The sequence below is a fragment of the Salvelinus namaycush genome, chromosome 5 (assembly GCF_016432855.1).
Source record: "Salvelinus namaycush isolate Seneca chromosome 5, SaNama_1.0, whole genome shotgun sequence".
Lineage (NCBI taxonomy): Eukaryota > Metazoa > Chordata > Actinopteri > Salmoniformes > Salmonidae > Salvelinus > Salvelinus namaycush.
In genome coordinates, this window is record NC_052311.1 from 23,600,199 (window position 1) to 23,884,549 (window position 284,351).

The 284,351-nt window shown below is 43.2% G+C and overlaps 16 protein-coding genes, 3 long non-coding RNA genes and 3 pseudogenes across 39 annotated transcripts; 13 read left to right on the forward strand and 9 right to left on the reverse strand.

Annotated features, from left to right (window-relative positions):
• The first annotated feature begins 4,341 nt into the window (after positions 1 to 4,341).
• Positions 4,342 to 8,742, forward strand: LOC120047431 (WD40 repeat-containing protein SMU1). Its single transcript, XM_038992950.1, has 12 exons — positions 4,342 to 4,468; positions 4,834 to 5,044; positions 5,161 to 5,313; positions 5,627 to 5,737; positions 5,856 to 5,984; positions 6,208 to 6,327; positions 6,467 to 6,583; positions 6,694 to 6,821; positions 6,935 to 7,061; positions 7,266 to 7,433; positions 7,555 to 7,707; positions 8,048 to 8,742. The coding sequence occupies exons 1-12, from the start codon at positions 4,443 to 4,445 to the stop codon at positions 8,144 to 8,146; spliced, it is 1,542 nt and encodes a 513-aa protein (XP_038848878.1). The 5' UTR covers positions 4,342 to 4,442; the 3' UTR covers positions 8,147 to 8,742.
• Positions 8,743 to 12,150: 3,408 nt separating this feature from the next.
• On the forward strand, positions 12,151 to 13,458 carry LOC120046974 (actin-3-like). The gene has a single exon (XM_038992526.1). It carries the CDS (start codon positions 12,151 to 12,153, stop codon positions 13,456 to 13,458), a length of 1,308 nt encoding a protein of 435 aa, XP_038848454.1.
• Positions 13,459 to 13,644: 186 nt separating this feature from the next.
• Positions 13,645 to 26,736, reverse strand: LOC120048067 (elongator complex protein 1-like). Of its 2 annotated transcripts, none has more exons than XM_038993758.1 (35): positions 26,526 to 26,736; positions 25,085 to 25,145; positions 24,674 to 24,843; positions 24,401 to 24,553; positions 24,197 to 24,278; positions 24,009 to 24,089; positions 23,029 to 23,114; positions 22,843 to 22,942; positions 22,644 to 22,734; positions 22,382 to 22,505; positions 21,643 to 21,736; positions 20,780 to 21,010; positions 20,423 to 20,593; positions 19,581 to 19,665; positions 19,322 to 19,486; positions 18,701 to 18,807; positions 18,477 to 18,577; positions 18,287 to 18,340; positions 17,859 to 18,089; positions 17,574 to 17,726; positions 17,056 to 17,135; positions 16,816 to 16,953; positions 16,571 to 16,656; positions 16,329 to 16,477; positions 16,029 to 16,152; positions 15,855 to 15,952; positions 15,551 to 15,752; positions 15,312 to 15,436; positions 15,165 to 15,225; positions 14,906 to 15,019; positions 14,651 to 14,762; positions 14,406 to 14,533; positions 14,100 to 14,251; positions 13,943 to 14,015; positions 13,645 to 13,799 (listed from the first exon to the last, which is right to left on the reverse strand). In XM_038993758.1, the coding sequence occupies exons 3-35, from the start codon at positions 24,821 to 24,823 to the stop codon at positions 13,732 to 13,734; spliced, it is 3,969 nt and encodes a 1,322-aa protein (XP_038849686.1). In that variant the 5' UTR covers positions 24,824 to 24,843; positions 25,085 to 25,145; positions 26,526 to 26,736; the 3' UTR covers positions 13,645 to 13,731. The 2 variants fall into 2 exon arrangements, with proteins under 2 accessions (XP_038849686.1, XP_038849685.1); XM_038993757.1 differs by having other exon boundaries at positions 25,024 to 25,145.
• Positions 18,858 to 19,243, forward strand: LOC120048068 (mitochondrial pyruvate carrier 1-like). The gene has a single exon (XM_038993759.1). It carries the CDS (start codon positions 18,917 to 18,919, stop codon positions 19,241 to 19,243), a length of 327 nt encoding a protein of 108 aa, XP_038849687.1. The 5' UTR covers positions 18,858 to 18,916.
• Positions 26,737 to 26,863: 127 nt separating the features above from the next.
• On the forward strand, positions 26,864 to 57,082 carry LOC120048069 (TBC1 domain family member 2A-like). The gene is made up of 16 exons (XM_038993760.1): positions 26,864 to 27,051; positions 35,554 to 36,067; positions 36,737 to 36,887; positions 42,322 to 42,448; positions 43,227 to 43,363; positions 43,621 to 43,859; positions 44,128 to 44,397; positions 44,657 to 44,782; positions 46,788 to 46,898; positions 47,063 to 47,235; positions 47,533 to 47,845; positions 47,970 to 48,157; positions 52,731 to 52,851; positions 53,143 to 53,328; positions 53,532 to 53,653; positions 54,349 to 57,082. The coding sequence occupies exons 2-16, from the start codon at positions 35,558 to 35,560 to the stop codon at positions 54,551 to 54,553; spliced, it is 2,979 nt and encodes a 992-aa protein (XP_038849688.1). The 5' UTR covers positions 26,864 to 27,051; positions 35,554 to 35,557; the 3' UTR covers positions 54,554 to 57,082.
• Positions 55,080 to 75,258, reverse strand: LOC120048070 (choline transporter-like protein 1). 2 transcript variants are annotated; one of them, XM_038993762.1, is made up of 16 exons: positions 74,980 to 75,258; positions 74,260 to 74,349; positions 73,791 to 73,933; positions 69,100 to 69,236; positions 65,289 to 65,382; positions 64,885 to 65,054; positions 64,006 to 64,095; positions 63,639 to 63,814; positions 63,023 to 63,209; positions 62,427 to 62,595; positions 61,740 to 61,896; positions 60,883 to 60,966; positions 60,616 to 60,753; positions 59,952 to 60,188; positions 58,976 to 59,077; positions 55,080 to 57,183 (listed from the first exon to the last, which is right to left on the reverse strand). In XM_038993762.1, the coding sequence occupies exons 1-16, from the start codon at positions 75,001 to 75,003 to the stop codon at positions 57,163 to 57,165; spliced, it is 2,019 nt and encodes a 672-aa protein (XP_038849690.1). In that variant the 5' UTR covers positions 75,004 to 75,258; the 3' UTR covers positions 55,080 to 57,162. The 2 variants fall into 2 exon arrangements, with proteins under 2 accessions (XP_038849690.1, XP_038849689.1); XM_038993761.1 differs by having other exon boundaries at positions 55,080 to 57,771.
• A 13,260-nt stretch (positions 75,259 to 88,518) lies between these two features.
• LOC120048072 (phospholipid-transporting ATPase ABCA1-like) lies at positions 88,519 to 133,147 on the forward strand. Of its 2 annotated transcripts, XM_038993763.1 has the most exons (36): positions 88,519 to 88,618; positions 90,204 to 90,297; positions 92,599 to 92,740; positions 92,961 to 93,079; positions 105,788 to 105,909; positions 111,962 to 112,159; positions 116,443 to 116,532; positions 119,264 to 119,507; positions 119,642 to 119,781; positions 119,884 to 120,000; positions 120,335 to 120,529; positions 120,976 to 121,181; positions 121,417 to 121,593; positions 121,712 to 121,934; positions 122,132 to 122,353; positions 123,796 to 124,000; positions 124,148 to 124,261; positions 124,413 to 124,587; positions 124,711 to 124,842; positions 124,994 to 125,271; positions 125,371 to 125,918; positions 126,041 to 126,092; positions 126,208 to 126,721; positions 126,892 to 127,176; positions 127,323 to 127,461; positions 127,568 to 127,812; positions 127,974 to 128,151; positions 128,284 to 128,544; positions 128,701 to 128,824; positions 128,924 to 129,237; positions 129,338 to 129,444; positions 129,542 to 129,818; positions 130,387 to 130,490; positions 130,855 to 130,947; positions 131,355 to 131,598; positions 131,787 to 133,147. In XM_038993763.1, the coding sequence occupies exons 1-36, from the start codon at positions 88,553 to 88,555 to the stop codon at positions 131,940 to 131,942; spliced, it is 6,900 nt and encodes a 2,299-aa protein (XP_038849691.1). In that variant the 5' UTR covers positions 88,519 to 88,552; the 3' UTR covers positions 131,943 to 133,147. The 2 variants fall into 2 exon arrangements, with proteins under 2 accessions (XP_038849691.1, XP_038849692.1); XM_038993764.1 differs by lacking the exon at positions 116,443 to 116,532.
• Positions 133,148 to 133,234: 87 nt separating this feature from the next.
• On the reverse strand, positions 133,235 to 138,111 carry nipsnap3a (nipsnap homolog 3A (C. elegans)). The gene is made up of 6 exons (XM_038993766.1): positions 137,908 to 138,111; positions 135,678 to 135,885; positions 135,254 to 135,415; positions 134,327 to 134,476; positions 134,119 to 134,205; positions 133,235 to 133,996 (listed from the first exon to the last, which is right to left on the reverse strand). The coding sequence occupies exons 1-6, from the start codon at positions 137,980 to 137,982 to the stop codon at positions 133,920 to 133,922; spliced, it is 759 nt and encodes a 252-aa protein (XP_038849694.1). The 5' UTR covers positions 137,983 to 138,111; the 3' UTR covers positions 133,235 to 133,919.
• On the forward strand, positions 136,867 to 141,248 carry LOC120048077 (probable pancreatic secretory proteinase inhibitor). 4 transcript variants are annotated; one of them, XM_038993769.1, is made up of 5 exons: positions 136,867 to 136,922; positions 139,868 to 140,087; positions 140,294 to 140,328; positions 140,495 to 140,607; positions 140,935 to 141,248. In XM_038993769.1, the coding sequence occupies exons 2-5, from the start codon at positions 140,030 to 140,032 to the stop codon at positions 140,978 to 140,980; spliced, it is 252 nt and encodes an 83-aa protein (XP_038849697.1). In that variant the 5' UTR covers positions 136,867 to 136,922; positions 139,868 to 140,029; the 3' UTR covers positions 140,981 to 141,248. The 4 variants fall into 4 exon arrangements, with proteins under 4 accessions (XP_038849697.1, XP_038849698.1, XP_038849696.1 ...); XM_038993770.1 differs by lacking the exon at positions 136,867 to 136,922 and adding an exon at positions 138,250 to 138,315; XM_038993768.1 differs by lacking the exon at positions 136,867 to 136,922 and adding an exon at positions 138,323 to 138,740.
• Positions 141,249 to 141,472: 224 nt separating this feature from the next.
• LOC120048076 (exosome complex component RRP40-like) lies at positions 141,473 to 144,813 on the forward strand. Its single transcript, XM_038993767.1, has 4 exons — positions 141,473 to 141,732; positions 143,275 to 143,424; positions 143,946 to 144,097; positions 144,274 to 144,813. The coding sequence occupies exons 1-4, from the start codon at positions 141,517 to 141,519 to the stop codon at positions 144,479 to 144,481; spliced, it is 726 nt and encodes a 241-aa protein (XP_038849695.1). The 5' UTR covers positions 141,473 to 141,516; the 3' UTR covers positions 144,482 to 144,813.
• On the reverse strand, positions 143,530 to 152,176 carry LOC120048079. Of its 15 annotated transcripts, none has more exons than XR_005476975.1 (11): positions 151,516 to 152,174; positions 151,131 to 151,234; positions 150,691 to 150,800; positions 149,644 to 150,317; positions 149,429 to 149,549; positions 149,185 to 149,230; positions 147,223 to 149,094; positions 146,993 to 147,051; positions 145,386 to 145,839; positions 144,842 to 144,914; positions 143,530 to 144,617 (listed from the first exon to the last, which is right to left on the reverse strand). It is a non-coding gene; the product is annotated as an uncharacterized LOC120048079 (long non-coding RNA). The 15 variants fall into 15 exon arrangements; XR_005476976.1 differs by lacking the exon at positions 149,185 to 149,230 and having other exon boundaries at positions 147,223 to 147,322; positions 149,014 to 149,094; positions 151,516 to 152,117; XR_005476977.1 differs by having other exon boundaries at positions 145,386 to 145,481; positions 145,651 to 145,839; positions 147,223 to 149,549; positions 151,516 to 152,176.
• A 71-nt stretch (positions 152,177 to 152,247) lies between these two features.
• Positions 152,248 to 169,997, reverse strand: LOC120048073 (beta-1,4-galactosyltransferase 1-like). The gene is made up of 6 exons (XM_038993765.1): positions 169,070 to 169,997; positions 167,592 to 167,827; positions 159,511 to 159,698; positions 157,427 to 157,549; positions 155,575 to 155,679; positions 152,248 to 154,931 (listed from the first exon to the last, which is right to left on the reverse strand). Exons 1-6 carry the CDS (start codon positions 169,365 to 169,367, stop codon positions 154,799 to 154,801), a joined length of 1,083 nt encoding a protein of 360 aa, XP_038849693.1. The 5' UTR covers positions 169,368 to 169,997; the 3' UTR covers positions 152,248 to 154,798.
• Positions 169,998 to 177,880: 7,883 nt separating this feature from the next.
• LOC120048080 (RE1-silencing transcription factor B-like) lies at positions 177,881 to 186,025 on the forward strand. Its single transcript, XM_038993773.1, has 4 exons — positions 177,881 to 178,007; positions 179,714 to 180,642; positions 180,736 to 180,819; positions 181,180 to 186,025. The coding sequence occupies exons 2-4, from the start codon at positions 179,730 to 179,732 to the stop codon at positions 183,153 to 183,155; spliced, it is 2,973 nt and encodes a 990-aa protein (XP_038849701.1). The 5' UTR covers positions 177,881 to 178,007; positions 179,714 to 179,729; the 3' UTR covers positions 183,156 to 186,025.
• Positions 186,026 to 186,233: 208 nt separating this feature from the next.
• LOC120047432 lies at positions 186,234 to 189,559 on the reverse strand (annotated as a pseudogene).
• Positions 189,560 to 191,730: 2,171 nt separating this feature from the next.
• Positions 191,731 to 201,756, forward strand: LOC120048081 (DNA-directed RNA polymerase II subunit RPB2). The gene is made up of 24 exons (XM_038993774.1): positions 191,731 to 191,891; positions 192,296 to 192,368; positions 192,476 to 192,626; positions 192,734 to 192,846; positions 192,961 to 193,180; positions 194,882 to 195,040; positions 195,167 to 195,331; positions 195,455 to 195,651; positions 195,847 to 195,966; positions 196,138 to 196,324; positions 196,451 to 196,594; positions 196,790 to 196,929; positions 197,083 to 197,194; positions 197,341 to 197,694; positions 197,808 to 197,976; positions 198,096 to 198,192; positions 198,275 to 198,369; positions 198,533 to 198,783; positions 199,162 to 199,251; positions 199,613 to 199,720; positions 199,954 to 200,067; positions 200,175 to 200,335; positions 200,938 to 201,133; positions 201,401 to 201,756. Exons 1-24 carry the CDS (start codon positions 191,873 to 191,875, stop codon positions 201,488 to 201,490), a joined length of 3,525 nt encoding a protein of 1,174 aa, XP_038849702.1. The 5' UTR covers positions 191,731 to 191,872; the 3' UTR covers positions 201,491 to 201,756.
• A 369-nt stretch (positions 201,757 to 202,125) lies between these two features.
• On the reverse strand, positions 202,126 to 211,783 carry LOC120048082 (insulin-like growth factor-binding protein 7). Its single transcript, XM_038993776.1, has 5 exons — positions 211,289 to 211,783; positions 207,490 to 207,617; positions 205,597 to 205,704; positions 204,397 to 204,523; positions 202,126 to 203,572 (listed from the first exon to the last, which is right to left on the reverse strand). The coding sequence occupies exons 1-5, from the start codon at positions 211,749 to 211,751 to the stop codon at positions 203,550 to 203,552; spliced, it is 849 nt and encodes a 282-aa protein (XP_038849704.1). The 5' UTR covers positions 211,752 to 211,783; the 3' UTR covers positions 202,126 to 203,549.
• Positions 211,784 to 212,551: 768 nt separating this feature from the next.
• LOC120046975 lies at positions 212,552 to 218,509 on the reverse strand (annotated as a pseudogene).
• Positions 218,510 to 230,480: 11,971 nt separating this feature from the next.
• Positions 230,481 to 231,447, forward strand: LOC120047433. The gene is made up of 3 exons (XR_005476885.1): positions 230,481 to 230,579; positions 230,697 to 230,735; positions 231,388 to 231,447. It is a non-coding gene; the product is annotated as an uncharacterized LOC120047433 (long non-coding RNA).
• Positions 231,448 to 231,578: 131 nt separating this feature from the next.
• Positions 231,579 to 232,791, forward strand: LOC120047434. The gene is made up of 4 exons (XR_005476886.1): positions 231,579 to 231,678; positions 231,893 to 232,024; positions 232,523 to 232,651; positions 232,773 to 232,791. It is a non-coding gene; the product is annotated as an uncharacterized LOC120047434 (long non-coding RNA).
• A 12,601-nt stretch (positions 232,792 to 245,392) lies between these two features.
• LOC120047435 (adhesion G protein-coupled receptor E2-like) lies at positions 245,393 to 251,600 on the forward strand. The gene is made up of 13 exons (XM_038992952.1): positions 245,393 to 245,485; positions 245,603 to 245,641; positions 246,294 to 246,353; positions 246,453 to 246,584; positions 246,799 to 246,930; positions 247,429 to 247,557; positions 247,679 to 247,716; positions 247,808 to 247,924; positions 247,999 to 248,161; positions 248,636 to 248,758; positions 248,899 to 249,065; positions 249,210 to 249,374; positions 250,592 to 251,600. The coding sequence occupies exons 1-13, from the start codon at positions 245,455 to 245,457 to the stop codon at positions 250,748 to 250,750; spliced, it is 1,455 nt and encodes a 484-aa protein (XP_038848880.1). The 5' UTR covers positions 245,393 to 245,454; the 3' UTR covers positions 250,751 to 251,600.
• A 10,549-nt stretch (positions 251,601 to 262,149) lies between these two features.
• LOC120047436 (adhesion G protein-coupled receptor E3-like) lies at positions 262,150 to 266,722 on the forward strand. Its single transcript, XM_038992953.1, has 8 exons — positions 262,150 to 262,373; positions 262,813 to 262,944; positions 263,138 to 263,175; positions 263,279 to 263,632; positions 264,417 to 264,539; positions 264,680 to 264,846; positions 264,989 to 265,153; positions 266,115 to 266,722. The coding sequence occupies exons 4-8, from the start codon at positions 263,605 to 263,607 to the stop codon at positions 266,271 to 266,273; spliced, it is 642 nt and encodes a 213-aa protein (XP_038848881.1). The 5' UTR covers positions 262,150 to 262,373; positions 262,813 to 262,944; positions 263,138 to 263,175; positions 263,279 to 263,604; the 3' UTR covers positions 266,274 to 266,722.
• A 117-nt stretch (positions 266,723 to 266,839) lies between these two features.
• Positions 266,840 to 280,836, reverse strand: LOC120046976 (annotated as a pseudogene).
• Between the last annotated feature and the right edge of the window lie 3,515 nt (positions 280,837 to 284,351).

Here is a 284,351-nt window from a genome sequence, read left to right on the forward strand (position 1 = left end):
GAGGTGAATAGCTTCTTGGGACAAATTAATCAGACCCGTATCAACAAGATAAAACAGGTGGTATTTTGTTTGTGTCTTACAAGGTCATGTATTTGATGTTATTAGGAGAAAGGCTCATCATGTGTGGGGTCAAACAGCTCAGTGTTCCAATGGGATCATACACAGTGACATTAGATTTATTTGCTGAGCAATCATCCCAAATACTAACATTTAAGACCAAGTCTTATTAAAAATCAGGGAGGACGCATTTACTCAGCTTTAACCAGAATATGCTCACGCGTGCAATGCAATACCGTTGCAAACAATGCAAACATATAGCTTTTTTTTCCTCTGACAAAAGTGATTTAATACCAAGCCTGAGCAGCGTTGAGCCAATGTCCCCACAAACATACAAGAAATGAACGACAAGCTGGACTGGTGCACAGCACTGAACATCATAACCTTGAAAGACCTTCACTGGCAGAGAGGACTGATGAGACTATCCTCTCTATAAACGTGGAGCGCCCCCTGTTGAACAAATTTGGGAAAAGCAGCAAATGGCGTGAAAGTGCCATTGGCCATTCAAGGGATGTTGCCAGGGTGGTGTAGAGGGAGGTCTATTGGGAAGTTTAGAACAAAGTTATTTATTTATTCAATGTTTACTTTACCAGGGAATTTGAAGTTAGGGAAATATGAAAACACTCTTTGGATAGGTGTCAAACTCATTCCAAGGAGGGCAGAGTGTCTGCAGGCCTTCGCTCCTCCCTTGTACTTGTTTGATGAACTAAGGTCACTGATGAGGAAGTGAGGAACTCTTCACCCGGTTGTCTAGGTCTTAATTGAAAGGAAAAAACAAAAACCAGCAGACACTAGACTATCTACTAACCCTAACCCCTAATCTAACCCTAACAAGCAGTTGCTTATGAACAGATGGTCAGACTATCAACAAACTATCTGTAGAGCACCTACAGATGGACTATCTGAACAATCCAAATAAAGTGTGACCGAAACTATTTTATGTACGAAACCTCGCAAGACATCAGCAACAAAAATGATTTTGTTTCCTGATTGACAGGGACACAAGTAGGCCTATGGTGAGCTTTGACACTGTATGAAGAAGTATTCAGAGACAAGACTGCAGAATAGGCCTACAGTCTATGGTGGTTTGATTCGAAGAGGAAGTGGGCTATGTTGATAAGACTGCTAGCCTACTCAAGTGAAACAGGTCTTCTCAAATGAAACAGGTCTTCTCAAATGAAACAGGTCTTCTCAAATGAAACAGGTCTTCTCAAATGAAACATGACTCCCAATGACGACGGGCCCTGGCGGAGTGGTGCCAGGAATACAAAATGAAGGAGCTGATCGTGAACATCAGGAGACAACAGAAAGATCACGTCCCCATCAACGGGGCCGCAGTGGAGAAGGTGAAAAGCTTAAAGTTCGTCTGCACCACTGACAATCTGAAATAGTCGACCCACACAAAAAATGCAAGCACTGCTTTTTTGAGATTTGGTTGGCAGATCGCATCCAATTTAAGGTGCATACACCGCCACCTACTGTACTGGAGTGTGAGGCCATTCAGTCTACCTACATTCAATTCTTTGTGATATGATACTATAAAATTGGGGAAAAGGAAAACAAAAAAGTTACCCTGCCATCTATTATCTCTCTCAACAACAAAACATGTTTATTATTTTTTAAATACACCACCCCATTACACTATTTACCCTATCTAATTCTATTTCAGACAAACTGTCTGGGAGGACAGAACAGTACCTCAACAGCTCCTGCAACTGTTCTGCAGTAAAACCTCACACGCCCAAGTATTTCTCCACAACCTCTATTTTCTGTGACTTTCAATCCATTTCTGCAGTACAAATGACAACCATAGCTATGAATGGCAAGAAACCTACCTTTCTAAAGCACATATTCTTTCCATCTCTCTCTATAGCATTGGACCAGTAACCGAAAGGTTACTGGATCAAATACCTGAGGTGACAAGGTAAAAATCTGTCGTTCTGCCACTGAACAAGGCAGTTAACCCAATGTTCCCCGTTAGGCCATCATTGTAAATAAGAATTTGTTCTTAACTGACTTGCCTAGTTAAATAAAGGTTAAATTAGTCTGCCTACGCAGAAGAATCCTCTCAGGATCCCTCCCCCTGTACCCATCTTCCTCTACCACACTCTTTACTGCTTCAGCATACGACACATTCTGTACTTCTCTGACCCTAGCAACCTCAACCTGCCTTTCTCTCACCGGACACCTCTGATCTCCAGCCCCATGGGCACCCCCACAACTAACAAACAACTTTCTCCAGCGAAACTACACGTTCCTCATCTCCTGCCCTCCTGCAAACTTCTCACATGTAGGACTCTCCCTCCTACATACTGCTGCAACATACCCATAAACTTGACACCTAAAACACAGAAGTATTTTAGGAACAAACACTCACAGGATAACTTACACTTCCTAACTTAACCTTATCTGGCAAGACAACATATTCGGTCTCCCCACACTCCCACCAGATCTGCATTGCACCAAATGGCGAGCGTCACAGACACTGGGAATCTTCAATTGATCTTCATCAACATTTAATGCCACCCACATAATAACTCCTTTCAACAGTGCCCTGCTCCGGAGAGCAAGGCCAAAAATGCAAGCCAAAATGCAAGGATCCATTATCTCCACAAATCTTACTCTCACTGGGCCAGAATGATCCTTTACATCCTCAGACCGAGACCTGAACTCAGCGGTCCTCACTGCAGGAACTTCATCCACACTAGTCAGGTTCCATCTCTGAGCTACTGGAACATGTATCCATCTTTTTGCAGCTGACGCAAACTTTCCTCACCACAACGCTTTCCTTTACACTCAACTTTTTCTCAACAGTCATCACTGCATCTGCCAGCACATCGAATTCATCCTCACTCTCGTCGCTCTCAATTTCCTCAAGTTATTCTAAAAGTTCTGGGAAATCCCTCAAACATGAACTGTCCTTTTTTTCTTGTCCATCATCTTCTCCTTCACCAAATCATTCAGAAGGCCTGTGTAATCCCTCACTCCATGCTCCACTTTTTTTCCTTTTCTGCCATATTTTCCAATCACTCCTGCTCTCCAAACATTTCTCCCTGTGCAACCTCTCTGCAATCACTGCTAACCCATGCACCGGTTAATGAACCAGGGAACAAAACTAACACACCACAGCACACATCAATTAGCCAATCAGTGGGCGCACAAAACAAGCGCAAATAACCTGACTGACCAGAGTGAGTTAATTTACCAAAGAAGACACTTCAGTCGAGCCAAACTCTCAAATAAATTCATAATACCGTGCGTAGTAAGCCCTGACTATTCAGTCATTTAACTGTCTACATCCAAACTCCAACAAACAGAATTCATTCTGACCATGGCCAGTGCAGGTAAGCCACCTGTGTTTATACAGGCAGCCCACTCCTGATATTTTTTTCACTAATTGGTCTTTTGACCAATAAGATCAGCTCTGAAAAAGATCTGATGTGAAAAGAGCTGATGTGATTGGTAAAAAGACCAATTAATGGAAAAAAATATTAGAATTGGGCTGCCTGTGTAGATGCAGTAGCCTACCTGGGGTGCGTCCAATTTGATTGAATGTTTGCTATGTTGCATAATGGTTTGTACTGAACGACATGTTTCCTCAAAGCATTCTTCAATGTTCTTGAACAGACTTTGAGGTACATTTGACCTGTGTGGCGGGGTGATCTCTGATGTCACCTACTAAGGAAATTACCTCTATAACAGGATTTTTGGAAGTTAAATGCAACTACAAAACAGTATTTACAAAAAGTAATCTATTCATGTTTTTTTGTTTACAAGCATGATAGCCGTACTTTTAGTTCATGGTTGACGCAGCTTGTTGGCCATTAGCCAATCGGCGTTTCTCAACGAGTTCAAAGCACTTGAATGCATCCAACTGGTAATTACGACTTCACAACTGGTAATTACCACCTTCCCACTTGTATTTGAATGCAGCATCAAAGGGCAGCATGGCAACCAACCACCCAAGCCCCCCTCCCCCGTTTAATTGAACGTTCCACTACGTTTTTTTCGTACTGAACACAGCCCTGAATGACCCGCCATAAGGGCCCCGCCTGGGCCTACATACAGGTCATGTTCCCCTGCTGCTCAGGCGTTGCTGCCGCCCACCAGATCTTACAACACCTGGATAGGTATTTTACGTATCAGCTAACCACATCATATGACATAGCAATCTATCAGTCGATAGACGATGGCGTCACACACAAGCATTGGTTGATGGATGCAGTCGACTACAGACGTTATTGACGTTAATCTACTTTTATTTTGAAAATATATTTCTAGTCTACTACTGCTAGAAACTCCGCCCACTTCAACGACTGTTCGTTCCTGTTTGTCTTTTCGCTGACTTCTCTACTCACAACGATCTACTTTTTGGTGATTTAGTCATGTCTTTGGAGGTGGAATCAGCCGAGTAAGTATTATAGCTATTCATATTTGCACAACTGTAAATGGCTGAATGTTTTGTTTATTTATTGTGGTTCACGTGGCAGCTCTAAACTCAGTTGAGGCCTACCTCAACCTGCAAGCAGCTTGTATCCAGTAAACGTTAGCTACCTAAGCTAACATAACTTGCCTGCTAGCTAGCTATGTTTAATTGTTTTTGTACCCACCAGTGATATTTTTAATGTAGCTATGTAGTCTTAGCTAACTAATACTAACGTTAGCCTGTCAGAACGCCTAAATTAGCTAACTGGCTTGCAAGCGAACACGATTAGATAGAACTTGTCTTGCGTCAAAATATGACATGCCTTGATGGAGTGTACCATGATTTTGCAGCGTGATTCGTCTGATAATGCAGTACCTGAAAGAGAACAATCTGCACCGGACATTGACCACCCTGCAGGAAGAGACCACGGTGTCTTTGAACACTGTGGACAGTATCGAGAGTTTCGTGGCAGACATCAACAGTGGCCATTGGGATACTGTGCTGCAAGCTATTCAGTCCCTCAAGCTCCCTGACAAGACTTTGATAGACTTGTATGAACAGGTAAAAAGTTGTCGTGTTGTATTTGGAATTCGTATACACCAGAACGTTCTTTTCTAGCTAGCTCTGCTGCTATGTCATTATGTTTTTTTGTAAAATGCGTGTGTGTGCCCCCCTAGGTGGTGTTGGAGCTCATTGAGTTGAGAGAGTTGGGAGCAGCCAGGTCTTTGCTAAGGCAAACAGACCCCATGATCATGCTGAAGCAGACGCAACCAGAGAGGTACATTCACCTGGAGAACCTGCTGGCTCGCTCCTACTTTGACCCCAGAGAGGTGAGATCACTCCGTGTATAGGGGAGATATAACTCAGTATGAACTATTTCCAGGTTGTCTGGTTATGTCTGTGCATCTATTGTATGCCTGAACATCTTTAATTGAACACCAAAAATAACCTTCACCCGTGTTCTCCTGAAATATAGCATTAATAAATGTCCTATAGTGTTTTGACTTTGTCAGTTGCCTATTTGTTCCGTTGCCACTCAGAAATTACTGTTTTGTTTTGTTATGGGTTCTTCAGAGCTCCTGCGGTCTTGTGTTTGGGTCATTGCTCAGTGTCTGTATGCTCTCCTCCCTCTGTGTCCTCCAGGCCTACCCAGATGGCAGCAGTAAGGAGAAACGACGGGTGGCCATCGCCCAGGCCCTGGCCGGGGAGGTCAGCGTGGTGCCCCCCTCCCGTCTCATGGCCTTGCTGGGACAGGTGGGTGACATGTTCCTATACACCTGGAATATATGGTCTTTTCATGTTAATTCAGCACAGTCTGATCTACGACCAGGATAATATTATATGTATTTTAACCACCATCTCTGTCTCTCAGTCCCTAAAATGGCAACAGCACCAGGGTCTCCTGCCCCCAGGTATGACCATTGATCTGTTCAGGGGCAAGGCAGCCGTGAAGGACGTGGAGGAGGAGCGCTTCCCCACACAGCTCACTAGACACATCAAGGTACTGTATGTCCAGCTATGGTATTGCCAGTGTTTATTAGTAAGGATGGTTTTGATGCTTCCCCATGGCCTTGTCTTTTTTTCAACAGAGATTATTGTAGCTCAATGGTACTGGCTTGGTTATGTAACATTTGAATTAAATGATGCATAAAAACACACTGCATGAAAACAAGAACACGGAGTTCTGCTTGGGTGTCGTCATAATGCAGTGTTATTCTTACTAGTTTGGGCAGAAGTCCCACGTGGAGTGTTCCCGCTTCTCCCCTGATGGTCAGTACTTGGTCACAGGATCAGTGGATGGTTTTATCGAGGTCTGGAACTTCACCACTGGCAAAATCAGAAAGGTGCGTGTGCGATCTAACACCAGTTGATACTCTGATTTTGGAAATACACTTGATTTCAATTCATGGAGTTTTCAAAATACCCTTTTACTGCCTTGGTAGCGTTTTAGTAAGATGACCTAATCAAATGTGTGTGTGATAGGATCTCAAGTACCAGGCGCAGGATAACTTCATGATGATGGACGATGCAGTGCTGTGTATGTGCTTCAGCAGGGACACAGAGATGCTGGCCACAGGGGCCCAGGACGGCAAAATAAAGGTCTCTAGTGGCACTATAGGAATGTCACTTTCCCCTCAAATGTTCAAACTCTTGCATTGGGTTGAGTGGATACTCACACTACCTTCCATACCTCGTCTCTCCTCTGACAGGTGTGGAAGATCCAGAGTGGTCAGTGCTTGCGGCGCTTTGAGCGCGCCCACAGTAAAGGTGTCACCTGCCTCAGTTTCTGCAAGGACAGCAGCCAGCTGCTGAGTGCTTCCTTCGACCAGACCATCAGGTGACCTGCACACATGAAGCCCTCTTTCTCTCATGGTTTCTCTGTCTTTGTTTTTCCTGCCTATAGAACAGTGGTCACCAAGGAACCGTAACTTATGTTTTTGCGTTCCACAGGGTTCACGGATTGAAGTCGGGCAAGTCGCTGAAAGAGTTCCGAGGACACTCCTCATTTGTTAATGAAGCAACATTCACACCTGACGGCCACCATATCATCAGCGCTTCCTCTGACGGCACTGTGAAGGTATGAACCCCCACTCTGAAAAAGGCTGCTAGAAGCCAACAGTCCCATAATAAGTAAAAAAGGTATTTGCATCAGATACTGTATTTTGACTTGTCTCCACCCCTTACCAGATTGTCCAATGCATGGTATGTCCTGTGTACCTGCATTTCCAGCAGAATATATGTTAATGGATTTTGATTAACACTTGTGTGAATGTCCTGTCAGGTGTGGAACATGAAGACCACAGAATGCACTAACACCTTCAAGTCCCTGGGCACCTCGGCCGGCACCGACATCACAGTCAACAACGTCATCCTTCTGCCCAAGAACCCAGAGCACTTTGTGGTGTGCAACCGCTCCAACACTGTTGTCATCATGAACATGCAGGGCCAGGTCAGGACTTAACTTGACCACTTACGGTCACTTTTCATTAATAAAATAATAATATGAAGTATTCATTTTGAATATTAAAAAAATGATATTGGTATGACCTTATTCCCCTTTTGTCCTCCAGATTGTGAGGAGTTTCAGCTCTGGTAAGAGGGAGGGAGGAGACTTTGTCTGCTGTACACTGTCTCCACGTGGAGAGTGGATCTACTGTGTAGGAGAGGACTTTGTGCTCTACTGCTTCAGCACAGTCACCGGCAAGCTGGAGAGAACCCTAACAGTATGTTTATTCCAAATCATGTGAATTAAAAACAATCAACCCCAAGCCTGGTTAAAACTCATTTCTCAATGATAAAAATAGGAGTTGTCAATTTAGTCAGTAAATCAAATGCACGTAAATCAGCATTTCTGTTAGCCAATCCTGGCACATTTACATTGAACTATAGCCTAAAGCAGGAGTCGGCAACAGGCAGCCCAGAGATTTTGGGGGGACGGGGTCAATTTGCAGTGTACAAATAATATTTATGTTCCGGCCTCCGATCATCTAGTTGCCTACCCCCTAGCCTAAAGTTTGTATTAGACTTTTGTCTCATCATAAGCTCTTGTCTCCCCCATCCCAGGTCCATGAGAAGGATGTGATTGGCATCGCCCACCACCCCCATCAGAACCTAATCTCCACGTACAGTGAGGACGGCCTACTCAAGCTCTGGAAACCCTGAGCGTAGACCTGCCCCCTTCATCAGCATGCCAGCTGATTTTCCCATGGGATGCTGCAGTGTTTCCTCTACCATCACTTTAGGCGGGCCAGATAGTGACTCCCATCTAGCTCTTTTTGTTCAGACTAAAATGTTTTGGGCCCCAATTGATTCAAATTGGCAGTATGTGTTGCTGTTTCGGGGCCCCTGTGCCACACCTCAGAGAAAGTGTAGCTAGGGGAAGCACTGGGGTAATGGGAGTGCAGGCATGGGCTTTAGACATACCTTTTTTAATACAAACTTTTCTTTATGTAAATATTTTTTTATAGGATTTTTTTTCCAATAACATCTGGTTGGGTATTTTGCCTCATTTGTCAGTCAGGTCAACAATTGCTTTGTGTTACTGCACAGCAAGAAATGGAAAGGGCTTTCATTTGTCTCTGGTGAATGACTCATGTTGATTTTTGTATCCCCGATCTGATGATATACCTTTTCATGTGTTGCTGTGTGTTCCTAGATGTGAAATGCATGGGTTATTGCTATTACGTATGGATTGTCAGTGGTTGACTGAATTTACATGTACTATTTCTTGTCTGTCCCATTAAAGATATTTGATCAGGTATTAGTGTTTTCTTTATATTTCCTGACAAGCAGAGGCATTTGTGAACTTACTTTTGGTACTTGTTTTGAACAGTTATTAAACCCAATACAAAATTACCAAATCGGTACTTTGGGGTCAGTAATCCACGTGGCAGTTTTGCAACTGTATCAGTCTCACAACTCTTAATTTACATGCAAACAACCATTTTTAATGATTATCAATAGAACATAACATGATTCATGTCCTCAGATGGGATGTTTACTGCATGATTGCAATCTGCAGGGCCGGTTCTAGATGTAAGCGGTCGCTTAAGGCCCGTGTTCGCTAGGGGGCCTCAGTCGGAGTCTCAACTTACTATTGAGAGTAAGAATAGAATTCGCCAGGTGAAATTTGGTTGTGCATCAGCAGTTCTCTTATGTCACTCAATTAGCCATGTCTGCTAACGATGATTAGATTGGTAGTTAGTCTTAGTAATCATGGCCAAATACCAACCGGGCATGCAGGGTACTCCCCAGGGGCCCCATTGGTTTTGTTATTCATTCTCCCCCATATCAAAATGTGTAGAAATGCAGGAAATTTGTACAAAACTGCAAAAAGTTCTCTCCACCACATGGCAAAATGGGTATATTTAGAATTTTTTTGTAAAACTGCATTTCTCTCTGCCCTATGGCAAAGTGAGTAGAATTGCATATTATGTGTTTAAAAGCATAGGTTGGGTATGAAACTTAACCGTAACGCTGAGGCGGCATTTGGCGCGCACTACTCTTAAACTCTTGATGGTTGCTAGACACCGCCTGTTACTACAATCATCCTGGAAATGTTAAACTTTGCAAGGCATGTCACTACTCCCATATCTTCACATAGCCCACCACATGCACTGGAATAAAGTAGGCTAAAGCAATTGAAGGCAAATTGTTGCTTACTGAAACTCCCAAAGGCATCCAATTGTTATATGATTGAAGCAATAGTCTACCAACGTGTGATCAACCGTTTCATGCTGCTTTGAAACAAGCGTGGGGTCTTTATAAATCAATGTCCAATTTTTATTTTCACTGAATCTCTGTTTGCTATTGGTTAGGCTACAATCAGGCTGTAGAAATGTAATATTGTCTAGATGGCTCATTAATCAACACCGAACAGAACATTTTGCCAGCATGTTACGTAGTTTAACAAGTGGGTTATTTTGCTCTTCACTTGCAGTCGTTTAGTAGCCTAGGCCCACTCCCAACCAAAAGCCTGTGACTCGTCTTAACGTCATATTGTTTGAATCTCCATATTTGTTTAGATCTCTGGTTGGGCAAATACGTGGAGGTGGTATAGTTCATCTATTTGTTTGCTCATCTATTACTGATCAGAAACATTTAGCACGCAATAATGTAGCCTAAATTAAGTGTAGACCTATTATTTTTGCTCGATCGCCGGCAACTCCAAAATCCTGCGGAGGTTGTGAAGTATGAACACGAGACTAATGCTGTTGACAATATAGATTGATATTATTTTCTATGGGTATCATGACGAAGATACTCTCAATGTAAGACCCTACGCCAGCTCCCTAACAAGGCCAAGGGTAGAAAGTGGATCAAAAAAGCACGGGCTTGCTTTGGGCTCTGTTTCAAAATATCACGTTTTATATTTCGCATGTCCTGTTGGGAAAATATTAGTATTTTATATTTCATTATATTCTTAGCGCACTATAACATAGGGTAAAATGTGTGTTGACAGACCAGTAACAAACTCAAAATATGCCATTCTATTATTTTGAAAATACATTTTACTAGTTTTATAGCCTAAAATGTTTCCTAGGACCTGCCTAAAACAAATGTATAATGGCTTTCTTTGTGATGGTGTATAGTCAATCGATTTATTAAAATAGACATCCACCCACATTTGCCCACTCCTACACTTGCCAGCGTGTGCACGGGAGATATAAAAGGCTTATCCTGGCAAGAACGTGGTTAAAATGGGACTGGGCTCTAAAAAAAAACATTCGGGGCTCTAGGCAACATACTGTAAAGTCAGTAAAGGGTATTACCGTGATTATTTTCAATTAAAAATGGTCAAAGAGAAACAAAAATAGATTCTTAGCAAAGAGCAATTTCTCAAGCAAGAATTTTGCTAGGACTGTCTGGGAGTGAACTCGTTTGACTATTCACTAAAATCTCTGTAAAATCTGGGTTTATGATTGTAATTCAACTGCCATGGTTTGCTTAGCTAGATGCAGGTAGCCTATAGCACCAGCTAGACCTAGCCTACCTCTAATTTCAGTAGCCTATGCAAAATGAAGGATTTAGCAGCTTGTTTAGTTCAAATTGACAGACTAATTTATTCAACATAAATAGTAAGTGCTTGTGTTACCCAATAGCCTACTGGAATAGGCTACTGATGGAGTCGTCATTTCAATCACCGAATCACATAATATGGATATGAACTGAATATGCTTGTCAACAACAGCCAGTGTGTTTTTTTTAACCTGTAGCCTACTCTGACTGACTGTTACCGTCAATCTAATGCATTTTAGCTGATCGTCAATTGCGATAGAGCTGTGACTATGATCACAATTGATAACTTCCAATTTAATTAACTAAACATTACCCTCAATAATACCATAATAACACAAAACTGTAACAACAATAAACTGAAGTTACATGCTATTTATTAAATCCGTTTACCGGCTCCAAGTAGCTACACAAGTGGCGGTATTGATTTGCAATGACTCCAGTGATATTGTCATTTCCACATATTTATTGTATCAAATTAATATAGAACTGCTGTTTCCGATCAACGAACATGTAATTAATGTTGTTGCATTGTACTGTAAATAATGACAAATTATAATTGAATTGGTTTAATTAAGAAGAATAAAAAGTTATAATAGGAATCTGAATGGGGTGACAAAATTCTACCAAACCTATAGGAACCAATCTGATTACTTTTGATTCCCAATAGGAAAAAAAGTAGTCAAATGGGATTCTGATACAGGGGACACAAAACCCTATAGGATTGTGAGAATCCTATAGGATTCGATTGGAAAATATCGCTAATCCTATAGGATTTTTTGACTAGGGCTTTGTTGTTCCATAACATTGTCATGGAAAATATGAATGTTGTTTCCAACTACCAAACAGCAACTGCGCCGTAAATCCGTTTGCATATTGAACGTTTAGATTGCCAAAAGGCCAGTCTCTGGCAAGGGGTGGAATATTAGCTAAAAAGACTGGTACCCAGACTAGCGATCTGCAGCTACTCTTCTCGTTTCTAACTGTTCCGTATTACGTCGATTATTACTGCGATCAATAACGTCACAAAGGTAACACACTGATTGAATGCGCATCACCCTGGCGCTTCAAAATTGTCGGGACACAGTTCGGGACATAGCGCTTTTGGTTTTTGCATGTTACAGTTATGGCCTACACCATGAAATAAAAATATGGATAACGACACTTTTGTGGATCCCATTCTGCCAAGTGAGGGTCCTGCAAAAGTCGCAAAGTTGATCAGAGTGAATGAAGGGAAAAGTCAGGAAAAGAAAAAGTCTTCGAAGTCAAAAAACACCTCTCCGGATAACCCTAAACTGAAGAAGTCATCCAAATCATCTAATCCGAAAACAGAGCTTGATGAAGAGGAGTCGAGTCCAAAGGCAAAGGGTATCGTGAAGTGCACCAAGGCGGTAGTCATCGATGTCGGTACAGGATACATGAAAACCGGGTTTGCTGGGGCGGATGCGCCCTCCTGCGTAATTCCCAGTGTTGTGGGTTTGGCGCGCAAAGGCCCATTGGATTACAAGCACGGCTATGTGGGGAGGGAAATTCTAGAAACACTAGACATATCCCACGTCAGCCCTGTGCATAATGGCATAGTAACAGAATGGGATGCAATGGAGAGACTGTGGGAATACGCGTTCAAAACGCTGGGTATCCCAAGCGAGGAGCACGCCGTGCTTTTGTGTGACCCTCCTCTTAGTCCGACCACCAACAGAGAAAAACTCGCCGAAATCATGTTCGAGAGCTTCAGCACTCCAGCAATGTTTATTGAAAACCAGTCCGTTTTATCCATGTATTCCTATGGCAGAACTAGCGGACTGGTTTTGGAATGCGGGCATGGATGCTCTTACGCAGTTCCCATTGACGACGGCCACTACATGCCAAGTTACACCTGTCGTGCAGAATATGCAGGACGAAGCCTTGACCTTTACTTGCAGAAGTTACTGCAGGAGTCTGGAAAAGGGTTTTCTTTTGACAAATTAGGCCTAATGGATGACATCAAGGCAAAATGTTGCTATGTAGCCCCTGATATAGACATTGAATTAAGAGTTTGTGACATGGTGCAATACAAGCTTCCAGATGGGAATTATATCTCATTGGGAAATGAGCGTTTTCTTTGTCCAGAGGTGCTATTCCAGCCAAATCTGATTGGATCCCGTGAGCCAGGACTTCCTATTATGGTCATGAACTGTATCAATAAATGTGACATCAGATTGAAGAGTGACATGCTACAGAATATCCTGATCTGTGGCGGCTCCACAATGTTCAGTGGTCTTCCTGAACGGCTGCAGAGCGAGCTCAACCAGATAGCACCATGTGGTGGGACTACCATTGTGGCATCCCAGGAGCGTCAAAACACAGTGTGGCTGGGAGGTTCAATCCTTGCCTCCCTGTCCTCTTTCCAGTCACTTTGGATTCGGAGGAAAGACTATGAGGAGAAAGGGCCCTTTGTCATTTATCGAAAATGTTTCTGAAAGCTACTTATCAATGTGCCTTTAAGGTTGGCAAATAAAACAGTAAATTAACTAAATTGAACTATGGACTGACTGCCTGCCGTTTCCAAATCTCTGACAGTATTAATAATTCCATATCCATTATATTGTGAGAACATTTGACAGCTCTGTTGATCATGCTTTAGTCATACAAGAGTTACAAGAAAATCCAGTATACATCTTTATTAATAGGTTACGTGATAAGATAGCTTTACAGTTAAAAGAAGAAACAAGAAAACAGTGAGGACAAAAAAGCTACTTCAAAATACTCAGTTTCCACTTGACACCATTTCTCATCTTTGGGGGTGGGGGAGTCTCTGAATCTACAAAGAGGAAACGTGTATACTATATTAATAAACTAAAAAGGGAATACAAACATTTGATTTTAGCACCTAATATTACTAAACAAATGAGTAAATTGTGTATGTTCAATAGTAATAAATAGGATAATACTACTAAAACTGACCTTGGGTTGATGAGGGTCTTGGCTGTTGAAATGAAGCCATGATGCTATTGGCTGTGGAGTTAGGACCGGTAATCTGGAGAACAAAATGAAAACAGGTTAAATTAACTCCTAAGAACAAGCCTGTGAGTGTGTGTGTGTGTGTGTGTGTGTGTCTCACCGGAGCCTGACTCTGCTGAAGACCCTCCTGCCACACCTCAGGAAGGGCCACCTCAATCATCTGGAGAGCCTCCCCATAGGCCTGTTGCAGCCTCCCCGCCTGTCCGTCAAACTGGAACAGCATCAGGCCCTTCAGCAGGCTGTGCACCTCCTCTGCAGGGGCAGAGCATAACACTGTCAATCACACAGGACCTGCCCACATGACTCTACCTTAGAAGAACCACTATACAAAACCTGAATGTGACGATTAAAAAAAACTATTACAGGCAAAAGGGATAAGAGATCGACAAGAACGTGCGTCTCCCACCTCTCATCTTGTCCACAGAGTGGATGATCTCTGCCAGGGCATGCATCAGGGCCATGTCCTCTAGGGGGGTCCCTTCCTTCAGACTCAGCTTCTTGCGCTCAGCCTTCCGGCGATTCTTAGACGACCTCCTAAGAGACAGAGGTTAGTTCCTATCTCATACTGAGACTACCGACATCTTACTACCAAGTCCCAACCCCACTAAGTATTTCATGTAATTCATACAGATGTGTAAAGGGCTGACTCACGAGGAGATGCGGGAGTTACTATGTGAGTACTTGGAGCCGGCACGGCTGCCGGACATCACACTACTGGCCTCTGAGTAGAGCTCTGCCTCTGGACAGTCTGGGACATCCTCATCTTGAATGAGAGAGGGAGACAACAAGGGAGAGAAAGGGAACCACAGAGAGAGGGAGGCACGTCAGTACAACATGGACAAGCCCATTCTCAAAGCCCCTTAAGCTATTACAAAAACGGTATTTGTGTAAGTAATGCTGGTTTACCCAGTAACTCCAGCCTGGCCTTTTCCTTAAGCTCCCGTACCACGGCCAGACGGGTTTTGTGACGAATGAACATCGCCCTCTGAGCTTCTAGGTAGGAGGTCTGAGAACTACATGCTTAAGAAAACAGTGTTCATAAAACCAATGTATATAAATTTGATGCCATAAAGATCACAAATAACGAATATATTGCACACTGAAACATCATTAGCACTATCATGAAGAGCATTTTTAATTCACCAATGTTAAATTGGGATTTTACCTTCCAAGAGAGCTGGTTTGAGGTTTGTTTCAATGATGTCTTGTCTGTTGTACAAATACACCTAGGACAGACAAAAGACCATGTCATTTTGTCTTGGGAGGAGTTTGTAGAGCATGTTGTACGATGGAGGCCATCTTGTTAACTCACCAGTCGAAGTGCTTCTTCCCAGACTGCACCTGTGATCAGAGCCGAGATGGCCTCCTCACAGTCCTTAGCATACTGCTCCAACAATATGGCTGCCTCCGTATATCTTCTGAGCTCTATCAGTTTCTCTGAAACAATAGGGGGAAATATGAAACCAAATGAGCAATACGTTTTGAATCGACAACACAACTTTAAGACTTCATGTGGTGGCGCTGAGTGCCAGGACGTGGGTAGGACAGTACCTGCCAGGTCCCTAGCCAGCAGTGCCAGCTGGTCAGGTGGAAGGGGTATCTGCTCTGCCACACAGAGGGCGTTCCTCCAGCTGGCACTGCCCACGAAGGCCTGGAGGGCGCGGACCGCCTCGCCGCAGCGCCACAGCAACAACCCTGCCTGCTCTGCCTGCTGCTGCTCCACCAGGTACTCAGCGTAGGCACAGCTCAAGGCCTGGACAGAGGTCAGGGGTTATAGGTCAGGGTTGGGAGGTCAGAGACATAACAGTAGCACACAGTGTGGCTACTTATTTAGTAATGTGTGAGAATGCATTACCTTGTACTGAGGGCTGTCTGTTGGATAGAGCCCTAGGGCTTCACTATACAGCCTCTGGTCCTTCACCAGATTTAGGGCCTCGGTGAAGTGCTCCTCACCTGGTACAAAAAAAAATTTCAATTACGTAATTGTCCCCTTAATGAAATGCTGAGGGCTATTGCATGACACACTCACCACACTTGCTGAGGTGGTGCAGGGCCTTCCTGTATCTCTTCAGGTGTTTGTCGATGGTGTAGCGCTGGTAGTTGGGCTCTAGAGTCTTCAGCATATTCAGGAAGGGAAGGTACTCTTTGGGGTCCTTGAATGTTTGGGAGGGCAACAGATAATTAGTATTTAATACCCATGAAAATAAATTAAAGTAGCGGCCTTTTCTCCATTTGCAGTGAACGTCCATCAAAGTTTCTGCAGCAAATGGCTTCATCAGGGTAACTGTTAAGTACGGTTTACCTGCAGTACCATTCTTCTGTCACTGACCTTTTGGGACTTCTCAGCTACCATGAGGACCAAGTCAAAGTCGTAGGTGCCCAGAGAGTGTTCATACAGCTCGTTGACATTGACTAGGAACAACAGGTACTTCAGAGCCTCCTCCGCACTCACCGCGTTGGCTGCACCGGGTGGGTTCACTACAAACACACACAAACACAAATACATGGATTTTCAGATATCTTGTTAACAATTTCGTATTGCTCTTTCTGATCTGCTTGTGACCGTTTTACCTCGAAGCTCGTGGACTTTCTGCAGGGCAACCTCCAGCTCAGGAACAGTCTTCTTCACATGTGACGTCAAGATAGACAGGCAGTACCTGTGGGTGATAATGACAATATTACACTCACAATGAAGCGTAAAGGAAACACGATGAGTACAATGCTAATTAAAATGTTCTGTAAATAGAGACTATACAAATCAAATTGTATTGGTTTTCATTGACAAAAATAATAACCTGTATCAAAAGCGCACTCACTTGTGTTGGTCCATAGATTCCATGGTGCAGCGTAGCGCATCACAAACAATGTCAACCTTCTTCCCACAAGCCCCAGGCGCTGACTGGCCTGTAGCGTTCGATGGGTATGGGTACATTGTCGTAGTGGTATCTTCCTCTCTGTAAAATCCCCCCCCAAAAATCAACTTCCACATTAAAATGTCCTATACATTACAAAATGGCCGTTGTTTGTCATTGTTGTAAAATAAAAATGGTTATTACTTGAGCTCTGTGAGGAAAAGGTTGATGTGGTTGATAGAGTCTAGCTGTCTCAGGAAGGTCTCCACGCTCTCTAAAAACACCTGCCAGAGAAGAACATCATAGAGAAGTAAACTTGTAGTCACGCGATGATATGGTGTGTGGTCCTCCAACTACGACTCCGGAAAGCATGCAATTTATTAGGCTACAGATTAAAGAAATGATAATGAACTTCCACAGGGTGGTGAAAGTGCACGGTGATGAGCTTGATGCTCCTTACCATTAAATACTGAGGGTCTTAATTTGGTGGCATGATGATCGATGCTTGACTGCCATTTGCCAAATAAAAATATTCTCGCTCTTATCAATAATAACCTCATGTAGACTAGCCTACCCGCACTGTATCTGCGAACTGTTGGCTAGAGTAGACACATTTGATATTTAACACAACCGTTTTTGTGACATCTAGTTGTATGTGCCATTCCACACCAGAAGGTCAGACAGGTTAGGTGAAGGAGAAGTGGACTGGGTGGCTTTCTAACCTTGGGGTTGTGGTCGTAAATCAGGTTGAGGTTGATCCGCAGCTTCCTCATGCACTCAAAGGCCTCTCGGAACTTCTGACTGTCCAGACACTTTCTGAGCTGAGCCAATACCAGCGCTCGATGGTGGATGGTCTCCAGGTTACCGCGAGGCATCTGCAGACACACACATGACATGCTCACCATCAACACGACCAGGGATGCAGTGCCAAACAATATGGGTAATCGCAATGAGGTAAAATAATCTGGGATTGCAATCTGTTTTATGACAGACGGAACAGTTCAGACCTGTAGGATGAGCCTGGTGTCCTGGGGGACCACAGTGACGATTCTGGAGCCCCTTTCCACCCTGCGGAGAGTCTCGTCATTCTGGTCATTCTGACCTCGGTCTGCAGCCAAGGCCACCTGCAGCCCTTTGACAGTGAGTGTGCTGAGTCGGAGGCAGCGGCATGTGTGCGAGTGTGTGGTGAGTAGCAGGAAGTCATCGTAGACCACGAAGGAGGAGACGTTGGAGGCCACCTGTGGAGGAAGAACAGAGGGAGGCAGTGACACAATCAGGTTGGTCAATAAAGCTGACTGTTTCTATTTAATATGACCTGGCTTTGCATTACATGTGGCTGCTAAGCAGCTACATTTAAGTAAGAAGTGTGTTTACATCAATCATAATGGTAACTCTGCCTTTGTGCTGAATCACCAAGGTAAAACAACAGACATACCTCTGTGTCGTCAACAAACAGGTGAGATCGGTCTGTAAGCCCCAGCAGATGCTCCTGTTGACATTACAAGAAATCCCCTAGATTTGAGACCAGGAGGTAGGTACTTTTGGCACAATCAATATTATCAAATCACCAAATAATAGTAAGTGATTTTCGGTGACAGCAGTATTCAGTTGGACTATACCCTTACCTTTTCTATAGTACAGAGGGCCGTCTGCACACAGGGATCTGGGAAGTTGATGCTGTAGCCTGTCACGTCCTGCCAGCCCACCACACTAGGCTTCAGGGAGTCTGGGGACATACACAAGGCTGCTCATGCTGGAGGCATAGAAGACATCTCATGATAGCTGGCTCAATTCCACAAGCAAGTCTACAAGCAATATTCTCATAACCCAGGAAGTAGTTGTCACTTACCCCAGAGGAACTTCCTGATCTGGCCGTCCTCCAGCTGCAGGGCCACTGTGCCCGTATTGGAGCTGTGACACATGCTGATAACGTGACCTTCAACCTCCACACGCGACCTGGGGATACAAACAGTTAGGGGGACCTTCTGACCCAGTTTATACATTTACCCAGTTTATACATTCCCATAGTTATAATTTCTTCTGCGAACCACCACAATCCGAAGTCATGGCAGGTACTTTGGCACGTAAAGCTGTTGACCACCTTAACAGCATGGAGTTCAGAGACTATTTGATGAGCACACACTTCTGGGGACCTGTGGCCAACTGGGGTCTGCCCATTGCAGCCATCAGTGACATGAAGAAAAGCCCCGAGATTATCAGTGGCAGAATGACCTTTGCTTTGACCTGCTACTCCCTCCTGTTTATGAGGTTTGCATACAAAGTTCAGCCAAGGAATTGGCTCCTCTTTGGTTGCCATCTAACCAATGAGACCGCCCAGCTCATTCAAGGTTCACGACTTATCAAATACAACAGTGAGAAGAAATCTTCTTAGTGATGGACAAATGCAGAATATATAGTTAATAATAGTACGTAAAAAGTAGCGTTGTCGTGATTTATTGTTCTTTCTTACTTGATCTCCAGGGTTGACTGGGGGCTCTGGGCCTCCGAGGGTCCCAGGATAAGCAGCGTGGACTGGGACGGCCCACCTGCACAGCCCCCCACCCCCAGGAACACATCCCCCCTCAGCCACAGCAGGAGACGCAGAGCCAGGGGCTCCTCCTGATCCAACAAAACCCTGCACGCAACACAGCCACAATGTTAGGGCGCAATACAACTTTAGCGTGAGGGTCATAAAGGAAAAAGCTTTGGGATGACTGTCCAGATTGTACCTGTAGGTAGTCTTTAACTGAGGAGCGTGTGTGATAGATCGGAATCCTCCCACTCTGGCAGTAGGGTCACTCTGGTCCCCAGTACCTGAACGGACAACAGAATTAAACACAAAAGTAGCCGGGATTTATGTACCAAGTACCTGTCTTAACAATTAATTAACAGCATAGTGTGAGTGGGAAAAGAGATGGAAAGGAAGAGGAAAGAGGTCATAGAGATATACACTGAGTGTACAATACATTAAGAACACCTGCTCTTTCCATGACATAGACTGACCAGGTGAAAGCTATGATCCCTTATTGATGTCACCTGTTAAATCCACTTCAAATCAGTGTAGATGAAGGGGAGGAGACAAGTTAAATAAGGATTTCTATGCCTTGAGACAAGAATTGTGTATGTGTGCCATTCAGAGGGTGAATGGGCAAGACAAAAGATTTAAGTGCCTTTGAACGGGGTATGGTAGTAGGTTCCATGCGCACCGCTTTGTGTCAAGAACTGCAATGCTGCTGGGTTTTTCATGCTCAACAGTTTCCCGTGTGTATCAAGAACTGTCCACCACTCAAAGGACATCCAGCCAACTTGACACAACTGTGGGAAGAATTGGAGTCAACATTGGCCAGCATCCCTACGCTTTTGACACCTTGTAGAGTCCATGCCCCGATGAACTGAGGCTGTTCTGAGGGAAAAGGGGGGAGGGGGGGGGGAAACTCAATATTAGTAAGGTGTTCCTAATGTTTGGTATACTCAGTGTATGCATCAAGAAAGTAGGGGTGAAGAGAGAGAAGAGTGATGGCTGATCAATTAGAAAGGAGAGGGCAGATGCTCAAAGCTTCTGGTGGCCCACCTTGACCGTAGACTAGGATGTGTCCGTCGGCGGTGAGTGCTGCCAGCTCATTGGTTCTCTGGGGCTGGCGGTGGAAGGTCACCAGGTTGACAGGGGCGGGCAGCTGGAGCTCGTAGGCACACATGGGTGGGGGCACCACACACTGACGAAATGTCGACACTAGGACCTTGTCTACAAAGAGAAACAGTCACACAAACACTATACTTTGAAATACTTGATTAAGGTTAGTGAAAGCAGTGGGAGGGGCAACCTTATTTTAACCTATCCGCTCACTTATAAATTAGTGATCACCTCCATGAATGCAGACGGATAGGATGCATTTCAAAGATATTGGAAGAAGGCCTCTATCTGACTCACCTCCATCGATCACAGCCACGTTAGCGTTGTCCTGCCCGTCCTCCCCGTGGCTGCGGTCAGTGCTCCAGCCCCAGTCGTAGGTCAGGCTAGCCCAGCCTCGGGTCACCAGGTGCAGCCCCAGGGGCCTCTCAGGATCCCAGCTCACGTCAGCTGGCGCCCTCTGGGGGTCGCTGCCAAAGTATAGGCTCTGCTTCAGGTACCAGTGGTAGTTACCTACTGTCCACAGCTGAACTGGGGGAGAGAGAAGGATAGGGAGTGAGGCAGAGGTAAAAATAAATAAAAATATGCTGGATATCACTCCAGATCAGTTAAAGGGATACTTCAGGATTTTGGCAATGAGGCCCCTTATCTACTTCCCCAGAGTCAGATGAACTTGTGGATACCATTTGTATATCTCTGTGTCCGGTATGAAGTAAGTTGCTAACTAGCGCAATCGTTAACTAGCATTAGCGCAATGACTGGAAGTCTATGGGTATCTGTTAGCATGCTAGTAGGTACGCATAGACTTTCAGCCATTGCGCTAACACTAGTTAGCATTGGCTCTCAAAACTACCTCAAACTTCCTTCATATTGGACACAGAGACATTTGGTATTTAATTAGGATACCCATTAGCTATGTTGCAAAAGCAGCAGCTAATCTTCCTGGGGTCCACACAAAACACAATGACATGAAAATAGTATCTACGAGTTCATCTGACTCTGGGTAAGTAGATACATGGCCTCATCGCCAAAATCCCAAAGTATTCTTTTACATTTAAAAGAAATCTGCTTGGTAAAAAGGCAACACATTGACTGAAAGATGCTGATTAACCCATATTATAAATGTATGAAATAATGCTGGGAGTAATGGGTAGAGATCTTACTGTATGTGTTGACTTGGCCCCCCTCTTCTCGTGTCATGTCCTCTAGCCACACAGCCAACACAGTAGAGTCGCTGTTCCACAGCAATGCCTTCACCTGAAACAGTCACACAGATCTAGGATCAGCTTCCCTCCCCAAATCCTAACCTGAACCATTGGGAGCAAAATGCTAGACTGATCCTAGATCAGTGTGTTGAGTAGAGCTGGGACGATAAACCAAAATTCATCGACACCGACCACTTATTGCAGGCACTGCTGATATCGTTCATTACCACAGGTATTGAGTATCATAGTATGAGTCATAATACCCATAAAACCTAGCGGTCAAACAGGGAAATGGTTCCAATAATTTCACCCCCATAAATGTTTCCCCTTAGCCCTTATTTTAAGCGTTTCTAAAGTCCCCTATGGGAAAAATGAATGGTGGAAAAACTATTTGACCGCTAGGTTTTATGCGTATTATGACACCACCACTGTGGGGGTCTTTACTAGCGAAATGTGAAGTTTGAAATGAAATAAGTTTGCTAATATGGTTAGTTGTTAAATGGGACAATTGAAAGCTACAACATTCAAAGCAGTAGCAGTAGTTTTAAGGGTAATATAAAAAATTTAAAAAGTGGTGACCATTCATGTTATAAACCTATCGTTCTATTTATCGTTATTGCATCAATTCAGGAAATGTATCGCAATATGGATTTTTGTCCATATCGCCCAGTTTTAGTGTAGAGTATGAGTGACCTACCTTGACCTGTTCTTTTCCAAAAGGCAGGGTGAAGTCCCCGTGTAGGAGGCCATTCTTCTCCATAAACACCACACTGTGCTTGTTAGGATGACGCTGTGTGGCTGCTATCAAACTACCTGACGGTCTGAAACAAGGCATTGGTTCCATAAGGTTCACATGCAAACCATGTTGTGGTATGCATTGTATTTAAGTTCCCTAAACCCTAAAGCATAATACAACAAGGTGGTCAAAGATGTTGAATGATTCTCCACAGAGATCTTACTTCCAACACAGTGACTGCTCCAGACCGTTGACGGTTTCACTTGTTGACTGCAAGACACATTCTCTGTTCCAAACTCTGACCATTCTGGCACCTGAAACATCACACATATGCAATGCATGTGATACCACAATCTACAGTATATATCTTTGTACAGTAATTGTTTCACTTCACACAGTTTGTGAAAAACACTGATTCTCACCAGTCTGGGGGCAAACAGAGCTCACAGCGAAGAGCTGGCCATCTCCTCTCCACGTCACCCTCGGCCTGCGGTCGTCCCACGACATGGCTGGCTGCACCTCCTGTCACAGAGAGGGGAGAGACAGTGAGACCTTCATTAAATAGTGTTCAACTGCTCTTAGGGTGAAAGATGAATCATATTCCTTACTATGGTCTTCTTCTGGGCAGCGTGCTTGCCCTCTGAGCCATGGAACTGGGTCTCTTTCTTCCCCCAGCCCACTGTAATAAACTTCCCTAAAACACAGAAAAAGTATGTCAGTCAACCAAAGGCAGAGTGTACATACACAGGAATATTTACATTATGATCCCATCTTTCAATTGTAGGTGCTTTCAGCACCCCCCCAACTCTGGAACTCCCTCTCTCTCCATGTCAGAACCTCACAATCCATATGTAACCGATGTGAAATGGCTAGCTAGTTAGCGGGGTGCGCACTAATAGCGTTTCAATCGGTGACGTCACTCGCTCTGAGACCTTGAAGTAGTTGTTCCCCTTGCCCTGCAAGGACCGCGGCTTTTGTGGAGCGATGGGTAACGATGCTTCGTGGGTGTCAGTTGTTGATGTGTGCAGAGGGTCCCTGGTTCGAGCCCAGGTAGGGGTGAGGAGAGGAACGGAAGCTATACTGTTACACATGCACATATTCAAGCCCACACTAAAGACACACCTCTTCACACAGGCTTACCCGGCTTTTATCCTCCGTCTAGTTCACTTCCCTGTTTAGTCTGTCATCATGTCTAGTGCTCTCCCCTGTTTAGTCTGTCATCATGTTTAGTGTTCTCCCTGGTTAGTCTGTCATCATGTCTAGTGCTCTCCCCTGTTTAGTCTGTCATCATGTCTAGTGCTCTCCCTGGTTAGTCTGTCATCATGTCTAGTGCTCTCCCTGGTTAGTCTGTCATCATGTCTAGTGTTCTCCCTGGTTAATCTGTCATCATGTCTAGTGCTCTCCCCTGTTTAGTCTGTCATCATGTCTAGTGCTCTCCCCTGTTTAGTCTGCCATCATGTTTAGTGTTCTCCCTGGTTAGTCTGTCATCATGTTTGGTGTACTTTTATAGGTTTTTATCCTGCTGATTATCTTGTGTATGTAAAGAAACTTTGGGTGTCTTGAAAAAAAATAAAAAAATCTGTCCTACCCTCTCCAAAGTCATCCTGATGGATCCCAACCTCTATGATGGGTTCAAAGTTTTTGGTCATCATGATAATGGTGTCCTGACCTGAAAAGTATCAAGAAAAGGAAAGGCAGGAAAGAACATTACCTCTGATGGCTCATGATAGACCCCATGAACAATAGACCATAAGTGAATGTGGTTGATATACTGACCAGTGGTGAGAGTGACCAGCTCCTGGTCCGGGCTCCAGCTCATGGCTGTTAGACCACTGTTCACACTGCCCACACACTCCAACTAAAATGGACACACACACACACACATACACCAGAAAACAAAGGCAGTTCAAACCTGTTATGAGTAACAGTGTTCATCTTTTGTCATTTCAATAAACAGGGTTACTCCTACAGTGTTGATACCTGGTTAGTGCTGAGGTTGTAGAGGATGACATCACCAGTGGCTGTAGCAACACACACAGACTCCTGGTCTGGTAAGTCCTGGATACCAACAACTGTCCCACTGCCATCCTCTGGAAGGTAGCGCTCAGCTGTCAACGACACCTCATTCAACACCTGAACATGATGGGGAGATGAATAGTTGAATACAGTGTGTTAGTGATGGGCTGGTACAAAAACCTTTACCCGGTGGGTCTCCAGGACCATGATTGAAGAACACTGCTATGTGTAAAGTACCTGGCCAGCTCGTGGGTCCAACTCGGTGACGGAGTATTCTGAAGCGATGAGCACCGTACCTGTGTCTGTCCGAACAGAGAAACATTGCGGCGTGCCCGGGCCCTGCAGCTCCGAGCAACGAAGGCTCTTCAGCAACCTCAAGTTCCGCATCACACCCTTTAGCTACCTACCTAACAGTAAGCACAGATGCCGACAAGGCGTATTGGTTAGCATCTGTACTAGCAAGCTAGCCGATATGGTAAGGTAACGTTAACTAGCTGTGCGTGGAGAGACAAGTCATGTTATTCAATAGAATATTTATAATTGTATCATCAATAAAAGCTACATGATGTGACACATAAATAACCTACCTTTGCGTAGCTTCAATAATATTTACAAACGCTGCTGCAGCTGCGATTTCAATTTGCTCACCTTTCAACCCTGACGTAAAATGCTGAAATGAGTAGACCCTTATTGCAACGTCTCCCTCTTCCTGTACGGGGGAAAATGGCATGACATTGACGACTGACTGAAAATAGGCTAAAGTGGTGCAGGCAGTGAGAGAAAAAAAAATTATATTGTAACGACCCTGGGTTTATATACGCGGCTTTCGACTCTGCCGCTCCAGTATGCTTTTGCGGCACAGTCGATAGCGCGCTGGATTTTGGACTAGAAGGTTGAGGGTTCGAGACATGCTCTTTGCTGTTTCATTACAATATATACAGTGGCGATTTTAGCATGTAAATCTTGGTGGGGCAATAAAAAAATTGGATGCATGCCAGCAAAGCCCCTACACTACACAACACTAAACAATACATGAATTGCACTACAACGGTGGCAAACGGTGCACACAAACTGTTAGGGCATACATAAAGCTGTCCCAACAGCAGAGTCCCAACACCTTACCACTGCTACAACTGGCATTCAGCGGAACCTTGTGTGGCAGCGAAACAGTTTATTCAGCCTCATTTACTGCCTTTTTAAAAAACATATCTGATATGACAGACTTGCTTAAACATATGTGGTTTCTACTGACAATTTTGATCTACAAATTATGGCATAAGGGAACGACAAGCGGATAAGAGGCAATCCGTATTTTTGATTAAAACATTAATGAGCAAGCAACTAGAGTAGTCAATATAACTAGTTGTTCAGCACTTTTGAAATGTACAGCGACAGAATTCAGAACATGGGCCGTTCTCGGTGAACTCCCTGTACCAGTCAGAACCGTAGGATAAATAAATGGGGCATATAAACAGAAAATGAAACATCTTACAATATTCGATGATTACTTTTCTCTGAAACAGGTTCTATGCTATTTGTGCACCACCAAGTGAGAACAGTAGGTGAAATTAAGAGGTGAAAATAGACCAAATGATTAGGGTAAGGCACATTGAACGCCGTTTGGGTCTTTGCGTGTCAAAAAAGATACATGTCATATAACACTATTTGACGCATTAAATAAGCTTTTAATTTGTCACGTCAAATAACACAATTCTATTATAGAATGTTGTGTGTGCTGAATTTGCATATGCAAGCCAAGCACCACAACTACTAACGTTATGTGTTTACAATACCGCGTTGTTGAAAATAGACCAAATGATTAGGGTGAGGCACATGGGCTACTAACAGCTTACTCCACAACATACACTTAGCCACTGATATATATATATATATATATACACACACACATATTATTTTGTATTTATTTTTTACTTTACGAGAAGCAAATAATGTTGCATTCATTGCACTGACTCATCTGTGAAATGGATGAATATGTGTGTTCGATATGTTACATATGACTCTCCTACATGCGCGCAAATTGTATAGTTTTTCATGGCAGCAACCGATGTTTAGCTGTGAATGTTTTTACCTTGTAACTTGCATGGGAAAAGTGAACCACACTTGGAATTGAATGTACCACCACTATAGAGACGCAAGTGCGTCGGCGCGAATGTCTTCAGTATCCTATGTTATTATCAAAAATCTCCAACCGTGTTCAAGACTGGGAACTCATGAAAAACGAGCCCCGACTGAGACAAATTGTTTTGAACAGTCAACCTACTCCGAATTCCAAGTCCGAAACTCGTGCGGCGTTCCTGTACAAGTCGGAACTAAGAAACTCGGAAATGTCCGACATGCTAACTGTTTGTAGTTGTACGCCGCGTTCAGAAAGTGGGACATTTCCTAATTTCGACTATAATATGAACGCGGCATCGGGCAACTTTCCAGAGCTCCGACTTTTCGACCTGAAGATCACTGGTGTCATGATTTGACCTCGTTTTTTCCCGAGTTCCCAGTTGTCTTCAAAGCACCAATATTTAGACAACTGGAGAGAGACGTTTTTTTGCCAGTGAAATTGCCGCTGCCAGTAAACAGCGCCGACGTGTAAGCCTAAGGTATGTAAGCTAGTACACACCTCTGTTCCTATACTGTCAACAATTTTCGGAAGTGAACGAACGTTACTAGCTTATGTTTTAAGTCTAAAATAAGCAAACTCAAGCAAGCATCAACTGCAAGTAATACATTGTGTAATGTATTGAAAATGGTTTGGCACGCGCCACCGCCCTATTCCAAGAAGCTCTAGCTCTCGATTGGCGTTGGTTTCTATCGCGCCTGGATCAACCTGTATGTCCTTGGAACTAATTTTGTTGCTGACTTTCATTTTTCGGGATCCAGTGAGCATAGCATGACATGTTATTACTTGGAGAATGAGTTTAAAACGAGTAGGTAAATATTTCATTTACTCTAGTTTTTACATGTGACTGTGACATGGTATAAAGACGACCATATGTTCGAAATTTCAAGATGGTTTTCAAATGTGGTCATATTTCAAGTGTGTGTGTGTTAAGATTTCAAGACAACTGGGAACTCGGGGAAAAAAGGAGGTAAAATCATGATGTCACTTATCTTCAGGTCAGAGCTCTAGAAAGATGCCTGTGTTTCCAAATTGGGTTTCAATTTGGATGACAGATTTTTCATTCTGAGCTCGTTTTTTTACCTAGTTCCCAGTTGTCTTGAACACAATGGGGCTCTCGAGTGGCGCTGCGGTCTAACACGTTGACCACACTGTTGCAAAACAAATGTACACATGCATGTTATTCAATCATTGCACCCACACTGCTCTTGAGCATCTGTGTGGCCAGGCGCTAAAATATAAATTGTTTTAGGAGCATATACCCACCTGCCATCTCATTGGTTTTTAGAAGCATATGCCCACGTGGGTGATTGAAAGATGAATTTAGGTCCACACTCCGGTGGGTTGTAGTAATGCTGTAAAGTTGGTTGCCAACCGCCATATAATAAAAAAAAGAAGCCTATATAGCTAGCTAAATTGCCATGAATGGTTAATGCTTTTTGACCTGTCCCCAAATTAATATAATTGGTTCAGAGTTTGTTTTGATATTTCAACCTGCGTGTCCTGATCACTTCCGTTGTGGGTGAAAAAAAACAACTTTGCACTACAGAGGCGTCACTACAGACCCTGGTTCGATTCCAGGCTGTATCACAACCGGCTGTGATTATGGTTTTGCCGGGGTAGGCCGTCATTGTAAATAAGAATTTGTTCTTAACTGACTTGCCTAGTTAAATAAAGGTTAAATAAGAAAATTCAGTCCGAAGTCTGAGATTTATATATCAGATCACATTTTAGTTATCACATGCTTCGTAAAGAACAGGTGTAGACTAACAGTGAAATGCTTACTTCGGGGCCCTTCCCAACAATGCAGACAGAAAGTAAATAGAGAAATAATAGAAAACTAAAAAGTTTAATACACAATGAGTAACGATAACTTGGCTGTACACATGAAGTGCCAGTACCGAGTCGATGTGCAGGGGTACGAGGTAATTGAGGTAGATATGTACATGTAACTAGGAATAAAGTGACAAATGATAAACAATAACAGCAGCGTATGCTATGAGTAAAAAAAGTTTGTGCACAAAGGGTCAATGCAGATAGTCCGGGTAGCTATTTAACTATTTATCAGTCTTATGTCTAGGGGGTAGAAGCTGTTCAGGGTCCTGTTGGTTCCATACTTGCTGCATCGGTACTGCTTGCTGTGCGGGAGCAGAGATAAGTCTATGACTTGGGTGGCTGGAGTCTTTGACTATTTTTAGGCCCTTCCTCTGACACCACCTTGTATAGAGATCCTGGATGTCAGGGATCTCGGCCCCAGTGACGTACTGGGCCATGCGCACTACCCTCTGTAGCGTCTTGCGGTCGGATGCCAAGCAGTTGCCAAACCAATTGGTGATGCAGCCAGTCAAGATGCTCTCAATGGTGCAGCTGTAGAACTTTTTGAGGGCATTGTCGTGCCCTCTTCATGACTGTTGGCGTGTGTGGACCATGGTAGATCCTTAGGGATGTAGACAACGAGGAACTTGAAGATCTCAACCCGCTCCACTACAGCCCTGTCAATGTGAATTATTATTATACCTTTATTTCACAAAGACCAGACTGAGACCAAGGTCTCTTTTACAGCTGGGCCCTGCGTATACATGTTTGCACATACAGTTTAGATACAATCATTAAGAAACTACACAAGACAAACAAACGATCACAGATAACACAAAAAATACAGCAGCAGATTGTTACATTTACACATTGAATGGGGCGTGCACAGCCCTCCATTTGTAGTCTACGATCAGCTGCTTTGTTTTGCTGACGGTGAGGGAGATGATGTTGTCCTGGTCTCTGCCCTCCACCCTATAGGCTGTCTCATCGTTGTCAGTGATCAGGGCTACCACTGTCATGTCGTCTACAAACTTAACAATGGTGTTGGAGTCGTGCGCGATCACTCAGTCATGGGTGAACAGGGAGTACAGGAGGGGACTAAGCACACACCCCTGAGGGGCCCCTGTGTTGAGGGTCAACGTGGTGGATGTGTTGTTGCCTACCCTCACCACCTGGGGGCAGTCCATCAGGAAGTCCAGGATCCAGTTGCAGAGGAATGACTTCAGTCCCAGGGTCCTTAGCCTAGTAATGAGCTTGGAGGACACAATGGTGTTGAACTCTGAGCTGTAGTCAATGAAAAACATTCTCACATAGGTGTTCCTCATGTCTAGGTGGGAAAGGGCAGTGTGAAGTGCATTGGAGATTGCGTCATCTGTGGATCTGTTGGGGCGGTATGCGAATTAGAGTGGGTCCAGGGTGTCTGGGATGATGGTGTTGATATGAGCCATGACCAGCCTTTCAAGGCATTTCATGGCTACATATGTGAGTGCTACGGGGTGATAGTCATTTAGACAGGTTACCTTGGTGTTCTTGGGCACAGGAACTATAGTGGTCTACTTGAAACATGTAGGTATTAGACTGGGTCAGGGAGAGGGTGAAATGTCAGTGAAGACACTTGCCAGCTAGCTGTTCAGCGCATGTCCTCAGTACGCGGCCTGGTAATCCATCTGGCACTGCGGCTTTGTGAATATTACTTACTCACATCGGCTATGGAGAGCGTGATCACACAGTCATCAGGAACAGCTGGTGCCGTCATGCATGGTTCAGTGTTGCTTGCCTTGAAGGATAAGTATTGGCAATCAGCTTTGCTACTTTGATACAAATCGCTGAAGACTTTGTTTTGTACAGTGCCCCTCGTCACCACAAATTACTTCAATGATGGCAGTCTCCGTCTAAAGTATGTAGCGAACAACAGAACAGTGGAAGAATTTAGTGCGCGTCGTTAGACTACTTGACAGACAGAATAGCAACACCAGCAGAGCTACAACACCCCTCATTCTGAAATGACACCTTTTCAGAAAGGATATAGTCTAGTATGCTCAGTCCCCTTTATATTCACACAACCAATGACAGGTGCATGAGTATTTATTATGGTGTGTGAAACCCAGGCCCTGTCCAGACACAACCCTTAGCCCCTACTCTCAGAGATTTGAGATCTGAGAGGCATTGATAGGTGGTGACCTGGTGATAGCTGCACCCTCTAACAGACTTGGTATACTTTTTGCCATATTGCTTACACCTGTTCAATCCTCTCAGATCTCCACAAGTGCCGAGGATGTATGAGCTAGTGGTTGTTTCTGGACAAACCCCACAACCCTGTGGGTTTGTGGTGGACGTTCAGCACATCACTTGAGGCATTGGTTGGGTGTTTCATTCCATTGCTGGACACACCCTATCAGGCCAATCACCCTAACCAGGCAGTTCTGGTTCTTCCTCAGAGTATGGTTGTGAAAAGTTGGAGATCTGCTGTAAACAGTGCAAGGATATTTACATGTCTACTATTCACACACTTGCTTCGTTCCAGATAATTAGATGTGGAACCGTTGACTGACTATGGCTAGGGCCATATCTCTAGTTTAGCAATATATATACTGTTTTATTGGCTGTATGCCATCATTGAAGGAGATTACCAATGGTTAACCTGGTAGCTATGATATATCAGTTAGCTAACTATTTACACTAACAGTGGTTCATTAATAAGCCAATAAACACTCTCATCATTGTGGCTAGCTTATCATTTTCGATCTAATTTTATAATCTTAGAAGTAGAAATTGAGAAATATAATTAACATATGAATGATTGGCTACTAATAGATGAATAGAATGGGTGTTTGAAGGGTGAACATACATTTTGAAGGGACAGGAAGTGTTGGCTGTGCATTTGGCCAATAACAGGCATTCCACATTTAAAAAATCTAAATATCAAGTCGTTTGTGTTTTATATGCAAACACAAGAACTGGAAGTTTTTTTTGTTTTCTCGTACCCGATGGATGGCTCAGTTTTAACTCAGAAAATGAATTATCTGCATGAACACGGGTCCGTGTACCTTTTTGCCAATTAATATTTCTTATTAGATGATAAGATAAAAAACGCGTAAAGGGTCCTTCCTCCTTTATTTGATTTGAATCGGAAATCAAACAGGACGAACGGTTTTGTTTTTATTGTCTAAAGGAAATATTAAATGATGAGAAATTGAAAAATTATTTGATTATTCAAATGTTGTCTTTTTAATTATCGGTTCTGGTTCGACCCATGCACTATGTTTTGGCCAGTTAATAGTCGTGGCTTCCTGACAACACAGAATGGGTTTCTTTATGTTTTTAAGACAAATTTCTTATTCCAATGATTTGATGATTGACAGTTAATGTAGTCGGTCATGTGACCAGTCCTAAGTCCAAATTGGCCTGGGTCAGTGAGACAGTCACTTCCACAACTTTTAAAAGTTTAACGACTAACCTGTATCCTACATAACCTACAGCCCACATAATTGTGGATAAGATTTCATTAAAAAATGTTTTGTGTAAATGGGTATGATCATATGATGATAAATGTTTCATTTGGGTGTATAGGATGGGTGTATAGGATAATGTATAGGATCTAATATAATATTTGACATGTGTATTTGTAACACTTTGTCAAGATTCGTTTTGTCCCAAGCTGAATCTTATCCGGTACAAATTGGAAACGCCTGGAACACTAAACACCAAGCCTGTCACGACTTCCGCCGAAGTAGGTCCCTCTCCTTGTTCGGGCGGCGGTCGACGTCGGCGGTCTTTTAGCCATCGCCGATCCACTTTTCATTTTGTTTTGTCTTTGTTTTATACACACCTGTTTTCTATTCACCAATTACATGTTCATTATTTAACCCTCTGTTTCCCACATGTTAGTGTGCGTGTTTATTGATTGTTAATGGCGGTACTTGTTGGCTGGTTATGTTTGACGGGTTATGTATTTTACGCCCGTTATTTTCGAGTGACCGTTATTTCTCAGCACTTTGAGTGTTGTCTGTATACTGGTGCTGTCGTGGAATTAAATACCTTGTACACTCATTTCTGCTCTCCTGCACCTGATTCACTGCACCAGTTAACCACCGCCTGACAAAGCCATTGTCAGACATCAGCGGAACAAGAGTAATACAGCATATGGCTGCTATTCAGCAGATTGTTGCTCTCCAACATAACCGGCAGCACAGTCGGTTGGTGTGTATAAATGCGCACATTCTCAACAACCTGAGCCAGTTGCAGACTGAAAATAATGGAGCAGAAATACAGCGTCCCTCGAGAGGAGATCCTCAGACGGCTGGACTTTGTCTCCCTCAATCAGCCGACCAAGTTTGCGCTGACTGCCGAGGTGCAGCTTCTAACAGCCTTGTGCTTTTATGCAGTGGGGAGTTTTCTTCATGTGGTTTGGGATGGACACATCCCAGAAATGTGTGCGGTAGAGGGTTAGTCTATATATTCAACAATCTCAGTCAATTTGTGCAAATATGTACAAAAAGTATTTCAGCAGATTTCGTGCGTTTTATGTGTGGCTTAATTCGTGTGAAAATACAATCAACTTAATTTGTAGGAAACTACCAACATCGGAACGATGTTTCTTTTGAAAGTTATTTCAGCTTTGCACGATGGGCAATGGTGTTCTACACTTCCTTTTTGTGTACCACATTTATTTATATATTTTTTAAAAACTACTGTGTTAATAAGAACCCAATATTTTTAATCAACCAGGTTGTCACTGAAATAATAATAGTAACCTTGTGTTTTTTAAATTAATGCCAATACTGTTTTCTATGCTTGTTTTCACTTAATACTTTGGATACAGGTGCACTTGTAGTCAGAAAGACCTTTTTTCCCCGTGTAGGCAACAGTAGGCCTACGCAATTTTCTTCATAACCCATTTCATATTTTGCATATTCATATTTTTCATAAATGCATAATGCATTTAATTATAGTCTCTTTTTTTGTGTACATTACACCATTTCTGGTTGACAGATTGGAGAAAAAATGCCCAACTTTATTTATTTTATTGTGTGGTATTGATGAAGGTATTTGATTGGGGAATGTGGATACATTTTTATGATGGGAAATTATAATACACACCATAATACATGCACACAAACACTTACACACATATAGACACACATACTTTGTTTTTACTCATGTTATAGCCTACTCTTGGCTTTTTTATGAATCATTTTTAAATAAAATATTTGTATCTAGTTGTCATGTATTCATTGTAGTTTACATGTTTCAGTAATGAATAACATGATTAATAGTCCTTAGCTTTTGGTATATTTGGCATGTTTATACATATTCTGTATTTCCACTGAAGAAAGCAGTAATTAATCAACACACTACTGTAAATAATGGACAGTACCTGGTATAAAATGGAAATTGCTCTCTGTAAATAAATGGTGAGAAATGCTCAGTCTGAAGCCATTCGGCTATGGGTTTCACAGTCCTATAATAATGATACGAGTTATATCACCGTAAAAATAGTTTATTTACAACTTATGGGGTATAAGATGTTGGGAATAGTGCCATAGGACAGTGAAATTAAACACCCTAAGCTGTGTTCAATGTCGGCAGCATTTTCCAGTGAGAAATGCTCAGTCTGAAGCCATTTGGTATGGGTTTCACAGCCCAATAATAATAATAATAATAATGATAATCCAAGTTATATCACCTCAAACATGGTTTATTTACAACCTCTGGGGTATAACATGTTGGGCAAAGTGGTATAGGAGAGTCTGACATATAACCCCTAACATGAGTTCAGTCTTCACCAATGAGAACCAAGAGGGGCTTAGCTTTGTCCTTCATGACCAGGAAAGGCCTCGATTCTAGGCAGTAGAAAATCCTCCATCCATCTCATTAGATCAGAACAGTATGGATCAACAGTGATTCATATTACTGGTTTGCGTCCTTAAAAAAAAGGATAGTTGTGTTTTGCTGCATAACACACTTACATTATTTGTCTACCCATATGATCTGGATCATTGTCAGGTTATTAGATGTATAAACTTTAACAAAATAACACCATGGTTATAATAACACTTTAAACAGGTCGTTTTGTGAAAGTATAGAATGTGTTTGTTTCAGGTCCACACTGGTAAGTTAACTTATGTAAATTAGACAGTCACAGAGGATTTTCTTCTGAATAACTGATCAGGGCATTGCACATTCAGGCAACTTTGATGTAAGGCTTGATCACACCCGTAGTGAAGACTTCTATCCATCACGCCCATTGTTGCTTATCCATTGTTCACTAGATATATCAATGTAATTACAGAATGCTTCCCACCACTAGATCACATAACTAGATGTGAGCTGGACGTGATCCCAATGCTGCCACCAATGTAGCGAAAGAAAGTGAAAGCTGCGACAGGGACTCTGACCAGGGCTCATGCGTGGCAAAGTGAGCGCTATCTAATGTCTGTTGCCTTGAAAGTTGAGTAGGCCTCTGGGCAGAGGCAGTAGGCCTACAATGCTGGCATTTGCCTTGTTAGTATAAAACATGATTGACACGACCGTAATCATCATCATGAAATGGCCTTAAGTGCCATAAGTGTAAGCCAACAATTCATTATTTGACATGAACCTGTTTACCTGCATTGATATGGCTTACTTGATCATAGTCCAGACTCCTTATAGCTGCAAATACCATGCAGTTGCACCAGGGGAAATTAAACCACTGTTTTTTTTTTCTTGCAGGTCTTCTGTTTCCCAACATTTATTGATGAATTGATTTCCCATTATGAAAATGGATCCCCATTCCCCAATCAAGTACCTCTTTATCGATACCACAAAAATAAACAGACAAATCCAACTTTTTACGCCATTGGCAACCCTCATAAAATCCGACATAGCACCAGTATGACCATTTCAAAAACGTTGTAGAGTGATACGAGGAAAAACATGGCAAAAGATTAGAGACACAAAGTGCAACACTTTTATAAGCCAGTCATATTAGTTTACAAATGGAGATGAAAATAAAATATTACACCTTGAACAGCTTTAATGTGTTCATGCTGACCCCATTGTCAAACCCTCACTATAATGTTAAGTCTCCAAGTGGATCAGAGTGACCTCTCCATTGCAGGCTACCAAGTCATTGTTTGCTTTGTTTTAGTTGAGCTTTTCTTTCAACTCCCTCTTGGTCTCTCAGTGTGATGGAGGGAGAGGACCCAGAAGGAAATCCCAGCACTGCCTCGTCTCACTCACTTCCTCCCCAAGCAGAGGCGGTAAGCCCAGCGGATGAGGATGATTGTATCACAACAGGGAGTAACTCTGAAGAGACCGCTACACACACAAACAGCATGGGCCAGCCGAGTCAGGACCACCAGAGTGAAGGTGTCCCAGCTAAGACTGCTGCCACAGACAACAACCAGAGTCAGTCTGCCACCACCATGGACAACCAAGCCCAGCAACAACCCACGGAATGCCTGTCTAACACTAAACTATGTGGGTATCTCCTTAAACAAGGAGGTCCCCTGAAGTCGTGGAAGTCGCGCTGGTTCACGTACGAGGAGAAGAAGAGCCAGTTGTTTTACTACAGGACGGCGCAGGATGTGACCGCTTTGGGGAGGATTGAGCTGTGCAGAGCCACGTTCGGTTACCCCCTCCACGGAGAGCAGGGCACCTTTCACATCCAGACCCCTGAACGGACCTTCATCCTCAAGGTAATGTTTATTTAATCTATACTATATCAGGGGTGGTCAAATCTGAATCTCGAGGTTGGCCGTTCTGCCTGTTTTCTTTTCTTCCTGGTAGTTACTTGATTATTAATGTCAGTGGTTGGCCAAAGTCCCTGATTTAGAAGGGATTCACTTCTGCGGCCATCACAAGTTCAACCGGTATCCCCAGGGTTTTCCCAAACGTAGGACTTTGCTCTGAATGTGAGTGTCATCAATATTTCTGAAATGTCATTGGTTTTTGTGGAGGGATGGGGAAGACCGCTAAAAGGATAAATGAGGCAGCGAAACAGTGGTGCTCCTGTATCTGAATAACGGTCACATGGTAACCCAGACATTTGGGTCACACATCTATTCCTCTCAATAAGAAACCAACAGGTCATTTTTTGTCAGAGATTAATCATGGAAGCTAAATGGGAATGATTAGTAATTACAAAATGAAGGCATCTCTCTTTCTGTTTTGTTGTTTTGGCCATGTTTATATACAGGAAGATAAATACATATTCATACATTGCATTATAATACTTTATCTTGATCCACAATGGAACATTGTGATTAAAAAGAACTCAAACATTTTAGAAGTCATGCATTACAGATATTCTGACTCGGGTACACATGTACAGTAGGCTAGCAATATATGTTCTCTGTCTGTTTCAGGCAGATAACCAGGAGGCCATGATGTACTGGCTACAGCAGCTGCAGCTAAAGAGATGGCAGCACCGAGACCAGCTGACAGGAGAATCCACACGTCACTGTACTGACCACCAGAGACCAGAGGGACAGGGGGAACTACCCACCAGCTGCCCAGGTACAGAAAGACGGGAAGTAGTAGAATGAAGTGGCCCCAGACACTGATCAAGATTGTCTGACATGACAATGATCGACAGAGAAGGTTGTTCATGTAGAAACATCTGGCAACCAAGCTAAGAATAACAGCTCAATACCATCATATACCATGCGTGGTTTAATGCTTAGTGAAGCGTTAAAAGATGTGAGAGAAATGTAATACTTCAAGTTAGTATAACAGTGAAAGTGGAAGCCATCAGACACATCAAGTTAACAGTGACTGGTATGTCAATGACCCAGGCTGTATCACATCCGGCTGTGATTAGGAGTCCCCTAGGTAGGCGCACAACTGGCCCAGCGTCGTCCGGGTTTGGCCGGGGTAGGCCGTCATTGTAAATAAGAATTTGTTCTTGACTGACTTGCCTAGTTAAATAAAGGTAAAAAATGGTTTTACATTATGTAACCAGTTGGATCATGTTATCTGAGGAAATGTTTTGTTTAAAGTTGATATCATACTAAATTGTACTATGAATACCTTAGGAGATGGGTGTCATTATTCTATCAAAGGGGTTTGTCTCAAGTTATTCCACTCCAAATTGACACATGCTAGTTTAGAGGTTATTTCTAATATGTACAAGATCCTACACACAGATACCGAACACACCCTATGACACCGTTTGATTACAATGAAACATTGGCAGATTAGAGGTGAAAAACAAAACTAGGTGTAATGAACACGATGGGAGACCGAGAGCTGGTTTCAAGCACAGGACGCAGCAGGTGTTTATTTGTAAAGGACCACAGGAGGAGGCAGGTAGCTGGGTCCAGGGGCAGGCAGAAGGTCATACACAGGGGGTCCAAAAAGGCAACAGTACAGGCAGGGAAAAGGCTCTAAACGTCGTCCGGGAGATCAGGCAATAGGTTGTTAACAGGGAATCCGATAGGCTAAAGTACAGGCACGGAATAGACAAAAGGAGTACGTTTTTGCCTGCCTCACTATCATACACGGGAGGATTAAATTACAGGAAAAACAGAGCTCCAAATAGAAGTGTGTCACAAAACAAACAATATATAAGGAACTGAACTAAATAGTGTGTGATAATGACATACAGGTGTGTGAACAGGTGATCAGAATTCAGCTGTTTGGGATCTGGAGAGTGAGCTGCGTTCAGGGGATCTATGTGTTTGAGAGTGAGTTGGAAGCAGACGTTCCACTAGGCAACAAATTAAGTTAGTTGAATTGAATGTTGTAATTTTTAACTAACCATTAGTAATAACTCACAATGTCTAAACAACATCAAATTTATTTTGAGTGAAAACAGATGTCAATGCACTGGAGTGTGACGTCAATATTTACCACACTCGTCCCTTGGCTACATAGTCACTTCATGAATCATCAGCAGTCGACTTTGTCAGTCTCTCCCTGGCTGGTAAGTGGCCTCACTAGGGATTTCCAAATTCTCCCACTGAGACCTAGCTTCCAGAAATCCTTTTACTCTGGCAGCACACCCACTTCCTTTTGGTGATTCAGCAAATCTACTGTGGGCATCAAGTGTAGCCAGCCAATCAGAGACTTAAACAGAACTTTGGGTAAGTTATTCATCTTAATTAAACTCTCAAATAGACTTTCATACAAACATTCTGTCCCAAAAAATAGTTTACATACAAAAATGTTAGTAACAATCGACGTCACTTTAATTTTACAGTATTCTTGTTAGAAAAGTGTGACAAGTATTGTAACTGATCATTTTTACACTCGAGGGTTACACTGATGACACTGTATTCAGGTAATTGAAACACTCTGAACTTTCCAGATAGAAATACTATGAGTAGAGCTGACTCTGCTGATATGATTCCCTATTCCACATGACAGACGGTCATAACTGTTCTAAACGATACATTTCTATAGGAACGTTCTGTAATGTTGCAGCCTTCGGAACAGGCCCTAGTGTTGTTAAACAGAATGCATGATTGGAGCCATTCCAATGTTTTAAAATGCATGGAGGATTAACAGACTTCTTCCATGTTCCTCCGGCAGGCCAGTCAGCTGATGTCTGGGAAACAACTGGCCTATTTGGTCTCTAGTGTTTTAGAACAGAGACCTATGTTTACAAATAATAAGGAAGCTGTCTTTGCTGCTCATTTCCATCATGTAAAATACAGTATTTCCACGAGTTAAATCAGGCATTTCTATATAAATATATATATTCAGTATGTGCACTACTTAGATATATTGGCAAATGACTGGCCCTGGCAGTTAACTTTTATCTGTTGCAATAGTTTCTCGAAGAATATTAATTCTTTGCCAACATTCATATCTCTACTCTGTAAACCTGAATTGCTGTCTTAAAGGTACAGTACCAACAAATGAAGGGTTGACTTCCCTTTTCCAGGTAGCCTAGCATTGGGCCAGTAACCAAAAGGTCGCTGGTTGAATCCCTGAGCCGACTAGGTGAAAAATCTGTCTGTGCCCTCGAGCAAGGCAATTATTGCTCATGAACGCCGCTCTGGATAAGAGCGTCTGCTAAATGACATAAAATGTAGATTAAGATAGACTGGGGAGGGGAACGCAAGAACAATCAAAATCTCTCTGGTAGCTATTCATGGACTTTTAGGGTCATGGCATTTTCATGAAACAGATGAAAGGTTATTTTCACCTACACAGGCCTTTATCATTGCAAATAAATTATTCATCTTTCCAGTGTTGAATGATATATTATTATATGCCCCATGGGGGGCCTGCCTGGCCAAGGTTGAGATTGGTAGGTGGGGTTCAGGACAGGAAACAACGTTGATCAGATGTGCTTAGATCTTTCTCTGCACCGTCTGCAAATTGCAGACAAATGCTCGCTCTAGATGCGTTACCGCTTTCATCTCTGCAGACTTGATACCAGTAAACCACTTATCTACTGTTAGTATTGTAACTGATCATTTTTACACTCGATGGTTACACTGAGGACACTGTATTCGGGTAATTGAAATCAATCAATCAAATGTATTTATAATGCCCTTCTTACATCAGCTGATGTCACAAAGTGTTGTACAGAAACCCAGCATAAAACCCCAAACAGCAAGCAATGCAGGTGTAGAAGCACGGTGGCTAGGAAAAACTCCCTAGAAAGGCCAGAACGCTATGGCCTTGTGACCATAGCGTACGTGTAGGTATGTAAGGCAGGACCAAATCGTAAAGATAGGTAGGAGCAAGCCCATGTAATGCTTTGTAGGTTAGCAGTAAAACCTCGAAATAAGCCCTTGCCTTAACAGGAAGCCAGTGTAGAGAGGCTAGCATTGGAGTAATATGATCACATTTTTGGGTTCTAGTCCAGATTCTAGCAGCCGTGTTTAGCACTAATTGAAGTTTATTGAGTGCTTTATCCGGGTAGCCGGAAAGTAGAGCATTGCAGTAGTCTAACCTAGAAGTGAAAAAAAGCATGGATACATTTTTCTGCATCATTTTTGGACAGAAGGCTTCTGATGTTTTGCAATGTTACGTAGATGGAAAAAATCTGTCCTTGAAACAATCTTGATATGTTCGTCAAAAGAGAGATCCGGGTCCAGAGTAACGCCGAGATCCTTCAGTTTTATTTGAGACAACTGTACAACCATCAAGATTAATTGTCAGGTTCAACAAAAGATCTCTTTGTTTCTTGGGACCTAGAACAAGCATCTCTGTTTTGTCCGAGTTTAAAAGTAGAACATTTGCCGCCATCCACTTCCTTATGTCTGGAACACAGGCTTCCAGGGAAGGCCTTTTTTTGGGCTTCACTGTGTTTCATTGAAATGTACAGCTTTGTGTCATCCGCATAGCAGTGAAAGTTAACATTATGTTTCCGAATGACATCACCAAGAGGTAAAATATATAGTGAAAACAGTAGTGGTTCTAAAACCGAGCGTTGAGGAACACCGACATTTACAGTTGATGCTGTAACCAAGGCTCCTAGTTCAGCAGGGTGTCAGACAGGCACTTCCTCTCTCTCTCTCTCTGTCTGGGCCATGCTGAATCACTCCCTGCAGCTGTCAGTGGAGCTGTAGCTTAAACATTCATTACACAGATTCCCCAGCGGTCAAAGAGCTGGCCACACTGGAATCACCTGGGACACGTCCAGTAGGCAAACATTGTGGAACTATAAGATAGAAATATTATATGTAGAACAAACATGTCTCTCAGCTCTATTCATGACATTTTGAAACACTCTGAACTTTCCAGATAGAAATACTATGAGTAGTGATTTTACAGGAAAGGAGATGCTAATGTACCTTCATTCAATCTAAATGTGAAGGTAAACTCAGTTGGATTTTATCCACTTGTTATTAGATATGACATGGTAGCAGCTACTGTATTACCCAATGTTATTACTCCGTAGCTACGCCACACTTTCTTAACTAGTCAATCAAATAAGCACCACCTCTTTTACAATAGTATTTCAACAGTAGAATTTGAAGTGGTAGAAGAGGTCTAACCAGGGCCAAATTCAGTAGGCAAAAGTTGTAGAATGTTGCAGATAGAAATGTCATGAATAGAGCTGAGACGTATTTGTTCTACGTAAAATATTTATATCTTGGAGTTCCACAATGTTTGCCTACTGAACGTGTCCCAGGTGATTCCAGTGTCCCCTGCTCTTTGACCCCTGGGGAATCTGTGTAATGAATCTCTACAGCTCCACTGACAGCTGCAGGAGGTGATTCTGCATGGCCCAGACAGAGAGAGGAAGTGCCCGTCTGACACCCTGCTGAACTAGGAGCCTTGGTTACAACACCGCATGGCTACACTACACATACTACAGGCTATTCCGGTCTAATAAATCAACACATCCGTATGTTATTTTGAAGCTTAAACGGCTTGTATAAGTGAGAAATTCAACTGTTCAAGTCGTAGCTGTCTTGAATATGCATCAATGAACAATGTAAAAGTGACGTTATTGCTAGTTCCCTGTTTTGACTTTGCTCAACGCCATTGAGTTTGCTCCTGTTGTAGACACAACCTTTTCTACCAACTGGTTTGTGAACTGTGAGGTATTTCATGCTTGTCCTGACATGCCCAGAACGTTTCACGAAGGAACAGAACAGTATGCTTTGACCGTAGTACTCCGTTGAATATTCCCACGGTCGCCATTGTAGTTGTATCTAGCGTGCACAACTTGGTTGGCCAAAAGATATCAGGACTTTTGTCAGTTAATAAAAATATATGAATCTTTTTGACTTTTCAATGGGTCTCACCCCATGGTGTCATAACTTTCAGTTCATAGCAGTACAGTAAGAGCAAACAATTCATCTCAAGACCAAGTGGGCAGATAGTCATGATCTTTATTCTCTTTATTACAACCCATAATATCCCTCATTGTCCTCAGCCAGAAGTTTCCTGCTTGTTACATGAGTAGCTGTGTCCTTTGTGTGCCCTGGCTCCAGAAGGCGTGATCCACTGACATTGTTCTTTCCTGTTACGTCCTGTAACGTAGATGACTTCCTGCCCACCATGAAGACCCCGCCAGGCCTCTTGGGCGAGGAGGCTGCCAATCTGCCTGCACCGCAACAACGGGCCCCCCTAAGCAACTTCTCCCTCAAACATCCTCTGATAGAGATTCAGTAGGTGAATTTATTTATTTATTATTTTTTCCACCCATCTTTACCATTCATTTGGCGTTGAGGCATATGGCTGGACCTGTACAACAGATGGTATGGGATACTAGGGCTGGGAATTGCCAGGTACCTTCACGATACAATATTATCATGATACTTAGGCGCCGATACGATATGTATTGCGATTCGATACTGTGATTTTATTACGATTCAATGTTCCAAACATATTGCTCACCATATGTCTGCTGCAGAGGGACGAGAGAGAGCCATGAGAAAACAATCAGTCATGCAAATAAAAGTGCTGAAAACAAAAAGAAGATGGAGAACAACCTATGAAGGAAAAATACTGGGGTTTTGGTGCAGGTACAGCCAACTAGCGCAAAAGTAACATTGTGATATTGTCAATGATATGATGTCGTATCTTCAAAAATAATATCCCGATATGTAACTGTATAGATTTTTTTCTCCATCACTTTGGGGTACGTTGTAGTAGTTGACGATGGACTTGATATTCATCGAAATTATTGATCTTAGACATTAGAACTGTTTGTAGCTATGTGACTACAGGTGCTTGTCCTCTGCCAATCTAACATGTCAAGATTGACTTCATAGTGAAAGTGACTTTGAGATTAATGTTTTTTGGGGGACTTGTACCATAATCGCTTCATAAAAAAGGGATTGTTTTAGTAGTAGGTTTACACTAAGGCTGGCACTTGGGGGTGGAGGTGTTGGCGTGCATGCTTACGTTTGTGTGTGTTCTCACACATGCGTGCTGCTCCTACAGGAACTCGGTGCACAGTCTTTTTTACAAGCGGTCCTCCCAGGAACTGAGTCGTAGTGTGTTCCATTTGGAGGCGCCTCCTCCCTGGACCCCACTGAACCCATCAAAGACCCCCTACCAGACAGCCCAGGACAGGCTTGGTATGTCCCACACACACCCTAGCCTCTGGAGATGTTCTCTAATACACTGGCATCCTTCTGCCCTCTGTTGGCAGCTGATTGAAATCATACAGAAGGATCAGGTTTTCTCATCGTCTGATAGCATAATGTCCTCATTGCTCTAGTAACATTGTCATTTTTTTCTTGTCTAAACAAAGAAACATTTTATTTCACAAGTTAGTGATCTCACAGTCCATAATAACCACAGAGCCATAGCTAACCTCCATGCCCTCCTACAGACCCTAGGACTCCCGTTGACCCCCCGACTCCTACCACCCCGCTGCTGTTGACAGACCCTGCGGGTGAGCGCTCCCCTGGGGGGGGCAGGTTGTTCCCATGCCCATCCCCGAGGATCAGGAGGAAGACGAGGGGCAGCTCTGCCACCATGCCCGCTGCGCTACGGGAAGCTGCTTCAGACAAGACGACCCGCCTTCAGCAGGAGAAACACATGCTGGCTGAGGAGGTCAAGGCCCAGAAGGTTAGAGCTAAGACCAAAGCTGTGCCAGATCTAATAAACCTCCAATATCTTACAAAGCAATGCTTGATTTCCACCCTGCCCTTATCCACTCTCTGACGTCTAGAATATGGCATATGATTGGTTTGATAGGCCTACAAATGTCTTGAAATTCAATGTATTCCTTCTCATTTGAATCTGTGCCAGACTAGATGGACTAACCTCACTATTCACCTCCCATCCTGCCCCTGGCTCTACCCTATCCTCCTCCCCCTCCCCTTCCCCCATCCAGGAGCTGGTGTGGCTTCTCCACAAGGCCCTGGAGGCGGCTCAGCTGGAGAAGCGGACCTGCACCGAGTTCCTGGCAGCCGAGTGTGAGCAGGAGCGTCTGGAGCTATTGAGGCACCGCGAGCGCCAAGCCGCTGACCTGCAGGGTCGTCTGGAGGAGCTGAAGGCCGAGGCGGAGGGTCTGAGGGCGAGCTTGGCCCAAAGGGACGCCCACGTGGCCGAGCTGCAGGAAAACGTCACACTGATGATGGCGAAGAACCACTCCAAACAGGAGGTGAAACCCATTTTTGGGGTCTGGTCCCGTATTCACAAAGAGTCTCATAGAAGGAGTGCTGATACAGGATCAGTTTAGCCTTATCGAGCACAATGATTATGTGGACAGTGGGGACCTGATCCTGGATCAGCACTCCTACTCTGAGATGCCTTTTGAATATGGGCCCGAGTTCTGTTTGGCTCCAAGTGTATACACTTCATGATATGATAATGTATGGCATCACTGCCTAATAATATCATATTTTCTGATGTTATCCCAGGTGATCCTGAAGCTGTCAGAGCAGGTGGCAGCCTGCATGACCGACCCTAGACGCACCGTGTCCACCACTAATGGCCTGGAGGCCCTGACCTTCCACCAGCTGCAGGAGGACACTGAGAACCTCAAGGTTGGTTTGTGGTTGGTCGGTAGTAAGTAGGTCAGTCCAACACCAGAGATGGAATCAAGACTGAAGCCCAGCCTCGACACCAAGACCAGGAGCCTAATTTATAAATGTTTCATACTCACAAAATATGCCCCAAAACATGCGCGTGGCAGTTTTTACGTAAAAGTTGGCATTTATAAAAACTGAACTTAATGTGAGAGTGCTTATCCTCCCACAAACTTTAGACCATGTATACGCACAGTTTCCAGTGGTTGAAGTATTGCAATGCAAGAAGGCAAAGTAGCCTATTATCCTTGTGCAAATGGGGAATATATATTGAATGTACAAAACATGTCTTTCCATGACATAGACTGACAAGGTGAATCCAGGTGAAAGCTATGATCCCTTATTGATGTCACTTGTTAAATCCACTTCAGTGTAGATGAAGGGGAGGAGACCGGTTAAAGAAGGATTTTTAAGCCTTGAGACAATTGAGGCCACATGGATTGTGTATATGTGCCAATCCGAGGGTGAATGGGCAAGACAAAATATTTAAGTGCCTAACAGGCACCAGTAGGTGTCTGGCCCACCTGTTTGTGTTAAGAATTGCAACGCTGCTGGGTTTTTCACGCTCAACAGTTTCCCGTGTGTATCAAGAATGGCCCACCACCCAAAGGACATCCAGCCAACTTGACACAACTGTGGGAAGCATTGGAGTCAACACGGTGACTTATTTATAACCCCAAAAAAACAGGTAGCTAAATATAATAACTAGATAATCATTATCTTTGCATTCTAAAATAATTAGAAAGCTATTTCTATGCTAATACATTCCTCATCTTTTCTGACTGATGGTTTCATACTCGTGAAATAGCCTATAGGCCTACAACAAGTTAGGATAGGCTACTGTTCGTTCCATTTCTCATTTAATGGGACCCACTTCAGTAGTAAATTGATCGGCTACTGGTATTTAAAGTATTTTGCTCTATGGGATCCGATCGAAGCGCAGTGTCACGGTAGAACAGTACGGTTCACCTTTTCCATTGACGTTTGTAGGCTACGTCTGACTACTGTAATATCACATTTCTCGATTAGCCTAGACAATATTTCATTTATAAACATAATATATATATATATATATATATCATAACCATTGCACCTTTTCTGGCCATGAGTTCATATTCCCGAAGTAGCCATACAACGAATTACCATGCGCATCTCTCATTTAATTTGGCCTATTAGAGAGGCTATTATAATTTCAGGTTTTTGCTCTATGCATCCAAAAGGGAGAGCGGTTTATAACATACAGGTGAACAGACAGTTTATATTTTGCATTGAAGTGTATCGGCAACCACGGGTACAGCCTACTGTAGTTTAGATTTTTTTCAGAATGGACAATGTTTCAGAATTTTTGCACATTTAGGTTCAGGACGAAGTAAATGCAAAACACTATTGAGTTCAAACTATATGTTTACAGGTCCACAACAATTTGCAATTGTTTTTGTCTTTCAGAAATGGTCAAATGTCAAAGCAAAAGAAAACATTTGATAAAGTTCGCTATTGATATTTCCTTTAGATATACCGTGTTGGTCTAATTCCAATACTTCCAAAGTATACAGCAAATAAGGGTGTTATTGTCACTATAAAAGGTGAATGACGGGCGCTATCCAGGTGGAGTTATAATGCTCGTTCATGCGCGCACAGGTTCCCGACAGATCGGATTTATAACCAGAAACATGCGTATGCCGTGCTCCACGTTTAGAAATCTCAATTTTTGTGCGTGGCAGTCTTTTTAAAAAAAATCACACGCAGATATTTAGTGTCAAATTTACGCAAATAATAATTTATAATTTATAATAATTTACGCAATTATAAATGAGGCGCCAGAACATTTGAGTCTTTTGGAATAGATTTTAGATATCTATTCTCTGGTGCCAAAAAAAGTAGTTGTAGGACAAATATGAATCATATTTCTTTGCTTCTTTAAATGGCCCTGCCCTTCCTCTCACTATTAATAATTCTCACACAGGATGACATTGAGGCCTACAAGATCCAGAACAAGTTCCTGAACTCTGAGATCTACCAGCTGACCAAGCTATGGCGCAACAGTTCAGAGCAGGAGAAAAGCCTTATGGTAAAGGTGGGTCTGCCTAGTGACTATGGGCGCTATTCAGTGCCAAATACATCTGCATGTGCTGTCGAGGTTGAAGTGGCTTGTGGTTAAGTGAAACACTGAAGGCCACTACAGTTTATTGAATTGGGACCTCAGTCTCGGTCTTAGGGTGTGCTTATTTTGTGTTGCAGTGTGCCTACCTGGAGGCCCGTAACTGTCAGATAGAGAGTCGTTACCTGGGTGTACTGAGGAAGCTGCAGGAGAGCAAGGATCTAGAACCGGGACAGCGGGAGGCTGTGAGGAACCTAATAGAGGACGCACTGAAAGGAGACCTGAACGACGTCCTCGAACTCAACCCTGTCAGGTAACGGGCCCTGGCTCAATACTCTGAACTGGCTTCCTTTCCTTGTCTTTTTGTCTTCTCTGCTTCACTACACTGATAGATGACAGGACCAACCTCTTTTATTTATTTATATTCTTTATTCATACAGGCGTTCCTTTTAAGATTTACAACAGTCTCTTAAGGGCGACACCTTTTTACAAGAACACATTAAATCACCAATGCAGTCCCACAATGAACAAAAAGGAGATTACTATCAATAGTCAATGAAGGCTAAAATGATCTAAAAACAGTGAATGAACACTGATCTCCATTCCTCAGGGAGCATGACGAGTATGGCTTCAAGATCATCCCGGACTATGAGGTGGAGGAGATGAAGCTGCTGGCCAAGATCCAGGCCCTGGAGATCCGCTCCCACAACCTGCTGAGGCAGGAGGCCGGGGTCAGACCCCTGTTGGACCGCTGGGCTCAGTACTTGGGCGGCCGCCCGGCCGACGACCTCTGCCCCTCCCCGGAGCTCAAATTCCTGCTGCGGTGTGGCGTGCCACGGGAGTACCGCCCACGGGTGTGGCGCTGGGTGGTGAGGGCACGCACACGCTCGCTGAGGGAGCGTCACCCGGATCGCTATGAGCAGGTGGGTGCTAGTGGATCAGGCTAGTTCACTTCCTTACAATGCATCTCTCAATTTCAGAATCTTTCTTCATCTGTCCATCAGTCTTTCCATCCATCTACATGAAATCCATCCATTACTGTTTCAGCTGTGCCAGAAGAGCCTTACGTCACCCCACCAAGCCTCCAGACAGATCCAGTTGGACCTACACCGCACGCTCACCACCAATCAGCGCTTTTCCTCGCCCTCTAGCCCCACTCTGCAGCAGCTCCAACGAATTCTGCTAGCTTTCTCCTGGCAAAACCCCACCATCGGCTACTGCCAGGGCCTCAACAGGTACTTATTAAGACTCCCTATATCAGTCAGCTGTGTGCTCAATAAATATTAAATCTAGAGAAATACTGCCACCTAATGTACAAAGCTGTAAACTGATATAAAGTGCAGAGTCCAAAATAATATCAAATCAAATTTTATTTGTCACATGCGCCGAATACAACAGGTGTAGGTAGACCTTACAGTGAAATGCTTACTTACAAGCCCTTAACCAACAATGCTTTAAGAAGTTAAGAAAATATAAGTGTTAAGTAAAAAATAGAAAATAAAAGTAACAAATAATTAAACCGCAGCAGTAAAATAACAGTAGCGAGGCTATATACAGGGGATACCGGTTAGTCAAGGTAATTGAGGTAATATGTACATGTAGGTAGAGTTAAAGTGACTATGCATAGATAATAAACTGAGAGTAGCAGCAGTGTAAAAGAGGGGGGGTGGACAGTGCAAACAGTCTGGGTAGCCCTTTAATTATCTGTTCGGGAGTCTTATGGCTTGGGGGTAGAAGCTGCTAAGAAGCCTTTTGGACCTAGACTTGGCGCTCCGGTACCGCTTGCCGTGCGGTAGCAGAGAGAACAGTCTATGACTAGGGTGGCTGGAGTCTTTGACAATTTTTAGGGCCTTCCACTGACACCACCTGGTATAGAGGTCCAGGATGGCAGGAAGCTTGGCTCCAGTGATCAATCAATCAAGTTTATTTTATATAGCCCTTCGTACATCAGCTAATATCTCGAAGTGCTGTACAGAAACCCAGCCTAAAACCCCAAACAGCAAGCAATGCAGGTGTAGAAGCACGGTGGCTAGGAAAAACTCCCTAGAAAGGCCAAAACCTAGGAAGAAACCTAGAGAGGAACCAGGCTATGAGGGGTGGCCAGTCCTCTTCTGGCTGTGCTGGGTGGAGATTATAACAGAACTATGCCAAGATTTTCAAAATGTTCATAAATGACAAGCATGGTCAAATAATAATCAGGAATAAATGTCAGTTGGCTTTTCATAGCCGATCATTAAGAGTTGAAAACAGCAGGTCTGGGACAGGTAGGGGTTCCGTAACCGCAGGCAGAACAGTTGAAACTGGAATAGCAGCAAGGCCAGGCGGACTGGGGACAGCAAGGAGTCATCATGCCCGGTAGTCCTGACGTATGGTCCTAGGGCTCAGGTCCTCCGAGAGAGAGAGAGAAAGAAAGAGAGAAGGAGAGAATTAGAGAGAGCCAAGATTTTCAAAATGTTCATAAATGACAAGCATGGTCAAATAATAATCAGGAATAAAAGTCAGTTGGCTTTTCATAGCCGATCATTAAGAGTTGAAAACAGCAGGTCTGGGACAGGTAGGGGTTCCATAACCGCAGGCAGAGCAGTTGAAACTGGAACAGCAGCAAGGCCAGGTGGACTGGGGACAGCAAGGAGTCATCATGCCCGGTTTGCCGTGACGTATGGTCCTAGGGCTCAGGTTCTCAGAGAGAGAGAAAGAAAGAGAGAACGAGAAAATTAGAGAGAGCATACTTAAATTCACACAGGACACTGGATAAGACAGGAGAAGTACTCCAGGTATAACCAACTGACCCTAGCCCCCCGACACAAACTACTGCAGCATAAATACTGGAGGCTGAGACAGGAGCGGTCAGGAGACACTGTGGCCCCATCCGAAGATACCCCCGGACAGGGCCAAACAGGAAGGATATAACCCCACCCACTTTGCCAAAGCACAGCACCACTAGAGGGATATCTTCAACCACCAACTTACAATCCTGAGACAAGGCCGAGTATAGCCCACAAAGATCTCCACCACAGCACAAACCAAGGGGGGGCGCCAACCCAGACAGGAAGATCACGTCAGTAACTCAACCCACTCAAGTGACGCACCCCTCCTAGGGACGGCATGAAAGAGCACCAGTAAGCCAGTGACTCCGCCCCTGTAATAGGGTTAGAGGCAGAGAATCCCAGTGGAGAGAGGGGAACCGGCCAGGCAGAGACAGCAAGGGCGGTTCGTTGCTCCAGAGCCTTTCCGTTCACCTTCACACTCCTGGGCCAGACTACACTCAATCATATGACCTTCTGAAGAGATAAGTCTTCAGTAAAGACTTAAAGGTTGAGACCGAGTCTGCGTCTCTCACATGGGTAGGCAGACCGTTCCATAAAAATGGAGATCTATAGGAGAAAGCCCTGCCTCCCGCTGTTTGCTTAGAAATTCTAGGGACAATTAGGAGGCCTGCGTCTTGTGACCGTAGCGTACGTATAGGTATGTACGGCAGGACCAACTCGGAAAGATAGGTAGGAGCAAGCCCATGTAACGCTTTATAGGTTAACAGTAAAACCTTGAAATCAGCCCTTGCCTTAACAGGAAGCCAGTGTAGAGAGGCTAGCATTGGAGTAATATGATCACATTTTTGGGTTCTAGTCCAGATTCTAGCAGCCGTGTTTAGCACTAACTGAAGTTTATTTAGTGCTTTATCCGGGTAGCCGGAAAGTAGAGCATTGCAGTAGTCTAACCTAGAAGTAACAAATGCATGGATTAATTTTTCTGCATCATTTTTGGACAGAAAATTTCGGATTTTTGCAATGTTACGTAGATGGAAAAAAGCTGTCCTTGAAATAGTCTTGATATGTTCGTCAAAAGAGAGATCAGGGTCAAGAGTAACGCCGAGGTCCTTCACAGTTTTATTTGAGACGACTTTACAACCATCAAGATTAATTGTCAGATTTAACAGAAGATCTCTTTGTTTCTTGGGACCTAGAACAAGCATCTCTGTTTTGTCCGAGTTTAAAAGTAGAAAGTTTTCAGCCATCCACTTCCTTATGTCTGAAACACAGGCTTCTAGCGAGGGCAATTTTGGGGCTTCACCATGTTTCATTGAAATGTACAGCTGTGTGTCATCCGCATAGCAGTGAAAGTTAACATTATGTTTTCGAATAACATCCCCAAGAGGTAAAATATATAGTGAAAACAATAGTGGTCCTAAAACGGAACCTTGAGGAACACCGAAATGTACAGTTGATTTGTCAGAGGACAAACCATTCACAGAGACAAACTGATATCTTTCCGACAGGTAAGATCTAAACCAGGCCAGAACTTGTCCGTGTAGACCAATTTGGGTTTCCAGTCTCTCCAAAAGAATGTGGTGATCGATGGTGTCAAAGGCAGCACTAAGGTCTAGTAGCACGAGGACAGATGCAGAGCCTCGGTCTGACGCCATTAAAAGGTCATTTACCACCTTCACAAGTGCAGTCTCAGTGCTATGATGGGGTCTAAAACCAGACTGAAGCATTTCGTATACATTGTTTGTCTTCAGGAAGGCAGTGAGTTGCTGCGCAACAGCTTTTTCAAAAATTTTTGAGAGGAATGGAAGATTCGATATAGGCCGATAGTTTTTTATATTTTCCGGGTCAAGGGTTGGCTTTTTCAAGAGAGGCTTTATTACTGCCACTTTTAGTGAGTTTGGTACACATCCGGTGGATAGAGAGCTGTTTATTATGTTCAACATAGGAGGGCCAAGCACAGGAAGCAGCTCTTTCAGTAGTTTAGTAGGAATAGGATCCAGTATGCAGCTTGAAGGTTTAGAGGCCATGATTATTTTCATCATTGTGTCAAGAGATATAGTACTAAAACACTTAAGTGTCTCTCCCGATCCAAGGCCCTGGCAGAGCTGTGCAGATCCAGGACAGCTAAGCCCTGGAGGAATACGCAGATTCAAAGAGGAGTCCGTAATTTGCTTTCTAATGGTCATGATCTTTTCCTCAAAGAAGTTCATGAATTTATTACTGCTGAAGTGAAAGCCATCCTCTCTTGGGGAATGCTGCTTTTTAGTTAGCTTTGCAACAGTATCAAATAAATTTTGGATTGTTCTTATTTTCCTCAATTAAGTTGGAAAAGTAGGATGATCGAGCAGCAGTGAGGGCTCTTCGGTACTGCACGGTACTGTCTTTCCAAGCTAGTCGGAAGACTTCCAGTTTGGTGTGGCGCCATTTCCGTTCCAATTTTCTGGAAGCTCGCTTCAAAGCTCGGGTATTTTCTGTATACCAGGGAGCTAGTTTCTTATGACAAATGTTTTTCGTTTTTAGGGGTGCAACTGCATCTAGGGTATAGCGCAAGGTTAAATTGAGTTCCTCAGTTAGGTGGTTAACTGATTTTTGTCCTCTGACGTCCTTGGGTAGGCAGAAGGAGTCTGGAAGGGCATCAAGGAATTTTTGTGTTGTCTGAGAATTTATAGCACGACTTTTGATGCTCCTTGGTTGGGGTCTGAGAAGATTATTTGTTGCGATTGCAAACGCCCAGTGATGTACTGGGCCGTTCGCACTACCCTCTGTAGTGCCTTGCGGTCGGAGGCCGAGCAGTTGCCATACCAGGCAGTGATGCAACCAGTCAGGATGCTACCAACACAATCTTCTCAATTTAGGGAAGCCTGATTATAACAATTTAGATTTATTTTGTGAAAATCTATGATTAGTCTAAAAACATGCTTTTTCCTGGATCTGGCTACTCAGACTAGGCTGTAGATATACCATACAAGCTCTCAGACGTCAAAACAATCTTGACAGCATATCCAAGGGCAACTATGATATTGGCCAGTCCCTCTCCTTTCAGGCTGGCAGCCATAGCTCTCCTGGTGCTGGAGAGTGAGGAGGATGCCTTCTGGTGTCTAGTAGCTGTGGTGGAGACCATCATGCCTCAGGACTACTACACCAAAACACTCATAGCCTCGCAGGTAATGATCCGGCTCAAAGAAGCAAAATATGTGATTTTAAACAACTGTATAGATGTGTAAAATAATTGTATCTAGAGTTCTCTGTAATAAAAATATGGGAAGTGGTGTTTTTACTGGGATTTAATCCGTTTCAGTTCTGCATCTGTTCCAAAACATGGAACTGAAACTTTTAAATTGCGCATATGTTTCATGAACAACGTAATGAATTCAACATTGCTCATATCATGCCAATATCTGTTGTCATCTGCTGATGTGACTCAATGTGACATGGTGTATGGGTGGATGTTGCAGGTGGACCAGCGTGTGCTGAAGGACTTCATGGCGGAGAAAATGCCCCGACTGACAGCCCACTTTGAGGAGCATAGTGTGGACGTGTCCCTCATCACCTTCAGCTGGTTCCTGGTGGTGTTCGTTGAGAGCCTGCCCAGCGACATCCTCCTGCGGGTGTGGGACGCCTTCCTCTACGAGGGCACCAAGGTACCGTGCTTAAGAGAGACTAGCGCCTGGGCCGAAAGAAAAACAGAAACTTCTAGCTCATGGTTATTCAAATGTGGGTCCTGTCTGCAGTATGACTGGTTGTTAACTGATTGACAAAATGATATTGATTGTCCAGAGTCTGGTTAGATTTTTTGTTGTTGCGGCAGTTCTAATGTAAACGTACATGCATGGTTTTGATCCAGGTGATATTTAGGTATGCCCTGGCTCTGTTCAAGTACAAAGAGGAGGACATCTTGAACATCCATGACAACGTGGAGATCTACCAATACCTGCGCTTCTTCACCAAGACCATCTCTGACGGCAGGTGAGAGGTCATTAAAGGTCATTTAAGTTCAAACTATGGAGGCGTGTTCTGAAAAAAATGCCACTATATTAGATGTGTTTCTCTAGTGGGATAGGAACCACTATAGTAGAGGTCTTAAACTCCTGGAGGGCTGGTGTGTATGTTTTGTTACAGCCCAGTACTTACACACCTGATTCACCCCTAAGTGGTTTGTGAACGATTCCACTAAATCACATTTAGCTTGTCCTTTGTAACCTGTTCAATTGTTGTATTATCTATATGGTTTGTGCTTTTTGCCCTGTACCTACTGAGCCCATTCTTTTTCTGCTGCTCTGTTTAGTCGGAGTGTTGCTGGCAGAGCAGACGGAATAGCTATTTGCTGTAGGCCGAGACCGATGCTCTCACCATATATAAGTCAGATAGCTCAGTTGTCGCAGCTATGGGTTCAACACATGGGAGAAAACGAGGCTATACAGCCAGAGGAGTGCATTGAGGGCAGCATTCACATATCTCATTATCTCTGTCCAATGCATGCAAGTAAAATGTGTGAGGGCTAGGTCTGGTGTTAGGGCCATACAGCTTATGGAGTATTTTGTGACTATGCTGCTTACATAGAGTTAAATTCTGTGTTTCTTTTTTGTATGGAAATAAGCAGGCTGAGTAATCTTGGGCTTGTGTCTGTCTCCTGCCTCACTTTACTCTGTTCCCTCCAACAGGAAACTGACCAACATAGCCTTCAGCGACATGAACCCGTTCCCCATGAAGCTGTTGAAGAACCGGCGTGTGCTGCATCTGGAGCGCCTGCAGGGGGAGCTCAGAGAGCTGGAGGCCCAGCAGAGGGAGTTTGTCACAGAGAGCGCAGAGCGTAAGGACAAGGACCTGGACACTATACTAGTCAGCGAGGATGATGAGGACCTGTAGAGACTCTGGACAGAGGGATGGATCCTGTGGAACTAATGGCTCTAATGGTTTGGAGTTCTAGACTATACAGCCATCTGATTAAGAATAGCCTGGCTGGTACAGATATGACCCACCCAAAGCTCTGGTCCAAGATACAGTAAAAAATGTATGTTATTTTACTTGTAAATTAGTACCAGGGTTATGGTCAAGAACACTATCTGACCAACATAATTCTCTCTAGATCGTCTAATATAATATAGTGTACATGCACTGCCATAGGAATTAGCAAAATACACAATGTACACATTTGCGCACTTAATTTAACTACAGTATGTATTTCAACGATCATATGTCATGTAGATTTTTATTTGACATGTTTCACTCACTTGCCAAAATGCGCACTCCAGATTTTGGGTTGCAGCATATTTTGTCCAAATGCAGGATACTTGTGTTACTGTTTTGCATTTAGTTTACTTTTCCTTTCATTTGTGTATCATAACGAGGTGAACTTTATGTATAATGTACAACTACGACAGGCAATGACAAGTTTACTTTCTCCAATTTATTACCTTGAAAAAAAGAACGAATATACATAAGAAATAATAAATATAAAAATCAAACAAAACATTGCCCAATGTTAAACAACCTTACTGCAGACATTTCTAAAAGCTAGTGTTACACCAGACAGTTAAACTGATGTGTTGCCTATCCAGAACAGTATCTCCCATTCCTGTGTGACAAGAATAGACGCGCAGTTTGTTTCCAAGAACGAAGAGGTCGACTAACATCTCGAAAAACAGTGGCTTTGTTGCTGAGTAAAGCTATTGTTCTATCAGTTAAGTCACGTGGAGCTAATGCCGTAATATTCACACCCTACAAAGATGGCTCGCCCTGAGGAGCGAGGAAAAAGCCCCAGACGGAAAACATGCAAGTCGTCTATGGTTCATCGTTTTGAGTATAGGTACTGGCTTTCACAATACTGGCTCTAAGTAGTAGGGCATTTTGTCCGCGCTAATAGAGGCTGACAAATCAGGCCTTGCGTCTCAGCTATTCGCAGAGCAATTTGCTTTACTGTCGTAAAGAAACCAGAACACTGTCTCTGTGTGGTTCAGTGTCTGATTTTCCCGTTGTGCGCATCAACTGGTAACATTAGAGTTTGGCAAACAGAACGGTGTGGGTTATGACTGGTTGTGTTCAATGTACAAATCAGACAAGGCTAAGTGAAACAGTCCCTCGGTCATAGTCTTGATCTTCTATGATGGACACATACCCATGAATGACATGTTTTCAGAGAAATGTTGTTTAGTTATCAGTAGTCTGTCCTGTTCCTTAAGTGGATTCCTTGATTGCACTGGGCAGGTTCTCTCACTTGGGGAAAGTTCCATCCTCTGAAACATTTTAAGAAACATCTCTACATTGTACTGACTGACAGAGCTAGTCATTCAACTATAAATATTTTACAGATACTTTAAATTGATCAGTGTTTAAATGAATACCATCTCAGTGCAATTCTTAACATGCTTTGCGCAATAGGGTTCTGCGGCAATGTTAATTCGGCTTGACTTTTTTCTTCTAAATACATGCTCTTTAATATTTCATAGGTACATCAGTGTACGGTCTAGTAGTGTATTCCCGGAGAAAAGCGCACCAACAGACTTGTTTTCCTGTTTTGAAACATTAACGACGGTGTTGTGAAGGATGGCTGGCGCTTGTCATTCTCTCACACGAGAAGCTGAAAATGAAATCGTTATCATGTGAACAGTCACAGCCATCTCTCCCTTCAACATATCCACCAGGATCACGTCACAATATCAGAATACTATTCAGTCTTATCAACACGTTATTAAACTCATTACAAAATAACTGCATAAATCATGTGCAATTCATACCATTCTGAAACACTTCACATAAACAAAGGTAGCATTTTCTCACCTAGATCAACAAAAAGGGGGGGGGGGGCAAAGTTGTTCTTCAGTTGCTCCGATGGATTCAGTACTGTGGGTATCAAATACAAATCTACTGCAAAAAGAAGAGGGGACTTAAGGCTTACAGCACTTCTACCACCCCACTCCCATGTTAAACTGGGGAGTCCCGTTACTAACCAATAAGATTGGGGGCGCAGCCTATGGAACCGGTTAAGGCAAAGTGAGTGTCCACCCCCCACCTAACATCAGATGATAGCTCAATGCTAAGAACATTTGTCTTTTAAAAGCTGTAGTGCAAGTAGGAAGACATTTTTATAGCGGTAAATACTAAATGGTGTTGCGTTATTGCTTGAGGGCTGCAAAGTCTGAGTTCACTTCCTACTGAGACATCAGTGGAAGGGGACTCGTTACACCTCACCTGATTAGGTCAAATGTACATTGTCCATCAATCCCAACAATAACTGACTGGTTTGAAAAGTTAGTCAAACTAGGGGACAATTGGTTGAGTAAGAAAAGCAACAGCCTTTGCAGCCCTCTGGATATTTCTCTGTAAATGTCATGCCCAGTTCATAATGAACTCTTAGTCCCTACCCCTTAACTTCATGGTCCCTTGTAGATCTAAGTGCCTCGGTGTAGGGGGGGGGGGGGGGGGTAGACTTCCAAATCGCAGTAACTTTGTCTCTGTGTCCCTCCAAACCATGGGAACTACAAGTTGTCTTCCTCCTGCTGTAACACACAGTTGTATGATCACATCCTGTTTCTACACATCCCAAAAATCACACTGCAAAAACAATTTTTAAAAACCTACTCACTGGTAAAAAAATACATCTCCTTTCAAAACAAAAGAACACTCTTCCATGATGCAGATTGATTTCAAATGCAAACGTGAGTCTAACGTACTTAAGTTTCAGTGGTTGATTAAAAACACATCTAAGTGCTATCATTGCATGACGAATAAGTATCACGCTGATCGAGAAGTCCAACCAAAAGGCAAACTTGTTATGCAAAACGTTGACAACCCAAAGTGATTCAATACATTTTAGTACTGTGTTCGACTAGATGGCAATTCTTTGTCTTATAAAAAAGGACATCACTACGAAAAATGCATCAGCCTTTTAAAATATGCAGCGCTTCAATATAAAGTGCTTCATTACATTGTTATATTTTTTTTTACAGTTTCTTATTAAAATATTGTATCCCTGGAGTGAAACCATAGTAAACATGTTACACATTGGTAAAAATAAACATTTTGGAATGTCTTTAAAAAAAAGTCCCTTTAGGTGATTTTGGTCAAGCTGAACTTGTTCCTGGAGCCTGGAAAGCAAAGTTATTCAAGTCTTATTACTCCATTCACAGTATCACATGCAGTCATTGAAAAAAGAATGAATGGGTGAAAAAGGGTTAGATTAAAAAAAATGTAATAACAGCTTGGACATATGGAAAAGAAAATGAAAGCCATGCAGTGGAGTGGTGATGTTAAGATCCATCTTGTGACCTGAAAGCTGAGGGATACGCCTGTATATCCTTGGTCCAAAGCTGACTTGCTTGCAGTTATCAACAATGATTGTACATTATGACGAATACACATAGCTTATTATTTTAAAACTACTGGGGGAGATACTTCTACCTCTTAACTACCAAATTACAAGAATAACTTTACCAATAATGCTCTGAGTATTTAGGAGATAAGAAAAGGCCAAATCTACAAGTAAACAGATAGTTGCCAACTTCAGTAGCGCCTAACAGTGCTTTAAATAATTCCAGCAGTACATGGAAATCCAGCAGCACCGTACAATAGACAGGCAAAAAAAAAGTCCTATATCCATCTTCCCATTGGTCCCTTTTTAGCAATGCATCAGCAGTCTGGCATTGTTCTTTCTCACTGCTGTTTACTTTAGGGGGGTGGACTGTTCATTGCGTACTGTTTCTTTGTGTTCATCCCCCCCCCACCATCTTTATAAACTGACAGAAGATTATCTGCGCTACCAGACATGCCCCTATTTACCAAAAAGCACCATGGTGATAAGGCAAAAAAAAACTCCAACTAATTTACACTTCAGGTTAAAGATGGCCAGGAGATGACAGGCGAGCAAAACAAAAAACAGTAAAAAAAAAGAGGGATGGAATAGTTTGAGAAGAGTTAGAGATGAGGGTGAGCAAGATGCTGTTGTGGTGCGTTAGTTAGCATGCGTTAGCTAGCATGCGAAGACAACGATTGCGACGGCGTCTGTGCCTTTGGTTGGGGCTGAGGCACGACGACGGGGGAGGGTTTCTGCAGCAGCGTGGCGAAGAGCACGAGTGTGGAGGTGGGCAGGTAGACACAGAAGAAGAGGACCACGTCCTCGGTCAGGCAGAGGATCAAGGAGACCATGGTACACTGCTCCCCCAGGGCCCAGTCCACCAGCACTCCTACCAGGAGGTAGTACACATGGAACTCCTGCAGCTCCTCCCACTCTCCCCCGCCTCCGCCCAAGCCCCAGCCCAGCTCAGTGTCACCGCCCCCTCCACTGTCACTCACCATGGGCTTCATCTCCGGCCCCTCCACCGACACCGCTTCAGTGGGGCGGTTCCGCCCTCGCTCCACCACCCGTTCCAACTTCCTGCTGTTTTCCACGAACTCCTGCAGGGAGAGATGGGAGTGTCATACCATGTGGTGAAACGCACCAGTGTCGGTTAACATACACTTAATATATCATGTGAATGGTCCCGTGTGGCTCAGTTGGTAGAGCATGGCACTTGCAACTCCAGGGTTGTGGGTTCAATTCCCATGGGGCACCAGTATGAAAGAAAAAAGTATAAAAAACTGTATGTACTCACTACTGTAAGTCTGCTAAAATGAAAACAATTAAATGTAAATTAATGCATTACCTTCGTCATTAAACCACAGAATCCTTAGCTTTAGTGTAGAAAAACAAAAACCTAGACTGAACAAAAATTAAACGGAACATGTAATGTTGGTCCTATATTTCATGAGCTGAAATAAAAGATCCCAGAAATGTTCCATACGTACAAAAACGGTATTTCTCTTCAATTATGTGCACAAATGTGTTTACAACCCTGTTAGTGAGCATTTCTCCTTTGCCAAGATAATCCATCCACCTGACAAGAAGCTGATTAAAGAGCATAATCATTACACAGGTGCACCTTGTGCTGGGGACAATAAAGGGCCACTAAAATGTGCAGCTTTGTCACAACACAATGGCACAGATGTCTCAAGTTGAGGGAGTGTGATATGCCACACCTGTCAGGTGGATGGATTATCTTGGCAAAGGAGAAATGCTCACTAACAGGGATGTAAACAAATTAGTGCACAAAATTTGAGCTAAATAAGCTTTTTGTGCGTATGGAACATTTCAGGGATCTTTTAATTTCAGCTCATGAAACATGGGACCAACAATTTACATGTTGCGTTGATATTTTTGTCCAGTATAGACACATTTAATTTCCCATTTCAACAAAATCCCACCAGTATACCATATCTTCACATAGATTACCATCAGGGCTTTGTCCATGTAGAACTCCTTGCCCGGTGTACCGTCGTTGTATTTGGTGTCGATGGCGAAGCAGAGGAAGAGCACGTCCACCACGATCTCGAAGATGGACAGGAAGCAGTGGGCCACCAGGAAGGCAAAGAGGCAGACGATGATGAGAGGGAGGACCCACTCTGCGTAGTCCCGCTGGTAGTTCAGCAGCAGTACGCCGGCGAACGCTGTGGACGTCACGATCAGGATCTGACACCGCACACACACACACACACTCAGGGTCAGTCAAATCTTTACTCCTCAAATTCAGGCAATTGAACAGTCAACGCCACAGGAGGTTGGTGGCTCCTTAATTGGGGAGGACGGGTCCGTGGTAATGGCAGGAACGGCATTAGTGTAATGGTATCAAATACCTAGTTTCCAGGTGTTTGATGCCATTCCATTTACTCTGTTCTGGCCATTATTATGGGCCATTCTCCCCTCAGCAGCCTCCTGTGAGTCCACGCAATCAGGCCCACACTCAATGTAACGGCTGCCCTTAACCACAGATCTAGGAACAGATTACCCTACCCCCATCCTAACCTTAATCATCAAGGGGTTGAAAAGTAGATCTGATCCTGTAACAGTGAATAGGGACTACTCTGAAGCCCTCAAGTATCCCAGCTGTCCCCCTCACCTTGCCCAGGAAGAGGACAAAGTCTCCCACGGCGTTGATGGCGGCCACCCTCAGAGCGTTCTCTACCAGAATCACAAAGGCGTCGCGCGCCGACGTACAGAAACTGGTGCTGTTGATGGCTGTTGCCGCGTACGCATTCTAACGACAGAGAGGAGAGACTGTAGTCACTAAAGCAGACCAGCAGGACACGAACCAACTTACACCTGTTATCTATCCTTTATTTATATAAAACAAATATCCAGTTAGGGGGAAGGAAAGCACTCCTACCTGATTCAAATAGTTGAGGCACTTCTCCAAACACCACAGGCAGCAGATACAGGTCTTCAACATGCAGCGAGCAAATGCATTTTCCTGTGTGAGAGAGATGGGGAAAGGTATCTGAGATGCACTATTCAAAAATAGATACAATAGTTTTCAAAACTGTTCCCTGCAGAGCTCCAGAACTTAGTGTTCGCACATCTCCTTGCTAAACCAAAAGATAGTAGAAACTGAAAGCAGCAGGCAGTCAGATTGCTGTAGGCCTATCCAACTTCGTGGAACAGTTCAGAGCATTAGTCAGGTGAAGTTACCTCCACTCTCAGAACTCTGGAGAGTTAATGCCAATTTATCCCTTCAATTCATTATGCTGCAAGGTGTCTCTCCATAGATCAAGTCAAGCAGCAACACTTGGGACGTGACAACAAACAGTAAGTTAAGGACAACAGACACTAACTCACATTACCTTCCAAGGAGAATAAAGAAAAATACCTGAAAAGAAAATGACATGATAATAATATAGTAACATGGTTTACCAGATGTTTATCCAAAATGAGTTAGTTCAAATATATAGTCATATGTCCCATTTATTAACCAAACCAACACCCCTAATGTTACCAGCACTGTGTCAAACCCAAACATCTGAACATACATCCTCTCTTCTCTAAAAACTGTCCTAAACAGAGCAACAGAAGATGGCAGGTGTCATGTCACAACAATGTTGACATTGACAGCAATGTAGATCTACTGGCGACAAGCTAGCCTTGATTAGCTTGTACAGCACATCACTGTATGTAACATGCAGTGTTTTATTATTCTCCATACAATGAATGTCAGAGAGAGAGAAGTTAGTAAACAGTGTGCTTTACCTTGCCCTTGAGCTGGTTGTGGACGTACATGAGCATTAGGCGTGGGATCTTGACCAGGGTGATGATGAAGGAGCCCTTGGCCACCGTGCCCAGGTGGTACCGCATCAGCCTCAGCACTGACGACAGGATGGGCGTCACTGGCAGCCTGGTCTTGTCCCTGAGACAGAGGGAAATAGAATGGAGGCCAAATAAATGAAGAGAGAGAAGTTAATTGACATTCTTGTTCTCCTCTCTGTAATTCCTATAACTCTGAGAACAGATTACCCATAAATTCCCCGATTTTTGTTTTAGCAGAACACATTTGTGACAGACAATAAAATCGAATGTTATTACTAATCTTATAGCCGATATCCTATAGAATAAACATTTCAAATCAAATTGTATTTGTCACATGCGCCGAATACAACAGGTGTAGTAGACCTTAGTGAAATGCTTACTTAAAAGCCCTTAACCAACAATGCTTTAAGAAGTTAAGAAAAAATAAGTGTTAAGTAAAAAAAATTGAAAATAAAGGTAACAAATAATTAAACAGCAGCAGTAAAATAACAATAGCGAGGCTATATACAGGTTACAGGGGGTACCAGTACAGAGTCAATGTGCGGGGGCACCAGTTAGTCAAGGTAATATGTACATGTAGGTAGAGTTTGTACATAAACAAATCATGAAAACATAATTTCAGAGTCAGACCTTGTGTAGTAGTACGTTACCACAGCCCCAGCGACAGTCATCTGCTGGCAGGCCAGGATGAACTCACTGATCCAGATGAGGCCCACAGCATGGTACCACGTCATGTACTGCAGAGGCCCAGTCAGACGGAACTCTGTCAGACCCGTCTCCTCGTTCTGGACCGGGTTCCCTGAGGTGGACATCAGTCTCAGTCTAGTGGTCGGGACTAGTTTGGACAAGTTCCTGAATAAGGCTAATACAGTAAACTAAACTAAACCGTACTAGTGCAGTGTCCTGTTGTGTTGGAATTCATCACTTACCATTTGTAAAGATTCTCTCTCACTCACTTTTGCTTCCAGCACCAGGCCCCAGTACATCCAGAAGAGGAGAACTACTGCCCCTCTCCCTTCTCCCTCCCTCCCTCCCTCTCTCTACCCCTCTCCAACCCCCCCCCCCTCTCCCTCCCTCACCGGTGGTCCCGAAAAAGAGCAGCACCAGGCCCCAGTACATCCAGAAGAGGAGAACCACTGCCCCTCTCCCTTCTCCCTCCCTCCCTCCCTCCCTCCCTCCCTCTCTCTCTACCCCTCTCCAACCTCCCCCCCCTCTCCCTCCCTCACCGGTGGTCCCGAGAAAGAGCAGCACCAGGCCCCAGTACATCCAGAAGAGGAGCAGGGCCAGGAAGGTGCAGAAGGGCTGCAGGGTGAGCAGCGGCAGGTGGATAAACACCTTGCCAGCCACGTGGAACAGGGCAATAGTCAGGGCCACTCGCTTCCTCATGAACAGCATCAGCAGGAGAAGGATCACCTGAGGGGGGAGAGAGAGGAAGGGACACAGAAAGAGAGAGAAGGGTATAGGAAGAGAGGGATGAGAGAGCGAGAGAAATTGGGATCGATAAGGAGGGAGAGGGATATAAATTAGTGAAGAAGAGAACAACAGGTCAAGAGAAGGTGGAAGGGACATAGGAAGACAAAAACAGACAGGAAGACAAGGGGTAATAGAGAATGATGAAACAAATGGAAGATGGCCAACAGGAGAGGGAGAGAGCGAGAGAAAGGTTAAAGAGAGAGAGGAGGGGGGAGTAAAAAAGTAGAGGTGCCAGGAGTCAAGAGTTTGAGATTTCAAAGCAGCGCCAGGCATTCAATCTGAAATGTCTCACACACCCCACCCACAATTTACAAGGCTTGGTTGCCCAGTCTCCCTTTCATTCCAAACACAAACACTAACTGTACTCACTGTGAATACGGTGGCCGCGATGGCATACACCAGAAGCGCCTGGGCATTGTCCCTTGTCATCTCTGCTTCCTCCTTAGCATCTTTAGTCTCCGTAGTCTCTGCAGTCTCTTTAGATAAGGTCTCATTGGCAGTTAACCGGTGGTCTATGTACAGCCACCACAGAATGCTTGTGCCCGCTACAGAAAAACAGAGACACTTTTTATGATAGATTGAACACCTGCACACTGCTAAATGCAAAGAGGACTGTCCCAAAAATGATCATAGAATGACTGTTAGGTGCAAAACTATGTCACGGTTTTCAGTTGTTATTTTGATTGATCAAAACACTGCACAGGAATTAAGGCCAGAAGACAGGTAACTAGCTCACCCAGGGAGCCCAGGACCACCATGGCAGTGAGGATCCAGACCAGCACAGCAGAGATGTAGCGGATGATCACCATTAGGATCATGGAGAGCACTGTAGCACAACACAGATCTAGGATCAGCTAACCCTGCCCTCGGCCTCAACCCTAACCTCAACCATTTGGAATCAAAAACCAAAAAAACTGACCACGAATCAGAACTCAGGAGAACCAGTTCACCAAGTGAAGAGCGAGGATCAGCTAACCATATTCAAACCCTTTCCTTCCCCACCTTGACACAGCAGAACCTTGTCTTACTCTAACCCACATGTACTCACTCTGAGCATTAACTCCCAAATGTACAAGTTCATGGCTCCCATGTCATGCCCTTTACCTGAGAGCTTCCTTCCTCTCATTCCAAAGAGTGCAGTCTCAGGGGAGACTCAAAGATGTGATGACTTTGCTGTATTTTCACCGAGCACTGTGTTTCTCCGCCGTTGATGTCTGACCTACAGTAACTGCCTATGTACTGACACTACATACTGATATGGAGAAATCAGCAGAATGCACTAGAGCAGGACAGATGTTCCCTATGCAGGTCTATTCTTTACTGGCTCACATTAGGGAAGGCTCAGAGACTAGTGGGCCCCAGAAATACAATGAAGATTTAGTCATTCACTCTAACAAGACCAATCCCTCCCACTGAGTTTAGCGACTACGGCCCTGTACAGAAACAACCCTTAGCCCCTTCCCCTGGCTCTTCATGTAGATCTGAAACAATTGGATAGGCATGGTAGTAGTTCCACCTTGTTCCCCAATAGGTGCAGATTTTGCCATATTGCTTATATCTATCCAGCATCCCCAAGATACTGCTGATAACAAACACATGCTGATGAGGTCATCACCTAGCGCCAGCAGGCAGAGGCCCACGATGATCTCCTTGCTGGCAATCACGCCACCGATCAGCCTGTGCAGCACGCTGTTGTCGCTCACAAACGTCACCACAGCCTCTGCGAACTTGGCATAGCAGGAGATGTCCACCGGTGTGCAACGGTTGAACACCGGGAGAGATTTGCTGTGGGATAGAATGAAGTAGAGGTCAAACGTCAGGGGTCACATGACCTGGGAGGTTCTCTAAAACATGACCGGTTTGAATAGTTTAATTGTTTTTTTTTTTATGTACCCCCCCCCTTTCTTGAGGTAATATCTAATCTATATGACTGGTTAAGTGAAAGTCCTTTGCTTATTTTCATTCAGAACCATTAATCTCAGCCTATTGAAATGCAGCCCTAATGTTAGGCCTTCCTACCTTGGTGGAACTGGAAGTTTGGGACATTTGTCAAACCTCTCTGGAAGGTCGGGGTATTTGTGACCGGCTAGTTCGTATGAACACAGCTCTGACCCTGAGTGAAATACAAAGACATTGATCACAGGAAAGTGAAACCATATACATACCTAGGAACATAAGGACGATTGAATTTAAATCAGTCTCCCCAGAAGTGATCAGTTATAGCTCAATATGTTGTCTAAACCAACATATGCTGATCCATATTTCATCCTTTTCCCTTCATGCAACTGAGCACGTTACACAATCTTGTTCTTAACTGTGTTACGCTCACTGCCACAGGAATTCAGAATCAGAACACAAGACCTCTGGAGAAGGCAAAGTTACATAACCCCAGCCCAGTCTATCATGGGGCATACATGGAGTGTGTGTGTCACAATAAGTATATACAGTACTGACAGGAGACACGCAAGCCTGGCTGAAGGACGGGCTAGGATAGCACAAACAACGGTACCCATACAGCAAGGGGTGGCATTGGCCTTAATGGTGCCTTTGTTCATCTAGTTTGCTCTCCACATGTTCCAAGGTGCCTGCTGTGCCAGAGTGTGTGTTGAATGAAAGGACAGTATTAAGGGAAGATGGCACGCGGGGTCACGGTCATGTCAGTGTTTGTAGAAAGTGTTTGTCGTTCCAAAGGATGGCAGTGATTCACTGTCAATGACGTGATGGATGGCTGCTGGAACGATGACCTAGTAGCCTTCTGTTTATGGGGGGGGGGGGGGGGAGAAACACCTGCTCCTCATAGCACTCTTTTCTAACGGAACAATCTTTTGATTTTTTTTTTTAATGCCGCTCATCTAAAAGTTTTTTTTTTCTCTTCATGGATATGATGTGAGATGCAAGAGCTTCCTTTCAAAACAATTCATGACATGACCACTATCGACAAACAGATTTTCTAATCAATAACTTGTATGTGCTGGGGTCCACAGCATTATCAGTAGAGTTACTGAGAGGAATAGAGAATCCGTCAATGATTCAATATGCTGTCAGTGTTATGCTTTTGTGTGCTTTGATGGCAGAAAAGTGTATAGCTAACAGCAGTAGCGACCTGTCATTCAGGGCAGGTGGGGCTGAGCCCCACATTTTTAGTAAAAATAAATAAAAAAATGTATATAGATACATACACACCCACAACCGTTCAAAAGTTTGGAGTCACTTAGAAATGTCCTTGTTTTTGAAAGAAAAGCACATTTTCTGTCCAATAAAATATACAATTCATCAGAAATACAGTGTAGACATTGTTAATGTTGTAAATGACTATTGTAGCTGGAAACGGCTCATTTTTTAAATAGAATATCTACATAGGCGTACAGAGGCCCATTATCAGCAACCATCACTCCTGTGTTCCAATGGCATGTTGTGTTAGCTAATCCAAGTTTATCATTTTAAAAGGTTAATTGATCATTAGAAAACCCTTTTGCAATTATGTTAGCACAGCTGAAAACTGTTGTCCTGATTAAAGAAGCAATAAAACTGGTTTCTTTAGGACTAGTTGAGTATCTGGAGCATCAGCATTTGTGGGTTCGATTACAGGCTCAAAATGGCCAGACAGACCTTTCTTCTGAAACTCGTCAGTCTACTCTTGTTCTGAGAAATGAAGGATATTCCATGCGAGAAATTGCCAAAGAAACTGAAGATCTCGTCCAACGCTGTGTACTACTCCCATCACAGAACAGCGCAAACTGGCTCTAACCAGAATAGAAAGAGGAGTGGGAGGCCCCGGTGCACAACTGAGTAAGAAGATAAGTACATTAAAGTGTCTAGTTTGAGAAACAGATGCCTCACAAGTCCTCAAATGGCAGCTTCATTAAATAGTACCCGCAAAACACCAGTCTCAACGTCTACAGTGAAGACGTGACTCCGGGATGCTGGCCTTCTAGGCAGAGTTCCTCTGTCCAATGTCTGTTCTTTTGCCCATCTTAATGTCTTTTCTTTTTATTGGCCAGTCAGATATTACTTTTTCTTTGCAACTCTGCCTAGAAGGCCAGCATCCCGGAGTTGCCTCCTCACTGTTGACGTTGGTGTTTTGCGGGTACTATTTAATGAAGCTGCCAGTTGAGGACTTGCGAGGCATCTGTTTCTCAAACTACACACTAATGTACTTGTCCTCTTACTCAGTTGTGCACCGGGGCCTGTATAGTTAAAGTGACTATGCATATATGATAAACAGAGAGTAGCAGCAGCGTAAAAGAGGGTTTGGGGGGGGGTACACAATGTAAATAGTCCGGGTAGCCATTTGGTTACCTGTTCAGGAGTCTTACAGCTTGGGGGTAAAAACTGTTGAGAAGCCTTTTTGTCCTAGACTTGGCACTCCGGTACCGCTTGCCATGCGGTAGTAGAGAGAACAGTCTATGACTGGGGTGGCTGGGGTCTTTGACAATTTTTAGGGCCTTCCTCTGACACCGCCTGGTGTAGAGGTCCTGGATGACAGGCAACTTAGCCCCAGTGATGTACTGGTGATGATGTACTACTACCCTCTGTAGTGCCTTGCGGTCAGAGGCTGAGCAATTGCTGTACCAGGCAGTGATGCAACCAGTCAGGATGCTCTCGATGTTGCAGCTGTAGAACCTTTTGAGGAGATTTGACCCATGCCAAATCTTTTTAGTTTCCTGAGGGAGAATAGGCTTTGTTGTGCCCTCTTCACGACTGTCTTGGTGTGTTTGGACCATTCTAGTTTTTGGGTGATGTGGACACCAAGGAACTTGAAGCTCTCAACCCGCTCCACTACAGCCCCGTCGATGAGAATGGGGGCGTGCTCGGTGCTCCTTTTCCTGTAGTCCACAATCATCTCCTTAGTCTTGGTTACGTTGAGGGAGAGGTTGTTATTCTGGCACCACCTGGTCAGGTCTCTGACCTCCTCCCTATAGGCTGTCTCGTCATTGTCGGTGATCAGGCCTACCACTGTTGTGTCGTCTGCAAACTTAATGATGGTCTTGGAGTCGTCCCTGGCCATGCAGTCGTGGGTAAACAGGGAGTACAGGAGGGGACTGGGCACGCACCCCTGGGGGGCTCCAGTGTTGAGGATCAGCGTGGCAGATGTGTTGCTACCTACCCTCACCACCTGTGGGCGGCCCGTCAGGAAGTCCAGGATCCAGTTGCAGAGGGAGGTGTTTAGTCCCAGGATCCTTAGGTTAGTGATGAGCTTTGAGGGTCCTATGGTGTTGAACGCTGAGCTGTAGTCAATGAATAGCATTCTCACATTAGAGTTCCTTTTGTCCAGGTGGGAAAGGGCAGTGTGGAGTGCAATAGAGATTGCATCATCTGTGGATCTGTTTGGGCAGTATGCAAATTGGAGTGGGTCTAGGGTTTCTGGGATAATGGTTATACTGACTACGTCAGTCTTAGCTCGCTCATTAATGTCTTAATCACAATTACGGATTGCCTCTTATCTGCTTGTCGTCCCCTTATGCCATAGTTTGTACATATAAATTGTCAGTAGAAAACGCATTTGTTTAAGCAAGTCAGCCATATCAGCTATGTTTTTAAAAGGCAGTAGGTGAGGCTGAATGAACTGTTTCGCTGCCAGACAAGGCTCCGCTGATAGCCAGGTGTAGCATTGGTAAGGTGTTGGGACAGATTTATGTAGGCCCTAACAGTTTGTGGGCACCGTTTGTCACTGTTATAGTGCATTTAATGTATTGTTTAGTGTTGTGTAGTGGATTTGCTGGTAGTGCATTACACATGATAATTTTTTTGCCCCACCAAGAATTACATGCTAAAATCGCCACTGGCTGACAGTGTCCACTCTGTTTCACTAGGGGCCCTACTCACTCACCATTGTGCATGGCGAATCTCTTGAGGTCCTGGTACGTCCTCAGCTCTTCATCAGGACACAGGGACACACACAGGGCCATGGACTTGATCTTCCTCTGCACTATGTCAATGTTACATGGGTCCAGGAAGAACACATACCTGCAGACAAATCAGACAACAAAATATCTGTTCTTTATCAATAACACCCACATAAGGGATGGGTAACAAGGAATGTGAGAATTTTCAGCAATTTGTTTAACAGTTTATCAATAAAATCTGGTTTCCCATCACAAATATGAGGAATGAGTCACGAGATATGAAATTGTGGGAACATGTGACAGAGAGAGGAAAACAAAGTAACAAAATGACCGGAAAAACCCAGAAGCCTACACCTCCCCTCAATGTCCTGTTCATTTTGGGGACAAAGCAAACCCACTGCCTCAACAATACCTTATTCACTGAGATATGATAGAATGTCACGAGATAGAGAGCCTTTGGCTGCTGCTACTGCTGCTGGAACTGGTCCATGGGACTTGGCAGTGGAACAGAGAGTGAAAGGAACAAGGACATGTTAATAAGAGAATCCTTCACTGTGGTCCATCTGCCTGGTGCTCTTATACACTAGGGGGTGGGCACCTCGCCCACACACACACACGTATGCGTACACACACACACTCACAGGAGGGTCATTTCATGTCATTTCAGCAAGCAATGACACCCACCATCTCAGATTGTTCTGAACTCGTTTCTGTAGTTAGAAACAGATCCGATTAGCATTCCTGCAACATTATTTTGTTGAAATATAATTTGACCTCAGAAATTGATTGCACCTAAATTTGACATTAATTTATAGGATTCATAGAATATTCAATAAATATAGTAATTATAGAATATTCAATAAACATCCAAATTTGGACCAAACGTGTTTTCTACTAACAATGATTAAGAATCCAAAGAAATTGTCAGAAGCCACCCACAGACCCCTCACACCAATCCCTCCCCAACAACCAGTATCAGTTCTCTATGTCTGACAACACAGGCGGTTGTGTCACCTTAATTGGGGAGGACGGGCTCATAGTAATGGCTGGAATAGAATACATGGAACGGTATCCGACTCAAACACATGGTTTCCATGTGGTTGATACCAGTCCATTCACCCAGTTCCAGACATCATTATGTGTCTGACAAGTAGTATGAAGCTGCAGCTCTGAGTACTGTTTCTTCATACTATGTATTGTATTCTCAGTGAATTTGGTGATGTTTTTTTTCTCCTGTTCAGAGAAATTAGTTACTGAAGTTGTTCGTTTTATGTCCCATCCAACATCCTGATATAACCAGGTTCTGACCACTAGATGGTGCCGTTCCTGCTATTAGGTCAACAAAGTTTGAAGTACCCCCCTTCTAAAATTTTAAAGGGATAGTTCACCCATATTACAAAATGACATTGTTTCCTTACCCTGTAAGCAGTATATGGACACGGTTTGAATGTCTGGTGATTCATAAGCTGGCACAGTGGTTTGCACTGCACACATGCTTGTTGAAAGGATAGATATAAAAATCAAGTCACACTGGATTTATCAGAATATTTGAGGGCAGTTTGACTTTCTCTAAAGTCAGTTCTTCCTAACAGCTGAGGTTAGGATCAGACTTGGATAGACTGATCCTGGATCAACCAGCTGCAATGGCCAGAACAATACACATACTGCGCTGTACTGTTTACATTTGGCCCCTGCCTTGTAAATGAGGAGCTGCTTAACTGTACTAGCCAAATAAACCCTGACCAGCTATCCCTTAAGCTCTAACTTCGTTGTCACTGACTGCATTGTGTGACACCAGCCTATACCTCACAAAGGTAGGTCACTTAAAGGTTGCTGAGGACAGGACTGAATACAGCATTGAACATAACCTCAACTTGGCCTACATTGCTAGAATTACATTAGCCACTCCAGCAATGCTAGACTTTTTCGCCCACAGAATGGCAAAAATAGACACTTTCGGACAAACAATGTCTGAGTACCACCAAGAAAGATCACAGCTGTGTTATTGTTATTTCTGTGTTCAAAACAACTGGGAACTGGGCAATCTCCGACGTTCGACTTCAGTGCATTCAAGACAACTCAGAACTCGGAAAAAAACAAGTTCCAAAAGGGACAAATCCAACTTGTAATTCCAAGTTAGGAATTTAGGAACATTTTTCTAGAGCTCTGACTTTCCGGCCTGAAGATCACACACGTCATGATTAGTCTTGAAAGCACCATACGTCTAATGACATGAAGAGGTATACCAAGAGAGAGAAGGAAGTGAGGAGAAGAATCAGAGAGAGAGAGATTGAGAGAGAGACAGTAACAAATTGACAGCTGTGTAGTCCTTAATTGAATTCCGTGACAGCTGCCTTCTCAATTGAGTTCAGCATCAGGTGGTTGTGTTCGCACCGAGGCCTGTCAGTCAAGCCTCACACCCTCTCCACCAAACTCTTCTACACACACACACACTGCCGCTGGGGCCAGCATTAATCCAGTGATCTCAGTCTACAGCGCCAGTCTGGCTTTCTGTGTGTGTGTGTGTGTGTGTGTGTGTGTGTGTGTGTGTGTGTGTGTGTGTGTGTGTGTGTGTGTGTGTGTGTGTGTGTGTGTGTGTGTGTGTGTGTGTCAGTCACATCAATAGCCCAATCCTGGGAGGGGCCGTCAAGGTGCTTTAATGAAGCATATAATTGCTAGCTAATGTGATGATTATGGACCGGGGAAGCTAACCAGTGAGCCTGAAAAAGGTTCTCAAGGGCAGAAGCCATTTAATTTCAAAATAGTTCTGTCGATAAAACCTCCATCTATACATTTGCATGTGCCTGTCAATAAACATACAACCACACCTTTGACACCCATGTCAGACTATTACCCAGTACTAGAGGCTTGGCGATTATTTCAGACTGGGCACGCTAGTCACTGTGGGATCAAGCAACACAATAGCCATGTACAACCAAGGGTCCAATATCCCTATAGCTATTCATTTAAATAGCCTTACCCGCAGTTGTGTCTTTACACAAGACAAGCCTACCACAAGCATCAACAGCACACTATAAGTGAAATCAGTTTACTCATTGTTGGTATAACTCTCCACTCTAAAATGGGACTGAAGACACCATTCAGGAGACAAATTAAAAGGGTGGGTGTTATGTGCAACACAGCCAGTTTGTGGTTGTTCAAAGGAAGAGTGAGAGAGACAAGGCAGTGTCAGCACCACCCAACAGACAGAGAGACACAAGGCAGTGTCAGCACCACCCAACAGACAGAGAGACACAAGGCAGTGTCTGCACCACCCAACAGACAGAGAGAGACAAGGCAGTGTCTGCACCACCCAACAGACAGAGAGACAAGGCAGTGTCTGCACCACCCAACAGACAGAGAGACAAGGCAGTGTCTGCACCACCCAACAGACAGAGAGACAAGGCAGTGTCTGCACCACCCAACAGACAGAGACAAGGCAGTGTCAGCACCACCCAACAGACAGAGAGACAAGGCAGTGTCTGCACCACCCAACAGACAGAGACACAAGGCAGTGTCTGCACCACCCAACAGACAGAGAGACAAGGCAGTGTCTGCACCACCCAACAGACAGAGAGACAAGGCAGTGTCTGCACCACCCAACAGACAGAGAGACAAGGCAGTGTCTGCACCACCCAACAGACAGAGAGACAAGGCAGTGTCTGCACTCTGCACCAACCAACAGTGCAAAAACAAAGGAGTAAACAATGATGTATGGAAAGAAAGAGAAGGGAGAAACCTACAGAGACCTAGAAAGAAAAATAAAGAGTGAGCGAGAGAGAAATAGAAAGAGAGAGAAAAAGACTGCCAGCCAGTGACATCTGAGTTTTCTTCACAACAATTTGGGTGACAGGGTCCTCCTGGTGTGAGCCAGCACCCTCTCAAGAAACGTCTACCTCCGTTCACTTACATAGTCACTGACTGATACCAAGCTACTTTCTCTCCCTCTCTCCATTCCCTATGATTAGCTATATCTTATGTCTGTAAACATTGGCAGCAGGGCAATGCATACCATTTATACACACATTAACACAATGGATGAATTCTACGTTCAATAGGAAGAAACTAGCATCATTATTTTAAACAATGAAAAATTACATGTTCCATCGTTTCATCAGCAGTCTGGCCAAACGGTAAGAGGAAAAACGTCAAGCAGAGCGAATTCAAACCCATTAATATCTCTTATCTGACACGCCGGCAAAACCAAAAAGAAATGAATTACCCTGTGCTGATGACCCACAGGTCTGTACCAAAGGAGGTATTCTAATTCCTAATTCTATGGTACCCCTAGCCAATCATTAAGCACACAGTCAATCCAAAGAGGGGAAAGTAATCAGCATGCAATGCAAATAAAGTGGGCTGAAATACCAGTGTTCCCAGAGGGTGGTGCAGGCAGTAAGTACAGTTGACCGTGACAGAACGTCCTACTCCTAAGGCCTCTGCATATTTATTCAAGGTTTCATTTATGCCAGTTTCCCATAGACCACGGTTAAAATGACTGCAATTTTACATTTCTATTGAACCAATGAGCAACAGGGCAAAGCTTTTCTTAATATTTCTCAATGAGGGCTAATTCGCCCTACCATTTCTGTTTGTAAACATAGGGGTGGGGTTTTGGCAAATGTCACTGCCACTTTAAGATAGAAGTTGTGTGAAGTGGGTGAGAAAGACTCACTTTTTGTCCGTCTGATCCAGTCCACTCAGCCTGACCCCTTCGATCTGCTCATTGCGTTGGCCGCAGGTGTTCCCGTAGCTGTCATACCCAAAGACCAGGCGGCCTGCGCCCCCCGTGGCGATGGTGAACCCACAGATACTCCCCTGAGAGAACCATTACCAAGCATTAGCATCCAATGCTACAAATGCAATACGTGCCTGTGTGACAGTGGGGTATGGATTTGTATCAATATATTGTTGACAGGTATAAAATGCAATGTACCATCCTGACTGTCTAACTGCAAAGTTTATAGAACGTTTAATGACCAGTGGTTTTTAATTATTCCGATTAAAATCCCAGAAATTGAATAGTATTTAATCTGTTACAACAGCTATTCTGTATTTAGTATTCAAATGTAGTTTAACATATATTTATGGTATTACATTGTTCTTCGTTTTCAATTGTAAAACGAATAAGCATATATACTTACCATTCCAACACAGAATACAGTAAATAAAAGGAACCACGGCAAATCCGTGCAACTTCGATCCTCCAAGGGTTTCCATTCTCTCTTTGTCCTCTGGAAAACAAAATACCAACACATCGTCGGTGCCACATTAGCAAATAGGATACAGTCTATATGCGTCTTTGTCAATTCAAAGGTGAAACTGTAGGCTACACATGTTATTTCACACAAAAAAATGTACAATGGCACGCAATTTCATTGACATTTTCGTAGATAGACTGTGGCCGAATGTAGTGAAACATTACTTTGCGTTAAACAATCACATTTAACGACATTCTACTATTCTTCATTGTCAAGGCAGTGTTCAATAGCGTCAAATCTCGCACGTTGCGCGAGGAGAAGTGAGGTTTGTTTACAAAGCTAACGGTGCTCACGAGCTATTTATGGTATGCAAAGCTGCTTTCAAGCGGTAGCCTATGCAAAATGTCGGTGGTAATGAACTAAACTAATAAACCATTGTCGCAAGTTATAGCTCGATATTTCCTCGGCTTCAATAATAGGATTACCACTAGTCTTCCCCGATGAACATAGCCTAGGTTTATCTAATCTGACTACGGTAGTGAGAAATACCATTGGATGCCAGCGGTCGCAAAAATATAAGCAGTGCAATCGCCGTTGCATGCATGATGTTTAAGGTGCAATTAAATGAATGCAACATGGGGATGGAGGAAACCGTTAGCTTACCTCTGTGCTACCGCAGCATCCCATTGCAGTCAAGGGTTAGATTTGAGAAGAGGTAAATGCTACAGCACAAGAACAAAAACCCAAACTTGCAGGGAGTTAAGGGTATTATGTTTACCCTGCATGAATTGCAAAACACCGATTTCAACGATTTGTAGATTAGAAAGGCGACACAAATGGTATATTCCATCCAAAATGCATACTAATATCTATCTCCTTCCTCCAGGTATAAGGGATTAATAGTTTAGGATTTATCGCACCACACTTCCTGGTGGATTGTGCAGATGCAGCCGGAAAAGGAACGTAGCATCCATTCATGCGACTGCGCATTTGGTACCCGACTATAACCGGAGGATGGCGGGACTTTGGCGGAGCGCGCGACTTGTAAAAGCACGGCTTTATCTTTGTATCCTAATGTCCATTTAGTCTAACCACACAATATGACGCACTCGTCCATGGTAAACTATAAGACATTATTAAAACTGGAGGTGTTGTGGGCCTAAGAAAACATAACCCTAATGCACATCAATTTAAAAATGAGCTGAGGGGGCATGATATGTTCCAATTCATTTGTATTGTCAGCGCTCACATTATCAAATTAAAATTAACATAATGGGATGACCATTTCCGTTCATCTAAATCCAAATTGTTCATCACAGAGGTTAATGCAATTTTTATCAGCCAATAGATGATGCTATATAGCCTAGGCTACTTGATCAATATTCTAGCAACTACCTATAATGTATTTGTTTTTGAAAGGTTTCTTCGTAAACCAATCATCTTAATCAAATGTATACTGTATGATAATGTATGAATAGCATACACATCTTTTAAACTGGGGATTAAAAAAAAGTAAGTAACTTTTCACAATACGAAAATATATATTAACGCTTTTCTCACTCTCATACGGTATCCAGGATTTCTCTGCACGCTGTATTCTGTCCCCAAATAAGGGTTGTCCACTGTTTTCCTGGGCCTTCCTTGCTGGGAACCGCTTGTCGAACTTCTCTGTTCCATCTTCTCGGCTGTGTGGGGCACAGCACTGGCAGGGAGATGCCAGTCTGAAGGCAAAAAGAGGGGCCTTTGTTGCATTGTGTTCTGTTGTACCAGGGAGAGAGTGCGCTGTGTGTGTGTGTATGTGTGTGTGTGTGTGTGTGTGTGTGTGTGTGTGTGTGTGTTTGTGCGCGTGAATGTGTGTGTGATGTTTTTATTTGTAAGGCTGTAATGAGTGAGTGCATTATCAACCTGTGGCATGCCTTTTTAAAATATAGGGATTGGAGCGATACAGTATGTGTCCAAAGTACTAAGTTAGTAGTTTGTTTTTCTTGTCCTTTTCGATTATCCATCCCTGTTTTTACCATCAACTGTAGGGCTACAATTTAGACAAAACATTTCTAAACAAATTCAGTGTTCTCTGTATTTGTTTTGATGTAATTGTACATACCGACATGTACATGATTATAATGGATTAATGGGCAACATTTGATGAGATCATTCCGTATTTGATTTCTCTTTGTACAATACTAATGTCTTGCCATTTTGGTTTCAGCCACTAGAGGGAAGTCACACCTTGTGTAAAAGAAGTTGGCGGGGTCGGCAGTAAGTGGGCCCAACAGCAAAAGATGAAACGGATGGAGTTGCCAAAGATTCAGGGCGCGTCTCAATAGTCTAAACTGGCTACCTCTACTCATCACCTTGACTACATTTGTTTATACCTTGATCTAAAAACTAATCTCACAGCGCACTCAGATCACTACAGTTGAAGGAAAGGAAGGAAAGGAAGTAAAGAAAGCGGACATCTTTGAACTATTTAGCTGCATTAGTGTCTCACTTACGAGAAGATCGACATAGTACATGGTAGCAAAACTACAACAATTGTCACTGTTTGCACTCCTATCTGTGAGCTACTATGATATGTCTAGGCAGTCCAATAAAACATAGCGAATCAGAGGTTTTGAGAAACGTCTATGTATAAACCAGACTAAATAACAGAGTTCATCTTGTTTTAGGGAGTGGATCTCATGACTATCTGGATGACTAAATGTGACAACACAGCACTTCAACTAAATGTGCCATCCTCACTTGTCATGCTTTTTTTGGACAATATCTGCTGAGTTGACCATTGCTTTTTGTTTGTCCCTATATGTGTGTGGTGGGCTCCAAATCTGTAGCTCTAACCTTTCACTTCCATTTGTTACCTAATATGTAGCATATTATTTAGCAGTCTTTTTGCAGTAGTGGGCAGTTTCTTATTTTTGTTGGCCTAGTGTGTAATGAGGCAGTGGTTGGTGAGAGCCTCCCATTTGGTGGGTCATTCAGACCCTGTGTAATGGGTCTGATTCTCTACGCTCTGGTAGTTTTTAATAGACTCCATTGTTACCAGGGTACCCTCAGAAAAACAAGATGAAATTCACAACTTTCATTCATCTGCTTGCTCTGCCCTCATAGCCTCAAATTGAAGTGTTTTACCATTTTCTTTGCAGGACCACCAGGGCTACAAGTTAAACACAAAACATTTTGGCATATACAGTTGCATTCATTCGTTTTATTGATGAATGTCAATAAAAAGAATGTCTGCCAAAAAACAACCCGATAAAAAAAGACTAAGAATTCTGTAAGTACAGCTTGTTTGCTCAGTGGGAAATTAATATCAAACTAGACAGTGACAACTGTGGAGTTTGTGACAGCAACTATGTGACCTTATTACAGTATAGACACTGGGATTTCCTATGATCTTCTATGTACTGTAGAATAACCCCTTACCTTCTAATGACACTTGTGTGGCTTGTGAGCATCTTAGAGCAAACAAGTTATTTGTTCGTGAGAGTCTTTTGATATGTCATACTAGTTTGTAGCTCAAAACGTTATGACTTTACATACGTTTTTGTGAGGAGAACAATTTTTGGGATCAGCCCTTGTCTCAAACACTGCTCTAGCTCAGCTTCCGTTAATCACACTAATTTTTTAAAAATGTAACCTTTATTTAAACAGGCAAGTCAGTTAAGAACAAATTCTTATTTACAATGACGGCCTACCCCGGCCAAACCTGGACGACGCTGGGCCAGTTGTGCGCCGCCCTATGGGACTCCCAATCACGGCCGGATGTGATGCAGCCTGGATTCAAAACAGGTACTGTAGTGACGCCTCTTGCACTGAGATGCAGTTCCTTAGACTGCTGCGCCACTCGGGAGCCCCAAATGATTGGTACCAGTGGATGCAGAAGAAATAGACAACTCCAATGGTACAACCCAGCAGTCTCAAACACACGCTGTATTAAAGGGGTTAGAAGTCCAAAACATGCCGGTGTTACCGTGGGACTCAATATTTCAAAAACCAGGGTATTTCATTAAAGCAAGACGGTTTATAGTGTGACTATATCAGCAATGTTTTAATGGCACAATGGGTTAAGAGCAAGTGTTAAATGTGCCTACAGTAGTAACCTAAGAGATGGTTGTATTAGATATTATCTCAGATTACAGTCTCGCTTACAGATTATGGTTTGATGTATGTCCCAGTAAAAACTCCTGGCTCTAATCAAAAATCTATTTGGAAGATTAAGTCAGTTTCTTTTTTTATCACACATATGAAACCTATTAATGTAGTGTAACATATGAGAAAAGTAAAGTTCTTAATTTGTCTTATTTTCATGTTAACCCTGTAGTCCTCCCGTTGTGGTGTTGGTCGACTCTTATTTCCTATTCATCTGACAACTCCATGTTGACAGCTCAGAATAGACCCAGTGTTCCTCTGGGCTAGGGGGTATACTGTGGGCATACTGCTGAGGTGTGCCTCACTTCCTCAGGTTACATAATACCTACTGTTAATTCCTCCTGGGGCCCGCACACTCAATGTGGAATGGGTCATGAGTCTGCATTGACAAGGGGGGCCTCTGTGTTTACAAGTTTCAGACAAAATGGCAACAGTTCTTTACAGAAAATGTTCTCTTGAATCACAATCTATGGTAATGTACACTCGAGAAGAATAAGGTTGAGTAATTTTGACTAAATCCACTGACTTGAATCTTACATTTTACATTCTTGATAGGAATTGCTCATATAGTGCGAATCTTTCACTATGAGCCTAAAACATCTCCAAACTTAGATAAGGTCCATAAAGTTTCACGTTTCAACTTTTAATGTCACATGCACAAGTACAGTGAAATGCCTTTTTTGCAAACTAAAAACCCAACAATGAAATAACAATGTAATACAAGAAAAAAAAGCACACGAGAAATTTGAAGAACACAATAAGTAAGCAAGCATGCTATGTACAGGGTCAGTTCCAATACCATATTTACAATGTGCAGGGATACTGGCGCAATGGAGGTAGATATGTATAGAGGTAAGGTGACTAGGCATCAGAATATATTGTATGATAAACAGAGTAGCAGCAGCTTGCATGTGAGTGTAGTCAGTATAAATGTATGTGCATATTATGTGTGAGAGCAGTTGATAGAGTGAGTGTTTGTGTGTGTGTGTGTGTGTGTGTGTGTAGGGCCCTGTGAGTGTGCGTAAAGACAGTGCAAAAATACAAATAAAAGGTCAATAAAGATACAAGGTTAACTCAGATAGTCCGTGTAGCTATTTTATTAGCTATTTATCAGTCTTATTGCTTTGGGATAGAAGCTGTTCAAGAGCCTGTTGGTAGAAGCTATTCAAGAGCCTAACGTATATATTTAAGGGCTTTTCTGATTAGATGTGTCTTTTCCATACTGTCTAATCTTTTTGCTGACTCGTCACTTGCTATTACATAAGTTTAGTCACTTTGAGCTGGAACATCTGGTTGGGGGCAATTGCAGCCAGGGTCAGATGACATCAGTTCACCTTTCACCTACTTTCACTGAGCAGGGGCCAGGTTACTATATTATGTCTGAAACATCCTGTGAAAAAGGCCGAAAACGATAGCAAGTAGCCTACCCAATTAATACTTAACTCTTAAAACATAAAGTCGTCACACACTCCTCTAGTCTTAGGTAGAGCTTTAACACATCTATTATGTGATTCAGCAGACAATGAAACCATGTTATTACCTGTTTACATGCTCTACCTCATCTTGTCTTATAGCCTATGTGGTTTTGCAGAAGTCAGGAGAATTATTTAAATGTACCTCAACGTCACAAGCGATACTATATGTAAGCTGCTATAGTAAAATATTGTTTTTGTAACCTTTCTGATTTAGGGAGTTCTTTCCAGTATTTTTCTTTCACCATATCGCCTACGTGGTGTTGCAGAAGTCCTGAGAATTGTTTAAATGTATCTCACAGGGCACACTATATGGACAGTAGTAGGCTATTGTTTTTCGTGCCTTTCTTACATAGGAAGTTATGTGTTTAATTTTTATTTTACCCTAAGTGGTCATGAGAATTGTTTAACACAGACCAGTGCACTCCAAATGTTGGTGATTTTATTATTTAATTTTTTCACCTTTATTTAACCAGGTAGGCCAGTTGAGAACAAGTTCTCATTTACAACTGCGACCTGGCCAAGATAAAGCAAAGCAGTGCGACAAAAACAACAACACAGAGTTAGACATGGGATAAACAAACGTATAGTCAATTACACGATATAAAAATGTATGTACAGTGTGTGCAAATGTAGTAAGGTTAGGGAGGTAAGGCAATAAATAGGCCATAGTGGCGAAATAATTACAATTTAGCATTAACACTGGAGTGATAGATGTGCAAGTAGAGATACTGGGGTGCAAAATAGCAACAAAACAAAAAAACAGTATGGGGATGAGGTAGTTGGGTGTGCTATTTACAGATGGGCTATGTACAGGTACAGTGATCGGTAAGCTGCTCTGACAGCTGATGCTTAAAGTTAGTGAGGGAGATATGTCTCCAGCTTCGGTAATTTTTGCAATTAGCTCCAGTCATTGGCAGCAGAGAACTGGAAGGAAAGGCGGCCAAAGTAGGTGTTGGCTTTGGGCATGACCAGTGAAATATAGCTGCTGGAGCGCGTGCTACGGGTGGGTGTTGCTATGGTGATCAGTAAGCTGAGATAAGGCGGGGCTTTACCTACCAAAGACTTATAGATGACCTTGAGCCTGTGGGTTTGGCGACGAATATGTAGCAAGGGCCAGCCAACGAGAGCATACAGGTCGCACTGTTGGGTAGTATATGGGGCTTTGGTGACAAAACGGATGGCACTGTGATAGACTACATCCAATTTGCTGAGAAGTGTCGGAGGCTTTTTTGTAAATGACATCGCGGAAGTCAAGGATCGGTAGGATAGTCAGTTTTACGAGGGTATGTTTGGCAGCATGAGTGAAGGAGGCTTTGTTGCGAAATAGGAAGCCGATTCTAGATTTAATTTTGGATTGGAGATGTTTAATGTGAGTCTGGAAGGAGAGTTTACAGTCTAACCAGACACCTAGGTATTTGTAGTTGTCCACATATTCTAAGTCAGAACTGTCCAGAGTAGTGATGCTAGGCGGGCGGGTAGGTGCGGGCAGCAATCGGTTGAAGAGCATGCATTTAGTTTTACTAGCATTTAAGAGCAGTTAGAGGCCACAGAAGGAGTGTTGTATGGCATTGAAGCTCGTTTGGAGGTTTGTTAACACAGTGTCCAAGGAAGGGCCAGATGTACTGTATACAGAATGGTGTCGTCTATATAGAGGTGGATCAGAGAATCACTAGCAGCAAGAGCGACATCATTGATATATACAGAGAAAAGAGTCGGCCCGAGAATTGAACCCTGTGGCACCCCCATAGAAACTGCCAGAGGTCCGGACAACAGTCCCTCCGATTTGACACACTGAACTCTATCTGAGAAGTAGTTGGTGAACCAAGCGAGGCAGTCATTTGAGAAACCAAAGCTATTGAGTCTGCCGATAAGAATGCGGTGATTGACAGAGTCGAAAGCCTTGGCCAGGTCAATGAAAACAGATTAATACCATAAAATGTTTTCTACTGTTATTTCCCAGTACTAGGCTTCTGCAAATATTACTAATACATTGTTCCCATCTTTCCCATTAATTAGGGACTGAGGCCTGCACTGCAGATTTCTCCTATTGACTAGAATGGGATGACATCAGCTTGACTTCAGACCACTTGAGGTATGAAAACGTCTGGCAAACTTTGAACTGTTCCTTTTCTGATTAGAGTGTTGGAGATGGTATTCTGAGGATATGCTCTGCCTACAGCTATAAATCCTACTGTGTTGATAAGTTATTGAGCTTTGAGTAGTTGAACTTTGAACCGGCTGAGTTTCCCATTCAGATTGGCAGAATGAAAAGGTCATAATTGATATCATTAAAAAGAGCTACAATGATTGGTTTCATGAATATGCATAACCTATAGTGTAATTATTTAACTATTCCATGGGCCTTATAATTTCCATCTATAAACATATTTATTTGCACTAATCCAATTCATAGGTGAGAGGCTACGCCATTTCGGGGGAGCAAATTACTGTATTGTCATCAAGGGTAACTTGCTGATTGCAAATCTCTTCAAATCTTTCCTTTCAATGACATTTGTGGTTTTGTCATTGTCACATTGCTTTGGGGAAATGTTTTCAGTCTTTTACAAAGAACACCCCCTCGGCTGAACTCATTGTTGTTTCCCAAGTGATGAGTCATTAATCATTAGCCTATTTCACAGACAGTGTGGTGAAGAAGGTGCAACAGGAGGCTGAAGAAATTTGGCTTGTCCCTAAAACCCTCACAAACTATTACAGATGCACAATTGAGAGCATCTTGTCAGGCTTTATCACCATCTGGTACGGCAACTGCACCGCATGCAACCACAGGGCTCTCCAGAGGGTGGTGCGGTCTGCCCAACGCATCACCGTGGGCAAACTACCTGCCCTCCAGGACACCTACAGCACCTGATGTCACAGGAAGGCCAAAGAAATCATCAAGGACATCAACCACCCGAGCCATGGCCTGTTCACCCAACTATAATGCAGAAGGCGAGGTCAGTACAGGTGCATCAAAGCTGGGACCGAGAGACTGAAAAACAGCTTCTATCTCAAGGCCATCAGACTGTTAAATAGCCATCACTAACCGGCTTCCACCCGGTTATGCAACCCTGCACCTTAGAGGCTGCTGCCCTATATACATAGACTTGGAATCACTGGCCACTTTAATAATGGAACACTAGTCACTTTAATAATGTTTAAATAATGTTTACATACTGCTTTACTCATCTCATATGTATATACTGTATTCTATTCTACTGTATTTTAGTCAATTACACTCTGACATAGCTCTATATAATATTTATATATTGCTTAATTCCATTCGTTTACTTTTAGATTTGTGTGTATTGTTGTGAATTGTTTTAGCTACTTCTGCACTGTTAGATACTACTGCACTGTTGGAGCTAGGAACACAAGCATTTCGCTACACCTGCAATAACATCTTCTAAATATGTGTATTTGACCAATACAATTTGATTTGATACATGCAACCTGGAAATGATTGGAAGAAATCAGGGGAAGTATCTAATTAATGGTTGAATCTCATGAAAGGTAAACATGACCAGATTATGGTTTGACAGTAAATTATGGGGTTTAACCGAAATCCATGGAAAAACATATTCCGCGTCAGTGATTGTTCGGTCATTGGGCCAGTGACCGAATACCCGTGCTCTTGAACAAGTCACTTCATTAATCCTAATTGCTCCTGTAAATCTCTCTGGCTAAAAGGGTCTGCTAAATGACTAAAATGTCAAACTAAAATGTACAGAATTTGTGGAAAGACGATGGCGTCTAGGCCTATAACACAACTGTTTACCCAAACGAAATGTAGTCCCGGGAAGGCTATTTACTACTTTAAATACACGTAGGTCTATGGTTTTTATTTCGATTATCATTAGTTCCAGATGTTTAGGAGGTCGGGGAGTGCGAGTAGCCCCGAGTCTACATGTGCTCCACTAGGGGGATTTAATCACGGAACATCTCCATGACCGAGAGTAACCCCTGTAGTTCTCCAAGCGGATGTAGCTAAGGTTCACTCCATATAAAAGCTTTTCTAGAGCCAGATGATTCTCCTCCTATGTGTACAGGTCACACATGCCTGGATAACAAGCCAGGACAAAAATATTTCAAAAAGTAGTGAAGAAGTGTGGTTTAGCTTAGGAGGAAACACAATTGATGCTGAAAGGGGTCTGATTTCGTGCCTTTGGGAAAAGGTATTTCGATTTTCCACTGATTAATTGTCTGTCATTTGTTTATTCTCTTCTTTTAATGGTAGTCCTATCTGCTAGAAAGAAAGCTGAAAGATAACGGAGTTTTATGGCAAACTTTTGCTATTTTTCTTTTCAACAACGCATCATATTTTGTTTTATAGCAAAAATGTGTTCGTTGTAGTTTTTGTTGTACTTAATTATAAAACACGATGTAGACTAGTCTTCCGTCACATTTACAACCACATTATGTATTGTTATGTAGCATTGATTTACTCATTGAGGAAAAGGACTCATATTAGATTTTTCCAAGCATGCGGAGAACATCGCATGGCACGAATCTTCTCACCCATTGTGATAAACTGACTTTTAAAAAACGATCCCATATTTTCTATTCAATTACATTCTTTGCAGAGTTATCCCTGCACTTGTTCAACAACATTTTGCCACCAAACAAGTTAATAAGCAACTTAGAAACAAGTGACTTTGTTTTAATTTACAGTAAGGGACGTCAATGTGAAGCCCAGCAAAATAGCATGTTATTGAGTAATTTATATTGTCTTATTACCTGCGGGAGTTATCACACAAACAGCCCACCTGGCTCTTGTGAGTACAAAAGACAGGGAGACAATAAAATGTAGCCTAGACTGAGCTTGTCACTCCAAACACCGGTAGAGAAGCTGATAGTAGCGTACCGTAGAGATAGTTAGAGGATGCAACATTGTATATTTCCCATTATGGCGTCTGTGCGAGCATGGGCAACGTCATTGAGGACATCTCAATTTCAAAGTAGTACATTTTCTTCTACTACTTCTGTGGTAAACAAACTGAAAGGTTACATAGTGCACACTTAAATCAAATTTTATTGGTCACATACACATGGCTAGCAGATGTTATTGTGAGTGTAGTGAAATGCTTATGCTTCTAGATCTGACAGTGCATCAGGATCTAACAGGTAATATCTAACAATTCCACAACAAAACCTAATATCTAACCAATTCCACAACAAAACCTAATACACACAATCTATTAAAGGAATGGGATGAGAATATATAAGTATAAAATATATGGATGAGCAGTAACAGAGCGGCAAAAATGCAAGAGATAGAAAATAATAGATAGTGAAGGATACAGTATATACATATGAGATGAGTAATGTGAGATGTAAACATTCTTAAAGTGGCATTATTAAAGTGACTAGTGATCCATTTATTAAAATGGTCAATGATATCAAGTCTGTAGGTAGGCAGCCACCTCTGTGCTGGTGGTGGCTGTTTCACAATCTGATGGCCTTGAGATAGAATCTGTTTTTCTATCTCTCTGTCCCAGCTTTGATGCACCTGTACTGGCCTCGCCTTCTGGATGGAAGCAGGGTGAACAGGTAGTGGCTCAGGTGGTTATTGTCCTTGATGATCTTTTTTGCCTTCCTGTGACATCGGGTGTTGTAGGTGTCCTGGAGGGCATGTAGTTTGCCCCCGGTGATGCTTTGTGCAGACCGCACCACCCTCTGGAGAGCCCTGCGGTTGTGGGCGGTGCAGTTGCCGTACCAGGCGGTGATATAGCCCGACAGGATGCTCTCAATTGTGGACCTGTAAAAGTTAGTGAGTGTTTTCGGGTGACAAGCCACATTTTTTTCAGCCTCCTAAGGTTGAAGAGGCGCTGTTGCGCCTTCTTCACCACACTGTCTGTGTGTGTGGACCATTTCAGTTTGTCGGTGATATCTACACCGAGGAACTTAATATACTTTCCACCTTCTCTACTGCTGTCCCGTCAACGTGAATAGGGGGGGGGGTGCTCCCTCCCTTTGCTGTTTCCTGAGGTCCACGATCATCTCTTTTGTTTTGCTGACATTGAGTGAGAGGTTATTTTCCTGACACCACACGTGGAGGGCCCTCACCTCCTCCCTGTAGGCTGTCTCGTTGTTGTTGGTAATCAAGCCTACCACTGTAGTATTGTCTGCAAACATGATGATTGAATTGGAGGCGTGCATGGCCATGCAGTCGTGGGTGAACAAGGAGTACAGGCGAGGGCTGAGAGGGCACCCTTGTGTGGCCCCAGTGTTGAGGATCAGCGGAGTGGAGATGTTGTTTCCTACCTTCACCACCTGGGGGCGGCCCGTCAGGAAGTCCAGGACCCAGTTGCACAGGGCGGGGTCGACACTGCCACCTAGAGTGTGTTTGAACTGGTATAAAGACAAGATTGATGATTTACTGCCACCTGCAGTTATGGAATGTTTTCTCACAAGTATAATTCATTGGCTGATCCCTCCTGATGACCTGGAGGAATTATGCGATCCTTCCTTAACCCATAGGAAGTCCCACCCAGTTGACTTCTTCAAAATGTTGAATGTCCTCATTGGTGCTGCACATGCTAAAACAGGCTTTTGGGCACTAGAGTCCTCTATCTATCTCTGTGTAGCCTACTCACTCATCCACGTATACCCATGCCCCATTTATTGGGTTCATGCTGAGACACTTTAAAAAACAATTATTTTGTTAGGCAATTCAGTTAAGAACAAATTCTTATTTTACAACAACGGCCTACCCTGGCCAAACCCTTCCCTAACTACGCTGGGCCAATTGTGCGGCGCCCTATGGGACTCCCGATCACGGCCGGTTGTGATACAGCCCGGGATTGGACCAGGGTCTGTAGTGATGCCTCTAGCACTGAGATGCAGTGCCTTAGACCACTCAGGAGCTCTAATGCGTCATGGTGGAGGAAAAAACTGTCCAGACTAATCCGTTCAGTTGTTGTTGTTTTTATTCGTTCCCTCAATATAAACATTCAATCTATTTAATAATTAATTCTCTCCGACCAAATAAAATTGTATTTGTCACACATGCGCCGAATACAACAGGTGTAGTAGACCTTATTGTGAAATGCTTACTTACGGGCCCTTAACCAACAATGTAGTTTGAAAAAAGTAAGTAAGAAATAGGAACGCAATCTCCTTCTGTACCATGACGGTTTCATTCCCACTTAGCCGACAACAATTGCAGCCTACTGTAAGTAAATATATTTAGTTAATTACATGCTTCAAATGGTGATGATCACTGATCATTCAATAGCTTATTTCCAGTTTCAGTGTTTTCATATGCCTTTGAATCATAAGGACAAATAACCCTTGTGATTTGTAGGGAGCGGGCGTGCAAACCCCCTAATTTAGGCTAAGTAATTTCAATATCCTGAAAAGCCAGGAGCCTCACTAGCAGTCAAAACTGAATGATGCATGTTTACGATGCAAACAAAATACATTTTGTGCAAACTCTGATTCATGGCACTTGGACAACACGAACAGTTGTCCATTTTGCGCGGATCTCATCCCTGTGACCCAGTGTTTTATCCCTCGTCCATGAAGTTAGGGCCATATATGTCCAGTAAAACATGGTGCAGCCAAGCGCCTGGATGTATTTATGTTGTTTACAATTGTGCATGTGAGGAAAGGCATGTGTCGGTGTTAACCAGTAAAATGGTGCACTCTCATCCCTAGGCAGGAATTCTGTCTGGCTCTGCTTCATGATCGTATATGTTCTAGTTTATAGTCCGGGGGAGTTCATTAGCTAGCTACCCTGGCAATTAGCTAATATCCAGGTGAATGTATTGTCATCGCAACAAGGCAAATAGCTATCAGTTTTAGTTATGAAAATAGAGCCATAGCCGCTTTAAACCATCTATCTACCTGTGCCTGGTTAGCTAAGTTGCTACACAGCTATAGCTAATGAACAAGATGCCTAGCTAGCAGCTGAGTCAGTCAGTCAAACAGTTCATGGGAAAGGGGTCCAGAGAGAGATGGAACTCCGATTCTGACTGGGGTCATAAGGTCATCTGACCCTAGGGGCATATTTTTGGTCATAACCCCCCAAGGTGGTTCATTCAATTCTTTACATTTTTCATAAACAAATCTAAATCATGTTTTGTGTTTCTGCATGAATATGGCAAAAAAAATCCCTTAGGTTCATTTTGACCCAAGCCAAAAACATCTAATTCTGCCTACAGTAATTCTGATATATAAAACTTTTATTTGCATCTAGGTTTCTCTAGAGACATAATCATTATCCATACCCCAGAGGGTGGAGGAGGGCCTGTATCAGTGATTCTGACCAGATATAAAGGACATCTGCAAAGATATACACTCCAAATCTGGACCATCAGAACCACACGATTTGTCCTGACAGAACCACTAATAACCTGTAAATACGTCCCCTCAACCCATCCTCACTCTCATAAAGTTTGCTTGGGAACTGAGTGGGGACACAGTGCAGAATAAGTTCCCATGTGAGGAGGACCTATTGGAGAGATGTTGTCAACTAGACAAATGACCCTTGACCTTGTACCTTTGAGCTGTGTGCTGGCTGGCTGGACTTTTTACCCACAGTCACCACTGCCTGTGTGTCATTTCAGTTTAGAGCTGGAGGGAAGCTTGAGTGGAAGAGGTCCAGAGTAGAGATGTCCATCTCAACTCAGCTGGGCTTGTTGTTGTGGAAGAACTTTACCTACAGGAGAAGGCAAACGGTAAGCAGAACATTTTTAAATCAGATTGTGTGAATTGGTGAAATAGGAATTGGGACTTTTTCTTGTGGCTTTGTTTGATAGGACAATTTAAAAGAGGATGTATGTATGTTCTTCTGTTATAATGTTTACAGAGTATTTCAAACATATGTTGTATTTACTTTATTATTGTCATATACCAGGTCTACAGTTTTTTAAATTCCTTCTTTGTAGCAAATCATACTTTACACTGTAGTTCAATAGCTGTTTAGTTATTAAGAGGGGTCATGTCCTGTTCTCCTATTATAAGAGTAAGAACAGAAACTGGGATAGGCCCAATACATCACTGGGGGCGAGCTCCCTGTCCTCCAGGACATCTACACCAGCGGGTGTCTGAGGAAGGACCGAAAGATTGTCAAGGACTCAAGTCATCTGAGCCACGAACTGTTCACTCTGTTACTGTCTGGCAAAGCGCTATCAGAGTATCGGGTCTCAGACCAACAGGCTCCGAGACAGCTTCTACCACCAGGCCATCAGACTGCTGAAAAGCTAATCCTAGCCGTCTCCCTGGACAGACCTGCACCTTAGAGACTATTTGCACCGGATAAATTATTTGCACTGACAACCCACACATCCAACCCTTACACACAAACACCCATAAACACACACACACGCACAAACACACAAACACCCATAAACACACACACACAGAACTCCTATACACACACACACACACACACGGTCAACGCTGCTGTTCCAATATATACCATTGATTCCACTACCCACTTTATATTTGTAAATCCAGTCCATTATTACTGTGCATACTACCTCTTCTATTACTTGTTATTTTTGACTTGTCTCCTTTCATTGTTATTATTGATTAATGTTCTGCATTGTTGAGGGAACTAACACAAGCATTTCACTGTACCTTTTATACCTGCTGTACTGTATGTGAAGAATACATTTGATTTGATTTTTACAATAACTATTGTAAGCAATTCCCTTAACTGGAGGGAGATTTTACGGTGTATTAGATGTGAGACGTAGACTCCTTCATTCAAGTAAGTTTTATTGGAAAGTAATATACTACATGCCCAAAGGGACAGAGCTTTATCTTAGCAGTGTTAGCTTTAATTTCTACTACAGCTTGTTCTCCCACCTGTGCTAGAACCCTGCCTCTAGATGGCTTTACGTGTGCTGGAGTAGCATCTCTCTCCGTCTCCTAATCCAATCAGCATGCACCTGATAACCCTTGAACAGAGATGACTTCACTGTTGCTGGATGTGGGTGTGCAGCATTGGCTATTTTGAAGTCGGGGTTGGTTGTATTGATCGCTTTGCATCTATTAGGAATGCAGTCCTAATAAAAGCTGTCTTATGACAGCTACATCATGCCTGCGTATAGCGTTGATACGGACCTATTATATGGTGTAGTGAGGGAGCCATTTTGAATGCCAGCTTTTAAGCGCTCCAGACTATTAACAGACAAGCTAGGCTTACGGTTATAAAGGGGGGGGGGGGGGGGGGGGGGGGGGGTAGTAATGGTTACCATAGGCCACGCTCCTTATAAAAAATGCTAACTGGCCTTCTTCTCTTGTTTTCTTATCTAGCTCCAACTGCTGATTGAGATAGTATGGCCCCTGTTGATCTTCTTCATTTTGATATCAGTGAGACTGAACTACCCTCCGTACGAACAACATGAATGTAAGTATGATGCACCCGCCTCGTCATTGTTGACACACAGACACTTCTTCACAAGACACTCAACTGAATTCCCCACCCCAAATGGCTGTTCAACCACTCCTGTTGTTGTGGCCACGGAGGCATTTGGATTTGGAATCTGTGGATGAACTATGTTGTCGCATGTATACATATTGTACACTGCCAAAGATACAAGCCATTGATGCTACAGTATACAAGCTAGCAATACCATGCACTAGTATGCTACAATGCCATGTGCAGTCATTTATTCTGAAACTGCTACGTGCTGGCCACTCGAGTAAACCCACTATGGAGAAAAGAAAGACATATATTTTCACAGTCCAACAGCAGCCTAATCGTGTTGAACTGTTTATGATAGGTCCTTATCGGGTGGGGATGCTGGGTGTTTTATGCGTTAACTGTTATATGGGGAATATTCTGTCCTGCTAATCAATTTTCTGGTATGGGATGGCAGATATACCCCTGTTAATGGGTTTTTATCTAAAGCCTGACAGAAGATTTCTGCCAACTGAGCATGTATCCCTTTACTTGAAGCCTCCGATACGAACATCACAATAGATCCAATACTAATCACTGGAGCTTTTTTTTGTCAAAACATAACTGTACAAATATAAGTTTGAGAGTTTTCGGTTTGGTTTGTTTGTGAGGTGGCTCAGATTGCCTGTGGACATATCAGTGACTTTATGGGGGGGTTAGAGTTTATGATGCCTTTATTACTGCTCTAATCTCATTATCAAGGTTCTATATGTGAAAGCTGATAAAGTTTGCAAGGCCCTCGGAGACTATCTTTGGCACGGGTATGGGAAAAGCTTATATAATGGAAATGCACTGGCTGAACCAAAGCCTGTTTTCCCCGGAATGATACGCTAGAGAATTCTTCAGTTAATTATATCACTGGGGGCGGTTCACAGAACAGGATCAATAATGCTGCCCGTTACCTTCTCTTTGCTAAAGCAACTATTGTTTCTTTGTATGGGACTTGCATTCTTATTGATCCTACTTTGTGTAATACCCTACAAACCTGCTTCAGGATACAGTTGTGTAGGACAAAGCATTCGTATAGCTACTAATAACTATTATCTACTAATAACTATTATCAATGGGATGAACACATCTCCTGGGAAATCTTTGTCTACGTCAGAATATCCGCTTTCTTTCATTCCCGGAAGCCTGCGTTTTGTCCATCTGCCAGAAAGCAGAAGCATTAGGGGGTGAATTGCTTTCAGTTCTTCCTAAAGTCTTGGTTAGGCACCAGGCACAGGGATACTTTTGGTGTGAGTCATACAGCACGTGGGTCTGGGCATGTTGTAACTGCTCCTACACCACATAGGAAAGACATGGTCTTCCTTGCACAGGGCTAACCTATTGCTTTTGGGGATGGATATTAACCATGAAAAAAATGTGACAGTGCAATAAGACTCCAAATACCCATGGCTCTTTTTGAAGATTTCAAATCGTTTGAGTTGAATATGGTGCTAGTTTGGAAGATTTCAAATAGTTTCAGATGAATGTGGTGCTGGTTTGAAAACTGCCTAGCTAAATTCCATTTATTCACATTTATCACCCACTAGTTCATAAAGTCATAATCTTTATAGGCCGTCGATGACGATCACTCTGAAAAGCAAAATGGCTGCCCTGAATCAGCTAAGCAATTGGCTATGTGGGGTTATCTCTTATCTCTGCTTTTCTTAGTAATGGGCCAGTTGGCAGGCTTCAGGTTTACTGATAGCAGGTCTACTTTTTTAACTCATCACACAAATAAAGGCAAGCCTCTCGGGGAGGGAGGGATGGCACCTTAGGAGGGGACAAAGGTTGTACATTGTACTTAGGCAATCACTCCCTCACATTGATAAGGCCTGTAGCTGCAGTGAAGCCTTCAAGATGGGACAAGACGTGGTTACGCTGATGCTAGCTCATCCGCCACCAGCCCGATAAGATAATCTGAGAACACACATCAGTTAGGTGTCTTTTGCGTAGACAAAAATATAACTTTTAAACTCTGTAGGTGATGTTCAAAGACCACCCCAAGTAGTTCCGTTGGGTTGATATAGAGGCCATTTAAGTGTCTCAGTATCAGATCCAACGTGACTGGAATTATCCTGTGTTCTCTCCAGTCCACTCTCTGTAGATAGTGTATTAATAGACTAAATATGTCAAAAATGTCCCCCAAAAAGTGTTTTGCTATACAACCAGAGATGTGGTTTTGAATGTGCTGTATAAATATTTCAAAACACCACAATTTGTGTCTTATGACGACTGTATCCCTCCCGGTGTCTCCCTCAGGTCATTTCCCCAACAAGGCCATGCCCTCGGCGGGCACCCTACCCTGGATCCAAGGCATCATCTGCAATGCCAACAACCCCTGCTTCCGCAACCCCACTCCTGGAGAGTCCCCCGGGGTCGTGGGCAACTTCAACGAGTCCATGTGAGTCCCACCCCAAGCTGCATCTCTGTATCTGATTGTTTTTTAAATATAAAAACATGAATACACTTTATTTTATGATTCATCCGCTTCATTGGATTAATAACATCATTGTTTCCAAATAAATAAAATGGTCACTTTAATGTTTCCTGTAAATATCCTATTTATAACTTGAATTTAACTGATTAACTTTTATTCTGTGTTCATCTGTGGATGTCTGCAGAATCTCTCGTCTGTTCTCCGATGCCAAGAAGATCCTGCTGTACAGTCAGAATGACCGGAATCTGGATGGCTTTAAAGGCCTCATCCAAGCCCTGAAGACACTACAGGCCAACACCAAAGGTAAGAGTCACCTCTATATAAACCATTATTCACTGGACACATTACTACATTCACAAGAAACACCAGGGGCCTATTAATTTGAGTGGAATGTTCATGAACTCAAAGCCTAGAATAGACAGTATTTTCACTGAAGCTGAATCAAGACTCATTCCAGGTCTACATAGTACATCCCTGTCTGCCCTGAACTTTACGCCCCGTTGAGCGGGCCCCGGAGAGTTACTGTACGCCCACGTCTGGGCAGAAAAAAAGAGGGTTTACACTAATTCCCTTACGCTGTGCTGACTCACAGCGGGACTCCCCCATCCCCTTTTGTCCTGTTCCAACCCGCCTTCTGGGTTCTCCTCCTGTGCCTGTGAATGGCTGGGGATGGATAGTTATAATTTTAAAACTGATTTAATATTATATCATTTCAATTTCACACCCAGATTTCTTCTATAATGACATTCTATTTATGAACACTTAGACAATGCTGTGTTTAGAGTGACAGTGGTGGCGATATGTGAGATGGTTTGAGGCAGTAGATGGATGAAAGCCGGCAGAGCCTCTCCCAACTGACAGGTCGTGGCAGGCCAAAAGGGGGATACCTAGTCAGTTGTCCAACTGAATGTATTCAACTAAAATGTGTCTTCCGCATTTAACCCAAACCCTCTGAATCAGAGAGGTGCGGGGGGCTGCCTTAATCGACATCCACATCTTCGGCACCCAGGGAACTGTGGGTCAACTGCTTTTCTCAGGGGCAGAACGGCAGATTTTTACCTTGTCAGCTCGGGGATTCGATCCAGAAATCTTCCGGTTACTGGCCCAATGCTCTAACCACTAGGCTGCCTGCCGCATGGCTTGAAGCTATTCTCATATGCCATTCAAGATGGGACAGATTTTACGTACTTCCTTACTTACTATGTGCTGGGTTAATGGTGTGTTTCGCATTAGACAAAATAAGACTGTGCTACCTTAGTCAGGTGACCTTATATTACATTAGCTTGGGTAATGGACTTTATATGTTTATCATGTTCCAAGATGGCGTAGCAGTGCAGGCGTATTTTGTTCGTCCTCTCGTTGTAAGGAGTGCGTACTGGCGGCAGAGAAGTCAGGCACAGGAGAGCAAAAACTGTGTTACAACGGTGTTACAACTTGCCCTCTGTAACGTTCGTCTTGTGGTGAATGAACGGACCAAGGCGCAGCGGGTGATGAATACATACTGATTTATTAAATGAAAGACGAAACACTAATGAACACTAGAACAAACTACAAAACAATAAACGAAGGCAACAGACCTGAAACAAACGAACTTACATATAGACGAAGAACGCACGAACAGGAACAGACTACCTAAAACGAACGAACAAACGAAACAGTCCCATGTGGTATACACAGACACAGGAACAATCACCCACAAACAAACAGTGAGAACAACCTACCTTAATATGGTTCTCAATCAGAGGAAACGTCAAACACCTGCCTCTAATTGAGAACCATACCAGGCAACACATTAACCCAACATAGAAAACACATAACATAGACTACCCACCCCAACTCACGCCCTGACCAACTAAACACATACAAAACAACAGAAAACAGGTCAGGAACGTGACAGAACCCCCCCCTCAAGGTGCGAACTCCGGGCGCACCCCTAAAACTCAAGGGGAGGGTCTGGGTGGGCATCTGTCCGCGGTGGCGGCTCCGGCGGTGGACGAGGACACCACTCCACCACTGTCTTTGTCCCCCTCCTTAGCGTCCCTTGAGTGGCGACCCTCGCCCCCGACCATGGTCCAGGAACCTTCACCAACGCCCCTCCTAAATAGAGGAGACAACTCAGGACAGAGAGATAGCTCAGGACACAGAGGTAGCTCAGGACAGAGAGGTAGCTCAGGACACAGAGGTAGCTCAGGACACAGAGGTAGCTCAGGACAGAGAGGTAGCTCAGGACAGAGAGGTAGCTCAGGACAGAGAGATCGCTCCGGACAGAGAGGTAGCTTAGGACAGAGGGACAACTCTGGACTACTGGCAGCTCCGGACTATAGGGCAGCTCCGGACTGTAGGGCAGCTCCGGACTGTAGGGCAGCTCCGGACTGTAGGGCAGCTCCGGACTGTAGGGCAGCTCCGGACTGAGTGGCAGCTCCGGACTGAGTGGCAGCTCCGGACTGGGTGGCAGCTCCGGACTGAGTGGCAGCTCCGGACTGAGTGGCAGCTCCGGACTGGGTGGCAGCTCCGGACTGGGTGGCAGCTCCGGACTGGGTGGCAGCTCCGGACTGGGTGGCAGCTCCGGACTGAGTGGCAGCTCCGGACTGAGTGGCAGCTCCGGACTGAGTGGCAGCTCATGACTGGAGGGCAGCTCATGACTGGAGGGCAGCTCATGACTGGAGGGCAGCTCATGACTGGAGGGCAGCTCATGACTGGAGGGCGGCTCTGGCAGCTCCTGACTGGCTGGCGGCTCTGGCAGCTCCTGACTGGCTGGCGGCTCTGGCAGCTCCTGACTGGCTGGCGGCTCTGGCAGCTCCTGACTGGCTGGCGGCTCTGGCAGCTCCTGACTGGCTGGCGGCTCTGGCAGCTCCTGACTGGCTGGCGGCTCTGGCAGCTCCTGACTGGCTGGCGGCTCTGGCAGCTCCTGACTGGCTGGCGGCTGTGGCAGCTCCTGACTGGCTGGCGGCTCTGGCAGCTCCTGACTGGCTGGCGGCTCTGGCAGCTCCTGACTGACGGACGGCTCTAGCGGCTCCTGACTGACGGACGGCTCTAATGGCTCGGGACAGACGGGCGGCTCTAATGGCTCGTGGCAGACGGATGGCTCAGATGGCGCTGGGCAGACGGATGGCTCAGATGGCGCTGGGCAGACGGATGGCTCAGACGGCGCTGGGCAGACGGATGGCTCAGACGGCGCTGGGCAGACGGATGGCTCAGACGGCGCTGGGCAGACGGATGGCTCAGACGGCGCTGGGCAGACGGATGGCTCAGACGGCGTTGGGCAGACGAGCAGTGCAGGCGGCGTTGGGCAGACGAGCAGTGCAGGCGGCGTTGGACAGACGAGCAGTGCAGGCGGCGTTGGGCAGACGAGCAGTGCAGGCGGCGTTGGGCAGACGGCCGACTCCGACCTGCTGAGGCGCACAGCAGGCCTGGTGCGTAGTGCCGGAACTGGTGGTACCGGACTGGAGACACGCACCTCAAGGTTAGTGCAGGGAGCAGGAACAGGGCACACTGGACTCTCAAAGCGCACTATAGGCCTGGTGCGTGGTACCGGCACTGGTGGTACTGGGCTGAGGGCACGCACCTCAGGGCGAGTGCGGGGAGAAGGAACAGTGCGTACAGGGCTCTGGAGACGCACAGGAGGCTTGATGCGTGGTGCCGGAACTGGAGGCACTGAGCTGGAGACACGCACCACCGGGAGAGTGCGTGGAGGAGGAACAGGGCTCTGGAGACGCACTGGAAGCCTGGTGCGTGGTGTAGGCACTGGTGGTACTGAGCTGGGGCGGGAAGGTGGCGCCGGATATACCGGACCGTGCAGGCGTACTGGCTCCCTTGAGCACTGAGCCTGCCCAACCTTACCTGGTTGAATGCTCCCCGTAGCCCGTCCAGTGCGGGGAGGTGGAATAACCCGCACTGGGCTGTGTTGGCGAACCGGGGACACCATGCGTAAGGCTGGTGCCATGTACACCGGCCCGAGGAGACGTACTGGAGGCCAGATATGTAGAGCCGGCTTCATGGCACTTGGCTCAATGCTCAATCTAGCCCGGCTAGTGCGGGGAGGTGGAATAACCCGCACCGGGCTATGAACACGTACAGGAGACACCATGCGCTCTACTGCGTAACACGGTGTCTGCCCGTACTCTCGCTCTCCACGGTAAGCCCGGGAAGTTGGCGCAGGTCTCCTACCTGACTTCGACACACTCCCCTTTAGCCCCCCCCAAGAAATTTTTGGGTGAGCCTCTCGGGCTTCCAGCCGCTCTGCCTTGCTAGCGCCTCATAATGCCGCCTCTCCGCTTTAGATGCCTCCAGCTCCGCTTTGGGCCGGCGACACTCCTCTGGCTCTGCCCAGGGTCCTTCTCCGTCCAGAATCTCCTCCCATGTCCATTCCTCCTTGACCCACTGCTGCTGTCGCTGCTGCCCGTTAACCCGCTGCTTGATCCGGGTTTGGTGGGTGATTCTGTAACGTTCGTCTTGTGGTGAATGAACGGACCAAGGCGCAGCGGGTGATGAATACATACTGATTTATTAAATGAAAGACGAAACACTAATGAACACTAGAACAAACTACAAAACAATAAACGAAGGCAACAGACCTGAAACAAACGAACTTACATATAGACGAAGAACGCACGAACAGGAACAGACTACCTAAAACGAACGAACAAACGAAACAGTCCCATGTGGTATACACAGACACAGGAACAATCACCCACAAACAAACAGTGAGAACAACCTACCTTAATATGGTTCTCAATCAGAGGAAACGTCAAACACCTGCCTCTAATTGAGAACCATACCAGGCAACACATTAACCCAACATAGAAAACACATAACATAGACTACCCACCCCAACTCACGCCCTGACCAACTAAACACATACAAAACAACAGAAAACAGGTCAGGAACGTGACACCCTCCAAATACACCTCTGCTGTTTTCAATCAGGATCTCAGCGATCACTGCCTCATTGCCTGTATCCGCTATGGGTCCACGGTCAAACGATCACCCTTCATCACTGTCACACGCTCCCTAAAACACTTTTGCGAGCATGCTTTTCTAATCGACCTGGCCCGGGTATCCTGGAAGGATATTGACCTCATCCCGTCAGTTGATGATGCCTGGTCGTTCTTTAAAAGTAATTTCCTCACCATCTTAGCTTTCAAAAAATGCAGAACTAAGAACAGATATAGCCCTTGGTTCACTCCAGACCTGACTGCCCTTGACCAGCACAAAAACATCCTGTGGCGGACTGCAATAGCATCGAATAGTCCCCGCGATATGCAACTGTTCAGGGAAGTCAGCAACCAATACACGCAGTCAGTCAGGAAAGCAAAGGCTAGCTTTTTCAAGCAGAAATTTGCATCCTGTAGCTCTAACTCCAAAAAGTTTTGGGACACTGTAAAGTCCATGGAGAACAAGAGCACCTCCTCCCAGCTGCCCACTGCACTGAGGCAAGGTAACATGGTCACCACTGATAAATCCATCCAAATCCAAAAATTTCAATAAGCATTTCTCTACGGCTGGCCATGCCTTCCTCCTGGCTACTCCAACCCCGGCCAACAGCCCCCCCCCCCCCCCCCCCCGCGCAGCTACTCGCCCGAGTCTCCCCAGCTTCTCCTTCACCCAAATCCAGATAGCAGATGTTCTGAAAGAGCTGCAAAACCTGGACCCGTACAAATCAGCTGGGCTAGACAATCTGGTCCCTCTCTTTCTAAAACTATCTGCCGCCATTGTTGCAACCCCTATTACCAGCCTGTTCAATCTCTCTTTCGTATCGTCCGAGATCCCTAAAGATTGGAAAGCTGCCGCGGTCATCCCCCTCTTCAAAGGGGGTGACACTCTAGACCCAAACTGCTATAGACCTATATCTATCCTGCCCTGCCTCTCTAAAGTCTTCGAAAGCCAAGTTAATAAACAGATCACTGACCATTTCGAATCCCACCGTACCCTCTCCGCTGTGCAATCTGGTTTCCGAGCCGGTCACGGGTGCACCTCAGCCACGCTCAAGGTACTAAACGATATCATAACCGCCATCGATAAAAGACAGTACTGTGCAGCCGTCTTCATCGACCCGGCCAAGGCTTTCGACTCTGTCAATCGCCGTATTCTTATCGGCAGACTCAATAGCCATGGTTTCTCTAATGACTGCCTCGCCTGGTTCACCAACTACTTTGCAGACAGAGTGTCAAATCGAAGGGCCTGTTGTCCGGACCTCTGGCAGTCTCTATGGGGGTACCACAGGGTTCAATTCTCAGGCCGACTCTTTTCTCTGTATGTATCAATGATGTCACTCTTGCTGCGGCTGAATCCCTGATCCACCTCTACGCAGACGACACCATTCTGTATTCTTCTGGCCCTTCCTTGGAAACTGTGCTAACTAACCTCCAAACGAGCTTCAATGCCATAGAAACACTCCTTCCGTGGCCTCCAACTGCTCTTAAATGCATGCTTTTCAACCGTTCGCTGCCCGCACCCGCCCGCCCGTCTAGCATCACCACCCTGGACGGTTCTGACCTAGAATATGCGGACAACTATAAATACCTAGGTGTCTGGCTAGACTGTAAACTCTCCTTCCAGACTCATATTAAACATCTCCAATCCAATCAAATCTATAATCAGCTTCCTATTTCGCAACAAAGCCTCCTTCACTCACGCCGGCAAACTTACCCTAGTAAAACTGACTATCCTACCGATCCTCGATTTCGGCGATGTCATCTACAAAATAGTTTCCAATACTCTACTCAGCAAACTGGATGCAGTCTATAACAGTGCTATCCGTTTTGTTACCAAATCACCATATACCACCCACCACTGCGACCTGTATGCTCTAGTCGGCTGGCCCTCGCTACATATTCGTCTCCAGACCCACTGGCTCCAGGTCATCTATAAGTCTATGCTAGGTAAAGCTCCGCCTTATCTCAGTTCACTGGTCACGATAACAACACCCACCCGTAGCACACGTTCCAGCAGGTATATCTCACTGATCATCCCCAAAGCCAACACCTCATTTGGCCGCCTTTCCTTACAGTTCTCTGCTGCCAGTGACTGGAACGAATTGCAAAAATCGCTGAAGCTGGAGACTTATATTTCCCTCACCAACTTTAAACATCAGCTATCTGAGCAGCTAACCGATCGCTGCAGCTGTACATAGTACATCTGTAAATAGCCCACCCAATCTATCTACCTCATCCCCATATTGTTTTTATATACTTTTCTGCTCTTTTGCACACCAGTATCTCTACTTGCACATCATCATCTGCTCATTTATCACTCCAGTGTTAATCTGCTAAATTGTAATTCTTTGCTACTATGGCCTATTTATTGCCTACCTCCTCATGCCTTTTGCACAGACTGTATATAGACTTTCTTTTTTCTACTGTGTCATTGACTTGTTTATTGTGTTATTGGCTTGTTTATTGTTTATTCCATGTGTAACTCTGTGTTTTTGTCTGTGTCACACTGCTTTGCTTTATCTTGGCCAGGTCGCAGTTGTAAATGAGAACTTGTTCTCAACTAGCCTACCTGGTTAAATAAAGATGAAATAAAAAAATAAAAGGATAAGCCTTTTATTTTATAAAAAAATATATATATATTTTTTTTCACCTTTATTTAACCAGGTAGGCTAGTTGAGAACAAGTTCTCATTTGCAACTGCGACCTGGCCAAGATAAAGCAGAGCAATTCGACACATACAACAACACAGAGTTACACATGGAATAAATAAAACATACAGTCAATAATACAGTAGAACAAAAGAAAACAAAAAGTCTACATACAGTGAGTGCAAATTAGGTAAGATAAGGGAGTTAAGGCAATAAATAGGCCATTGTGGCGAAGTAATTACAATATAGCAATTAAACACTGGAATGGTAGATGTGCAGAAGATGAATGTGCAAGTAGAGATACTGGGGTGCAAAGGAGCAAGATAAATAAATAAATACAGTATGGGGATGAGGTAGGTACGTAGATAGATGGGCTGTTTACAGATGGGCTATATACAGGTGCAGTGATCTGTGAGCTGCTCTGACAGCTGGTACTTAAAGCTAGTGATGGAGATATGAGTCTCCAGCTTCAGAGATTGGAGTAGTATATCAACATACAGATAAGACTTAAATTTCATTTTCATTTTCATTTTAAGTCTTATCTGTGTGTTGATATACTACTCCAATCTCTGAAGCCTGTGTATCTAGAAAATGTCTGCAGAAGTATAGTAGGTACACGCTGAGTCCTGGATAATTAGGTATATGCTGAGTCCTGGATAATTAGGTATACGCCGAGTCCTGAATAGTTAGGTATACGCTGAGTCCTGGATAATTAGGTATATGCCAAGTCCTGAATAGTTAGGTATACGCCGAGTCCTGGATAGTTAGGTATACGCCGAGTCCTGGATAGTTAGGTATACGCCGAGTCCTGGATAGTTAGGTATACGCCGAGTCCTGGAGAGTTAGGTATACGCCGAGTCCTGGAGAGTTAGGTATACGCCGAGTCCTGGATAGTTAGGTATACGCCGAGTCCTGGATAGTTAGGTATACGCCGAGTCCTGGAGAGTTAGGTATACGCCGAGTCCTGGAGAGTTAGGTATACGCCGAGTCCTGGAGAGTTAGGTATACGCCGAGTCCTGGAGAGTTATGTATACGCCGAGTCCTGGAGAGTTAGGTATACGCCGAGTCCTGGATAGTTAAGTATACGCCGAGTCCTGGAGAGTTGGGTATACGCCGAGTCCTGGAGAGTTAGGTATACGCCGAGTCCTGGAGAGTTAGGTATACGCCGAGTCCTGGAGAGTTAGGTATACGCCGAGTCCTGGATAGTTAGGTATATGCCGAGTCCTGGATAGTTAGGTATATGCCACGTCCTGGATAGTTAGGCATATGCTGAGTCCTGGATAGTTAGGCATATGCTCAGTCCTGGATAGTTAGGCATATGCTGAGTCCTGGATAGTTAGGTATATTCGTTAAGCCTCGAAGTGTAGGTGCCGCAGACTCCTAAAACACTCAAATGAGAACAGCAGATGTTAAAGACATACTCCAGCTATTTTTGAACTTTTACTTATGAAAAACGCTATCCCATGAATAAATACAGTAATGTACACACACTTAAGGGTATGTGTGTATTTAATTTTATTTAAAAAAAATCCCAATATCCTCATATTCAACTATGATCTTGTCTCATCGCTGCAACTCCCCAACAGGCTCGGGAGAGGCGAAGGTCGAGTCATGTGTCCTCCGAAACATGACCCGCGCTCCTTAACACCCGCCCGCTTAACCCGGAAGCCAGCCGCACCAATGTGTAGGAGGAAACACTGTTCAACTGACGACCGAAGTCAGCCTACAGGCGCCCCAAACCGGACAACGTTGGGCCAATTGTGCACTGCGAGAACCTGGGATCGAACCCGGGTCTATAGTGACGCCTTAAGCAGTGCCTTAGACCGCTGTGCCACTCAGGAGGATTTAACATGACTGAGCAGGGGTGCAGCCTTGGAGTCCACATGCCCATCCACTTGGCACCCAGGCCCACCCACTGGGAAGCCAGACCCAGCCAATCAGAATATTTTTTTTCCCACAAATGGACTTTATTACAGACAGAAATACTCCTCAGCAAATCGATATCAGCTGCTTGATATGCCACACCTGTCAGGTGGATGGATAGTCTTGGCAAAGGAGAAATGCTCATTAACAGGGATGTAGACAAATTTATGCACAAAATTTGAGAGAAATAAGCTTTTTGTACGTATGGAACATTTCTGGGATTTTTTATTTCAGCTCATGGACCAACACTTTACATGTTGCATTTATATTTTTGTTCAGTGTAGCTGGGCGCACATGCACAATTCAGAAGACAGTAGTTTTTATGCCCTGATATCAGGAGCTGATGGCGAAATTGATTAAACAATTGAGAGACTTAAACGAATACATCAGATGACAAATATTTAAGGAGAGCGAATCAATATACAATCACGAAATCAACTGTAACTGTCAATCGTAAAACAAAGCTTAAAACGATGTTTGAGTGAACCTGAATCAAGACAATGAATGGTGAAGTCGCTTCCAATCACAGTAGACGACTTCTCCTCACCACGCAATAGAGACCAAAAGAGGAAATGCCCACCCCCCTAGTTGTGCCACGTCATGAGGACACCTGGACCACCTATTGAGATGTGCCTTTTGTTAAGTAAATCATGTGATACATGAGCTGAAAAGTAGACTGGAGTAGGACTTTAAGAACGTAATCCAGTGATATCTGATTTAAGCCTTTGCGAGTGGCAATAAAGATTAACGGTTATGCTAGGTCTTTCTCTTATGACATGGCTTTCATGTTGGTGGCCACCTGTTTTAAAACATTCCCATTCATTTATTTGATTTTGCTAATCAGTTTATGCTTCAGTCCGTCCTATTTACTAGTCTAAGCATGATATTGATAAACCTTTATAGTAGGTGAAGCCAGTGTAGTTTGATGGGGCTGGGGGATATTTTAATTGTGACTCATACCAATATGGCTTGGTTTATTACTATGGTATGTGGAAGTATGAACAGTGATGATGTAACATCCCTTCAGTATTGGTTGTTGATAACGTTCATTCTGGCTACTGAGTTCACAGTGCACTGACTATATGCCAATGAAGCACTTTTGCACAGCCACGGGTCTGATCAAGATACTCCTGATGATCCACGTTGATGATATCCGTTAATCAGTCCTTTCTGAAAACCTGTCTGGTGAGGCCAGGGGGATTCTTAGAATCTAGTTGTTAGTTTGTACAGTAAACATTTTCAGATTCTTTGTGCTACTGGGGTAAAGTGGTTAGAATGGAGGATAGATAGTTGAACAGTTTTAACAGAGATCTGAAGCTGAATAAGCAAATTCCACAATAACGCTGATGTCAGCAAGGGTTTGCATGACCAAAGTGAACACTTTGAAAGGTTCTTCCAGGTATTGTGTGTTTCCCTCTTTTTATGCCACTGGTTGTCATTGAGTTTGTGAACAGAGCTTTGACCGCACTATGTTCTCCACAAAGCCCGCACTACCACAGCTTTCACATGGACAAAAGAATCAGATATTTTTCCATGTCATGTTTTTTTCTTTTATCTGAATATCATTTATTTTTGGCAGTGACGTCTTACTTTTTGGATTCACTGTGGACCCATGGCTTAGTTGATTGATTTTGGCACTGTAAAATGTATTTATAATGGAGCCATCTATCTAAAAGAGTAGATAGTTAGGTCTCAATTTCCCCAAAAAATGCTTTTGTGGGTTTGCATAATCTTGCATTGACTTTTGAAATGGCTTTGAATCCAGTATATTTCGGGAAGTCTAATCTTTTTGGTGTTCTCAGAGCACACATTTTACAGCTTGATTCTAACTTGATATGTGGTAATATCTAGATTGATTAATCTCACAATTGACAAAAGGAGCATGAACAAGACCTAGGGCCACCAATGTTTTGTCAGGCCATCATGTAAAAACCAAGCCAATGGCTTACTTCCAGAGACAAAACAGGAATTCACAAAGCCTGTGAATTTCTCTAAACACTGAAGGGTTTGTCAAAGTAGATTTGCTGAAAGGTGTCATTGAGGGGCGTGGTGGATTCTTAATGTACTGTAACCAGTGGACGAATATTGATTCCGTCTGTCACTAAATTCTAAAGCATGTTCATGGTTCATTGGGTAAAATTTGTTGCTAATTTGTAACTACTTTTGACAATCGTTTCTAATGGTTTACAGGGGTTCTAGACAGTAAAACAAAATGGAGTCTGTCAGCTTTTGGAAAGGCTCCAGATTTTCTGAGACCCAATTTGACCCCCACCCCCTCACCTTGTCTGTCTTCAAACGGCCGTCTAGCTAATGTTCCAGGAATCTGCCACCTACTGTCCTTTTGTCCCCCTAACCCCCCACTGCTATCAATACTAGTGACTGGGCTCACTTCCAGCTTTTGTTCTTTGAAAGGGCCCAGGAGTTGAGGGAAGTAGCCAATGAGAGATCGGGGAGGGGCAGTTAGCAGACAATTTGCAGACAGTTTGTGTATGATCCAGTGTGTGTTTTTCAGTGTGAATGTGCTGGCGGGGCGTTACTTTGGGGCAATTCCATGGTAACGGAGTAACGCTGACACTCTAAAATGTATAAATGTATATCAAACAAAAGCCATGGATTTAAAAGTTTAACAAACCATACAACTCTATGCACAAGGACTACTTTGAACAATTTACACAGAATATGTTGCGTTGTATGGTTTGTTAAGCTTTGAAAATGTTTTTTGTTTGGCATACATTTTAAAGTGAAAAACCGGAGTCTCAGCATAATTCCGTGACCGTGGAATTACCCCGTGGTTGAAGGTGTGAAGTGTGTCCCTTCCTGCTCCACAGGTCTATGTCAACGGTTGATTATTTTAGATAACATAATGATGGAAATGGTGTATTCTGGCAATGGGCTACAGTCTGCAAGGTGTTTGGTGTGTATGTTGTTGAGAGAATGTTAAAGGCACATCATTGAAATGATCTACAGCAATCAGAGGATGGTACCAGGCAGCACATGTGTGTGTGGCTATTTACTTCAGTGTTGGCCATTTTTCCTTGGACATGTACTGAATTGTCCTGGCCTAGTTGTTGTCAGTATTTTCACAGAGACACTTCTTTCCAACCTCTGATTCAGACCCAACCTTTTCTGGGATGTTTTCACCCAACAAAATATATTTTGCGACCACCCCCCCTACTGAACATCCTCACATTTCCAAACATTCGAACTTTAAAAGACAAAAAAACGTATCCAAATAATCCTAAACTCCTGCGCCAAGCGTTTTCGAGTTGGTCACCTGAGTAACTAGCAAGCAAGCACATGCTCCATGACAACGATTTAATGAGGTTGAAAGCTAATACAGTACCCACGATTACGGAAAATAGTATAATTTGGCAGAAGGATCAACCAACATTTGCTAAATAAGTCTACTAAAATAAGACAATTCCGTACACCCACACACACATCTAGTAATGTCAGGGTATAGGAGAGAGCTGGTTTGAACAAGTTGTTGTGTTTGTTTCCCACAGGATTCAAGCTGAAGGATTTCCTCCACAACAATGAGACCCTGTCCACTTTCCTTCTGCGAAACGCTTCCTTCTCGGAACACGCCGTGCGCCAGATCATTGAGGCCGACGTGAACTTGGAAAAGGTAAGAGGAAAAATACCACCTTCCCAAAGTTCTATGACATATACATTTGAGTCATTTAGCAGATGCTCTTATTCAGATCAATTTACAGGAGCAATTAGGACTAGGTACCTTGCTCAACAGATTTTTCACCTATTTGGCTCTGGAATTTGAACCAGCATCCTTTCGGTTACTGGCCCAATGCTCTTAACCAGTAGGCTACCTGCCACCCCATGAGGAATATTATGAGGCATATTACTAGGATCAGTTCACCACATCCTGGACACCATGAAAAGCAGTGTAGTAGTTCTTCAACATGCCCATGGCCCATTATTTCCCACCTAGCCTCCCAGCAGATTAGGTCCCATGTTGTCCATTATTTCCCACCTAGCCTCCCAGCAGATTAGGTCCCATGTTGTCCATTATTTCCCACCTAGCCTCCCAGCAGATTAGGTCCCATGTTGTCCATTATTTCCCTCTTAGCCTCCCAGCAGATTAGGTCCCATGTTGTCCATTATTTCCCAGCTAGCCTCCCAGCAGATTAGGTCCCATGTTGTCCATTATTTCCCACCTAGCCTCCCAGCAGATTAGGTCCCATGTTGTCCATTATTTCCCACCTAGCCTCCCAGCAGATTAGGTCCCATGTTGTCCATTATTTCCCACCTAGCCTCCCAGCAGATTAGGTCCCATGTTGTCCATTATTTCCCACCTAGCCTCCCAGCAGATTAGGTCCCATGTTGTCCATTATTTCCCACCTAGCCTCCCAGCAGATTAGGTCCCATGTTGTCCATTATTTCCCACCTAGCCTCCCAGCAGATTAGGTCCCATGTTGTCCATTATTTCCCACCTAGCCTCCCAGCAGATTAGGTCCCATGTTGTCCATTATTTCCCACCTAGCCTCCCAGCAGATTAGGTCCCATGTTGTCCATTATTTCCCACCTAGCCTCCCAGCAGATTAGGTCCCATGTTGCCCATTATTTCCCTCCTAGCCTCCCAGCAGATTAGGTCCCATGTTGTCCATTATTTCCCACCTAGCCTCCCAGCAGATTAGGTCCCATGTTGTCCATTATTTCCCTCTTAGCCTCCCAGCAGATTAGGTCATATGTTGTCCATCATTTCCCTCCTAGCCTCCCAGCAGATTAGGTCCCATGTTGTCCATTATTTCCCACCTAGCCTCCCAGCAGATTAGGTCCCATGTTGTCCATTATTTCCCTCTTAGCCTCCCAACAGATTAGGTCCCATGTTGTCCATCATTTCCCTCCTAGCCTCCCAGCAGATTAGGTCCCATGTTGTCCATTATTTCCCTCTTAGCCTCCCAGCAGATTAGGTCCCATGTTGTCCATTATTTCCCTCCTAGTCTCCTAGCAGATTAGGTCACATGTTGTCCATTATTTCCCTCTTAGCCTCCCAGCAGATTAGGTCCCATGTTGTCCATTATTTCCCACCTAGCCTCCCAGCAGATTAGGTCCCATGTTGTCCATTATTTCCCTCCTAGTCTCCCAGCAGATTAGGTCCCATGTTGTCCATTATTTCCCACCTAGCCTCCCAGCAGATTAGGTCCCATGTTGTCCATTATTTCCCTCTTAGCCTCCCAGCAGATTAGGTCCCATGTTGTCCATTATTTCCCTTCTAGCCTCCCAGCAGATTAGGTCACATGTTGTCCATTATTTCCCTCCTAGTCTCCCAGCAGATTAGGTCCCATGTTGTCCATTATTTCCCTTCTAGCCTCCCAGCAGATTAGGTCCCATGTTGTCCATTATTTCCCTCCTAGTCTCCCAGCAGATTAGGTCACATGTTGTCCATTATTTCCCTCCTAGCCTCCCAGCAGATTAGGTCACATGTTGTCCATTATTTCCCTCCTAGTCTCCCAGCAGATTAGGTCATATGTTGTCCATTATTTCCCTCCTAGCCTCCCAGCAGATTAGGTCACATGTTGTCCATTATTTCCCTCCTAGTCTCCCAGCAGATCAGGTCATATGTTGTCCATTATTTCCCTTCTAGCCTCCCAGCAGATTAGGTCACATGTTGTCCATTATTTCCCTCCTAGTCTCCCAGCAGATTAGGTCCCATGTTGTCCATTATTTCCCTTCTAGCCTCCCAGCAGATTAGGTCCCATGTTGTCCATTATTTCCCTCCTAGTCTCCCAGCAGATTAGGTCACATGTTGTCCATTATTTCCCTCCTAGCCTCCCAGCAGATTAGGTCACATGTTGTCCATTATTTCCCTCCTAGTCTCCCAGCAGATTAGGTCATATGTTGTCCATTATTTCCCTCCTAGCCTCCCAGCAGATTAGGTCACATGTTGTCCATTATTTCCCTCCTAGTCTCCCAGCAGATCAGGTCCCATGTTGTCCATTTGTTGCAGGTAGCAGCAAACACAGAGCAGGTCAGTAGTGTCTCTTTATTTCAGTGACATAAACTTCACTGCAATCCGCCTTGAAACTTCCTGTAGAGACTATAAACAAGGTGGCTTTCCACCGAATGCACAGACTTGGAGCTCGGAGTGACAAGACCAAGGGTCCCCGACCTGTCATCGCAAAATTTGAACACTACCAATGAAAGGTCTCATTTACCAATTTCCCTGGGAGATAAACGAACGTGGCAAGAGTCTGTATCCTGTACAGAGGCAACAGAGTGAGAGGGGTAAGCATGCCTTTCTCATTGTGGACAAACTCTTTAAAGACGAACAGCTCTTCCAAGACAGCTCCACAATACCATTGTATCGAAGAAAAATTATAGGGACTGTAAAAATATCTGAACACTATGAAGTTGACATGAGCACACATGCTCTCAATTACACGCTCACTTACACATACGGACGCATACATACACACACTTGATCTCTCTCGTTCTCTCTTTCTCTCCTCCCCCTCTCTCCCCGCTCTCTGTTGTTGAGAACTTTTCTATAATTTAATGTTTTTTGTTTGTCTATCTTTTGTCTGTCTCTGTCTACATGTTTATATATGTTAACAACAAGCAATGGGAAGATATCAGAACAGGGAAGTTGGGGAATAATAACATATTGTACGGGATACATTTGTACTGTAGTAAAGCCGCCTCTAGAGTAATGCAAGGTCTCTTTCATAATCATGTGAAACGTCAATTGCTATGGAAATTCTGGGATGTGTTTTTCTATGAAAATTATGTTCAATGTATTTATAATGCAACTATGATGGTGATGCGATATGGGTTACAATTATCATTCTGAATATTAAGGATATACTCACTTCATGTTACACACAGACACTCAACCATACAAATTGTCTGGGTTATTATTTATTTGGACATCACACATTATAGTATTACTCTTATCCAGACATCATACACACTCTCACTAAATCACATCCATTAACACACACATCAACCTACTCAGATTTACTACACACATAATATCTTGACTAAATTTTCTAACATCTGTGGCATTGGCGTACAGGCAAACAGGTAAGGGAATAAAACAAATATTGCTAGAACCTGTTTCTTGAATTCTAAACATCAGACATTTGAGATCTCTCATTTTGACTGTCATAATACCTCTTATGGCAGTAACTTTATAGGCACTAATTATGGTCAATTTAGACTGAGAATAGTATGTAGATATGGTAATAGTGAAATAAGTATAGCTAGTTATAATTGTAATGGTTTAGCAGATTATAAAAAAAGAAGATCAGTCTTTACGTGGCTAAAAGAAAAGGAATATAACATATACTGTTTACAGGAAAGTCACTCTATATCTTTAGATGAAGTTGTGTGGAAAAAGGAATGGGGTGGTGAAATAATTTTCTGTCATGGACAAAAGAACTCAATGATATTGTGATGATATTAATTAACAAAAATGTTCATCTGAATTTTCAAATAGTCAGGAATGATTCGCAAGGAAGTTGGATCCTTTTGTATATGAAAGTGGATGAAAAACAGATTTGGCTCATTAATCTATATGGTCCAAATCAGGATGATCCATACATTTTTGAAAATATTTATACCAATTTATTGAAATTACAGGCAACAAACGATCAAATCATTATGGTGGGAGACTATAACACAGTGTTAAGTACCTCAATGGACCGTAAAGGAAATCACTCTACAAACTATCATCACCGTGCCCTTAATTAAGGAAATCACAAATATTATGGACACATTAGAAATAGTGGATATTTGGAGAATCTTGTTTCTCATGGTCTGAGAGTCCTTTAGGTGCCTTTTGGCAAACTCCAAGCGGGCTGTCATGTGCCTTTAACTGAGAAGTGGCTTCCATTTGGCCGCTCTACCATAAAGGCGTGATAGGTGGAGTGCTGCAGAGATGGTTGTCCTTCTGGAAGGTTCTCCCATATCCACAGAGGAACTCTGGGTGACCATCGGGTGTGTGACCATCGGGTTCTTGGTCACCTCCCTGACCAAGGCCCTTCTCCCCCGATTGCTCTGTTTGGCCAGGCGTCCAGCTCTAGGAAGAGTCTTGGTGGATCTTCCATTTAAGAATGATGGAGGCCACTGTGTTCATGGGGATGTTCAATTCTGAAGAAATGTTTTGGTACCCTTCCCCAGATCTGTGCCTCAACACAATCCTGTCTCGGAGCTCTACAGACAATTCCTTTGACCTCAGGGATTGTTTTTTGCTCTGACATGCACTGTCAACTTTGGGACCTTATTTATATAGACAGGTGTGTGCCTTTCCAAATCATGTCCAATCAATTTAATTTACCACAGGTGGACTCCTATCAAGTTGTAGAGACATCTCCAGGAAGATCAATGGAAACAGGATGCACCTGAGCTCAATTTCAAGTCTCATAGCAAAGGGTCTGAATACTTATGTAAATAAGGTATTTCTGTTTTTTGTTTTTTTTACCCCCTTTTCTCCCCAATTGCGTGGTATCCAGCGCTCCTCCAACCCGGAAGCCAGCCGCACCAATGTGTCGGAGGAAACACCGTGCACCTGGCTACCTTGGTTAGCGCGCACTGCGCCCGGCCCGCCACAGGAGTCGCTGGTGCGCGATGAGACAAGGATATCCCTACCGGCCAAATCCTCCCTAACCCGGATGACGCTAGGCCAATTGTGCGTCGCCCCACGGACCTCCCGGTCGCGGCCGGCTGCGACAGAGCCTGGGCGCGAACCCAGAGTCTCTGGTGGCACAGCTAGCGCTGCGATGCAGTGCCCTAGACCACTGCGCCACCCGGGAGGCCTTTTGTTTTTTATTTTTAATACATTTGCTAACATTTCTAAAAACCTCTTTTTGATGAGAATTTTTTATGGAATATCTACATAGGCGTACAGAGGCCCCTTATCAGCAACCATCACTCCTGTGTTCCAATGGCACATTGTGTTAGCTAATCCAAGTTTATCATTTTAAAAGGCTACATGATCATTAGAAAACCCTTTTGCAATTATGTTAGCACAGCTGAAAACTGTTGTGCTTATTAAAGAAGCAATAAAACTGGCCTTCTTTAGATTAGTTGAGTATCTGGAGCATCATCATTTGTGGGTTTGATTACAGGCTCAAAATGGCCAGAAACAAAATAACTTTCTTCTGAAACTATTCGTCAGTCAATACTAGTGAAATGCATAGCACTCAGAATTAAAAAAGTTTTACCAGTATTGTTCATCCTGATCAGAGAGGTTTTTTACATGGACGTTACATTTGAGATCATATACAACAACTATTACAAATAATTGAACAACAGGAAACATCTAAAAAGCCAGGCCTGGTATTTATAGCGGATTATGAACTGTCCTTTGAAAAAGTAAGATTGGATTTTATTTATAAATGCCAGGATTTTTTTAACATTTCGGTAATTCTCTTTTAAAATGGGTAAAAGTAATATATAGCAACCCCATGTGTAAAATAGTAAATAGCGGCTACATCACAGAGTTTTGAATTGTCAAGAGGCGTTAAACAAGTGTGTCCGCTGTCACCATATCTATTCGTTATGGCCATTGAAATGCTAGCTATTAATGTGATGAAGCAGGGATACCCCTCTGGACTAGTAATGTAACTTGGAGAATGTTCAATACTAGACGTTCTTCTCGACTCTGAAGAAATACTGGGTCATTGCTACATTACACACTGACCTTTCTCCATCTCCAGGTGCTGGTCAAAGGCTTCGGTGTCCACCTGAGGGACTTGTGCAGCAGCAACGGCACCAGAGTAGAGGACTTTGTGACCATCACAGACAGCAAGGTGTCCAGTCTGGTCCAGAAGATCCTCTGCGTGTCACCAGGCTCCTGGCTCAACCAGGCAGAAAGCCACTTTCTCCACAACCTGGACTTCCTCAAACCCATACGGGTAAGAACAAATGGGCACTAGGCACATTCTTGTTTTTCTCCATTAAAGACCAAATCCAGGTGACTTAATCACTGACATGCACAGTGCCGAGAACCAAAGCGTAGGGGGGAAAGCAGAAGATCAGAAAGAAAGTGATAAGCGTAGATGGAGGCATGTTGTTGCTTGTCCCTGTTGACCTACCTCTAGTTGTAGCCTGGTGATATGTTTCAAAACTAACTGCCATCAAAGAGAGGATTTTGGCCCCTCAATCTTAAAATTGTAGTCATTTATTAGTATCACTTTTCTCTGAATCATAGTTTTATAAAGGTCACTTCCAATTCCACACCTTAGCACCAGTGTCAGGGAATTCTATCATTAACGTCCTTGCAACATGGTCATTTTGCCCAGAGATTAGATCATGAATTGAATTCAAAAAGGGAGATATTGCACGATCAAAGGCATCTTTTGTAACGTTTATAGATGGAAAACAAGGTTCCTAGAAACCAGACAGAGAAGTTAGTGTGATTTCTATCTATAAAAGTGCTGCTGATTGTATCACCTTGTCAGTCAGGTACAGTTTGACTGCCCACAATGATAAACATTAAGAAGTCATGGGCAACATGTTCTTCTCTGACCCCTGTCCCCATTCTGACATGCCACCAAGGGTCAGTTTCCTTATTCTGATGATAGTTTAATACAAGAAACAGTGTGTTTGTGTCCCTCTTTTGGTTCTTCTTTTTGTAGCCTTTAGGGAACAAGACATGTTAAACAAGACCTCAGGTGCTATTAAATCGAAACATTATGTTTTTATTGTCTCACTCTGGAAAGTTGCAGTGAAATGTGTTGTTTTACAGGGTCAGCCATAGTAGTTTGGCACCCCTGGAGCAAATTAGGGTTAAGTGCCTTGCTCAAGGGCACATTGACAGATTTTTCACCTTGCCGGCTTGGGTATTGAAACCAGCAACCAGTAATTGACCGTTAATTAACATAAACACGTTTAGCATCTCCTGGCTTCCACACATAGCCGATAAGCCACTGATGCAGACCTTTGAAACATCTACAATTTAAGAAGTCAAATAAATATATTTAATATAGGCTACATTATCACAATAAGTCCCAAAAAATTATTTAAAAAAATATGATGAAAATGTAGCCTATTTCAGAAGAACAGAGTAGCATATTCTGAGTTGTTCTTATGTTAGGCCTTGATCTGGCTATGCCGTATGGCTGTGGGCTACACTAGTTTATTTAGCAGACAAGATTTGCTTAGAATTCCGTGGCATTATTTTATATAATTTTATAATATGAAGTATACAATTGATCATAGCTGAATAAAATAGAAAGGATATTTTCCCCAAACGGTCCTCCTATATGCTTAATTTAGAGTTATTTATGCAACTTTAGTTGTTAAACAAACGTTAGACTAAATGTTTTGAGGATACATTTTTAATATGCAAGCATAGACAGCTAAGCTTTTCCTAAAGTAACCTGAATTAAATTAACACAATTATATAGCCTAATTAGCCTACTCCTGTCTCTACAGAAATAAATACAATTATACAAAATAGGCTACTAAAGCATGATTTGGCCAGAGGATCATTTAGCTTTTAAATTGTGGAAAGGCAGCGCACACATTTTGGGCAGATTATTGTTGGGTTGCGACTATCTGTGGAAGGTAGAGAGGCCAAGCCAGGCATATCGCAATATTTCAAAATACAATCGCAGGAATACATAGTTTGGAAAGCAAATGGCTATTGCTGTAAAGAGAAGACAATGAAAAGACTAATCTGTCTTTTAGTTATCAAAAATCTCTGCCTAATTGAATGAACAACAGTATAGCCTATCTTATTGGCAATATCCTAACTGCGCATATTCACTATTTAGGCCTACAGTATCTGCAAATGTGAAGATGCATGGAATGCCTTATTATGAAAGTGCATTTTTATGGTGACAGTTTGCTTCCCCAAGCTTGAAACTGCAGGCGCCACCTATGTATGCCAGGTTCTAAAGCGGATTCATGTGCTTAAGAATTAAGCAGTAAACATAGCAGCACAAGAAAGCTGGGATCCTCTTTTAAACAGTGGCCAGTCAACTCTGTTTTCACATGCGATTGCACAATGACTGGGCTTCTAAGAACACATGTTTCACAAGGCTCTGTAGGCTATGTCCTCTCTAACCGTGTTCCCAGGGTTCTAGGTCTGTAGGCTACCTTTTGGAGTTATTTGGCCACTTCAGTTGTGATACAAACATTAATATGACGTATAGATCTACTATGACTATGATTTTTTTAAAGTCTCAAAAAAAGTCTGTTTCTTACCTTTCTGCACACGCTGGGAATCATTCACAAGTGATAATATATCGTTCACAAGGGATAATATTGTCACTCATCAGACTATTCTTAATTTAATGTTGTCTTTACATATACTAAATAATATATGTGTGGAATTAGTTTTGATTTAGAATGGACCATTATCATGCACCTGTCGGAAAAGGGGTAGGGGGACAAAATACATGTCATCATATGCACTTAAATAGCGAATGGAGGACGCTCTTACCACAGTTCATTTTCTTTCTTGCCAGGTAGGCTACTCCTGTTGTAAAGCAAAGCAATGTGCTTAATATTAGGAATGCTGATAAATAAATATAGTAGGCCTAGCCTATAGAAATCTGATGGGCCCCTCCTCTTTTTAATAGAGGCCATCAAAACTCAGTTTTCTCAAGCAATTTCATAGCCTATAGAAATGTTTCGCAACATGAGCTCATGTGCTCTCAGAAAGTGGTTGATGTGATTTTCGATTGCATTTACATTGATGTCAGAGTGATTAGCGGGACAATAGATCGCTGAGTACCAGGCCATTAGCGACTGGCAGTTAGCAAGTTTGGTAGGCTACTAATGATCATCAGCAGCATCTGAGCCCAGTTTTGGAGAAGCCTAGTTACCGTGACTAAATGATCATCTGGAATTTGACTGCAGTCACCACGTGACAGCTAGTGTGGCGGTAATGCGGCCGAAGTAACAGCCCTAATCACCACTGACTTCTCCAAGACCTTTGACAAAATCGACCACACCATCCCCATTGAACGCCTAATCCAACTGGGTGTCAGACCTGCCCTCACAGCATGGCTCTGCAGTTTTATGACCATCCGCAAACAACAGGTACACTGCCAAGACAGCCTCTCAGACTGGTAGGAGCTGACGGGAACTCTTCTGGGCCCTCTCATCTTCCTTGCGGTCATAGACGGTGCAGCCCTGGATGTCGACAGCAGGTGGAAATATGTTGACAATCTATACTTGGTCAACCCGTGTACAATAGGAAACATCAGCACACCACAGCAGCCCTGAACAACTTCGACACGTGCCTGCCAAGTGCACAGTGACCTTCACAAGAAATCCACCTGTCCCATGCTCTCTCCGGATCGAGGGTCAGGATTTCAAAGTGTGTGATAGTGTGAAGATTTTAGAGGTAAAGTTACAGAAGGACTTACAATGGGGTGAGCAGGTTGTTACTATGGTAACCAAGAGCAACAGAAAATGTTTTATCCTCCATCGCCTTAAAAGGTTCCATGTGCCACAGGATGACCTGGTGAGCATTTACACCGGCTACATATGCCACACCCTGGAGTATGCTGCTTCTGCTTGGCACAGCTCACTGACCCAGGCTTAGTCTGATGACCTGGAGATTATTCAGAAAAGAGTGTGCCGCACCGTCCTAGGAGGATACTCCAGTTATACTGAGGCACTTCAGACCCTGTCCTTACCCCGGTATCATGAAAGACTGCACTGACCTCACTGTCAGCCTCCTAAAATCTCAATTCAGAGACTGGCTACCCACTGACCGAATCGCAGTGACAGGCAGGAACACCCACAGTCAAAACAAACCAAAGTCTAACTGAATGGGTCACCAATCCCTAACTGAATGGGTCACCAATAAATAAAGGTTAAAAAAATATATATTTTTTAAAAATTCCATATTTCTGCTCATTGACGTAAGGAGTGGCTTTAAAACTGCAGGACATTATTAATTAAACATTTTTTAATCTTATGTTATTGTTGTTGCTTTTACCCATTTAATATTTTGTATAGATATCACATTTTATTTGTCACATGCGCCGAATACAACAGGTGTAGACCTTACTGTGAAATGCTTACTTACAAGTCCTTAACCAACAATGCAGTTTTAAGAAAAACAAGAGTTTTCAGTCTATATTGACTGCTATATGAGTGTAATAATTCAAAGTTGAAAACAACAGTCACTGTTTTTATTTTCTATGTGTGTGTGAATTGACACTTCTTCCCTCCACAGAAAGATGTGAGGGCTGACCCTGAAGCCATCCAGCAGGTGGCCAAGGCTACAGACAAACTCCTGGAGAGCCTGGGCTCCCTGGCCTTGGAGGTAGACAATCACTGTCATCACTGCAGTTTATTACATGATGAAAACTATAAGGTTTTTTGTTGCCCCCCCTCCCCCCTTATGATCGCCCAGTACATTTCTTGTTTATAACCATGTTTCTTTTTATCACTGTCTTAACGAACACTCCTGCCTAAGATCAACAGTTTGCTGTTGGCTGGACCACAGACAGAAAAGGCCCTTAGATGTACACTGAGTGAACAAAACATTAGGAACACCTGCTTTCCAATCTAAGATTCCTTATTGATGTCACTTGTTAAATCCACTTCAATCAGTATAGATGAAGGGGAGGAGACGGGTTAAAGAATTATTTTTAAGCCTTGAGACAATTGAGATATGGATTGTGTATGTGTGCCGTTCAGAGGGTGAATGGGCAAGACAAAATATTTAAGTGCCTTTGAATGGGGTATGGTATTAGGTGCCAGGTGCACCAGTTTGTGTCAAGAACTGCAATGCTGCTGGGTTTTTCACTCAACAGTTTCCCGTTTGTATCAAGAATGGGGTGCAACTCAAAATTAGGAAGGTGTTCCTAAAGTTTTGTACACTCAGTGAACAGCAGTTTTTTCTCCCCATCATTACAAAATGGCCACCACAAATTTCTCACCCCACCCCAACCTTTCATCTAGTCTTATTTGAAGTTTCACAGCATACAGGAGGAGAGGTTGGCTTAAAAACAGCACGTGGCATTGTGCTGTCCCCCTCAACTCCCTGCAGTATTTGTTTGTTGCCTGATAACCTGACCCAATTTGTTTGGATTGCTAATACATGTAGCTAGAAAGTCAATTGGAGAGGCAGTTGGTCCCTCGACGTTTGAGCAACAGCTTAATGTCGAGGACAACTGTTGGCCAATGTTCTAATGTGATGATAATCACAGTTTCCTCCTGTGAAAGATATGAGAACAGAATAGGATGAAGGCATTCACCTCTTTCAATTAAGTAAAGTACTGTAGGTCTGAAAAATATGTTGAGGATATCTCTTATATTGAGAATATCTCTTCTCGTTGTGTTCTTGCTATTTTCTTGCTTTGTCAGTTATACTGTCCTCCACAGCAATAGAAAACGGCCCTTGTAAGTAACTTGGCAGTAACTGTATTGGTATCAAGTGTCTCTGAGCCTAGATTTCCTCAGGAGATAGATGACTGGGAACAGCTGAACAAAGAAGGAAGGCTTTCTAAACAAGTTAGCGGGCAAGTCAGCATTTACGCAAAGGAAAGTTAACTTTAGTTGATTGATTTACACCGCAAGGTGAATGCATGCCCATATGACAACAAACAGGAGTCTTTAAGCCTGGCTCGATGGCGGGCCAGACTACCCAAGTGTTTTGTCTGTGTTTTCTCAACCAGTCAGTGCTCTGATTACTTTGCTTACAACAATAAGGATAACCCCCTATAAGTATACATAGATTCTTATGTCCGCAAACACATGGTATGTCGCAGCTGCATACCAATGCAATAAGCATTTCGCTACACCCGTGATAACATCTGCAAAATGTGTATGTGACCAATAAAATTAGATTTGAGCTATGCAGAACTGCTATGTAGTGTTTATGAAGGCTCTTAACTACAGTATAGTGTACCGTCTTTAGGAGTTACTAAAACAACCCCAGAGCTTTGTAGACATACTTTGTTGCCCTCTAACCCCAACAATGTATCTGAAGATGTCAAGAAACTCTAAGTCACTAAATATGACTTGGTTTGGCACATTACCCTGGAGTTATGTAGTGGTATGGACCCTCCTACCCCAACCAACGCCCTAGAAAACTCACGAGGGGTCCAGAGCTCCTGTTGTGTGGTTCTGACTTATTGTGTGAGAGTTCAGTGTGTACAGCTGTTTCCCCCATGTCTCTCTCTCTCTCTCACACACACACACACACACACACACACACACACACACACACACACACACACACACACACACACACACACACACACACACACACACACACACACACACACACACACAAACACACACACTCTGTTCCAGGTGCGCCACCTGGGCTCGATTGGAACCATGTGACTGCCTTCTTGCTGTCGTGGCCGGGCTGAGTCAGGTCCGTCTATATGGAGAGGAGGGAAGGAGAGGAGATGGGAGGGCCTGACTGGCATGTATGTAACCACATTGTCAAATAGGCTCTGGGAGAGTCAACAGTCGGGACCACGTCTCCTCCTCCTCCTCCTCCCCAGTGATGAATGACCGAGAGTAACCTTTTCTCTTTGGCACTTATTTTCTTCTCACTCCTGACTTTCTTTGTTTTCCCATGCCGGGTGAGGAAACCAGCTTTGGAGAGCGAGGAAAAGAGGGATAGAAATAGATAGTGAGAGAGAAGAGGTCAAACATAGAATGGCAATTCTGCCACAAAAGGTCTAGCTTTTCTGTGCAGACATAACAGGACACATTTGTTAGTACTGTATTGTGTGAATGTTGTTACAAGGCATTGTGCATTACAAGGCATTAGGACAGTTAGCACACACGCTATACAGGCTTCTTGTGAGGTCTGTTGTTGTGTTTTTAATGCTCTGAGTCTGCTCCTTGTCTGCTCCTAGTCTACTCTGAGTCTCGCCTTTTTATAATTTGGTATGAATCCATCTCACCATGTCAACAAGCTGGTCTTGAATCACAATGAATTGCTCCAGGTCCAGGTCACATTCCCATTTGCATCCCACAAGATGACCCCTGACCCCATTTGCTAACATCACACTCCTTTGTGTCCCAAATAGCTGGCCAGCATGAAGAGTTGGAGAGACCTGCGTAACGAGATCATCTTCCTCACGGAGAACGCCACATCCTCCCCCAGCCACATGTACCAGGCTGTGTCGCGCATCGTCTGTGGCCATCCCGAGGGTGGCGGACTAAAGATCAAGTCCCTCAACTGGTACGAGGACAACAACTACAAGGCTCTGTTCGGCAACCACAACACAACCAACGGGGAGGAGCCCATCTCTGCCTACGACAACACATCCAGTAGGCAACTTCTCCTTCATGTTAATGTATTTCAGTGGTATTCAAACCTTTTTTAGCGGGTAACCAATTTCTTTGCTAGTTGTGACATTCTTGTATGGACCTGACGTCATTGTTCCTTCTGTGTCCCCCTCCAGCTCCATACTGTAACGCTATGATGAGGAACATGGAGTCCAGCCCCGTGTCCAGGATGATCTGGCAGGCCCTGAAGCCTCTGCTCATGGGCAAGATCCTGTACACCCCCGACACCCCAGCCACACAGAAGATCATCCACGAGGTGTGTATCAGTTATACTATACCTCTTAGTTACAGTACATCGCTGGTCCCAGTAGTTGTTTTAGCAGAAAACTAACAGTCCCGCTCTCGCCCTCTCCTTCAGGTGAACAGAACATTCCAGGAGCTGGGGGTCCTCAGAGAGCTGGGGGGCATGTGGGAGGAAATTAAGCCCAAGGTCTGGACCTTCATGGAGAGCAGCGAACACATGGACCTAGTAAGGGTATGTCTGACTAATCTGTTGTCTCTACTACAGCCAACATCACTTATGTTAGCCTTGTAGAGCACCATTGTAGTATACCTTATACAACATTTTATTTTCAGTTTTGAAATGCTTTTGGCTTATAGAATGGCATCCGTAATAATAACTCGGACACAACACCCAGGACATGACACAGTAACATAGCAAATAGCAATACAACAAAATACATGATTAAGTAACATGATGGGAAGCAGCCCTTTCAGATGGTCAACACTGGCATCTTGTGGAGAGATGCGGGACGGTACCACAAAGTCCACTCACAGTCACTCTCCTGCTTTTCCTTCCTCTCTCCCAGACCTTACTGAAGAACAATGGCACTGGCAGCTTCTTCACCTCCCAACTGGCGGGCTCAGAGTGGACTGTGGAGGACGTCTCCAACTTCCTGACCAAACATTCGCATGACACGCATCCCCACGGCACCGCCTTCACCTGGAGGGAAGTCTTCAACGAGACGGACCAGGCCATCATGAGCATATCCCGCTTCATGGAGGTCTCGCTCTCTTTCATTGTCTCTCTATGTGTCGCTCACGCACACACACAGTCACTTGGCCCCTTTCTTAGCCTCAGTTCAATTTTGTTCTCTTTCTGGTAAAGTCCCCATTCAGCACCTTCTGCAATACATACCAATGACATAATTGCGGGCGTTAAAACAACAAGTGAAACACATCAAGGTGCTTTGGGTCTGAGAGTTTTCATTCCAGTCATTGCCCTCTCTTTGTGGAAACAGTAGTCAATTGCAGCCATTTTACTTTGTCTCAACCTCTTCCACTGGAAATGGCAAAGAAAAACACAGCTGGACCAAGTTAGCCATGAACCTGATGAACATTCCATTTAAAGCCTCCCCATCCCCCCTTTCCAGCATGTGAATAGATCTGCTAGTCCTGGCCAAGACCAGATGAGGATAGGCCTTTAACAAATGCGTTTGTTTGTTTACAGTGTGTAAACCTGGATAAGATGGAGCCCGTGGCCAATGAGGAAAGGATGGTCAACAAATCCATGGCGCTACTGGACGAAAGGAAGTTCTGGGCGGGGATTGTGTTTCCAGATATTGAGGCCAACAGCTCTGAACTGCCGGCCAACGTCAACTACAAGATCCGCATGGACATCGATAACGTGGAGCGCACCAACAAGATCAAAGACGGGTATGTTGATTCAAAGCGCCCCAATCTATCTACTAGATGTATTGGACGGTGTTTTATGCCTGTGTCATTGGGGTCATTTTGAACACTCACTTTATTTTTTTGTGAAGAGGGATCCCTTTCAACTTTTTGGGAAAATTTGAATTTGTTGTGAACCTTGCTCCTTGGGAGGGAATGAATTTGTAAGAGGTTTACAGGAAGGGGGGTTTATGCGTTGCTTTTGTTCCTCTCTTAACAGATATTGGGACCCTGGTCCTCGTGCTGACCCATTTGAGGACCTGCGCTACATCTGGGGTGGCTTCTCTTACCTCCAGGACATCATCGAGCATAGCATCATCACAGCAGTAACTGGCGTCAAGGAGAAGACGGGAGTCTACATCCAACAGATGCCCTACCCCTGCTACGTGGACGACATGTGAGTCACACCGAGCAGGATTTGACCTTATTCACCTGGGATCTGTGTTGAGTGGCTAACTGCAAGGCTTTAAAATGGCTTCCATTTCCTCCTTTGACCTATGACCTCTGTCCTCCAGCTTCCTGCGGGTGATGAGTCGCTCCATGCCCCTCTTCATGACCCTGGCCTGGATGTACTCTGTGGCCATCATCATCAAGAGCGTGGTGTACGAGAAGGAGGCAAGGCTCAAGGAGACCATGAGGATCATGGGATTGAACAACGGCATCCTGTGGTTCAGCTGGTTCATCAGCAGCCTCATCCCCCTGCTAATTTCTGCCGGCCTGCTGGTTGTGCTGCTCAAGGTATTGCACTGCATCCCAGGATTTAGGATGACAATGATCCTTTTTCGCATCACAATATTTCAGGGATATTGGTATCATGACAATAACTTGTATTAATATTTTATGTTGATGTGAGACTGTTTTTGTTTGTTTTCTGATGTTAATTGACTTCCTCCCTATTTACCAATGAGAATCCTCCCTCTCTCTCCTCTAATCAGATGGGGAACCTGCTGCCCTACAGTGACCCCGGCGTCATCTTCCTGTTCCTGGGTTCCTTCGCCGTGGTAACCATCATGCAGTGCTTCCTCATCAGCACAATGTTTGCCCGTGCCAACCTGGCGGCGGCATGCGGGGGCATCATCTACTTCACCCTCTACCTGCCCTACGTCCTCTGTGTGGCCTGGCAGGACTATGTGGGCTTTGGGGCCAAAATAGTCGCTGTGAGTCATGCTTTTATATGTACTAGACATTTTGAGTTGATGTTGGTTGTCCACATGTGACATTTTATAAGAGGAGCCACTTTCATTAAGTTATTAAGTGTAGTGCCACTACAAACAGGGCAGCTTTGTCTTTGAAATGTGTTTGTAATGTAACTCTCTTTTGACACATTATTGTTTTTTCTGCTGCTGGTTACCTCCTCAGGCTCATCATCTTATTGGCATTGGTGTTGTATATGATACACTATATATACAAAAGTATGTGGACACCCCTTCAAATTAGTGGATTCGGCTATTTCAGCCACACCTGTTGCTGACAGGTGTATAAAATTCGAGCACACAGCTATGCAATCTCCATAGATAAACATTGGCAGTAGAATGGCCTTACTGAAGAGCTCAGTGACTTTCAACGTGGCACCGTCATAGAATGCCACCTTTCCAACAAGTCAGTTTGTCACATTTCTGCCCTGCTTGAGCTGCCCGGTCAACTGCAAGTGCTGTTATTGTGAAGTGGAAATGTCTAAGAGCAACAATGGCTCAGCTGCGAAATGGTAGGCCATACAAGCTCACAGAATGGGACTGTAAAAATTGTCTGTACTCTGTCGCAACATTCACCACGAGTTCCAAACTGCCTCTGGAAGCAACGTCAGCACAAGAACTGTTCATCGAGAGCTTCATGAAATGGGTTTCCATGGCCGAGCAGGTGCACACAAGCCTAAGATCACCATGTGCAATGCCAAGTGGTGTAAAGCTTGCCCCCATTGGACTCTGGAGCAGTGAAAACGCGTTCTCTGGAGTAATGAATCACGCTTCACCATCTGGCAATCCGATGGACGAATCTAGGTTTGGTGGATGCCATGAGAACGCTACCTGCCCCAATGTACAGTGCCAACTGTAAAGTTTGGCGGAGGAGGAATAATGGTCTGGGGCTATTTTTCATGATTCGGGCTAGGCCCCTTAGTTCAAGTGAATGAAAATCTTAATCATATTCTAGATGATTCTGTGCTTCCAACTTTGTGGCAACAGTTTGGGGAAGGCCCTTTCTTGTTTCAGTATGACAATGCCCATGTACACAAAGCGAGGTCCATACAGAAATGGTTTGTTGAGATCGGTGTGGAAGAACTTGACTGGCCTGCACAGAGCCCTGACCTCAACCCCATCGAACACCTTTGGGATGAATTGGAACAACGACTGTGAGCCAGGCCTAATCGCCCAACATCAGAACCCGACCTCACTAATGCTTTTCTGGCTGATTGGAAGCAAGTCCCCGCAGCAATGTTCCAACATCTAGTGGAAGGCCTTCCCAGAAGAGTGAAGGCTGTTATAGCAGCAAAGGAGGGACCAACTCCATATTAATGCCCATGATTGTGGAATGAGATGTTTGACGAGCAGGTGTCCACATACTTTTGGTCATGTATTGTATTAACATCTCTCCTTCTCTACAGAGCCTGCTGTCCCCAGTGGCCTTTGGCTTTGGCTGTGAGTACTTTGCCCTGTTCGAAGAGCAGGGCATCGGCATCCAGTGGAACAACTTGTTCAATAGCCCCATGGAGGAGGACGACTTCAGCCTGACCACTGCCATCATCATGATGTACTTCGACTCCTTCCTCTACATGGTGATGACCTGGTACATCGAGTCCGTCTTCCCTGGTAGGTGTCCATGAGCTGAACTATTCCACTGTAATGGATCTGTTTGGGTACCATTTTGATAGGCTTATGTTGAAGCCACTTGCCTTGTATTGTATTGTTGTTTGCATTGTCTGAATGTATGTATGTGTTTTTTGTGGTCTCCTTCAGGTCAGTATGGTATTCCCAGGCCCTGGTACTTCCTCTTCTCCAAGTCCTACTGGTTTGGAGAAGGAGACAACAGGAAGACTGACTTCAGTCAGAACAAGAGAAGGAGCTGTGAAGGTAAGACCCCGATTTAACTACGATGCAGAGCAACTGATTATCCACATGGTGGGCGAATTAATTTGAGCAGTTGTGTGTTTATTCAAGCAAAAGAAAATGGGATGGTCATTGTACCCCATTTGAATTACATTATGTTGTGTTGTGTCTTCAGCTGTCTGTATAGAGGAAGAGCCAGCCCACCTGAAAACTGGTGTCTTCATAGAGAACCTAGTCAAGGTGTACCGGCACGGGAAGAAGCTGGCTGTGGACGGGCTGACTCTGGGCTTCTATGAAGGACAGATCACCTCTTTCTTGGGCCACAACGGAGCAGGGAAAACCACCACCATGTAAGTGCAATGACATACAAGTAGTGCCATCTGTGAACAATAGTTCATACAAATTTAGTTGAAAGTTACATTTATATATTTTAAAAGGAGTTCATCTAGTATTGACATATTTGTATTTGTCAGGTCGATTCTAACGGGACTGTTTCCCCCTACCTCTGGCACTGCTTACATCATGGGAAAAGACATCCGATCGGAGCTGAGTGCTATTCGACAGAGTCTGGGCGTTTGTCCACAGCACAACGTTCTCTTCAGCATGTAAGTGTTCCCAGTCCATCATATTAGCAACCAGTTTTAACAGAAAGTTAATTATAATGACCAAAAACAGGAAATATGTCAATAGTTACATTGGTTTGTTATGAGCAGTTGTTATATGAAGTCTAACGTGTTTGTTTTTGGGTTTGACCAGGCTGACCGTTGAGGAGCACATCTGGTTCTATGCTCGTCTGAAGGGTCTATCTGAGAAACAGGTGAAGTCTGAGATCGAACAGATCCTGATAGACACTGGCCTGCCGCACAAACGCACTTCTAGGACCAGCACACTGTCCGGAGGGATGCAGAGGAAGCTCTCTGTGGCTTTGGCCTTTGTCGGGGGGTCAAAGGTTGTGATTCTGGACGAGCCCACTGCCGGGGTCGACCCCTACGCCCGCAGGGGCATCTGGGACCTCTTGCTCCAATATCGTCTAGGTAACCACTAACTCCTTACCTCTTTTTAGCAGCTATGCATAAGAAACTACTGGGGGGAGTCCTGTGTGATAGCTCACTGTTTTCCCTCCCCCTCTCCAGGTCGTACCATCATCCTCTCCACCCACCACATGGACGAGGCGGACATCTTGGGCGACCGCATCGCCATCATCTCCCACGGCAAGCTGTGCTGCGTGGGCTCCTCCCTCTTCCTGAAGAACCAGCTGGGTACAGGCTACTACCTCACCCTGGTCAAGAAGGGCCCAGAACCTTTCCTCAGATCCTGCCGCAACTCCTCCAGTACCTTCTCCTTAACTAAGAAGGAGGAGGATTGTCCCTCTGAGAGCAGCTCCGACGCAGGCCTTGGCAGCGAACACGAGAGCGAAGTAGCTACCATAGAAACTGCTCAGGCAGCTTCCATCTGTGAAAGTGCCTTCGTGCCCCCCGACGTCTCCCTGATCTCCAGCCTGATCTTCAAGCACGTCCCGGCCGCCCGCATGGTGGAAAACCTTGGCCACGAGCTCATCTACGTCCTACCCTACGGCGCGGCCAAGGACGGCGCCTTCGTGGAGCTCTTCAAGGACATGGACAATCGCCTCCCTGACCTGGGCATATCCAGCTATGGCGTCTCCGACACCACCCTGGAAGAGGTACAACTACAATAGTTTATTAAATGGATAATGGGATGGATATCATGTTTCTAGATGCTCAAAGTACTTTACATTGCATTGGGGAATAGTGTTTGATTTCTGTCTTTTCTATCTCCTCATAGATTTTCCTAAAAGTGGCAGAGGACAACGGAGTTGACACTGAAGTTCCCTCAGGTAAGAACCCTGTAGAAATCGCCTGTGGGTATGACTCGGATTATTAAGTCTTGAATGGTTCTAGAACATGTCAGCATCTGTTAATTGTTGTTATTTTGTATGTGTTTTTGCTTAGACGGTACACTCCCCCTGCGCAGACGTCGTAGAAATCATGCCTTTGGTGGAGGAAATGCCTTCGGTGGAGACCACCAGAGCTGCCTTAGACCCCAGATTGACGACGACAACAATGAACATAACGACTCGGACGCAGACCCAGAATCCAGAGAGACAGACTTCTTGAGCGGCTCAGACGGTAAAGGCTCCTACAAGGTGGAGGGATGGAGTCTGAAGAGGCAGCAGTTTGTGGCCTTGATTTGGAAGAGGTTTCTGTACGCTCAACGCTCCAGAAAAGGTTTCTTTGCTCAGATTGTACTCCCGGCTGTGTTTGTGTGCATTGCCCTGGTCTTCAGTCTCATCGTCCCACCTTTCGGAAAGTACCCCAGTCTGGAGCTGCAGCCATGGATGTACGAAGAACAGTCCCTCTTCATCAGCGATGACGCCCCTGAAGACGCTAGCACACAACGGTTATTGAGTGCCCTCACCGAAGGACCTGGGTTTGGAACGCGCTGTATGGACGGACAGCCCATACCGTGAGTCTCAATATGCCAGGGTCTAACAAAATGGCTATTTCCATTTGTACAATTTCTCCTGTCTTTGAGGAAATAAATATGACAGATAGGTGTATGATGAGGCACATATTTTCAATGTTCTTTAGGAGATAATGACTCTCAATCTCTCTCTCTCCTTCCTCCTCCCTCAGTGACACTCCCTGTACGATGGGTGACGAAGACTGGTCCATACCGGAGGTCCCGGAGACCCTTCTGGAACTGTTCCGCTCAGGTAACTGGACCATGGAGGAGCCGTCCCCCGCATGCGCCTGCAGCTGTGACGGCCGCAAGAAAATGCTCCCTGAGTGTCCTGCTGGAGCCGGAGGACTGCCACCCCCTCAGATGAAGATCAGCGAGACAGACACCCTGCAAAATTTGACCAACAGAAACATCTCTGACTATCTGGTGAAGACCTATGCAGAGATCATTGGGAAAAGGTATAACTTTCATATATATATTGCATATATTTTATAACAGTGGTATGATATAGCATGTACAATAATTGAGTTATACAATTGTTTTTGTATACCTGTCTAGCCCAAATTGACATTAAATAATTATGCTTCTTTTTTTCTTATCACAGTTTGAAGAACAAAATCTGGGTAAATGAATTTAGGTACGGTGGCTTCTCATTGGGTGCCAGAGGCACCAACGTCCTCCCCCCAGCTGACGAAATTGACGACGCCATCGCTCGAGTGAGGAATATTTTTGAATTGGAGAAGGTGAGACTTCCATTCATTCATTCCCACATTCACTATACCTCGGTTTCTGCCACTGAACACAACATCACTGCCACCAATCTAAACCATTGTTATTGTTTATCTTCAGGGTGCAGCCGCAGACCGATTCCTGGAGAGCTTGTCTAGCTTCATCAATGGTCTGGACACCAAGAACAATGTCAAGATTTGGTTCAACAACAAGGGGTGGCACAGCATGGGAGCCTTCCTCAACGTGATGAACAACGGCATCCTGCGCGCCAACCTGCCCCCTGGCAAGGACCCCAGCAAGTTTGGCATCCGCGCCTTCAACCACCCGCTCAACCTCACCAAGGAGCAGCTATCCCAGGTGGCACTGTAAGTACCCACGCCACGGACATCTTGGAACAATGACATCATTAAAGTATTTGACCTAGTAAATGTAAATTACCTAGTAGAATGTAGAGTTTGTAAAGTGTACCTAGCACAGTGTACTCTCCTTTCCACCCAACTCACTGACCACCCAACCCCCCCCGCAGGATGACCACCTCAGTGGACGTCCTGGTGTCCATCTGCGTGATCTTCGCCATGTCCTTCGTCCCAGCCAGCTTCGTAGTCTTCCTCATCCAGGAGAGGGTGAGCAAGGCCAAGCACATGCAGTTCATCAGCGGCGTGCAGCCCCTGCTTTACTGGACTGCCAACTTCATCTGGGATATGGTGAGAACTCCTAGCGGCCATTTTGAGTATTTCTTCTGAGCATTTCGCAGCTGTTTTCTACTAGTGTAAAGCGCTACATGAACAGAATTTGTTTGATTGATTGCTAACCTTGTCATCTCGTTTGTCTTGCAGTGTAACTACATCGTCCCGGCGACGCTCGTCATCATCATCTTCGTCTGCTTCCAACAAAAGGCCTATGTGTCGTCCACCAACCTGCCAGTGCTGGCCCTGCTGCTGCTTCTCTATGGCTGGTCTATCACTCCCCTGATGTACCCAGCATCCTTCTTCTTTAACATCCCCAGCACGGCCTACGTGGTGCTGACCTCCGTCAACATCCTCATCGGCATCAACGGCAGCATCTCCACCTTCGTCATGGAGCTCTTCGGAGACAACGTAAGGGACACCACACATTGGCTGCGTAATGTGGTGTGCTCATCCTTGCCTAAAGAAGCCATTTTGGGTTTTTTAGACAACAGAGAATTAACACGATCTTTTGTTAATGTTCCACTTATCCTGTGACATTAAGGGTTAAATATTCCTCCTCTTCAGGAGATTGGGGGTATCAACAACATCCTGAAGAACGTTTTGCTGATCTTCCCTCACTTCTGTCTTGGCCGAGGTCTCATCGACATGGTGAAGAACCAGGCCATGGCCGACGCTCTGGAGAGATTTGGTAAGAACTGCATTTCCCCATGAGCCATTTTTCTATGTAATTCAGCGCAGAGGTGTCTCTTGAACATTTCTCTAAACCCACTCCTCCTGCTGTTCACAGGTGAGAACCGCTTCCGATCCCCTCTGGAATGGGACATGGTGGGCAAGAACCTGTTTGCCATGGCCGTGGAAGGAGTGGTCTTCTTCATCATCACCGTCCTTTTCCAGTACCGCTTCTGCATCAAGCCCATTAACCTGCACACCAAGCTCCCTCCGGTGGGTGAGGAGGACGAGGACGTGGCCAGAGAGAGGCAGAGGATCGTCAACGGACTGGGACACGGAGACATCCTGGAGCTCCGACAGCTCACCAAGGTCTACAAGAGGAAGCAAAAGCCAGTTGTAGACCGCCTGTGTGTGGGCATCCCTCCTGGAGAGGTAAGATTAGAATATTTAAAACAAGTAAATACACGATGCAATGACATGCAATCTCTTTCAATCTCGTATATTTCCTCTGTTTCCTTTCTCTTTCTCTCAGTGCTTTGGCCTCCTGGGTGTGAACGGAGCTGGAAAGACCACCACCTTCAAAATGCTGACAGGAGACTCCATGGTCACCAGTGGAGAAGCTTTCCTGGCTGGAAAAAGGTAAGTCAGCCATTTTGTGCCAGAGAGCTCATACTAGGTATTACAGTGGAGAGCTTCAGTAGTCTAAATGTGAGACTTACTTTTTTTGCTTTGGTAGTATACTGCGGGAGATAGACGAAGTGCACCAGAACATGGGCTACTGTCCCCAGTTTGACGCCATCAACGAACTGCTGACAGGCAGAGAGCACCTGGAGTTCTACGCCGTCCTGCGTGGAGTGCCCGAGAAGGAAGTGTGCGAGGTTGCTGAATGGGGCATCCGTAAGCTGGGCCTAGTAAAGTATGTGGACAAGGCAGCAGGAAGCTACAGCGGAGGAAACATGAGGAAACTCTCCACGGCCATGGCCCTAATAGGAGGACCACCCGTCGTGTTCCTGGTACGTATCATGTCCCAACACACACACACACACACACAGACCTACATAAACTGTAAACACCAACACAAGGGGATCAGACTAGTTGCATCAGCTTGGAGGTGACCTTGATGTGACATATCAACAAAGGAACCTCTTCTAAGTCAGATAACTGGTGTTTAATTGTTCTCCCAGTGGGGACTGCAGCAGCGATGGTTGTGTAATGAGGGTTAGATTAAAACTCTCCCACTGGCACGCCACAGTGCTCTCAAAGGGTTCCTGGAAAATCATAGGCTTATGTTTTGCTCCTATTGGGCTGGAGAGAGGGGCTGGCCACATCAGATGTGAGTGGGATAAAAGGAGAGAGAGATAGAAACTGAATGGTCAGACAATGCAAGAGACAGAGCAAGAGACATGGTGAGAGCGAAAGAGAAACGACATAAACAAAGACAGAGAGAAAGCAAGTTTCTAATAGCAAAATGCAACACTAGAAGAGCCATAATGCCTTGCTTCCCCCTGCTGCTGGTCTTCTCTGTGTTTTTCCTGCTCAACCTGTGGGCCAACCTTAACCTGGCTGTGCTCTTTGTGACAGGACGAGCCCACTACTGGGATGGACCCAAAAGCGCGCAGGGCCTTATGGAACTGCATCCACAGCGTCATCAAGGAGGGACGCTCCGTAGTGCTCACCTCGCACAGGTAACCAGAAACACCATAACACCTCAGCCATGCTAGGCTAAGAGCTAACTGCTATACATTGAAATGCATGGTCTTGTTGTTGATTGGTTGGCAACATAGCTTATGTACGGTATAGGCTGCGGTTAGGCAATCCTCATTAGCACAAATGTAGCCTATTGGCATGTACTACGTAGTTTACATGATTCAAAGTATTGCTTACCCACTTACTGTGCAGGATGACAATAATAGCTTTTGGAGTGTTAACTTTACTTTGACAAGGTATTAGCTATTTGACATAGACTAACCTTTGCAGGGATGTGATTTCTAGTTCATCAATTCCTTTACACTGTATCTAATGTCTGTGTCTACCATTTTGTGTCTTCAGTATGGAGGAATGTGAGGCCCTGTGCACCAGAATGGCCATCATGGTCAACGGCAGATTCCGTTGCTTGGGGAGCGTTCAGCACCTAAAGAATAGGTAAGATGACAAGTCCTTTCACTGATGCATATAAAACAAGCAAATACCTACAAAGTGTATTTCGCTCTGTGGCTTTAAATACAGTAAATTGCTCAAATGATGTATTGATATATTTTTGCATTTTACTATTCCCCCCCCCCCTAATTCATGTTTTAATTTTTTTTTGTAAATCTAGATGTATTTGTTTATAATTCTTAACAATGCTTTTTTGTATGATTTTGTAATCATTTGAAAGGGGAGGTGCCTTACAAGCCTCTCAGGGTTTTTTATTTTTTTTACCTCTCCTGAAATCTCTTTGTTTTCCTTTTAAACGCTCATCTTATTTTCTTGTAAGCAAAATGTTTTATTAAATAATTTGTTCACCTTGTCCCCCCCCCCATATTTTCTCCTTCCCTCTGTCTCTCCAGGTTCGGAGACGGGTACACCATCATCCTGCGTGTGGCGGGGGCGGACCCTGACCTGCCGCCGGTGATGAAGTTCATTGAGAGCGAGCTGCCGGGCAGCACCCTGAAGGAGAAGCACAGGAACATGCTGCAGTACCAGCTGCCCTCCTCTCTCACCTCCCTGGCACACATCTTCAGCATCCTGGCCAAGAACAAGGACCTGCTTCGGATTGAAGACTACTCTGTCGCGCAGACCACACTGGACCAGGTAAGACGCCATCCGTCACTGATTTAAGGCTTTGTGGTCAAGAGTTGTTTTCGTTGAGTTGTGATTACAGCACTATGCATGTTTGTCTTTCTGCATGTTCTTTTATTAGTAGACTGGACATAGCATCATGTACGCTAATGAGGGTTGGAATGTACTGTGATAATAGCTTACACTCTCTTCTCTACCAGGTGTTTGTGAACTTTGCCAAGGACCAGAGTGACGATTACCACTCAAAAGACAATTCAGTTAAGCGCAAAGAGGCGGTGGTGGACAATACCCCGCTCAGCTCGCGGCAGGCTGAAGATAAGCTAACCGAGGAGAGGCTAAAGGAGAGCTTGGTGTGAGCAAACAGACACCATCTTCCACCCAAAACTGGAACCCGCAAACAGTGTTGGACTGAGTTTATGTCCTTGTATTATTACAGTAGTATTTTAATGTTTTAATTCTTCAGCCAGGTGTTGCCCTCGGAAGGAAAGCTCAATGCAAGTCAATGCAAAGTTTCCCAATCGTGCTGAAGCGAGTTGAGGCCCAGAGAGCCCTTCACGATAGTCATTAAGGAGAAAGAGTATTAAACTTGGAATAACTGCCATAATTTTATTATGTGCTTCAGCAGACGTTATGCAGTGTATATTTTTAAGGAAACTGTGTTCATGTCTGTGTAATTCCAATTAACTGGTTTCTACCAATAGGAAAATAATTCAGGGTCTGTTTCTTTTGGTTTTGTTCTCCAAGACCAGAATTACATGATGAAGAATCCCAATCATTTCTGTGGCCAAGGGCTGTACTGTAGAATCTGAATTTGTTTGATTTTGTTTTGAAAGATGTACCTTATTTATATATTAATGAATATATAAAACAAGGAATTGTTTAATTATGTTTGGCTAAGTACATTGTGGCATTACTGTAATTATGAATGTTCTTCCTTGTAGTTCAGTACCTATTGAAACACTCCAATTGCAGAGACTAAGTACACTTTTCAATGTACACTATGCAAATAACTACAAGTTAAAAATATATATATAAAAAAAATATTTTATAGCTTTTTTACAGAAAACTAAAAGATTTGTTTGTGGGTTAAGACGCATTATCAACATTTGCAATGAATACCTCAACGCAACATACCACAGTGCCCTGCCAGACAAGCTGTTAAGGATACTTCAGTATTTTCAACACCTAACCACTAGGTGAAAAAAGAAACATTCCCTCCATGGGTTGATAATCAAGTGCCATTTTATTGTGAAATTCATTTTGTGGTCATTCGGGTAAAATGACTCAGTATTTTGAAACAAAGCTTGCCTGAAATGAGGGCAGTTCAACATTCCAAGCACTTTATTTGTGGTGTTAATTGGAATATTGTTTTTGCACTGGAATTTCCACAGACTGTATACAATTGTTTGTTTTGTTTTTGATCAAAAAGAAAGAATCCTACCAAGAAAATTATTTATTTAATAGCTGTTTATGTTTTTAATGTATTGAGAAAGGCTGTGGGAATGTCTGTTACTCGCCCTGTACAATACTTATTTACACAATAAAACCCAGCAAATCGTCAGTCCTGGCAAGTGTTTTCCATTCTCTTAATCTTGTATCAACATGGATATAAACTTAATCCTGTCCAAAACCACATTTTAGCAGAATGTTTCATTTTGAAATATGTCTTTATTGGTCATACATTTTCACATAGCCTTCTTATTGACAAAGGTTACGGAAAAGCGCATTCTAGTCCAGGCAAGTATTCATGTGGTATGTACACGATGAATAAGGCACAATTATCCATACCTATTAATATAGTATGAATGGCGCTTGTAAACGCCAGAGTAGTGGGTTCGATTCCCAGGACCACCCATATGCAAAACGTATGCACGCATGACTGAGTCGCACACGTCTACTAAATGGAATATATTATAATACATATAATATAAATCTAATCCATTACTAACATAATACTGTTTGATTCAGGACAGAGGCATTTCATAACAAGCAGTTCTTTACAACATATAAATGCATTTCACAAGAGCCATCTATTGTTAAAAGCCTGAACAGTCCTCAGTAGAATGAAATAAACAGTGTTATAGCCAAGGTCCTAATTATACTTGGTCCTGAGTGACTTATATATTGATATCAGTATAACATTCATAATTACAAGTAATACATTGTTTGAGTGCTACTGTCATCACATTTAGATGATATGATCACCATTGGTTGATTGATTTAAGAAATCTCAGTAGCATTTTATAACCTCTACTTAGGTCTATAAACAGTGTAAGACGCATATTAGATCCAGTTGAGGTTTAGTCCCTTTAATCCTGGGTTTCAGTGTGAGATCACTTGAGGGGAGAGTAGGGGCAGGGGAACATGAGTTTGTTCGTCTGCGACTCCAGATAGGTCACACTCTCCCTCACTTTGGGGAGAGAGATCATGAGAGAGGTTTGGAAGAGTGCAGATAGAAACTAAAATGTGAATAGAGCTGTCAAAATTCCCTTTTCTTCTTGGATTAAAAGGGGAATAAATTAAAGGGCTTACCGGCTGCCACCACCCTGGCATCACCATGGGCTTTGTGGCGTACTGCTGCACGTTGGTCCGGACTCTCATACCACCACAGGGCATTGACTGGCAAACAAGGAGAAATCCCATTCTGCCTCACACTCTTGCATTCATATTATAATATCAGTGTTGTTACACGTGTTAGATCATCCCATCCTGATAATCATTGACCCGATTGTTACTGTACCTTTGTTGAGTCGTCCAAACTCGCTGTGAAAGACCCCTACCAGGTGGGCGTGCCCACAGGCAGCGTGGGTACTGACTGCAGCCTGGAAGGCCTCCCCCCACACTGCTGGGCCCCCTGGCCTCATCTGGAACGATGCCAACTCATATACCCCTGAAACACACACACCCTTAATAATATGCCACATATCCAACTATCATAATTTCTTAAACCAACCCCTAGCCTCTACAAACGCTTTAAATCTAGCTCAGTGGTTTGGCAGAACACTTTTATTCCAGAGCAGTTATCTGTGTGCATTCAACTGTCGAGGGTGATGCAACATAGCACTACAGATCTGTGTTGAAAGGAACTTTTTCTTAATTGGAACACAGTGGTTTTGTTGACCAAATCTGTATGAATGTCATGTGCTGTACATTTCAAAAACTAATTTTAAATGAGGCTAAAGTGCATCAGTGTGTAACTCCTCCCTGTGGGGAAATCACTCATTTACATTTCAATCAGTAAGCAGACGCTCTTATTCAGAGCGACTTACAGTTGCAAATTAGGTTTAAGTGCCTTGCTCAATGGCACATTGACAGATTAGTCACCTAGTCAGCTTGGGGAATTCAAACCAGCAACCTTTCGGTTACTTGCCCAACATGCTAAGAAGCGAGGCTACCTGCCACCACCTCCTTTGGGTAAACAGGGCTAATTTCATTTCCTGCTAAAAACACAAGGTGCTGTCCTGTACTTATGAGGAATATAACTACTCTAAAAAACAGTTCTGTTGTTTACAAAATGTGTGCTAGATTAGTGTTGTCCAAGGAAATAAACACAAAAGGTCAATGCACACGCACAAATAAGAAGGGAGAAGTTCTGCTTTTCTGTCTCGGGAGAACTAAACTCAAACAGTGTCAGACAAGAGGGTAATTATTTAACTCAGCTACTCACCACCTTCCTTGGGAGGCCTGTCCACCTTGCTCCAGGGCACCAAATACGTGACCTCGTTGTCCTGAGACATGAGCATGGGCATGGCCTTGGAGATGTACTCCTCAATCCATTTGGGGTCCTGAGCCAAGGATGCGCGCACACCTGCCCGCTGAGCATAGCTGTCTAGATAGCAACACAACAATAGGAGAGACAGTGAGATATACTGATGATACAATGGCTTATTTTACATTGTTCTCTGGGCTTGAGTTCATGCAGGTTCCCTTACAGTCAATTTAGGATTCAGAAATGCAAACATGAGTGCTTGCTTATTGTAGGTGAATATCCATTCCTTTATACAATTTCAATGTACAGTATTTCCTGAGTTGACTGAATTACACATGGAATTGGCCTCAAAGCCCTAGCTTGCTCTCTGCCTCCTCCTCACCATACTTCCAGATGTGGAAGACCTGGTTCAAGCCTCCGTACTCCACACTCCAGTAGCCCAGGAGCTCGGAGTGAGCAGTACGCAGGTGGATCTTCTCATTGGTCAGCTTGAGGAAGGCAGCGTTCTTCTCTGGAAGGATTCTGTAGGTACGGAATTCATAGAAGGTCCCATGTTGCTGCTGGGGCCCAGTGGAAATACAGTCCAGAGGCTGACAGGAGAGAAGTACAGTCACTGCCGACACCCTGTGGTCAATGTGGCTTTTACATGAATTCCATGGTAAGCGAATTTTGCTGAGACACATTATAAATCTATACCGAACAAAAACAATTGATTTCAAAGTTTAATAAACCAAAGAACTGTTTGCACAGGAACTACTTTTAACAATTTCCACTGAACATTTTACAAAAACACATTTACAGGAAGAAATGTGCATATCCAACGTTTGGTAACAGAATAAAACTGAAGGAGATTTTACAGAAATTCTGTTAAAAAAACTGCAGATTCAAAGTTTGTTATGTACTGTGTAAACTGTTCAAGGTAGTCGTTGTGCATAGTATGGCTTGTTAAACTTTGAAATCAATGTTTGTTTATTTACATTTTAAAGAAATTGGGAGTCTCAGCATAATTCCGTTACCATGGAATTAATTGCCCATTACTGACAGCATAAAATTCTAATACGATACTATATGTATTCTAATTTATCTCTTAATTTCCTGTTTTTTTGCTTGAGGAACCCAGCTGGATACTTTATTCAGTGTCATGACTTAAATGTGGGTTTTAGTCAAACCTTTGGTGTTGTCTTTCCGCTATTTATCACGTTAAATTAATCTTAAACGAATTGCCTACTCCTATGAGCAAAACTATTCTGGTCCTGTTTCCCGATAGCGATGGAATTTAGGCTAACCGATGTTTTATTGATGCATCGTTCCTACAACTGCCGGAGATACACGTTTCCCAAAACACCACGCAAATAAATCGTTGGAGCATGTGTCGATACTGATATGATCGAAAGAAAGGGGGCGCTGTTCTTGGGTCAGCTTTCTGAATGCAAATATAACTTTTACATTTTAATTATTTCACAATACTGACGACGGATCAGCTTCTAGAGAAATATTATCGCTTACGGCTACAAATATTGAGACGTCTTATTGCTTACCCAATAAAAATGCACTAAATCACTGATTTGAAACGTCATTGCGCAGTTAGGCTACACATCATAAAATATATTGAGACAAATTACAGACAGTAAGTAGCCTGTAGCAAAATATAACTAAATTGATTGAACATGAAATGTATTTCAATATGATTGAAATAAGCCTACTGTTTATATTTTAATGAAGTCATCTCGGTTTTCATTTAAAGTATATTTTTTATACTTCGCTTGTTTGTATCAATTGCAAAAGACATTGGTAACTTTGTATTTGTAGTCAACTTTGTTCTGAAGTTATCTGCGGTCACAGATTGATAAACCCAATATTTAGCGGAGATATTCTGTGTAGCCTATAGGCCTAAAGTGACGTGGTTGGGCAAAAAAAGCATATACGAAGCACTGTTCTACGAGTGGTCGAAGGCAAAAAAATAGACTACGAGCGTTTTCAAGTGCAACGTTAATAACGATGGTTTTGGGAAACAGCTCGGAGATTGAACGATGAACATAGCCTTAAGATGCTTTTGGAAAACCGGGCCTTAGCTTTTTGGAATCAGTTTGCTACCCAACCTTTCATTCAGTTTGGTCCAAAGGTCTGTTGTACAGTGGAGTTTGACTTCTCCCTAGTAAGCCAGTCTAAAATGTCTGCAGTGTGCATTAATTGTATTGCATAACGTTACTCGTACTCTTGCGTCGAAAATCTAAGACAATGTTTCCTTACTATGCAAAGTTAGATATGGTAAATAAAAAAAGTCACACACACTGTATCCTATAGGTCCTTGGTAAATAAAACATGTAAAATGCATGACATTTCCTCATGGAATGACTTAAAATAATAGTGCCATCTGCCGACCGGTTGGGCTACATACACCGAGGGCAAATCTCTCCTAACTTCCAAGATTTCGCAATACTACGCAGATATTGCAAAAAGCGTTTGCATAAATGAAAACTGAAACTCACATTGACTTTTGTCAAACCTTATGACTGTTATTAAGCTACAAACGTGAACTTTTAAAATAACGTGAACAATCAATTTGCATTGGAATTTGCCCTCATCGCACTGTCAAAATAGTCCAAACTTACCACGTCACCATTTTTCAAACAAATATTTTCTATAAGCCTTGACGATCTGCGAAAATAATTTCTTACTGTAAACATTTCGCTTGAAAGTTTTTATAATAAAACTAGTGTTACAAAAAGTAACCAAGAGCACCTTGCGAGTTCAGTCAGAGAGGATGGCGGAGCGAGACGTTTCACTCTCGTCCAAATCTGTACAAAATAATGAATTTATATGGGTTTATTTTGGACCTAAACTCCATCGCCTGCCTTTGTTGGGCGGAGACATGAGCATATCGTCATTATATACAAATCTCTGGTTCAGTAAACTGTTTTTGAGTTGTCCGAAGAGGCGTAGCGAGAGGATTTACTCCGCCCAAAAATGATTTATTCTATCCTTTTTTGTATGGAAGTCTATGAGAGTGTCGAATTTAAGTGAGGCTAATTTGATCGAATAGAAGTTTCGTAGTGTTTAGTCTGTTACACATATGTTAATGTACTGATATAAGTGGATGGCTTTCCGAAAAACAACTCAGCTATGCCTGTCGTTCACAGGCGTATCTGCCCTCTCATTGGCTAGAATGGTCCCACCCGATCTCACTTGCCTACACCCAATTGTGGACATGTATTTCCATTGTTAGAGCGGTCACTCGGCTATCTTGTCAATATAATAGATCATCTTTGGCGTTGTGCAGTTGTAGACTACGGAAACCGAAAGAAGCTCAAATTTAGAGATCCATGAGAAAAAAATACTAATTTGAGCTACCTTTCCGATATAAAAGATGGTCTAAGGGAGAAGATAAAATGTCATTTGGTAACAAATAGTAAGAATGAAATATGGCATGTATATCTACACTTGGGTGAGTTAAAATATTATGAATAATAATAAAGTAAAATAAGAAAAGTATAATTTACTATTCCGAATATTTAATCCAACCAGGATAAGACCACCCCCCCCTAGAGTCTGATTCATCTCAAACTTTCGTCCTCCCTGTCACTAATTTTAGGATATAGGGAAAGGGGAATACCTAGTCAATTGTACAACGGAATGCATTCAACTGAAATGTGTGTTCCGCATTTAACCCAACCCTCTGAATCAGAGAGGTGCGGGGGGCTGCCCTAATCGAAAACCACGTCTTCTGCTTCCGGGGAACAGTGGGTTAACTGCCTTACTCAGGGGCAGAACGACAGATTTGTACCTTGTCAGCTCGGGGATTCGATCCCGAACCTTTCGGTTACTGGCCCAACGTTACCTGACCGTATTGTATTAAGCCTTCTGTGACAAAATTGTTATATAAATCATATTTGATTGAATGTACATAAAGTCATGTGTTCCTTCAAAATGAAAAATAATTATGCGAATGAGAGCCTCATTAGCACAAAAAAAAGGGGTTGTAGACGTTGCAGCTGACTGACTGAGCTACAAATCACCATGCATCATAAATAACTACTCATTATTATTTGTAGATCAGTCAGTCAGTCACCATTTACCCATAATGCATCATGGATTTGATGCTCTCGACCACGGCCAATATAAGTAGGCCAAATATAGGCCTAATAAAACCAAATTAGCCTGCCATACAGGTGAAAACAAGACCAGGTCATATTGTTGTGGGGACCAAAATATTACAAAATCGGTACAAATTCAGTGAACATAATGTACGGTCTTTAATTCAGTGCTTTAAAAAAAAACGTATTACATAGTAAGGTTTGATAGTTGCTCTTGGTCAACATGTATGCATTTCATCATCAACAACACCAGTGTCACACCCCCGTTTTTATAGGGCGCTCAGCAATATTTAGGCAGTAGGAATGTTCATCCCTTAATAAAGGCCTGGACAATAGGGGGGCTCTGTCGTAACTGTTGCTGGCGGGCTGGTCAGGTGCAATGCCGTCAAAACATCAGCTTTACCCAACACAGGGTCACATTATTTCACAGACAAACAGACGCGACCTCCACTATATGACAACGCCTCTCCATCCACAGGGACTAAACCAACAGCAGACCTTAAGCAAGGCACATCGCAGATAATACAGAAGCAAAGGAGACATCATAGAGATTATATTATACTTTTGGAGCTGCATTCAGTAATTGGACCTATACCAACTATTGTTATCAGTTGAATTGGATCTCTTTTGGTCAGACTACATGAACATGATTGGGAAAACTCTTTTGCTAGTCTGTCTGGCTGTCTTCTTTTCTGCAGGTAAATACATTAATCATTTATATTAACAAAATGCCTGACTATTCTGTACATAATTCATGTTTCATTTCCATTTAGGAACTGTAGTTTGTCAAAACATGACAAAGATTGTACTGTCGATTGTACTGTTCATTAGCAGTTATGATAATAAATGATAGGTAGTAAAGAATAATAGGTTAAATTCTACTTGTGGTTATATGTCGCATTAGCAGACGCAGCGGACCAATCCAGACTCTACAGGAGGGTGAGGCTTCCATTCAAATATTATCATTACAGTTCCCTATACTAATGTGGCAACTACAAATAATTCATGAGAATGTCCATGCATGACTATAGACGACCAGGGTTGGTTTAGTCTTCCAGGTGGTAAGATGATATCATCTTGAAATGTTATTTTATTCTTTTACTAGCCATCTTGTGGGGATATGAGCCAATCCCAGGCATGCCCGCTCAACTACTCCCCAGTGTGCGGTAATGATGGAAACACTTATCCCAACGAGTGTTCTCTGTGTGTTCACCGGCTGTGAGTCTACCATATATCAGTTTAATTATACTGAAATGTTTCCTCTCTAATTGTTTGGGTGTGCTGCTTATCTCTGTAGCACCCCCAGCGTCATCCGCACACAGTTGTACGTTTTGTTATAGCCAGTAAGCACAGGGTGGTGCTACAGTAGCCTGGTTGCAGGATCTGTACAAAGAGATCTGGCGACTAGGCAAGTGATTTTCTACCCCACCTATGAAAAAAGATCTATAGGAAACACAGAATTAGTCCACTGGAAAGCTTTATAAGAGATGTTTTGCTTGCTTTAAAAAAATCTTACTGGCTGTTGCTCTCTTTGTCTCTCTTAAGGGAAACCAATGCAGACATCTTGATAGTGAAAGACGGAAGTTGCTGAAGAGTAGCCTAATCAAGTACAGATGATTCCGCTGTGAATGTGATACTATTATCACATTTATCTTTGATTCTTTCTGTGATTGTATTAGTCGTTTTTTATGGAACACTCATGCACAGTACACACACACACACACACACACACACACACACACACACACACACAATCATTTATAATCATATTGATTTGTATTAAATCTTAACACTATCTTTGTAAAGAATAAATCGATTTCAGTCCCAGCTCCTGTGGAATATTTTATCACTAAAGGTCCAGATGCTCCTTATTGTGTCCACATTGTTTGTTTATTTGTTTGTGTTATATTGTCCTATTTTATGTAATTATTCACGTAGTATGTTGATTGGAATACAATACACAAGATATTACACCTACAGTACATTTAAGTCACATTCTTGGTAGTAGTAACTTGTAGTAACCACATGGGTGCGCTACAACAAATATCCTTCCGTTTTTGCTTTTTCTTCCTCGATTTCCTGTGTCACATTTATTGTTTCCCCTATCAGAAGTGCACATTTACAGACATGCTGAGTTGTTTCAAAGATAAAGTTGGTGATGTTTTATTACCAGGAGACGTATTTTCTTTTCAAATGCCTGAAAGTATCACCGACAGCAAACCCGAGAAAGTTGTTTGTGGACCAGGGCTTCGGCGAAACGGAGATGAAGTTCTCGTTTGCAAAAGCGGAATCCTCCGACATAAACAACCGAATCTGTACTGGATAGACTCTCAGCAAAGGAGGGTATGTATCTATGGAATAACTGATAAATAGCTACCTGTCCTAGATAGCTAGTTATATCATTCAGGGTCAGATTCATTATATGCGTTTGAAGAAGAAACGCACGATGCGTTGGTAACCACGTGTTTTACAAAGAAAGGCGCATGCCTATGGTATCTGTAGAGTTTGGCTACTATATTTAGTCAGCTAACGTCAACATCTTTGTCACAGTAAACCGGCAATTCACAACCCCAATACAAATATGGTCTTGGTAGGAATGAGGTAAAGGTTGGTGAAATTGATGGCATACTTGAACATTTTGCACTCTAGTAACGTAAACTCACTCACTTTTGTACATCGCCTTGGTCCGTACAATTGACCTTATTTTAGTGCCCTAAAAACGGAATACTTCCAGATAAACTGTAATGTCAATACCATTGTAAAGCACAATTTCTCCCCTTTCCAACATAATCAATTACATGACCCCCACGCTGCCCGTTTCTGCATAATTCAACAAGGCAATGAGCTCCATCGGGTCTTTAAAAAAATGGCGGGTGGGGAAGCGAAACTAATGCGTGATAGTGAGGAGAGATGTGTGGGGAAAAAAATTTTTTTCACTCGATCTGTCCAACTTATCACCTTATCGCCTCTAAAATGTATATAAAACACTATAAAGAGTTTATATAATGTAATTACATACCTATTTGAAGGTTTGTGTCGAATTTGAATCGGGTTTTTAGGGCGGTGCTAAAGGAATCTTAGAAGTAAACAGCGCAAAAAAAATGACTAGGTATCCCCCTTACCCATTCACTGTCCATTTCTTGTTTTTAAACAATGAGAGAAGTGCTACACCTGGTGGAGAGAGATTGTAAGACATAAATAGTTGCTTTGTGCGTGCTGTACATTACGACATGACACGATGTAACGGAGGGTCCGCTTTTTTCAACTTTTCTCCAATACTATAGAGCCATTACCATGTCGATCAACGTTTGAATAGAAACGTAGTTCACACCCCCGATTTAGAAGTCAACACAGTCCCATTAGTTTTCTTTTTAGCCTCGTATGAATGTTGCGGTTGCGCACATTTGTACGGAATGGGTGACAAATCTTCCACCTGCCAGAATCCCCCCCCCCCCTTCGCATGAAAGCGCTCACACTCAATTCTTCATTGCTGCGACTTCCTTGCAAGTTGCGATTTCTGCTCTTCACTCCGTTGTCAGTTTAGCCTACATTTCACTGATCTTAGTAGCAGAAAGTATTTTTTTTATTTGTGTCCTTCAAGGCAGCTGTCAATGATCAGTTAGGCTGCGTTTAATTGTATATGGTGTTTTGATCGCGGGGGAGGCACTAGTAATGCCTGCAGTTCAGTTTTCAGTGAAATGTAGGCTAAACTGACAACGGAGTGAAGAGCAGAAATCTCAACTAGCAAGTAGCAGCAATGAAGAATTGTTTGTGCGCGTTCACGCGAGGGGACAGATGTCTGTCAGGGGGGAGATTTTCGGCACAACACTGGCGGTGTCCTTTTCAAGTAAGTTATGGACTCATTGCTTATTTCCTCTCGCCCAGTATGTTCCAGGGAAGGGGGAGAGTGTGATTGGCATCATAGCTGCCAAGTCAGGTGACATCTTCAAGGTGGATGTAGGGGGGAGTGAGCAGGCGTCACTCTCCTACCTCGCCTTCGAGGGGGCTACCAAGAGGAATAGACCTAACGTGCAGGTCAGTATTGTCACAAACACTTCTTTATTCTTCCAGGTGGAAGGTTCACTATTTTACAACTTGACGTTAGATGGTTCTTCACCCTAAAAAGTAGTCTATGGCCCAAAAGAAAAGGTAATCCAGGGCTTTTCTTTAAACAGCCACTACAAACTTCAGCTAACAATCAATTGGAGGCATGTGAGCATGTTAAAAAAAGTCAAATTCACCTGAAATCAATTCAAATCAACTCCATATTTGGTTTGATGTTACTTAATGGTGATTTTTCAAGAAATAAAACATGCTCACATACCCCCTTCACTTCCATTGATGGTTAGCTTGTGGTGGCTGAAGTTTGTAGTGGCGGTTTTTAAAGAACTGAAACATGGATTACAGTTTCTCCTGGCCCATAGACTACTTTCAGGGTGAGGAACCATCTAACATCAAGTTGTAAAATAGTGAACTACTCCTCTAAACGTCGTCTTTCAATTTAAAGTTTGATGGCACTAGTCTTTCTCAATTTTGTTTCTGTGGTGCCATTGCAGGTAGGGGACCTGGTGTACTCTCAGTTCATCATTGCCAACAAAGACATGGAGCCGGAGCTGGTGTGTATAGACAGCTGTGGACGAGCCAACGGGATGGGGGTGTTTGGAGCAGGCGGGCTTCTCTTCAAGGTGTCCCTGGGACTTGTACGCAGGTATGTCACAATAATAAAACTAGTCTATGGTCATTTAGAAAGTGTTATTCAAAACAGCCTCACAGTTAACATTCAGCATATGATCTACATTTTACAAATCTATCTAAACATTCTGTAATGTTGCACCACTCAACACGACCCCGGTTCTGAATAGTAATTGTCCTCTCTCTATCCAGGCTGCTGGCACCCCAGAGTGAGATAGCCAAGGACCTGGAGAAGATGTTCCCCTTTGAGATTGTGGTGGGGATGAACGGGCGGGTGTGGGTCAAGTCCAAGACCATCCAGCAGACCCTCATTGTGGCCAACCTGCTGGAGAGCTGTGAGAACATGACAGCGCAGCAGCGACAGACGCTCTTCAGAAGGGTGGCCGATGGATCCATCTAGGCTAGGGGACCACTCTGCTCCGGAGAAGGATGTTCGAGAACTGTCTGAATTAGTGGGGTTCGTCTCAATCATTTGAAGGCAAGGAGGCATTGGTGTGGTTGTCTCCTCTCCTCTGTGACTACTGAGCTAAAAGGACCTGAGAGATGAATGCAGTGTAGATTAAACTTATCAAGTCAAAGGGGATTTTGACCCCAGTGTGTCTGCGCTGTGTGAAGAATCTGCATTTTTTTTTTTTATATACATATTTTGTTCAACTACATTTTGAGAAATAAATAATGAATCTGGGTTAATAATAAAAAAAAAAAAAAAAAAAGTGCACCTGTTCAAACCAGTCCACAAGTGGTCACCACTTTCAGTTACCTTTGCTAGCTGTCATCTTCTGGCAAGAAGTCAGACTCGGTTGATGACTGTATGTAGGAAAACACTTCCCGTACTGTGAGGGAGGGGTAACAAACAGATCAGTTAACATTGAGCAGGACCTATTCAAGGTAGAGTGATGAATTCCCTCACACACCCAGCCTCATTTCACTATCTTTTTCCAACTAAGATTGTGTACATACATTACACAAGTGAAGGATATGAGGGGGTGAAATCCTAGTGTGGTATTGTTTGCCAGTAGTGTTATTACTGTCCAATTGGTATACTCAAAGGAGGCCAAGGTATAGTTTTATTTGAGGAAGTCAAATATTAAACTGACAAACCAAATGCTGCCCACATACTTGGTGATATCAGGAGTTCTTGAGGGTGTACTTCAGATCACACTTTAATATGCAGTGACTCAGTTAATCAAGACAGCAGGAAGTGATAAAGACATGATTGAGTGCATATGCAAACAGACATGGTTTTGTAAAGGAAAGCATAGATTGTGGAGATATGGGCCTACATAGTCAAGGATCAAAGTTACTTTTGTCAATGATCCTGGAGGTACCATCCAAAGAAGTCCACTGGCGCTCCAGGACATCCAGTCTCTCCCTATTCCCTCCAGTTCTCCCACACAGTCCTATACAGAGACTTTCAAACTAAATCATGGGTTTTGGCATGATAACTGGAACCACTGATATAGTAGCACGTATTGGCCATGCCAACTGTAGAAGCATAAACAATAATTACTACACAGAACTTTGTTTATATTTCATGCATTGATTCAATTATCAAAACAATTGCTTAACTGCTTGTTGAGAGAGAAAGCCTAAGCCTCTGGGAGAGTCAGCCAAACCAGGAGGGTTGGGTTGGCAGCCCTAGCTTAAGCAAAGCAGCTCTTTCCAGCCACTCCCTGGTCCTGGGGGGGAGACAGGTTGTGTGGATGTCTCTTTACAGACCCTTCTCAGCTTCTGCAGCTCTATGACCAGCGCTATCATCTGCAGAAAGGAACAAGTTCATCTACTCCTTGGTTAGCCACTTGCTCAGCTGCTCAATGAAAATGGTGTCTTCCTACATCAAAGTGCAGTTACCAGTAATAAGTAACTACACTAACTAACACTAACAAATCAAGTTATTACATGATATCAAATAAAATGTAGACCTTACAGTGAAATGCTTACTTACAAGCCCTTAACCAACAATGCAGTTTTAAGAAAATACCTGAAGAATAATAATTAAAGCACAGCAGTAAATAACAATAGCGGGGCTATATACAGGGGGGGTACCGGTGTCGAGGTAATTATGTACATAAGGTAGAGTTATTAAAGTGCCTATGCATAGATAACAGTAGCAGCAACGGGGGGGGGGGGGGGGGGGGGGTGCAATGCAAATAGTCTGGGTAGCCATTTGATTAGCTGTTCAGGAGTCTTATGGCTTGGGGGTAGAAGCAGTTTAGAAGCCTCTTGGACTTGGCGCTCCGGTACCGCTTGCCGTGCGGTAGCAGAAAGAACAGTCTATGACTAGGGTGGCTGGAGTCTGACCGCCTGGTATAGAGGTCTAGATATATGGGCAACTTGGTGTGAGGTGATACTAAGAATTGGATTACGATGATGCCATGAACTGACTGGACTGGCTACCATTGGCTCGTGCTGCCATGAATTCCAGCGATTGACCAATACCAGCCCCTTCTCTCTGTCCTGAGATGAGACACAGACGAGGAAGGAAGGTATAAAGTTAAGCTTCATGACAAATACTGGTCCCAAGGGCAACAAGTCTGCCATCTGTGGCTACACTCTTAGAAAAAAAAATTGTTCCAAAAGGGTTCTTTGGCTGTCCCCATAGGGGAACCCTTTTTGGTTCCAGGTAGAACTCTTTTGGGTTCCATGTATAACTGTCTGTGGCAAGGGTTCCACCTGGAAGTAAAAAGGGTTCATTAAAGGGGTCTCCTATGTGGATATCCAAAGAACCCTTTTAGGTTGTAGATAGCATCTTTTTTTCTAAGAGTGTGCCTCACCGCCAGGACGTTCTCCGCCGGCGAAACCGAAGTACATCATTATGTAGTAGATGGAATGGAACGCATGGAAGACATTTATGTGAAACAGGGAGGTGTATCTATTCAATCTCCACATAACTATTTGTTATCATTCTTACCTGCTGGTGTAACTCTTGGGTTATCAAAATGAAGATTTGCGCTAGGGCTCCTGCAGGTTCTGTACATGGAATAATTGGGTTGCATTAACATTGTATGAATAGTAGTTATTTTGGATTACAGTCAACGTCTGGTAAATGCAACTTTATTGCACTAAAACAGATTGCACTTACAGTATCTGAAGTGTACTTATCAGGAGTCGATTGTGGAGCAATGTTAACATGAAACATACCTAGTTTGACGTTGTGATGACTTGCCAAAGTCTGCAGTTTGTATCTCAGTTGAACTTAGCAGACATGGGGCCGTTAAAAAGCAACAGGGACAAGCATACACTGAGAACACAGAGAAATCTTGGACTGTGATGACGTCAACGGAAAATCTCATGACAGGGTCATCATCCCATTTCCTCACAATGAGAGAGAGCGAGAGAATGTAACAGAGAAAAAGATGGAAGAAAAAAGAGAGAGTGTGAGTAAGTGAGTAGGAAGTTTCCAGCTTCCTCAATCAAGAAGGATTGTCTGTGCGGTCTGTGCCAGTGTGGAGTCATGTAACGTTGCATCAGCCAGACAGCCATAAGTACATGGTTTAGGGCACATACCTCTCAGTTGCAACAAATAAAATTAGTGCAAGCACAGCTGAACTGTAGGGGGAAATTAGTCCAGTATGCTCCAAGAATAAGTGCCAGGATTGGTCAGTATGAATGTAATAACATTATGTAACACCTATTCCTGAGTAAGCAGTGTACTTGGAAGTGAAAAGAACAGAGGAAAATATGAAGTAGCTCAGTTGGTAGAGCATGGTGCATGCAACATAAGGATAGTGGGTTTGATTCCCAGGACCACCCAGACCTAAAATGTATACACGCATGACTAAGTCATTTTGGATAAAAGCAACTGCTAACTGGCATATATTATTATGATAATAAAGCGAAAATACAAAATAACCGTCTTTACATCTTTTTCTTTGAAAAATACTGCTATCTAAGAGTGCTTTCTTTACATCCTGAACGTAGTTCTGTCTTAACCCTTCTCTCTGACTAGTCCTTCATAATGACATCATTATCACCCAGCTCTGACTGGTCCTTTCATAATGACATTGTCATAACCCTGTTATCTGATTGGTCCTTTCATAATGACAGTGTCATATCGGTGAGAGAAAGTGTCTAGCCCTGCGGTATTCCAACCATGTCTTCCCAGTCTGCATATCCCATGAATCCATGTTTATGTGTCCTCGGGGACCAGGGCAGTAAAAGGCAGTGCACCGTGGACCACAAGCTCAGGGCCAAAGAAAATAGTCTCAGAGAGGGATTAGTATTAGCTTAAGCCAGAAATCAAAACTCCTCACCAGCCTCAACAATAAACAAGAACATGTCAGAGTCCTCAGACTAAGACAATGGCACTGTGTCAACCAGTGTAATGGGGTGTTACATGAATAAATGGACATTGGTCATGGGCTTTGTGGCTGTAACAAGCTTGCTGTTACATAAGGTTGTTACAATGTATACATAGCCAGATTTGAGCACAGCTGTTAAAGAATGGACTCTCCAGATTCCCCTCTTTCCCCTCACAGACCAGAGGCAGAGACTGTCTAGAATTATCTTTGATCAGCAGTATTCTAAGCCAGTGAATCCTCAGAAATCCACAATACACATAACTCATAAGTATGTCTATAGCTTGTCTATTCAGCATGTGTTGGCATGATACTGGATGGTGAAGCATGTAGCACAGTAAACTGCAAAAAGTAGCATCTTAGCTTAAAAATGGTTCTCAGGTTGCATGAACTTTACTAAAGTGATATTTTAACATGAAGTATAATAAATACCATGGCTTAATAATATCCCAGGTAAAAAATATTTTTAAAAGTTTGTTATATAACATTTTTATATATGAAATGAAAGTTTGGGAACTGCTGAAGTGGGGTTTGGAGGAGAGGTATGTTTGAAAGGAAACATCACTCTGCCACATGTTAGACTGCTTCAACGTGACATGGTGCTGTAGGAAAGGACTCCCAAAGAGGCAGTTACCTGGTTCTCTTCCTTTATTTGTTTGTGTGCCAGGCTTAGAGTGGGTCACCTCATGGATCTTAAGTCCTCACTGAATTTTGACTGCAGATGAATAACAGACACATTATTCCCTTCCGCTCTCTCTTCCTCATCTTGTTCCTCCATTTCATACACGGCACTCTCCTCCCTCACCCTCTCCTCCTTTCCAGAGATTTCCACATTCGTTTCCCAAGTGCTCCTGAGACAAAAAGATGTGGACTGACAAAACTATGCTTCTGGCTTGTCCTTTATAAGTCTGACCATTTCAAATTGGACTGACAAACCACTGTTTTTTGTTCCTCCGTTAGAAGTCTGACTGTTTCTTCGTGTTCTGGAGCTATCAGCACTCTGACGATGCAAAGAGTGAAAACAATGAGAAAAGAAAATTCTCCATTACCTCAAGATAAAGGTAGAGATACTGATTCCATCCCAAATCCACCCATACTCTCTTTGCACGTATGAAGACCATAAGGTTTGGATAGGCGTAAGGCAGCAATACGGAGAACATTCTACCCAGCCTATCAGAGAACAAAGTAGAACCATATTGATTTTATCCATCTGATTCGTTCAGCTCTCGAAGTGCACCAATATTAGAGGCTGGGGGTTCCTTACCCAAGGGCTGAGGGGTGTCCTTGTTGAAGCAGCTCCTCCCGCTCAGTCTCCGGTGCCGCTAGGAGAACCCTGAGCAGGCGTCTGTCACTCTCCATCAGGGAGGTCACTCCTCTGCAGACCCCAGCCTCTGTCTGAGAGATCACCTCCCTTTACAGGGACTCATTCATCTGCAGATCATCAGCCAATAAAGCGGTGTTACACAAAATAGTAAATGTCTTTACTGTGGCATTATCATTATAGAAACAACTGTTGTGTGACTACTCACAACTGGTGTGATGATTGGTAAAACCTGACTTCTACTGGTTCACAACCACTTTCAGTTTTCTGTTAGCCTTAACAGGTGAGGCCTGGGTTAGATACTACTGAGACGTCTGGCAAGATTACATGCTTCTGTACAAATACGAAGTGTAGAAGGGACCACCTGCATCCATTTTGGGTGTGAATCCCTGTACCAGTTTAGTTGGTTTGGTCTCCCATGGCTCCACCTGCTTGCTACCATGTTGCTCTGCCTGTGTGGCCAGTCTCTCTCTGTGGGTCTCCTGGAGGCTGAAGCGTTCCTAATACAGCTGGGAGTGGAGGGCTTCCATACAGGCCTCTGAGGCATCCCTTCCCTGCTCCACCAGCCCCTGCTAGGCCCTAGACTCCTCCAGCAGATGCTCAAGGTTGTCTCGCTCCTGAAAACACCAACAGTTTCTTGGGTTAGGGCCCAAACACAGCAGTGTCAGCCATCCAGAATTCTTTTCTCATGGTGTTTACATGATCGGTGTCAGGGGTGTCAGTTTTGTAATGTTATTAGTGAACAAAAGGATGAGATACAGAGTGATTTACTTTCAAATGTTGACCTTTGTCCACTGCTTGAGAAATAAGCTAGGTCGTAATATTATGGTCCTCCCTCTAACACTGTAGAGGAACGGTACCGACTCAATTCTCCTGATTGACAGACAGAGGTCACAATGAAAGATATTTCAGTGGACATATGACTTTCATAGTGGGCAGCGTTCATTCTGCCAATGGGAGGCTAGTTTCCTATGCTTATGAAGGGCTTACATGAGTCAAGCTGGAATGGTCCATTCCTGTGGAGACACTTTCCCCCAGAACAGAAAACCTGGTCCAGTTGGGCGCTAATGATCTCCAAGTCCAACTCTAACCTGCCCACTCTGAGGACATGAGACAGAAAAGTCCTGAGCAACATACAGAAAGAGAGCCCCCTCCCAAAATGTTTTTATTATTATTTAACTAGCCAAGTCAGTTAAGAAGAAATGTCTTATTTACAATGACGGCCTACCCCGGCCAAACCCTAACCCGGATGACGCTGGGCCAATTGTGCGCCGCCCTATGCAACTCCCGGCCGGTTGTGATACAGCCTGGAATCGAACCAGGGTCTGTAATGACACCTCTAGCACAGATGCAGTGCCTTAGCCGGCTGCGCCACTCGGGAGCCTAATTATCCACTGCACTGATCAACAAGCACCATAGTTATTCATTACCTTCTGTAAAGGTCACCACATGGTGGGATGTAGACATTCCCTGATAACAGTCTGGGATGGAGTTTTACTGGTCGTTTGATCTGCCGAAGATTCAAAACAAGTATCTGTGGGGGAGGCAATTAACAAATATGGGTCTAACTGTGGCACAAGTTAGCAGTTACCCTATGAGAAAGGAAATCCACTCAGCTAGGTATTTATTTAGATGTGTCATTAGCCTAAATTCCCTTCCTTTAGAATCCCTGATACAAAATGGAACAAAAACATACTGGAATGTGGCAAGTGTCATAGTGAGCTGGAAACCTACCCAGTCCATTCATAGATCAGTGGTCATGCAGGACACAGCCTATACTACAGAACAGGTGGCAGCAGCAGCAATGTCTATTACCTGGGGTAGTGCATGTCGGCTCCCTTGGACCATTCTCTGGAGCAGTCTGAGCCTGTTTCTGTAGGGCACTTTAGACCTGAGCCAGACTGACTTCCAGATCTCTCCTACGCTGCTCTGAGTCCAGGAGGCCCTGAAGGTCAACCGTCCCAGGTTGGGTGAGTTGAAGTCAGCCAGGTGGCGTATCGTCCACGGGGTTGTATAGTGGAAAAGACTTCGGCCTCTGCTGCCAACCTGTGTCAAAACCCCTGCCCTCCATATCACTGCAGTGTTCACGACACCACCTACGGGTAACAGCTTCAAGCTGGTTCTCTCAACTCAAAACTGCATGAGTGAGACCGATGCAATGACGAAGTAGTAGTTACCTCTCACCTGGACATGTTTTTTTTCTCTTCACTAAATAAAATGTAGAAATCAGTTGGCTTGTCTTTAGTTTAAAAGGTACAGAGGGCTACTCTGCCTGCCCCTACACCTTTGTCCCATCAAGTATCCCATTGCTCTGTGCAGAGGACACTACTGGCCAGTTCCAACACTGAACATTAACCAAGAGGGCACTTAAGAGTTTAGCTGGCTGACCCAAGGCTTGGACAAAAATAATGGTGTGAGGGGACTTTTAGGGACAGTTTCCCAGGCACAGATTAATGTTCTCAATTGAGACTTCATTCATTCCAGGGCTTGATCTGTGTCATGGAAACCACCCCAAGTCTTCGACCCATGATAATGAATGAGAAGACGTTAACTTAAATATTTAATTACCTTAACAGAATATTTTTTTAAAAATCGACACCAAAACATTGCTGCAAGTCAGTATACATTTTTGAATGAAAATGTGAAGAGCCAGCAAAAGATTTACAAAGACACGCATTTGTAGAAATCACAAGCATACACATACATGCACACATTGAATCATAATGGAAAACATAGAGAAAAACAGCGTGATGAAGCCTTGCAGATTAGCCAGCTAACTTTTGTAAAACAAACTGAATTCACACTTGACATACAAAATGCTGGCTCTAAATAAAGGCCATTGTCTATGGGGAGGTACACAACTTGGCTGTAGCCAACCTATAAAGACCTTAGTTTTCAACCCTGAAAGAGCCTTTGGGTGGATTGAGAAAATTTGATAAAAATTGTATGCATTGCACATAATGCATCCCTGCATGCAAGGCATCTCCCATGTCTTTAGAGCGTTTGTGTGTGGCTACCAGACAGAGTGAGGTGGTATGTGGTGATGAGGCCTTTAAGATATACTCAAGGAGGCAACCACTCCAAATTTAGAGTATAGAAATGTGTTGCATAGAGCTGACACAATCTTCTAGTCGCCATGATTGTACATTGTGCTCATTCTATATAAAGGATTTCTATACGCAATGTTCCACCATAGTTGAATAAGCCCACGATATTGGGTTTCCTGGCCAAGCCCATAAGGCTTACAGCTTGAAGAGGAACCCAGTGACATCACGACCATTCTCTACTTTACAGTGGAAACTATAGGCTGCGTGTGTGTGTACATAAGGCTTGGCTGCTTCATTGGAACATTCACTACAGAATGTACAGTAGGCAGCCAACTATTGTCCAGTATCTGGGAAAACACTTTTGGGAAACAGCTGGGGAATTACTGACTATGCTTCAGAGCTTAATGTACACTCATCCCTCCTACTAAATGGTCCAAGGTCCAGTATTGTCTCTAAAGTTGAGGTCAGTAACCGAAAGGTCACTGGTTGGAATCCCCAAGCCAAATACGTGAAAACTCTGTCAATGTGCATTTTAACAAGGCCCTTAACCCTCATTGCTCCTGTAAGTCAGTGTATGCTAAATGACTAAAATGTCAATATAAAAATGTTGACCAATTAATTCATATTTTCAAGTTTATTTAGGTAAGGCAGAAATGGCAGTCATTTTATAGATTCTCCAGACACCAGCACTGATATAATTAAGAAGCAGTCAGGAGAGGAATGGCAAACATGTAAGCCTAAGTATGGACAGCACAATTATTCTGTTCCATCCAGTCAGAAATCTCAATGGCTTTTTTTCTCAAGATTGAGTTACTAACTTTACTTGTGCAACGTCATGCCCCATAGCTCACAAGCTTGAGTCATTTTCACTGTATATGAGGATCTATAATATACCTGTGAGGAAGACATGGTGACCGTCCAGTTTAAGAGCGGATGTCTTTAAGGGTATTGATTACTACGTATTGAGGATGCAAAATGCTTGTTTTTCTAACCCTCACACTTCCTTAGACATACACGGACTACAAGAGGATCCTTTTCAGCATAGAACCCACTCTCTTAGACCAACACAAAAAAAGTAGAACGCCAGTCACTCGTAACAGACAACAGCATGGTAGCATTTTACCTCAGGGCACACACACACACACACCACCAGGCAAATACATTCAGGTACCTATTTTCCACCAGGGAGAGGCCTCCTTAGAGGCTACCTGGAATGGTGCTCTTCACAGGGAAGGGAGCTTCAGCGGAGACACTTTCAAGATAGTTCAAATACCCTTAAGGACCCCTTCTCTAATATAACTATAATGGGATTTGGACTTTTAAACAACCTATTTTTGGAGTTCTAGGCCCTTTGATGCTCCATCAAAAGGTTGTGAACACATCCAAAAGTACAACAAATCTTAAGATCATTGTTTGGTTGCCTTTGGAAAAAAAAAAAAAAAAAAAAGTGACTTGGTTTGTTATTGAACTTCAAATTGTAGAGTTCCATCTTTGGCCTGAGCACTTGGCATTGAATGGGTTGCAACCCTGCTCGATCAGCAAAGGAATAGCAATAAATCTCCCAAAAGTGACAGAAAACTACAATGATGCCAAAACGACAACATCAACAGTACTAGAAAGAAATAGACATACAACAAAATGAATTATGAGTCCCCGATGCATAGGACAATCAATGACTCATTTTACAACCACCCCTCAAGACAAAATGGCTCACAAAGGACTTTGTCGCAGCAGCAATCTTCAAAAAGAGAGAGAGTGGAGTACGTACAAGCCCAATAGGATACCAACAGTGTGTCAATGTACTGAATGTCAACGGTCATTCCTGGTGTCAATGATTTATGGATCCTATGAAGAAAAAGCTGGAATCCCAGTTCAATTCACCATCGGATGTGCAAAGGCCGAAAATAAAGGGAACGTTTGTTTGCTGATCAGATCAGTCATTCTCTATAGTCCAAAGAGTCCAAGGCATATCATTATTTATAATGTCAAGGCACATTTGGTTACCACATCCACCACAGGTTGTCAAGGCTGTTCATGTTTTATTGGTTCTCTCAGTCTTTTTTTCCCACGTCCACAGTAATTTTGGTGTATAATTGATCCTTCTCCACTTTGACCACTTTGTACGACAGGGTTTTGATGCCGTCTTTGTTCATCGTCTCCCTGGTGTGGGCGATGCGGTCGAACCTGGAACCAAAAACAACAGTTCAACCACAATTCAATATCGTGGTTTAGGAACCATGTCTTTTGTTTAAGGTGTAGCCTATGGCAAACATCTCTTTTGGATTTCACAACAACCGTCACTTGATTAAACATAAAACTACATGACAATCAAACAAATCAAAGTGCTAATGTAATATCTACATAGTGATTTCAATAGAGATTAAGGATTAAGTGGCTTATCACTGCGGCTTCGCGTGATAATAAACACATTGCACGCCAATGTTTTCCCAGACTTTTATATTCTATTAAGTTTGCGTCGGTACGGAGAAGAATGTCCAAGTTCAGAAAGTCAGCCAGCGTTCGTGAGAAATGACGTCAAGGGGAACAGTAGCGAGTGAACGGATCCTTGTGTGGAGAAGGAAAGGAGAGCCTGGGGAGGGTTCACCTATTGTTCCATCTCTTCTGCTCTCCTTTACAGATCTGACAGAGCTGGATAGGTGAAAGCAATATAGCTGAAACTAGGTGGACCAAACGCGTACTCTATCAAATCCAGTTTGGCTATATTCATGTGAAAGGAAGTGAATGAAGACAGAGGCCGTACCATTATAGATTGAAATACCGCCCCTGAGCATAGTGCAGGAGTACTGTTCACAAGGGGGAACCTCACCTCTGAGGGTTGTCTTCGTTCCCACCGTCCCGGTTGTGGCGGATCATCCTGCATTTCCCCACGGCTCCGCTGGGCCGCGAGATGGTCATCCCCCTGGAGCTCAGCCTGTTAAAAGACAGCAGCAACATGCGTCAGAACCCCCGTCTAACTAAAACACTGGACCGCAGTTGCAAAAAAGTTTAACTCCGATGAGAAAATCTGCACCTTTTTTTACACTAGTGAAATAAACAAATTGGGCAAATAAAAGTAGGATAGACGTGAAAGGGAGTAAAACAAGTTCTTTGATTTTCATTCAGTTGCCTCTGGAAGAGATGCAAATTGGCCTTGCTTATTACATAACAGGTCACATTTGTGTAGCTGGGTTCAGCGATACAGCTACAATAGCTTCCTGAACGCCGTGAATAACATTGTTCGTCTCTGGAAACGTCCAGTCTGCCAGTTTACAGTTTCACAATCAAAATGGATGAGGTGAATTATAAACCAACCCCTACGAAGACCTACGAAAAGCAGAAGAGACAAAAACACCTTGCGCTGTTGGGCATTCAAAGTGTGGAGTTGTTCTTTAATTCAGTTTGCCTGGTCTATAGAGCAAGTATAGGGTTACATATGCCTAAAAGAAACAGGTTAACAAGGCACAGTATATGTTTTGTAGAGCTAATTTAATGCCAAATCCAGCAAAGCTTGGATCACACTACTGAACAAAACTGGCTCTGGAACAGGAGATACTGTAAATTAAGTTACACAAAGAAAAACATGCATCTCTTTTCACAAAGTACCAGGAGTTGGAACTGGTTCAGGGAACGAAACCGAAAAACAGAATTTTTCAAGGAACAGAAACGGGAAGAAAGTGATGAATACTGTTATTTTAAAAGCATGTTAACCAGTTAACGTTATTTTACGTTCCAGAAAAAAAAATAAGCGCTAAATCTTTGCCAGTGTTTAGGCTACCTGCGATGCCTAGGCTAATGTTACTGACGTTACAAGTGTGATTCAGAAGATGGAGATTTTTAATTCGCTAGAGAAAACTAGCATTGAAGTTAATCCATTTAAGGATACTATAGGCCTAGTTATCACATTGAATTTAACTACAAAAAGGTAGTGGTGCTGCTCTGCTCAAGCTTGTGAGCTAGCTAGCTAAAAGGACATTCAAAGTTCCTCCATAGAAGCGGCTCCTCCTTGGTATAATTCTGTGGACCCAACTCAGATAATGCCTGTCATAAGATGCCCAGTGCTTCAAGCCTCCTCAACCCTCTCTCCCCCCATCTGTGTCCTGAGCCATAGGCTACACTTGTCTGTCAATCACACATGTAAACAACTAGCTTGCCTGCTCTAGCCACACTGATTGGTGAACTAATTTAATAAGCTAAATGTTTTCACAGGTTAAGGGAACGATATAAACCGGTAATCATTTTTGGTTCGAACCGGTTCAGAACTGTATTTTTGTTCGTTGGAACAGAACAAAAATATTTATGGTTCCAATCCCTACAAAGTACCCTATTAGTCTTATTTCAGGAAAGGTCAGACTGTGTCTGAAGGAGCCATAACTCTTTTAACACATTAACATTTCCTTCAAGAGCAAATGGTGGTAGTGGCATAAAAAGGCACCCTCGGGGACAAGTTGGAACAATGCTGACGAGTGTCACTGACGAGTGACAAGAACTAGGCCTATGTTACTATGTGATGGGGCTTCGACATTGAATAAGAAAACCGTTTAATGTGAAACCTTGGCTAACACTTTACCCAATAAATATGAATTATTTGGAGTCGTATTTCTTGCTGTCCTGCTGCTGACTTTTACATGGAGTCCTAATACGCCACAGACATTAGTCTGAGAGTGGGTGTGCAGACTGACCTGTTGAAAATGTCGTCGTCCTCCCCTCCCCAGCCCCAGTAGTTGTTGGGGAAGCCGTTGATCTTGAGGAACTGCTCCTTGCTCATTGACGACACGCCGCCAAAATACTGGTTGTACGGCAACCTGAGAGAAAGCGAGAGAGAGCGGGAGAGAAAGATAAATAAATACATAGTGATACACAGCTCTCAAATGAAGGGGTCAAGGACTTGGGGCCCGACAGAAATTGCAGTCAGTGGTTGTGTTCCAAGAAAGAAGTATATGCCTAGAAGATGCGGTGCTGCAGAAAAACCCTCTTCGCGTCACTGCCTTCTGTAAGTTACATGCTGGCTCTCTGTACACTGTGTACTGTAGGGCCACGTGTAGCTGAGAGACTGAGGCTCCCTGGATTAGCCTTGCCTCATTTTCTTGTTGATTTTGGACACTCTACGAATTATCCTTGGCTATAATGCAATTCTTTAAATCCCATGGCTAACATTGGAAAGGTCGTCACAATTAAGAAAATCGAATGAAAAGAAAAAAAACATTCATCCATCGTGGGATTTAGTCACCGAACAAGGGGAGCTTGGCGTCTCTCCTTGAGCTGGACTTTCCTGCCCAAATCCTGCTGGATATTGCATCCGGATGCTCTGTGAGCTGCATGCCCCTAGAGGAACATGACACAGTGACAGGACACAAGCTGTTGTGTGTCCAACACAGGGAGGAATTTGGTGACAGGACGCCCATAAAAGCCCAGTTAGAAGCTGAGAGACCTGTTCTATGACCTGTACACAGGGCGCACTCTGCACTATGACGTCACATCTGGGAGCAGCTTAATTTACTAATCGAAATCTTAAAATCAGAAGCAGACAACGGAGGCAAACTGACTATAGATCAGCGCCTAGGCAAGCATAAGCCCTACAGCTGTGTAGGCCCAGAGCTGTGTATCAGAAGAGAAGCTCCCAAATCCCTTTATCAAACACAAAGAAAGCCTGTAGCCTCACAAGAGCCCTTCCCTGTCTGGTGTGTTACACATGTAGAGCAACAGCTAAACCAACTGGAGTTTGCGCTACAGGTCACTGGACGCCACAAAGCAGAAAACAGTTCAAAACCGTGCGATACACACAGCATTGCCACCTGATTAGCATTTAAGCCATTGTGACAGCTGACCTTTGAAGCCAGTACTGCTCATGTGAGCATGTTGTAAGTCTATAGGCAGACTATTCAACACACGACTCGAGGCAAATAAAGTCCCAGCAGCTAATGGGGATCCATAATAAATACAAATGAGCAACAGTTTACTACTAGTGTAGCTAGATTGAGGGCCTAAATCAAATGACATGTCAAGCTCTTTCCAACACCGCCTATTGTGTTAGCGATCTAAATGCTTGCTTGTCTTACCGACAGAGGTAAGGAGAAACAAGCCTTTGTGCATTTAATAGGGAGAAACTAAATAATATGTTATTCCTTTGGCATGTGATACTTTACACATAGCCTAATCTTTCTAGCCTAATTCTTGGCTAATCTTTTACAGAACCTGTTTAGGATCAGTCACGTGATCAATAAGGAAGAAGGCAATCATTACCAACCATAAAATATCCTTTATAATTACATCCCCACCCCATGGGGAATGTGGAGGTCAATCACTAAAACCCAGTGAAGGGCTTGGTTTGAAATGCCCACAGCAAAAACCTATAGATAGCTACTGAGGTAAAGACAGGCAGAACCAGAAATTCAACAACAAAACAAAAGACAAAAGTCAATTTTCAATAGGCAAAATCAAGCAAAGTCTACCGTTAGCTCTCTGTAACCGCAGTGGTAATTCAGCAGCATATTGTTTGAAGTGAGTGACACGGATAGAACATCATGGAATCCACAGGTGCTCTTTAAGCTTTTATGTGGCCACTCCTACTAAATGAGCTCAGTGTGTGTGCCTTTGACAATGTGAATGCACATTTGTGTCTGTCCTATGTCTGTGCAGTAGACTGGGGAGAGGCCAAAAACGCCGTGGACTGGGGAGAGGCCAAAAACGCCGTGGACTGGGGAGAGGCCAAAAACGCCGTGGACTGGGGAGAATGCCTGGTCATCTGTTGGAGGGGTTGACTTACCTGAAGCCAAACTTGTCCATGGAGACAGACAGGTGCCTGGGCTGGCTGAAGCACTTGTAGGTGTTGCGGTCATCCATGGGGATGAGGTCCACATCGCTGAAAACAAAGCAGCCATAGTCGTACTCCTTCAGGGCCTCTGTGTAGCCAACGTTGAGGAGCTTGGCGCGGTTAAAGATCTCATCACCGTCCTAGAGAGTGAATGGAGAGAATGTGGTTTTGGAATTGGAAGGTGAATCGTGTAAAACTAAATAGTTATTTGTGATGGTCTAGACAGGAGTGAGCAACTCTGGTCCTCATTGTTTGGCCACCCATGTCTAATTGGACTAAAGTGTACACCAGAACCAAGGCTAAACTAAACCATCCAGGGGGCTATCTATTATAAATGTGATTGGGAATACAAAAACGTGTTAGAGACTGAGCACTAAATGCTACAAACATCCTACACTGAAGTTTGGAGAGAAAAGTACCAGACGTGTGTAGCTAGTTGGTTTGGACAACTAAAAAACATTGGTGTATAGAGTACAGGACTTTGAGCCGTTGGTCTTTGATGAAGTTGTGTAGGCATCTTCTTGTTTGCTGGAAAACATGCGTTTACCCTTAATATCAAGAGTGCGTGCACATACAAACTTGAAATTCATATTCTGTGTTGCTGATGCAGGGTCATCAAAGCTTTGCAGGCCCAGCTCTTCGTGGCTTCATGTAGCTGTTACACTAGGTCTTTTCAAGTGTGTATATCAACAGATTTGAATACAATTTAAGTGCTAAAAACATGTCAGTGGCATTTTAGGAGCTTATGGATCGTGACCGCTTTATGTAGAGTGAATGTAACTAGAGACAGAATTCTAATGGGAAGGAGAGATTTTTCTAAAGTGTAGGATAATTATTATGACTCAAAAACAAAGGAATGCTGATGGACATGGATAGATAAATCTGGGAGACAACCATTTCCCATTTTGAAACTTAAAGCAGTATCGAGTTTCAGCAATTCTCGTCTTATAATCATTGCCCTAGCTTAATGAAAAGGGGACAAAATATCCTTAAATTGGGGGATTGAATGACAGAATATCATATTGTAGTCTGTACAGGCTTTTACACTTAATCCTCTGTTAAGCCAACATATTCTGGGCTCTTTTCAGGGCTGGCATGTCATCCACTATTTGTTGGGTGGGTTTTTTTATTCTCTTTTTGTGTTCTCTGGCTGCATACATGGTCAGTTACCAGGGATAATGTACGTCAGTGTCCTGGGATGATTCTCTGTGCGGTGTCCTTTGGCTAAAAAAACAGGAGCATCATGTTCTGTGTCAATGTGCCTTCAATGTGTGCAGTGTGACTTTCAAAATGGACACGTCTCATATATCACTGGCTTTATCTGATGGTCCTCCTGAAAAAGTTCAGCTTGAATACCCATAGAACCAAAATTGTCTAAAATACTCAAATGGAGGTAGACGAAACCTAACAACATGCAATCGAAACAAGGACTGAGGTTCTCAAATTAAAGAATAGTGTGGCTAGTGTTTTAATTAAAACATGTATTTTTATTTTTTAAATGACAACAATTAATCTAAAAAGAACAGGAAAATGAGGAAGAGGGTCTGGGTGCCAAAAAGCAGCGAGGTTCAAGTCATCTGAAGAGGTGTTCCAACACTTGGACAATTGATTCAATGTTCAGTACTGTTCTCTGCTGATGCACTTCCCCGTCAGTCACATGTCACACATTGTGGTGATATGAGACAGACATGTACACTGATTGAAATAAACGTATTGACATCTGCTACGGTCTGAAATAAATATCCGCTAAAGAGGTCTGTGAGTGTGTTTATGGGAGTGAGTTTGTGTTTTTTTCTTCCACCAAGTGATGCATCCCTCTCTCCTCCAGGGCATGACAGCTTCAATGGAATACAGGATGTGGATCATTTGCAAAGACGGAAACAAGCAAGTGAAGAAGACAGCATGAGACTAAAATAGATCTCTAATTCAATGAGATAGAGAGAGAGAGAAAATAATCCCATATTACCAGTAGAACCCCTCAGCCCATGGGATCACGCAATTGGCCAGAGCAAGCAGGGGACCGGTCTCACCTCTTCCAGCGACCACAGCCATTGGCCAGATACGCCTGACATGCAAAAGGACGGCGGTTTGAGCAAGGGGCCAGGGAAAAGAGGAAATAAAACAAGGGAGGAAAAGATAGGAAAGGCTAGGAGAAATAGGAGAGAAGAGAGAAACAGAAAGACTGAGTAGAATTTCAATAAAGACCCCATAATTGAGTTTAACAGCATTGAACAGCCCTCTAGCAATAGCTAGGCCTGTCTTAACTATGGAAAAAATCAGATTGGCCCATTAGTATAAAAGCAGCCATTAAAGCTACTTTTCTTTACAGTGGACACCAATTTGCTACCTGTGCAGGAGACTGGAGTGGAGTATCCTCAACAAACAAAAAATAAGGTTATATGCTCAAATAGAACCATGTATTTACTGCGTATAGCCTAGGTGTGGCGTTCACCCTACAACATGCTGGTTTGCCACACTTTACCTGTTAGTGGGTGGGAGGCAACAGACTCATGTCCTGGCATGAGACCTGAAAGAGAAATAAGTTATGCCTTCAAGCTGAAACCCAGTACTGGCCTCGCAAGTGCCAATAGCCCCTACATCTGCAAAGAATCATGTCCTTAAATGGACCATTGAACTACACCGAACTGATACGCATTTTTATCAAATAGGAATAGATTTAATCTACAACATGGCTCTGTACGCTAGTATTAACTTTGGTTGTCAATAAAATGTTCAAAAGTTACTTTGCTTTAACCCAGACAGTGTTGATGACTTGAAGGATATTGAGAAGAATGGATATCGTTATCCTACGTTAAGGTCAGCCTTTGCGTGAAATGGGATTAGGTGACCCAATAACTACTACATTTTCACCTTGTCAACTCTGGGCTCTGCAGTGGCATTCATACTAGTTTCTCCTTTTGCCAGATTGATTTCCAAATATACTCAAGGCCAACTTTAGTATTCCCATAAATCAGTAAATCCCCACACCTGTGAAAATTCCATCTAACTACTTACAGCATCACCACACACACACACACACACACACACACACACAAAACGAGTTTCTGCCCATTTGTCTGTGGCCTCATGTTTAGAGATTTCTACAAATGGGGAGATAGTCAGTGAGAGATGGAGACAGAACCTTATTTTAGGCAGGAAAGCCCTCACTTCATGAAACCAAAGTGTTTTAGGTGGCACCACTCAGGCTAATGATTGCCATTGATAATGACCAACACTGGCCAGTTTGTAGCTAGGCTATTTGTCAAAACAGAGTAGCCAACTTGTTGTGGCACTAAGTGCTTATCATGATCACTAGTCATCGGCAGGCATACAAATGATGTGATGTCTATGGTCAACTTGTCCGTTTTCATCAAAGGTTTTAGATACACCAAATGGCCAAAAGTATGTGGACACCCCTTCAAATTAGTGGATTTGGCTATTTCAGCCACACCCGTTGCTGACAGGTGTATAAAATGGAGTACACAACCATACAATTTCCATAGACAAACATTGGCAGTAGAATGGCCTTACTGAAGTTCTCAGTGACTTTCAACGTGGCATCGTCATAGGATGCCACCTTTCCAACAAGTCAGTTCGTAAAATTTCTACCCAGCTAGAGCTTCCCCGGTCAACTGTAAGTGCTGTTATTGTGAAGTGGAAACATCTAGGAGCAACAATGGCTCAGCCGTGAAGTGGTAGGCCACACAAGCTCACCGAACAGGACCGCTGAGTGCTGATGCGCGAAAAAATGTATTGTTTTCTGTTGCAACACTCACTACCAAGTTACAAACTGCCTGGAAGCAGCATCAGCACAAGTACTGTTCGCCAGGAGCTTCATGAAATGGGTTTCCATGACCGAGCAGCCACACTCATGCCTAAGATCACCATGCACAATGCTAAGCTTCAGCTTGAGGGGTGTAAAGCTCACTTCCATTGGACTCTGGAGCAGTGGAAATGTGTTCTCTGGAGTGATGAATCACACGTCATCATCTGGCAGCCCGACGAACAAATCTGGGTTTGGCAGATGCCAGGCGAACGCTACCTGCCCCAATGCCTAGTGCCAACTGTAAAGTTTGGTGGGAGGAGGAATAATGGTCTAGTGCTGTTTTTCATGGTTCGGGCTAGGCCCCTTAGTTCCAGTGAAGGGAAATCTTAATGCTACAGCATACAATACCATTCTAGACGATTCTGTGCCTGTAACTTAGAGGCAATAGTTTGGGAAAAGCCCTTTCCCGTTTCATCATGACAATGCCCCCGTGCACAGAGTGAGGTCCATACAAAAGTGGTTTGTTGATATCGATGTGGAAGAACTTGACTGGCCTGCACAGAGCCCTGACCTCAACCCCATCGAACACCTTGGGATGAATTGGAACGCCGACTGCGAGTCAGGCTTAATCGCCCAACATCAGTGCCCGACCTCACTAATGTTATTGTGGCTGAATGGAAGCAAGTCCCCGCAGCAATGTTCCAACATCCAGTGGAAAGCCTTCCCAGAAGAGTGGAGGCTGTTATAGCAGCAAAGGGGGAGGGGGGAACCAATGCCCATGATTTTGGAATTAGATGTTCGACAAGCAGGTTTCCACATACTTTTGGTCAAGTAGCGTAAGAACATGCACCGCTAAACAATAAAATGGGCCTACTTGATTGCAATAAAAAGCCCAAATAAAGCCTACTGATCATTTTTACATCTGGAAAAGACAGGACATTTTGTACCCAGGCCAGGTTGCCCAAATGTTGTGCATTCACATTTAAGTACAACCCTTGTTGAATTCTTCCATTAGTTATCTGTAACCAACACTATACACTTTGAATACATAAAAAGGCTTTCCTTTAATAAAGGATCTTGATGAAAAGAAACAGGAATGAGTGAGGATAAAAAGAGCATTCCAGACAGGATTGTTCTCTCAGGTCTTTAAAGTGACAGAGATAGCCCCGTCTGAAAGCCACTGTCTATTTTGTGCCACGTCCATTGGTGTTCAGTGCTAGTTTGACGATAGAGAGCATGAGTCTCTTGGTTGTGCAAACACCATGAATAAATAAAGGAAATTGCTGATGGACAAAGAACAGACGCAGAGACAAATGCTGGCACTATGTTGCCAGATCTGATTTCTTCCCCATAGATAGGAACACAAAGGATTAGGCCTACTGCGAATTGTAGGAGTTCTTTAAAGAAGGAAGGGAGGCAAGAGTTATTTGGACACTAGCCTACTTTTTCCTCTTGACTAAAGCAAGGAATTCCTTTATGGAAAACAGACATTTGGGCAATTCCACAGTAACGGAATTACACCGAGACTCCGATTTTTCCACTTTAAAATGTATGCCAAACAACAACCATTCATTTCAAAGTTCAACAAACCATACAACTCTATGCGCAATGACTACTTTGAACAATTTAAACAGTAAAAAGTTTTAGAACACCTACTCATTCAAGGGATTCTTTATTTTTTTTACTATTTTCTACATTCTAGAACAATAGTGAAGACCTCAAAACTATGAAACACATATGGAATCATGTAATAACCCAAAAAACTTTAAACAAATCAAAATATATTTGAGATTCTTCCAATTGCCATCCTTTGCCTTGATGACAGCTTTGCACACTCTTGGCATTCTCTCAACCAGCTTCATGAGGTAGTCACCTGGAATGCATTTCAATTAACAGGTGGGCCTTTTTTTAAATTTAACTAGGCAAGTCAGTTATTAAGAACAAATTCTTTACAATGATGGCCTACACCGGCCAAACCCGGAGAGTTGCAAAGAAAAAGACATCTCAGACTGGCCAATAAAAAGATTAAGAAGGGCAAAAGAACAGACACTGGACAGAGGAACTCTGCCTAGAAGGCCAGCATCCTGGAGTTGCCTCTTCACTGTTGACGTTGAGACTGGTGTTTTGCGGGTACTATTTAATGAAGCTGCCAGTTGAGGACTTGTGAGGCATTCATTTCTCAAACTAGACACTAATGTACTTGTCTTCTTGCTCAGATGTGCAACAGGGCCTCCTGCTCCTCTTTCTATTCTGCTTAGAGACAGTTTGCGCTGTTCTGTGAAGGGAGTAGTACGAGATCTTCAGTTTCTTGGCAATTTCTCGCATGGAATAGCCTTCATGATAGACTGACGAGTTTTGGAAGAAAGTATTGTTTCTGGCCATTTTGAGCCTGTAATCAAACCCACAAATGCTGATGCGCCAGATACTCAACTAGCCTAAAGAAGGCCAGTTTTATTGCTTCTTTAAATCAGGACAACAGTTTTCAGCTGTGCTAACATAAGTGCAAAAGGGTTTTCTAATGATCAATTAGCCTTTTAAAATTATAAACTTGGATTAGCTAACACAACGTGCAATTGGAACACAGGAGTGATGGTTGCTGATAATGGGCCTCTGTACGCCTATGTAGATATTCCATAAAAAAATAAACCGTTTCCAGCTACAATAGTAATTTACAACATTAACAATGTCTACACTGTATTTCTGATCAATTTGATGTTATTTTAAATGGACAAAAAAAAAAGTGCTTTTCTTTCAAAAACAAGGACATTTCTAAGTGTCCATTTTGAGCCTGTACTCAAACCCACAAATGCTGATGCGCCAGATACTCAACTAGCCTAAAGAAGGCCAGTTTTATTGCTTCTTTAAATCAGGACAACAGTTTTCAGCTGTGCTAACATAAGTCTTTTGAACAGTAGTGTATATTTACTGGAAAGAAAGTTTGGCAACAGAATTACGATCAAATCTCCCTCAGTTTTATTGTTACCAAACTTTGTATCTGCACAGTTTTTCCTATCAATGTGTTTTTGTAAAATGTTCTGTGAAAAGTATTGAAAGTGTAGTCCTTGTGCATAGAGTTGTATTTTATGTTAAACCTTAAAAATCAATGGTTTTTCTTTGGTATATATTTTAAAGTGAAAAATCTGAGTCTCAGCGTAAACCGCTACCATGTAATTGCCCATATGTCTCTGTCCCAGAAGAGTTACTCAACAAGAAAACAAATCTACCAGTACATCTCTCAACTAGTCACTTGGCAACTGCCATTACAGCCTGTCATTTGGGAGCTTGATGCCCTTTTCTTTTGACATAGCCCAGGCTAACACGTAAAAAACAACCCCCAAAAAATACGGCAAAAGTACCTGTACTTGTGGTTTACTGTACCAGTAAACTCTAGCTATCCTATATTTGAAATATACAGACCACCTTTGTTGGTTTCATGCATTAAAACCACCTAATTAAAAAGGGGCACTCCCTGCACTAAGATTTGCTCACTGGTTAAAATCTTACTACATGTCCCACTACGAGTGATTAATGATTTTTGAAGTCGGTTTGATTATTTTAAAAATAACGTATATATATATATTTTAAATGTTACATTAAAAGCACTATGCGGGCTGAATGCTGTAACACAAAACAATTAATACAAGTCCTATGATAGTAGTGACTGCCCATTACTGTTTAGTAACCATTAATTCACATTACTTCAGTAATATGTTTCAGTTGTGTATACTACATTTGTTTTATTTGATGACTTTATTTTTTTCATTCCAAGTCACCATCTCATCTCTATAGAGCTGCTGCCTATGCTGTCTGACAAATCACTATACTGTAGTTCTTCAAAGTAAAAAAGGCATACCTTTAAGACAGCTGAATACCAAGTACCAATCACTTAGATCATGCATTTTAAGGCAGTGATACCTTGCAAAAAAACATCTACTCTTTATATCACCTCACAATCGTGCATTGTTCTCTCTTCCATAGCAGTCGTAAAAGAAACAGACCGGACAAGTAGATGCGCAATGGATTATGGTCATTGTAGTTAATTACCATGTTTTATGCGCTAAACTATGTAGAATATTGGCCTGTTGGAAACAACAACTGCCTACTACATTGCACAGTTCAGGCTCGATTTGATTTATCTCTAGAGAAACTGTGCGATGTTCGCATTGAGCTCACAGAAAAAACAAACAAAATGGAATTCCAATAATCGCTCAGCACTACCAACTACTCCACACAGACAGAGGGCAGACAGGGGCCGGGAAGGACTCACCTGGTTGATAACGTAGATGCCGTAGTCCAGCTGCTGGCGCTGAAGGATGGGATGGAGGTAGTACAGCCAGAACTTGAGGTGCTCGTCGCGGTTGCGGAAAGGGATGATGATAGCCACCTTCTGGAGGGCCACACAGTCTTTGGGCTTGAAGCGCCCCCCATTCTGAAGATTGGGGTTCTCCTTCCTTACCACATCAAGGCTGACTGGGTTAGAGAACTCAATTCGCAGTGGGCCCACTGGATGAGAACGGGAGAGAAGGGAAGTCTTATACAATTTTGTCAGGGCTCTATCTACAACAGCCCTGATAACTGATGATTTCAGTAGAGCCAATGGAAATAGCATGTCAAATCTGTTAATATTGTAGGCCTAATATACTATTGTAAGAAAATCCAGCCTAGTTCTCCAATCTCCTGCGACTGCCTTTTCTGCTGACAATAACCGCTCAGCTGTTTTATTATTAAACACAATAGTGTGGCTCCTATATGCCAGTGGCTTACACAAGTAGCAACAGTAGGTCAAATTACAAAAGCCATACAAAAAATAACAAAAGGTTAAACTGCATATATGATGTAGTGAACTTATTGTATTGTTTTCTGTAATGTGACCTGGAGGTTGATGTTCCTAGACTGCATTGCTTTTCAATTCAATCTCCAAGTCAGCTGAGGAGAAAATGTGCACACCACTTTAATCCACCGATTCCCACCTGTGGAGCAGTCAGGGTTTTGTGGCAGAGGGACAGATCAGCTCGGGCCACAGCTGCATAAACCAATTTTTTAAAACCTGAGCTAAGAGAGAAGGCCACTGAACAACAACAAATCTTTGTGGAAACAAGCATTAATAATGTAAGTGTAACCGGTGTGAAATGGCTAGCTAGTTAGCGGGGTGCGCGCTAATAGGGTTTCAATCGGAGATGTCACTCGCTCTGAGACCTTGAAGTAGTTTTTGTGGAGCGATGGGTAACCGTGCTTCGAGGGTGACTGTTGTCGATGTGTGCAGAGGGTCCCTGGTTCGAGCCCAGGTAGGGGCGAGGAGAGGGACGGAAGCAAAACTGTTACATAAGGGTGTGGGCGTGTGGCCATAGATATACCTATTGTATGAATAAGTGAAATACCAAACCCTAGAGGCTAAGGAAGGGGTCATAAAATAACTAAGACATCGACTGGTGGCTAACTGGTTATACTTGGCGCTTGTAGGTTGCATTAAGATACAGATTAAAGCGACATTTGTATGGCAAGCTCTACCCATTCATCATCAGAGCAGATGAATGAATGACTGTGTCCGATTTACATGGCCAACAACTTTTATTGTTTGCTGATAAAAACCACTTTTGGCAAGACTACCAACCAGGCATCATATGACTATAAAACGTACCAGTGAGTCTACAGCACACGTCAGAAATATTGATTATGCAATGTTGATTAAATATTAGTTGCCATCGACTCGTTATTAGTTTTGGCAACACATTCATAGCTACTTACCAAGCAGTGGCGAAGTGTCAAGACATTTTACAAGTTCTTTGGTGAATGTAGATGTCACGTTGTCTACAGAAAAGCGATTCGTTTCAACCACGTCAGGTTTGGTGTCCTTTGATGTAGTTTGGTCATGCTTTTTCGCTGTGTGTGCTTGCTGATTTTGTGCAAAAGAAAATGGAATATCTAACGACCTCACGTAAAAAATTAATGTGACCGAAATATGGAGAAAACAAAGAATGACGACCAATTTGCAAGTTCTATGGAGAACACTGAAATTCACAGTTGAATCCCGCATCATTAGCATGCTATGCTAAATCAGCTGCTGTAGCTAGTTAAATTGATAAACAAATCTAAAGTAGGTAACGTTGACGTTACAAAGTTGCAACACCATACCCAATTTCCACTGACGTCACTGTCAACTAGCTACCGTTAGATAATTTGCTAGCTAGATGCTAACGGTACAATTGTTCATTTTCGCTCGAGACAACTTCAAGAAAAAGTTGTATCCTTTACCTTGCTTGTACTTCAGTCGTATTTCGTATAAGAAATGTGTTATCTTGTTATAAAAGCCTCCCTCAAGTTAATACCAGCCATCACTACTAACTGTCCCAAATTACTTACAACTATTTAGCTAGCTATATCAGGTGTTATCGCTAGGTAAACTAACAGCAGCAAGACCGAGGTGAGATTCTCCAAATGATTCTTTTCCCGTTGTGTTGGCCAAATTGACTTCAACTAAACTCAAAACACACATATCCGATGGTATAATGCTAGTGTAATTAAAATATTAGCGTCCAGGATTAAAGAAGTAACGTCAGAGTTGTACAATTTGGAAAAAAACTACGTAATCCCTCAGCCATTTCCTTGTGGAGACCCCAACAGAAATTCGTGGCTGGTTCAAGTGACATCTTCCATGTGAACTGCAGCAGAAAGGAAGGAGTCTGCCCTACGAAGAACTTCTTCTTCTTCGACAAGGTTTAACGGCGGTTCGCATCCAATATGTTGCATTACCGCCACCTACTAGATAAACAAATACCCTAATATAACAAAAAAATTCTCAAAACAAATCAAATAAAAATAACACCACCCTACTCCACTATTTAAATATATTTAGTCCTAACTCATGCCAACAACCTGAAAGGATGGAACATCACCACTTAACAGACCCTGTAACTCTTCTGATGTCAAGTCTTGCACACCCAAATAGCTCTCTGCAGCTGCCACCACAACCTACATTTTCCGTGACTTATGTTCCATCCCTGTAGCACAGTTGATAACCATTGCTATAAATGCTAAAGATCCCTTTGTACTGGTACAGATCTACTACTCACACCACTCCTCTTAGGATCCCTCCTCCTTGACCCATCTTCCTCTACTTTCTTCACTGCCTCAGCATATGACAACTTCTGCACTACTCTCACCCCGGAAGCCTCAACCTGCCTCTCTCAAACGGGACATTTCTAAACCCCAGCACCATGGGAACCCCGACAATTAACACATACCACTACTTTCCCTCATGCTACACATTCCTTTGTCTCATGCCCTTCTGCACACTTCTCACACCTAGGAACCTCCCTTCTACACACTGCTGCCACATGCCCATAAGCTTGACACCTGTAACAACGTAACGTATTCGGCACAAAAGCTCATACAGTATAACTTATATATCCTCACATCACTTTGTCGGGCAAAGACTCAACATCAAAACTCAAAAGAACAGACAATGACTTCAGTTTCACCACTCTCGCCACCCTGTCTGCGTCGCACCAAACGACGAGCATCACAAACACCGGGAATCTTCCTCTTCAGTTGGTCAACTTTTACATTTACTGCTACCGCAGTAATCACTCCTTTCAATGGCGCCCTTTTCTTGACAGCGAAACAATTCACATTTCGTGCCCCATTCGTTTAAAACAGAGCTCCTTCTCCCTCTGACCAGCAGAAACACAAACAATTATCACAAGACCACTTCTGGTTACCCTCACCGATTCCACAGTACCCAACTCTGTTTTCACCCACCCCGAAACCATAAATGGATGAGCCAAAAACTTCACTCCTACTGTCACAGACTCATCTTTATCCTGACCCTCTGTGCAAGCCTCGGGCTCCGAGAACTTCACCACACCTACCACCTCTGATATTTTGCCCTCATTCACTTCCATTTCTCCTCCTGTCTTCAGCTCACTCCGCTTACACTTTCTACCATTCTTCTTTAACAAACCATTCTTCTTTAACAAACCATCTCCCCTTTTCTGCTATTTTTAACCGACTCAAGCTCACCATCTTCCTCCCGCTCTCTCTTAAACCTCCTCTGCCTATTCCAAGTATACATCTCCTTATGATAATACTGAACTTCTCCTGACATACATATTGTTCTTGCTTTCTCAAGGGATGTCATATAACCAGCTATCACAATCTCCGTACAATCAGCGCAAACCACTCGGGATGTAGCGCTCAACAGTGCATCCAACTTATAATACAGCTGCTTCGTCTTGAGGATATTCTTTATCAAAAGCTACCGCGACACTTTTCAATTTCAAACTAGCGCACTCTCAGGGTCCATTCACTGCCTGCAACTCTGCTCAAGCTCCCTTATGAAGAACCGAGTGTGCGTACAGTTACATGACATTACGCCTATTCTGTTGCAAAAGATTTTTCACCAGAAACCGTTTACTCCAAAAGGAAAACGTTTTGTAACGAAAACGACTTTCTATTGAACAAATAATTTAGGTTCCTCCCCATTTCGTTCCGCTTGCTTCGTTTGCTTCCGTTTGGTTATTAAACGCTAAACGGTTTCAGTTACAAGACGTAATGAATACACCCCAAGCAATAAAGTGCTGGTAGTAGTTATATCTTCTATGATATGCTTGTAAATGTTAATGGTTGGATTTCCTTTATATATACACTGACCAACTGAAGTTGGTCTTTCTAAACTTTTTTCTTTGTTTGACAGATGGAAATAAAATAAAACTATGAAATTCAATTGTCATTGTAAATAAATAACAACATGTGGTAGAAAGTTATTAAACTGTTTATTTAGTCTATCTTTGGTTTTATATTATTGTTCCTTTTAATATGAAACATTCAGTCTGTTAGTAACAATGATTTCAAATGGAGCACTAAATTAAGAGCAGGCTTTATTTCATTGGACAATGAGATCAAGGCATATGTGACCTCCATTGATAGAATTAATCAACTGCAAAAAATGTTTTGATCAAATCTGCATTAAAATTATATTGTCTGAGACAGATATTTCACCGGATGTATAAATGTGAAGCATCCTCTTAGCGTTTCGACTCACTAACGTTACCAAATGTGATAGTGAGAGGAAGCCCAGTGGCCGGCAGTGGGAGAAGATGGAACGAGATGGATTTTGTTCGACATTCTGCTAATTTTCTCATCGATAAAACATTTGATCTCAATACAGTTTTCTATTCCCAAAACTATAACCTGTTACGAACAGAGTGCACTAAGTTTTGTAGACTTAATATATGCTAGAACGCACCAATAGGATCTCTCTAGCTCGAGCTTGGCTCTGCCCACCTCTTGTTTGTTCTGCCCACTGACTAATTTGTTTCGATTTGAAACGACAGTCTGTGGTTCATCTTGGTTTAATTATATCAATCTTTGTTAAAATGTTGATTGAGGCAGTGTACCGATGTCAAATATAACATACAAGCGCCACCCCGTGGTGGACGGCGATTCGTTGTGATACATTGTGTCCATGATAATTATGTTTCTCTTGAATATTGTGTTAGCGAAAATGTTTTTTTTTAAATGTTTTTTTATTTGATCATGACCAGCTGGTGTGTGTCAATTACATTTTTTACAGGCAAACTCCCCCAAGGTAACTACCTATGCTTCTGGTGTAATTCATGACCTGGAGGCCTTGAGTTGTTTATAACACTTTCATCAAGCTGAAAAGCTGTCTCTATTTGCAACAGACCCATGACTATACAGTTGCAAGGAACAAATTTCACAAGTGAGGGCACGTGTATGCCCAGACTAGAGCCTGCTTCCTGGCATGCTCCAAAAGACTTTGGACACAACCATGGACCCAACAGACCAAAGTTAGTTTTTGTGCAGCAGTACACTGTGGACTGGAGAATGCAGTCTGTGTGGGTTGCTCTCATGTTATATTTTTTATTTTGCATTTAGGCCTGGTAGATCCTCTGCTGAAACATTCCCCACACAGAGGTCACACAGAAGGATGGGCATGCATTGAACCATCCCATCCAGGTATTATATTATATTGGTGTGGACAGAATTCAATCAAACCTGCATTGTGGGATTTATGCAATAGCTCTTTCCCCATGGTCAGTGTGGGTTTTCCCCAGTATACCTGGTAATAAAACACAGAAACAGGAAGATTAAGCAATTTTTTCCCCTTACACTGATCTAATAACTACACATTCTGTATGTATATATTACACATCATGTATACAATGTTTCAGGACTGTTTTGGGGAAATAACCAGGCCAGCCAACTCAGGTATGGTGAATTAAATCATGAGACCATCTGATTATGTGGCATTATCAGGGTGCTGGAGCTGTCAACTGTTTGTTGTGAAGCCGACAATGTGAATATTTAAAACACTAATGAATTATGCATAAATCGTTGTACTTTGACTTGTGAAATGTTCTTTATATTTAATTATGTTACATTCGTGATTGTATTATTGGGAATGATGTGTATAGCTGTAGACATTGTATGTAGCCCAATATGTACTCTTAAGGAGCCTACCGTTACTCCTTAAGGTCCAAGGATTTAATATATTATTTTCAGAGGTAGACTGGCTCTGGCAGCCAAAAAAGCCAAATACTCCATCTAAACATTAATTTTTTATTTATTTTATTTCACCTTTATTTAACCAGGTAGGCAAGTTGAGAACAAGTTCTCATTTACAACTGCGACCTGGCCAAGATAAAACAAAGCAGTTCGACACAACACAGAGTTACACATGGAGTAAAACAAACATACAGTCAATAATACAGTAGAAAAATAAGTCTATATACAATGTGAGCAAATGAGGTGAGATAAGGGAGGTAAAGGCAATAAATAGGCCATTGTAGCGAAGTAAATACAATATAGCATTTAAAACACTGGAATGGTAGATTTGACAGTAGATGAGTGTGCAAAGTAGAAATACTGGGGTGCAAAGGAGCTAAATAAATAAATAAATACAGTAGGGGAAGAGGTAGTTGTTTGGGCTATTTATAGATGGGCTATGTACAGGTGCAGTGATCTGTGAGCTGCTCTGATAGCTGGTGCTTAAAGCTAGTGAGGGAGATGTGTTTCCAGTTTCAGAGATTTTTGTAGTTCGTTCCAGTCATTGGCAGCAGAGAACTGGAAGTAGAGGCGTCCAAAGGAGGAATTGGCTTTGGGGGTGACAAGTGAGATATACCTGCTGGAACGCGTGCTACGGGTAGGTGCAGCTATGGTGACCAGCGAGCAGAGATAAGGCGGGACTTTACCTAGCAGGGTCTTGTAGTTGACCAGGAGCCAGTGGGTTTGGCGACGAGTATGAAGCGAGGGCCAGCCAACGAGAGCGTACAGGTCGCAGTGGTGGGTAGCATATGGGGCTTTGGTGACAAAACGGATGGCACTGCATCCAATTTGTTGAGTAGGGTGTTGGGGGCTATTTTGTAAATGACATCGCCAAAGTCGAGGATCGGTAAGATGGTCAGTTTTACGAGGGTATGTTTGGCAGCATGAGTGAAGGATGCTTTGTTGCGAAATAGGAAGCCAATTCTAGATTTAACTTTAGCTTGGAGATGTTTTATGTGAGTCTGGAAGGAGAGTTTACAGTCTAACCAGACACCTAGGTATTTGTAGTTGTCCACATATTCTAAGTCAGAACCGTCCAGAGTAGAGATGCTGGACAGGCGGGCAGGTGCAGGCAGCGATCGGTTGAAGAGCATGCATTTAGTTTTACTTGTATTTAAGAGCAGTTGGAGGCCACGGAAGGAGAGTTGTATGGCATTGAAGCTCGTCTGGAGGGTTGTTAAGTGTCCAAAGAAGGGCCAGAAGTATACAGAATGGTGTCGTCTGCGTAGAGGTGGATCAGAGACTCACCAGCAGCAAGAGCGACATCATTAATATATACAGAGAAGAGAGTCGGCCCAAGAATTGAACCCTGTGGCACCCCCATAGAGACTGCCAGAGGCCCGGACAACAGGCCCTCAGATTTGACACACTGAACTCTGTCGGAGAAGTAGTTGGTGAACCAGGCGAGGCAATCATTTGAGAAACCAAGACTGTTGAGTCTGCCGATTGGGAGGTGGTGATTGACAGAGTCGAAAGCCTTGGCCAGGTCAATGAATACGGCTGCACAGTATTGTTTCTTATCGATGGCGGTTAAGATATTGTTTAGGACCTTGAGCGTGGCTGAGGTGCACCCATGACCAGCTCTGAAACCAGATTGCATAGCGGAGAAGGTACGGTGGGATTCGAAATGGTCGGTGATCTGTTTGTTAACTTAGCTTTCGAAGACCTTAGAAAGGCAGGATAGGATAGATATAGGTCTGTAGCAGTTTGGGTCAAGAGTGTCCCACCCTTTGAAGAGGGGGATGACCGCAGCTGCTTTCCAATCTTTGGGAATCCCAGACGATACGAAAGAGAGGTTGAACAGGCTAATAATAGGGGTTGCAACAATTTTGGGAGATAATTTTAGAAAGAAAGAGTCCAGATTGTCTAGCCCGGCTGATTTGTGGGGGTCCAGATTTTGCAGCTCTTTCAGAACATCAGCTGACTGGATTTGGTAGAAGGAGAAATGGGGAAGGCTTGGGCGAGTTGCTGTGGGGGGTGCAGTGCTGTTGACCGGGGTAGGGGTGGCCAGGTGGAAAGCATGGCCAGCCGTAGAAAAAGACTAATTGAAATTCTCAATTATAGTGGATTTATCGGTGGTGACAGAGTTTCCTATCCTCAGTGCAGTGGGCAGCTGGGAGGAGGTGCTCTTGTTCTCCATGGACTTTACAATGTCCCAGAACTTTTTTGAGTTTGTGTTGCAGGAAGCAAATTTCTGCTTGAAAAAGATAGCCTTTGCTTTTCTAAATGCCTGTGTATATTGGTTTCTAACTTCCCTAAAAAGTTGCATTTCACGGGGGCTGTTCGATGCTAATGCAGAATGCCACAGGATGTTTTTGTGTTGGTTAAGGGCAGTCAGGTCTGGAGAGAACCAAGGGCTATATCTGTTCCTGGTTATACATTTCTTGAATGGGGCATGCTTATTTAAGATGGTGAGGAAGGCATTTAAAAAAAATAACCAGGCATCCTCTACTGACGGGATGAGGTCGATATCCTTCCAGGATACCCGGGCCAGGTCGATTAGAAAGGCCTGCTCGCTGAAGTGTTTCAGGGAGCGTTTGACAGTGATGAGTGGAGGTCGTTTGACCGCTGACCCATTACGGATGCAGGCAATAGGCAGTGATCGCTGAGATCTTGGTTGAAAACAGCAGAGGTGTATTTAGAGGGCAAGTTGGTTAGGATGATATCTATGAGGGTGCCCGTGTTTACGGCTTTGGGGTTGTACCTGGCAGGTTCATTGGTAATTTCTGTGAGATTGAGGGCATCAAGCTTAGATTGTAGAATGGCCGGGGTGTTAAGCATGTCACAGTTTAGGTCACCTGGCAGCACGAGCTCTGAAGCTAGATGGGGGGCAATCAGTTCACATATGGTATCCAGAGCACAGCTGGGGGCAGAGGGTGGTCTATAGCAGGCGGCAACGGTGAGAGACTTGTTTTTAGAGAGGTGGATTTTTAAAAGTAGAAGTTCAAATTGTTTGGGTACAGACCTGGATAGTAGGACAGAACTCTGCAGGCTATCTCTGCAGTAGATTGCAACACCACCCCCTTTGGCCGTTCTATCTTGTCTGAAAATGTTGTAGTTAGGGATGGAGATTTCAGAGTTATTGGTGGTCTTCCTAAGCCAGGATTCAGACACGGCTAAGACATCCGGGTTGGCAGAGTGTGCTAAAGCAGTGAATAAAATAAACTTAGGGAGGAGGCTTCTAATGTTAACATGCATGAAACCAAGGCTTTTACGGTTACAGAAGTCATCAAAAGAGAGCGCCTGGGGAATAGGAGTGGAGCTAGGCACAGCAGGGCCTGGATTCACCTCTACATCGCCAGAGGAACAGAGGAGGAGTAGGATAAGGGTACGGCTAAAAGCCATGAGAATTGGACGTCTAGGACGTCCGGAACAGAGAGTAAAAGGAGCAGGTTTCTGGGGGCGATAAAATAGATTCAAGGTATAGTGTACAGACAAAGGTATGGTAGGATGTGAATACAGTGGAGGTAAACCTAGGCATTGAGTGATGATGAAAGAGATATTGTCTCTATAAACATAATTGAAACCAGGTGATGTCATCGCATATTGATTCTCAATAAAGCCCTTTACTTTCATATCACATCAAAATAATTTCAGAAATGCAAAATATACACTTACTGTACACTGTTTTAACTGGCTTTATCATAGTTGCAGTTTACACATTTCTGGCTGCCTTCTTCCATTACACGCAGGTGTCCCGAGCATTCTAGATAGCTAATTAGCCCCCCAGTGTAATATATATATATATATATATATATATATATATATATATATATATATATATATATATATATATATATATATATATATATTAGTTTAGTTTATATATAAGAGGAATACATTTTTGCCAAAAAAGTTTCTAAATGAAAATAAATCAACTCATAATGATTTATAATAACCGGATTGCTAGATTGTATGACCATTTGGAACATTGGGATTTGGAAAGAAGAAGCTCCTGGCAGAAACACTAGCTCGCGCTGACGTCAGCCATCCCTGCAAACAGACGGAGCCAGGCTGATGTGTAGGAATGTGTGGAAACTTCTTCCGTGAATAGTTTGTGTACTATTACATCGATAATATAGACCGAATACCGACAAGGAGTGGATACAGATATACGGTGAGTTGTGTGTAATTTAGGAATTAACAGATTTGTTGTCTATTGTTTTAATTTGTGAAACAAACTTTGACGAACAGTTTTGAAAATGGAGGCAGTGTGGGGGTTGTTGAAAGGAATAGGCGCTGTCCAGGGCTGATTTCAGCACGAAGATCAGGACCATGGCTAACATAACGCTGTTCTAAACTTTCGAAGTGTTTACACGCCAAACTTTATTTATGATATATATAAAAAAAAAAATAAGTAAAACGAACAACACTCATTATCGCTACATTTTTCAAGAGTTTACAAGTTAACAACCTCCTTGTTCGGAGTTTGCTCTTCCGCAAAACTAGTTTTCCGAGTGAAGTTTTGAGGGCCCTGCTGGACAGCGACATTCTCTGCCTGTCGTGGCAAGTTTGCATGGCGATTTGTGGAATACTATTGTTGGTAAACGTTAGTTTGAACTACAATCGATCCATTTGTTAAATAAATAATTGTCTCCTCCACGCCCAAACCTTTACTGTAGCTTTTTTTGTTGCAACTTTCTGCTTTGTATTGCTGAGGTCTAGTCTTTGTTTACAACTATACATAGACTATAACTCAGTCAAATAAATGTTATTTTGCAAGTCATATTGTATTCAGTTTGGTTATTGTAATACCAGCACGGTAACAAAGTATGTCTATACACTTTGTCTCATAGTTAGAACGTAAAGACATGTAAAACGTTGATTTTTTATTTGTTTTACGTATTTGGTCATCATTACCATTTAGGTCAATTATAGCTATATATTTGGTTTCGCATTGAGATCATACAACCCTTTTCTTATTTTTTCTGCGTAGTAGTTAGAATGGCTACTGTAGTTTTTGGGCGCTGTCGACCAAGTTGGTGGTGCTGTTTCAAAATGGCCGAACACACATTTCTGTGCATGCAAACACAGACCTAGGACACTATGGGGTTTCCCAAGGCACTGTGTTAAATACATGACGTAGCCCCACAATGAAGTTATGAAACATACATTTTGAAGTGGTGGGATATTCTTGGTAGTTTTGTGCTAAACATTTAAATATATTTATGGGAAAAAAACTTTTTTATTTTTTTATTTAATTGGTTACATTTTAAGTATGAAATAGTCTGGATAAATATCATTTTTTACAAATTAAGAATAGATACAACATTGTCATCTGTTATAGTCACATACTGGTTCATCACATTGATATGTACAGCAGACTGCATGAAGACATGAATAAATCCAGATAAGGAATCAATGACATGATGAAAGTGTTCTGAAATTATATAGGTTTAGCATACTTCCCTTTTATTTATTTTGACACTTGGATTGATGACATTTGTTTTTTCTTTATTGTATCCACCATTCCTAGATTATTATGAAAACATCTTGCACTTTCCAACCATGATATGAATACCAAATTACTAATTCAGAGAAGGAACAGTGACATTACCTTACATGGTATATCCCTGGTTGGTAGTTGCTAGGAAAACTTGCAAGCCATATCATTTTGATGACGTGGGACTGAGTGGCCTATGTGATAAACGTTCAAAAGATTGATGAAGTCCAGAATTAAATGCTTGTTAAAACTCATACTCTCTGTGACTACTGCTACAAAAATGTTAGTTCTGAAATGATTTCAAACATAATTTAACATATCTTATTTGAAGTTGTTTGATCAATGACCATGACCTCTGGTTCTGCTCTCCTCCCCCACAGCCACAGCCCTCCCAGCATGGCTTCTCAGACGGTATATCCAATGGGGTTGGTCATGTATGCCACCTCAGCTGGCATGCCCATGATGGAGGATGCCCAGGGGTTGGCTGAGCTTCCACACAATGAGCTGCCGGCCCCACAGCTGGTCATGCTCGCCAACGTAGCCTGTGAAAATCCAACAGAAGGGAAGGAGATGATGGAGCTCCAAACCGTCGGCAGCAGCAGCTACTCCGATAGTGAAGACGAGAACATCATCAGATACAGTTACGATAGCCATGAGAGAGAGATGTGCATTGTAGACTACCCAGAGTCTCCACGGGTGGCCCTTTCCCAGGTTGAGGAGATTGACGATGAAGTAGAAGTAGAAGAGGAAGAAGGGATGGACCTGTCCAAACCCTCTGAACAGCGCCCTTCTAGCCCTCCCACCCCTTTTACCCCTTCTACACCTCTGGGCATGATCATGGAGTCAGCTAAGAAGAAGAAACCCTTCTTCTGTAAACCCTGCAACTACCAGGCTCAGCGAGAGGAGGAGTTTGTAACCCACATCCAAATCCACAGCGCCAATAGGATGATTGTGGTGAAACGCGTGGAGGGGGACAAGGCACGGGCAAAAGAGACTTCGGCTGGACCAGATCAAGAGGCGGAGAGCGGTGATAGCGGGGCCAACAACAAAGGGGTGATCCGCTGTGAGCGCTGCGGCTACAACACCAACCGCTACGACCATTACATGGCTCACCTCAAGCACCACGAGAAGGAGGGCGATGACCAGAGGGTCTACAAATGCACCATCTGCACTTATACCACCGTCAGCCAGTACCACTGGAGGAAGCACCTCAGGAACCATTTCCCCAGTAAGCTCTTCACCTGCAACCAGTGCTGCTATTTCTCGGACCGTAAGAACAACTACGTGCAGCATATCCGCACCCACACAGGTATGTCAGAACCTTTTCACTCCAAGAATGCACTTAATGGTCAACGTATGATTGTTTTTAACAGTATAGCTAACTCTGTTTTTGCTTCTATAGGGGAGCGTCCTTTTCGATGTCCGTACTGTGAGTACTCAAGCTCCCAGAAGACCCATCTTACCAGGCATATGAGAACCCACTCAGGTGAGTGTCTAACACAGGCTACATGACAAAAAAGCCTGATGGTACATATTTCTAGCATGTAGCAGAAATTACACAAATATAATTGATTGTGCATAGATAGGTCTCTGTTTTGCTTTCCTCTCATAGTCAACTTTTTCTCCTTTGTTGCATTCGCTGGAGCAGATGGTTTTGGATAAGAACGGTAAAGTGGTTTGCGATACGTGCTGTGAGATGCTTAGTGTTCGACCTGTAATTGTTGCTTGTCTCTCCTTACTCTGGTCCATCTTCCCTGCATGAAATGTGAGCCAGTGTTCCCATAGAAGTTAATAGCAGTTAAAATGTCTGTAACCTGAGCATTTTCCACATTGCTTTTCTTGACAGGTGAAAGGCCTTTCAAATGTGACCGCTGCAACTACCTGGCTGCCAATCAGCATGAGGTGACACGCCATTCCAGACAGGTTCACAATGGGCCCAAGCCCCTGTGCTGCCCCCACTGTCCATACAAGACGGCTGATCGCAGCAACTACAAAAAGCATGTGGAGCTCCACCTCAACCCGCGCCAGTTCCTTTGCCCTGTCTGCAAGTACGCCGCTTCCAAGAAGTGTAACCTGCAGTATCACATCAAATCTAGACACCCCGGCTGCCCACAGATTGCAATGGACGTGTCAAAGGTCAAGCTGCGTGTCAAGAAACCTGATTCTGATGAATTCACTGATGAGTACACCATCGTGAATGGAATTGCAAAGTTTGAGTTGTCTGCAATTGCTGATGAGGAGGAGGACATGGAGGAGAGACCAGCGATCTCTGGAGCTGATAAACAATCAATCCATATCAATCTCTCGACCAAGAAGAGCAGCAATCCCGGCCCTCTTCAAGCTGCAGAAAGTGTAGCACCGGACAAGACCCACAAGAAATGTTGTGTCTCCCCACTCAAAGAGACACCTAAAAAGGCAAAGGACAAGGCAGAGAAAAAGGTAACACTGAAACGCAAGAGTACAGAGATGAGCAGTGAGAATACAAAGCAGCATGTTACCCTGAAGGAGACAGCAGCTGCAGTTCAAACCACAGGTAATAAAGTTAAGAGACGTCCCAAAAAACAAATGAAGGGGAAAACGAGTGTTCAGGATAAGAGTGAAATAAAGGAAACTGTGGAAAAAGTTCAAAAGGCGAGTTTGGAAGAGGACGGTGTTGAGAAGGAGAAATCGGTCAAGGAGAGGTTAGAGAAAGACATGCTGGAGAGGGAGAATACGGAGAAAGTGAAGGAGGAAAACAAGAAGCTGGAGAAGGAGAAAAAAGAGCAGCTGGGAACACTGAAGAATGAGAGGGAAGGAAAAGAGAACAAAAACACAACAAAATCTAAGAAGAGTCCTTCTAAAAAAATTGAGAAAGTGGTTGAAAAGACTGTTACAAAAGCACCTCAAAGTCTGGACGCACCAGTGGAAAAACAGGGAGAGAAGAGCAGGACGAAGCCGCTAAAGAGAAAGGCTGCAGAGGCCTTGGACTTATCAATGAAGGAATCTCCTGAGGAGCCCTGCACCGACATAAAGGCCAAACGGTTAAAAATCAAGGCTGCTCACAAGTCACAATCAAAAGCCAGTATCCCCCAAAGCATGACGACTGAGCCTTGTCCAGTGTCAGAACAGGAGAACCCAGCGAACCAGATTTTGAACTCGCCTGTAGTGAAAAAGAGCAACAAGACAGAAGCAAGCTGTGAAGAGACCGAGGCTTCCAGTGAGAACAAGGGGTGTTCCATCATTGAGAACTCTATTAGCCTCCCTGAAAACAAAAAGTGTCCAGCTACAAAGCTTCAGCCAGCAGTTCTGCAGGGAGAGCAGCAGGCGTCTGACCAGGAGACTGTCCCCACTATGCATACCTCTACATCTCAGGACACAACTCCACAGGCTGAGCAGGCTAAGGTCGCCGACCAAGCAGAGGAAACTCCTACTCCTGAAGACGAGTCCCCATCTCCCTTAGAAATTGACGGCTCTCCCGATTTCAGACGGCCACAAGGAGAACCATCAACACCCTCCCTGGAGCTCCCTAGGCCAAGAGGAAAGCCTACCGAAACTGAAGAGGACGAGGGCATCCACAGCCATGACGGAGGAAGTGAGATCAGTGATAGCGCCTCGGAGGGCAGTGACGACTCGGGGCTCAACGGACTGGCCACTGCCGCCGGCAAACTGGCCAATGACCCTGAAACTCCCACAGAAGAGATTCCGACTCCTACTGAACTCAAGAGTCACATGTGTATTTTCTGTGACCGTACCTTCCCCTTGGAGGTGGAGTACCGTCGGCACCTGAATCGTCACCTGGTGAATGTGTACTATCTTGACAATGCATCCAAGCTGGACCAGTGAGTGCCTGCAGGGCAGGGGGCTTTGATTTATCCCATTTTAATCAGTTTCAGCAGAGTATTTTTGTTTTACCCTTTCTACCTGTTATAAAACATAATTGTCTGTGTAAACATGTTGACACTACATATTCAGTTACTTTGCATTAGTGCTCACTAGTACTGTGCTGTATAAAATATTATATGGTATGCCTAAAACTCTCTGACAGCCATTGTAATACAGCTTTAGGCCGACTAGTTAATTTGATTATTGGTGTCTGGGCTTTCACGTATTGGTTCCCAGACATTTTGACTATTAATTCTACAGTTCTTGTTTTCAAACATGATGGGATGCTTTTCATTTAAATCATAAAGGATATGTGAGTTAATATGTGTGAGGCCCAAAACAAATGTTCATGGTTTGGCATTTGGCTGAAACACCCATCAAAGAAAATATGGGATATTAATTTTATTGCTTGTAAATCTCAGAATACTTGTAAATCTCATATGGTTATTCAACTACTGGTATCTAAAATCCAATAGCATTGTATATATCTTACATATAGTGGTTGATAGTCAAGAAATCGCTACACCTTGCCGGTTGAGTTTCTATATGAGAAGAAGCCACCAAGAGACGAGTTGCACCAGTTTTTTGTATTTTTATCCATCAGCCCTGTTGAACAACAATAGTACATCATTTATGAAAGGAAGTGGTACACTTTTTCAATTAAGTACCAAAGAAACCCCTTCATTCACACGGGATGATATTAGAAGGACCCAGGTGCTCCAGAGAATAATAGGGTTCTCACTCCTGTTGTGTGAGTCCACTCCAGTGAAGTGGTCTGTCCCCTAAATGGGGAAGAGGGCTGCATGTTCAAAGTCGGCACAAGTGTAAGTTGTCCACTCCACCATTTAGGGAGCACTTGACAACTACTTTAATTTGTCTTTTTATTGATAACTTCAAGAGATTTTTTTTTTTTAAACATTGTATAAATAAATTATCAATCTGCACAATGGACTAATTATAAAAATCTCTTAATTACAAAAAAAATTGACTTATGAGGACTCTTACACTCAAATTGATGAAATGGGGTGAGGTTTCTTTGGGTTCATCCGGTACAATGGTGGTGAGATGTGTATAGAATTGTTTCTTGAGTTAATGTTTGAAATATGTTGTCACTTTTTGAATATCCAAGTAAATGTAGTCATACAAAAAAACTCATACTACTCATTAATAAATGCACAACTCTGTGGAAGGTAGGGTGTTCCTAGTGTTAGCCTACTGGACCTTGACATTTGTAGCCCTCTAGAACTTAAGATATGGATAGAGATTTTCTGGATGCTATAAAACAGATACTATGTTGCTATCACTGACAGAGAATAGACTAGCTAACATTGAAAACAAGTTGTGAAATGGAAGTTTGGGAACACACCATTATCAGTTTTGTATCTGATTTCAGAAAAAGTCCAAAGATATATATATTTTTTTACAGTTGTTGAGCCTGCGAAGATGCCCGTAGTTCTACATTTTCTTCTTTTTCTTTTTACTCTTCAGTGCCTTCGACAATCAGTATTTTATGTTTTTGCATATTAACAGTGTAGGTTTCTGTTAATTGAGTCACATTCTTTGTACACTGTAAGAGCTCTGATTTCAATTATATTGTTGTTACATCATGTCTATCTTTATAACCATTCCTTGAGGTTTAGTTGTAATTGTTTGATTTCTCTGATTGTTGCTGTTTTTATTACCCCACTCATCTGTTTTACAGAATTGTACTTCCAAAGCTTAGCCTGTGAAATACTTCATTCATATGCATTTAGTTTTCTGTACTATGAGGTGATTGTTAGACTGCGCTAATAAATAAAAAAATATGCCATGTGTACTCTTTTAGTAAATTCAGTGCAATATTATATTTTGGGTGTGATGCCAAAGTGAGAAGATATAGAATTATAAAGATGTATGTCTTGAGTATCCTGACTATTGGAAGGAACAGAATATACCAGGGTTCCCTGGGAAACTGGTCCAATTTAGCCGATATGCTCTTGAACCGGTCTAGTTTCCCAGGGAACCCTATCTAGACAGTTAGATTCCGTAGCACTGTAAATGTACACCTTTTATCTCTTTGTTCACTTACTGTATTGTGCTTGTTAGTGGATAAGAAAAGTGTATTTCAGTCTTTGTAACCATTTTGCATTCACATATTGTAATCATATGTACCGTAAAACTTCAATTAAATGCTGTCTCAAATTGCCAGCCGCCTGTTCATTTTAATAGCTGGGAATCGGCACACATTTCAGCAAATAAACGCCTGTTTCAAATGAATTCCCGGGTCTAAATGAATTGTTTACGATATTCCCATGTGCATTAATTATTTATTTTTATTCTGTCATTGTTGCTAGCCATGTCGCCACCAAAAAGAAAACATTCAATTCATGTTGCTGAAGGGTGAAATTGGGGTGTATGATAGGCAGCCTTTGCTAGTCTGATCTGCGATGAATTTGTTATAATGTTTATACTGGTCACAAACAGTGTGGTAGTCTTTACAACATTTTATTGAGCAAAATCTGTGTGCATTAAGGAAATAGAAACCTAGCTCAAATAAGTGCCGGTTGTGTTCAGCGATTAAAGCAAATACATGCCCAGGCTATTCATTTTTGTTTTACTGTTAGCCTATACATGTCATTTGCAGTTAGTGAAGAAATTTACTATTTTTCAATAAAATAATTGCCAACTAACTTCTATTAATACCTTCACCAAAGTCGATAGTTATTGGCCATTGTCCCCAATACTTTTTGAAAACAATTGGCTGTTTTAAAACCTTTTTGTGCAGTTTAAAACAAAGCATCCTGTACCATTTTCTGCTCTACACTTTTAATAAAAGGTTGGCCTACTATCCAGAGGTATTGTTGGTGTGTGAGTCCTTTCCATTTCTTACCTTTTCAGCAGTTACTGATATGTTTAATAATATATTACACTAAAGGTGCCTGCTGTCGAAATGTAATGAAAGCAATGTAAATTTAAGCAGTCTACACATCGACAAATAACGACAGCTGTTTTTACAAGGGTATTTACAATCATTATATTTACAATGTTACAAAACCCAGATCTGAAAACCATCCACAAACTTAAAGTACGGTATCACCATTAGACATTGAGTACAAAAAGCCTTTGACATGAAAATGCATGTTGCTCCATTTAGATTTTACGCACTTAATATTTTCTTCAAATTGAGCCTCTGCTCCTTTGTAGGACAGGCTGGTGTCCACCAGGCCCTGGGGTTTCATGGTCGTATAAGCAACAGACTTGTTGATGTGCTCTCCCTTCAGGATTAACGATGTTGGGGAGTAGTGGTGGGCTACTCAAGGAGAGCCCTGTACCCCCTGGAGCATGGGCACGCAGCAGGAAGCTGTTCCCCTCCACTCCTGTCACTGTCACCCAACCTAAAAACAGAATAAATGTATCAGTAGCACCAGCCTCTTTTGAAAAAAGGTAAATCTTGGGTCATCTGGTTGATCAATGTATAATTAGGTGTGTATTACCGACAGAGGACATCTTAATATCAGCGCTGGCTTTCTGATAGCCCTGCCCCTTCAGCTCAAACTCTTGGGAGACTAGAGGGGGGAATTCCTTCATGGGTTCTTCTCAACCCATTAGTACCTATTCACACAGTTCTTCATGTTGATAACATTATTTGTAAACTTGTTTGTAGTAGCACTTGAGAGATTTTAATTCCTTAACTAAGTAGAGTAGACCAAGCAGCATCAACTTAACCTCAGCAGGATTTGACCAGCTTGCTTCTGATAGATGCGGTCAGCCTTGTCCAGACTGGTGATGTGAATTGGGACTCGGTTGGAAGCAATGACTGAGAACCAGCAGTTAATAATATGTCTGTCATAAAGACAAAAGTGTGCACCATTGTTTTGATGTCAAAGTTTAATAATGAAAGAAGGCATTCACCTGAAGGTAATCAATTCGTCCTAGAGCTCCCAGGAACAGCAACATTCCAGGTTTCAACACAAACGTCCTGCGTACGATGGCTTGTGTGGGCACGACCACCTTCACCTCCTGCTCGGTCAACAGATTGAGGACCTATCAAGCATGAGAGAGTGAGAAAGAGGGGGTGGGGGAGGGGCAATGTGCCTTGGTTTTTGCAATGAACAGAAGATTGTGAGCTGAATGGTTGGCATTGTTCAACACTAGTCTGGGCTTTTCTTGTAAGAAACCCCTTACGAGAGTGGTACAATGCAATAATAAACCAGTCATAAATCTACTGCAGTGACCACTTTATAGATAATTCTGTTCTATTGCAGTGTGCGTAAATGTATCATGCCATCCTGCTTGTGCAAATTATACTTTGTGGTATAGCCTAGTAATACGAGAAATAGAAAGGTATACCTTGTTCCCCCAGAGGACATGCAAAGGTACTATTTGTATCTACCCTCTTGCATCAGAAGGGAAACTAAGTCGAGTGGTATTAATTAGTCAGCAGTGTTCTCTCCTAGTGCTGGTAAACAGCTACAACATGTATACACGCTGTTTCAATTAGGAAGGTACATGGTTCCATTATGCGCTGCACTGTAATCTATGAAACAACAATTATACTGGCCACGTTGAAGTCGATTTAGCCCGGCGTAACAGCCAGCAGTGGCGCCAAGCGGAAGCAGAAAGTAGCTCACGTCATTCTCTTTCATGACACCAGGGGTGTCATAGAGCCAGTGGGCATCTTTCAGTTCGTTGAGCGTCAAGCCCACATCTGGAGAAGGGTTGAAAAGAGTATGGTCTTTCTCCTCCTCCTTGTCAATCATGTCCTCTCCATAGGCCAGACTATCAGGATCAAACTGTATCAGGCCTCTTTTGGATCCTACGACGGTCCGAAACGTCCTCCCAATACGACCTAAACCAATATAGGATTCTTTATAATTAGCTTACATTACAAAGTACACATTTAATAGTAACCATGCAAACCATTAACAACACAGTAGGTCAAGGGTTGAGCTGTATGGGATGTCCATTTCGAACCCCTGGTATTTAGGCTACCCTGTGGGGTTACCACCTGTTCTGTCGCCAACAGCCAACACCAATCTCTTACCCACTAGGTAGCCCTGCTTGCTGAACTGTTCCAGTTGCTTGAGCTCCTGTGGAGAGATATCACTCTCCGTCTGCTTGGACCTCCTGAACATGCAGTACCGAATGTTGTTGATGATGGGGAACTTCAGAAGGTTCAGCATTATATCTTTGGATAATATTACATTTGAAAGTAAATTGAAGAAAATCTACATTTTAGAGACTTTGATATAAACAAATGTAAGTCTGATTCAAGCCCTCCATCAATGTGACTGTAAAAGTGGTTGGAATGTGAAGCTCTTTCAAGACTAATGATTGCAGCAACAATACACAAAGAAGAGTGTTCCATAAATAATAATGTATCTTATAGTAACTGTGGATAACATGCAGGCTGGGCAGAGCTCCATTTTACCAGGCCATGGAAATATGGTGGCTTTGTGGATCACATCCGAGGCTCTGGATTTGCAGTAGTCTGACTCCAGTAGAGTGTTAAACAATGTGGATTTCCCCGTGTTGGCCATTCCCGCTAGATACACTTCTCCATTGTACTTCCACAATCTCTGGAGATTAGATTTTCTATGCCATATCCCGTTTTGGTTCTAATGATGGGGGTATCTTTGATATTATCACTGGAAATGCCTACACCAGCACAGTGCTGGGAAAGCTGACATTTAATCATTTGCAAGTAGTTTTTAGAGTCTCCAGGGAGCAAGTCCACTTTATTACCCAGAACCACTATGTGTTTGTTTTCTCCAACAAGCTATAGCAAGTCTGGTACTATGGAGTATGGGATGTCCAGGAGATCTACGATGAACAGTACCAAGGCGTTCTCTGATTTGACCCTGCGGACTATATCCAGATGTTCCTCCTTGGACATCTTGACAGTCAATGCCTTTTGGTGGTGTGTGAGCAAGTAACAACGATGACAAATGGCTTTTTTCAATTCCTTCTCCTCTAGCAAATGTTTATACTTCTCACTTGGTAGATAGCCTGCCACATCAGGTGCAGTGCATGACTGCGCCACATCCGTTGCAACAGGTGTCAATCCTCCATATCTGGCGTACCATAGATTTTCTGCTGTCCTTTAGTTTTCTTTTTCGTCTTTTTGCTTGTTTCCTCGAGAAGGAAGTCTATTTCATGAAACTCGATGAGAGAATCAATGCTAGCTGTCGCCACTTTGGTCCCATCTTTCAATGACCACAGCTGTTGCTCCAGAGTTCTCTGCTGCTTCTCAGAGCCTGACCTCGGCGGCAACCTCTTGTCTTCTTTGGAAATCATGGGGACAGCATTCGCATGGAGGTAACCATGAAGTTGGTCCTTGTGAGTATCTGTCACGCCCTGACCTTAGAGAGCTTTTTATGTCTCTATTTTGGGTTTGGTCAGGGTGTGATTTGGGTGGGCATTCTATGTTCTATTTTCTATGTTTTTGTATTTCTTTGTTTTGGCCGGGTATGGTTCTCAATCAGGGACAGCTGTCTATCATTGTCTCTGATTGGGAACCATACTTAGGTAGCCCTTTCCCTCCTTTCTTTGTGGGAAGTTAACTTTGTTTGTGGCACATAGCCCTTAAGCTTCACGGTTGTTTTGTATAGTTTATTGTTTTTGTCGGCGTCATTTCTAATAAAAGGAATATGTACGCTCACAATGCTGCGCTTTGGTCCAGTTCTTTCGACGGCCGTGACAGTATCTTCTTGATCTATGTAGTCCAGGAAAACAAATCACCCCTCCTTTTCCGGCTCTATGGAGTGCATTTACCTTGAATTTTAAATTTTTTACCCAGATCTTGAATTTCACCCCTTGCTTCTCTTGCAGTGCTGTAAAATCTGGTCGTTCTTGTGTCATCCACAGTGGTGTAAAGTACTTAAGTAAAAATACTTGAAAGTACAACTTAAGTAGTTTTTGGGGTATCTGTACTTCACTACATACCTAAAGAAAATGATGTACTTTTTACTCCATACATTTTCCCTGACACCCAAAAGTACTCGTTACATTTTGAATGGTTAGCAGGACAGGAAAATTGTCTAATTCACACACTTATTAAGAGAACATCACTACTGCCTCAGATCTGGCAGACTCACTAAACACATGCTTTGTTTGTATAAAATACTGAATGTTGGAGCATGCCCCTGGCTATACGTAAATTTAAAAAACAAGAAAATGGTGCCACCTGGCTTGCTTTATATAAGGAATTTGAAAAGATGTATACTTTTGATACTTAAGTATATTTTATCAATTACATTTACTTTTGATACTTAAGTATATTTTATCAATTACATTTACTTTTGATACTTAAGTATATTTCAAACCAAATCCTTTTAGACTTTTACTCAAGTAGTATTTTACTGGGTGACTTTCACTTTTACTTGAGTAATTTTCTATTCAGGTATCTTTACTCAACTATGACAATTGGGTACTTTTTCCACCACTGGTCATCCAATACAAAAGGTAGTTCATGATGGAACATGTTTACTTCAAACATAGACATATAGTGCCTTGGTAGGGGTGATGAGATCGATTTGGTACTTTGGTTTAGAGATAGACATGGAATTGATAGATGTCGATAACATTTACATGTAACTGTTTCCCGTAATGGGGGTGGCAACAATTTATACATCTTTACAAACTAATAAAATTGAACCATACATTATACAATGATAATATAACCTTGAATAACACGAGCTGTTGCTTCTTCTTCTTCTTTGGTGGAGTTTAACTGCGGTTGGCAGACATTACCGCCCCTAACTGAACTATCAAAAATTGGTATAACTAAACCAAGATATACCACAGCATGTCTTTTCTACAGCCTGTCTTTTCCAACGGGAACAAATAGTTATAGTGGGCAGAGCAAGCAAGGAGGTGGGTAGAGCCAAGCACGAGCTAGCGAGATTCTATTGGCGCGTTCTAGCATCATCTGCATGTTTTCGTTTGGGAACGCATACTCTGTGAGGTGCACGTGCGCAGTAACTCAATACGTCTTTGCACTCCTTCTAAACGCGATATTATTTTTTTTTTGCAAAGGGTAAAGTCTACAAAACGTTGTCCACTCTGTTCATAACAGATTCTAGTTTGGGGAACAGAAAACTGTATTGAGATTAAATGTTTGATCGATGAAAACATTTGCAGAGTGTCGGCTAAAATCGATCTCGTTCCATCTTCTCCCTCTGCCGGCCAGTGGGCTAAGGGCTTCCTCTCACGACCATATTTGGCATGAGTGGAAACGCCAAGCGGATGCTTCATATTTTTACATCCGGCGAAATATCTAATCTGTGAAACTATAGTATAAATCCATTACACATGTGAGTTGCTGGAACAAAAATACATGTATATCCTGACGGAACTGACGTTAGTGGAAATGTTGTTTATTTACGTTTACAACTATTAAGATTCGGCATCTGATAATAATAATAACATATATAATTTTTTAGATAAAATAATATGATTATCATAGTTAATATTAGAGCAGAATAGTACAAATATTTAGTTAAGACTAATTTCTTGCACGGCAAAATAACAGTTTTTGCAGGAAATGACGTTTTAGGATTGACCGTCAATATTTCTTTTTGTATTCATTTAGATAGCAAAGTGTGCAACGTTAGACAACATTGAATCTGACACTGTTGATGATTTAAACGTCGGATTCTGCTTATTTCGGCGAACACGAGAGGGAATAAGCAGTAACCATGTATGACCAAGATGAAGGTATTTCAGCTATTTTACATATTGTAGCCAGCTAGCTAAGTTAGCATATAGGCTAATATATGGCGCCAGGAGCATCAACAAGAAGAGATAGCTAGCATGCCTGCTAGCGCTATGTAGGTTGACTCGTTTGTTACATACCAAATATGGTTTCACCAGACTAAACACCTAACGTTAGCTAGCTATAGCACACTTTCAACTAGGCCTATCTATATGAGCATCACATAATGACATTATGTGCAAAAACAAAGCTGTCTTTGATATCTGCAGAGCTGAAATACCTTTCTTTGTGTCTATCAGTTGTTCTTCTGTAGAAAACTCCATGAACTAGATCCGGGGCCTAGGCTAACATTAAATCACTGTGTCTGCATTCACTTTGTTGATGTATTTTCCGTGATCTCTTGCAGATATCCAATACGATGAGGATGAGGATGAAATCACCCCCGATTTATGGCAGGAAGCTTGCTGGATTGTTATCAGGTAAAATGATGCGCTCCCTACCTATCTCTCTTTTGATCATCACGTAGCATACACTATGCAGCTTGCTTATGTTCAAATAACACTATCTTCTCTGATGCACCCTATAGTTCCTACTTTGATGAGAAAGGTCTGGTGCGACAGCAGCTGGACTCCTTTGACGAGTTCATCCAGATGTCCGTGCAGAGGATTGTGGAGGATGCTCCGCCCATTGACCTGCAGGCTGAGGCCCAGCACACCTCTGGAGAGGTGGAGGACCCGGTGAGTGACAGACAGGAACCTTCAGATACGCTGCTCTATGTAGGGCCTCTCTCTGAGGGCACTCATTCATGGTCTGTTACTAATGAGCCTGTTGCTTTGTTCTACAGCCACGCTACCTGCTGAAGTTTGAACAGATCTACCTTTCCAAACCCACTCACTGGGAAAGAGATGGAGCACCCTCCCCTATGATGCCCAACGAAGCCAGACTCCGGAACCTCACGTAAGTTGGCCCATTAGGAGCCATCATTTTATCACAATATATTTCCCGTGCACGTCATAGGCAACAACCTTTATTCCTGCCAGTGCCAACCAGGCTCACATATGTATTATACAGGTACTCTGCTCCCCTGTATGTGGACATCACCAAGACCATCATCAAGGAGGGCGAGGACCAGCTGCAGACCCAGCACCAAAAGACCTTCATCGGCAAGATCCCGATCATGCTGCGCTCCACCTACTGCCTGCTCAGCGGCCTGACGGACCGTGATCTCTGTGAGCTCAACGAGTGCCCGCTAGATCCCGGGGGCTACTTCATCATCAACGGCTCTGAGAAGGTAGAAGAAGAAAGAGCGAACGAGGGTGGAGGGTGGGATGTACAGTTCCAGTCAAAAGTTTGGACACACCTACTAATTCAAGGGTTTTTCTTTACCTTTACTATTTTCTACATTGTATAATAATAGTGAAGACATCAAAACTATGAAATAACACATATGGAATCATGTAGTAACCATGTAGTATATTTTATATTTGAGATTTTTCAAAGTAGTCACCCTTTGCCTTGATGACACCTTTGCACACTCTTGGCATTCTCTCAACCAGCTTCACCTGGAATGCTTTTCCAACAGTCTTGAAGGTGTTCCCAAATATGGTGAGCACTTGTTGGCTGCTTTTCCTTCACTCTACGGTACAACTCATCCCAAACCATCTCAACTGGGTTGAGGACAGGTGATTGTGGAGGCCATGTCATCTGATGCAGCACTCCGTCACACTCCTTCTTGGTCAAATAACCCTTACACAGCCTGGAGGTGTGTTTTAGGTCATTGTTCTGTTGAAAAACAAATTATAGTCCTACTAAGCGCAAACCAGATGGGATGGCGTATCGCTGCAGAAGGCTATTGTAGCCATGCTGGTTAAGTGTGCCTTGAATTCTAAATAAATCACCAACAGTGTCACCAACAAAGCACCATCACACCACCTCCTCCATGCTTCACGGTGGAAACCACACATGCGGCGATCATCTGTTCACCTGCCCTGCGTCTCACAAAGACAAGACGGTGGTTGGCGCAAATTTGGACTCATCAGACCAAAGGACAGATTTCCATCGGTCTAGTGTCCATTGCTCGTGTTTCTTGGCTCAAGCAAGTTTCTTCTTCTTCTTCTTATTGGTGTCCTTTAGTAGTGGTTTCTTTGCAGAAATCTGACCATGAAGGAAGGCCTGATTCACGCTGTCTCTGAACAGTTTATGTTGAGATGTGTCTGTTACTTGAACTCAGTGAAGCATTTATTTGGCCTGCAATTTCTGAGGCTGGTAACTGTAATTAACTTATCCTCTGCAGCAGAGGTAACTCTGGATCTTCCTTTCCTGTGGCGGTCCTCATGAGAGCCAGTTTCATCATAACGCTTGATGGTTTTTGCGACTGCACTTGAAGAAACTTTAAAAGTTCTTCAGATTTTCCATATTGACTGACCTTCATGTCTTAAACTAATGATGGACTGTCGTTTCTCTTTGCTTATTTGAGCTGTTCTTGCCATAATGTGGACTTGGTTAAATAAGGCTATCTTCTGTATCCCCCCCTTCCTTGTCACAACACAACTGATTGTCTCAAATACATTAAGAAGGAAAGAAATTCCACAAATTAACTTATAACAAGGCACACCTGTTAATTGAAATGCATTTCAAAATTCCAGAGTGTGCAAAGCTGTCATCCAGGCAAAGGGTGGCTATTTGAAGAATCTCAAATATAAAACATATTTTGATTTGATTAACACTTTTTTTGGTTACTACATGATTCCATATGTGTTATTTCATAGTTTTGATGTCTTCACTATTATTCTACAATGTTGAAAATAGTAAAAATAAAGAAAAACCCTTGAATGAGAAGGTGTGTCCAAACTTTTGACTGGTACTGTATGTCTGGCCTTGTTTGTTTGGGTACCCTTGTTTCTTCAATACTTTTCACAAAGCACCTGAGAAACACACGCTTTTGCTTGAAGAGGATGTTTTATTGATAACAACTGTTGTGTTTGGTGTGCAGGTCCTGATTGCCCAAGAAAAGATGGCCACGAACACAGTGTACGTCTTTGCCAAGAAGGACTCAAAGTACGCATACACAGGGGAGTGCCGCTCCTGCCTGGAGAACTCCTCGCGCCCCACCAGCTCCATCTGGGTCAGCATGATGGCCAGGGGAGGACAGGTGAGAAACAAACCACCTTGAACACCAAAATATACTCTGTCTGAATTTTCTGGCAAAGTTGCCTTTAGGTTCTCTTTCTTCTGCTACTGCACCCAAATGTTGACTCTTTGTTTCTTTTTCCACCAGGGGGTGAAGAAAAGTGCCATTGGTCAGAGGATCGTGTCCACTCTGCCCTACATCAGACAGGAGGTGCCCATCATCATAGTGTTCCGAGCCCTGGGCTTTGTGTCCGACAGAGACATCCTGGAGCACATCATCTACGACTTTGACGACCCTGAGATGATGGAGATGGTAAGAGTTCTACATTGTAACTGACACATGAAACATACTCCTGCCCCCCCCCCCCCCCCCCCCCCCCCTCTTTCTCATCGCCCACCCATTCATCCACACCTCTGATGTGCTGTGCTCCACCAGGTCAAGCCCTCCCTGGATGAGGCCTTTGTGATCCAGGAGCAGAACGTAGCCCTGAACTTCATCGGCTCTCGTGGTGCCAAGCCCGGTGTCACCAAAGAGAGGAGGATCAAGTACGCCAAGGAGGTGCTGCAGAAGGAGGTGCTCCCCCACGTCGGAGTCAGTGACTTCTGTGAGACCAAAAAGGCCTATTTCTTAGGGTGTGTTTTTTATTATGTTATATTAATGTAATAATCATAGAGATCCTATAATTCACCAGGTGTCTGTTGGAGATTCTATATGTCATTCTATGGTTATGAAAGCATGATGTTACTGATTGCATAAAGACCAATATGTTGTTGTTGTGCTTGATGTATTAGCCTAACACAGTGTTGAATATTTGGGGCTGTTTGTAGGTACATGGTCCACAGACTGCTATTGGCTGCCCTGGGCAGAAGAGAGCTGGATGACAGGGATCACTACGGCAACAAAAGATTGGACCTGGCTGGGCCTCTGTTGGCTTTCCTGTTCCGAGGGTAAGGCCTGAAGGAACACCTCTATAAAGCTATGATTCACAGATGCAGGACTACTTTGTGCAAACCGCTCTCCTATCCAAACTGAGCATTTGGTGAATATTTATGAAGTCAATGGGATTCTAAGCCTGTAACTTTAATCAAGCTTTTTTTCATTTCTTTGGACGCGTTTAGAATGTTCAAGAACCTGCTGAAAGAGATCCGCATCTACGCCCAGAAGTTCATTGACAGAGGGAAAGACTTCAACCTGGAGTTGGCCATCAAGACGCGCATCATCTCCGATGGCCTGAAGTACTCTCTTGCCACGGGGAACTGGGGTGATGTCAAGAAGGCCCATCAGGCCAGAGCTGGAGTGTCCCAGGTAACACAGTGCACAAGACATCTGGTACACATTCCTATATAGTTTAGGCTCAGTTTGCCATTATGCTGCTACAAGATGATTGTTGTCATTCCGAACCAGAACTTTTTGTGTTCTTTATCTCATTAGGTGTTGAACCGCTTGACCTTTGCCTCAACTCTCTCCCATCTTCGACGGGTGAACTCCCCCATCGGTCGAGACGGCAAGCTAGCCAAGCCCAGGCAGCTTCACAACACGCTGTGGGGCATGGTGTGCCCTGCCGAGACCCCCGAGGTATGTTCAAAACCAACCCAAATTACATCTGTGTTCATATCAAGGGCTATTGTTGCATCATACCATATTTTAAGGTTGAGGTTACCCTCAAAGAATTAAGCTCTCAGTCAATTAAGGCGTGTCATTGATATGCTATTGTCCCTTCTTACTTTGTTCCTGTCATTGTGCCTCCCTCTGTCTATCTGGTCTCTCCAGGGTCATGCTGTAGGCCTAGTGAAGAACCTGGCCCTCATGGCTTACATCTCTGTGGGCTCCCAGCCCTCTCCCATCCTGGAGTTCTTGGAGGAGTGGAGCATGGAGAACCTGGAGGAGATCTCACCGGCAGCCATCGCAGAGTTAGTCCAGCAGATGGCAGCACACTGCTCTTTATCAGTCCAGAAGATATCTAAGCGTTCTCAGTCTTTTATGCTGAGTGATTTGTATAGTTTGTCAACCTCTCTTATCTGCATTTTAACAGATTTTTTTCTTCATTAATTCAACACTAACAGTGCCACAAAGATCTTTGTGAATGGCTGCTGGGTGGGAATACACAAGGACCCAGAGCAGCTGATGAACACACTGAGGAAACTGAGGAGGCAGATGGACATCATTGTGTCTGAGGTAAGGGATATGATTATTTCCCGGAATTTCAGCTTTTCTAACATTTTCATTATTTATTATATATTCATTTGAATTAACCTACAAACACAATATCCCTTATCCTGATGTGCTACGTTGTTCTGATCCGTGCTTACGCCTGTTTCTAGGTATCCATGATCAGAGACATCCGAGAGAGGGAGATCCGCATCTACACAGACGCCGGGAGGATCTGTCGTCCTCTGCTGATCGTAGAGAAACAGAAGCTGCTGCTGAAGAGGAGACACATCGACCAGCTGAAGGAGAGGGAGTACAACAACTACAGTTGGCAGGACCTGGTGGCCAGCGGCGTGGTGGAGTACATCGACACCCTGGAGGAAGAGACAGTGATGCTGGCCATGACCCCTGACGACCTCCAGGAGAAGGGCGTGGCCTACTGTTCTACATACAGCCACTGTGAGATCCACCCCTCCATGATCCTGGGAGTCTGTGCTTCTATCATCCCTTTCCCCGATCACAACCAGGTACAGCTAAATCAGTCTTGGTATACAGTATCACACGATTTGTAATTTATATGCCTCTGTTTTAACTATAATCCTATTAATACCATTTCCTCCCCATCTTTTCCCCTGTGTAGTCTCCCAGAAACACGTACCAGTCTGCTATGGGTAAACAAGCCATGGGTGTGTACATCACCAACTTCCACGTGCGGATGGACACCCTGGCCCATGTGCTCTACTACCCCCAGAAACCCTTAGTCACCACTCGCTCTATGGAGTACCTGCGTTTCAGAGAGCTCCCAGCAGGTGAGAACTGGAGCGCTGCAGAATTAGCAGCCAAAAACACTCCTGAACTCTGACCTAAAGATTTCTGCCATTTTTCTAGTTCTGGCTCGTTGAAATCCTCTCATTTGTGCCTGGTTTAGGTATCAATTCTATTGTGGCTATTGCGGCGTACACTGGCTACAACCAGGAGGACTCTGTCATCATGAACCGCTCTGCGGTGGACCGAGGATTCTTCAGGTTTGCGCTGTGATTTGAAGATAGAGATTTGCTGCAAAAATGACTTTTAAGACGGTGGTGTAATTAACGGTGTTTATTTCAGGTCTGTGTTCTACCGCTCCTATAAAGAACAAGAGTCAAAGAAAGGGTTTGATCAGGAGGAAATCTTTGAAAAACCCACACGCGAAACATGTTCGGGTAAGTTCTTGGCATCTACAAATATAGAGGAGTCGGACAGAAAAGCAGAGCCTACTATTTCCATCATCTCATAAAATGTTCCATTGGCAGCTTCCATTTTAAATTGGCATTCATACAAACAGAACTGCTCAGTGAACAACCCAATGCCCCTGCCTTCTCCCAGGTATGAGGCACGCCATTTACGACAAGCTGGACGACGACGGCTTGATAGCTCCCGGCGTGCGCGTCTCCGGCGAGGACGTGATCATCGGCAAGACGGTGACCCTGCCAGAGATCGACGACGAGCTGGACAGCACCAACCGGCGCTACACCAAGAGGGACTGCAGCACCTTCCTCCGCACCAGCGAGACGGGCATCGTGGACCAAGTCATGGTCACCCTCAACCAGGAGGGCTATAAGTTCTGCAAGATCAGGGTGCGTCCTGAGTCCTCTAGCTTCCCACAGTAGGCATATTGTGTCAAGTTGACAATGCATTAGTAGGCTGTAAAAATGACAAACAAACAGTAATAAATTATCCCCTGTTGGCAGCTCTACCTATTTGTCAAGTTTAGAGTAGGCAGGAAGGTCATCCGTAGTATGGGCAGGTTTGAGTTGAGTTTTACGAGCATGATTGCTTCCATAGAAGCAACAAGCCCGAGATACCAAATCTGGGTTGTTGACAGATTGACTAAATTGAACATGAGCTCCACTGGTTGAATATTGCACCCTCTAACTTGGGCCATAAGGTTATGGAGCCGTATGGCCCAACTTGTGGCGTGATTTAACTCAAACTCCATTTGTTTCTTCTTGCAGGTTCGCTCTGTTCGTATCCCCCAGATTGGTGACAAGTTTGCCAGTCGACACGGGCAGAAGGGTACTTGTGGTATTCAGTACAGACAGGAGGTAGCGTATTAGACACATGTTCCTCATGCATAGTCTACAGGACTGCTCACTCTTAAGTAGACTACACAGTATGACATTGAGCCAGGAAATGTTTATCATGATGTTTAGTCAATGGCCTAGAGACATTGTGTTTAGACTGAGCCTAAACATAAATAAAGCCAAAGGTCTCTTCACAGGAAATGCTAAGTCAACCACGTACCAGTATACTATAAAACTGATTTAGAGAGAACATGGAAGTCTCTGTAGAACGTGCAACATTCCTGCAAGGGGTTATGCCTTAGAAAGACTGGTCTAGAAAACTGGAACCCTCACACAAGTTTTTGTAAGTGAACTATGTCCTTTGTTCCGTTTCTTTCCACAGGACATGCCCTTCACTTGCGAGGGAATTACCCCAGACATCATCATCAACCCCCATGCCATCCCCTCTCGTATGACAGTCGGCCATTTGATCGAGTGCCTGCAGGGCAAGGTACCTGTCTAATAACTCCTCCCCCTACTTCATTTTAACTTGTGTTACTCCTATGTTGAGACCTCTGAAGGATGTGACAGTAAACGAATAAGGTACCTAGATTGGGTCTTTTAGAAATTACAAAGGTCAGTGTGACTTTGTTTGTTAAAGGTCAGAGACTTTTTGTGATGGAAATCAAGTGTAGTGTATGGATGGGAGTTTTCTTGTTTTCACCCTCTTCTTTCACCGTGTAGGTTTCAGCCAACAAAGGGGAGATTGGTGACGCCACACCTTTCAACGATGCGGTCAACGTGCAGAAGGTCTCCAACCTGCTGTCTGAATACGGATATCACCTGAGGGGCAACGAGGTCAGTACATCAGCCTCCTTTACCATTCACATCTACCTTCCTTAGTAGCTATTTCACACTAGTCTGTCCATAGAGTACAATTAACTGGCCTCGTCTTTCACTTCTAGGTGTTGTACAACGGTTTTACCGGCCGTAAGATTACCTCTCAGATATTCCTCGGTCCCACATACTACCAACGCCTAAAGCACATGGTGGACGACAAGATCCACTCTCGGGCCCGAGGCCCTGTCCAGATCCTCAACAGACAGCCCATGGAGGGCAGATCACGGTAAGAATACTAAGAATTATTTAACGTAGGACTTTTTCCCTTTTATGGCACTATTTGAGTGCACTGGGCATGCATTCCTGGGCTTGTATTCGTTAAGCAACTTAAAGTAGGAGCAGAACTAGGATCAGTTCTGTCTTTTTAGATGATAATAAATGCACAGGGGGAGAGGGACCTGATCCTAGATCAGCACTTCTAGATCAGATGCTTTATGAATACAGGCCCTGATCTCACCCAGTTAAAACTAGAATCCTTAATTGAAACAATAACAAAGCAGGCACCCCACCTCTGTTTTGGTAAAAAGCTGAGGGATGGGCCTGGATAAATGTAACCACTGAAATTCATAGACCGAGCAATGGATGCAAGGACTGACCATCCATGATATCAACATTTATAGTTTTAACCATATTTTGAGGCAACAATAATGCAGTAAAACAAGGTTATATTTTGGGTTCTGATGGGGTACGACAGTTGAACTAAGCTCATTTCTAAGTTATATTCTACAAGAATCAATGGCTATAAATCATTACTAAATTAAGTCCAAAACTTGATTTAGTAACTGCAGATTGCTGCTTTAACTAACCATGCTCTCATTTTGCGCCCAGTGATGGAGGTCTTCGTTTTGGGGAGATGGAGCGTGATTGTCAGATAGCCCACGGCGCGGCTCAGTTCCTGCGTGAGAGGCTGTTTGAGGCGTCTGACCCCTACCAGGTCCACGTCTGCAACCTCTGTGGCCTCATGGCCATCGCCAACACCCGCACACACACCTACGAGTGCAGGGGCTGTCGCAACAAAACACAGGTACGGAACAACACCACCACCAGTCTCCCAGTTATTCCTGTTTATTACTTAGGCCGGCCTATTCACATGTTGTTTATGTCCATTATACCTTTATTACTGTAACCAGAATGTCAATTCCAAATTCTAACTACAATACTGTATAGTGAAATAGATTTTAGTGTTCCAACAGGACTATAAAAAAGTATTGCCTCTATAGCCTTAGTTTTGTTGAAGATTTATCGAATAAGATGTTTGTACAATGTAACCGTTTCCACACTTTCTTGTCAGATCTCTCTGGTCAGAATGCCATACGCCTGCAAGCTGCTCTTCCAGGAGCTCATGTCCATGAGTATCGCCCCTCGCATGATGACCAGTTAGGAGCACTACCAAACCCCTGTCGAGTCAACAGGAATTGAATTGTGTTGTAGGAATGTCGAGGACATCGCTTATCTCTTCAGTGGGAGAGATGGAGCCTCAGGAGACGAAAACTAAACGCAACAGTCAACTTGTTTTGACGCTAATGGTCAGGTCCCCACGATTTGTCTCGCAAAATTATTTTGGGCGTGATACCACTGTTTTATAACGGAAGGAACATCGTCTCGGTTGTTTTTGTCAAACTAGAAAAAATAAAGGTTGGTTTTTAATTTGTTGTCACACTTTCTTCATTCAGTGTTTGTATTGAGCTAGCTAGCTTTATGTGGATTTGAAAAACTCAGATATATACTGTGTGTGTGTGTGTATATATATATTTATTTCATAGTGTTACACTGTTCTGTGCAGAAGTCTTGATCATATAATATCGAAATAGCGACAACTTTTTCCATTTTGTATTTATTAGTAATGTGCAGCAAGTGTCCCATGGTAGTAACATAAGTGATAGTAAACCATACACCAAAGTGAATACATCAAATACATACTTAAGCTGAAAAACTAGCAACATTTTGGTAAAAGCAATGTCCACTGGCCCCTTCATTGGAGTCGCAGACTTTTAGCAATAGCACCGAAAGTGGATCTCTACATTCCAACATAAATCCTCCTTTTTTTCTACATCATTTCAAACTTGTCGTTTGCTCAGTATACCCTACAGTACATCCCCAGACATCCGCCGCTGTGTGGTTTGTTAGCTAAACCCGTGGTATATGATCCCTGGGGTTATATGAATGCTAGAGAAAGCCTTGTCTGGTTAGCCTGCCTGTCATTCCAGATCGTTCACTCCACACAATGGCTTTTGCAAAGGCATGGCTTTATGGCTTATCAATTACCATGTCTAGGGAAAGAATGATTTGTGTACTTTTCAGGAGGTCAAAGAAAAACTGTACATTATAAATAAAAAATTGAGTCTTGAATGTAATGATTTATTCATATTCATTTGTTTTTCCAAGTTGTGATTTTAGTTATTTTTAGCCTGCATGTCAGTATGTTTCTGCCTTGGCCAACCATGATTGCCTTGAAATGTAATATTTTTGAGGCACCCAGTGTAAAATTCTTTAGAGTAAATAAATTCACAAAAACATAGAAAACTACATCAAAAAAAGAGATGGTGGAAGAGTAAGGCAGATGTGAAACACTGCTGAGTTTGATTGAGCATGCATATGTGCAATTATATTGTGTGTGCGCACATACAGGAAACTGCCAAAATAAAGGAAACCCCAACATAAAGTGTCTTAATAGGGCGTTGGGCCACCACGAGCCAGAACAGCTTCAATGCACATTGGCATCGCTTATACAAGTGTCTGTAACTCTTTTGGAGTGATGTGACACCATTCTTCCATGAGAAATTCCATCATTTGGTGTTTTGCTGATGGTGGTGGAAAACACTGTCTCAGGCATACTGTCTCAGCCATGCATATGGTTTTCAGGCTCATCAAACCATTGTGACCACTCGTGCCCTGTGGATGCAGGCATTGTCATCCTATGGGGGCATAGCCATGGTAGCCAAAATAATGGAATGCCCAGCATTTTTATACATGACCCTAAGCATGATGGGATGTTATAAATGCTTAATTAAGCCAGGAATAATACTTGCTTTCAATATACTTTGTATCCCTCATTTACTCAAGTGTTTAAATTATTTTGGCAGTAACTTGCACATTTTAAAGAATGACTTGTGTGTGTGATTCCACTGACAAGAAAAATGTGTGTGAGGCCTAGATGTGTGTTGTGGATGTCTACGATGGTAACTTTCAATGTTGTGAGATGCAACGTTGATGCTTGTGCATACACAGTATACTGAGTATAACTACGAAAACTATGACTTGTTATCAAATAACAAATCAAGTATAAATATGATTGATGCTAATAGTGAGTGTTGGTCCTCTTTCTCAGTCAGTGTACAGGTCTACTTGTGTCAGCGGTGGGATAGTTGGGGGTGGGGGGGCTTGGGGCTGCTCCCTCCTCTTGTGACTCCTGCCAGGAGTCCCTGCTGTGCTGAGATGCCTTACAGCTCATCATCCTTGTTCACTGGAAGAGACACAGACAAGAACACGATGACAGATAAGTTAATTTATTAAAGAGGTAAGTGAATGTCTAGGGTAAGGGTCCTTAACTGGTCCTGTTTATAATACATAATAATACTTAATTTAATTGTTAAAAGCACTTTCTCAGACCCAAGGTGCAAAAAAATATATGTAATTGGGGAAGACTTAAATACTTGGATTGGTTTTCATCAGATTGTGTCACCTATCTAGCCCTGCTTCCTTTTTAGATCACCGGTAATGAAGGAGAAGTGCTTAGATAGGATCTTGCACGATGGAGAACATGCCTTGTTGTTTTTAATAGTATCCATCATCACAGACCACCAGGGATGGGAGATCACCTAAAGGTAGAGCTAACCTTGTTATTGTGATGGCGTTTTCACTCAAACATCCAGGTTCTTTCCCATGGAGCAAAGCTTTAAAGGCAGGTCAATAAAGTGCACGTGTCAACCCCAGTGACACGTGATGCCTTGTCGAGGCAACCATCTAGCCCTGTCGAGAGCCAAGTGATGTGGGCCGAGCCAAAAGCCAAAAGCAAAGCAGGCACTCCTAAACATGTCAGGACGGGATGGTCACCACGGGCTAGAAGTCACACACACACTGAATGTACGCATACATGCACAGACACACACACACAAAATGTACGTGTACAAGGACGCACATGTACAGACACAGCATCGTGCAAACCTGAAGAGACAAAATCAATGTATAAAGGGTAGACATGCCCTTTGGTGCCATGTTGTGTGGGTCTAGATTTAACATGAAACAAAGTAGAAATAAGAGTCCAATAGAACAGGGGTGCTTCAGTACCTTTCTTGACAGGGATGTCATCGATGGACTCCACCACGTGAATGGTGCCCACCGCTGAGGCTTCTCCCTTGGCGTTGACAGCGTGACACTCGTACGAACCCGCCTCTTCCTTGGTGAGCGGCGAGATCTGAAAAGCATTGCGACGGTGGTTATTACACCTTAATGTGATTTTTAGCAGAACACATGATGTGGTCTGCAGTAAACAAGCAGCTGCAAGGGGACACAAACACAGCCTCAAACTCTCCCTCCCAGCCAAACTCGGCCCATTTCGACAGAGCACGGGCGCCATTTCAAGTGTTCAGGATTGTTTGCAGTTGTATAACTGCTGTCCAGTGCCGGCTTGCCCCTGTGTAGGCGTTTAGACGTTTACTTCTCACAAGTACAAACATCTAAAGTGGAAGATGGCAAATTAAGAAAGCATGGCAACAAATCATTGTGGAAGATAAATACCCTGAAATGAGATCAAGAAATTGAAAGAATTTGATGTTTGACAGCAGGGGAGCAGAATACTGAGAGTGAAAAGTAAGGGAAGAAGAGATAGATATAAATCTAACCACTGAACAGGGCCCACCAATGTTTTCTGTTCCTTTTCTGAGACATTGAAGAAGGAGTTTCATTTCTATTAAACTCTCTGTCATGTAGAGGCTCTGAACAGAACAAGTCAATGAGGAGCGTTGATGGATAACTTTGGAATATGCTTCAGGTAATATTTAAGCAATACGGCATGAGGGGGTGTGGTATATGGCCAATATACTACGGCTAAGGGCTGTTCTTAAGCATGATGCAACGCGGAGTGCCTGTATACACGCCTTAGTCGTGGTAGATCAGCCATATACCACAAACCCCCGAGGTGCCTTATTGCTATTATAAACTGATTAGCAACATAATTTGAACAGTATATTTTTTTTCTTCTCATACCCGTGGTATTCCACAGCTTTAAGCCAATCAGCATTCAGGGCTCAAACCACCCAGTTTATAATTATAAATAAATTGCATAAATAATGGAATGTCAGCTATCTAATACATAACTCTTCCACCATATGCTTTAATTTTCCCTTTATTAACTCTGTGTGTTGTCTTTGAGGTATTTGACTGATTTGTGTCTGTGGGGGAAGATCCACAAGTCTGTATGACAGCTAAAATATTTCAAGTAGTGTGCGTATCTGTGTGTTTATGTGTGTGTGGGCTGGTTGGACTCACCAGGACCCAGCCGGTGACCTCATGTTTCTCAGGTCCTCCACGGGTCTGAATGGCTAGGTTGTCTCTGTCTCCTGGAAGCAGCTCCATTCTCTGTTTTCCGCTGGTGACCTGGGAAACAACCGTTAACTTCATAACTAACTAATCGAATCAACTCATTAAAAGCACACAGTGTGCGTGCAGCTGTGAAGCTGAAAACATTTGACGCTTCAGCTACTACACTCACGAGGCAACCAACTTAATCATGTTATAGTAGGTTTCAGTAAATTGCCCAATGTTATTTCAAGTCATCTAAAATCACATTCTCTTTATATGACCTAAGCTCAGACACTGACATCTACAGCTATAAAAACACATGATATAAGCAAAGAAAGCAAAGGCTCATCTGGGAAATCAGTGGACCACAAGAAAGTCTTGGTATGGAAAGATGGATGTAATTAACTCATGACATGTTCTGTTGGATCCAAACCATACATCTTCAGTTGTATTGTATCGAGCTCACTGACATGTTTTTCCTCTCTCTCTCCCCTCAAAGAGACGAAGTGTGAGAACCAGCTGGAGGTGAGTTTGGTCTGTTTTGGTGTGTAGAAGACGTTGAAGGTCACACACCAGAGAAGTCACTTAATTCCAGAGAGAAATGCCAGGGTGGTTGTGGGTTTGATTCCCACGGGGGGTCAGTATGAAAAGGTATGCACTCTGGATAAGAGCGCACCTGCTAAATTAGTCAAATGTAAATGTTTTAACATCTTTTTGCCTTTCTCTCTCCTTCTCTCTCTCTCTCCGTCTCTCACTTATCTCACTCATCAGTTCTGTCTCCGTCTCCCACTCTTCCCCCTCAATTTTATCTCCCTGTCTCCCCTTTCCCATTCTTTTCCTCCCTCTTTCCCTCTCCCTCCCTATCTGAGGGGATTTTGAGGCAAGCTGAAAAGTGTTCTTCAGGAGGCCCGGACATTACTGTCTCCAGGCTCTAGTCCTCTACAGTAGATAGGACCTAACCCGGGCATAGTCATCACCTTCACTCTAACAGCTCAGCGTTCAACACCATAGTCTCGTCCAATCACTAAGCTAAAGACCCTGGGATTAAACACCTCCCTCTGCAACTGGATCCTGGACTTCCTGACGGGCCACCCCCAGGTGGTGAGGGTAGTCAACAACATATCTGCCATGCTCACCCTCAAATGGGGGCCCCTCCGGGGATTTTTTTTCCTTCTCACCCTTCTACACAGAATGCCCCATAATGAGAAAGTGAAAACAAGTTTTTAGAAATTTTTGCAAATTTATTAAAAATGAAATACAGAAATATCTCATTTACACACCCCTGAGTCAAAACTTTGTAGAAGCACCTTTGGCAGCGATTACAGCTGTGAGTCTTTCTGGGTAAGTCTCTAAGAGCTTTCCACAACTGGATTGTGCAACATTTGCCCGTTATTCTTTTCAAAATTCTTCAAGCTTTGTCAACTTGGTTATTGATCATTGCTAGACAACCATTTTTAGGTCTTGCCATAGATTTTCAAGTAAATTGAAGTCAAAATCGTAACTGAAGATTTCCCCTCTAACCCCTCATGTCCTGTGCTATTGTTTCAGTGTGGTGTTAACAATAGCGCGCTTCATATCCTCCATGGTCATATCTCTTTCATCCATTGTGTCCTCAACTATAGAGCCCAAATCAACAATCAGTTGAAGGGGACGTATGAATATCTAGACATAGGAAAATACATTAACAACCTACCGTATGTACAGTTATTTGGACCATCATACTAAACTAGACATGGGAGTGATTTTGATACCCGTATAGAAATGTTTTCTCAAAGCATGGGGCGATTGTCTTTTCTTTTGTACCATAACCTAGAAAAGTGTTGATTCAAATTTGAATTGAACATGTCCTAGTGACCTCACCGTTGGACCTTCTGGTACCTTCTTCCAGGTGATCACAGGGGTGGGGATTCCAATGGCCTCGCAGCTCAGGTAGACCTGGGAGCCTGTGACATTGTAGACCTCACCAGGGGCTGTCACAATGACAGGTGCTATAGAGGAGGAGAAGAAGAAAGAAAGAAAAAAAGGTGAGACAATTGAGTGGATTTAATATCTCCTTCAAATCAACCTGTAACATGTATTTTTTACCTTGGGCGGAATCAGAGAGAGCTCTGGTGTTATCCCCTGGGACAAGCTGGTACAAGATGGAAATGTCAGAGCAGAAATTCAATGTTCGTGTTCTGATTGATGCGTTGTATAAATGAGTGTGCGTGTTATAAATGAACAGATAGCGGCTCCAGTCCTTTTAGCCGCTCAGAAAATAATTCATGTGAATCTTACAGTAAGTGGTGAAGCTGATATAACATGGACCACATCAAGGAGTTTGGAGTTCATTCTGTTAGTTAGGAATTTGGTGAAATATTAAGCATACCTTCTCCCCTCGATTTTCTCATGCCAGTAAGAATTAGTTGAACATGACCTATGTTTGGTTTCTCAATGTGAACCTGGACATTACTGTAATTGCCTTTGAAACATTGGGACAGGCTTTATGCTGACTTGCACCAATTAAAACTCTATTATTAATTCTGAAAAACAAAGCTGGTAATCTATTTAGCTCAAACAGAATGATCTGTCATTTCTATGGGCCAAGAAAATAATTTGTGCAATTACATCACGTCACACTTCTGGCACATAATACTTTACATGCGATCCACAAGTGTGGACAGAAATGTAGCTTTACTGAAATGTTATTTTAGTTATGATGAATAGGCTTTGAATGGCAAGGGTTGCAAAGGAAGGGCCGCTGGAAGACCTATGGAAGATTGAGTATGTTGTCTTTTAAATTCTCTATACTCCAACCCAAGGAATGGATATGATATGATAATTAGGATCATAAATAAGCGCTGACTCATATACAGTTAAAGTCAGGAGTTTACATACACCTTTACCAAATACATTTAAACTCAGTTTTTCACAATTCCTGACTTTTAATCCTAGGAAAAATTCCCTGTTTTAGGTCAGTTAGGATCATCACTTTATTTTAAGAATGTGAAATGTCAGAATAATAGTAGAGAGAATGATTTATTTCAGCTTTTATTTCTTTCATCACATTCCCAGTGGGTCAGAAGTTTACATATACTCAATTAGTATTTGGTAGCATTTAAAATGTTCAACTTTGGTCAAACGTTTCGGATAGCCTTCCACAAGCTTCCCACAATAAGTTGGGTGAAGTTTGGCCCATTCCTCCTGACAGAGCTGGAGTAACTGAGTCAGGTTTGTAGGTTTCCTTGCTCGCACACACTTTTTCAGTTCTGCCCACAAATGTTCTTTTGGTTTGAGGTCAGGGCTTTGTGATGGACACTCCAATACCTTGACTTTGTTGTCCTTAAGCCATTTTGCCACAACTTTGGAAGTATGCTTGGGGTCATTGTCCATTTGGAAGACCCATTTGCGACCAAGCTTTAACTTCATGACAGATGTCTTGAGATGTTGCTTCAATATATCCACATAATTTCCCTTCCTCATGATGCCATCTATTTTGTGAAGTGCATCTGTCCCTCCTGCAGCAAAGCACCCCCCCCCAACATGATGCTGCCACCCCCGTGCTTCATGGTTGGGATGGTGTTCTTCGGGTTGCAAGCCTCACCCTTTTTCCTCCAAACATAACGATCGTCATTATGGCCAAACAGTTCTATTTTTGTTTCATCAGACCAGAGGACATTTCTCCAAAAAGTACGATCTTTGTCCCCATGTGCAGTTGCAAACCGTAGTCTGGCATTTTTATGGCGGTTTTGGAGCAGTGTCTTCTTCCTTGCTGAGCGGCCTTTCAGGTTATATCGATATAGGACTCATTTTACTTTGGATATAGATACTTTTGTACCTGTTTCCTCCAGCATCTTCACAAGGTCCTTTTCTGTTGTTCTGGGATTGATTTGCACTTTCGGCACCAAAGTACTTTCCTCTCTAGGAGACAGAACGCGTCTCCTTCCTGAGCGGTATGACGGCTGCGTGGTCCAATGGTGTTTATTCTTGCGTACTATTGTTTGTACAGATGAACGTGGTACCTCCATACGTTTGGAAATTGCTCCCAAGGATGAACCAGACTTGTTGATTTCTTTTGATTTCCCCATGATGTCAAGCAAAGAGGCACTGAGTTTGAAGGTAGGCCTTGAAATACATCCACAGGTACACCCCCAATTGACTCAAATGATGTCAATTATCCTATCAGACGCTTCTAAAGCCAGGACATCATTTTCGGGAATTTTCCAATCTGTTTAAAGGAACAGTCAACTTAGTGTATGTAAACTTCTGACCCACTGGAATTGTGATACAGTGAACTATACGTGAAATAATCTGTCTGTAAACAATTGTTGGAAAAATTACTTGGGTCATGCACAAAGTAGATGTCCTAACCGACTTGCCGAAACTATAGTTTGTTAACAAGAAATTTGTGGAGTGTTTGAAAAACAAGTTTTAATGACTCCATCCTAAGTGCATGTAAACCTCCAACTTCAACTGTAGCTAGAGGCCCATGTTGTTTTGAATTCCGGTGAAATTTACTGTCACCAATTAAGTAAGGTCAACAAAATCCTCCCCTGAAACCACAGCCCTAGGCCTAGTCAACGAACCCTGAGAAAACAATAACAACTTGGAGTGGAGAGAGGAATGTTGGCCTTGAACTTGAACCTAACGTTATATTCACCTTGACCTATCTGAGAGCCTAAAGGGTGCAGCTTAAGTGGTGGTCTGACATCGCCCTGTTGTATATGGGCAAATTAGCAAGAGTCTGGGGCCTTTCGTGTGGCACGACTTTATCTGCCAGCTAGCCAGGTTTTTTCCTCCATTCTTTTTCCACGTCCTGAACCCTTTCGCCTGCCTAATCCAGAGCCAGCATGCAGTTATAATTAATCATGTGAAGGTTCAGTGAACTAGACACTGCTGGCTTTGCTTTAAACCAACAGGGCCTGTCTGTGTGTTTGTAGGCGAGGCTCTGTCTGTTCAGGGCTATATGTACTATAGAGTGCCACCCCAGAGTGGAGACAACGGCTTTCAGCTTGTTCAGTGGCTGGCATTAGTTAGATCTGGTTGTTTTGGAAGGATTATAGAGATAGAGGATGATGTAAACCTTGTCCACACCCAGTGGATAGTGCCACAGATTTTCCATAGTTCTCAGTCAGTTCTTCTATCCAGTAACTAGAGAACACTCATGTCTCTGCATGGGTCCCAAGACAAATCAATGTATTGTGACAGGGATGTACAATAACAATGTAAGTTGATGGTGCATTGGACAGTAGTCTAATCAAGACCATTTAGAATCAGTTCATGCAAGGCAAACATTGACAACAGGTCATAGAGAGATACCATCCGTAGGGATCAATACATTAACATTATTTGCATTGTGTAAATGGTTATTGATTATGCCAGAAAGCTTATAGCAAGCATATCACACTTAAAAAATCATAATACCTCTTACTGATCGAGGGGAAAGATTAGTCAAGATGAAAGTGACACCAACATGTAACACCAAAATGTAATGTCTAGGCCCCTTGGTGAACTATTGGCTATTAGGTCAGAATGTATTTGAGATGGATGAGAATTATTGTAGCATGATACACCAAATCAAAACAGTTTTTCCAAAATATACAGAATTCAATGTCCACTAAACTACTACTGCGCTCTATATAATAAGTGGACCGTTATCTGCCGTTCCCCCCATTCTCACCTGTTGAGCATTTTCCTTTATTCAAAATCTTGATTTCAGGCTTCTCCTCGCTCACCGCTTTCAGGCTGGCAACTTTCAAGTCGCAACCAGTTTTATAAGTCACCCCATCGGAGCCACACACTTCGTAGTTGGTTTTGCAGGCGCAAACGCCGAGCTTTGTCTTTTTGTCCTTTTCGCTCTTTACGCACTCCAGTCCAGAGGCGCAACGCTTGGCTGTGACTCCGCGCCCCCCACATGGTTCCCCGGCTCCATACGCGCAAAGTGAACAACAACCGCAGAAGTCAAAAATTGTGCCAGACTTGCAGCCCTCCTTTGGTAGAGGGTCGCACAGGATGGGTTCACACGTGCCACAGGTGCGCGGCACACGGTCCGCAGATGCGGACACAAGTGACAACGATACCGCCACGGCGAAAAGCACCAACATGTTGATGTTGAGTTTATAGTGGTGGTTCTGTATTGCCATGGCTGTCTCATACAGTGTAAAGCACCGTACAGTTCTTATTAGCGATTTTGTTGAAACTCAACCCCGCCCCCAAAATCCCCTCCTTTGACTTCCATGTCTCCATAAAAGTTTTGGTCTAAATCCCCATTTTAAATTAATTTAGCAATTAACCCAAAACACCACAGTTAATACAAAATAATGTTTTATTTTACTGAAGTAACTTCAACCCAATTACTTCAACTTTTTTAACACATCTGATATAATCAACAATTTATGGATCACATAATGATATTCACATTCAATAAATAAACATTTTATGCAATTTACACTGGATGTTCAAAGTACAAATCTAGCATCCACTGATCATCCATGACTATGGTGGTCATCTTAAATACATTTCTTGCACATAATTTGCCAGTTACAATGCCAGTTAAAGTTGCATTGCCTGTTACATTCCTTAATCACAACACCAAGTTATCCTGGGTAGAACAAGGAGTGGTTGCCTTTGAAAGTAAGCATGCACGTACATGTTACAGTATACACCAGTCACATAGATATCTTGATACTGACTTGGTTAGTTAGATATGGACGTGTTGGATATGTCTGATTTTCTCTGATGGACCATGACCCATCGTGGTCCACTCTAGATCTCAGTTCAGTGGTCACCAACCCTTGTCCTGGAGAGATACAGGGTGTACAGTGCAGGTGTTTGTGCCAACCTAGCGCTAACACGTGATTATTCAGCTAATCATTAATACCTTGACTGGCTGAATTGGGGAAGGGGCTTTAGGGTTGATTTAGGATTGAAAGTCTTTTATCCACTATGAGATGGAAAACCGTTTTGACTCTATGTATTTGGAAATGAAGGAAGAAGCAATATCTCTGTAAGGCGTGTCTGAGTTGGAGCGCGTGGAGGGGATGCGGCACAGCCTCCGGAAGCGAGGCGAGCGCAGGAGCAGATTGTGTCCCAGTCCCACACAACTGGAGGTCAACCAGTACAGAGTCATAGACTAGAGAAGAATGAGGAGGGCAAAATGATAGTGTGTCAATCTTTGGCATTCAGCATAGACAAATAAGCAGGTTTTAATTCTATACATAAAATAAAATTCAACTGGAAGCGAGGTTCATATGGGTAGCCCCTCAGAATCATATCTGAAAAAGCTTATGAAACATCACCCTACTAGAATAGATCTAACTAAACCAAAGGTCAGGAATAGCCTCCGATTTTTTCAGTCTTCCTTGGAGGATTTCATGGGCCTACTCTCATGTGGACCAGTGTTTTGGGTTTCTCTTTGGCAGATCGGTTTCTTATGTAACGATCATGGTGCTCTGAAGGAAGACAACAAAATTACACTCCAGATTATCGAGACAGATTGGGGGGGGGGGGGGGGGGGGGGGGTGCTAGATTGGGAGGATAAATCAGTGTACCTGGGAAAGAGCGAGAGAGGGCTTTCAAAACCAGAGAAGGCTATTCAGGGACAAGCAGGGTTTGTATGTCGCAACATCTGTCCAACTATAAAATGTACAGCATGTGTGTGTGTGTATTTCTCTGAGTGTGTGTGTGTGTGTGTGTGTGTGTGTGTGTGTGTGTGTGTGTGTGTGTGTGTGTGTGTGTGTGTGTGTGTGTGTGTGTGTGTGTGTGTGTGTGTGTGTGTGTGTGTGTGTATCTTCCATATAAGAGAGACGTCCTGTGGACTTGGTGGAATTGTCACTAAAGTCGGGGAGAAAACATCCTCAGTGTGTTTTCAGCTATTACCATTTAGGTGGGTACCATTGTGGAGGTTTACCAGTGGCGTCATCAGACACCCCCAGGCTCAGGATCTGCAGGGCCAGGGAGAGTCACACTCACATGGGCAGCTGCACCCATACTAGCAGGCTGGCCTTGAAGGGGTGGCAGTTATCCCCCGCATACAGCTCAGACACTATTCTCTTCAGGTTCTTCTTGAATTGGTATCTAATGGGACACAAAGGATTTTTTAAGGAAGTTCAATTTAGTTACTACTTGTAAAACCTCATAGCTGACATGGAAACCTGATACAGTGTAATTTATCAGTTGAACAACAAGGACCTTCTTCCTAGAAGTTAAATTGTATTTCATAACTAACCAGATCTATACTGAACAAAAATATAAACGCAACACGTAAAGTTTTGGTCCCATATTTTGTGCACAAATGTGTTTACATCCCTGTTAGTGAGCATTTCTCCTTTGCCAAGATAATCCATCCACCTGACAGGTGTGGCATAACAAGAAGCTGATTAAACAGCATGATCATTACACAGGTGCATCTTGTGCTGGGGACAATAAAAGGTCACTTTAAAATGTGCAGTTTTGTCACATAACACAATGCCACAGATGTCTCAAGTTTTAAGGGAGCGTGCAATTGCTGAGTGCAGGAATGTACACCAGAGCTGTTGGCAGAGAATTTAATGTTAATTTCTCTACCATAAACCACCTCCAACATCGTTTTAGAGAATTTGTCAATACGGCCAACTGGCCTCACAACCGCAGACCACATGTAACCACGCCAGCCCAGGACCTCCACATCCGGCTTCTTCACCTGCGGGATCGTCTGAGACCAGTCACCTGAAACTGCGGGTTTGCACAACCGAAGAATTTCTGCATAAACTGTCAGAAACCGTCTCAGAGAAGTTCGTCTGTGTGCTCATAGTCCTCACCAGGGTCTTGACCTGACTGCAGTGGGAGAATTCACAACTTAGATGGCCACTGGCATGCTGGTGAAGTGTGATCTTCGTGGATGAATCCCGTTTTCAACTGTATCGGGTAGATAGCAGACAGCGTGTATGGCATTGTGTGGGCAAGCAGTTTGCTGATCTCAACGTTGTGAACAGAGTGCCCCATGGTGTCGGTGGCGTAATGTTATGGCCAGCATAAGCTATGGACAACGAACACAATTGCATTTTATCGATGGCAATTTGAATGCACAGAGACACCGTGACGAGATTCTGAGGCCCATTGTCGTGCCATTCATCCGCCGCCATCACCTCATGTTTCAGCATGATAATGCACGGCCCCATGTCGCAAGGATCTGTACACAATTCCTGGAAGCTGAAAATGTCCACTTCTTCCATGGCCTGCATACTCACCGGACATGTCACCCATTGAGCATGTTTGGGATGTTCTGGATGGACGTGTACGACAGCGTGTTCCAGTTCCCGCCAATATCCAGCAACTTTGCACAGCCATTGAAGAGGAGTGGACAACATTCCACAGGCCACAATAAACAGCCTGATTAACTCTATGAGAAGGAGATGTGGCGGGCTGGTGGTCCCACCAGATACTGACAGGGGCATGATTCAGAAAACCAACCTTTTTTTTAAGGTATCTGTGACCAATAGATGCATATCTGTATTCCCAGCCATGTGAAATCCATAGATTAGGGCCTAATGAATGTATTTCACCTGACTGATTTCCTTATATGAACTGTAACTCAATAAAATCTTAGAAAATGCATTTATATTTTTGTTCAGTGTAAAATAGATCTAAAAAGGAAACTGTCATACACCATTGCATTGACAGCGAAGATCAAGAGAGCATTTTTCTTTTAAGAAAAACTCAAAAAGGCAAGGCTTATCAAATCAAATGTTGTCACATGCGCCGAATACAACAGGTGTAGACTAACATGAAACGCTTACTTACAAGCCCTTAACCAACAATGCAGTTTTTAAAAAGTAAGTAAGAAAAATAAATACTAAATTAAAGAAACTAACGTTTTTAAAAAAGTAACACAATAAGATAACAATAATGAGGCTGTAAACAGGCGGCACCGGTACCAAGTCAATGTGCGGTTGTAAAGGTTAGTCGAGGTAATTGAGGTAATATGTACATGTAGGTAGTAAGTGACTATGCATAGATAATAAATGGCCAGTAGCAGCATCGTAAAAAAGGGGGTCAATGCAAATAGTCTGGATAGCCATTTGATTGACTGTTTAGCAGTCTTATGGCTTGGGGGTAGAAGCAGTTAAGGAGCCTTTTGGACCTAGACTTAGCGCTCCACACTGCCAGGTCTCTGTCTCATCTTTGTCGGTGATCAGGCCTACCACCGCTGTGTCGTCTGCAAACTTAATGATGGTGTTGGAGTCTTGCATGGCCACCCAGTCGTGAGAGTACAGCAGGGGACTAAGCACTCACCCTGAGGGGCAACCGTGTTGAGGATCGGCGTGGCAGATATGTTGTTGCCTACCCTTACCACCTGGGGGCAGCCCATCAGAAAGTCCAGTATCCAGTTGCAGATGGAGGTGTTTAGTCCCAGGGTCCTTAGCTTAGTAAGGAGCTTTGAGGGTACTATGGTGTTGAATGCTGAGCTGTGGTCAGCGAACAGCATTCTCATGTAGGTGTTCCTTTTGTCCAGGTAGGAAAGGGCAGTGTGGAGAGCTATAGATATTGCATCATCTGTGGATCTGTTGGGGCGATATGTGAATTGTAGTGGGTCTAGGGTTTCTGGGATATTAGTGTTGATGTAAGCCATAACCAGCCTTTCAAAGCACATCATGGCTACCCTTTAGGCAAGTTACCTTGGCTTTCTTGGGCACAGGGACTATGTAGGTATTACAGACTAAGCCAGGGAGAGGTTGAAAATGTCAGTGAAGACTCTTGCCAGTTGGTCAGCACATGTTCTGTGTACGCGTCTTGGAAATCCATCTGGCCCTGCCAGATGTTTAAAGGTCTTACTCACATTGGCTACATAGAGCGTGATCACACAGTTGTCCAGAATAGCTTGTACTCTCATGCATGGTTCAGTATTGCTTGCCTTGAAGCGAGCATAGAAAGCATTTAGCTCATCTGGTAGTCAGAGCCGGTGTAGTAAGATTCAATCTTAGTCCTGTATTTACACTTTGCCTGTTGGATGGTTCATTTGTTGGGCATAGTGGGATTTCTTATAAGCGTCCAGATTAGTGTCCCGCTCCTGGAAATCGGCAGCTCTAGCCTTTAGCTCAGTGTGGATGTTGCCTGTTATCCATGGCTTCTGTTTGGGATATGTACATATGGTTACTGTGGGGACGACGTCATTGATGCACTTATTGATGAAGCCGGTGACTAATGTGGAATACTCGCCAATGAATACCGGAACATATTCCAGTCTGGGCTAGCAAAACAGTACTGTAGCTAAGCATCGGCATCATCTGACCACTTCCGTACTGAGCGAGGCAGTGCGTTCTATTTTTGTTGATATGTATAGACTAGAGTCTTGAGGTTGGCGCCAAGCTCCCAGAGGCAGCCCTCCATGAGCCTGGGTCAAAGGTCATTTCTTTACCGGCAGTGTTTTTCCATCCAGCCCTTTTCACTTGGCTCGCACTGAGATCTCGTAGCGCAACCTCTTAGCCAGCTCCGCTATCTCCATTTTCAGGTCTTCAACTTAGCTGAAGGCAAAGAGAAGCACAGGGGTTAGCTTTGATTCAACATAGACTCCCCCTGCAGCCAAAAGTTATAAAATTACACTGCACACATTAGTAACCCAAAACTGGACATAGGTCGTAGAGTGAGTCAGGGTAGCCAAGTAGCCTGGTCAGAAGGGAGCACTCTCTCTGAGTTATGACAACGAAACATTCAACCCGACTGCTCCTTTTTTAAATCAAGTTCTCAAAGTCCTTCAAGAGTCAGGGACCTTGATGTATTACAGCCAAATATTTAAGTAAAAATGCTGTTCTCCTCATGATGACTCATGAAGGTCATTCACAGACATGAGTAGAATAGAATGCTTGTGCGTTCATGTCTGTCTGTGTGTGTGTGTGTCTGTGTGTGTCAGGCCTGTGAGAGGGGGAGCGATATGCTGACCCTTGTTCTCACACAGTGGGGGAGAGAGCAGCACTGGGGAGGGGAGGAAAAGGAGTAGGTGGAGGCAGGAAAAAAACGACATCCCACAGCTGAGGAAGGATGGAGGAGTGGGAAAGAATGCTTAATAAGGCCAAGCGCTCAGCAACGTTTGCACCAGTCACAGCATTGGCTGACTTTAAAATGCCTGTCATAGTTACCCAGAATGTGTGTAAACATCTTGATCTTCCTGGGATGTTTCAATAACAGACAAAACGAAGGGGGACGAGGGAGTTTCAACACGTGTCTCATGTGTTCCCTCTGGTGGAATAGTGAGCAGCAGAGAACATCTCCCCATTGTGATGATATCATGTTTCACTTGTTTAACATAACAATATGGATGAGCACTTCTTTCCTGATAAAATCTGATGTGGTTGTTTGGATACTGTACATTTACATTTTAAATTGTTTAGCAAATAATACATTACACCAGGGGTGTACCTCAATCGTCTAAAGTAGCTTCCTACTCGTATCTCTTCTCCTTCAGCTGCATCCGTCTGTGTTCACAAAATAGGTGAAACCACTTGTCGATGCTTCCTGGATATTTGCTTTCACCTGTGCAAATTAAGGAAATAAGATGAGGAAGGATGCTACTTGACTTTAGACTATGGAGATTCACCCCAGGGTTTCTCAAGCTCAACTCTGACCCTGTTGAGACTAGTGTGTGCACCAACAAGGGCTGAAAAACACACTGTATAATAGGATGCTTGGTTCTTGATGCAACACAGGCCTTTGCGAGGATGACCACCTTATAGGCTCCCAGTGGCAGTGTTACGACTGTCCTCAGGGGAACGGTGGTACAGACGGTACTGGCCCACCATGGTAGACCTGTGTTCTGATGGATATATCTCAGTAGCTGCTCAGTCAGATAGACAGGAGTAGAGTCTGCTATGCTCTCATACCGGCCTCTACCGCTGGTTGTAGGAACTGGTCTACCGGGCTGAAACATGAAGTTTTATTTGACAACTTTAGGATGGAGGCAGGATAATGTGGCCACCCTAAGAGAGATGTGGTTGCGGTGTGTTGTGTGGTGGTCACAGGCAAAGGGAGCGTGGGAGATGCTTCGAATGGGAGGTGGTTCATTTGATGTAATGTTTTTTATTTAACCTTTATTTAACAAGGCAAGTCAGTTAAAAACAAATTCTTATTTACAATGAAGGCCTACCCCAGCCAAACCCTAACAACGCTGGGCCAATTGTGCGCTGCCATATGGGACTCCTAATCATGGCCGGTTGTGATACAGCCTGGAATTGAACCAGGATCTGTAGGACACCTCTAGCACTGAGATGCTGTGCCTTAGACCGCTACGCCACTCGAGAGCCCCAAGTACTTGCTAATATTCTGTGGCAGTATTGTGACAAATCTTTAAGAGGATAGGACCATTTTTATAAGAAGTAGGCTTCATTTGTGAACGGGCTAAATAAGTTCCACAGTAATATAGAAACCAACAGTCACCATTGGCACATTTGTATATAACCTGTTGCCTGTGTAGCTAGCTAGGTAGTCTGGTAAATCAGACTGTGATACCAGCTTTCCAAGTTTTTGCAGTGCTTTGTTTAAGGCTGTGTTACCAGAAAGCTGGTAGCTGTCTGATTGATCAGTTTACCTAGTTAGCTACACGGGCAACAAGGTCACTGGACATTGGAACTTAAAACATTATTTTTTGCACTTTGCAGCAACTTTCCCATTACTTTAGAAGAATAGGAACCACCCAAGAAAGCTGTTGCAAACGAGCAGCAGCAAGGTTATCTTACACTCTACCACAGGGCCACTGATTTGCTGGTACTGTTAAAGTAACTGTAATAGTAGCAGTGTCACAAGTGTAGAGAGGAGTAGGCAGTCACAGGTGTAGAACTACTGAATTTATTAAAGCGCCATATATAAAAGCGGGACGAAACCCAAAGTGCAAAATAATAAAGTACTCAGGAAATAGTAGGAGAAAATCCTCTCAGGAAAACAAGCAACATTTACAATGACAAAGGGAGTATATATACAGTGATAGAGTGGGGATTGGAACCAGGTGTGTGTAATGATGACGAGACATGTACGGGGTTGATGAGTGAAGGGCGTTTGCCCACAGCAGGTTCGGCAGCAGCTAGAAGGCCGGCGAGGCCGAACGTCTGAGCTGGGCAGGAGGGGGAGCCAAAGCGAAGGCTGGTGTGACATTCAGTAGTAGTAGTGCAGAATGCCCTAAGTCAATACTGTAGTAGGAGAAAAGTAAGCTGGGAAAGTAGGAAATGGATGTAGGAAAGGAAGCTAGGGAAGGAAAGGGAATAAGGAAAGGAGGAAATGAAGCTAAGAAAGGAAGAAATTGATCTAGGAAAGGAGGAGAGGAAAGGTATCTAGGGAAGGAAAGGGAGCAAGGAAAAAGAAAGGAAGCTATAATAGGAGGAAAGGAAAGAGAATTAGGAAATTATTGGAGGAAAGAGCTAGCATAGCAAAGGAGGAAAGGAAGAAAACGATCAAGAAAAGATGCTAGGAAACAAGGAAGGGAAATTTAGCTTGGAAATTATATGAGGAAAGGGAGTCACAAATGTCATCTGTGGAGTCACAAATGTTTTCATATTCAGAAAAACATATTTGACCACTTGTGTTTGCAAAGTATAAAATATGTTTGTAAAAATGTGAAGGATTAACCAGAAACCCCCTTTTTTTTATTTGCTAATCATCATTTGTTTTGAGAGTGGTTACATTTATCTAGCCAAATCCCTTAGCTTTTTATCCAAACTGTAGTAGGGTCGCTGATTTGTTATTGTTTGAATTGCAAATTGCCAGTCAAACTGCGCACAGATAATGACCTGACCTGTGTCTGTTTATACAGTCAATTATACAATCATACAATACATTTGACTTTGTTTTTATGAATCTAACTATACTGAACAAAAATATGAATGCAACATGTAACAATTTCAACAATTTTACTGAGTTACAGTTCATATAAGGAAATCAGTCAATTGAAATAGATTCATTAGGGCCTAATCTATAGGTTTCACATGGCTGGGCAGCGGCGCAGCCATGGGTGGGCCTGGGGAGCCTCCTGGGGAGACTCCTGGTATACTCCTGGCTGGTCTCAGACGATCCCGCAGGTGAAGAAGCCGGATGTGGATGTCCTGGGCTGGCGTGGTTACACGTGGTCTGCAGTTGTGAGGCCGGTTGGACGTAATGACAAATTCTCTAAAACGACGTTGGAGGTGGTTTATGGTAGAGAAATTGACATAAAATTCTCTGCCAACAGCTCTGGTGTACATTTCTGCAGTCAGCATGCCAATTGCAAGCTCCCTCAAAACTTGAGACATCTGTGGCATTGTGTTATGTGACAAAACAGCACATTTTACAGTGGCCTTTTATTGTCCCCAGCACAAGGTGCACCTGTGTCATGATCATGCTGTTTAATCAGCTTCTTGATATCCCACACCTGTCAGGTGGATGGATTGTCTTGGCAAAGGAGAAATGCTCACTAACAGGGATGTAAATAAATGTGTGGACAAAATTTGTGAGAAATAAGCATTTTGTGCGTATGAAACATTTCTGGGATCTTTTATTTCAGCTCATGAAACATGGGACCAACACTTTACATGTTGCATTTATATTTTTGTTTACTGTACATAACAACATAATGGTAATCATTTATTTGAATGGTAAATCTCTATTGATAAACTGGGTAAATTAACCAAGATATAGCCTAGGCCTATTCATAATTCAGGTGAATGCATATTCAGTAGTGTTATTGAGCTTGTTTTGGCTGATATCATGAGGCTACAGACTACAAACAATCTGTTTCCCTTCCATTTGGGACTTATTTTATTATACTGATCAACAACATTTGCATAAAAAAACACAACCTCGTATTTTATGAAAGTGCACGCTGTCTCTTTAAGACCTAATGATGTCATTCACACACAGGATGGAGACATTGTTTTTTCTTTTTACTGTATTTTTTACAGTCTATGCCTGGAACATGGTGTCCGACAGTGAAAGTGATAAGAATTGTAACGGAAGTATATTTCCAGGGTTGGGGTCGATGAGGAGACGGAAGGAAGTAGGTTACAAGTTTGAATCTGATGAAGCTAGCAACAACGAGGGAGACAATGTGTCGAGGAAGATTGGTGTCGAGTTCATAAGAATGAGCTGTACTCCAGTAGCTCTGGAGATGAACTAGAAGAGAAGGAGGATGAATTACCTGAGGTGGCAGGTGTAGTGAAGGTCTCAGAGCCCGAGCCTCGCCCCGACGGTCATGATAAAGATGATTCTGGTAGAGTAGGAGTGACATTTTTGGAGAAAGTGGACCGTTGCCTTTTGGCTGACACGTGGGTTCAGAGTGGGTGAAAAAGGAGTTGGGTACTGTTGAATCAGTGAAGTGGACTTGTGAAGATTTTTTGTGTTTCTTCCTCCCAGAGGCAGCTGGTGCTCTGCGCCATGCGAATGAGGAAAATATCTGTTACTTGCTTTGCTCTCAGGAACAGGTGTCACGCCCTGACCTTAGATATCTCTGTTTTTCTATAATCTTTGGTTAGGTCAGGGTGTGACTAGGGTGGGTACGCTAGTTTGTATGTCTAGGGTTTTTGTATGTCTAGGGTTTTTGTATGTCTAGGGGTGTTGTATGTCTAGGGGTTTTGTATGTCTATGTTGGCCTGATATGGTTCCCAATCAGAGACAGCTGTTTATCGTTGTCTCTGATTGGGGATCATATTTAGGTAGCCATTTTCCTCGTTTGTGTTGTGGGATCTTGTCTACATTGAGTTGCCTGAGTGCACACCTGTAGCGTCACATTTCGTTTGGTTGTTTTGTTAGGTGAGTTTCAGTTGATTAAAATTATGTGGAACTCTACTCACGCTGCGCCTTGGTCTCATCATTACAACGATCGTGACAACAGGGCGCCATTGATAGGAGTGATTACTGGGGTATTTTGGTAATTTTGGTATTTTATTAGGATCCCCATAAGCTGTTGCAAAAGCAGCAGCTACTCTTCCTGGGGTCCACACAAGTCATGAAACATAATACAGAATGACATAATACAGAACATCATTAGACAAGAACAGCTCAAGGACAGAACTACATACATTTTTTAAAAGGCACACGTAGCCTACATATCAATGCACACACACAAACTATCTAGGTCAAATAAGGGAGAGGTGTTGTGCCGCGAGGTGTTGCTTTACCAGTTTTGCTGTTTATTTGAGCAATATGAGATGGAAGGATGGAAGTTCCATGCAATAAGGGCTCTATATAATACTGTACATTTTCTTGAATTTGTTCTGGATTTGGCGACTATGAAAATACCCCTTGTGGCATGTCGGGTGGGATAAGTCTGTGTGTCCGAGCTGTGTGTAAGTTGACTATGCAAACAATGTTTGTTATAAAAAGAAGAAGTGATGCAGTCAGTCTCTCCTCAACTCTTAGCCAAGAGAGACTGGCATGCATAGTACTAATATTAGCCCTCTGATTACAATTAAGAGCAAAACTTGCCGCTCTGTTCTGGGCCAGCTGCAGCTTAACTAGGTCTTTCCTTGCAGCACTGGACCACACGACTGGACAATAATCAAGATTAGACAAAACTAGAGCCTGCAGAACTTGCTTTTTGGACTGTGGTGTCAAAAAAGCAAACCATCTCTTTATTACGGCTAGACCTCTCCCCATATTTGCAACCATTGAATCTATATGTTTTGACCATGACAGTTTACAATCTAAGGTAATGCCAAGTAATTTAGTCGCCTCAACTTGTTCAACAGCCACACCATTCACTACCAGATTCAGCTGAGGTCTAGCACTTAAGGGATGATTTGTACCAAATACAATGCTCTTAGTTCTAAAGATGTTCAGGACCAGTTTATTACTGGCCACCCATTCCAAAAACAGACTGCAACTCTTTGTTAAGGGTTTCAGTGTCTTCATTAGCTGTGGTTGCTGATGCGTATATGGTTGAATCATCAGCATACATGGACACACATGCTTTATTTAATGCCAGTAGCAGGTCATTGGTAAAAATAGAAAAGAGTAGAGGGCCTAGAGAGCTGCCCTGCGGTACACCACACTTTACATGTTTGACATTAGATTCCATTAAAGAAAACCCTTTGAGTTCTATTAGATAGATAGCTCTGAATCCACGATATGGCAGAGGTTGAAAAGCCATAGCACTTAAGTTTTCAACAACAGGTTATGGTCAATAATATCAAAGGCTGCACTGAAATCTAACAGTACAGCTCCCACAATCTTCTTATTATCAATTTCTTTCAACCAATCATCAGTCATTTGTGTCAATGCAGTACATGTTGAGTGCCCTTCTCTATAAGCATGCTGAAAGTCTGTTGTTAATTTGTTCACAGAGAAATAGCATTGTATTTGGTCAAACACTATTTCTTCCAACAGTTTGCTAAGAGCTGGCAGCAAGCTTATAGGTCTGCTGTTAAAACTAGTAAAGGCCGCTTTACCACTCTTGGGTAGCGGTATTACTTCCGTCCAGGCCTGAGGACAAAGACTTTCCTCTAGGCTCAGATGAAAAATATGACAGATAGCAGTGGTTATAGAGTCAGCCACCATCCTCAGTAGCTTTCCATCTAAGTTGTCAATGCCAGGAGGTTTGTCTTTATTGATCGTTATCAATCATTTTCCCACCTCTCCCACACTAACTTTACAAAATCCAAACTTGCACTGCTTTTCCTCCATTATTTGTTTTTTTATACATGAATATAATTGCTCACTGTTTGCCGTGGTCATTTCCTGCCTAAGTTTGCCCACTTTGCCAATGAAATAATCATTAAAATAATTGGCAACATCAAATGGTTTTGCGATGAATAAGCCATCTGATTCAATGAAAAATGGAGTTGAATGTAATTTCATTGAAAGTACTCAAGTTTTTTTTCCATCATGATTTATATCATTGAGCTTGACTTCATAATAAAGTTTCTTTATCTTTTTGTTGAGTTTAGTCACATAATTTCTCAACTTGCAGTAAATAAACCAGTCAGATGTACAGCCAGACTTATTAGCCACTCCTTTTGCCACATCTCTTTCAACCATACAGTTTTTCAATTCCTCATCAATCCATGGAGCCTTAACAGTTCTAACAGTCAGTTTCTTAACAGGTGCATGTTTATCAATAATTGGAAGAAGCAATTTCATAAATTCATCAAGTGCAGCGTCAGGATGCGCCTCATTAATCACATCATCAACATAAGAGTCATAGCAAAATCTTTTGTATGATCTCTTATACACTATTTTAGGCCCAGCTGTTGGAACTCTGGCTTTCCTGGATATGGCCACTATATTGTGATCTCTGCATCCAATGGGTACGGATATAGCTTTAGAACAAAGTTCTACAGCATTAGTAAAAATGTGAGCGATACATGTGGATGATCTTGTTCCTGTAGTGTTTGTAAACACCCTGGTAGGTTGACTAATAACCTGAACCAGATTACAGGCACTGGTTACAGTAAGAAGCTTCCTCTTGAAAACCAGCCAATATTCAGCTCCCCAAGAAAGTAGACCTCTCTGTTTACATCACATACACTATCAAGCATTTCACACATATTATTTAGATACTGACTGTTACCACTTGGTGGCCTATAGCAACACCCCAAAAGAAAAGGCTTTAGATGTGCCAAGTGAACCTGCAACCACAACACTTCAATAACACTTGACATAAGATATTCTCTAAGCAATACAGGGATATGGCTCTGAATAAATACAGCAACTCCTCCCCCATAAGCATCTCTTCTATAAATGTTATATCCTTGAATTACTACTGATGTATCATCAAATGAATTATCTAAGTGAGTCTCAGAAATGGCTAATATATGAGTGTTATCTGATGTTAGCAAGTTATTGATTTCATGAACCTTATTTCTAAGGCTACATATATTCATATGGGCTATTTTCAGCCTTTTCCTTGGTAGCTTATCAGTGATAGACATAATATTGAAAGAGCAGACAAAGCAAGATAAAAAAAGATATACATTCAGCAGTCCATTAACTTCTTGACGCTAGGAGGCAGAATTTTTATGTTTGGAAAAATAACGTTCCCAATGTAAACGGCCTATTTCTCAGGCCCAGATGTTAGAATATGCATATAATTGACAGATTAGGATGGAAAACACTCTAAAGTTTCCAAAACTGTCAAAATATTGTCTGTGAGTATAACATAACTGATTTTGCAGGCAAAAACCTAAGGAAATCCAACCCGGAAGTGCCTCTTATTTTGAAAAATCCCTGTTCCATTGCCTGCCTATCCTCCATTTAAAGGGATATCAACCAGATTCCTTTTCCAATGGCTTCCACAGGTTGTGAACAGGCTTTAGACATAGTTTCAAGCTGTTATTCTGAAAAATTTGCGAGATTTATCAAATCGCGTCAGTGGATAGCCAGGTGTACTTTGATTAGTTCTTGCGCGCGAAAGTGGTAGCTCAACATTTTCTTTCTCTATTGTATTGAATAGTTTATCGTCCGGTTGAAATATGATCGATTATTTATGTTAAAAACAACCTGAGGATTGATTATAAAAATGTTTGACATGTTTCTACGAACTTTACAGATACTATTTGGAATTTTCGTCTGCCCTTCATGAGCCTGTCGTCTGCCTGAGCCTGTGGATTTCTGAACATAACGCGCCAAACAAATGGAGTTTTTTTATATAAAAATAATCTTTATCGAACAAAAGGAACATTTATTGTGTAACTGGGAGTCTCGTGAGTGCAAACATCCGAAGATCATCAAAGGTAAGCGATTAATTTTATTGCTTTTCTGACTTTCGTGACCAATCTACATTGCTGCTAGGTGTTTGTAATGTTTTGTCTAGTGATCGATAAACTCACACAAACGCTTGGATTGCTTTCGCTGTTAAGCATATTTTCAAAATCTGACACGACAGGTGGATTAACAACAAGCTAAGCTGTGTTTTGCTATATTGCACTTGTGATTTCATGAAATTAAATATTTTTAGTAATTTTTTGGGAATTTGGCGCTCTGCAATTCAGCGGTTGTTGATGAAAATGATCCCGCTAAAGGGATCCGTGCGCCAAGAGGTTAATCCATTGGTGTGTGTGTGTGCTGCGGGGTTGAGGCTACGAACCCATAGGTTTGGCTTTCTCATCCCTTCCAGGCTTTTGGGAGGGAGGGTGGACAATGAGCCTGTCGTAGAGGATGTACGCAATGTCCCCACGCGCTCTGGCAGCTTTCATGGCTGGGATCAGTTCTTTCCTCTTCTGGTGCACAGCTTCAGGATAGTCCTCGTTGAGGAGGATATACATTCCTCTCAAGTTCTTGGCTCTTTCCAGAATAGCTACCTTGTCCTTGAACCTCAGGAACCTGACCACTATCGGCCTGGGCCTATCACCTGGGCTCGGTGGTGGGTTTTCCAGTCCTGTGGGCGCGCTCCACCTCAATCTTCCTGTGGTCCATCTTCAATTTCTCAGAGATCATTTCCCTCACTTTGTCCTCCGACTCCATCCAGGTCTCATGTGGAGATTCTGCAATTCCATCCAAAACCATGTTGTTTCGCCTTGATTGTCCCTTAAGATAGTCTGATTTATCTGTCATTGTTATCATGGATTCACACACAGAACTGATGTCCTCTCTCAATGACATACAGATTGCTGTCATCTTGCCGTTCTCCTGTTTCAACTTGTCGAGCTGATCCTGGGAGAACTGCAAACTGTTCTTCTGGTCCTGGACCTCTCTAGTCAGGTCGTCCATTCTTTTATTAGTAGAATCCACGAGTATTTGGACAAAACACTTTAAACTATTTTATTGTTGTTGTAACAACTGCTTATAGGTCTCTTTTTGTTCGCTATTTTTGTTCGTTCGTAGCGGTAAGGGTGGAGGTGGATTCCCGTCTGTGTCTGTGACAACCCACCGTTTGGTGCGACGCAGACCCGGTGGCGAGCGTGCTGAAACAGAAGAGTCACTCTCTGTCCTTTTCAGTTATGATGCTGAGTCGTTACCCGACAAAGTAATGTTAGGATATATTGGTTATCCCGTAAGAGCTTTTGTGCCAAATCCACTACAGTGTTTCAGGTGCCAAGCTTATGGTCATGTTGCAGCAGTGTGTAGGAGGGAGATTCCAAGGTGTGCGAAGTGTTCAGGAGGGCACAGGACAAAGGAATGTGTAGTATCAGTGAAAGAAGCGGTATGTGTTAACTGTAGCGGTGCCCATGTTCCTGGGGATCAGAAGTGGTGCGGTGCGAGAGGCAGGTTTAGGTTGCCAGGGTCAGAGTTGTACAGAAGGGGTCGTATGTTGAGGCAGAGAAGAAAGTACAGGAAGATGGGTCAAGGGAGAGGGATCCTAAGAGGCTCCTGGTGAGTAGTATACTTTTTTCAGTACAGAGTGCTAGGCCTACGAATGAAATTTGCTACAGTGAGGTTGGCTTTTTAGCGTTTATTGCCATGGTGATCAACTGTACTACAGAAAATAGGTGTTGTGGTGGCATCTGCAGAGAAGAATTTGGGTTTACGAGATTTTACTGCAGAAGAGTTACAGTGTGTGTTTTTATTTTACAACTTTATAATTTCATTCCAAGTAATCATCTCATCTCTAGAGCTGTTGTCTATGCTGTCTGACAAAATGACTATTTTATAGTTCTTCAAAGTAATTAAGGCATACTTTTATGACTGCTGAATCCCAACTATCAATCACTTAGATCATGCATTTTCAGGTAGAGATACCTTGCAAAGTATCCGTTGTTCTCTATATCTCCTCACGATTGAGCATTCGTATGTCTCTTCCGCAGGAGGCGTAAAAGAAACACAGACCGGCTCGGATTTATCTGTAGGGAAACTGTGCAATGTGAGCATTGAGATCGCAGAAAACCACCAAATAAAATGGAATTCAAATAATTAAACCGACATTAGTCAATTAATTATTTGTTTAAAAAATGATAATTGATTGAAGTCCCTAACTAACACTGGAGCAGGCTATACAATGTCCAACCAACTTTGCCACAATCGCACACCAGCTGGCTGAAACTAATTGAGAGAAAGGAGACAACTACATTTACATTTGAGTCATTTAGCAGACGGTCTTATCCAGAGCCATTTACAGTTAGTGCGTTCATCTTAAGATAGCAAGGTGGGACAACCACATATCACAGGCATAGAAAGTACATTTTTCCTCAGTAATGTAGCTATCTGTAGCGTGAGCGGACCAAGTAATTGGGCGTCACTCAAAAGCAGGAAGGTGGAACAAACGAGTCAGGAGTAGGTTTTCTTGATTGAACATAGTTCTATATTGAGGGCATTTGGTCAACACAAACACTCCAACGTAATCAACGAAAATCTCCCAAAGGAAAAAGAAAACATATCTTCTTCTCCAGATCAAAACAGGAACACAATATGATTGTCTTTAAACTACAACAAAAAGTCACGGTATTGTCACCGTCTTAATGGTTCTTCATAGATAGCTCCTCTGTCTCGGTGGCCATCTTCCAGAGCTAGTTCCCCCCTCTGCTGGTTCCATACTCTCTCTTATAGGGGAAGGAGAATATCTCATTAGTAGTGTCAGCTGTGCTTAATTGCCTCTGGTTACCTTGTCTCCCATGCCTTGTTGGGCTACCATCCGTGAGCCCAGCCTGCCCTCTGGTGGTCCTTCCACAGTAGATTCAGAGCTAGACGGGGGGTGGGGTGGTGTCAAGTTCAAGTGCTGGTTAAGTGTTTTATGTTTTTTATTAAAAAATGGGGGGTGGTCGAGGTGAGGAGGAGGATTATTTAAGATACTGTTTGAAGAGGTAGGGTTTCAGATGTTTTCGGAAGATGGGCAGGGACTCTGCTGTCCTAGCTTCAGGGGGAAGCTGAGGTGGCAGAACGGAGTGCTCGGTTTGGGGTGTAGGGTTTGAGCATAGCCTAAAGGTAGGGAGGGGGAGTTCCTCTTGCTGTTCCGTAGGAAAGCACCATGCTGTTGTAGTGGATGCGAGCTTCGACTGGAAGCCCGTGGAGTGTGTGGAGGAGCGGGGTGACATGAGAGAACTTGGGAAGGTTGAAAACCATGCGGGCTTCTGTGTTCTGGATAAGTTGCAGGGGTTTGATTGCACAAGTGGTGAGCGCAGCCTCCAGCGAGTTGCAGAAGTCCAGACGGGAGAGGACAAGTGCCTGGATAAGGACCTGCGCTGCTTCCTGTGTGAGGTAGAGTTGTACTCTACGGATGTTGTAGAGCATGAACCTGCAGGAGTGGGTCACTACTTTGATGTTTGCAGAGAACAACAGGGTGTTCTCCAGGGTCATGCCAAGGTTCTATATTTTCATGTTGCACAACCTTTAGATTTCGGATGAAATGCTTTCAATATTTGTAAATTAATTTCTACAATTTATAGTTGGTTTGAGGTTTTTAAGTGGTTGACATTTGGAGCTATTTGAATGGTAACATACCATCCCATGTACATTGTGCAATTTACAGATGGTCCCTAACTAGCCCCATATGGAAATCCAAAGTTAATCCAAATTTACCACAGGCATTAGGATTGGGTCGGGTGCTGCTGCACTCCGAATTGATGATTACTTGTGTGCTGCCAGCTGTGGGCAGTATTGAACAGCTGTGGAGGCTGCTGAGGGGAGAATGGCTCATAATAGTTGAAATGGAATAAATGGAATGGTATAAAAAACATGGTTTTCATGGGTTTGATAATATTCCATTCACTCCATTCCATCCATTACACTCCATTTTAACAAACCCAACCTTCATTTATGTTGTGATGCAGTAGTCACGACCACAATCTCACAAAACTCAGTCAAAGACTGACTTTATGACAAATTATCCTATTTACACTTGGTAGTCAATTTTGACAGTGAAGAATACGTTTTGGACTCATGTCGATGCTACATAGGCTGTTTTCTAAATGAGAAGTTGGTTTTTAGGGGCGGTTGCTATTTAAAGAGGAAGACGTTGCTAGTTAAGATTAACTGTTATTGCTTCACTGTGCTGACCACATGCGTGATGTTATCAAATCATTATTTAGAATTAAAGCCAAGCTGGTGTTTGACATTAACTCACCGCCTGTCAGAGAGCATGGGAGCAATTATATTTCTCCTGATTCTGGGTCAGTAAATGTTCAGCTTTTTATTTGACCAACATATCATCACTGAGTCTGTTAAAAAGCTATATATTTATTATATGTATGTGTGCAGTTCAACCTTTCTTTTATGTCTTCATTTAGCGCTTCTCAAGGACTATGGTCATGGAGCGCCACAGAAAGGTGGGGCTGAAGCTAAGGGGATTTTGTGTTATGCTATTTGTGATGATGATGAAGACTGAATGTGAAGGTTTTAGACTTAATTTTTTTGTATTGTATTGTTAGGTTGATCAGTAATATTCACCTATATCAGCAATTTATACATGGCTCATTTGTTCATTCTCCAGCATAAACCAGACCTTGCACAAGAACATTCAACACCATTCACTTTAAGGGGGGTCTTTATTCAGAAAATATGTATTTATTGTGAATTAAATATGACTTTAATCATTATTTTCCTCTGATGTATAGAGCTTTGAATCAATACTCTTATGGCTACCTTGAGTTTGAGAGTCAATCGTATGTAAGCAGGACTAGCCAAAACCAGTGCATTTAAATGGCCATGTAACATTACACGTGTCAGAACATTCTTTTGTATATGTTGTGTCATTTAGATATCGACGAGTGCAGTAACAACTCACTCATCTGTGGGGACAATTCAGCTTGCTTCAACACTATCATGTGCTTTCACCCATGGAATTAGCTGTTAGGAGGTCAAAGGTTAAGGGGGTGGGATGACCTGAAATATTTTGCTTTTACAACATGTTATGCTGTTTTCAAATGAAACACAATACCTTGCTCCTGTTAAAGCTTTTAGAATTTATGTATTTTTTAGGTACTACTGTGTGTGTTTTTCTGGGTTTATTGACTACTGGTGCCACTCAACAATGCTTGGGTAAGAATTCTGTGTCTTTAGTATCATCCTTATAATCAGACACTCTCACCCTCATCTCTCCATCTCCACTTCATCCTCACCACACGCTTTCTCTTTCAGACATAGACGAGTGTGTTAAGTTCCCAGATATTTGTGGGAAATCGGGAACCTGTCGTAATCAGGGTTGTAGCTACCTGTGCCATTGTCCCAATGGATTTAGGAACTCTGGCGACAGACAAACTCCGTGTGTAGGTGAGAGAAACACAATTCTTCTTGAGTCTTCTGATTGTCCCATCCAATGTTTTGTTATTTTGACTGACCCAAAATATTCTGTTTCAACTTGTATTTACTCCTTGTGTAACAGGCTTCACTGTGCCTGCTTTACTGTCCCTGGCTCAAACTAATTATCCTCTGATTAACAAACACACAACTGTCTGCTTGACAACACAAACGCTTTCTCTTTCAGAGAAAGACAAGTGTGTTGAGATCCCAAATATTTGTGGGAAATGGGGAACCTGTCTTAATCAGGAGGGTAGCTACCTGTGCCAGTGTCCCAATGGATTTAGGAACACTGGCGACGGACAAACTTTGTGTGTAGGTGAGAGAAACACAATTCTTCTTGAGTCTTCTGATTGTCCCATCCAATGTTTTGTTATTTTGACTGACCCAAAATATTCTGTTTCAACTTGTATTTACTCCTTGTGTAACAGGCTTCACTGTGCCTGGTTTACTGTCCCTGGCTCAAACTAATTATCCTCTGATTAACAAACACACATAACTGTCTGCTTGACAACACACTAGCCAGCTGCGCCACCGAAAAGGTACCATTTCAGTGATGCAGGTGGAAGCATACCCTCTTACACTTGGACTCATCAACATTATTTAGATATCAACGAGTGTATAGACATGCTCCTCGTCTGTGGGGACAATTGAACATGCGTCATCACCGCAAGATGTTTAATACTGTGTCTTCCTGGGTTTAGATTAGAGCCTGAGAATATCACTGGTAAAATGTTTGTGTGTGACGTCCTTTCCTTGTCATCGCACACTTTCATCCTCTCTCCCTTAATTCGCCATCTCCCTCTTCCTCTTTCAGACATTGACGAGTGTAATACAGACGGAGTATGTGGAAAGGGGGGCATCTGTCAAAACCTGAATGGCAGTTACTGGTGCCAGTGTCCTGCTGGATTTACTAACTTTGGCAAAAACCAAACGAAGTGTGTAGGTGAGAAACAAGCACCATTCCACCTGTCGTCCATGATGTACTCCTTTATCATGGACAGGTCTGTACATAGTGTACTGTAGAAGGGTATTGAGATAAAAATGTCTGCATGTTTTTACTTTAGAGCTTAATTGTGACCAGTACGAAACACAGCCTGGACAGGTAAAGCTTTACTTTTGAATTATTACATTATTAATTGAGAAAAGGGTATTTTTCCTTGATCTTGAAATGTTTTTATGCATTTTCCTCCCAGACTCTACCAGGCTTTGATAGTTTCTTGTCTCTGTTGAGAAACAACTGTTTGGTGTTGAACAACTCTACGTTGTCTGGACCTACAAGACCGCTGCCAACTGGAGATGGGCTTTTGACAGTAAGTCACCACACAGACCCTCCTCAACTCTTAGCCAAGAGAGACTGGCATGCATAGTACTAATATTAGCCCTCTGATTACAATTAAGAGCAAAACTTGCCGCTCTGTTCTGGGCCAGCTGCAGCTTAACTAGGTCTTTCCTTGCAGCACTGGACCACACGACTGGACAATAATCAAGATTAGACAAAACTAGAGCCTGCAGAACTTGCTTTTTGGACTGTGGTGTCAAAAAAGCAAACCATCTCTTTATTACGGCTAGACCTCTCCCCATATTTGCAACCATTGAATCTATATGTTTTGACCATGACAGTTTACAATCTAAGGTAATGCCAAGTAATTTAGTCGCCTCAACTTGTTCAACAGCCACACCATTCACTACCAGATTCAGCTGAGGTCTAGCACTTAAGGGATGATTTGTACCAAATACAATGCTCTTAGTTCTAAAGATGTTCAGGACCAGTTTATTACTGGCCACCCATTCCAAAAACAGACTGCAACTCTTTGTTAAGGGTTTCAGTGTCTTCATTAGCTGTGGTTGCTGATGCGTATATGGTTGAATCATCAGCATACATGGACACACATGCTTTATTTAATGCCAGTAGCAGGTCATTGGTAAAAATAGAAAAGAGTAGAGGGCCTAGAGAGCTGCCCTGCGGTACACCACACTTTACATGTTTGACATTAGATTCCATTAAAGAAAACCCTTTGAGTTCTATTAGATAGATAGCTCTGAATCCACGATATGGCAGAGGTTGAAAAGCCATAGCACTTAAGTTTTCAACAACAGGTTATGGTCAATAATATCAAAGGCTGCACTGAAATCTAACAGTACAGCTCCCACAATCTTCTTATTATCAATTTCTTTCAACCAATCATCAGTCATTTGTGTCAATGCAGTACATGTTGAGTGCCCTTCTCTATAAGCATGCTGAAAGTCTGTTGTTAATTTGTTCACAGAGAAATAGCATTGTATTTGGTCAAACACTATTTCTTCCAACAGTTTGCTAAGAGCTGGCAGCAAGCTTATAGGTCTGCTGTTAAAACTAGTAAAGGCCGCTTTACCACTCTTGGGTAGCGGTATTACTTCCGTCCAGGCCTGAGGACAAAGACTTTCCTCTAGGCTCAGATGAAAAATATGACAGATAGCAGTGGTTATAGAGTCAGCCACCATCCTCAGTAGCTTTCCATCTATGTTGTCAATGCCAGGAGGTTTGTCTTTATTGATCGTTATCAATCATTTTCCCACCTCTCCCACACTAACTTTACAAAATCCAAACTTGCACTGCTTTTCCTCCATTATTTGTTTTTTTATACATGAATATAATTGCTCACTGTTTGCCGTGGTCATTTCCTGCCTAAGTTTGCCCACTTTGCCAATGAAATAATCATTAAAATAATTGGCAACATCAAATGGTTTTGCGATGAATAAGCCATCTGATTCAATGAAAAATGGAGTTGAATGTAATTTCATTGAAAGTACTCAAGTTTTTTTTCCATCATGATTTATATCATTGAGCTTGACTTCATAATAAAGTTTCTTTATCTTTTTGTTGAGTTTAGTCACATAATTTCTCAACTTGCAGTAAATAAACCAGTCAGATGTACAGCCAGACTTATTAGCCACTCCTTTTGCCACATCTCTTTCAACCATACAGTTTTTCAATTCCTCATCAATCCATGGAGCCTTAACAGTTCTAACAGTCAGTTTCTTAACAGGTGCATGTTTATCAATAATTGGAAGAAGCAATTTCATAAATTCATCAAGTGCAGCGTCAGGATGCGCCTCATTAATCACATCATCAACATAAGAGTCATAGCAAAATCTTTTGTATGATCTCTTATACACTATTTTAGGCCCAGCTGTTGGAACTCTGGCTTTCCTGGATATGGCCACTATATTGTGATCTCTGCATCCAATGGGTACGGATATAGCTTTAGAACAAAGTTCTACAGCATTAGTAAAAATGTGAGCGATACATGTGGATGATCTTGTTCCTGTAGTGTTTGTAAACACCCTGGTAGGTTGACTAATAACCTGAACCAGATTACAGGCACTGGTTACAGTAAGAAGCTTCCTCTTGAAAACCAGCCAATATTCAGCTCCCCAAGAAAGTAGACCTCTCTGTTTACATCACATACACTATCAAGCATTTCACACATATTATTTAGATACTGACTGTTACCACTTGGTGGCCTATAGCAACACCCCAAAAGAAAAGGCTTTAGATGTGCCAAGTGAACCTGCAACCACAACACTTCAATAACACTTGACATAAGATATTCTCTAAGCAATACAGGGATATGGCTCTGAATAAATACAGCAACTCCTCCCCCATAAGCATCTCTTCTATAAATGTTATATCCTTGAATTACTACTGATGTATCATCAAATGAATTATCTAAGTGAGTCTCAGAAATGGCTAATATATGAGTGTTATCTGATGTTAGCAAGTTATTGATTTCATGAACCTTATTTCTAAGGCTACATATATTCATATGGGCTATTTTCAGCCTTTTCCTTGGTAGCTTATCAGTGATAGACATAATATTGAAAGAGCAGACAAAGCAAGATAAAAAAAGATATACATTCAGCAGTCCATTAACTTCTTGACGCTAGGAGGCAGAATTTTTATGTTTGGAAAAATAACGTTCCCAATGTAAACGGCCTATTTCTCAGGCCCAGATGTTAGAATATGCATATAATTGACAGATTAGGATGGAAAACACTCTAAAGTTTCCAAAACTGTCAAAATATTGTCTGTGAGTATAACATAACTGATTTTGCAGGCAAAAACCTAAGGAAATCCAACCCGGAAGTGCCTCTTATTTTGAAAAATCCCTGTTCCATTGCCTGCCTATCCTCCATTTAAAGGGATATCAACCAGATTCCTTTTCCAATGGCTTCCACAGGTTGTGAACAGGCTTTAGACATAGTTTCAAGCTGTTATTCTGAAAAATTTGCGAGATTTATCAAATCGCGTCAGTGGATAGCCAGGTGTACTTTGATTAGTTCTTGCGCGCGAAAGTGGTAGCTCAACATTTTCTTTCTCTATTGTATTGAATAGTTTATCGTCCGGTTGAAATATGATCGATTATTTATGTTAAAAACAACCTGAGGATTGATTATAAAAATGTTTGACATGTTTCTACGAACTTTACAGATACTATTTGGAATTTTCGTCTGCCCTTCATGAGCCTGTCGTCTGCCTGAGCCTGTGGATTTCTGAACATAACGCGCCAAACAAATGGAGTTTTTTTATATAAAAATAATCTTTATCGAACAAAAGGAACATTTATTGTGTAACTGGGAGTCTCGTGAGTGCAAACATCCGAAGATCATCAAAGGTAAGCGATTAATTTTATTGCTTTTCTGACTTTCGTGACCAATCTACATTGCTGCTAGGTGTTTGTAATGTTTTGTCTAGTGATCGATAAACTCACACAAACGCTTGGATTGCTTTCGCTGTTAAGCATATTTTCAAAATCTGACACGACAGGTGGATTAACAACAAGCTAAGCTGTGTTTTGCTATATTGCACTTGTGATTTCATGAAATTAAATATTTTTAGTAATTTTTTGGGAATTTGGCGCTCTGCAATTCAGCGGTTGTTGATGAAAATGATCCCGCTAAAGGGATCCGTGCGCCAAGAGGTTAATCCATTGGTGTGTGTGTGTGCTGCGGGGTTGAGGCTACGAACCCATAGGTTTGGCTTTCTCATCCCTTCCAGGCTTTTGGGAGGGAGGGTGGACAATGAGCCTGTCGTAGAGGATGTACGCAATGTCCCCACGCGCTCTGGCAGCTTTCATGGCTGGGATCAGTTCTTTCCTCTTCTGGTGCACAGCTTCAGGATAGTCCTCGTTGAGGAGGATATACATTCCTCTCAAGTTCTTGGCTCTTTCCAGAATAGCTACCTTGTCCTTGAACCTCAGGAACCTGACCACTATCGGCCTGGGCCTATCACCTGGGCTCGGTGGTGGGTTTTCCAGTCCTGTGGGCGCGCTCCACCTCAATCTTCCTGTGGTCCATCTTCAATTTCTCAGAGATCATTTCCCTCACTTTGTCCTCCGACTCCATCCAGGTCTCATGTGGAGATTCTGCAATTCCATCCAAAACCATGTTGTTTCGCCTTGATTGTCCCTTAAGATAGTCTGATTTATCTGTCATTGTTATCATGGATTCACACACAGAACTGATGTCCTCTCTCAATGACATACAGATTGCTGTCATCTTGCCGTTCTCCTGTTTCAACTTGTCGAGCTGATCCTGGGAGAACTGCAAACTGTTCTTCTGGTCCTGGACCTCTCTAGTCAGGTCGTCCATTCTTTTATTAGTAGAATCCACGAGTATTTGGACAAAACACTTTAAACTATTTTATTGTTGTTGTAACAACTGCTTATAGGTCTCTTTTTGTTCGCTATTTTTGTTCGTTCGTAGCGGTAAGGGTGGAGGTGGATTCCCGTCTGTGTCTGTGACAACCCACCGTTTGGTGCGACGCAGACCCGGTGGCGAGCGTGCTGAAACAGAAGAGTCACTCTCTGTCCTTTTCAGTTATGATGCTGAGTCGTTACCCGACAAAGTAATGTTAGGATATATTGGTTATCCCGTAAGAGCTTTTGTGCCAAATCCACTACAGTGTTTCAGGTGCCAAGCTTATGGTCATGTTGCAGCAGTGTGTAGGAGGGAGATTCCAAGGTGTGCGAAGTGTTCAGGAGGGCACAGGACAAAGGAATGTGTAGTATCAGTGAAAGAAGCGGTATGTGTTAACTGTAGCGGTGCCCATGTTCCTGGGGATCAGAAGTGGTGCGGTGCGAGAGGCAGGTTTAGGTTGCCAGGGTCAGAGTTGTACAGAAGGGGTCGTATGTTGAGGCAGAGAAGAAAGTACAGGAAGATGGGTCAAGGGAGAGGGATCCTAAGAGGCTCCTGGTGAGTAGTATACTTTTTTCAGTACAGAGTGCTAGGCCTACGAATGAAATTTGCTACAGTGAGGTTGGCTTTTTAGCGTTTATTGCCATGGTGATCAACTGTACTACAGAAAATAGGTGTTGTGGTGGCATCTGCAGAGAAGAATTTGGGTTTACGAGATTTTACTGCAGAAGAGTTACAGTGTGTGTTTTTATTTTACAACTTTATAATTTCATTCCAAGTAATCATCTCATCTCTAGAGCTGTTGTCTATGCTGTCTGACAAAATGACTATTTTATAGTTCTTCAAAGTAATTAAGGCATACTTTTATGACTGCTGAATCCCAACTATCAATCACTTAGATCATGCATTTTCAGGTAGAGATACCTTGCAAAGTATCCGTTGTTCTCTATATCTCCTCACGATTGAGCATTCGTATGTCTCTTCCGCAGGAGGCGTAAAAGAAACACAGACCGGCTCGGATTTATCTGTAGGGAAACTGTGCAATGTGAGCATTGAGATCGCAGAAAACCACCAAATAAAATGGAATTCAAATAATTAAACCGACATTAGTCAATTAATTATTTGTTTAAAAAATGATAATTGATTGAAGTCCCTAACTAACACTGGAGCAGGCTATACAATGTCCAACCAACTTTGCCACAATCGCACACCAGCTGGCTGAAACTAATTGAGAGAAAGGAGACAACTACATTTACATTTGAGTCATTTAGCAGACGGTCTTATCCAGAGCCATTTACAGTTAGTGCGTTCATCTTAAGATAGCAAGGTGGGACAACCACATATCACAGGCATAGAAAGTACATTTTTCCTCAGTAATGTAGCTATCTGTAGCGTGAGCGGACCAAGTAATTGGGCGTCACTCAAAAGCAGGAAGGTGGAACAAACGAGTCAGGAGTAGGTTTTCTTGATTGAACATAGTTCTATATTGAGGGCATTTGGTCAACACAAACACTCCAACGTAATCAACGAAAATCTCCCAAAGGAAAAAGAAAACATATCTTCTTCTCCAGATCAAAACAGGAACACAATATGATTGTCTTTAAACTACAACAAAAAGTCACGGTATTGTCACCGTCTTAATGGTTCTTCATAGATAGCTCCTCTGTCTCGGTGGCCATCTTCCAGAGCTAGTTCCCCCCTCTGCTGGTTCCATACTCTCTCTTATAGGGGAAGGAGAATATCTCATTAGTAGTGTCAGCTGTGCTTAATTGCCTCTGGTTACCTTGTCTCCCATGCCTTGTTGGGCTACCATCCGTGAGCCCAGCCTGCCCTCTGGTGGTCCTTCCACATACCTTCCCCCTCAGGACCGAACCGGAGGGTCGGGCGCCAGACGCACTGTCTTGGTCGCGTCGGGACAGCGCGTCTGCATTCCCGTTCCTCGATCCGGCCCTGTGGATGACATGGAAAGAGAATGGTTGTAAAGACAAAAACCATCTGGCTATTCTGTTGTTATTGTTTCTCTTACCAGCCATCCACGTGAGGGGCGCATGGTCCGTAACTAAAGCAAACCTCCGACCCAGTAGGTAGTACCGGAGATAATCGAGGGCCCACTTAATGGCTAAGGCCTCTTTCTCTACGGTAGCATACCTCTGTTCCCGATCGCTGAGCTTCCTACCTATGAAGAGAATCGGCTTCTCTGCCTCGCCTTTACTCTGAGCTAGTACGGCCCCGAGCCCCGTATCCGAGGCGTCGACCTGCACAATGAACTCTTGTGAGAAGTCCGGAGCCTGTAGGACGGGATCAGAACACAGGCCATCTTTTAGCGATTGAAAGGCCTCTTCCGTCTCGTCTTTCCACTCTACCTGGTTTGGCAAGTTTTTCTTGATGAGGTTTGTGAGGGGATTGACAATGGTTGCATATCCCGGGATAAAACGGCGATAATATCCCGTTATCCCTAAGAAGGCCCGAACGTCCCGCTTGGTCCGGGGTCGCGGCCAGTCCCGAATTGCCCTGGTCTTCTCTGCCTGTGGGCGTATTTTCCCATTCCCCACGGTGTACCCCAGGTATTCCGCTTCGGACAGACCCAGGCAGCATTTATTTGGATTGGCCGTCAACCTTGTGGCTTCCAAACTCACGAGCACCGCCCGTAATCGCAGGAGGTGACTATCCCATTCCTCGCTGTGGATAACCACATCGTCTATGTACGCCGCTGCATACTCTTGATGGGGCCGTAGAATGGCATCCATGAGGCGTTGGAAAGTTGCAGCGGCACCATGCAGTCCGAAGGGCATCCTCAAATACTGGAAAAGCCCCTCTGGTGTGGCGAAGGCAGTCTTTGGGCGATCCTCCGGAGCCACCGGCACTTGCCAATATCCCTTCGTCAAATCCAGGGTGGTGATGAACTTGGCCTTTCCTAAGCGCTCCAAGAGTTCATCCACGCGGGGCATGGGATACGCATCGAATGTAGAGATGGCATTCACGGCCCTAAAATCGTTGCAGAGTCTCATACTACCATCGGATTTGGGGACCAGGACTATGGGACTGGACCACTCACTCGTCGATGGCTCGATCACACCCATCCTCAACATCTCCCTTACCTCGTTCTTAGCGATGACTCGGCGAGCCTCAGGAATCCTGTAAGGGCGGATATGCACCTTCTTGCCGGGTTCAGTGTGGATATGGTGGAAGAGGACATCTGTTTGTCCTGGGAATGGAGAGAATATTCGACCGAAGTTCATAATCACCTTGTCTAGCTGTCTTGACTGCTCTGGCAGGAGAGTTTGACCACGGCGCACCGGTGGTAAAGCTTCCTCTTTTCCTTTTCCCTCCAGGGCCATCAAAGCCACCTCCTCCTCTCTTCCATGGTACGGCTTCAACAGGTTTATGTGATAGAGTTGGACCTTCTTCCTTCTATCAGGTTGCTTGATGAGGTAATTGACCGGTGAGACCCTTTTCATTACCTCGTAGGGTCCCCTCCACTGTGCCAGCAAGCGATGTTCGGCCGTGGGCACGAGCACCATCACTTTCTCTCCCACGGTGAACTCACGGGGGGTCGCGGACTTATCATAGGCCCGGCCTTGGGTCCTTTGTGCCTTCTCCATATGCTCCTTGACTATGGGCCACACTGCTGACAGGCGGTCTCTCATCAGGGTAATATGTTCTATTGTGGATCGAAAGGGGAATGGTTGGGTCTCCCAGGTCTCCTTGGCTAAGTCGAGGATCCCTCGACAGGGTCTGCCATAGAGCAATTCAAACGGAGAGAATCCAGTCGATGCTTGGGGTACTTCTCGCAGGGCAAACATTAAGTGTGGGAGAAGCATGTCCCAGTTTTTCCCGTCTCGGGACACCACTCTTCTCAACATGCTTTTAATCGTTTTGTTCAAGCGTTCACACAACCCGTCTGTTTGAGGGTGGAATATGCTTGTACGTATCTGTTGAACCTGATACAACCGACACAAGTCCTTCATCAACCGCGACATGAATGGGGTTCCCTGATCAGTTAAGATCGTCTTGGGGAGGCCCACCCGAGAGAACATCATGAATAATTCCTTGGCAATTCCCTTTGACGACATGTTACGCAGGGGTATGGCCTCCGGGAACTTGGTAGCGTAATCTATGACCACTAGGATGTACTCGTGTCCTCTGGCGGATTTTGGGAGGGGTCCTACGAGGTCCATAGCTATGCGTTCAAAGGGAGTCTCTATGATGGGGAGAGGAATCAAAGGGTTACGCAGGTGTGGCCGTGGAGCTGTACATTGACATTGATCACACGTCCTACAATACCTGGCCACATCCCGGGTGACCCGGGGCCAATAGAATCTCTGCATGATTCTGTCAATAGTCTTGTCTCGTGCCAGGTGTCCTCCTAGGACGTGGGAATGGGCTAACTGTAGAAATGTATCCCTGTATGGTCTAGGCACCATTAGTAATTCCTGGTTTTCCCCCCTTCGTCGTACGACCCAGTATAAGAGACCCCGCCTGATTGCATAGTAAGGAAGAGGGGGCTCACCTGATCCGTCGACGTTCCTCCCATCGATCACCTTCACCTTCCTCATGGCCTCCCTTAGGTCTGGGTCTCTATGCTGCGAGGTGCCGAACTGTCCCTTTAATTCCTGGGGCAGATCAACCTCGGTAGAGGGATGTGGAGGATGTTCCCCATCCCCCTCAGGGGTGACCGATGAGAACCCCTTCCAGGTTCCCTCCTCGGATGGAGCTTCAAATATATCCCTTAGCGTCTGGTTGCTCCTTCCTGTGTAGTGTATAACCCTTCACAGGTGTCTTCATCGGGGGTTTCCTGGAATATCTGTCGTAAACGTTGGGTTGCTATTTCTTCCTCTGCTGCAGAGGACGAGGACGTAGCTACGTCTCCTTGTAGGACTACTACCTCGGGCTTGGATTTTCTCTTCTTTCCTGTCCCCCTTCTTTCCATGCATAACGTCATCTGCCGAAGCTCCTTATATAGGGGACAGTCTCTCCCGATCAATAATGGCACCTTCAGCTGGGGCACTTTCCCTGCCCTGACTGTACACCTTCCTTTTGGAGTGAGAATCGGCAGATTCACAGTGGGGTAATAGTGGGTGTCTCCATGGATACAGGATACGGCTACTTTGTCTGGTAGCAGTGTTGCGGAGGTCACCAGCCGCTCCTCTACTAACGTAACCATACTTCCCGAGTCGAGAATGGCTACCACATCTTGTCCTTCGACTCGAACTGGAATCTCTGGGGCTGGGGCTATTTCTGCTAACCAACAGTGTTGATCCTGCCCTCTCAAACCGCGATGTGTGGGGGTGGGCAGTGATGACTCTGTGACCATGGGCTCGTCCTTGCTAGGACATTGTGGGGCATAATGGTCGGGAGACTGACATTTATAACACCGACCCTGCTGTGTGGGGGATGACTTCTCCCACCTCCGGAGGGGGGTTGGGCGTTTCGGTGGCGGACGCGTCGGGGTGAGTTGTGGTACGGGATTGGAAGAATCCTTCCGATCCTCCTTGTCACTTTTTAACAACTCCCCTGTAGACCGATATGTTTCCACCGCCTGGGCTATGTCGTCGGCTGACAACGGGTTGGCTTGCCCCACAACCCTTTTTAAGTCACTGGGTAATTCCCTCAATATCTTGTCCACTACGAGAGTCTCTATCACCTGTCCTACTCCCTTTTCAGGTTCTAGCCACTGTTTCGTCAGTCGTATTAATGCAAAGATCTGGGCACGGACGGGTTGGTCAGCTGTATAGGTCCATTGATGGAACTTTACGGCCCCATCTCTGGCAGTCAGCTGGTACCGGGATAGGATCTCGGTTTTTAGTCGCCCATAGTCCGCAGCTTCGCGGGCATCCAGGTCAAAATAGGCTTCCTGAGCCACCCCGGTCAAAAGAGGAGCTAATGCCCTTGCCCATTCTGTGGGCGGCCACTCTTCCAAGGTGGCCGTCCTTTCGAAGGTCATGAGGAAGCCCTCAATATCATCCTCCTTGGAGAGACGAGGTAAGATGGCGTGAGCAGCCGCTCTTGGCTTAACTCTAGGTTCTTCTCGCCGGCTCAGCTGTTGTTGCAGGAGTTCTATGGTTGTATGCTGTGCCGCGATCAATTGTTGTAGTAGGGCGTTATCCATCGTTCTTGAATGGTTCCTCCGGGTCTACTGGAAGAAGCTTGATTTACTCACGTATCCTTGTGTCACTCGTCCACCTAATGCCCACATTCTCCACCAATGTGAGCGGACCAAGTAATTGGGCGTCACTCAAAAGCAGGAAGGTGTAACAAACGAGTCAGGAGTAGGTTTTCTTGATTGAACATAGTTCTATATTGAGGGCATTTGGTCAACACAAACACTCCAACGTAATCAACGAAAATCTCCCAAAGGAAAAAGAAAACATATCTTCTTCTCCAGATCAAAACAGGAACACAATATGATTGTCTTTAAACTACAACAAAAAGTCACGGTATTGTCACCGTCTTAATGGTTCTTCATAGATAGCTCCTCTGTCTCGGTGGCCATCTTCCAGAGCTAGTTCCCCCCTCTGCTGGTTCCATACTCTCTCTTATAGGGGAAGGAGAATATCTCATTAGTAGTGTCAGCTGTGCTTAATTGCCTCTGGTTACCTTGTCTCCCATGCCTTGTTGGGCTACCATCCGTGAGCCCAGCCTGCCCTCTGGTGGTCCTTCCACAGTAGATTCAGAGCTAGACGGGGGGTGGGGTGGTGTCAAGTTCAAGTGCTGGTTAAGTGTTTTATGTTTTTTATTAAAAAATGGGGGGTGGTCGAGGTGAGGAGGAGGATTATTTAAGATACTGTTTGAAGAGGTAGGGTTTCAGATGTTTTCGGAAGATGGGCAGGGACTCTGCTGTCCTAGCTTCAGGGGGAAGCTGAGGTGGCAGAACGGAGTGCTCGGTTTGGGGTGTAGGGTTTGAGCATAGCCTAAAGGTAGGGAGGGGGAGTTCCTCTTGCTGTTCCGTAGGAAAGCACCATGCTGTTGTAGTGGATGCGAGCTTCGACTGGAAGCCCGTGGAGTGTGTGGAGGAGCGGGGTGACATGAGAGAACTTGGGAAGGTTGAAAACCATGCGGGCTTCTGTGTTCTGGATAAGTTGCAGGGGTTTGATTGCACAAGTGGTGAGCGCAGCCTCCAGCGAGTTGCAGAAGTCCAGACGGGAGAGGACAAGTGCCTGGATAAGGACCTGCGCTGCTTCCTGTGTGAGGTAGAGTTGTACTCTACGGATGTTGTAGAGCATGAACCTGCAGGAGTGGGTCACTACTTTGATGTTTGCAGAGAACAACAGGGTGTTCTCCAGGGTCATGCCAAGGTTCTATATTTTCATGTTGCACAACCTTTAGATTTCGGATGAAATGCTTTCAATATTTGTAAATTAATTTCTACAATTTATAGTTGGTTTGAGGTTTTTAAGTGGTTGACATTTGGAGCTATTTGAATGGTAACATACCATCCCATGTACATTGTGCAATTTACAGATGGTCCCTAACTAGCCCCATATGGAAATCCAAAGTTAATCCAAATTTACCACAGGCATTAGGATTGGGTCGGGTGCTGCTGCACTCCGAATTGGTGATTACTTGTGTGCTGCCAGCTGTGGGCAGTATTGAACAGCTGTGGAGGCTGCTGAGGGGAGAATGGCTCATAATAGTTGAAATGGAATAAATGGAATGGTATAAAAAACATGGTTTTCATGGGTTTGATAATATTCCATTCACTCCATTCCATCCATTACACTCCATTTTAACAAACCCAACCTTCATTTATGTTGTGATGCAGTAGTCACGACCACAATCTCACAAAACTCAGTCAAAGACTGACTTTATGACAAATTATCCTATTTACACTTGGTAGTCAATTTTGACAGTGAAGAATACGTTTTGGACTCATGTCGATGCTACATAGGCTGTTTTCTAAATGAGAAGTTGGTTTTTAGGGGCGGTTGCTATTTAAAGAGGAAGACGTTGCTAGTTAAGATTAACTGTTATTGCTTCACTGTGCTGACCACATGCGTGATGTTATCAAATCATTATTTAGAATTAAAGCCAAGCTGGTGTTTGACATTAACTCACCGCCTGTCAGAGAGCATGGGAGCAATTATATTTCTCCTGATTCTGGGTCAGTAAATGTTCAGCTTTTTATTTGACCAACATATCATCACTGAGTCTGTTAAAAAGCTATATATTTATTATATGTATGTGTGCAGTTCAACCTTTCTTTTATGTCTTCATTTAGCGCTTCTCAAGGACTATGGTCATGGAGCGCCACAGAAAGGTGGGGCTGAAGCTAAGGGGATTTTGTGTTATGCTATTTGTGATGATGATGAAGACTGAATGTGAAGGTTTTAGACTTAATTTTTTTGTATTGTATTGTTAGGTTGATCAGTAATATTCACCTATATCAGCAATTTATACATGGCTCATTTGTTCATTCTCCAGCATAAACCAGACCTTGCACAAGAACATTCAACACCATTCACTTTAAGGGGGGTCTTTATTCAGAAAATATGTATTTATTGTGAATTAAATATGACTTTAATCATTATTTTCCTCTGATGTATAGAGCTTTGAATCAATACTCTTATGGCTACCTTGAGTTTGAGAGTCAATCGTATGTAAGCAGGACTAGCCAAAACCAGTGCATTTAAATGGCCATGTAACATTACACGTGTCAGAACATTCTTTTGTATATGTTGTGTCATTTAGATATCGACGAGTGCAGTAACAACTCACTCATCTGTGGGGACAATTCAGCTTGCTTCAACACTATCATGTGCTTTCACCCATGGAATTAGCTGTTAGGAGGTCAAAGGTTAAGGGGGTGGGATGACCTGAAATATTCTGCTTTTACAAAATGTTATGCTGTTTTCAAATGAAACACAATACCTTGCTCCTGTTAAAGCTTTTAGAATTTATGTATTTTTTAGGTACTACTGTGTGTGTTTTTCTGGGTTTATTGACTACTGGTGCCACTCAACAATGCTTGGGTAAGAATTCTGTGTCTTTAGTATCATCCTTATAATCAGACACTCTCACCCTCATCTCTCCATCTCCACTTCATCCTCACCACACGCTTTCTCTTTCAGACATAGACGATTGTGTTAAGTCCCCAGATATTTGTGGGAAATGGGGAACCTGTCGTAATCAGGGTTGTAGCTACCTGTGCCATTGTCCCAATGGATTTAGGAACTCTGGCGACAGACAAACTCCGTGTGTAGGTGAGAGAAACACAATTCTTCTTGAGTCTTCTGATTGTCCCATCCAATGTTTTGTTATTTTGACTGACCCAAAATATTCTGTTTCAACTTGTATTTACTCCTTGTGTAACAGGCTTCACTGTGCCTGCTTTATTGTCCCTGGCTCAAACTAATTATCCTCTGATTAACAAACACACAACTGTCTGCTTGACAACACAAACGCTTTCTCTTTCAGAGAAAGACAAGTGTGTTGAGATCCCAAATATTTGTGGGAAATGGGGAACCTGTCTTAATCAGGAGGGTAGCTACCTGTGCCAGTGTCCCAATGGATTTAGGAACACTGGCGACGGACAAACTTTGTGTGTAGGTGAGAGAAACACAATTCTTCTTGAGTCTTCTGATTGTCCCATCCAATGTTTTGTTATTTTGACTGACCCAAAATATTCTGTTTCAACTTGTATTTACTCCTTGTGTAACAGGCTTCACTGTGCCTGGTTTACTGTCCCTGGCTCAAACTAATTATCCTCTGATTAACAAACACACATAACTGTCTGCTTGACAACACACTAGCCAGCTGCGCCACCGAAAAGGTACCATTTCAGTGATGCAGGTGGAAGCATACCCTCTTACACTTGGACTCATCAACATTATTTAGATATCAACGAGTGTATAGACATGCTCCTCGTCTGTGGGGACAATTGAACATGCGTCATCACCGCAAGATGTTTAATACTGTGTCTTCCTGGGTTTAGATTAGAGCCTGAGAATATCACTGGTAAAATGTTTGTGTGTGACGTCCTTTCCTTGTCATCGCACACTTTCATCCTCTCTCCCTTAATTCGCCATCTCCCTCTTCCTCTTTCAGACATTGACGAGTGTAATACAGACGGAGTATGTGGAAAGGGGGGCATCTGTCAAAACCTGAATGGCAGTTACTGGTGCCAGTGTCCTGCTGGATTTACTAACTTTGGCAAAAACCAAACGAAGTGTGTAGGTGAGAAACAAGCACCATTCCACCTGTCGTCCATGATGTACTCCTTTATCATGGACAGGTCTGTACATAGTGTACTGTAGAAGGGTATTGAGATAAAAATGTCTGCATGTTTTTACTTTAGAGCTTAATTGTGACCAGTACAAAACACAGCCTGGACAGGTAAAGCTTTACTTTTGAATTATTACATTATTAATTGAGAAAAGGGTATTTTTCCTTGATCTTGAAATGTTTTTATGCATTTTCCTCCCAGACTCTACCAGGCTTTGATAGTTTCTTGTCTCTGTTGAGAAACAACTGTTTGGTGTTGAACAACTCTACGTTGTCTGGACCTACAAGACCGCTGCCAACTGGAGATGGGCTTTTGACAGTAAGTCACCACACAGAAACACACATGCAAACGCACACACACACGTACAAAACCCTTATGTCTCTCTTCTCTAGTTACTGGTTAATACCACGGATGTTCTTCAACTGGACCTCCAGTCCAATGGTCACCGTAGTAGCAGTGAAGTGACTAAGTTACTGAGAACCATTGAAATCTCGATCAGACTGATCGCTCCACTGCTGACAGAGAACGTGACCAGGATAGAGACCAACCACACAGGTAACACACACACACTGAGCACATATTTACAATGGGGCGGCAGGTAGCCTGACGGTGAGAACGTTGGACCAGTAACCGGAAGGTTGCTGGATCGAATCCCCGAGCTGACAAGGTAAAAATCTGTCATTCTGCCCCTGAGCAAGGCATTTAACCCATTGTTCCCTGGGCGCAGAAGACGTGGATGTCGATTTAAGGCAGCCGCCCGCACCTCTCTGATTCAGAGGGGTTGGTTTAAATGCAGAAGACACAATTCAGTTGAATACAATCAGTTGGACAACTGACTAGGTATCCCCCTTTCCCATTTACTAACCACCTTGCAGGTACTACAATCTGAACACCATACTGATCATAAACGGAGCTCTAACGAGCACATTACATCGTGTCAACGTTAAAATATAATTAATGCAATACTGTGTTCTTTCATTAATGGTGATTTCTGGTCTGTGTTGATTTTGTCAATATGTTGAAAAACAGAGGTTGAGATTATGGTGAGGAGAGAGAAGACTCCACCTAAAGGACCAGTCAGCCTGACCAATGAGAACACTCAACTTGACACCACCTGGGAGACGGTGGTCGGAGATGACCAGAATTACCCAGGTAGCCGCAGTCCTACAGTACCAATCATCTGCTCCAAATATTACTAAAGACATACATTGATAGATTCACTTGAGATATTGTGAGTTGTACATGTTTTTGTATCAGGCCTTATGTTTTCTTGTGTTGTTTTTTGTGTGCAGGGTTTGCGTTTGTTGTTCTGCTCAGCTATAAGAATCTGGATAGTCTGAAGGACAACACTTCTCATCAGAGCCAGCAGCTCATGTCAAGTGCTGCGACGGTGTCCGTTAGCAACTCCAACACAACAAACCTGCCCCAACCAGTTAATCTCACTTTCAATCACCTGCAGGTAACACTTGTGTCTCTAATTAATATTTTCTGACTGTTAGTAAAACATGTTTTTCATTGATATATTTTCCATTAAGTCACATTCTTTCCTGAATTTACTTAGTCTAAATGGAATTGACCCCAACCCATATACTCTGTATCCTAGTCCAGTGACGTTGACCCCACCTGTGTTTATTGGTCGGATGAGAATGGACTGGGGGTGTGGTCTGGGCGGGGTTGCACCTCAGTGATGTCAAACTCCAACCAAACAGTGTGCTCCTGCAACCATCTCAGCACATTCGCAATGCTGAAGGGAATCCATCAGAGAAAGGTAAAGAGAACACGAACCAGTTTTCCATCCAACCTTTTTATGCGAGTAAAGTACATGTCGGATGAAAAATGTCATGACAGGCCTGATGGAAACAGAAAATGTTTTGGAAAACTTTCTAAATGTCAAGAAAACAAAATACGCTAGACAAGGTGGGATCTTTTTGTGTCTGTAAAAATATTTATGCAAGAAATGTCAGTGGAAACGCATTTAAGGCCAAATAATGATATAATAAACATGATATGAAAGTAAACTTGGAGTCACGCTATGACGTGTGTGGCCCTCCCACTACGACTTGTCTGGAAAGCATGCAGTTTATTAGGCAACAAATTAAATATGTTTATGTTGAACTTCCTGGGGTGGTGAATGTGTGTAACGGATGTGAAATGGCTAGCTAGTTAGCGGTGGTGTGCGCTAATAGCCTTTCAATCGGTGACGTCACTTGCTCTGAGAGCTTGAAGTAGTGGTTCCCCTTGCTCTGCAAGGGCCCTGGCTTTTATGGAGCGATGGGTTACGATGCTTCGTGGGTGACTGTTGTTGATGTGTGCAGAGGGTCCCTGGTTCGCGCCCGGGTCGAGGGGACGGACTAAAGTTAAACTGTTACATGTGCATGGTGATGAGCTTGATGCTGCTTTCAAATAGCGCTGTGGGTTTAAGGGCACGTTCCAATACCGGAGTGGGCACATTTGCTATAAAGTGCAAAAAAATAATTGTGAGAAAACCCTCAGAGTTGAAAATGCCATGTAAACCCATTTAACTTGTATTTTTTATTCGGTACATGGACATTTTACCACAAAGGGTATTTTTTATCTGCACTATGTCATCAAGCACAGCCTTTTATTCGCAACAAGTCAATTTGATGAAAACACCTCTCTGGTGGGAAAATGCACATATTGTTTTAATGCTGATTTTAGAGTATTCCCATGTAAATCTGTCGCCAAATGGATGGAAACCTACTGTAGCTAGTGTAGCACATCTGAAGGGGGAGAAAATATATTCCCAGATATCTGTGTCCGAGACAATTTTTGGCTCATCTGGAAATGTTCATGTTTTAAACTACTAAATGTAAGTGTTTGATTCATTTCTCACATTATTTAGGGGAGTTTGATGCTTGTTGAGTGCTTAAGTGCTGATGTTCTTTTGGAGGCTCGGCTGTGTGTTTGATATGTTCATACTGTCTAGATGGTGTGTGTCTGATGCTTGTTATTCCTCGTTGGCAGGGAAGCGGGCAGCTGTCGTTGGTGATGTGGGTGGGTGTTTTTGTGGCACTGACCTGTGTGGTCCTGTCCCTGATCACAACCCTGTGGTGTCGCCATGCCAGCCGCAAACGTCGTGGAGGACACCGGCGGCAACAGGATGTACAGCTACATAGAAAATAAGACATAGATTTGAAATATGTGTTCTAAGAAAAGCTTTACTTGGAATTAATTTGTAACATTGTCTCTTGGCTTGCAAGGACATCCAAATGGCAGCATTTTTTATTTAGTAAAGTATTATAAAAATGTATCAAACAAACAAAAATATAAGAACAGAACTTTATGTTAATAGATATACAATATCTCATGTATAGAACTCTTATCAGTTCTGGAGTGTAACAGAAGAGGTCTGATCTCTATGGCAACATAGTTAAGTCATTTTAATCTCATAAAAGTGGTCTGTAATTAGTAGAGATGAGAATAGTGGTATATCCACTCAACGCTGCATTTGTCCAGTATTATGCCACTTGGTTGTTGTTGTAACTGAGTTATTTTAAGTGAAAGTAATATTTTTCCTGTTTATTTTACAGTGTGAGAAGGTATTTAAATTCAAAAATCATCTCGCTATTATTTCCTCCATTCTAACTATAAATATCTAAGTATGAGTTGTCCGTTTCTTCAGAAATAATGCACGACATCATACTGAAAGTACAATGAATTTGATCATTGCTCACCCAAAACATTGTTTTTTTTGCCTCTCATTAGGCCTACAGAACTGCTCACATGGTGTAAAGACTTCCAAACACCCAAACTGACTTAAAGGCCCAGTGCAGTCAAGAACATGATTTCCTGAGTTTTATGTATATTGAAACACTTTGAGGTTGGAATAAGACTGTGAAATTGTGGACATTATGATAATGCCCTTTTAGTGTAAGAGCTGTTTGAAATGTCAGTCTGTTTTGGTAGGATGAAGTTTTGGCTTGCTGGTGACATCACCAGGCAGTAAATTAGTTAATAGACCAATAAAAAAGAGCGTTCCAAACCTGGGCTGTATCATAAAAATCCCCCATCCCCCCCAAAATAAGCTTTTTGGTCTTAATTTAAGGTTAGGCATGAGTGTTTAGGGTTTTGTTTCAAATCAAATTTGAATTAAGAGAGACATTTTAGAAATAAGCGGGGTTTATGACTTTGTGGCTGTAGTAACTAGTGACGACAAGTGCACAGAGAGAGATAGCTTTGTCAGGAAGACTTCGCGTTTTGTGTCAGCCAGACTTGAGAAATGTATGTCTGCCCTGAAACTTATCGTTGATCATCATGAAGGAACATAGTGTGAGTGATATTAATATCGTAAATCTAAAGTCTCCCACCATTTGATCATAGCTGCTTCTTAATTTTCCAACAGGCTGTTTATCACACAAATGCATTTGCCATCATTATCATGACTTTGATATCTCTCATTCTCAATAGCTCTTGAAACTTCTCTCTTCATTGGTTAACCGACCTACCTTTTGAGCTAACATAAATCTAGATAATGTAGCCATTCAATGTATTAGGATGCTTCGGCTATGGAGGGAGAATTCGTCAGAAAGATTATTGATTTCATGTACAAATAGTCCCACCACCACTTGAAGAAAAACCCCAGAAACCCTCTTAATTTTTGTGTCTTTGTGATTACACTAAATGTTAAGCATTCAACCCCCTTCCCCGTCAATGCTGATAGAGGAAGTGAGATTGTGAAAGTTACGGGAAATGCTGCTGCGGTAACTTTTAAAATGAGCATAAAAGGTCAGACATCTTCAAAAGAAATCAAGAGCAAGACATTTTGAAAAGGAGAGAAAAAGATACGTAGCAGTGCTTCAGAGTGAAATATGGATTCTAAGTCTGCTTCTTCGTAAGGCAGCTGGTTTATGTGGCCCTGTTGTTAAGAGTCTATACTGTACATGTTGGTGTTTTAGATCAATGTGTCCTCGTATGTCTGATCTTGGAGATAGACTCTAGTGAAGAGGGTCTAATTCAGGGATGGAACTCATGGACGTGGTCTACGCAGAACTAGACAAATCAACCTGATGGGAATTGTTATGCAAATGGTCTTCTCTTGCCACACAGTCAGTTCCTCTTTGTTTTCGACTTACAAGAAAATGCCGTTGTAGTTATGGGAAATATTTTTACTTCCCTGCGCTAAGCACATCCGTGAGGTCTCCAAATGATTCTTTAGAACTAAAACCAAGCTGACATGTGACATTAACTCACCAGCTGTCAGAGATCATGGGAGCCATTCTATTTCTACTGATTGTGGGTCGGTCAATTTTCTGCTTTTTATTTGACCAACACATCGAGTCTGTTTAAAAGATTTAACATATGCATGTGTGCAGTTCAACTTGTCTTTATGTCTTCATTTAGCGCTACTCAAGGACCAAGGAGCAAGAGTTACTAGATGTGCGAATGGCTTTACTCAGCCGTATTCCAATCCAGGGTTTCTGAATTGTATTGGTAATGATGGAGAATATGGTTATAATTTCCTGCGTAGTATTTTGCTTTAGGAATGTGCTTTAATCAGTAATGTTGACCTCTGATAATCTCCAGCATTAAACAGACCCTGTTTGGGAACATTCAACACTATGTCCTTTACAGCCCCGGGGTTCCGCTAGCGGAACCCCCCCCCCACATTCCACTGAAAAGGCAGCGCGCGAAATTCAAAAAATATTTTTTTGAAATATTTAACTTTCACACATTAACAAGTCCAATACAGCAAATGAAAGATAAACATCTTGTGAATCCAGCCAACATGTCCGATTTTTAAAAATGTTTTACAGCGAAAACACCACGTATATTTATGTTACCTCACCACCAAATACAAAAAAGCACAGACATTTCTTTCACAGCACAGGTAGCTTGCACAAAACCGACCAAATAGAGATAGAATTATTCACTAACCAAGAAACAACTTCATCAAATGACAGTCTTATAACATATTATACAATAAATCTATGTTTTGTTCGAAAAATGTGCATATTTCAGGTATAAATCATAGTTTTACATTGCAGCTACAATCACAAATAGCACCGAAGCAGCTAGAACAATTACAGAGACCAACGTGAAATACCTAAATACTCATCATAAAACATTTATGAAAAATACATGGTGTACAGCAAATGAAAGATAAACATCTTGTGAATCCAGCCAATATTTCAGATTTTTTAAGTGTTTTACAGCAAAAACACAATATAGCATTATATTAGCTTACTACAGTAGCCAGCCACACAACTGCATTCATTCAACGCAACGGTAGCGATAGCGATAAAAACCAGCAAAAGATATACATTTATTGACTAACCTTCACAATCTTCATCAGATGACAGTCCTATAACATCATATTACACAATACATATATGTTTTGTTCGAAAATGTGCATATTTAGAGCTGAAATCCGTGGTTATACATTGTGAAAACGTAGCAACTTTTTCCTAGAATGTCCGGATATATTTCTGACACTCACCTAATCTAATCAAATAACTCATCATAAACTTTACTAAAAAATACATGTTGGACAGCAAATGAAAGATACACTAGTTCTTAATGCAACCGCTGTGTTAGATTTTTAAAAATAACTTTAGTACGACATACAGCTTACGTTATAGCGAGACAGCGCCCAAAATCAGGGCGGAAAATATTAAACATTTTCAACAGAAATACGAAATAACATCATAAATGGTTCCTACTTTTGCTGAGCTTCCATCAGAATCTTGTACAAGGGGTCCTTTGTCCAGAATAATCGTTGTTTGGATTTAGAATGTCCTCTTCGTCTGTCGAATTAGCAACCAAAGCTAGCCAAGTGGCGCGAAGCTGTCCATCGTCACCAAACGCAGAGAACGGAACACGCCAAAACTCCCAATAAACTTTCAATAATCTGATAAAACTATATTGAAAAAACATACTTTACGATGATATTATCACATTTATCAAATAAAATCAAAGCCGGAGATATTAGCCGTCTATAACGAAAGCTTTTCAGAAGGCAATCCAGAGTTCCTTCCCGCGCCTTCCTGAACAAAGGAAATTGGGGTCATGTCATTCCAAGAGCTCTCTTTTGACCTCAGATCAAGCTATCCACCCCATTCCACCTCTCACTGCCTATTGACATCTAGTGGAAGGCGTATGCAGTGCATGTAGATCCATAGATTTCAAGCAAATGAATAGGGAGGCCCTGGAACAGAGCCTCGATTTAAGATTTTTCACTTCCTGACAGGAAGTTTGCTGCAAAATGAGTTCTGTTTTACTCACAGATATAATTCAAACGGTTTTAGAAACTAGAGTGTTTTCTATCCAATAGTAATAATAATATGCATATTGTACGAGCAAGAATAGAGTACGAGGCCGTTTAAATTGGGCACGATTTCTTCCCAAAGTGAAAACAGCGCCCTCTATCCCAAACAGAATATACTGTTTATTAGTGGGATAATCTATTCTTTCTAAATTCACCTCTTATCTCCCTTATGTAGATATAAATGAGATGAACATCTGTAAAAGCTATTCAACTTGCATCAACACCATTGGATGCGACTACTATCAATGCTATTTTGGCTTCAGATTGCTTGGCTTTGAATCATGTGGTGGTCACCACAATCATATTTAAAGTGTGACTGTGTTAATGTGTGAGGGATTATCATCTTTGTCAACATAGAATCTTTAATCATCTTTCCATCTCCACTACTTTTCCCTTTACCACTCTCTTTCTCTAATCAGACATAGATGAGTGTGTTGAGAACCAACATTTTTGTGGGCAACGGGGAATCAATCAATCATCAATCAAGTTTATTTTATATAGCCCTTCGTACATCAGCTAATATCTCGAAGTGCTGTACAGAAACCCAGCCTAAAACCCCAAACAGCTAGTAATGCAGGTGTAGAAGCACGGTGGCTAGGAAAAACTCCCTAGAAAGGCCAAAACCTAGGAAGAAACCTAGAGAGGAACCAGGCTATGAGGGGTGGCCAGTCCTCTTCTGGCTGTGCCGGGTGGAGATTATAACAGAACTATGTCAAGATGTTCAAAAATGTTCATAAGTGACAAGCATGGTCAAATAATAATCATGAATAATTTTCAGTTGGCTTTTCATAGCCGATCATTAAGAGTTGAAAAACAACAGGTCTGGGACAGGTGGCGGTTCCATAACCGCAGGCAGAACAGTTGAAACTGGAATAGCAGCAAGGCCAGGCGGACTGGGGACAGCAAGGAGTCATCATGCCCGGTAGTCCTGACGTATGGTCCTAGGGCTCAGGTTCTCAGAGAGAGAGAAAGAAAGAGAGAACGAGAGAATTAGAGAGAGCATACTTAAATTCACACAGGACACTGGATAAGACAGGAGAAGTACTCCAGGTATAACCAACTGACCCTAGCCCCCCGACACAAACTACTGCAGCATAAATACTGGAGGCTGAGACAGGAGCGGTCAGGAGACACTGTGGCCCCATCCGAAGATACCCCCGGACAGGGCCAAACAGGAAGGATATAACCCCACCCACTTTGCCAAAGCACAGCCCCCGCACCACTAGAGGGATATCTTCAACCACCAACTTACAATCCTGAGACAAGGCCGAGTATAGCCAACAAAGATCTCCACCACAGCACAAACCAAGGGGGGGCGCCAACCCAGACAGGAAGATCACGTCAGTAACTCAACCCACTCAAGTGACGCACCCCTCCTAGGGACGGCATGAAAGAGCACCAGTAAGCCAGTGACTCAGCCCCTGTAATATGGTTAGAGGCAGAGAATCCCAGTGGAGAGAGGGGAACCGGCCAGGCAGAGACAGCAAGGGCGGTTCGTTGCTCCAGAGCCTTTCCGTTCACCTTCACACTCCTGGGCCAGACTACACTCAATCATATGACCTACTGAAGAGATAAGTCTTCAGTAAAGACTTAAAGGTTGAGACCGAGTCTGCGTCTCTCACATGGGTAGGCAGACTGTTCCATAAAAATGGAGATCTATAGGAGAAAGCCCTGCCTCCCGCTGTTTGCTTAGAAATTCTAGGGACAATTAGGAGGCCTGCGTCTTGTGACCGTAGCGTACGTATTGGTATGTACGGCAGGACCAACTCGGAAAGATAGGTAGGAGCAAGCCCATGTAACGCTTTATAGGTTAACAGTAAAACCTTGAAATCAGCCCTTGCCTTAACAGGAAGCCAGTGTAGGAATCTGTGTCAATCAGGTGGGTAACTACCTGTGCAAGTGTCCCACAGGATTCAGTAACTACGGCAACAGACAAACTCAGTGTGCAGGTGAGAAACATTTCCTCTTGGGTGTTGTTGTATTGGGTTTTGTCTAAATACTCTAAGGTGGCTACCTTTTGTCTGTCTTCCATGTACTAGCTGACGGTACTGAAGCACCATAACATTCTATGTCAGGTTTTATTCTGTACATAGTGTACTGTAGAATGGTTAGAGGTAATATGTCTCCATATTTTTACTTTAGAGCTTAATTGTGACCAGTATGAAACACAGCCCGGACAGGTAAAGCTTTACTTTAGAATTATTAATTGAGGAAAGGGTATTTTTCCTTGATCTTGAAATGTTGTATGCATTTTCCCACTAATGCACATGCCCCCCCTCCCAGACTCTACCAGGCTTTGATAGTTTCTTGTCTCTGTTGAGAAACAACTGTTTGGTGTTGAACAACTCTACGTTGTCTGGACCTACAAGACCGCTGCCAACTGGAGATGGGCTTTTGACAGTAAGTCACCACACAGAAACACACATGCAAACGCACACACACACGTACAAAACCCTTATGTCTCTCTTCTCTAGTTACTGGTTAATACCACGGATGTTCTTCAACTGGACCTCCAGTCCAATGGTCACCGTAGTAGCAGTGAAGTGACTAAGTTACTGAGAACCATTGAAATCTCGATCAGACTGATCGCTCCACTGCTGACAGAGAACGTGACCAGGATAGAGACCAACCACACAGGTAACACACACACACTGAGCACATATTTACAATGGGGCGGCAGGTAGCCTGACGGTGAGAACGTTGGACCAGTAACCGGAAGGTTGCTGGATCGAATCCCCGAGCTGATAAGGTAAAAATCTGTCATTCTGCCCCTGAGCAAGGCATTTAACCCATTGTTCCCTGGGCGCAGAAGACGTGGATGTCGATTTAAGGCAGCCGCCCGCACCTCTCTGATTCAGAGGGGTTGGTTTAAATGCAGAAGACACAATTCAGTTGAATACAATCAGTTGGACAACTGACTAGGTATCCCCCTTTCCCATTTACTAACCACCTTGCAGGTACTACAATCTGAACACCATACTGATCATAAACGGAGCTCTAACGAGCACATTACATCGTGTCAACGTTAAAATATAATTAATGCAATACTGTGTTCTTTCATTAATGGTGATTTCTGGTCTGTGTTGATTATGTCAATATGTTGAAAAACAGAGGTTGAGATTATGGTGAGGAGAGACAAGACTTCACCTAAAGGACCAGTCAGCCTGACCAATGAGAACACTCAACTTGACACCACCTGGGAGACGGTGGTCGGAGATGACCAGAATTACCCAGGTAGCCGCAGTCCTACAGTACCAATCATCTGCTCCAAATATTACTAAAGACATACATTGAGATATTGTGAGTTGTACATGTTTTTGTATCAGGCCTTATGTTTTCTTGTGTTGTTTTTTGTGTGCAGGGTTTGCGTTTGTCGTTCTGCTCAGCTATAAGAATCTGGATAGTCTGAAGGACAGCACTTCTCATCAGAGCCAGCAGCTCATGTCCAGTGCTGCGACGGTGTCCGTTAGCAACTCCAACACAACAAACCTGCCCCAACCGGTTAATCTCACCTTCAATCACCTGCAGGTAACACTTGTGTCTCTAATTAATATTTTCTGACTGTCAGTAAAACATGTTTTTCATTGATATATTTTCCATTAAGTCACATTCTTTCCTGAATTTACTGAGTCTAAATGGAATTGACCCCAACCCATATACTCTGTATCCTAGTCCAGTGACGTTGACCCCACCTGTGTTTATTGGTCGGATGAGAATGGACTGGGGGTGTGGTCTGGGCGGGGTTGCACCTCAGTGATGTCAAACTCCAACCAAACAGTGTGCTCCTGCAACCATCTCAGCACATTCGCAATGCTGAAGGGAATCCATCAGAGAAAGGTAAAGAGAACACTAACCAGTTTTCCATCCAACCTTTTTATGCGAGTAAAGTACATGTCGGATGAAAAATGTCATGACAGGCCTGATGGAAACAGAAAATATTTCGTAAAACTTTCTAAATGTCAAGAAAACAAAATACGCTAGACAAGGTGGGATCTTTTTGTGTCTGTAAAAATATTTATGCAAGAAATGTCAGTGGAAACGCATTTAAGGCCAAATAATGATATAATAACCATGATATGAAAGTAAACTTGGAGTCACGCTATGACGTGTGTGGCCCTCCCACTACAACTTGTCTGGAAAGCATGCAGTTTATTAGGCAACAAATTAAATATGTTTATGTTGAACTTCCTGGGGTGGTGAATGTGTGTAACGGATGTGAAATGGCTAGCTAGTTAGCGGTGGTGTGTGCTAATAGCCTTTCAATCGGTGACGTCACTTGTTCTGAGAGCTTGAAGTAGTGGTTCTCCTTGCTCTGCAAGGGCCCTGGCTTTTGTGGAGCGATGGGTAACGATGCTTCGTGGGTGACTGTTGTTGATGTGTGCAGAGGGTCCCTGGTTCGCGCCCGGGTCGAGGGGACGGACTAAAGTTAAACTGTTACATGTGCATGGTGATGAGCTTGATGCTGCTTTCAAATAGCGCTGTGGGTTTAAGGGCACGTTCCAATACCGGAGTGGGCACATTTGCTATAAAGTGCAAAGAAATAATCGTGAGAAAACCCTCAGAGTTGAAAATGCCATCTAAACCCATTTAACTTGTATTTTTTTATTCGGTACATGGAAATTTTACCGCAAAGGGTATTTTTATCTGCACTATGTCATCAAGCACAGCCTTTAATTCGCAACAAGTCAATTTGATGAAAATGCACATATTGTTTTAATGCTGATTTGAGAGTATTCCCATGTAAATCTGTGGCCAAATGGATGGAAACCTACTGTAGCTAGTGTAGCACATCTGAAGGGGGAGAAAATATATTCCCAGATATCTGTGTCAGAGTCTATTTTTGGCTCATCTGGAAATGTTCATGTTTTAAACTACTAAATGTAAGTGTTTGATTCATTTCTCACATTATTTAGGGGAGTTTGATGCTTGTTGAGTGCTTAAGTGCTGCTGTTGTGTTTGATATGTTCGTATTGTCTAGATGGTGTGTGTCTGATGCTTGTTATTCCTCTTCGGCAGGGAAGCGAGCAGCTGTCGTTGGTGATGTGGGTGGGTGTTTTTGTGGCACTGACCTGTGTGGTCCTGTCCCTGATCACAACCCTGTGGTGTCGCTATGTCAGCCGCAAACGTCGTGGAGGACACCGGCGGCAACAGGATGTACAGCTACATAGAAAATAAGACATGGATTTGAACTAGTTGTGTTCTAAGAAAAGCTTTACTTGGAATTAATTTGTAACATTGTCTCTTGGCTTGCAAGGACATCCAAATGGCAGTATTTTTTATTTAATTAAGTATTATAAAAATGTATCAAACAAACAAAAATATAAGAACACAACTTTATGATAATAGATATACAATATCTCATGTATAGAACTCTTATCAGTTCTGGAGTGTAACAGATGAGGTCTGATCTCTATGGCAACATAGTTAAGTCATTTTAGTCTCATAAACATGGTCTGTAATTAGTAGAGATGAGAATAGTGGTATATCCACTCAACGCTGCATTTGTCCAGTATTATGCCACTTGGTTGTTGTTGTAACTGAGTTATTTTAAGTGAAAGTAATATTTTTCCTGTTTATTTTACAGTGCTTGAGAAGGTATTTAAATTCAAATATCATCTCGCTATTATTTCCTCCATTCTAACTATAAATATCTAAGTATGAGTTGTCCATTTCTTCAGAAATAAAGCACAACATCATACTGAAAGTACAATGAATTTGATCATTGCTCACCCAAAACATTGTTTTTTTTGCCTCTCATTAGGCTTACAGAACTGCCCACATGGTGTAAAGACTTCTAAACACCCAAACTGACTTAATGCAGTCAAGAACATGATTTCCTGAGTTTTATGTATATTGAAACACTTTGAGGTTGGAATAAGACTGTGAAATTGTGGACATTATGATAATGCCCTTTTAGTGTAAGAGCTGTTTGAAATGTCAGTCTGTTTTGGTAGGATGAAGTTTTGGCTTGCTGGTGACATCACCAGGCAGTAAATTAGTTAATAGACCAATAAGAAAGAGTGTTCCAAACCTGGGCTGTATCATAAAAATCCCCCATCCCCCCCCAAAAATAAGCTTTTTGGTCTTAATTTAAGGTTAGGCATGAGTGTTTAGGGTTATGTTTCAAATCAAATTTTAATTAAGAGAGACATTTTAGAAATAAGCGGGGTTTATGACTTTGTGGCGGTAGTAACTAGTGACGACAAGTGCACAGAGAGAGATAGCTTTGTCAGGAAGACTTCGCGTTTTGTGTCAGCCAGACTTGAGAAATGTATGTCTGCCCTGAAACTTATCGTTGATCATCATGAAGGAACATAGTGTGAGTGATATTAATATCGTAAATCTAAAGTCTCCCACCATTTGATCATAGCTGCTTCTTAATTTTCCAACAGGCTGTTTATCACACAAATGCATTTGCCATCATTATCATGACTTTGATATCTCTCATTCTCAATAGCTCTTGAAACTTCTCTCTTCATTGGTTAACCGACCTACCTTTTGAGCTAACATAAATCTAGATAATGTAGCCATTCAATGTATTAGGATGCTTCGGCTATGGAGGGAGAATTCGTCAGAAAGATTATTGATTTCATGTACAAATAGTCCCACCACCACTTGAAGAAAAACCCCAGAAACCCTCTTAATTTTTGTGTCTTTGTGATTACACTAAATGTTAAGCATTCAACCCCCTTCCCCGTCAATGCTGATAGAGGAAGTGAGATTGTGAAAGTTACGGGAAATGCTGCTGCGCTAACTTTTAAAATGAGCATAAAAGGTCAGACATCTTCAAAAGAAATCAAGAGCAAGACATTTTGAAAAGGAGAGAAAAAGATACGTAGCAGTGCTTCAGAGTGAAATATGGATTCTAAGTCTGCTTCTTCGTAAGGCAGCTGGTTTATGTGGCCCTGTTGTTAAGAGTCTATACTGTACATGTTGGTGTTTTAGATCAATGTGTCCTCGTATGTCTGATCTTGGAGATAGACTCTAGTGAAGAGGGTCTAATTCAGGGATGGAACTCATGGACGTGGTCTACGCAGAACTAGACAAATCAACCTGATGGGAATTGTTATGCAAATGGTCTTCTCTTGCCACACAGTCAGTTCCTCTTTGTTTTCGACTTACAAGAAAATGCCGTTGCTAGTTATGGGAAATATTTTTTACTTCCCTGCGCTAAGCACATCCGTGAGGTCTCCAAATGATTCTTTAGAACTAAAACCAAGCTGACATGTGACATTAACTCACCAGCTGTCAGAGATCATGGGAGCCATTCTATTTCTACTGATTGTGGGTCGGTCAATTTTCTGCTTTTTATTTGACCAACACATCGAGTCTGTTTAAAAGATTTAACATATGCATGTGTGCAGTTCAACTTGTCTTTATGTCTTCATTTAGCGCTACTCAAGGACCAAGGAGCAAGAGTTACTAGATGTGCGAATGGCTTTACTCAGCCGTATTCCAATCCAGGGTTTCTGAATTGTATTGGTAATGATGGAGAATATGGTTATAATTTCCTGCGTAGTATTTTGCTTTAGGAATGTGCTTTAATCAGTAATGTTGACCTCTGATAATCTCCAGCATTAAACAGACCCTGTTTGGGAACATTCAACACTATATACTGTTTATTAGTGGGATAATCTATTCTTTCTAAATTCACCTCTTATCTCCCTTATGTAGATATAAATGAGATGGACATCTGTAAAAGCTATTCAACTTGCATCAACACCATTGGATGCGACTACTATCAATGCTATTTTGGCTTCAGATTGCTTGGCTTTGAATCATGTGGTGGTCACCACAATCATATTTAAAGTGTGACTGTGTTAATGTGTGAGGGATTATCACCCTCTTTGTCAACATACAATCTTTAATCATCTTTCCATCTCCACTACTTTTCCCTTTACCACTCTCTTTCTCTAATCAGACATAGATGAGTGTGTTGAGAACCAACATTTTTGTGGGCAACGGGGAATCTGTGTCAATCAGGTGGGTAGCTACCTGTGCAAGTGTCCCACAGGATTCAGTAACTACGGCAACAGACAAACTCAGTGTGCAGGTGAGAAACATTTCCTCTTGGGTGTTGTTGTATTGGGTTTTGTCTAAATACTCTAAGGTGGCTACCTTTTGTCTGTCTTCCATGTACTAGCTGACTGTACTGACGCACCATAACATTCTATGTCAGGTTGTATTCTGTACATAGTGTACTGTAGAATGGTTAGAGGTAATATGTCTCCATATTTTTACTTTAGAGCTTAATTGTGACCAGTATGAAACACAGCCCGGACAGGTAAAGCTTTACTTTAGAATTATTAATTGAGAAAAGGGTATTTTTCCTTGATCTTGAAATGTTGTATGCATTTTCCCACTAATGCACATGCCCCCCCTCCCAGACTCTACCAGGCTTTGATAGTTTCTTGTCTCTGTTGAGAAACAACTGTTTGGTGTTGAACAACTCTACGTTGTCTGGACCTACAAGACCGCTGTCAACTGGAGATGGGCTTTTGACAGTAAGTTACCACACAGAAACACACATCCAAACGCACACACACACGTACAAAACCCTTATGTCTGTCTTCTCTAGTTACTGGTTAATACCACAGATGTTCTTCAACTAGACCTCCAGTCCAATGGTCACCGTAGTAGCAGTGAAGTGACTAAGTTACTGAGAACCATTGAAATCTCGATCAGACTGATCGCTCCACTGCTGACAGAGAACATGACCAGGATAGAGACCAACCTCACAGGTAACACACACACTGAGCACACGCTGACCACATATTTACCATTTACTGACCACCTCGCAGGTACCTTTATTGAACACGATGGAAGACAGAGAGCTGGTTTCAAGCACAGGGCGCAGCAGGTGTTTATTGGTAAAGGACCACAGGAAGAGGCAGGTAGCTGGGTCCAGTGGCAGGCAGAAGGTCTTACACAACAAATCCAAAAAGGCAACAGTACAGGCAGGGAAAAGACTAGTAACGTCCGGGAGATCAGGCAATAGGTTGATAAGAGGAAATCCGATAGGCTAAAATACAGGCAGGGAATAGGCAAAAGGCATCGTTAGTTTTTTCCTGCCTCACTATCATACACAGGAGGATTAAATTACAGATGGAAAAAACAGAGCTCCCAATAGAAGTGTATCACAAAACAAACAACACCTCACAATGATGAGGCGCAAAGAACTGAACTAAATAGTGTGTGATAATGATATACAGGTGTGTGAACAGGTGATCAGAATTCAGGTGATTGGGATCTGGAGATTGAACTGTGTTCAGGGGATCTACGTGTTTGAGAGTGTGAGCTGGAAAGTGAGCTGCTATCAGGGGATCTACGTGTTTGGGAGTGTGAGTTGGAAGCAGACGTTACAGTACCAGAGGAAGACCACAATCTGAGCACCTTACTGACCATAAACGGAGCTCTAACAAGCACATTAGATTGTGTCAACTTTAAAATATAATTAATGCAATATTGTGTTCAGTAATGGTGATTTTTGGTCTGTGTTGATTTTGTCAATATGTTGAAAAACAGAGGTTGAGATTATGGTGAGGAGAGACAAGACTCCACCTAAAGGACCAGTCAGCCTGACCAATGAGAACACTCAACTTGACACCACCTGGGAGACGGTGGTCGGAGATGACCAGAATTACCCAGGTAGCCGCAGTCCTACAGTACCAATCATCTGCTCCAAATATTACTAAAGACATACATTGATAGATTCACTTGAGATATTGTGAGTTGTACATGTTTTTGTATCAGGCCTTATGTTTTCTTGTGTTGTTTTTTGTGTGCAGGGTTTGCGTTTGTTGTTCTGCTCAGCTATAAGAATCTGGATAGTCTGAAGGACAGCACTTCTCATCAGAGCCAGCAGCTCATGTCCAGTGCTGCGACGGTGTCCGTTAGCAACTCCAACACAACAAACCTGCCCCAACCGGTTAATCTCACTTTCAATCACCTGCAGGTAACACTTGTCTCTTCTTAATAGTTTCTGGCTGTCAGTAAAACATGTTTTTCATTGATATATTTTTCATGAAGTCACATTCTTTCACGAATTTACTGAGTCTAAATGGAATTGACCCCAACCCATATCCACTGTGTCCTAGTCCAGTGATGTTGACCCCACCTGTGTTTATTGGTCGGATGAGAATGGACCGGGGGTGTGGTCTGGGCGGGGTTGCACCTCAGTGATGTCAAACTCCAACCAAACAGTGTGCTCCTGCAACCATCTCAGCACATTCGCTCTGCTGAAGGGAATCCATCAGAGAAAGGTAAAGAGAAAACAAACCAGTTTTCCTTCGAACCTTTTTTTGCGCGTAAAGTACATGTCGCTTAAAATAAGTCATGACAGGCCTGATGGAAACAGAAAATATTTCGTAAAACTTTCTAAATGTCAAGAAAACAAAATACGCTAGACAAGGTTGGATCTTTTTGTGTCTGTAAAAATATTTATGCAAGAAATGTCAGTGGAAACGCTTAAGGCCAAATAATGATATAATAACCATGATATGAAAGTAAACTTGGAGTCACGCTATAACGTGTGTGGTCCTCCCACTACGACTTGTCGGGAAAGCATGCAGTTTATTAGGCAACAGATTAAATATGTTTATGTTGAACTTCACAGGGTGGTGAATGTGCATGGTGATGAGCTTGATGCTGCTTTCAAATAGCGCTGTGGGTTTAAGGGCACGTTCCAATACCGGAGTGGGCACATTTGCTATAAAGTGCAAAAAAATAATTGTGAGAAAACCCTCAGTAGAGTTGAAAATGCCATGTAAACCCATTTAACTTATATTTTTTATTCGGTACATGGACATTTTACCACAAAGGGTATTGTTTATCTGCACTATGTCATCAAGCACAGCCTTTTATTCGCAACAAGTCAATTTGATGAAAACACCTCTCTGGTGGTAAAATGCACATATTGTTTTAATGCTGATTTGAGAGTATTCCCATGTAAATCTGTCGCCAAATGGATGGAAACCTACTGTAGCTAGTGTAGCACATCTGAAGGGGGAGAAAATATATTCCCAGATATCTGTGTCCGAGACAATTTTTGGCTCATCTGGAAATGTTCATGTTTTAAACTACTAAATGTAAGTGTTTGATTCATTTCTCACATTATTTAGGGGAGTTTGATGCTTGTTGAGTGCTTAAGTGCTGCTGTTGTGTTTGATATGTTCATACTGTCTAGATGGTGTGTGTCTGATGCTTGTTATTCCTCGTTGGCAGGGAAGCGGGCAGCTGTCGTTGGTGATGTGGGTGGGTGTTTTTGTGGCACTGACCTGTGTGGTCCTGTCCCTGATCACAACCCTGTGGTGTCGCTTTGTCAGCCGCAAACGTCGTGGAGGACACCGGCGGCAACAGGATGTACAGCTACATAGAAAATAAGACATGGATTTGAACTAGTTGTGTTCTAAGAAAAGCTTTACTTGGAATCCATTTGTCACATTGTCTCTTGGCTTGCAAGGACATCCAAATGGCAGCATTTTTTATTTAATTAAGTATTATAAAAATGTATCAAACAAACAAAAATATAAGAACACAACTTTATGTGAATAGATATACAATATCTCATGTATAGAACTCTTATCAGTTCTGGAGTGTAACATATGAGCTCTTATCTATATGTCAAAAAAGTCATTTTAGGCTCATGAGTTTGGCCTATAATTTGTAGCATGAATTTTCCTAGAATAGTGGTATATCCACCCAACGCTGCATTTGTCAAGTATCAAGCCATTTTGTTGTTGTTGTAACTATTTTCTGAGACCTAATATTTTGCTCCAATCTGATTCAAATATCTAAATACAATCGGTCCCTTTCTTCATCAATAAAGCTAAACCATACTGAAACTACAATGTATTTTACCATTGCTCTCCCAAAACATAGTTTTTTTTGCCTGCCCACATGGTGTAAAGACTTCCAAACACCCAAACTGACTTAAACCAGAAAGTGCCCTAACAAGAGCCAATGAAATACAACAACCCTCCAGACAAAGTGGTCTGTGATTGTTCAAAATCACGATCCCTGTGCCTTCCTGCTAGCCGCCGCTAGTTGATGGCTTTAGTGCTGGCATGCAGTTTGCACAGATGCAGTTGTTGCAGCCTCAGCTGCATGGCTTTGGGGAGCTTGCCTCCCTTGGACGGGATCTCCTTCAGCCTCTGCTTGGGGGGTTTTGTGAGGCGGAAGTCACAGATGGTGGGGTAGTGGTTGTACATCACACGGCAGGTATGTGTGGAAGGGTTATAGCCCTCGGCACTCACCGTGACCTCGTACTCACCCGGGTTCAGCAGGCGCCAGTAGTCCCCGTCAGGTACTACAGTAAGGGCAGGACACAAAATGGCTACTGGTAAGTGGTTGGCTTCTTTGGCCTACTAATTTCATAACATATTCTTGTAGTGCCACCTAGGGGCAATTTGACAGCATCATTTTTAGGTTTTCTTGTATCATTTACTGACATAAAAAAAATTGCATGTGAGGAGGGAGGGAGCCCATCTGATCTAATATGGGGGTCTATGGCATCCACGTTGATTATAGCATCCTCAATGGCAGCCTCTGTGTATTTGTCTCTGATTACACCCTTGCGTCCTCTATGGACCTTCAATACAAAGCAAAAATATAGAGTTAGGATAAACAACACCATCGTGTTGTGTTTAAACTGCACTAGACACTATTGATGGACGAACCTGCTCCATGTAGACCTGTAAAGACTCTTTGTTGTTCTCCCACTCGATGGGCAGCTCACTGGCATGAGGGAACTTATCACAGGACAACTCCACTGTTACAGTGGACAGCTCCACAGTTACACACTAACACGAGAGAAGCAGCTGTGGTGGTTGCGCTTTATCAGCTCCGTGCACTCTATCCAATCATACACTCTTAGAGAAAACGGTTCCAAAAGGGTTCTTGCGGTGTCCCTATAGGAGGACCCTTTTAGGTTCCAGGTTGAACACTTTGTGAAAAGGGTTCTTCTTTCTACCTGGAACCAAAAGGGTTCTACCTAGAACCAAAAAGGGTTGTCGTGTCTGTGACTGTCATTAAATGTGAAGACTGTTATTTTATCAAATCAATTCTCTATGTGTAATTATTATTACGTCATTAAACTAATCATGTAAACTTTAATTAACTAGGAAGTCGGGGCACCACTGGAAAATGTTTATTGAGTCTCTATTTCCCGAATTGACTCTTCAGATATTTTCATATCTTATTGATAAGTAATTCTCATTAATGTATTGTACCTCATCAGTTCTCATTACTGAATGTCACAAACCCTTGGATATCTGCATGAACCCTAGCCTAAATGATGAATCAGCGATTTACAAATTGGCTTAATTATTTATTTACTAACTAACTAAATAATCACAGAAATACATAATCACACACACAATTAGTTATACAAGGGTTACTACATGATACAAAGACAAAGTCCCCAGCGGACGAAACCGATATGATGGCTTGGTAGATAAAGGAAAGGGGGTGTGGACCGCTCAAGAGCGGGAAACTCATAACTGTTAACTACACTCATAGATATTGCTACTACCTTACATGAACGACTGCTCATTCGAAAATTAATTGCAATTGACATATTTACTGGTGTATGTCTTGCTGTCTCTCTCTGTGGTCGCCGGTCCGCCTGCTGGAGAGTCAATCGACAGAAAGTCTCTGGTTGTGTTCATAATGGATACGTCAGGCGTACCCATGGTTGTCGCATAGAATAGATGTTTCGGTGGTGTCGGTATTCTTGTCCTAGGCTTCGTACATTTCCAGCTGCAGACTGGTAGTTCGACGGCCTAGGATTTCTTACTTCTATAGTGAATTGATAGTCTCAGAATTTAACCATTTCCAGCTGTGTAGTCAATGCTCCACACTGTATGGTCTTATCCTTTGGTAGAGTTGTAGTGCCTAACCATTTCAACAGGTAGTGTCATCTCCATATTTTCTGGTCTGATGGCCTATAGAATTGTAGCCATTCCAACGTGGGGACTCCGTCCTGGCGTTCTCTGACTTAATGTACATTTTGTAGGAAGTGGTTTTATACTCTGTGGAAGAAGGGGCGGTTCGATGATGCCTAATGTGATGTTTGGGCTCACGGGGGTGTGGCCACTGACTAGTTAAACTTTATATGAAAATCCATACTCTCATTTAGAAGGTTAACATCACATTACATCTTTTCACAAAGAGTGTCATGTTTAATCACATACGTTTCACAATATTTATATGTAAACCTGACAGCTGGGAAATGTACACTTTTAGAGATACAGTTATGTGCGTTTCCTGTCCTTCATGAGATCACCAAATGAAACACACTCGACATGACTGTCCCCCTTTACGAGAGAGAGCACGCTGTAGCGTGGATCCACTGTAACCTGATCCTTCAGATCGTCACAGGAGAGTTATGACAGGGTTCTCCAAATGGTTCTCCCATGGGGACAGCCAAATAACCCTTTTAGGTTCTAGATAGCAGCCAGCATCTCCAGACAGCAGATCTGCCCTTTACGCAGCGCCTCCGACTTGTTTACATAAAACAACACGTCCCCAATGTTATGTTGGAATAACCCTTGGCCCTAAGCCCTTTATGGAGTGGCCACTTGCTGATGTTTTTTAAAGTGTCAATCACTCGAGTCTGCCACTTTTTTTGGCAAGATTAGAATTGAAACGATCAGAGTGAACAAAGGAGATGATTGTGGACTTCAGGAAACAGCAGAGGGAGCACCCCCCTATCCACATTGACGGGACAGTAGTGGAGAGGGTAGTAGGTTTTAAGTTCCTCGGCGTACACATCACGGACAAACTGAATTGGTCCACCCACACAGACAGCGTTGTGAAGAAGGCGCAGCAGTGCCTCTTCAACCTCAGGAGGCTGAAGAAATTCGGCTTGTCACCAAAAGCACTCACAAATTTCTACAGATGCACAATCGAGAGCATCCTGTCGGGCTGTATCACCGCCTGGTACGGCAACTGCTCCGCCCACAACCGTAAGGCTCTCCAGAGGGTAGTGAGGTCTGCACAACGCATCACTGGGGGCAAACTACCTGCCCTCCAGGACACCTACACCACCCGATGTCACAGGAAGGCCATAAAGATCATCAAGGACAACAACCACCCGAGCCACTGCCTGTTCACCCCGCTATCATCCAGAAGGCGAGGTCAGTACAGGTACATCAAAGCAGGGACCGAGAGACTGAAAAACAGCTTCTATCTCAAGGCCATCAGACTGTTAAACTGCCACCACTAACATCAAGTGGCTGCTGCCAACATACTGACTCAACTCCAGTTCACTCTAATAATGGAAATTGATGGAAATTTATCAAAAATGTATCACTAGCCACTTTAAACAATGCCACTTAATATAATGTATATGTATATACTGTACTCTATATCCTCTACTGCATCTTGCCATCTTTATGTAATACATGTATCACTAGCCACTTTTAACTATGCACTTTTATGTTTACATACCCTACATTACTCATCTCATATGTATATACTGTACCCGATACCATCTACTGCATCTTGCCTATGCCGTTCTGTACCATCACTCATTCATATATCTTTATGTACATATTCTTTATCCCTTTACACTTGTGTGGATAAGGTAGTAGTTGTGGAATTGTTAGGTTAGATTACTCGTTGGTTATTACTGCATCGTCGGAACTAGAAGCACAAGCATTTCGCTACACTCGCATTAACATCTGCTAACCATGTGTATGTGTGACAAATACATTTGATTTGAACTTGTATCCCAACTGCATCTTGTCAATATTCCAAAACCCATTCGTGAGCATCTTGTGTCTCCCGTGACAGTTTTTTTCTCTGTGAAACACTGGCAGACAGACTCACACTCTGGTAATAGATAATGAGAAAGTTGTAAAAAACTAAACAGCAACGAAGCACACACGTCTCCACTCGCCAGTGACTTGATCAGCTGATTGTGGCCTGGCTGCTCAATGTGCCTGCTAGCTACTACTTGCTAGCTTCATTAACAAACACAGAGTTGGAATTTATCTAGTTAATAAGTGATTTTGGGCACTGACAAACAGTGTGTAGCTCGTGCTTTATTTACGATAGTTTGACAGCTTACAGATGATGACGTTGTAGACATGTTATTGTTCTCAGAAATCAGTTCTGAGCATGCAGCCAGACCAAACATCTTACCTAGATGTCAAATTGCGCGACTAAGACCTCGGCAAAAACGTCTAAATTAATTACAGATTTCTTGATTTATCTTAGATTAATTCAGACTAGTGGCTATGTTGTTGCTACAGTGACTCAGGAGGGACAAATAACAAAACCAGCCAAGGTACTGTGACGACCCTCCCACTCTGTCTACCGTTTTCTCTCTCTTTGCTCTTGTTTCCTTATTAGGATGCCGGTGGGCGGAGTTGGGAGGGTCGTCAGCTACATGGGAAACACCTGGGCCCACTCTCCCAGGATAAATACACCACTTCCCCATTCATGGAGGAAACTCTCTCCAGGCAGACACCTTGATAGATTCGGTTATGTTTCATGGTGCTTTTTGGTTGTTTGTTTTAGCATCTTTCAACACTCTGCATTATCACATTCATGCATGCAAAACATTCACTTACACTACTGATTACTGATTACACACACCATTGTATATTATACCTAGTTTCGTTATTTAATAAATATATTTTGTTACTCCTTATCTCCACGTGGTCTCCCTTTTGTTACGGGCTCTGAGCCGGTTCGTGACAAGTGGGGGCTCATCCGGGATTAATTGAACGTATTTGTTTGGGAGAACGTGGAGGTACGTGTTTGGTTTAAATATTTTGTTTGAGTTGATAGGCCCAGTATTGGTTGCCTTAGTTGTTTGGTTGGTGTGCTGCGTTGGAGAGAGTACATTGGTTAGTTTCCAGGCCCTGCCCAGCCTGGAAACTCTTGTTCTACTTTCTGTTGGGACATCGGTCTGAGGTGAGTAATCGGCTGTGTACCTCAGTGGGAGATTTGGATAGGGTAGTACTATTTACTACCCGGAGCTATAGCCTTTTACCCCTGATAGGTTTAGCGACGTGTTTCATTTTTGGAATATGTTGGGCATGGTTAATGTTTGTTATTTTTGTGTGGTGTCTGTGGACTGAGCAGTTGTCTCGGGGGCACATCCGTGGCTTGGTGGAATCTGCCAGCGTAGTGGGGGGTTTATTTCCTTGCCAGCGGGCTACAGTGCGTAAATACCCACCGCAAATCCGCATGAAGACTAGGGTTGAGTTAATGTAGGTTTGGGGAAGCTTCGTATCTCATCTCTCTTCTGTGGTGCTCAGGGTGATTGTCATTTCTTGAGTTGTGGTCTGGTGTGCTCAGCAGAGGGGAAGAGTGAGATTTTTTTTTTTTAACTATGGCGTCTTTTGTAGATGAGTTCATTCGCTTTCCATCAGAGGAATTGTTAGAATTAGGTACTAAAGAACAGCTGTTGAAAATCGCCGAATACTACAAGGTTGAAATTAGTGATAAACGTCTAAAGAATTCTATTAGGTTGATATTGAAGGCCAATTTGATGGAGAGTGGTATTCTTGAAGTTACCACTGGGCCAGCCTCTGCTGAGGAGTCATCTCCCCGTAACGTTACAATGGCCATTCCATCGGTTAGTCCTAGTAGTCTTCTTTTTGAACAGCAGAAAGAACTGCTTCTGTTACAGCAGCAGCATGATCGTGTAAAGTATGAAAAGGAATTAGCATTTAAACAAGATATTGAGTATGCTAAAATCAAGTTGCAACAAGAACGGATAGAGTTGGTTAGGGAAGGAAAGATTTCCGGGGAGAGTTTGTTCTGGGAAGGTGACCCAGATTTACCCAGGGGTCGTTCCTCTTTTGGTCGTGCCCCGGACACATTTGATATTGTTGGGAACTTACGGTTATTACCTCAGTTTAATGAAAAGGACCCTGAGACATTCTTTTCGTTGTTTGAGCGTGTTGCTGACGCTAGGAGTTGGCCTGATTCTGACCGCACCTTAATGTTGCAGTGTGTGCTGACTGGTAAAGCGCAGGAGGCATATTCAGCTCTTACTGTACACGACAGTGCCTGTTATGATAAGGTTAAAACGGCTGTGTTGCAGATTTATGAATTGGTCCCTGAGGCTTACCGCCAACGATTTAGAACTTTAAAAAGGGATGATAAACAGACTCATGTTGAGTTTGCGCGACAATTATCTGTACAGTTTAATCGCTGGTGTTCTGCCTCTGCAGTTGTGACTTTCCAAGGGCTGTGTGATCTGATTATGTTAGAGCAATTTAAGGACACAATCCCTGATCGTATTGCCACGTATATTAACGAACGAAAAGTAAAGAATGTCGCTGAAGCTGCGGTTTTGGCGGATGAGTATGTGTTGACTCACAAAAGAGTCTTTGCAGAGCCCCGTATTCGGAATGAGTGGGGGCGTTCGGATAGATTTGGGCTTCGCTCACCGAGATATTTTGGTTCACGGGCAGAGTTCAATTCAACTCGGGTTGAGCCTGACTCCCGTGGTAAAGCTGACTTTGGGCAAGAGTGTCACTACTGTCAAGGTTCAGGTCATTGGAAAAACGAATGTCCACTTCTCAGATCAAAGGGTGCTTACGCTAAACCTAAGCCTACCGCGTTAGCTGCGCCTGTTCTACATCAGTTCATTCATGACTCATTGCCTCAGGTCCAGGAGCATGTGAAAGTACATATTGATCCAGACTATTTACCTTTCATTACGGAAGGTTTTGTGTCTATGTTAGGAAGTAAGGAATTAGTGCCAGTGAAGATCTTGAGAGACACAGGTGCCTCCGAATCGTTTGTGTTGGAGTCTGTGTTACCCTTTTCAGCTGAGACTGATTCGGGGAATAGTGTTCTAATTAGGGGAATAGGTTTGAACACTCTTTCAGTTCCATTGCATAAACTGATGTTAGATTGTGGACTGGTGAAAGGTGAGGTTGTTGTGGGGGTGCGTCCTTCGTTGCCTATTGAGGGTATCGACGTTATTCTTGGGAATAACTTGGCAGGTGAGCGGGTGTGGCCTGTCGCGTTTCCATCTCTAGTGGTTTCCACAAAGCCGTCAGTTGTTGAGATTCCTGATGAGAGTGTACAGAGCTTCCCAGAGGTGTTCAGTGCGTGTGCAGTGACGCGTTCTATGAGCCGTGGCGAACTGGTCACTGTGCCGACTAATGAGAAGTATGCCACTGCTTTCCCTGTTATTCCGTTATCTGTTAACCGCTCAGATCTAATCAATGCGCAACGGACTGACTCCACATTAGAAGAGTTGCGTGACCAAATTGTGCCTGTGGAACAGTTGGGAGATGTCGCCCATGGTTATTTTCTCCAGGATGATGTCCTGATGAGAAAGTGGGTGTCTCATGGTAGTTGTTTTCTAGGGGAGGCGATTAGTCAGGTTGTGGTACCAGTAAAACTTCGTGAGTTGGTGTTGACAACTTCTCACAATGATGTTGCTGGACATATGGGTGTAGGGAAAACATACCATCGCATATTAAGACATTTCTTTTGGCCTAGATTAAAGAGGGATGTTTCTGATTTCATCAAAACTTGCCACACCTGTCAATTAACTGGGAAACCTAATCAAGCTATTAAGCCGGTACCACTGTTTCCTATTCCTGTACTCAGCCAACCTTTTGAGTATCTGATTATTGACTGTGTGGGTCCTTTGCCTCGTTCTAAAAAGGGTAGTAGTTACCTGTTCACTGATGTGTCAGACCACAAGGTTTCCAGCAGCCTATCCTCTCCGGTCTATCACGACTAAGTCTGTGTTAAAAGCTTTGACTCAGTTTCTGTCACTGTTTGGAATACCTAAGGTCATTCAGAGTGATCAAGGGTCTAATTTCACCTCTAATCTGTTTGGTCAGGTTCTCCAACAGCTCCATATTAAGCACAATCTGGCTAGCGCCTATCACGCGCAAAGTCAAGGAGCACTAGAACGTTTCCATCAAACACTTAAGTCTTTGTTGAGAAGTTATTGTACTGAGATGGATAAGGATTGGGAGGAGGGGTTGCCTTGGTTATTGTTAGCCGCTAGGGAGGTTTCACAGGAGAGCACCGGTTTTAGTCCAAATGACCTTGTGTTTGGACATAGGGTGCGTGGACTTCTATCTGTTCTTCAGGATGACTGGAAGTCTCCCGAGCCTCCTCAGTCTTTGTTATCGTATGTGTGTGATTTCCGGCGCCGCTTGTATGCCGCTGGCGAAATGGCTAAAGAGAAGCTATCATCTTCACAGGAGAGGATGAAAGGCATATTTGATCGCCGAACTGAGCCACGTCACTTTAGTCCAGGTGACCAGGTTCTTGCTCTGCTGCCAATTGTTGGTTCTCCTTTTGAAGCCAAGTTTCAAGGTCCATATACAGTGGTGCGCAAGTACACTGAGCAAAATTATCTAGTTGCCACTCCAGAACGGAGGAAAGCACACCAGCTGTGCCATGTAAATTTGTTAAAACCCTATTATGCACGTTCCTCAGAGACTGAACAGTGGGAATCTATAGAGGACGGTAAACCTGTTCTTTTGGCTGAAACCGTTATTCCCTTGGATTCTTCTCAGGATAGGTCTACGAATGAGGAGGAAGATGTTCCTGGTCCCGACGATTGCATACTGCAGGGTAGATTGAAAAATTCAGAGACACTGGATATGTTGGGCAGCATTCTCACTCATCTACCCGTTGATAGGCGGGAAGAGATGGTTGGTCTGATTCGGAGATTTCCAGGTTTGTTTTCTGATACACCTACACGTACAAACTTGATAGAACATGATATTGACGTTGGAGATGCTGACCCCATTCGTCAGCGGTTCTATAGAGTTTCTTTAGAGAAACTGCATTGTCTGGATGCTGAGGTCAGATACATGCTGGAGAGTAAGATAGCAGAGCCTTCTTTCTCCAGTTGGGTTTCTCCCTGTATCTTGGTCAGAAAACCAGATGGAACAAACAGATTTTGTACAGACTACCGTAAGGTCAAGTGTCACTAAGCCAGATTCATTTCCTCTTCCTCGGATGGAGGACTGCGTTGATCAAGTCGGGGCAGCTAGATTTGTGAGTAAATTTGACCTGTTAAAGGGCTATTGGCAGGTGCCACTGACGAGTAGGGCACGTGAAATCTCTGCCTTTATTACACCCTCTGGTCTGTACTCGTATTTGGTTATGAGTTTCGGACTGCGTAATGCACCTGCCACTTTTCAGCGACTTATGAACAGGGTTATCGCCGGTTTGACAGGGTGTGCTGTTTATCTGGACGATGTAGTGATATATGCAGATACATGGGAGGAACATCTGTTCCGTATTCAAGCCTTATTCGGACGCCTGGCTGAGGGTCACCTCACGATCAATCTGGCTAAATGTGAGTTTGCTCAGGCGACTGTTACATACCTTGGAAAGGTGGTTGGGCAGGGGGAAGTGCGTCCTGTTCGAGCTAAAGTGGTAGCTATTGATGCGTTTCCTCCACCAACTACTAAAAAGGAACTGATGCGTTTCTTGGGCATGATTGGTTATTACCGTGGTTTTTGTAATAACTTCTCTACTGTGGTCGCTCCATTGACAGATATGCTGAAAGCAAAGGCTGTTTACATTTGGTCTTCTCGTTGTCAACACGCTTTTGAAGATGCAAAGAGGTTGCTTACCTCAACTCCGGTGCTGGCTGCTCCTCGCGTGGAATTGTCATTTACCTTGCAGGTGGATGCTAGTCATGTGGGGGCAGGGGCAGTTTTGCTGCAGGCAGATGTGTCTGGGGTTGAGAGACCTGTCAGTTTCTTTTCGAAAAAGTTTAACCATTATCAGTTAAACTACTCGGTCATTGAAAAAGAAGCGTTAGCACTCATCTGGGCGCTGCAACACTTTGAGGTCTATGTCGGGTCGGGGGTAGTACCTATTACGGTCTACACTGACCATAACCCTCTCACCTTTTTGAGGTCCATGATGTGTCCTAATCAGAGGATAATGAGATGGTGTTTATTTTTACAATCATTCCATCTCGATGTGCAGCACATTCGTGGAACGGATAACGTGATTGCTGATGCGCTCTCTCGTGCGCCCTGTTCCTGAATGTTTGTATGGTCAGGTTCTGTCTTTCCTGTCTATTCCGTCCTGGTCTGGGGAGTCTTCTTTCCTCTTAAAAGTTGCTTCCTATGCACTAATGTTGCTGAGGTCTGGGGAGTCTTCTTTCCTCTTAAAGGTTGCTTCCCGTGCACAAAGGTTGCTGAGGTCTGGAGAGGAGGTTGGCTGGGGCAAATTTGGAAGTGGGAACACGTAACCCCTCATCAATTTGGGACGCAAGTGCTGTGTCAGTTTGGGACGCAGAGGCCGGTATGTTGTTCCGGGGTCCTTGTTGGTCCCCGGTTTTATGGGGGGGAATGTGACGACCCTCCCACTCTGTCTACCGTTTTCTCTCTCTTTGCTCTTGTTTCCTTATTAGGATGCCGGTGGGCGGAGTTGGGAGGGTCGTCAGCTACATGGGAAACACCTGGGCCCACTCTCCCAGGATAAATACACCACTTCCCCATTCATGGAGGAAACTCTCTCCAGGCAGACACCTTGATAGATTCGGTTATGTTTCATGGTGCTTTTTGGTTGTTTGTTTTAGCATCTTTCAACACTCTGCATTATCACATTCATGCATGCAAAACATTCACTTACACTACTGATTACTGATTACACACACCATTGTATATTATACCTAGTTTCGTTATTTAATAAATATATTTTGTTACTCCTTATCTCCACGTGGTCTCCCTTTTGTTACGGGCTCTGAGCCGGTTCGTGACAGTACGATATGCAAACATAACACACCCACATCAAACCACACCCTTAAGACAACTATTGTTTAGCTTCAGTCATGGCTGCTAGCATTTCTTAATGAGTTATCCTCAAAACGAGGCCAAATCAGGAAGTACAGTCGTCCTTTAAGCCTTGTGTTACAGCAAAACATTAGGGATTACGTCACATAGGAAGGAACCCCACAAAAAAGAAACAAGGAACATTTCTCTCACTATGAACCCACTATCTGTGAGTTCACATTATAAATACTGGAACATGACATGGAAAGACAGAATCATTTACCAGTGGAACATTAAACTACAGTCTGGCTTAACCTCTGCCAAGAGAGTTGGAGTTTAACAAATATATACAGTCAAGTTGACAGTCAAAAACCATTGAAAGCTTTTTACTCCGTACAAAACAGGCCAAGAATTTCCAGTGTTGACATATTAAGACTAGTCACCCTCTATATAATAGGGTTTTCCTCTCCATTCCAGTGTGCAGGCTAACCAGTTCCCCGTCTATGCTGCGGCATTCCTGGCTCTCTCTCTTCCATTATAAGTGCTGTCAGTAAGGGGTATTAGCGGTTATTAGCGGAATCGGGGTATTAGCGGAATCGGCAGACCGATTCAATGACCGCAAAGCAAACACTAGACCTGTCAGTGTAGACAAGGGTTGACTCCAGTCTGAGAGCATACTGTACAAAGTACTATAGCAGTGGTACTGTAGATACGTTATGTAGTATTGCCTTAAGATAAAACTTCATAAACTGGAGTGGGTCTATATCTACTTACCCAGCTCATGCTTTCCAGGGTTGTCAAAGATCTCCATGATGTACATCTTGAGGCCCATGTGGCTCTTCCCGATGCTGTAGAAACAGGTGATGTCAGGACAGGAGTCGGTCACTGACTTCATGAGCTGAGGATGGTACAGAGTTAAATGGTACTGAGCATTATGGTGTTGTCTGGTGTGCAGAAGTCTTCCATTCCTGTGGAACCTCCAGGGTGTGCACATTTTTGGGGGACAGACAGATGTATTTGTTGTTGTTGCACCCACAGGGTCCATCAGGAATGGATTGGGTAACACTGCCTTATGATGGTTAAGTGCAGCGGGGGCTGGTTAGGGGAGGATGGCTCATAATAATGGCTGGAACGGAGCAAATGCAATGTCATCAAACACATGGAAACCATTCTACTAATTCCGCTCCAGCCATTACCACGAGCCCGTCCTCCCCAATTAAGGTGCCACCAACCTCCTGTGGTTAAGTGTGAGAAGAAAGCTTCAGTATGTACAGTAGAGTTTTACTACTTTACAAATAGATCCAAGTCTTGGAATAGTTTGCAGAGCACATGGGGAGAGTGTGGTGTGTGTGTGGACACAAGAGCCCAGTGTTATATCATAATGGTCAGATTCACCTCAAGCTCTTTACTGAGCGGTGGTGGCAGTGTAGTGAGGAGAGGAAAAGAAGAAAAAAACGTGAATAATATTAGTTTTTCGGTGAGACTGAGGGAGGTAGCTACAACCACAAACCCTCTGCTTCCAGGACAGCTCAGTCAAGCGCCACACAGAGTAGATTGAATGGAAGGGAGGGAGTTTCTTGCTAACTGTTGCATGCAATGGATGCCTACGCTCTTAGAAAAAAGGCTTCCAAAATGGTTCTTCAGCTGTTCCCATAGGAGAACACTTTTTGGTTCCATGTAGAACACATTGTGGAAAGGGTCCTAGATGGACCCAAAAGGGTTCTACCTGGAACCAAAATGAGGGTTCTTCAAAGGGTTATCCTATGGGGATAGCCGAAGAACCCTTTTAGGTTCTAGATAGCACCTTTGTAAGGTCCCTACTGCACTTATTTAGAGTGCACAAGATCACAACATTTTAGCCAGTGTATGATTATTTTTTGAGAAAAATTATTATTTTCTAAGTCACTGTGTAGTTCTTCAATATGGTGAGTCAGTTGTTGAGAATGGTAATATGATTGATTATCTACCTAGAAACTGCCTGGCTCTATTCTTATTGGTCAGAAGTTTGCTAATTGTTAGAGGAAAACAGGAAGTAGTTGAGTTAGTGGTCACGTTTCACTGCTTAGACGTTGCCAGATCTTAAAATGCCTGGAAATGTATTTTACTTATCAGCTAACCACATCATATGATATAGCAATCTGTCAGTCAATGACACTGTCGATGATGTGGCACACAATGCAACCGTTGGTTGATGCATGCAAAGTCTAAGCAGTGGAACGCAACAGATATATGGCTGTGAATATGGTCAGTTCCATAGAGATGTATAGAGGGCTCGTCCCCAAAAGGTATTTTAAATCTAACCACGTCATATGTTATAGCAATCTGGTGCCCGATGACACAGTCGATGATATGGCACGCAACCATTGGTTGATGCATGCAACTTCTAAGCAGGGGAACGCGACCTATGCTGAGTTCATAACCAAGTGGAAAGGTGGTAATTACCAGTTGAAGTCATAAATACCAGTTGGATGCATTCAAATGCTTTGACCTCATTGAGAAACATCAATTGGTTAATGGCCAACCATAAACTAAAAGTACAGCTAACATGCTTGTAAACAAATGACAGTGTGAAAAAAAAATATGAATAGATTGCTTTTTATAAATAATGTTATGTTGTTAAAAAAAATGTACTGTCAAAAAGGCTGTTAATCGAGGTCATTTCCGTAGTAGGTGACGTCAACATGTGGGAGAAATCGGAGCTCAGGGATGATAGACAAGTTTCCCACTAGTTATTGCCAGTTGGATGGGCGTTCAAGTGGATTTTTCCCAGACAAATACCACCTTCCTACTTGGTTATGAATGCAGCACTATATTTGCAAAATATTAACCAGTCTTCATTCAGTGTTTGTCTACATAGAGAGTCATCCATCCACCAACTAAATAACCCTCAAACTACACCAGTAGCCTATGGGTGAGTGTTGAAGGTCTCCACTTCAGGACTTACTTTCCTCATCTCCTTGTAGTTGTGGTGTCTGAAGTCCAGTTTGTCCTGGGTGCCTTGCTCCGTCTGCTGCCAAGCGTAGATGTTGTTGGGATCTACAGGAGTGAAAAGACACAACATAATGGAAAAACTCAATGGTAACATTTGAATGTTGTTGAGGTTATGTTTCCTGAGTGTTAAGCTAGTGTTGTGAGGATGTTGTGATGATGATGGTGGACATACCTGGGAGGGTACAGCCCAGAACCTCAGCTCTAAGACATAGTTCCATTCTAGTACCAGGTCTGTGGATTGATGCAGGTGTAGCGTGCTACTCTTGACAACTTATTAAATAGGGCCAGCACTGGATTTTCAGTGTCCTGGTTCCCCTCAAATACCTACAGTAGGAGAGAGTGGGGTAAGTAGAGCCAGTGTTGTTTCTAGGAAACCATATAATTTGACCAAATATTTAGGAAGAGTTCATCATTTCTTGGAGTCTGGGAAGGAAGAAACCACATGGTGAAACTTGCTTACCACTTTTTCCAAGTCAAATAAATGTATTGTGTTATAGGCTTCATGATGCTTGTATCTAAACCAAAGTTGATACTTTTATGATTGTTCTGTACATCAGTTGGGGTCTCTATAATAATGGCACAGGAGGAGATGGCTGTGCTATTTGTAAATTATTTTGTACATAATGTTTCTGCAACCGTATCGTACGGCAGAAAAGAGCTTCTGGATATCAGGACAGCGATCACTCACCTCGGATTAGACAAAGATTTTTTGAACAACAAGCAGGACTCACACAATATTCTCCAAACACCCCACAGGGCAGGCATACCAATTATTCGCAAAAGGAAGCGACGCAGAGGACGAAGAGCCGGATGCCTCGTCCGGACCCGCAGAAAGCGAGTAGGAAAGCTGCTGTTACCGTCAATATTACTCGCCAACGTGCAATCATTGGATAATAAACTAGACGAGGTACAATCACAAATATCCTACCAACAGGACATCAAAACTGTAATATCCTATGTTTCACGGAATCGTGGCTGAATGACGACATGGATGTTCAGCTAGCGGGATATACGCTGCACCGGCAGGATAGAACAACACACGAGGGGGGGGGGGCTGTCTGTGCATATTTGTAAACAACAGCTGGTGCATGAAATCTAAGGAAGTCTCTAGATTTTGCTCGCCTGAAGTAGAGTATATTGTGATAAATTGCAGGCCACACTACTTGCCTAGAAAGTTCTCAGCTCTACTTTTCGTGGCTGTTTATTTACCACCACAAACAGATACGGGCACTAAGATCGCACTCAGTCAGCTGTATAAGGAAATAAGCAAACAGGAAACCGCTCACCCAGAGGCGGCACTCCTAGTGGCCGGAGACTTTAATGCAGGGAAACTTAAATAAGTTCTACCAAATCTCTATCAACATGTTAAATGTGCAACCAGAGGGAAAAAAATTCTAGATCACCTGTACTCCACACACAGAGACGCGTACAAAGCTCTCCCTCGCCCTCCATTTGGTAAATCCGACCACAACTCTATCCTCCTGATTCCTGCTTACAAGCAAAAATTAAAGCAGGAAGCACCAGTGACTCGGTCTATAAAAAAGTGGTCAGATGAAGCAGATGCTAAACTACAGGACTGTTTTGCTATCACAGACTGGAACATGTTCTGGGATTCTTCCGATGACATTGAGGAATACACCACATCAGTCACTGGCTTTATGAATAAGTGCATTGAGGACGTCGTCCCCACAGTGACTGTACTTACATACCCCAACCAGAAGCCATGGATGACAGGCAACATTCGCACTGAGCTAAAGTGTAGAGCTGCCGCTTTCAAGGTGCGGGACTCTAACCCTGAAGCTTACAAGAAATCCCGCTGTGCCCTGCAACGAACCATCAAACAGGCAAAGCGTCAATACAGGGCTAAGATTGAATCATACTCCACCGGCTCCGACACTCGTCGGATGTGGCAGGGTTTGCAAACTATTATAAACTACAAAGGGAAGCACAGCCGCGAGCTGCCCAGTGACACGAGCCTACCAGACGAGCTAAATCACTTCTATGCTCGCTTCGAGGCAAGCAACACTGAGGCATGCATGAGAGTATTAGCTGTTCTGGACGACTGTGTGATCACTCTCTCCGTAGCCGACGTGAGTAAGACCTTTAAACAGGTCAACATACACAAGGCTGCGGGGCCAGACGGATTACCAGGACGTGTGCTCCGGGCATGTGCTGACCAACTGGCAGGTGTCTTCACTGACATTTTCAACATGTCCCTGATTGAGTCTGTAATACCAACATGTTTCAAGCAGACCACCATAGTCAAGTGCCCAAGAACACAAAGGCAACCTGCCTAAATGACTACAGACCCGTAGCACTCACGTCCGTAGCCATGAAGTGCTTTGAAAGGCTGGTAATGGCTCACATCAACACCATTATCCCAGAAACCCTAGACCCACTCCAATTTGCATACCGCCCAAACAGATCCACAGATGATGCAATCTCGATTGCACTCCACACTGCCCTTTCCCACCTGGACAAAAGGAACACCTATGTGAGAATGCTATTCATTGACTACAGCTCAGCATTCAACACCATAGTACCCTCAAAGCTCATCACTGAGCTAAGGAACCTGGGACTAAACACCTCCCTCTGCAACTGGATCCTGGACTTCCTGACGGGCCGGCCCCAGGTGGTGAGGGTAGGTAGCAACACATCTGCCACGCTGATCCTCAACACTGGAGCTCCCCAGGGGTGTGTGCTCTTGTACTCCCTGTTCACCCACGACTGCATGGCCGCGCACGACTCCAACACCATCATTAAGTTTGCAGACGACACAACAGTGGTAGGCCTGATCACCGACAACGACGAGACAGCCTATAGGGAGGAGGGCAGAGACCTGGCCAGGTGGTGCCAGAATAACAACCTATCCCTCAACGTAACCAGGACTAAGGAGATGATTGTCGACTACAGGAAAAGGAGCACCGAGCACGCCCCCATTCTCATCGACGGGGCTGTAGTGGAGCAGGTTGAGAGCTTCAAGTTCCTTGGTGTCCACATCAACAACAAACTAGAATGGTCCAAACACACCAAGACAGTTGTGAAGAGGGCACAACAAAGCCTATTCCCCCTCAGGAAACTAAAAAGATTTGGCATGGGTCCTGAGATCCTCAGAAGGTTATACAGCTGCAACATCGAGAGCATCCTGACTGGTTGCATCACTGCCTGGTACAGAAATTGCTCGGCCTCCGGCCGCAAGTCACTTCAGGGAGTAGTGTGTACAGCCCAGTACATCACTGCGGCAAAGCTGCCTGTCATCCAGGACCTCTACACTAGGCGGTTCCAGAGGAAGGCCCTAGAAATTGTCAAAGACCCCAGCCACCCCAGTCATAGACTGTTCTCTCTACTACCGCATGGCAAGCGGTACCAGAGTGCCAAGTCTAGGACAAAAAGGCTTCTCAACAGTTTTTACCCCCAAGCCATAAGACTCCTGAACAGGTAATAAAATGGTTACCCAGATTATTTGCATTGTGTGCCCCCCCCAACCTCCCTTTTACGCTGCTGCTACTCTCTGTTTATCTTATATGCATAGTCACTTTAACTATACATTCATGTACATACTACCTCAATTGGCCCGACCAACCAGTGCTCCCACACATTGGCAACCGGGCTATCTGCATTGTGTCCCACCACCCGCCAACCCCTCTTTTTACGCTACTGCTACTCTCTGTTTATCATTTTTGCATAGTCACTTTAACCATACCTACATGTACATACTACCTCAATAAGCCTG

What these genes read in the sequence shown, in the direction of transcription:
- LOC120047431 (XM_038992950.1), top strand. Translation starts at nt 4,443, where the DNA reads ATGTCTTTGGAGGTGGAATCAGCCGA. An exon ending in TGATAGACTTGTATGAACAG is followed by an intron (nt 5,045 to 5,160) that starts GTAAAAAGTTGT and finishes GTGCCCCCCTAG; the next exon opens with GTGGTGTTGGAGCTCATTGA. An exon ending in CCTACTTTGACCCCAGAGAG is followed by an intron (nt 5,314 to 5,626) that starts GTGAGATCACTC and finishes TGTGTCCTCCAG; the next exon opens with GCCTACCCAGATGGCAGCAG.
- LOC120046974 (XM_038992526.1), top strand. Translation starts at nt 12,151, where the DNA reads ATGGATAACGACACTTTTGTGGATCCCATTCTGCCAAGTGAGGGTCCT.
- LOC120048068 (XM_038993759.1), top strand. Translation starts at nt 18,917, where the DNA reads ATGGCAGGTACTTTGGCACGTAAAGCTGTTGACCACCTTAACAGCATG.
- LOC120048067 (XM_038993758.1), bottom strand. Translation starts at nt 24,823, where the DNA reads ATGCGGAACTTGAGGTTGCTGAAGAGCCTTCGTTGCTCGGAGCTGCAG. An exon ending in CAGTTAAAGACTACCTACAG is followed by an intron (nt 19,487 to 19,580) that starts GTACAATCTGGA and finishes TGTTGCGTGCAG; the next exon opens with GGTTTTGTTGGATCAGGAGG. An exon ending in CAGACAGCCCTCAGTACAAG is followed by an intron (nt 15,753 to 15,854) that starts GTAATGCATTCT and finishes ACCTCTGTCCAG; the next exon opens with GCCTTGAGCTGTGCCTACGC.
- LOC120048069 (XM_038993760.1), top strand. Translation starts at nt 35,558, where the DNA reads ATGGAGGGAGAGGACCCAGAAGGAAATCCCAGCACTGCCTCGTCTCAC. An exon ending in CATCCTCTGATAGAGATTCA is followed by an intron (nt 42,449 to 43,226) that starts GTAGGTGAATTT and finishes CTGCTCCTACAG; the next exon opens with GAACTCGGTGCACAGTCTTT. An exon ending in AGAACCACTCCAAACAGGAG is followed by an intron (nt 44,398 to 44,656) that starts GTGAAACCCATT and finishes ATGTTATCCCAG; the next exon opens with GTGATCCTGAAGCTGTCAGA.
- LOC120048070 (XM_038993761.1), bottom strand. Translation starts at nt 75,003, where the DNA reads ATGGGATGCTGCGGTAGCACAGAG. An exon ending in CTGGATCAGACGGACAAAAA is followed by an intron (nt 69,237 to 73,790) that starts GTGAGTCTTTCT and finishes ATTTGTCTGCAG; the next exon opens with GTATGTGTTCTTCCTGGACC. An exon ending in TTGTCCTCTTCCTGGGCAAG is followed by an intron (nt 60,189 to 60,615) that starts GTGAGGGGGACA and finishes GTGCGGTGTCAG; the next exon opens with ATCCTGATCGTGACGTCCAC.
- LOC120048072 (XM_038993763.1), top strand. Translation starts at nt 88,553, where the DNA reads ATGTCCATCTCAACTCAGCTGGGCTTGTTGTTGTGGAAGAACTTTACC. An exon ending in CCCTGCTACGTGGACGACAT is followed by an intron (nt 121,594 to 121,711) that starts GTGAGTCACACC and finishes TCTGTCCTCCAG; the next exon opens with CTTCCTGCGGGTGATGAGTC. An exon ending in TGGAGCTCTTCGGAGACAAC is followed by an intron (nt 128,545 to 128,700) that starts GTAAGGGACACC and finishes CCTCCTCTTCAG; the next exon opens with GAGATTGGGGGTATCAACAA.
- nipsnap3a (XM_038993766.1), bottom strand. Translation starts at nt 137,982, where the DNA reads ATGTTTACAGTAAGAAATTATTTTCGCAGATCGTCAAGGCTTATAGAA. An exon ending in CAGGCCTCCCAAGGAAGGTG is followed by an intron (nt 134,477 to 135,253) that starts GTGAGTAGCTGA and finishes TGTGTGTTTCAG; the next exon opens with GGGTATATGAGTTGGCATCG. An exon ending in GTTTGGACGACTCAACAAAG is followed by an intron (nt 134,206 to 134,326) that starts GTACAGTAACAA and finishes CTTGTTTGCCAG; the next exon opens with TCAATGCCCTGTGGTGGTAT.
- LOC120048077 (XM_038993769.1), top strand. Translation starts at nt 140,030, where the DNA reads ATGAACATGATTGGGAAAACTCTTTTGCTAGTCTGTCTGGCTGTCTTC. An exon ending in GGCTGTCTTCTTTTCTGCAG is followed by an intron (nt 140,088 to 140,293) that starts GTAAATACATTA and finishes ATGTCGCATTAG; the next exon opens with CAGACGCAGCGGACCAATCC. An exon ending in AATCCAGACTCTACAGGAGG is followed by an intron (nt 140,329 to 140,494) that starts GTGAGGCTTCCA and finishes TTCTTTTACTAG; the next exon opens with CCATCTTGTGGGGATATGAG.
- LOC120048076 (XM_038993767.1), top strand. Translation starts at nt 141,517, where the DNA reads ATGCTGAGTTGTTTCAAAGATAAAGTTGGTGATGTTTTATTACCAGGA. An exon ending in TAGACTCTCAGCAAAGGAGG is followed by an intron (nt 141,733 to 143,274) that starts GTATGTATCTAT and finishes CCTCTCGCCCAG; the next exon opens with TATGTTCCAGGGAAGGGGGA. An exon ending in TCCCTGGGACTTGTACGCAG is followed by an intron (nt 144,098 to 144,273) that starts GTATGTCACAAT and finishes CTCTCTATCCAG; the next exon opens with GCTGCTGGCACCCCAGAGTG.
- LOC120048073 (XM_038993765.1), bottom strand. Translation starts at nt 169,367, where the DNA reads ATGCTAATGATGCGGGATTCAACTGTGAATTTCAGTGTTCTCCATAGA. An exon ending in GACGACGACATTTTCAACAG is followed by an intron (nt 155,680 to 157,426) that starts GTCAGTCTGCAC and finishes GTCTTTTAACAG; the next exon opens with GCTGAGCTCCAGGGGGATGA. An exon ending in AACGAAGACAACCCTCAGAG is followed by an intron (nt 154,932 to 155,574) that starts GTGAGGTTCCCC and finishes TTTTGGTTCCAG; the next exon opens with GTTCGACCGCATCGCCCACA.
- LOC120048080 (XM_038993773.1), top strand. Translation starts at nt 179,730, where the DNA reads ATGGCTTCTCAGACGGTATATCCAATGGGGTTGGTCATGTATGCCACC. An exon ending in GCATATCCGCACCCACACAG is followed by an intron (nt 180,643 to 180,735) that starts GTATGTCAGAAC and finishes TTGCTTCTATAG; the next exon opens with GGGAGCGTCCTTTTCGATGT. An exon ending in GCATATGAGAACCCACTCAG is followed by an intron (nt 180,820 to 181,179) that starts GTGAGTGTCTAA and finishes TTTTCTTGACAG; the next exon opens with GTGAAAGGCCTTTCAAATGT.
- LOC120048081 (XM_038993774.1), top strand. An exon ending in TGATGGCCAGGGGAGGACAG is followed by an intron (nt 195,041 to 195,166) that starts GTGAGAAACAAA and finishes TTTTTCCACCAG; the next exon opens with GGGGTGAAGAAAAGTGCCAT. An exon ending in CTTTCCCCGATCACAACCAG is followed by an intron (nt 197,695 to 197,807) that starts GTACAGCTAAAT and finishes TCCCCTGTGTAG; the next exon opens with TCTCCCAGAAACACGTACCA.
- LOC120048082 (XM_038993776.1), bottom strand. Translation starts at nt 211,751, where the DNA reads ATGGCAATACAGAACCACCACTATAAACTCAACATCAACATGTTGGTG. An exon ending in AGGTACCAGAAGGTCCAACG is followed by an intron (nt 205,705 to 207,489) that starts GTGAGGTCACTA and finishes GTTGTTTCCCAG; the next exon opens with GTCACCAGCGGAAAACAGAG. An exon ending in AGGTCACCGGCTGGGTCCTG is followed by an intron (nt 204,524 to 205,596) that starts GTGAGTCCAACC and finishes AATGCTTTTCAG; the next exon opens with ATCTCGCCGCTCACCAAGGA.
- LOC120047435 (XM_038992952.1), top strand. Translation starts at nt 245,455, where the DNA reads ATGGGAGCAATTATATTTCTCCTGATTCTGG. An exon ending in ACAAAACACAGCCTGGACAG is followed by an intron (nt 247,717 to 247,807) that starts GTAAAGCTTTAC and finishes TTTTCCTCCCAG; the next exon opens with ACTCTACCAGGCTTTGATAG. An exon ending in AGATGACCAGAATTACCCAG is followed by an intron (nt 248,759 to 248,898) that starts GTAGCCGCAGTC and finishes TTTTGTGTGCAG; the next exon opens with GGTTTGCGTTTGTTGTTCTG.
- LOC120047436 (XM_038992953.1), top strand. Translation starts at nt 263,605, where the DNA reads ATGACCAGGATAGAGACCAACCTCACAG. An exon ending in GATAGAGACCAACCTCACAG is followed by an intron (nt 263,633 to 264,416) that starts GTAACACACACA and finishes GTTGAAAAACAG; the next exon opens with AGGTTGAGATTATGGTGAGG. An exon ending in AGATGACCAGAATTACCCAG is followed by an intron (nt 264,540 to 264,679) that starts GTAGCCGCAGTC and finishes TTTTGTGTGCAG; the next exon opens with GGTTTGCGTTTGTTGTTCTG.